Here is a 261,466-nt window from a genome sequence, read left to right on the forward strand (position 1 = left end):
TTTTGGGAGGACACAATTCAGTCTAAACACCCCCCAACATGGCTCCTCTTAAAGTGCTCTTTTGGTATCGAGTGGCAGAAATTCAACTCCAAGTAGCCTATGTTTTGCTTAAGCAAACAGAACTTGCTGCCTGGAACTACAGTCTGGAACTAAGGGCACAGCTGGACTTAGGGTTTCAGAGAGTCCGTCTGGATCTGCTTCTTAGCTCAGCTTCCTCTGGGTTGGTGCCACATTCAGGATCCACATGGTGGAAAGAGCAGCTTCAGGCTACATCAGCAGTGGTAGATAGATAGGTAAGATAGGTTAGATAGAGAGGTAACATAGGTAGGTAAGTAGGTAGATAGGTAGGTAGGTAGGGAGATAGATGATAGATAGCTAGATAGATAGATCCTGATTGATAGAGAGAGATAGGTTCTCAATAGCCAGAACAGACACCCCAGAATTGGGTCTTGTTAGCTCTGATTGGCCTGACTTGGTCACATGCTCTTTCCTGAACCAATCTCTGTCAACTGGTGGATGGAATGTGTGGACTGGCATCTTGACTGAGCTAGGAGGTGGCCATTTCCCTTAAGGAGAAATGAAGGTACGGTGCTATTGGTTGCTGGGCTACAGATGTTGTTGAAGATCACTATTGAATGAGCAAACGAGTGAAGGAGGCTCTTCCATCGTCTCTAAACTGATACAGAAGTTTGAGCTAGGTCCAGTCTGCAGACTGGATTTCCCACAGTCTGGTCAGGTCAGTGGGCTTTGCCCTGCGATGTGGTGCTTCTCCACGTTCATTATCCTTGTCAGTATCAGCTCCACTGCTAGAATATGACTTTATCTTGAACCAGTGGCTTGAGAATGTTGAGGGACTGAGCACGGATTATGTGTCCCTGTTTGGGGCTGGATTAAGACATTTAAAGACTCCAAGCACTAAAATGATTACGATGCCTTCTACTGACCCCTGCTTCTTGTCCCCATTAAAACAACAACAGCTGTAAGCCACAAAATAAATATAAGGAAGTCTAATGACTTGTTCCTTTTTCTCTTAAAGATAATTTCAATGACAAACACATGTTGATCAAATTATTTTAAGAAAAATGAAATTATTTTTGCTGGGCCTCTGCTATGCTGGCTCCAGTGTGTGCTTTGCCTGCTTATAGGAGTCTGGCCCTGCTGTCCTCACCTGACCCTGGAGGGTGGCCCTCTCACTTTCCCTCACTGCTGGCTTCTCCCTATTGTGTGACTGGGGTGACTGAACAGAGTTCCCCTTGGAGAACCAATGAGAGGCTGAGGCACCTGTGTCTAGGCCACCATGGGGTGGGTCTGAGGCCTGGAGATTCCAGGGCAAGGACTGACTCCATGGCACCCCGTGATAGGCACTGTTTGCTTGGGTCATTGGATGTGTTACTGATCTCCTTGGGTTGCTACAAGCTGCAGTCTCAGACCAGGGCACTTCCTAAGAGAAGTGGTGTGTTTGGCTGCCCCTGCTGGCTCTTGTGGCCTCTGGGCTCTATGGTATGCCAAGCATGGGCTCCAGGAAAGAGCCAGAAGCATCTCAAAATATGGGTTGTGGTCAGGGTCATATACACCCAAGTCTTTTTTTTTGTTTTGTTTTGAGGCAGAGTCTGCAACCTCTGCCTCCTGGGTTCAAGGAGAACCCTCAGACTTCCTGAGTAGCTGGGATTACAAGCACCACCACGCCTGGGTAACTTTTGTATTTTTAGTAGAGATGGGGTTTCACCTTGTTGGCCAGGCTGGTCTCAAACTCCCGGCCTCAGTGATCCACTCACCTCGGCCTCCCAAAGGGCTAGAATTACAGGTGTGAGCCACCGCGCCTGGCCCACCCAACACCTTTTTGATGGTGAACAGCAATTGCCATGGCGCGTTTAGGACAGCCTGGAGATGGGGAATCCGGCAGGCCTGGTGCCATGTGTCACGTGTCTTACAGAGAGACCCATCCAAGGGGCCATGGCAGGACAGCACTCCCACCTGCTCCCACTTGGTCAATTGATGTGTTGTTGGGAAACTCCCATTTGGGAACCATATTCTGTCTCTAGAAATGTCTGTACTCTGTTGGTGGTGAGACCCTGAGTACCCACTGGAGAAATCTGTTTTTCAGGGAGGATTTTGCTGATGTCTGCTGTCATCCATGCTGTTGGAGGGGCTTGGGGTCTGCACTATTCCTGTATCTTCACTTCATCGAAAGGCCAGGAGACTCAGGTCTTCCGGAGGCACCTTTGTATGGGCAAGTTTCAGTGTGGAGGCCTCAGGACCAGCCATCTCAGAATCATCTGAGTACTTGCTAAACTTGCTGGATTCTTGTGGTGATCTCCAAATCTGCCGAATCATTGCCACAGTGGTTAAAAAATAATTGAAAACAGGGCGGGTGGGGTGGCTTATGCCTGTAATCCCAGCACTTTGGGAGGCTGAGGCAGAAGGATCACTTGAGCTGAGGAGTTTGAGACCAGCCTGGGCAACATAGTGAGACCTTGTCTCAAATTAAAAATAAAAAAAGAGAGAAATAAGTAAAACAAACCAAAAGAAACAGGTGTTATAGTTAGACAACCCTGTGTTTGAAATCCAGTCCTGTAAGTTGCTATGCACCTGCAACATCTCTAAGCCCTATTTCCTTTATCTGTAATATTCACCCCACTGTAGAATTGTGAGGATGAAGGACGGCCAAGTGCTGAATGCAGTGCCTAGCACACAGGAGCTAAATACATTTTTGCCACTATTGTCCATCCAATAACTATTTACTGAGGAGTCTACAATGAGCCAGAAACTGCTCCAGGCACTAGGAATACAGCAGTCATCACAAATAAACTCCTTGTCCTTATTAGGTTTATGTGCTAATCAGGGGAGACAGACACTAAACAAATAGACATCTATGATGCAGGTGGGTGTAAGTGCCATGAAGAAAATCAGGATCAAGGGCATCTCCAGACTCCCCAGAGCTAACGCGATGATTTAATCTGATACCTATAGGCCTTGTGTATCAAGCGTTATGATGGGGACTTTGGGGGATACTTTGGGCTTGCCCTTAAGGAGCTTATTTATAGACTGGTTAGGAAACAAAAATTGTACACACACAGGAAACAACAGGAGGACAAGTAATCACCTTGCAAAACCGTGTGTCACACACACCTGAGAGCTGCTCAGAGGAGAGATTACTGGGGACTGACAGTGAGGTGTAAGTGAATCCCTCCAGGCTTCTAATCTGGGAACAAAGGAAGGAATTTCCTCAGGACCTAACACTCTTGTTATTTTATTATTATTTTTCTTTCTTTCTTTCTTTTTTTTTTCATATTTTGGCTGAGCCAAGACATCTTGTTATTTTAGAGACACTAGTTCGTACTCTGCATACAGAAAAAGCCTTGGATGCTTGTAAACCTCTGAAATCTTTGGAACATGAATCAGGGCTTCTGAGAGACGATGATGGCACAAGAGTCAGAGGCTGCTCACACTAGGTCATGGGAATGAGACTTGATGGGAAACTCCTTATCTCTGTCTACCTCTCTGCCGAATCCCAACTCTGTAATGCCCGAGATATCTAAAGATAATTATCTACCGGATATAATTTTATTAAAAATAAATAACTCACTGGTTGGAAAACATTGACTACATGCACCAAAGGGACTGCCCAGATCCCAGTGAACAAATGTCAAATGCCCATGACCAGTGGGCTACATAGTAGAGGGTAGTTGGAAAGAATGCTTTTGTTAAAATCCCTTTCTGAAAAGGCATACTGACTTAGGAGTATGGAGGCAGATAGAAACGTGGAGCAGAGTATGGTATAGGATGGGAGAGACACGGCTATTGGTGTGTCAATCCTTTGGATCAAACGATACCAGAAAATGAAGAGGCCAGAAACCAGGTGAATGGAAAGATGAAGTAGGAACATAAATGTAAAAATGGCTTTTAATGTTGGACAAGGCACTTCAGGTCTGCATGTTCTCATCTGCATGAGGGGTTAGGCCACATGATTCTTTTTTTTTTTTTTTGAGAGGGAGTCTTGCTCTGTCCTCCAGGTTGGTACAGTGGCACCATCCTGGCTCACTGCAACCTCCACCTCCTGGGTTCAAGCTATTCTCCTGCCTCAGGCTCCTGAGTAGCTGGGATTACAGGCATGTGCCACCACTCCTGGCTGATTTTGAATTTTTAATAAGAGACAGGGTTTTTCCATTTTGGTCAGGCTGGTCTTGAACTCCCGACCTCAGGAGATCCGCCCACCTCGGCCTCCCAAATTGCTAGGATTACAGGCGTAAGCAGGTTCAAGCAATTCTCCTGCTTCAGCCTCCTAGCTGGGACTACAGGTATGCCACACGCCTGGCTAATTTTTGTGTTTTTGGTAGAGACGGGGTTTCACCATGTTGGCCAGGCTGGTCTTGAACTCCTGACCTCAGGTGATCCGCCTGCCTTGGCCTCCCAAAGTGTTGGGATTATATGCATGAGCCACTGAGCCTCGCCGGTCACATCATTCTGATTCAGCTAAAATTTAGTGAATGCTTACCTGAGTGCATGTTTCTTAACACAGATTTTCTCTACATAATAGTATCTACCTCTTCAGGTGGCTGTGAGGAATGAGGAACAATGCATGTGATTCTCATCAGCAGCACATAGCCAGCGTGTAATAATCGGCCATTCTTTAATTCCTACAACAACCTTGAGGTGAACAGGACTTTCTCTGTGCAAATGAGGGACCCACAAAGGGATTCTCAGATGAGGATCTGAACTTGAATCTGAGGCCAAAGTCTATCATCTTCCCATTTATTGGTTTCACTCGGAAGGGCCCCTACAGCTTTAACTGTAAAGGTGAGAGGGTAGAACAGAAACTTGAACCCTAGAAATAGCAAAATGCATTTGCTAAGGAAGTGGAAGTGTTGTTTCATTTATAATAGATACAAGAAGGTTGGGTGTCGTCTGGGACAAAGCCACAAAATCTTTGCTAAAGCTCATGTCTTCTCATCATCTCATGCCTGCTGGAGAGATTCCAGACACTGTCTTGCCTGTGCACATAAAGAAAAACAAGGGTTTTCAAGAGCAAAACTAATTGAAAAAGTCCTTAGTGGGAGCATTCAGTCACTGGAGGAAGAGTGAGAAGAGACATTTAGGTACTTGGGGAAGGCAGCTCTGAGACTAATGAATCATCACCTTCAGTGCTCATGGACTCTGTCCCAGACTGCTCAGCTGTGGCCCCCACAAACCATTTTTGAGAACACAGTTAGCAAACAAATATGTGACCATCAATTATATGCTAGAGTTTATGATGATGAGCAAATGTGGGACAAGTTAGGCAAATAACCTAGGCAATGAATGATAATAGGGTGGGACAGTAATGGGCAATATTGGGTACTGGGGAAACAGAGAACCTAGGTCAGCCTTGGTGGGAGAAATCAGGGATGGCTTCTTGAAGGAGGTCTTTAAAAACCTCCTAAATAACTAGTAGATCTACCAGATCTAGGCAGAAAAATGGTGGGTGTCAAGAGGTGGGCATTTCAGGCAGAGGGAAAGGTATGTGCAAAGGCCAGGTGACAGAAAGCCTGGGTCTTTGGAGGAAGTGAAAAGCAGTCCTGAGTGTGAGGTGGGAGAAGAATGAATAGACAGGAGGCTGGAGAGGCAAGCAGCAGTTAAAGCCCTGGGCAGCCATGTGCACATATTAAAGAATTTGGGCTTTATTCGGTAACATGAAAACACAGAAGGCTTTTAAGACTAACATGCTTTTTTTTTTGGTGGAGACAGGGTCTTGCTCTGTCATCCAAACTGGAGTGCAGTGATGTGATCGTGGCTTACCGCAGCCTTGAATTCCTGGGCTCAAGTGATACTCCCATCTTAGCCTCTCGAGTAGTTTGGACTACAAGCATGCATCACCACACCCAGCTTGTCTGTGTGTGTGTGTGTGTCTGTGTAGACAGTGTTGCTTTGTTGCCTAAGCTGGTCTCGAATTCCTGAGCTTGTGTGTGTGTGTGTAGACAGTCTCGCTTTGTTGCCCAGGTTGGTCTCCTGGTCTCAAATTCCTGAGCTCGTGTGTGTGTGTGTGTATGCGTGTGTGTGTGTGTGACAGTCTTGCTTTGTTGCCCAGGCTGGTCTTGAATTCCTGAGTTCAAGTGATTCCTGCCGTGTGTGTGTGTGTGTGTGTGTGTGTGTGTGTGTGTGTGTATTACACGTGTGAGCCATCATACCTGGTCTAATTTGTATTTTAGAGAGATCAATTTGGAGAATGGATTTGAATGGGTCAGCTCTGGAAGTACAGACCAGTTAAATGCTTCAGCTGAGGGTACTAAGCAGTGGGGAAGGTAAGTCTATGAACTGGAGAGATAATTGAGATGCCAATGCATTGAGTCAAGGTAAAGCCTGGGTTTCCTGTGTGGGCAACCAGATGGAGGGCTTGGCATTAGCCCAAAGTAGAGCAGGATGGATGCGGAGTGTGCTTGGACATAATGTTTGAAGTACCTGTGTGGCAGCCCAGAGAGGAACACGTGAGTTGTTGAATGTGCATGTCGGGCCGGGCATGGTGGCTCACGCCTGTAATCCAAGCACTTTGGAGGCCAAGGCGGGCGGATCACCTGAGGTTGGGAATTCAAGACTAGCCTGACCAACATGGTGAAACCCCGTCTTAAAAAAAAAAAAAAGGAATGTGCATGTCAGCAGCTCAGAGGAGGCCGGGCACAGTGGCTCACGCCTGTAATCCCAACACTTTGGGAAGCTGAGGTGGGTGGATCACTTGAGCTCAGAAGTTGGAGACCATCCTGGCCAACCCCATCTCTACTAAAAATACAAAGAACTAGCCGGGTGTGGAGACATGTGCCTGTAGTCCCAGCTACTTGGGAGGTTGAGGTGAGAGGACTGCTTGAGCCCGGAAGGCAGAGATTGTGGTGAGACAAGATTGCGCCACTGCACTCCCACGCCTGGGTGACAGATGGGATGGATGAGGTTGCTTGGAGAAAGTATATTGAGAAAAGGATCAAAGACCAAATTCTGAAGAAGGTTAGCAGTTAAAGTGCAGTCAGAGGGAGTGGGACTTGCTAAAGAACCAAAGAATCTCTGCACAAACAGATGCTCAAATAAAGATAAATACCAACAATCTGTTAAATGAAGAGGAGGTCAAAGACAGGAGGAAAATTACAGCAAGGAAGCCAAGAAGGGTATTTTTAAAAGGCATGAGTCATTTACCTGCAGACGAGTAGGAAAAGACTGGATTATAGGATGACGTTCCATTTAAGAACTCAAACCATTGATCACTTTCACCTGGTTTCAATGTTGTGTATCCCACTTACCTTCAGCCCTGACAGTGTGCCACAATGACATCATCTGGGAGTAATTGCGGCCATTCTCCCTTCTGTTTCTTCTATTGGTTGTGTCAACTCTAGCTCCTAGCCTGTTTTCATATGACTTTCACTCTATTTCACTGTAGACTTCCTTGCTCCTTGGTTAGCTCTCAGTCCTATGCATTTTCCAGGACATCTAGAAAAAAAAATCCATCAGGAAAGCAGATACTGACTGTCTCATCATAATTTGTTCCATGTAGCCATTTTACTTTATAGCTTACACTTTTTAATGCTATAACCTTTCCAAGATTTAAATTCTAAATTGCACTGCCTAATAGAAACTAGTGCTAATTGCTACCTGAAGTTCAGTCTGTTATTTTGGAAGGAATATAATAATGTTGGCAGGAGGCCATCGAAGGTACCACCCCTCTCAGACTACCCAATTTTGCATAGTGACATCCACAGACTTCTGTTTTTTAAACATTTCATGTACTAAGGGAAATGTAAGCGATAACTGTCTGAAATTCGAGCAATGTTAAAAGCTTGAACAGGAAGGACATAGCTAATGAGAGGCTAGGAAATGAGATAATCTCTTTTATAGAATCATCTGATATTGAGGAAACAAGGAATTTACAAAGGAGGGGATACAATGAAATTAACCAATGAGTGGTTGATACTTTGGGATCAGCAACCCTTAGACCTGGACCTAAGAAAAAGCCTGTGGTAGATGAATGTACTAGGGCTGATCTATTTGAGTTTGTTTCTTTTAAGAATAGTTCCAAAGAAATAGAAGAAAAAGAAAAAGAAAAAAAAAAAAAAAAAAGAATAGTTCCCTCCCACCCTCCAAGACTCAGAAAACTATATCCTAGGTTAAGAAGTGAAAGAATCAAGGTAGGGGCAAAATGCCATTCCTGTATTTTCTAAGCGACCTACTCATAAAACAACACTAAACCCCTAAAACCCCTCAAACCCAGCTCTTATTTGTTCCATGTCCCAGTAAATCAGAAACATCCATTTCATATGCCAGAATATGAAGAGATGGTGTAGTCGTCAGAGGATCAACCCTGACTGCTTATTCTAAAAGCCTAGTGTCCAAGAAAGGCTTGATAATCTAGAAATCAAAATTGTACTTGCCAAAATTCATTATCCTGTAGGTATGTCAAATGTCTGCATTTTATTGCTTTTAAATTATACTTTAATTTTTAAAAACATAAAAAAAGATTGGAAAAGGAGAAATAAAAGGTACATTATCAGATCCTGTGGCTAAATTAAACTAAATAATTTTTATCTACTGTCTTTAACAGTCTCAAAAGCAGGAAACAATAAGCAAAGGTTTAACAAAAAAGCTTCTGAGCTGCCTAAACACACAATTCCCTTAGATTATTAAAGGGACTTCGGTAAGTGATGACACCCCACTTTTTCGATTAAAAAACTGTAGTTCAGGTGGCTAAAGTGGGAGGACTGCTTGAGCCCAGGAGTTTGAAACCAGCCTGGGTGACAGAGTGAGACTCTTGGTTTTTTTTTCCCTTTTATTGGTCTGGCCCTGTTGCCCAGGCTGGTGTGCAGTGGTGCAAACACAGCTCACTGCAGTCTCAATCTCCTGGGCTCGATTGATCTTCTCACCTCAGCCTCCTGAATAGCTGCGACTAGTGCACATCACCATGCCCTGCTAATTTTTTTTTTTTTTCAGACAGTGTCTAACGCCGTCACCCAGGCTGGAGTGTGCTGGCACTATCAACCCTCACTGCAGCCTCAACCTCCAAGCTCAGGTGATCCTCCTACCTCCGATTCCTGAGTAGCTGGGACTACAGGCACATGCCACTATGTGCGTCTAATTTTTTTTTTTTTTTTTTTTTTTGTAGAGGTGAGTTTTTGCCATGTTGCCCAGGCTGGTATCAAACTACTTGGCTCAAGCAATCTGCCCACCTTGGCCTTCCAAAGTGCTGGGATTACAGGCATGAGCCACTGTGCCTGGCCCACCCAGCTTTTAAAATTTTTTTTGTAGAGATGGGGGTCTCACCATGTTGCCCAGGCTGATGAGATCCCATATTAAACAACAACCAGAACCACAACAAAACTGTAGAGAATTCTTAGGGGTGATGAGCAAGGTTTGAGTTTTTTCCCTTCCATTATTTTCTATGGTCTATAATTTAAGAATAGCTTAACTCTTTCATCAATATGAAAGTCATACATATTCATCCTAGCAAATCAAGACTCTGGCTCTTGGGATTTAGGCATTTCATGGTGTGGGGAGGATTCAATACATTTATTAAAAACCCAGGCTGAAAAACAAAGGTTTTGTCCATCTGGAGATCTTATATTTATTTGAAAACCAAGTTCTGTGAAAGAGCACACTAAATAGTCATATATCTTCTCTTCAACCAAAGACTTGGAGACAAGGTTCTTCAGGTCAGCGCAGAGGCAACAATACATGCATTGAATAGCAGTTCTCAGCACGAATTTCCTCATAAGCATTTCCAATATGAGCCTGAACAATCTTCTTCAGATAAGCAAATGAGATCCTGGGAAAAGGAAGAGAGAACAGTAGTAGCTAGGGTCATTCTTAATTTCAAGACATTCTTTTTTTCCTCTTTTACTACTAACTGTTGAAATCTAAAACTAGGCCCCAACCTTGCCTCTGCAGTCCTACTATACCAGTTTGTGCCAAGACAGACTATAGTTTCCAAACTCCTAACGGACTGAATATTTTACCCTTTTGAAAACTAACAAGATTCCACTTTCCAGCTATAAACCTCTAAGCCATTCTGTGGTTAACTGCCTTGAAAGCTGTAATCAAGCGTTTTCCATAAGGTACTGCCAAAGGCTTGAAGGGAGCTAATGTGAGTCACCTCAATTCTCCTACAGACTGAGTGATTGTGATAGCCTATACTGTCTTGTGCTGGCTGGGTAAAGCCAAGGAAACCACCAAGGCTGAAAGATAATTTTCAAAAGTAAGTTTAGAAAACAGGAAGGTTAGTATAAATCTCCCTTTATCTCAGGTCCAAATTAATAGTCTTCCTGAGGTATAAATATATTTTCCTACTGATGGCAGGTTTTGCCTTAATATTTATCTGAGATTTCTGCAAAGCTTTCCTTAATTGCTAGTCAGTATCTAACACACAGCATGCTAATTTGCAACCAGACCTTTAAATATAACAAATGACACTATCCTAATTTTCTTTAACAAGTAAAATGAATTGGCTGTGCATGGTGGCTCACACCTGTAATCCCAGCACTTTGGAAGGCTGAGGCGGGTGGATCACCTGAGGTCAGGAGTTCAAGACCAGCCTGACCAACATGGAGAAACCCAGTCTCTACTAAAAATGCAAAATTAGCTGGGCATGGTGGCACATGCTTGTAATCCCAGAGAATCACTTGAACCTGGAAGGCAGAGGTTGCAATGAGGACAGATTGCACCACTGCACTCCAGGCTGGGCAACAAGAGTGAAATTCTGTCTTGGGGGAAAAAAAAAAAGTAGAATGAATTAATAGTTGTCTGAAAAAGTGTTTGTGCTTGGATGGAATTAAGACACATTGATTATGTCTCACAATGTCTTCAAATATGTGATGAACACTCAAAAGAAAATGGGGAAACGAAGAATGCCAATTTCATGAAATTAGATTACTCCAATCTTTCCCATCTAAAGACTCCCTTTCAACACTGTTAAGACACTGATACAGTAAATAATCTTTTTCAAATGGACACAGGCTTGTGGTTAGTCTGACTTCAAAGTCCCTATAAACACCATGTCTTATACACAGTAGAGATTCAATAGGACCATAGAATAAATTAATGTTAAAGCTTCTAGTGCCAAAAATATTGCCAAAGGAGATGGGGAGAGAGAAAGATCAGTGAGAAGCCTATATTTGTGCTACTCAAAAGTGTGACCTATGGGCCAGTGCTGGTCCACAGCTATAACTGATCCACAAGGAGCTTACATCAGAATGTAAAGCAACTCTATCACTAAGCAAACTGCAGTTCAGCTGACATTTTGGGGAAGACTTTCTTGATGAAAGAAGCATTGAGCAGACTGACATTCTGAAGTAAGCTTCCTATCTCCTTATGGACCTATAAAAACAGTCTACAGACCAGCCACTTTGAATAACATTAGTAGAGTCCTAGAGTATAAAGTCAAAGAGGAAAGAAAAAGGAATTTGTGGTTATATATGTGGAAAAAGGTTGAAAGAGGAGGAAGTTTTAATACTGTTTAGGTAAATAAGGATTAAACACAAAAGGAAAGAAAAAGGTGAGATGATGTCCTTGCAAAAAACATTTGTGAAGTATTGACAAAGAAGTTTCCCTTCATAATTTTGTTGCACACACACCTCTGGTCCTTAATCATCAATATACTCAAATGGTTCTGGGGGTTCTGGCTCTTGTTCCTCCTCCTCGATTTTTGGGCCATGTGCTGCCACAGGTTCCACCAGCTCCTCAATGTCTTCACTGGTATCCTTCAGAATGATGATGCCTCCAATAGAGAGCTAAAAACACACAGAGAGACGTGCAGAAGCATAAGCTCCACTCAAATTTCAAGCGTGCTCCACAATCTAGAGTACATACTTGTTAAACGGTACTTTAAAACTACTTAAATGATTTGGAAGTGGAAAACTGGAGGAGAACTCTACTGGGATAAAGACAACTGATCTATAAGAAGTATTTGCCAACTGAACCCAGCGGCTCTAGATGGTCTAACATGTGATGCTGTTCTACTTAGATGATGCATCCCAATTTAAGAATAGTTATTTCCCAGCCATGGCCTTGACTACTAGCCTCAGTTTCACTGCAGGCAGAATGTTTACTGTCCAATTACAGTATCCTAATTCCTTCCTACTCAAGATGTGGTCCTGGACCCAAGATGTGGTCCTGGACCAGTAGCATCGTTATCACCTGGAGCTTGTTAAAAATGCAGAAAAGCGGGCCGGGCGCGATGGCTCACGCCTATAATCCCAGCACTTTGGGAGGCCGAGGCGGGTGGATCACGAGGGCAAGAGATCGAGACCATCCTGGTCAACATGGTGAAACCCTGTCTCTACTAAAAATACAAAAAATTAGCTGGGCATGGTGGCGCGTGCCTGTAATCCCAGCTACTCAGGAGGCTGAGGCAGGAAAATTGCCTGAACCCAGGAGGTGGAGGTTGCGGTGAGCCGAGATCGTGCCATTGCACTCCAGCCTGGGTAACAAGAGCGAAACTCCGTCTCAAAAAAAAAAAAAAAAAATGCAGAAAAGCTGGCCCCACCCTAGATCTGCAGAATCTGCATTCTAACAAGATCCTAGTCAATCTGGATGCAAACTAAAGTTTGAGAAGCGCTCCAGTCTGATGTTTACTGTATTATTTGCGAGATAATAATCACTTTGAACACAAGAAAGTGTATAAATTAAAAGCCAATTATTCTCCAGCAATTTCAGAATGGAGAGAATAACACAAATATCCCAGATACCTGAGGGGTTTTCACTTTAATCTATAAATCCACGTGATACAAGCCAATGAAAAAATATACGGGAAACAAAAGGGAAGTAGACTGTTGTGGCAATTCTATTAAGCCCTCTCCCAAACATATTACAGAAGGTAAATTCAAACACTAAACTATTCACCCCTCTCTGGTGTGCTAATCTTATTCTATTTGCTTGCCTGTGTCAAAGGAAATGGAAAGCTGCTCTATGTAATTGAATCAGTCAACAGTGGCAGGGCACATCTGGAAAAAGCATATTTCTACCAAAGCACATTACTGGGAAGGAAAAGAAGCACAAGTACATCAGTCAAATTATTCACATATGTATAAGCATCCCTGCAGTTCAACCTAATCCGATTTTTACTCATCAGAATTCTGCCCTGCCATGCTGTAAAACTGGTGTGCCTTCATGAACTCCAAACTATTTCCCTTCTGCCAACACACATATATCTATAAGTTTTTCTACAACCCTTTCCCTTAAAAAGTTTGCTTTCCTTGAAGAGGATACATTTTATAAATGGACCCTGCCTTTACTGCCAATACTCCAAGAATGGAGTATAGGGCCACTGTCCTAATCCTCCATAGCCTAAAAGTTTCCTTGAACCTAACGGACCAAATGGAGATGAATCTCCTACCAAACAGAAGAAAATACCCATGTTCACAAGAGGACTTTCTATGTTTTGGAAACATGTGGCTCCAGGTTATGCTATTTCATGCTTAACTGGAATGAAATAATCCAACTTAATCAAAGGAGGGCCTCACTGTACAAAAACAACAAAAAACCCCAAAACTAATAATCCAACTCAAATCCTGCAATATAATCAACACATGGAAAGGGATGTTTATAGCTATACATGATCTAGGTTTGTTAATGCTTTATATGTTGGTGAGAAAGTTCATACCCTCTATGCATAAGATACATGATTTTCTGTTCTCTGGGGAGGCTAATTACAACTGTAGATATAGGCAATAAAACACTTCCTCCTGCCAAGTGCTCTACCCTTGCTTCACCGTGGACAGGAAGCAGGGTAGGAATGTTGTTTCCAAAACTACAGCTGTCTCTTTCAAACGCAGTGTCTGAGGAAGGGTCCTATGACCTTGCCACTGAGGGTAGGGGACTGAGTCACTGGGCACCCCTTTCTTCACTGCACATACACAGAGGCAGTGTTTCTTTTCTTAAAATGAGATATATTAACATCAAATTCACTCTTAAAGTATACAATTTATATAAGACTACATTCACAAACTTTTGCAGCTATTAATACTTCTGCTATCTATTTCAAAAATGTCTGTATCAACCTAAAGAAACTGTGCACCCATTAGCAGCCACTCTCCATTCTCCCCTTCCCCTGTTCTTGGTAACCACCAAACTAACTTTCGTCTCTATAGAGTTGCCTTTTCTGAATGTTTCACATAAAGGGACCATATGCAGTCTTTTATGTCTGGCTTCTTTTACTTAAAATAATGTTTTCAAGGTTCACATACACTGTAGCATATATCAGTAAGTCTTTCCTTTTTATGATTAAATAATATTCCATTATTATTTCACATTATTCATTCATCAGTTGGTAAGACATTTAAGTTGTTTCTGTTTTATGGCTATTATACGAATCGTGCCAATATGAGCGTTAGTGTGTAAAATTTTGTGTAAAGTTTTCATTTCTCTTAGGTATGGAATAGAATTGCTGGGTCATATAAGACTACATTTAACTTTTTGAGCAACTACCAAACTCTTTTTTTCTACTGTGGCTGTAAGTTTACTTTCCCACTAGTACTCTATGAGGGTTCCAATTTCTGCATATTCTTGTCAATGATTATTATTGTGTGTCTTTTTGATTACAGCCATCCTGGTGGGTAGATGTGTTATCTTCTTATGGTTTTGTGTTTCTTCTTAAGTTAAGAGATTGGGTCTTGCTACGATGCCCAGGCTGGTGTCGGGTGGCTGCTCACAGGCACAATCCTATTGCATTATAGCCTCTAGCTACTGGGCTCAAGCAATCCTCCTGCCTCGGTCTCCTGTGTAGCTGGGACAATAAGTGGGCACCACTGCACCTGTTATGGTTTTGATTTGCATTTTCCTAACGAGTAATGATGTTGAGCATCTTTTCATGTACTTATTTTGTCCATTTGTACATCTTTTTTTCTTTTTTGAGAAATGTCTATTTATTCAAATCATTTGCCTGTTTTAAAATCAGGTTGTCTTTTTATTGTTGAGTTGGAGGAGCTCTTTATATGTTCTAGATATAACTGTCTTATCAGATAAATGATTTAAAAATATTTTCTGCTATTCTGTGGGTTGTCTTTCTACCTTCTTGATAGTGTACTTACAACACAGAATCTTTTCTTTGTTGCTTTTGCCTTAGGTATCATGTATTAGAAAACACTGCTTAGTCCAAGGTTATGAAAATTTACACATATGCTTTCTTCTATGAGTAATAGTTTTTGCTCTTATATTTAAGCCTTTGATTAATTTTCAGTTAATTTTTGCATATGACATGAGGTAGGGGTCCACGTTCATTCTTTTGCAGGTGGAGATCCAATAGTCCCAGCACTATTCCTTGAAAAGGCTACTCTTCATTCAATGGTCTTAGTGACACTGTAAAAAATAAATTGATCATAGGTGTATGGGCTTATTTCTGGACTTTCAATATAATTCCACTGATCTATATATTTATCCTTATGTCAATATTACACAGTCTTAATTACTGTACCTTTGTATTAACTTTTAAGTGTGATTCTTCCAATTATTATTATTTTTTTTGAGACGGAGTTTCGCTCTTGTTACCCAGGCTGGAGTGCAATGGCGCGATCTCGGCTCACCGCAACCTCCGCCTCCTGGGTTCAGGCAATTCTCCTGCCTCAGCCTCCTGAGTAGCTGGGATTACAGGCACGCGCCACCATGCCCAGCTAATTTTTTGTATTTTTAGTAAAGATGGGGTTTCACCATGTTGACCAGGATGGTCCAGATCTCTTGACCTCGTGATCCACCCACCTCGGCCTCCCAGAGTGCTGGGATTACAGGCGTGAGTCACAGCGCCCGGCCCTGATTTATTGCTTGTTTAGAAGTACATTGTTTGATTTACACGTATCTATGATTTTCTCAAATATCCTTTTGTTATTGATTTCTATTTTCATTCAACTGTGGGCAGAGAACATACTTTGTATTATTTCAACCCTTTTAAATTTTTGACACTTGATTAATGGCCTAAGATGTGGTCTATCCTGGAGAATGTTCTATATGTACTTGAGAAGAATGTGTACTCGGCTGTTGTTGGTTAGACTGCTCTAGAGATGTATTAGGTCTACTGGCTTATAATGTTATTTAAATCTTCTGCCTAGTTGTTCCACCTGTTATTGAAAGTGGGGGGCTGGACATGGTGGCTCATGCCTGTAATCCCAGCACTTTGGGAAGCTGAGTAGATCACCTGAGGTCAGGAGTTCAAGACCAGCCTGGCCAACATGGTGGGACCCCGTCTCTACTAAAAATACAAAAATTCGCTGAGCGTGGTGGTGCACACTTGTAATCCTAGTTACTCAGGAGACTGAGGCAGAAGGATTGCTTGAACCCAGGAGGCAGAGGGTGCAGTGAGCCAAGATCATGCCACTGCACTCTAGCCTAGGCAACAGAGTGAGACTCTTTACTGCTGACATGTCTATTCCTCATTTCAGTTCTATCAGGTTTTTTTTTTTTTTTGAGACAGAGTCTCACTTTGTCGCCCAGGCTGGAGTGCAATGACACAATCTTGGCTCACTGCAACCTATGCCTCCTGGATTCAAGTGATTCTCCTGTCTCAGCCTCTCGAGTAGGTGGGACTACAGGCACATGCCACCACGCCTGGCTAATTTTTGTATTTTTAGTAGAGATGTAGTTTCACCATGTTGCCCAGGCTGGTCTCAAACTCCTGACCTCAGGTGATCCACCTGCCTCGGCCTGCCAAAGTGCTGGGATTACAGGTGTGAGCCACTGGGCCCAGAAAATTCTATCAACTTTTGCTTTATGTATTTTGGGACTCTGCTATTAAGTATATAAGTTTATAATAGTTATATTTTCCTGATTGATCAACCCTTATGTTTTTCTCCTCTTTGTATCTAGCAACATTTCTGTCTAAAGTCTATTTTGTCTAATATTTTGTCTAGAGCTAACAGTTCTAGCTCTCTTTTGGTTACTTTTCCCATCCTTTGCTTTCTATTTGTGTTTTTGAATCTAAACCATGTCTAATCTAGAGAGCACAAAGTTTGATCATTTAAAAAAAAATTTGGTTTCAGATGCATATGCTAAAAAAAAAAATCAATTTGGCTAATCTTTGTCTTTTAAGTGGAGTGTTTAACCCATTTACATTTTATGTAATTACTGATGAGGTATGATCTATGCCTGCCATTTTGCTATTTATTTTCTGTTTTACATCTCCCTGCCATCCACTCCTTTTTCAGAGATGGGGTTTAGCTATGTTGACCAGGATGGCTTCAAGCAATTCTCCTGCCTCAACCTTCTGAGTAGTCTATGTCTCACATCTTTTTGTTCTGCTATTATTTCATTGCTGGCTTCCTTGGTATTAAATAGATATTTTCTGGTGTATTACTTTAATTCCCTTGTTTCTTTTATTTGTTTTTTATTATTTTGAGTTACTTTCTTAGCATTTGCCTTCAGATTACAATTAACATTTTAAGAATTTACTTTGACTAATACCAATTTAATTTCAATCATATAAAAGAACTATGCTCCTAGATAGCTGTGTTCCCCTACTCTTTTGTGCTGTTGTGATAATACTAATTATATCCTTATACATTATGTGCACATCATTATCAATTTGTAATTATTATTTTATGTAGATGTCTTTTAAATAAGATACAAAAAAAGGTACATCCATCATGTAATGGTGAGCACTCTGGACTCTGACAAAAAGTTACAAAATCTTTTTGTATAAAAAACACATGTATACTATCTTTTATATTTACTTACATAGCTGCACTCATCAGTACTCTATTTTTTTCATGCAAATTCAAATTGTTGTCTAGCGTTCTTTCATTTCAGCCTGAAGAGTATCCTTTAGGGAAAGTCTGCTAACAACGAACTGTTGTTTTTATCTAGGAATACCTTAATTTCTTCTTTATTTTTGAAGGATAGTTTTACTAGATATAGAATTCGTGGTTGAGATTCTTTTACTTTCAGCACTTTAAACATGTCATAAAACTGCCTTCTGGCCTCCATGGTTCCTGATAAAAAAAAATCACCAGTTGATCTTACCGAGGATATTTTGTACTTGATGAGTTGCTTCTCTCTTGCTACTTTCAAGATTTCTTCTTTATTTTCAACAGATTGATTGTAATACGTCTAGGTGTAGATCTCTTGAGTTTATCCTTTGTGAAATTCATTGAGCTTCCTGAATGTGCAGATTAATGTTTTTCATCAAAATTGGGAAGTTTGGCTATTAGTTCTTCAAATAATCTTCTGTCCTTTTTGGACTCCCAATTATGCATATGTTAGTATGCTTTATAATGCTCCACAGGTCTCTGAGGCTCTCTGTTCATTCCACTTCATTGTTTTTGGTCATTTTTCAGGTGAATAATCTAAATTAATTTATCTTCAAGTTTGCTCATTCTTTCTTCTGCCTTATCAAACATGCTGTAGAGCCTCTAGTGAATTTTTTATTTTAGTTATAATACTTTTCAACTACAGAATTTCTATTTATTTCTCATGATTTATATCTCTTTATGGATATTCATTATTTAATGAATCACCATTCTTATGCTCTCTTTTAGTCTTTGAACATATTTAAAATAGTTGATTTATTCTGCCTATTAACTCCAGTATTTAGGCTTCCTGAAGGACAGTTTCTACTCATTGCCATTACTGGATCATACGTTGTTTCTTTACATGTCTCATAAATTTTTGTTAAAAACTAGACATTTAAACTAGGTTGGGCGTGGTGGCTCTTGCCTGTAATCCCAACACATTGGGAGGCCCAGGCAGCTGTATCACTTGAAAACAGCATCTGAGACCAGCCTGGCTAACATGGTGAAACCCCATCTTTACTAAAAATACAAAAATTAGCCAGGTATGGTGGCACACGCCTATAATCCCAGCTACTCGGGAGGCTGAGGCATGAGAATCTTTTGAACCTGGGAGGTGGAAGTTGCAGTGAGCTGAGATTGTGCAACATAGTGTGACCCTGTCTGAAAACAAAAAACAAAAGCCATAATGTGCCAGGTGCTGAGACTCACGCCTGTAGTCTCAGTACTTTAGGACGCTGATAAGGGCAGATCACCTGAAGTCAAGAGTTTGAGACCGGCCTGGCCAACATGGTGAAACCCTGTCTCTACTAAAAATACAAAAAGCTGAGGCACGAGAATTGCTTGAACCCAGGAGGCAGAGGTTGCAGTGAGCTGAGATCGTGTCAATGCACTCTAGCCTGGGTGACAAAGTCAGACTTTCTTAAAAATAAAAAATAAAATAAAATAAAATAAATGAACTATTTCTATAAAGTTATATATTTCCCTGATTTGCGTGGCCCTAAAGTCAATGCTCAATTAACTTAGTAGTCAGCTAACAACTGGATAGGAATTTCCTTAAATACCTTGGAATACAAAGTCTCCCACTCTTTGAAGGAGTGTGTATGTGTGTGTGTAGAGCTATACCTGTTTGTGTGTGTGTGTGTGTGTGTGTAGAGCTATACCTGTTTGTGTGTGTGTGTGTGTATGTGTATGTGTGTGTAGGGCTATACCTTCAACAGCCAGCCAAGCAGTTTAAAATTCTTCTGGATTCCTCATTTCTTCCTTGCACAGATATAGGTAGTCTTAATTCATAGATGGATCAACTATATAGCTATTTCTGACTTAATCTGAGCAAAGGCTTAGCAATCATTCAATTTCCTACTGTGGTGTACCAGTGTGCTCACATGGCCTTATGGCATTGAGCATATGCCCCATTGTCTTAGGTCATAATTGTCAAAAACACTAGGTATTTCATGTGCTAGAGTATGCACTAGTTGTGTCCTAATACATCTGTTTTGGATTCCCATGCTACTGGCAAGAGAAGTTTATAGCCATAGTGAGAATACGTCCTCTGTAAAACTGCCACTGAGTTGAACCAGATTGCAGATCAGACAGTGACTGCATTAAATGGACTAATGATTCTGTCCATTCATTTAACACTACAGAGCAACTACTAGAGATCAGGCAATGCTACAGATTAGCATTTACCATTGTTTTAGGTGCTTTACATGTAACAACCTATTTAATCTTCACAACATCAATAGGAGGTAGGTACCATTAGCATATCAATTTTATAGATGAGGAAACTGAAATACAAAGGTTAAATGACCTGTCTTAGTCACACAGCTAACGGAGAAATAAAAACCCAGTTATGCCAAATTCCAGCTCTAAACCACTACATTCACTATCTTACATCCCTTGCCTTTGTCTCCTCTAGCTGATAATTTAGTCAGGTAAAACCTTGGCTCACAATTATGGGTAGAAATTGCCTTTGATCCACCATCAGGTTGATAAGAATAAGTTTACTTTTGTATAAGGTTAAGGATCTAGAAATCTAATCTCTAATATTTTAGACAGATCTAGCATCCAAATGTCTTGGATGGGTCTACTGATGGCTCCCTTGTTTTCTAGATATAAGAACCTGGAAGATAAAGGCAGTATCATGCTCATATTTCTGATAAACATTTGTTTGTAACAGGAAACACTGTCTTGGAATAAGTTAAATTAAGATACTTTTCTAACTAAAATGCAATGCATTTATGACAACAGTGTAATTACTGTAATAAACAACATTTATAGAGCAGGCCCAAGTCTTGTTCTCAGTGATTGTGTATTAACTTGTTCAATCTGTGCCACATTTCTGAGTTAGGGATGGTAATCTCTATTTTATACTAACGAAAATTGAGGCAGAGAGAGATTTAGTACCTGACCCAAGGCCACTTAGCCTAAGCGGTAGACTCAAGATTCAAATCCTGTATGCTTGGCTGTAGAGTACTACGTTCCTAATCACAATGCTGTCTTAGGAACTCTTATGTCATATGTCTGTGGTAGAGGAGGGGAGTTTGTAGGGTTACACAGAGAAAGAAAAAATTCTCCCAAATCTATATGAAATGGAAAAGAACACTCTCTCTTTTGTTTAATAATTTCTTAGAACTAGTGAGCTTGCTCCAATGCTTTGGAGATTTACCATTTTCTATCAATATTCTATTGTCATTTGGATTAATATTCCACTGGTACATACACCTAAGAGTCACTGGTAACTTACTGGTTTGAAAGGCTGGTATCTACAGGTCTCTGGCATGGTTAGGACCTTAAGCTGGGCAGGCATAACTCGGGCTGGGTTATCCAATAACTGGAAGTTTGGCTCAGGTTCTTTTTTCTTCTCTTTTTCTTCCTTTTTCTCTGCCTCATCCTACAAAATAAAATTTTAAAAAAGCTCAATAGTTCATTTTTGTACCACAGAACTGAGTAATATCTGAAAAATTTACTGAGCAGCTATAAGGTACAAAAGGTAGTGGTAGGTAGTAATGGAAGTACAACTAAAGTGCTATCAGACTCGAGGAGGGAAAAATAACTCTGCTTAGGAATGGGAATGATAACTGACTCAGTTTTAAAGGTTAAGAAGGTTTTTCTACAGCAGAGATCAGAAAAAGAAGGTCTACCTAAAGAACATGATAATCCCTTTGATTGAAAGGGCCTTTCTTTCTTTTACCCTCATGATCTCATCTGCGAAAATCCTACTTTGCCCTTCAAAACCTATTTTAGTTGTCATTTCCTCCAGGAACTTTTTCCTAATTTGTATCCTTCTATTCTTCCCATGAATGGATATAATTTCTAGAGTCTCTTCCAAGTACAATTTTATGATTCTAAATGCTGAGAACAGGATAATTATTTGAGGGAAGCCAAGAGCAAGGTAGAATAATATTCAACTAAGGAATAATCTCAACCATGACAACAGAGATACTTCATATGACTACCAAGTTATACCTACCACTTCCATTTTCTCTTCCTCCTTTTTTTCCTTTTCTTTTTCCTTCTTTTTAGCCTTGGCTGTTATAGATAACACAGCAGTAGAAACCTGGGGAAAATGAACAGGATAAATTGTTATAATCCCTTACTGACATACAAACATGCAAGCCCTAGAGAACTCAGTCCTATAACACTATTCCATTTCCTAGCAGTAAGTATTATAAAGAAAAAATAATCAGAGAATAAATGGGAAAACTAAGCAGGACATTTATTAAAATAATTTACTACTCTTGTCATCAGGTGAATCTTTAGTTTTTGGAGGCTTGTGTCCAATATAACTCTTTTCTTTTTTCGATCTGTAGCCTACCCTGAATATGAATTTGCTATCATGTACTTCTAAGATTGAGATTTGGGTGCTAGAGCCTTTTCTGCTTTACTGGGAAAGCAATGGAAAACAGAACAATTTCCTTTAGTGCTGGTTGTAGAGATATTCTCACTGGACTACATTCTTAAAATGCTAATATACAGTGGGTGAGTGGTTAGCCTATAATTATCCTCCTTCATGGGTCTCACTGAAAACAAAGGTGAAAAGCTGGGCAATACTGGTGTAAAAGCTGACTTTGTATCAGACCCAAAGGAGGGTCTGAAACACAGTTGATGAAACAAGATGCTGTCAAGGATATTCCTTAGCTGCCACCTTCAAATTTGGTTAATTATCCTTACTTATACATAAAATTTACAGCAAATAATCAACAACTGGTCAATATGAAAATTATGCAAGAAAGAACCATTTTCCTATATATAAGGTATCAAAAAAGTAGAATTTTGCTGAGTAAAACTTTAAAGGCAAGTACAACTCTTTAATGTATTATTCTTTGATTTAATACTTGAGTGTCCTCACACACAGTTGGTAGGAGTATAAAGTGATTATATCCATTTTGAAAGGCAAATTAGTTGATAAATAGGAACATAATGTGCATTACTTTTGATCAAGTAACCTCACATCTAGGATTCTAACCTACAGATATACTTACACAGCGCATAAATACATGTGTATAAAGACTTTCAATTCCAAGCTCACTTGTGTAGGGGTGACAAATGAGAAATAACCTTAAATGAGTATCAAAGAAAAAACTGGTAAAACAAACAGTACTACACACAGTAAAGGCACTGTTTTGCAGCTCTGGGAAAAAATGAGATCTGTATACACTGAGATTTTAAAAATAAAAAAAATATATATATATAGTTAAAGTGAAAACGACAAGATGCAGAAAAGTATGTAGAGAATAATTCTATTTGTGGTACAAAAAATATTGACATGTGCAGAGAAAATCGTCAGAGAGATTCAGAAGTTTTAACTCCTGTGACATGAGACTTGGATGACCAAGAGACAAAAAGGACTTTTACTTCATATTCTAGTGTAATGAACACTTCTTATGCTAACATTTGACACTTTTAAAACATAAAACGTATTTAAAGACAAAGTAAAATACTCAGTGGCTCCTACATATAAGTACAAATGCAGCTAAAAGGAACAAAGAACCTACCTTTTCCTTTTCTTTTTCTTTTGGTACTTCCAGAGGGGCAGGATATGCAAATGTGGATGGTTTACAGTTTGATTTATACTGAACTTTCGGCATCTGAAGAAATTCCATTAAAATAACATTGGCTTTAAGTACTCTGTGCTCTCCACAAGCATACAGATACAAAAGGAGACCAACCGTTTTAATGCAGGCTATATGTTCAACTATGTTATGATTCTTTTCTGAAAGGCATGTCTTCTTTTACTGATTTAGTTTTTATATTCTACAGAATTGTCTGCAGTTCTCTATACTTTTCTTAACCTCTGTGCCGCTGAATGGGCATCCTTTTATCTTATCTTTATAAACAAACCAACCTGCTTCAATGGGTAATGGTGTGAGCATAAGATCAACTGTTCACTCCTTTGTAAAGTATTCAATGGTCTATCCTGCATACAAACTGCCATGTCCCTTCTTTGTACCATACTAGTAACTTACACTAGCCTGTATACAGTTTCCACACCATATATAATCATGCCTTTTAAGAGTCTAACATGAGCCTAAGAGAAAGTCAGTTTTATATTACCTAGTGACCAGTTTTAAAGTTCTCTGGTCTGAATTTTTCTGTCTTTCCTTTTTTTTTTTCTTTTGAGACAGATTGTCACTCTGTTGTCAGATTGGAGAGCAGTGGTGCAATCTCGGCTCCCTGCAACCTCTGCCTCTTGGGTTCAAGTGATTCTCCTGCCTCAGTATCTCAAGTAGCTGGGACTACAAGTGTGCATAAACTGCACGCAGCCTGAATTTTTATCTATTTAGCCAATCTGCATTGATGGAGAATGATAATAAACACCATAAGGACAAGGAAACTTATCTTCTCCATCTCATTTTCATTACAAAGTGTAAAAACAGCAATCATAAAATTGTTTGGCAGAGAATAAAATAGGTTATACAGGATGTTTAATTACAATGTTAAAAGTTAGGGATTAGGAAACCAAATCTTGTTCTGACAATAAAGCTGCTCAATATTTACAAATTTGAGCAGTTTTAATACCGAAACACTTAACAAAGGATAACTGGCTATACAGCTATACTGAAAAATCAATAAAAAGAAATATTCTATTTTTACCAGTCAGTATTAAGCCTAAAAATTTTCCACTCTGAAAATTTAGTGGAACATTTAAACAGTGATGACCAGATGTAAGAGTTATTTAAAGGTCAAAAAGCCTTTTGACTTTTAAAAAAGAAGAAGAAGAAGAAGATGAATCATCAAGTCACAGGACTAAGACCTAAGCACAAACCCCATTAAAAAAATATGACTACAAATGTGATGATAGGGCATGCAGTGCCTTAAACTTTTGACTTAAGTGAGCAATTTCATTTCATCAGATTCCCTAGCTCCTCCCTGTTGGTCTTGATTTTCTGCTTCTACCAAAGAGTCATCTTCCTATTTTGCTTTTTCCCTTTAGTAATAATTCTTTATTCCATCAACCACTCTAAAAACAAAGAACTCTGAAAAACTAAATCAGAAAGATTTACTTTAGGTTTGCATTCTTCCTTGCTGAAATTATTGCAATAGCATTGTAATGACTTTCCATTGATACCAGAAAGATTTTTCTAAATGGAAATCTCATGTTCATTTACCATTTGAAATCTTTCAACAGCTCCCAGCCTTGAGTATTAAATAAAATTAATCAGAGTGGTATATAAAGCCTCTTCATATCTTTATATTTAGCCCCCTCTCTCACCATTCCTTCTCAACTAATTTACTTGAGGTTACACAGCTAGTAAGGAAATATGATTTTCAAAACTTTTAATGACACACTCCACTCAAAAAAGTGATGATTCAATTTAAAGGAAAAATGTTATTGATGAGATATTAACTCATCTTTAAAATTTCACAGAAATCCTTGCAAGTGAATGGTAAATATGAATTAAGATATGGTGAACAGGAAATACTAAAAAGTTGAGGTCTCACAGACATACCTTTAAGTCCTTGTTAAGGCCAATGACACAGGTAGGGGTATAAGCCAATGACAGGAAGTGTGAAAGAGGAAACCAGAACCAGAACTGGGTAAATACAAGGACGCCAACCACAGAAGGCATATGAGTGTGCCCAGTCCTGGACTGTAAGGAGATTGTGACATTATGACCACCTGTAGAAAAAGAGAGAAACCATGAACAATAATAGTATTGTCCAATTATTACAGTAGGACAATAATAAAGATATCTTTTTTTTTTTTTTTTTTGAGATGAAGTTTTGCTCTTGTTGCCCATGCTCGAGTGCAAGGGTGCCATCTTGGCTCATTGCAACCTCCCCTTATTGGGTTCAAGCAATTCTCCTGTCTCAACCTCCCGAGTAGCTGGGATTACAGGCACCCGTCACCATGCCCAGCTAATTTTTGTATTTTTAGTAGAGATGGGGGTTTCACCATGTTGGCCAGGCTGGTCTTAAACTCCTGACCTTCAGGTGATCCACCCACCTTGGCCTCCCAAAGTGCTAGGATTATAGGCGTGAGCCACTGCACCTGGCCACCCTTTCTTTTTTTTTTTTTTTTTAAAGGTGACAGAGTAAAACACTACACTCAAGTGCAGCAGCATGATCATGACTCACTGCAGCCTCAACTTCCTGACCTCATGGGATCTTCCTGCTTTAGCCTCCTGAGTAGCTGGGACTACAAGTGTGTGCCACCACACCTGGCTAACTTTTAAATTTTTTGTAGAGATGGGGGCCTCATTATGTCGCCCAGGCTAGTCTCATATTCCTAGCCTCACGCAATCCTCTTGCCTCAGCCTCCCAAAATGTTGGGATTACAGGTGTGTGAGCCACCACGCTCAGCCAATAGTAAAAATTTGTAAGTGCTGCAGTAGGGAAGCATCTGGTGATGATTTTAAAAGTACAGTTCATATGTGCAGTCTAATATGCAGTCTTTGGAATTAGTGACTTATCCAGGCTTTCCAAATTTGTAAGTGTTGTAATTTTAACTGGATTCAGCACACATCTAGACTTACTTTCTCTATAGGAAGACTTACTTTCTCTACAGTTTTTTAAAAACTGTACCTGAAGGGTATCAAAACTATGATGCTAAATTAAATATTAATCTGTATTATATATTGGGTTTTCATGTGCTAATAAAAAACAAAGTTTTAGAATATAGTTTTTGCAAACAATAGCAGAGGTAAGCATAGATACTGTTTGCTTAGTTTTACTCTTTCTGCTTTAATCATATATCTGAATGTAGACAAATACATATTTATAATATACTCACACATTTATAAAAATTTATATAAAGCTGGCTGGGTGTAGTGGCTCACGCCCGTAATCCAAGCACTTTTGAGGCCAAGGCGGGCAGATCACCTGAGGTCGGGAGTTCAAGAACAGCCTGACCAACATGGTGAAACCCCGTCTTAAAAAAAAAAAAAAATATATATATATATAAAAATTAAAAAAAAATTATATAAAACAGTAAATATGTTCTGACTCTTGGTCTTTTAGGTGCTAAGCAGCATAAAAATTGTTAGACTTTTGAGAAATATCCTTTACAAATTATGAAGATTTATATGCAGCTATATAAAAATCTAAGAAAGCACTGAGCATTACCCTGTGAATTATTAAACCACTTAAATTGGTTGGAGGAGCTCTGACATTAACTAGCCTTGTAACCACAGACAAAACACTTTATTTCTAAGAGTCTTTTTTTCCCATTGGCAAAACGAGGGGGTTGAATTTCAGCACTTGAACTAGCACTACCACTTACAAAAGAGCACTACCACTTACAAAAGAAAACTTTTAACCTCTAACCCTTGAGTCAATTGAAAGTTTCCTAAGGAAACACAATATATAAAAGAATAAAATCAGAGCTGCTTCTGTTTAATCAGAAGTTTGGACTGCTGGGAGAATATATGGCCTGGAACCGGCGGTCCCCAAATCCCGGGGCTGCAGACTGGTACCTGTCCATGGCCTGTTAGGAATCAGGCCACTACACAGGAGGCGAGCAGCAGGCAAGTGAGCATTACCACCTGAGCTCCGCCTCCTGTCACATCAGCAGTGGCATTAGATTCTCATGGGAGTGTGAATCTTACTGTGAACTTTGCATGTCAGGAATCTATGTTGAACGTTCCTTATAAGAATCTAATGCCTGATGATCTGAGGTGGAAAAGTTTCATCCTTAAACCACCCCACCCCACTTGTGGAAAAAATTGTCTTCTACAAAAGCTGTCCCTGGTGTCAAAAAAGTTGAGGACTGCTGCCTTAGACTATTCCTCTACAGAGTGCAGAGAAAGTTTGAAAGCCAGTGAACTAGAGCTAAGATCTAAGCCATCAGTTGGAGAGCTGGATCTTTACTGAGCCCTTGTAAGGCTGAGATTCTAGGAGGCTATGAGGGATTACAAACTCAAATGCCTTTAGGAATGAGTCAAGTAAACAAATGAGGAATAAGCGGGCTGGGAGCAGTGGGGATTGAAGCAAACTGGAAAGTCCATGTCCTATTTAAAGGCAGCTTGTTACCAGGGGTGTAGGTCCAGGGTTACTAGGTCATTTTGTTTTTAAAATTGAAGCAAACTGGAAAGTACATGTCCCATTTAAAGGGAACATCTTACTAAACTGTAGGTCCAGGGTCACTAGGTCATTTTGTTTTTAAAAGACTCTAGATTTTGTCCAAAATCTTGCAAAATTGTTAGGCAGGCAAAACAAAATACACCATTGTCAGATTTGGCACACGCATTAGATGGTAACAATGTCAGTGCTGGATCACAGAACTCTGAAATGCAAATATCTTCATTTACATAATATATTCTATAAAAATGGGGCTTGTCTGTGCCTAATCAGGGTCTTAATTTGAATTCCAGTGCTGGATTCCTGTTTCTCACATTTCTTTTCTCTTGATCCACTATTTCACATTTTGCTTCACATTTTACTTGGAGTCAAGAATCAAACACTGACTTGACTTTACTAAACCAAACAGCATTTTAATTTTTATAAGAATGAGGGTTCTACTGTTAAACCAAATAATCTAGATTTTCTTAATACTTCACTATAGGTATTTAAAATTTTGATCTAAAAAAAGGCCAGGTATACTTTAATCTTGTTTTTCCAATACAAATGAATTATACACATTTATTGTCTACTTGTACTCTTCCCTATGCTAACCCCCATTCACTGCATGCTTACTATATACTGAGGATTGAAAACAACATACTAGAAAAGATCCTAAGGAGACTGCAGTCTCACAAAGAAGACAGATAATTAGATAATTAAAGTTAAGACATGAAAATATTATGGTAACTATAAACTGGGCGCTAGTGGAAACATTTCACTAAGACATGGTAACTAACCTGGGATGGGGGCTGGGGAGGGCAGAAGATAGGAAAAGGATGCCTAGCTAATGTGCTATTTGTCTAACTTGGAAGCTGAATTTCCTTTTAGTTCAATGAAATCTATCTTCTTCGGACTTAGAAACTAGCCTTTTGTTCTAACGTTCTGAGATTTAATAAACAAGGTAGAGTTTATCATATTGATAATTTACAGTTTAACAAACTTCAATCATCTTCTTTATCTTCAGCTTTTCTCCCCGAAGAGACTGAATTACTGAGTGAGTTCTCATAAACTTTATTCCTTCCCTTGAAGTTGCCCTCTCTAGATTTTTTTCTACTATCACTAATTTTCTTTTTTCTTTTTGAGACGGAGTCTCATTCTGTCACCCAGGATGCAGTGCAGTAGCACAATTTCGGCTCACTGCAACCTCCAACTCCCAGGTTCAAGCAATTCTTGTGCCTCAGCCTCCCGAGTAGCTGGGAATACAGGCATGTGCCACCATGCCTGGCTAATTTTTGTATTTTTAGTGGCGATGGGGTCTCACCATATTGGCCAGGCTGGTCTCAAACTCCTGACCTCAAATGATCCACCTGCCTCGGCCTCCCAAAGTGCTGGGATTACAGGTGTGAGCCACCAAGCCCGGCCTACTACTACTAATTTTACTGAGAGGAGATCAAGACTGCAAATTTTTTTAATGCAGCTGCAGCACAGAGTTGTATGAGGATAGGATATTAAAGAGTGAAAAAGGACATGAGATTAATTTTATGCTCACAATAGTGAATACTACAGTACAGAACTTTTATGCAATAAATGTCTAAAGCAAAAATTGTTATAAATAAAGAGAAATGGAAAGAAGCACCAAAACTTGATTGGTCCACAAGACAGAAAGTAAAAACAAACAAACAAAAACCCCAAACAAAAAAAGAAAAAAAGACAAACAGAGGCTAAAAGAGGAAGAAGGAGAATACAGTGAGATGACTTGTAGTAAACATGGCAGAGAAGAGGTGAAACACAGAATTATCCTCCCCTAATTCTTTTTTTCTTAATATATAATTTCGTTTCTATATTTTTGATTAAAATTTTTTTTTTCTCTTTTTTTGTATAGCTCCTTGCAGAGACGGCTACCCTTACAGGTAGTGTGCCCAGAGCAGTTTCCTCCATTCTTAACAAGTAACCCTAATGTAGTAAAAACCAGCAAAAAACTGTGGTAGTGCTGAACAAACGAGTGAAGAGGTGTAGTCTAAAATCATAAACTTTAAAGGAAGAAAAAAAAGATTACAGAGAAGTAAAATGTTATTTCTAAATCTTGTTTTAAATACCACCAAAGAAGTAATCTGAGCTGGGCGCGGTGGCTCACACCTGTAATCCCAGCACTTTGGGAGGCTGAGGTGGGTGGATCACGAGGTCAAGAGATCGAGACCATCCTGGTCAACATGGTGAAACCCTGTCTCTACTAAAAATACAAAAAATTAGCTGGGCACGGTGGTGGGTGCCTGTAATCCCAGCTACTCAGGAGGCTGAGGCAGGAGAATTGCCTGAACCCAGGAGGTGGAGGTTGTGGTGAGCCGAGATCGCGCCATTGCACTCCAGCTTGGGCAACAAGAGCGAAAATCCGTCTCAAAAAAAAAAAAGAAAAAAAAAAGTAATCTGAAAAGGATATATACTGTATGATTCCAACTATATGAAAATCTGGAAAAGGCAAAACTAAATCTGTGGAGACAGTTTAATTAGGATGAGTAGTAAGTTCAGGAGATCTATAGTACAGCATGACTACAGCTAATAATAATGTACTGTATATTTGAAAAATGCTTAAAGAGATCTTAAATTTTCTCACAACAAAAAAATGGTAAGTATGTAAGGTGATGGATATGTTAATTAGCTTGCTTTAACCATTTTACTATATATATCAAAGCATCATGTACACTGTATATACAATTTCTATTTGTCAACCCTACCTTAATAAAATAAATCAAAACACATTTTTTAAAAAGAAAAAGAATGAACAAGGGGACATCACTACAGATTCCACAGACATTGGAAAAATAAGAAGATATTATGAAAAACTTTCAATACATTTGAAACTTTATTAAAACAAAATAAAACTACGGTTATAGTAAAATGGTCAGGGGCTTGTAAAAAGGAGGGATGAACAGGTTAAGCACAGAGAATTTTTAGGGTAGCAAAACTATTTTGTATGATACTGTTATGGTATATACCTGGCATTAAACATTTGTCAAAGCTCATAAAATGTACAGCACACAGAGTGAACTCTAATGTAAACTAAGGACTTTAGTTAGTAATAATGTGTCAATATTGGCTCATCAATTGTAAGCAAATATACCACACTAACACAAGATGCCAATAACAGGAGAAATGGGAGGGGCAAAGGGGACATATGGAAACTCTGCATATCTTGTTTATTTTTTTCTGTAAATCTAAAACCTTTTAAAAGTCCAGTTAAAAAAACTTAATTACTGATAAAAATCCAGCCAATTAAGTGTCTAGACTTAGTAGAGATAACCTAAGAATTAAAAAGCTGCAATAAAAGAAATGGTGGTGAGCAGTGAATCCATATAAAGATGAAACTAAGACCATACAGTTGTGAGAATTATGATTTCTGAAGACGATGTAAACATCACAAACCATTGACAACATAAACATAATACTAAAATATTGGAAGGTAGTGAAGAATGAGAAGGGAGAAACTATGGATGTCCACATGTGCAGCTTGTAAATGGGAGGGAATCAATGCCATCTAGAATTGAAATGGTTTATTTTATCTAAAATATTTATAGAATATTTTCCTTATCTATAAATAGCTACAAGGAAACACTTTTTAAATTAAAAAGAAAGAGAAAAGTAAACTATGCCTCAACATTAAAACTTTAAGCAGAAAAATCTCAACTTCTTAGAAAATGAAAACCAACCAAACAAAAAACCCCATTAGACAAATAGGTTAAAAGAGAGGAACTTTACCTCAAAATTTAGAAAAGTATACCAAAGTTATAAAACAGCAAATAATAAAGATAAGATCCAAAATAATTTACAAAAAAAGAACAGAATAAGTACATAAATAGAGAAATTACTGGCAAACCCAATAAAGAAAAAAAGATTAATCAAATTAAGAAGGAAATGTGGATTATTTTTTTAAAAAGAAAGAGGCCATATGAGGGAGAGTATCTAAAATTATAAAAGACTCTGAAAACTTTGGTATGATTAAAACACTCATAGCAAGTAGAAAACTCAAAAAGATGAACAAAAATTTATGACAGTTATAAAAAATGGCAGCTTCTTTTCCTGATATCCTTCACTACAAATATACACACATTCCTAGTTGACTGAGGAAAGAATGACTGCAACAAATAAGGCAGTGTTTTTCTTAGAATACAAATGGCTAATAAATTTTAAAAAAATTCTCCCTTATTAATAGGACTGCTATAAAAATCCTGAGATGTTATTCCTCACCTTTCAAATTAGCAAAAATAAAAAGGATTATATTCCACCTGAATAGGGCACGTTAAGAAAAAGAATCACATAGTTGAACAATGAAGCATGTATATGTTCTTCTCCTCTTATCCTATTGGGAGGATAATGTTAAGGAATACACCAAATGAACTCCAAGTCTAAGGAACTAAAGCATACCACTCTATTTTTTGAAACAGACCATGGTGTTATGGTGAAGACTGATAATTCTGGAGCCAGATGGCACAGTGTGCTATGTATGCATTTTTTAGGTAAATATGCAATTTATCTTATTTCATAAGTGATTTGGCTCCCAGAATTTGTTTAAAATATGTTTTCCTCAAAAATGTTTCTATGTCAACTTGTTCAAAATGCATGTAATACTAAGAAAATTAAAGGAAAAATAAATTGGCCAGGCACAGTGGTTCACATCTATAATCCCAGTACTTTGGAAGGTCGAGGTGGGAAGACTGCTCCAGTCCAGGAGTTCAAGACAAGCCTGGGCAACATAGTGAGATGCTTAGTGAGATCCTATCTCTACAAAAATTTATACAATTAGGTGGGTGTGGTGACATATGCTTGTAATCTCAGCTACTTGGGAGGCTGAGGCAAGAGGATTGTTTGAGCCTGGGAGGTTAAAGTAAACTACCCTTCACCATGTCTGTGCCACTGCACTCTGGCCAGGGTGACAGAGTGAGGTACTGTCTTAAATTAAAAAGCAAAACAAAACATTAACAAAAAACCAACCAACAGTAACTTTACTTAGTGATAGGCACTGTTCTAATTGCTTTGCATGTATTTTAATTTTTTTTTGTTTTTGAGAGAGTCTCACTCCATTACCCAGGTTTCTCAGTTCACTGCAACCTTGCCTCCTGGATTCACATGATTCTCCTGCCTCAGCCTCCTGAGTAGCTGGGATTAGAGGCACATACCACCATGCCTGGCTAACTTTTTTGGATTTTTAGTAGAGATGGGGTTTCACCATGTTGGCCAGGCTGGTCCTGAACTCAGGAGTTCCTGGTCCTCACCTGATCCTCAGGTGATCCACCTGCCTTGGCCTCCCAAGTACTGGGATTACAGGGGTGAGTCACTGCGCCGGGTGGCTTTGCATGTATTTTAAATTTTCCCAACACTATGAGGTAGACTTACTAGAGTGCAAAATAACTTCTCAAGGTTATATAGCTTACACTGCAAAGGGACTAGAATTCAAACTGTAACAGTCTGTACTCTTTCTTTTTTTGAGAAGGAGTTTCACTCTTGTCCCCCAGGCTGTAGTGCAGTGGGTGTGATCTTAGTTCACTGCAACTTCCATCTCCCGGGTTCAGGCAATTCTCCTGCCTCAGCCTCCTGAGTAGCTGGAATCACAGGCATCGGTCACCATGCCCAGCTAATTTGGGTATGTGTAGTAGAGAAGGGTGTTTCACCATGTTGGCCAGGCTGGTCTCAAACTCCTGACCTCAAGTGATCCACCTGGCTAGGCCTTCCAAAGTGCTGGAATTATGGGCATGAGCCACTGCACCTGGCCAACAGCCTGTATTCTTAAATGTACATGATCTCTATGAACTGCAGGCTCCAAATTTTCTCCAGGAATAATTTGCCTCAGACTCAATTTCCATTATGTCATATAGTTAGAGGAGATAGTTACTTTGTTAGATTTAGTTTAAATAAATATATCTTGAAGACTTAAAACATTTACCTGCATCTAGTATGCCCTGGGCCAGAATAGCGCCAAACTTGGCCATGACATCATCGTGCTTATCATTGATGACTTTGGAATACAGCTGTCTGAACTGATTCACCTGAAAAAGCAAGAGAAAGACTTTTCATTTGTGGTACCATTTTAGAACAGGGAATATATTGTTCCAATGATAATGAGACTTAGTTCTGAGTTTCATAAAGCTCAAGAGAGAGATAAGGACCAGACTTGAAGGCAGAGCAGTTCCGCAGTTGAAATCACGGTGTTACGTTTTTTTAGTGTGGGAGCGCCGCTCTGTCTTCAATCCTCATTCCACAGTGGATGTTTTAAGGTCAAAGGAATGTTGAATGTGATTTCATACATGACCACTGTTAGTCAGCAGGCCTAAACAGTCCAAGCAAACACTAAGGCTTTCATTGCATTTTGAATGATAGCTATTCTGTTTACCACTAACCTTGCAGGTTTCCTAAAAAGCACAGTACATCAGTTCCACCTAAAGTAAACTACCCTTCACCAAAGCTGTGTGAGGTATATTTTGGATTAAGCATATTCACATAAAGATTTTCATTATCTACTCACATTAATTTTCTGAGGACTTATCAGAATCTATACTCTTACCAAAAGGAGCATATCAAAATGGAAAATGTGCTGACTCACTTAGGGTGGGATTACTGATAATTCTTTTTTTTTTTTTTTAATTGACACGGAGTTTCGCTTTGCTGCACTGGCTGGAGTGCAGTGCCTCGATCTTGGCTCACTGCAACCTGTGCAGCCTGGGTTCAAGCAATTCTCTTGCCTCAGCCTCCTGAGAAGCTGGGACTACAGGCATCCGCCACCATATCTGGCTAATTTTTGTATTTTTAGTAGAGATGGAATTTCACCATGTTGGCCAGGCTGGTCTCAAATTCCTGACCTCAAGTGATCTGCCCACCTCTGCCTCCCAAAGTGCTGGGATTACAGGCATGAGCCACCACACCTGGCCACTGGTAATTCTTTAACCTTTCTGCATTTTCTAAAATTAGTATGCATTACTTTTATGATTAGAAAATATATTTATAAAATATATTCTGTATGAATAAAGAGAGTGATTCCTTTAAATCTGTTTGGGTGACAATAAGTAAACTACTTTATGCTTCTTCTATGTCTTACACTTCTCTGTTTTCCCAACAGTGCTTTTCAAATGGTAGGCACCCAGGAAGAAGTCGGCTTGTTCAAGAAGCACATAATCATGGAGCTCCCCAAATCTGCCAAAAGCAGAAAATATCAAATTTGAGTTTCCTAATATAATGACTTTATCTGCATTACATATTCTTTCAGAATCTTTTCCCCCTTTTCATTTGTATTGGTCTGGGAGGCCACAATGTGATATAGTGGCAGAATAATAGAATTATACAACCCTGGCTTATCAGCTGTTTGGGTAAGTTACTACCTTTTGCGAACCTCAGTATCTTCATCTCTACAGAGATGTTAGCACCTACCTTACATGGCTATTATAGGATTATATGAGGTAACATATATGTAGTGTAATGTATAAGGGTCATCTTGTAGTTCAAAAAGCATGACTGTCTCACCATGTGGGGGAAGAATCCTACCAATCCCTCCTATTATCTCTGCACTTTAAATGCTACTAACAAAATAATATTCCTTGAACATGGTTCTCATTTTTTATTCACAGGCAGCAATAGAATATAGTGGGGAAACAAGGAACAAACTCTGCCACTACCTAGCACACAACCACTTAAGTCACTTACTTCTCATTTATCTCTTTAACTGTAAAACCTATCATAATTAAATCATCACTAAATCCCCTCTACTTTAAAAAATTCTCAAGTGGCCGGGTGTGGAGGTCGAGGTGGGCAGATCACCCGAGGTCAGGAGTTCAGGAGTTCGAGACCAGCCTGCTCAACATGGTGAAACCCTGTCCCTACTAAAAATCCAAAAAATTAGCTGTCATGGTGGCAGGCACCTGTTATCCCAGCTACTCGGGAGGCTGAGGCAGGAGAATCACTTGAGCCCAGCAGGTGGAGGTTGCAGTGAGCCGAGATGGCGCCACTGCACTCCTGCCTGGGCAACAAGAGTGAAACTCCGTCTCAAAAAAGAAAAAATAATCTCATGTTTGATACTTTTATTCTGGTTCGACAGGTCAAGTTTCTTTGAATCTGAACTTGTTTTAGATGAACACTTACCTTACCTTATATAGGATGGAAATTTTACATGGTAAAGGTTCAATTTTATCAGCATTAATTTGCTTATGGTAGTTTTTGTGGCCTTTTTTTTTTTCATTACCACTGACACTGTAAGACTCCAAGTCCCTATCTTAAGACAACAGTATGATAACAGAGATAGACTACTACTCACAAATATGTTATGCTATAAGATATATATACTGTGATTTATTTTAGAACTGTAGGAGCTTAATTCTATTTCCAAAGAGGGTACTTTTCAATGATGGGAGAAGCTTTCCTGTACCAGGCCACAGACCAAATAATATTGGTAATAGGAGCACCAGATTCTATACTTACAATGTAATATTTTGATGTGGTTTTATGTATGATACCTAATATTTACATGTTCAAATAACTGTTAATGGTGAATTTTTATTTTTTTGGTTTATTTGTTTTTTAGAGACAGGGTCTTTCGATATTGTTCAGTCTGGCCCCCTAGACTCAAGTGATCTTCCTGCCTCAGCCACTGTGCCTATCTTAACGGTGGATTTCATTTAACAAGAAAAACAAAAGATAAATTAATAAAGAGCAGAGTTGGGTTCTTAGAGCAAAATAGCTCCAAGGACCTAGAAAAGAACATTACCCTTGTTAAATGTGAACCTTTGATCCAGGGATATGTACATGTTCCTGGGTTTATGTTTGTGAGCATGAGCTAGCGAGAGCTAGCTACTGAGAGAAGCAAAGCAAAGATGTACTGGAGATACTTCAACTAAGAGGGCAATGTGTTGAGCTAAGTGTTAGGGATGTGACATATATTAATGGTTACATAAAACATTTCCTTTGGAAATTTCCATTGTGAATTTCACAAAATATCTGAGAAATTTCTCTTTTGAATTCCTTTGAAAGGGGTTTATAATTCTTGATGAAATTCACATTTGATCTTTGTTTTTGAGCCATTCCCACTTTATTTCATGGACTGGTTTTACAACCTTGCAACTAAGACTCTGTAGCCTTGAGAAGCTATTCCTCTTCAGAGTTTCTCAACAAATTTTTCTTTTTGACAACATGCTGTATACCATCCCCAAAATGTCAATTTTGTCTTGTTGGCAATTATCAGATAAAGGAAAGATGATACAAACTGTAGTCTATGAAATTCTTTACCACTTGCTTAATAACAGAAAACAATGAAATTATGAATTTTTATGCTGAGTAACAACTTTGCTATAAAGAGTAGTGTTTCCTGAAATAATTGTTGAGCTTCATACTGTCAATTTTGCTTTTTTAGTTAGTGGTATATACGTTTACATTTATCTACCCAGTTTATATTAATGGCAAAGGCTACTAGCTGTGACTTCATTTTGACATTTTAATCAGTGTCTAAGATTCTGATACAACCTGAAGATGGGAGTGTGCCCCATGTATTTGTACCAGCTAAGACTTGGTTCAACAACAGTTCCTGCAATGATTATCCAACTCCTGAAGGACTCTGCCGTTTTTGGAACAGAGATTATAATTGTAAAATCAATGAAATCATACAGGAGAGGATGAGAAGACAGAACATTTGTCTTGCTGATAATACAAGTAACATGAAAGGAATATATGGGATCAAAGTGAATAAATATCTATGTATTACTGTTAGAGGAGGTGCATTCCATGCCTTAAATTTGTTTCTTTAATGACACTACTCAGTTGGATAACCTCTAAATATTCAGTTGAAGATCAAAAGCAGAAATAAGAGATATAAAAATGATAGCTGCTGTATTTAAAAACAAAAAGAAATGTGGTATGTTTGGAAAGATGTTTTCTTCTAGAAGATGTAGTATATTAAGTAACATGTTATAAAAACAGGATGAGAGGTCAGATTCTATCTTTGTAATAATATAGTTTTTGAAAGTCCTGAAAACAATTTTGAGACAGAAAGAGAAGCACTAAAAAAATGAAGCAAAAATGATAGCAAATGTTTAGAACTTGAAATTTATTAAACAAAGCTCCATAAAATTAGAATGAATAATCAATGAGTTCTGGAAATGTTTCTTTTCTCTACCACAAGTCTACTTTGTTGAAAATAAGGGTGGTGTTCTATATTTGCTCGATGAGGCAGAAGACAGAATGCCAAGTTTTCTCTGCTGTCAATTTTTTGACTACTTCCCATATGTGAGAATTAATTAATACATGGATACTGAAGTCCCTAGCTTTAAGAATTATAAGATCTGAAATTGTTGTGTAATCTATACCTGTCTATTTAGTATATCAAGTGTGCTAATTTTGGTACATTGTATTAAAAGTAAGATACATGCATTTTCTTAGTAGAATAAGAAGTTTTGGATGAAGTGACAAGACACATTAGATATCAAACACTAACAACCTGAGGACTGAGAGATTATCATGAGAGAATTTTATTTTATTTTTTGAGACAGGGTCTTGCTCTGTCACCCCATGGCTCACTGCAACCTCGGCCTCCTGGGCTTAAGTGATCCTCCCACCTCAGTCTCCCAAATAGTTGGGACCACAGGTGCATGTCACCATGCCTAGCTAATTCCTTTTTAATTCTTTGTAGCGATGGGGCCTCTCTATGTTGCCCAGGCTAGTCTTGAACTCCTGGCTCAAGTGATCTGCCCACCTCAGCCTCCCAAAGTACTGGGATTACAGGAATGAACCACGGTGCTTGGCTCATGAGGGAATTTTAAAACAGGTGTCTCAAATCTATTACGGAGTCACCCACAGGGTGGGTATGGATTGTGGAGGATATGTGAAGAGGATCTCTGGGGCAAGCTGGGTTGTGAGTCTTTCCCCCTCACTCCAAGTTTACAGAAAGGGGCTTCAGAGGGTCCACTTGGAGTGCACAATATGATCAGGAGCTGCTGTGTACTGAGGCATTAGCTATCAGCTGAGGTATTAGAACTGACAGCCTATTATATTTCTATTCAGAAGGGCAAAATGTGCCAAGAGTGTTTCTGAGGGGCAGATGTGGGTCAAGTAGAAAAAAAAGCTGCCTTGGAGCCATTTGAAACTCCACCCAAAAAGACTGCCCAGGAGGGCAATGACATTCCAAAAGAGAAGGTGGATGTACTCATTTCTAAATTAAGATTGTATGTACTATACAAAGTGACTGCAGACTTCTTTTTATTACCTTAAAAAGATAGATCAAAAAAGTCACTGACTGCCTAAGTTTGCATCCTGTATTATCAGAGGAAAAAGTTATCCCACTGAATACATTTTAAAAGGACAGTGAAAGGCCAAAAAAGTTGATTTTAACAACCCAAGAGTTCTAATTTTTCAAGCACAGTTATATACTTAAATTAACAAAGGGACCATTAGGTCTGTAAAAAATACATTTAAAGAGCATTACATATTTAAAGTTTCCTCATTCTCTTATACTCCAAATGCTCTTTACTTTTACTTTCTGTGACTTCAGTGTTCACTATATGTGAAGTAAAAAAATGTCCTGAAAAGAAGATAAGTTACTTAAGAAAGGGCCAAACCATCTCTCTTCCAGGGAATTCCTTTGTTTGCTCACCTTTGGACAAGTGATTTCAGTCTGCTGGATCATGATGAGAGCTGAAGCTATGAGTGCCCCTTGCCTCACGTAGTTCACAGGGTCATTTGTCATTGGTTCTAGCAAATTAATGGCTTCCTGAAAGAATTAAAAAAAACACAACTTTTAAATAAAGTTGATATGGCTGAATTTTCATTTTATAGTCATATGCCACATAACAACATTCTGGGCAATGACAGACTGCATATATAATGGTAGTCCCATAAGATTATAAGGGAGTTGAAAAATTCCTATTGCCTAAGTGACTTCTTGATGATGCCGGCCCTGTGCAGGCCTAGTCTAAGTGCGTGTCTTAGTTTTTAACAAAAAAGTTTTAAAAGTAAAAACAAATCATTTTGAAAACAGAAAAAACTTACCAAATATAAAGAAAAAATATTTTTGTACAGCTGTACAATGGGTTTGTGTTTTAAACTAAGTGTTATTACAAGAGTCAAGAAATTAAAAATAATTAAAAACTTCTAAAAAAGGTAAGCTAAGATCAATTATTGAAGAAAAATTTATACATTTAGTAGCTGAAGCGTACAGTGTTTACAAGAGTGACAACAGTGTCCTTGGCCCTCACATTCACTCAACACTCACTCACTGACTCACCCGAGCAAGTTCCAGTCCTGTAAGTTCCATTCACAGTTAAGTGCCCTATATAGTTGTATGATTTTTATCTTTTATACTGCATTTTTACTGCATTTATACTGCATTTTACTTTTCTATGTTTAGATATACCAATAGCACTGTGTTATAACTGCCTGGTATTCAGTATAGTAACTTGATGTACAGTTTTGTATTCTGGAAGCAACAGACCATCACCATCTATGTTTGTCTAAGTATACCCTGTGATGTTTGTACAATCACGAAATTGCCTAATGAAGCATTTCTCAGAACATATCTCTGTTCTTAAACGATGCACGACTACAGCTACTGTCACTCTAAGTCAGTATTTTCCTCCAACAGCATAGTAAGAAATTAATTAACAACTACGTGAATGCAATAGTTTAGAACTGGTTATGCTTTACGTAAATTTCAATATAACTGAGGGTAAGTGAAAAGGAAGCTTTAGAACCTGAGTGCTCTTGTCTTGAGGTAAGAGGTCATAAAAAATTAAGAGAAAATGAGGATTAACATTTGATAAGCACCTATTACTTTTCAGACATAGTACTAGGTATTTTACATATTATTCGATATAACCCTCTTACTCCTAAAATGAAAAACCAGCACAAAACAATCTTTATAAACAAAGAAACTGAGAGTTACAAAGGTTAAACAACCTGTTCAAAGTCAAGTAATAATGACAGCACACCCAGGCCAGTCTGAATCCAAAATTTGTATTATAATTCAACCTCCATCAGGCCGGGCATCGTGGCTCATGCCTGTGATCCCAGCACTTTGGGAGGCCAAGCTGGGCAGATTAATTGAGGCCAGGAGTTTGAGAACAGCCTGGCCAACATGGTAAAACCCCATCTCTACTAAAAATACAAAAATCAGCTGGGTGTGGTGGTGCACGCCTGTAATCCCTGCACTTTGGGAGGCGGGCAGATTATCTGAGGTCAGGAGTTCATGACCAGCCTGGCCAACATGGTGAAATCTTATTTGTACTAAAAATACTATAAAAATTAGCCAGGCTTGGTGGCGAGTGCCTGTAGTCCCGGCTACTTGGGAGGCAGAGGCAGGAGAATTGTTTGAACCCAGGAGGTGAAGGTTGCAGTGAGCTGGGATTGTGCCATTATACTCCAGCCTTGGCAATAAGAGCAAAACTCCATCTCAAAAAAAAAAAAAAAAAAAAAAAAAAAGAAAATAAACCTATTACAAATGTTAGGGTAAGATTGGGTGCAATGGCTCACGCCTGTAATCCCAACACTGAGAGGCAAGGTGGGAGGATCGCTCAATTGCTTCATCCCAAGAGTTCAAGATCAGCCTGGGCAACATAGTTGACCCTGTCTCTAACATAAGAAAGAAAAATAGTAATAAACAAATATTAGAGTAAGGTAATACCTCAGATGATTTTATAAGACCTAATTAAAAAAATTAAATTAAGACAAAAAACCCCAAAACTTTCTAAACAAAAGATTTTACTAGCAAGCCAGGCGCAGTGGCTCACGCCTATAATCCCAGCACTTTGGGAGGCCAAGGTGGGTGGATCACCTGACATTGGGAGTTCGAGACCAGCCTGACCAACATGGAGAAACCCTGTCTCTACTAAAAATACAAAATTAGCCAGGTGTAGTGACACATGCCTGTAATGCCAGCTACTCAAGAGGCTGAGGCAGGAGGATTGCTTGAACCCAGGAGGCAGAGGTTGCAGTGAGCCGAGATTGTGCCATCGCACTCCAGCCTGGGCAACAAGAGCAAAACTCCAACTCAAAAAAAAAAAAAGATTTTACTAGCATCTAGCTAGTAGAATAGCAAAACAAATGAAATCATAGACTAGAATTGATTTCATGGTTGCACTTCCTAAGACCACAAGCAATGAGATTTTCCAAAATATTTATCAAGCGTAAGCCACCGCACCCGGCCTTTTTATTTTTTTGAGATGGAGTTTTACTCTTGTCCCCAAGGCTGAAGTGCAAGGGCATGATCTTGGCTCACTGTAACCTCCACCTCCTGGGTTCAGGCAATTCTCCTGCCTCAATCTCCTAAGTAGCTGGGATTATAGGCACGTGCCACCATGCCCAGCTAATTTTTGTATTTTTAGTAGAGATGGAGTTTCGCCATGTTGCCTAGGCTGGTCTCAACTGAGCCACTGTGCCTGGCCAAAAATAGCTATTTTTATTCCCAGCCTCAATAATATTTTATGTGATTAGAAAAACTTACACAATACCAATACTCTTTATTGGAAAAAAAGTCAAGTAAATTAAAATTTTTTAGATTCCTGGAATCGATCCATAAACTTACAACTGTGTTTTGTTTTGAGTTTGAACAGATGATAAAAAGTGACTCCCTTCTCTGATGAAAAGGCACTGGGAATATAGTTGTGCTCTCGGTTTTTTTTTTTTTTTTTGATGGAGTTTCGCTCTTGTTGCCCAGTCTGGAGTGCAGTGGTGTGATAAGTGCTAGAATTACAGCTGTGAGCCGCCTTACCCGGCCATGGCACTGGGAGCATAGCTATGCTCTCAGTCTTATGCACACACACTGTTAAAAGGTTCACTTCTGGGATGTGGCCAAGATTTGTGCATATGTGCTATGAGAGGCAAAGTGTCATGATTATGTTATTGCTGTGAATTATGAATACTTGTTATTTAAACAATAGCACATTCCTTTATGAATCTCATGATGAATTATGTTTTCTAATCATCATCTTGCCTTATTCAGCTCTTTTTTTGTAACATTTGAAGGCTTAACAAATACCAGGTTACCTATTAAGGTTAGATATGAGAAAATAGGTAAAAAGCACATCAGAGATTTGCTTAAAACAGAAATGTTATCAAATCAGCTGATTTTCAGGGATTTAGAAGAGAAACTTGTTTTTCAGAATACTAATTATACAAATTAAACATGTAAAATAATGATATAAAATAACCTAAATAGTTCTTTAACAACAACAATAACAAAAACTACTTTATTTTCTTTATGTTTTGTTTTTCTTTTTATTCTTTTAAAGAAATCAATGGGCCAGGTGCAGTGGCTCATGCCTGTAATCTCAGCACTTTGGGAGGCTGAGGCAGGAGGATTGCTTGATCCCAAGAGTTTGAGACCAGCCTGGGCAACATAGTGAAACCCCTTCCCTTCTCTATGAAAAATAAAAATTAGCCGAGTGTGTTGGCATGTGATTGTAGTCCCAGCTACTCAGCGGGCTGAGGTCAGAGCATCACTTGAGCCCAGGAGTTTGAGGCTGCAGTGGGCAGTGTTCCTGCCACTGCACTTTGGCCCAAGCAACAGAGCAAGACTCAAACAAACAAAAAAATGAAAAAAAAAAAAAAAAAAAAAAAAAAAAAGGCCAGGAGCAGTGGCTCATGCCTGTAATCCCAATGCTTTGGGAGGCTGAGGCAAGTGGATCACCTGAGGTCAGGGGTTCAAGACCAGCCTGGCCAACATGGTGAGACTGCACCACTGCACTCCAGCCTGGATGACAAGTGCGAAACTCTACCTCAAAAACAACAACAAAAACCCCCCCAGAAATCAATGATTTAAAAAAAAAATTCAAAAGCACTTGTTCAGCTACAGCTATCCACGTAATGTGATGATTTATTCTTAAGCAGCTTTGGGCAATCCAGCATCGCAGAATGAGGGAGTACTGGGAAGCTTTGTATGGCAAATTCAGTCTTACAGATCATACTGCACTTGTATTTTTATAGTTGTTACATAAACTCTTTGGCGAGGAAAAACAGTCTGGCGCCAAGAAAGAACTGACCCCATTGGCTCTGGGCTTTACCTTGTTTCCTGTACCAGCACAGCAGATCCCCAAGGCCATTGCAGCTCCATAGCGCACATGAGGGTTGTAACTCTCTGACAACAAAGAGACAACACTTGGGCACTGTTCAGGGGTCCTGATAAAAAACAGAAAGTGAAGCCAGTGTTATAGGTAACATATTTTAAGTTAAGACAGAAGAGTTTTAACCAAGTTATAGTTTTTGAAAAAGTTATAGGAAACAATGAGCATTTAAAATATAAATTGCAGAATTAAAAATCTTTCACAGAGTTCTAATTATTGACAGAAGAAATCTGATCTTCAATATTCAGAGAATGCATGTACAGAAAAAGAACTCCTTTCTGAGTATAAGTGAGTCCTCAACCACAGGTCTGGATTCCAGTTATTCTCTGGTGCTCCTCCATAGCAGGGGTCAGCTATGTGGAGGGCAGCACACTGCTCTACATCTCTTTTTCTATTTCTTGGTCACTTTGCATTTTGTTCCAGAAGACAAAAGTCATTTATAGAGACTCCTGGATATTTCCTAAGTTACATGAAAGATTTAAATCCCCCAGTATTATTTTAAAAAGATTTTTTTTTTTTGCAGCCATAAAGAATGAAATCATGTTTTTTTGCAGCAACATGGATGCAGCTGGAGGCCATTATCCTAAGTGAATTAAGGCAGGAACAGAAAACCAAATACTGCATGTTCTCACTTGTGAGAGCTAAACGCTAGGTATTGATGGATATAAAGAAGGCAACAAAAAACACTGGGAAATGGAGGGAGGAGGGAAGGGTGCCTGGGTTGAAAAACTATTGGGTACTATGTTTAATACTTGGGTGACGGTATCAATTGTCCCACAAACTCGAACATTACACCATATACCCATGTAACAAACCTGTACATGTATCCCCTGAATCTAAGATAAAAGTTGAAATTAAAAAAGGAAGAAAAAAAGAAACTAAGCTCTTTCGAAGCAGCATATACAGTTCTAGATTTTTCACTGTCATCAAGCATTTACTGAGACAAAATCAACACACATAGAATGTGTATTAAAGGTGGGCGTGGTGGCTCACGTCTGTAATCCTAGCACTTTGGGAGGCCGAGGTGGGGCAGATCACTTGAGGTCAGGAGTCTAAGACCAGCGGGCCAACATGGTGAAACCCCCTCTCTACTAAAAATACAAAAATTAGCTGGGCGTGGTGGTGCATGCCTGTAATCTCAGCTACTCAGGAGGCTGAGGCAGGAGAATCACTTGAACCCAGGAGGCAGAGGTTGCAGTGAGCCAACATCGCACCGCTGCACTCTAGTCTAAGTGACAGAGCAAAACTCCATCTCAAAAAAAAAAAAAAAAAGGAAAGAAAAAAAGAAATATGTATTAAAATGGCAAAGTGGCATAAACTACCTATCAAATACCAAATAAATGCTAAGGACAAAAATTACCACAGAAAGAGGTAACAGTGGTCAGAAGACGAATTCATAGAGAATGCAGACATCCAGTAAGTTTGAATATATTGGAAGAACTGGACAAATGATGAAGAAGAATATAGGCATTAGGGTATAGAAAGCAAGTCCACAAAGGCCTAGAGATTGGAATTCACCTGGCTTGTCTAATTTGAATACAGTCAGTGTCTGTGTAGCACATGTAATAGAAAATAAAAGTGGAAAGGCAATTAGGAGCAAAATGATAGTGTCTTGACTGTCAGGTTTAGCAATTTACATTTTATTCTGCAGATAAATGGAATGATGATTTAGAAAGATTAAGGAGATACCTGCCAACAAGACAGGTTAAAAGCATGAAGGTGGAAAAACCAGCAAAAAGCGATTTCAGTAATTCAAACCAATAAAATAAAATTCATACTCTACTGGCTCAAGGACAATCTGGCCTGTAGTAGAATTTATTTGGCCTACATATTTTTTTAAAAAATTCAAAATAAATTGTCAACATTTAAGATGGGAATATTTCACATTAAAACCCAAATTTCCAACTTCTCCAGAAAGGCTGTTTCAAGACCTTCATAGTCCCTAGGGCCTAGGCACTGAGTTCAGAGGTCCTATCCTACCGTCTTTTAAAAATATTAAAAGTGAACTGAAATCTCACACTAAATATGACTTATATATAACTGTATAGAAGTTGATTTGCATTTAATTAGTTGACATTTTAGGTTTTTCAGACATTTAATTAAAACATTTATTTATTAAAAAGGCATTTAAAAAAAGACTATCCTGTTATAAATGAAAGCAGTTATTACCACACCACAAACCAGCTCAAATCTATAATTCTATGTTGGAAGTGTCCTTTAGTCTCAAACTCCAGAAAGTGGTAAATTCAAATTTCAAATGGAACAGAACGAAGTTTATGAAAACTGTATCTGTTAAAGTGAAATTTTGCAGAAGGGAAGGTTAAATTATTTTTCCCTACAATACAGTCCATCACTCTTTCTTGAAAATGTTCTTAGTTTGCCTAACTACCTTGTATGAATAATTTGGAAAAAATACTAATTGTCACTAGTATTATTAGAAACAATATGGGGCCGGGCGCGGTGGCTCAAGCCTGTAATCCCAGCACTTTGGGAGGCCGAGGCGGGTGGAACACGAGGTCAAGAGATGGAGACCATCCTGGTCAACATGGTGAAACCCCGTCTCTACTAATACAAAAAATTAGCTGGGCATGGTGGTGCGTGCCTATAATCCCAGCTACTCAGGAGGCTGAGGCAGGAGAATTGGCTGAACCCAGGAGGCGGAGGTTGCGGTGAGCTGAGATTGCGCCATTGCACTCCAGCCTGGGTAACGAGCGAAACTCCGTCTCAAAAAAAAAAAAAAAAAAAAAAAGAAACAATATGGAAAAAACAGTATAGTGTTGTTAAAAAAAGCAATGTACTAGAAAATGGAAGATCTGCGTTCTAGTTCTGCTAATTTGTTAGTTATGTGACATTAGGCAAATCACTTAGGTTTTTTCCTTTATAATTAGAGATAGATTTTTCTTTTTTTTTTAATTGCATTTTAGGTTTTGGGGTACATGTGAATAACATGCAAGGTTGTTGCACAGGTGCACACGTGGCAGTATGATTTGCTGCCTCCCTCCCCTTCACCTATATCTGGCATTTCTCCCCATGCTATCCCTCCCCAACTCCCCACCCGATAGATTTTTCTTGACTATTTTTCAGGAATAACAAAAACCAGATGAGCAAATAACTGAAAATACAGTAATAACATATATGCTATCAGTTAATATATACTGAGAAAAATAACATTAAGTTATATAAGAGGAAACTATGAAGTCTAAAACTCATGTTCTAGTTCCTGTTCTGCCTCTAAATAGTTGGGCCAATTTATACAATGTTCAATTAACCAAACATTCCAGGATCCTTTCCTCATCTGAAAAGAGGAAGAATGGGACTAGAAGTTCTGTAAGTCTGTTCCAACTTTACAATTAGACAGCATTTAAAAATGAACCAATTATTATAGGTCTAAATCAATGCCTATTATTATAGGACAACTTTTTTTCAATGAGTAACATTCCAATGAAATAAAAATAAAATTTATAGTGATATTAAATATGGTGATAAAGAGGTTTTTGAAGTTATTCTACAATTTGTAGTTGAAACTACCAACATTTAACTTTTACTTTCACTCCTATAAGGCTAAGAACTTGAAGCTCTTTCCATAATCTGACACCCAAATTGTCTAACAAACTCACTGAAATGTTTTGCCACCTAATTACCAATAAAACCACTCTAGACTGCACAAAGACTGAGACTATATTTTTCTATCTCCCATGACTTATTAGCACAGTGCCAAGTACTATAGGTAAAATAATTTTTATTACTTAATAAGAGACAAAGAGAGTTAAACTAAATTTATATTTAGAGACTTAGACAACAAGTATATTCTACTAAATTGAAGGCCTAATGGTTAAGCACTAGAAAATACACCAAGCCCTTTTCTGTTCTACTTTTTCTTTCTCCCTTAAATTTAAAATTCAGCAAGATAATCAAAACCAGGGAAAACTGACATACCTGTGAGTATTACTTTCCGAAGCTAATTGAGTCTTGAATGGGCACGATTCTGAGAGCAAAGGGATAAATGTTGTGGGCAAAGGAATGAATACTGGAATGTTAGAAACAAGCTTGAGGAAAACTAGGTAGAAGAGCCATACTGATTTTGTGTAGAGGAATAACAAAGATAATACTAGAAATAAAAAATCAGGACTACTAGCATAATAACCACTTAGGCGCATGGCAGGAATCAGAGCTTTCTGAAGAACCTGCTCTATCTTTCTTAAGATCTGGTGGCTGGGTCTAGTCAGTCATATTTATTGAGTGCTTACTATACATGACATAGTGGGTTTAGACAATAACAAACATTTAGAAAAACTGGGTCTTGGTTTAGGTTCCCTCAAGACTTAGTTATGTGACTATCTGCCAATTGTCTGATACAGTGGTTCTAAATCTTTTTTGGATCAGAGTCTCCTTCCTCTTGCCCTCTGAACACACAGATAACACATAATTTTGGGAGTCAAACCTTTAAATGTAATATGAGGGAATACATCACAAGGCTTTAAAATCTAGTTTATATAATTATCATGTAAAGAAAATGAAAAAACAACTTTGTTGCTCTTTAGTATTACTACACTTGTGGTTCATCATAAGGTATATGATAATAGGCAGCAGTAAGTAAAAACACTGCTTTAATCCTAAGTATGTAATTCAGTTTTTAATGAAAAACAAAAAAAGAGTTGTAATTTTCTGCTTTAAAAAGTGAAACACACACCAATTAAGGTAACTACATTATAATTTGTTGTTTCAATAAAATTTCTTGGCTTGTAGCTAACAGTCATCTTGCCAATGTTACTATTTGTTCAAACCTTTCACATAGCAGAAACTGAGCAAGGGCATATGTGTAAGTCACTGCCATATCACTGGACCATAAACTGCATATATGAATTCCTTTCTTTCAACACACTGGCTTTTAAATACCGTTTCTTTATTGAATATTTTGTGCAACCTCAACATTAAATCATTAATAAATCAAAATGCTTTCAAGAATGTGGTGTCTTTCTTTCCCCCCTCTAATCCATCTTTACTAAAGGAGGAAAAACACAGCAATATACATAGATAGGCAAAAAAAACTATTCTAAACGGGGCTATCATAGATGGAACTCCCCTCCCCTCCCAGGGAACTACCTGAAAGTAGTCCCCCAATACCATAAATTATGCAATCAAATTTTCCACATTTAGACACATCAAGGAGGTCAGTATATTCAATGCAATGGACAAACTGTGCCCTGCGAAAACTACCTTTTTGACTATGTGCCCATAATGCTAGGTAAGTATTCAGAAGGAATTTTTGAGGCTATAAGCCTCAGGATAGTCCCTTAGTAGAACTATAAATTTATAATTTTCATTAGGTAAGTGCCACGGTGTTAGAGGATTAACTCAATACACATGAATTAAGAATTTATCTGTCCCTGTTGCTTCAGTCCAGGAGTTAGAAACCAGCCTGGCTAACATAGTGAAACCCTGTCTCGACAAAAACTAGCCAAGTGTGGTTGCACGCATCTGTGGTCTCAGCAGCTGAGCCGGCTGAGGTGGGCTTGAGTCCAGAAGGCAGAGATTGCAGTGAGCTATGATCACCCCACTGCATTCCAGCCTGGGCGACAGAGTGAGACACTGTCTCAAAAAAAGAATGTATCTGTCCCTATTTAACTCCCTTGTACTCTCTAACAACAGATTTCAAATAATCTGAGTAGTAACCTGAAATTCTAAGTGCCTACTGGATATCTTTTCCAAATATTCCACAAACACCTCAATGAACATTTAAAAACAGAGGTGCAGTGGTCACGCCTGTAATCCCAACACTTTGGGAGGCCGAGGTGGGTGGATCATGAGGTCAAGAGATCAAGATCATCCTGGCCAACATGGTGAAACCCTGTCTCTATTAAAAATAAAAAAACAGCTGAGTGTGATGGTACATGCCTGCAGTCCCAGCTACTCGGGAGGCTGAGGCAGGAGAATCAGTTGAACCTGGGAGGCAGAGGTTGCAGTGAGCTGAGATTGTGCCACTGGACTCCAGCCTGGTGACAAAGCGAGACTCCGTCTCAGAAACAAACAAACAAACCCCACAAAGAAAGGAATAAAAAAGGGTATCCCTCTTCAAGTTGCTTCTTTTTCCACCATGACCATTCATTGACATACCTAGGAAACTCATACCTTTAATAATTCTATTCCCCCACTCTCCACATAGAATCTGCCATCAAGTCAACAGAAACCCTTAAATCTTATTTCTGTTTCCAATTGCCCTTGTTTCAGTCCCTGATCATCTCTCATTGGAAAAATACAATGATTCCTTACGTGACCTCTTTTCTTGTCCTCTCTTCAATTTGTTGTGGTAGAGAGAACAAAGGCTTAGAATCAGAAAGACCTGGATTCCAATTCTAGTGCTGCAATTTATTAGCAGGGTGACAATCACTAAATTTCTCTGAGCCTTAATTACCTGTTCCTCCTTCTGTATGTTGGGGAGAGTTGGTAGAGTCATAGAGTAAAATACTAAACTAACATCACTGAAATCTAGATGCATAACCAGAAATCGGCTTTGGATCAGAACCAGAAATCTGGATACTAATATTTGATGTCAAGGGTTTATCATACAAAACAAGCTGAATATTAAACCTAGAAAGCCATTTATATTTAGGGTTCAGACCTCCAGAATTTCCTCATCAACTTGTTAGGGAACTAAAGGCATGCAGAATACTTATCAACTTGCCCCGTGGCTGCAAGGGCAGGATATTCCAGGGAAAACTGACTCACAGGAAAGAGCTTATCTTAAAATCTGCCTTAACATTTCATTTATTTTGTGATATTTTACTTGTTATAAAAAATATTATACTTAAGAGTAAATAAAAGATATCATATATACTATTCTTAAACCAACCACAAAACTCAAGTTCTTTTCTTAAGTAGAAAAGTCTTCTGAAAGGGGATAGAAGTTAGACTTAAGTTTTGTTTCCTAAAAGGCATTAACAACTTCATGAGGTTTAGAAAAAATTTGCCTGAGAACATAAATACCAGGAGCCTAATGCAGAACTTTACCTAGTTGATTGCAATAAAGACTGAAATAGACTGTGAAGGCTATAAACTCAAAAGCATATTAAAAAACCTGACAGTGTTTCAATCCAACAACAGTTCCAACTCTGACACATTCTTTAGAAAAAACAAGTGTTAAGACAAGGAATGATTCTTTATTAAATTAGTTTAGACATTCAATCTTTTCAAGAGTACAGTAAAACCATAATATTCTTATATGTTTACTTTAATGTTTCAGCAGGCAACTCTAAAAGGACAAAAAAACTTTCTAAGTAATGATTGGAATGCAAACATTCACTGAAAGCAAAACTCCTGCACATTAATCTTTATATAACACAGAGATATATGATATAAACTTTTAAAGGAACAGTTAATAAATAAATAATACAATTCTATCACCATTTTGCAACATATAATGAACAGACTGCAGCATGATTATCAACGACCGGTAACATCATGAAAATGGAAATAATTGTGTGTACTGCCAGCCCCCCTCTAAAAAAAATATCTGAATGTGATCAAGCTTCTAGATTCAATTATCAATTTACAGGAAATATGAAAGACCAAACAACACATTAAACTACACATAAAGATGCAATCAGCAAAATTCATGCCATGGGAAACAAAACAGAAATAACAACCTGTTTCTTCAACAAATAAACTGTAAGGAGGAAGAAAAGAAAGAAAAAGAGGGCAAGGCAAGAGATGGACAGAGAACCTACAGGTTAAAAGAAAATATATTAAGTCTTTAATAACAGTCCATTAGTCTTTCTTTCAGTTATTTTCAATAATTCTGACACTTCCTAAATCTTTCTTCGGTATAAACATTTACCTCCTAGATAACATGAAATAATCCCTCCAGTTTGTTATAACACCTTGAATCAGCATTTATAATAAAGTATTTAAATGACTAATCTTTGATCAGCAATAAAGCTTATTTCTATGTCTCCATAAACATATATAGAAAAATTGGCCAAGCGAGGTGGCTCACACCTATAATCCCAGTACTTTGGGAGGTTGAGGCAGGAGGACTGCTTGAGCCCTGGAGTTCAAGACCAGCCTGGGCACCACTGCGAAACCCCGTCTCTATAAAAAATAAAAAAAATCAGCCGGGGAGGGAGGTGCATGCCTGTAGTCCCAGCTACTCAGGAGGATCACTTGAGCCCAGGAGGTTGAGGCTGCAGTGAGCCGAGATCATACCACTGTACTACAGCCTGGGCAACAGAGTGATACCCTGGCTCAAAAAACAAAATAAAACAAAACAAAATATTTAGAAAAATAAATGTCGAGAAATGGTCAAGTCAGGAAAAACAGTGGATTTTATTTTAGTAAAGGGCAGTGGAGAGGAAATAAATCAATACCTGGTAAACCACTTTATTAGCATAGAATGTGTTACCTATAACTTACTTACCTCTTCCACATGTTTTGATATGTTATTTAAAAGTATATCTCCTCAGACAATTATAAATTTGCCAGCTGCAAGGGTACTCAACAACAGAGCTACACGTTGTGGAAATTTGAGCAACTTTTCTTGTTCTCCTTTATTTTATCCTTTGGCTAGTTTATAAAACTTATAATAATAATTTTAAAAAGTGCTATTACAGGTAAAAAACAAAAAGGTGGGAAGAAGATATTATGCTTTGTTGAATTTTGTGGCACAAAACATTTTCAGGGAAAGAACTGTGAAAGAAAAGAATTTTCTTTCCCAAACATACTTTTGCTCCACATAACTCCATATTCTAAGCTACTGCTATCTGTAGCTTTTAACTGTATCAGTTTAGTATACACTGAACATTTACTACATACAAAGTACCATAAGGAAAAGCAAAAAAAACCACAAAGACAGTGCCAAAAACATTACAAATTTAGTGAAAGAAAATTCATTTTTTATCATCTTCCTAGACTTCAAAAAACTAAAAATTAGTATAGTTTTAGGCAAGCTTTTGGTACATTTCCAAAAAGATTAATTATTTTCAGGTGCTGCTAAAATGAGAGGGGGAGGGAATTTCAAAGATGTAAGAAGAAAAGTAGATTCACAAATTTTATACAAAGAAATTGCTGTGTCACCATAATAAATAGAGCTCTTAAAAATCTCAGATTGCAACAAAATTAAAAAAAAAAAGGAAAGAAAAAAAAATCTCAGATTGCATTCCTGGACCTAGAGAAATCTGTAATATTCAAAATTACAGCATTATTAGCACACTTGTTTCCATTTCTAATCAGCATACCAAGAAAAGTCTTGCAGTATGAGTGAGCTGCCATCAACTTATTGCTGTTTATTGAGAACTTTATTGGCATTTCTTTGATTTTATAATAGTGAACATAAATGTACTTTGATTCTCAGAAAGTTTAATTCACTTCTGATATTTAAACAAGTATTCTAATGACAAAAGTCTATTCCTAATAGCTGATTATTGTGATTACTGAGGACATGCAGGGTTGTGCAAATCTACTCCAAAAGATATTTGAGTTCTTTATCATCATCAACTGTAATTCCAGGTATAGCAGTCTTTTGCTTAAAGGACATTACCACTTCACGACATCAGGTTGTACTCCAGAGTTTCAATGACAAAAAAGTCTTATTCTTTTGTTCTGGACAAAAGCAGATATGGTATGAGCAGCTCTCTGGCAATAATAACCTGGCAAAACTAGCCTAGATCAACTTTTCACAGGTGTTAGTAAAAAACTTAAGCAGGGGAGGGCTTAAAGAAGCTGCTGCATTGTGCTAAGAGAGCACTGTGGCATTTTAAACTGTCTGCCTATCACCCCCGCACTCCTAGACTAGCAGTGATAGTAGAGATGGCAGCCTATCACACTCTTGATATAGGCTGCTAATAATGCAGAGAAAGCAACATAGACTTTGGATTCCTGCAGAATTGCAGTTGTTTTGACCTCCTGTCCTTTGTTCCAAGGACAGGAGCAGATTCTCAGAAGGCATTTGCTGAAAACATTTTAAGGTAAAAGTACTGGCCACAGCAGCTTGAGGCAAGAAATAATAGGACAAAGACTGAAAAGCCTGAGAAGGAAGAGGGTGAGAAATGAGTTATGCAGAATAGTAAGGGCTTTAAAAAGCTCTTGAATATTCCAGCAAAATTAAGAAGACCACACATGTGGCCAGGGTTGGAGGCATTATCAGGGAAGGTCTGAGAAACGCTAAACTTTTACCTTGGACTTTGTACAACCCGGAGGTGAAGGCTAAGGCAGAGTGGTAAATGACCTGGCACGACTTGAAGGAATACTCCAACACAGAGCCAATCTGCAAAAACTGGGAGACTATTTTTTTCTTTTCTTCCTTTTTTTTTTTTTTCTTGGTCCCCGATATTTAAGGAAATGCTGTCAAAATATCAGCTGACCACTAAGTTAATAGAACACAGACTTCAGTGGCCACACACAAAAAAATACAGACACTAGTCAAGCAACAATCACTAATTAAACAACAATCTACAACAAACAGCAATAACAAATTCCTAGAAATAGGGAAAATCTGATTTCCTGAATTGCTACATTATAATAATAAAAAAGTCCAGTTTTTGACAAAAAATTACGAGGCCTGCAAAGAAATAAGAAAGTGTAGCCCATTACAGGAAAAAAGGAAATTAACAGAAACTGTTCCTGAGGAAGGCTAGGCACTGGATTTAAATAAACTCTTAAATATACACAAAGAGCTAAAGGAAACTGTAAGGCAAATAACTAAAGGAAATGGGAGAACAATGTCTTACCAAATAAAGAATCATCAATAAAAAGAAACTGAATAGAAATTCTGGAACTTAAAAGTAAAATTGAAATGAACAATTCACTAGAGGGGGGGGTTCAACAGAGAGAGCAGGCAGAAGAAACAAGCAGTGAACCTGAAGATAGGTCAACTGAGATAATTCAGTCTGAGGAACAAAAAAAGAAAAGGAAGAAAAATGAATAGAGTCTAAGAGACCTGCGGGACACTATTAAGCAGACCAATATGCAAAATGACTGGCTCAGAGGGAGAAGAAAGAGGGGGACAGAAAGACCATCTGAAAAAACAATGGCCAAAGACTTCCCAAATGTTGATGAAAGACAAGATGATCAACACATTCTAAGCAGGATAAACTCAAAAAGATCAGTGATTAAAAACAAAGGCAAAGGCTACATCCTAGCAGCAAACAGATAATAATAAATATGATAAATGTATAAATGATCAATTAAATAAAGAAGTGAAGTACTAAGAAGAAAAAAAAATAGGAGATCAGAGTAAGGGGTACTCAAAGAGCCAGGAGAGGAGGGCATATTGCAGTTTTAATTATGGTGGTCAGGATATGCTTCAATGAGAAGCTGATATTTACAGAAAGACAAGGAAGGCTGTGAGGAAGCAAGCCAAGTGGCTATCCAGAGGAGTGTGCTAGGTACATAAAACAACTCATGAAAAGGCCCTGCAGTGGAACAATGTTTGGCATGTTTGAGAATTAGCAAGGAGGCCAATGGTTTGAGTGTAGTGAAGAAGGTGGAGAAAGGTAATGGCGGGTCAGATCGGGTAGGGCTTTATAGGTCATTATAGGAACTTTGATTTTCACCATGAGTGAAATGAAAAGATATCACAGGATTCAGAGCAAAGTAATGATATGATCAGACCTGGGTCATTGTGGTTGTTATCAGTTTTGCAAATTTTGAGTTTGAGATGTTTTACAGACAATGGAAATTAATAATTAGGTAACTGAACATAAGAAACTGGAGTTTGAAGGAAAAGCTAGCATTAGAAGTTTATGTAAAGAGATAGTATTTAAAGCCATAAAAGTGAATGAAATCACCAACTGCAGATAGAGGAGAAAAGAGATCCAAAAATGAGTTAAAATGGTGTCTCAAGATTAAGACATTGGAGAGATGAAGCACAACAAGCAAAGGCGACTAAAAAGGAACAGCCAGAGAAGAGAAAGAAGAAATGATCTACTGGGTCAAATACTGCTGTAAAACAGGCAGAGCAGGCTACATCATCTTCTTTTCACAGAAACAGAAATTAAAGCTCAGATAAATCCATGAAGTTTGTCTTAGGTACGAAGCTTGTCCCATTTCATGACCACAGACTCACAGCCATTTGGCTGGAAACAGAGTTTTAGGAGATTCTTTTTTTTCAACAAGCCAGTGAAAACTAAGAGTAAATGGAGAGAAAAAATGAAGAGGAAGATTAAGTCAACAGAGGAGAACTGGGGAGAATATGCATATTAAGGGAGAGTAATGAGAGTCTGAAGAGATTCTATAGCAAAGATAATCCGGATGGGGTGTCTTTAAAGACAACAGAAGACTGGTTTAAGAAGATTGTACTTAGTCAACAGTGCTAAATACTGCACAAAATTGACAATTTTCCAGAGGACTTTTCAAGAGTTGTTTTAGTAGAATATTGGATATAAAAATCTGATTATAAGGATTACAGACTGGGGGTGGTAAGGAGAGAAAAAGACAGGCAATCCTTTAAAGAAGTTTGGTGAAGAAAGAAGACTTACAGAGAAAAGGTTTTTCTTTTTCATTATCTGGAAACCTGAGCATGTCTGCCAGAAAGACATTAGAGTTGAGAGACCAAATATTCAAGGCACAGATTCTATGTGTGAAAAAGGAAAAACTTTATTCAGCAAGACTGTAATATATATATATATCTATATGATATCATCTATATGATATATATATATATAAAAGAGCTGGGATCAAGAACATAAGTGGAATTCAATTGTGAAAAAGAATGATAACATGATCCCAAAGGAGGATAGGATGGATGAAAAGAAAGACATTTTGAGATGACAGTGAAAGGTGATGGAGCTTGCTTCTGATTTGTCTAAGTCTTTCATTAAAACAACAGGCAGTCAGGAGAGAATGAAGAGTCTAACGAGGACAGATAAAGTTTGAAATAGCTATTACAGTTTCAGCTCTTCACTGATCTTGCCAAAAAGAATGAACATGACAGGAATGAATAAACAGAAAGCTGAGAAATATTTGAGCTTAATTAATTGTAGGTCCTGCTGAAGTGAGCTAGTCTTAGCTCTACCATGTCTGTACTATAGTTACCAATATACTTGTTTGTATCCTCCATAAAATTATAAATTACATGAGGACAGAAAATGTTTACCTTATTCATTAATGTATCTCCATGAGTATATAAATACTTCACAAATGAATATGTAACGTATACAATCCCTATCATGTTAAACATTCATTAATGTTTACAGTTTAATAGGTATTATGACTGAGAGGTAAAAAAATTTTCTTGGCTGATATTTAAGCTGTTTTCCTAGACCTGTAAAAGATAGTAGACTGCGCTTTTTGGTCAAAGATAGAATCTGTTCAATAATTTAAAAGACATCAAGGAGAAAATTCAATTATCTTAGAAAAAATGTGCCAATTAGGTTTTTTTTTGGTTATTTCTGGATTAAAGGCTGAGTTTGACCTTGAAGTTACTTTAGTAAGAGTTACTTTATCTGAAGTTTTTGGGAAAGGAAATATCTGAAGTTTCCAGATATTAGAAACCTCACTCTACCATAAAGAATCATACTTGTATATTATTTGCATAGAAATCTTTAAAAAATTCATGTCACATTTATTGGCATCTAAAACATAGCTGAATGAACATGATCTAGTCTTTTCTTAAGTACACAGAAATCACCACTATGCTATCCAACATTATGCCACATAAAAAGTTGTGGAAGGAGGTTGGGTGCAGTGGCTTACACCTATAATCCCAGCACTTTGGGAGGCCAAGGCAGGCGATCACTTGAGGTCAGGAGTTCGAGACCAGCCGGGCCAACATGGCGAAACCCTGTCTCTACTGAAAATATAAAAATTAGCTAGGCATGGTGGCAGGTGCCTGTAATCCCAACTACTGGAGAGGCTGAGGCAGGAGAAATGCTTGAATCTGGGAGGCAGAGGTTGCAGTAAGCTGAAATTGTGCCAACGTGTTCCAGCCTGGGCAAGAGAGCGAGATAGTCTTTAAAAAAAAAAAAAAGAAAAAAAAAGAGCTACAAGTCTCTACTTTGAGTAGACCTACATGTTTATACATTTAAATTATTGTTTTTTGTTTGTTTCAGTTGACCCTATTTGCTATTACCAAAGTGCTTGTCTACCTTTTAACTTGTTACTCAAATCTGGAGTAGGCAGGAAAACATGTTTATTAAAATTATCTCAAGCGAATTTATCATTCAACATTCTTTTGTATTATCTACATTTATCACCATAGGTTATTTTCATTAAAGAAGGGAGAGTCAAAGTTTTGTGTGTGTTTAAACATCTGTGTGAGTGTGTGTGTGTGTGTGTGGGCGCGCGCATGCGTGTATGTATGTGGAAAGCAAAAATATATGAAGTGGGGACTTAGAGGCTACTTTCTACTTAAAGTGTTTAGGGTTTTAGAGTACTGGTTTAGTTATTTGCTGAGACTCAATTATCCTTCTATATAATTATTTATTATTATTATTATTATTATTAGATCGAGTTTCACTCTTCTTGCCCAGGTTGGAATCCAACGGTGTCTACTTGGCTCACCGCAACCTCTGCCTCCCAGGTTCAAGCGATTATCCTGCCTCAGCCTCCTGAGTAGCTGGGATTACAGGCATGAGAAACCATGCCCGGCTCATTTTGTATTTTCAGTAGAGACGGCATTTCTCCATGTTCATCAGGCTGGTCTGGAACTCCCGACTTCAGGTGATCTGTCTGCCTTGGCCTCCCAAAGTGCTGGGATTACAGGTGTAAGCCACGGCGCCTGGCCTATTTATTATTATCTTGCTTTCTTCTTGATTCTCACCTAGCTTCACATAACTTGAGATTGTCAAACAAGTAGCTGTTCTAACTAGTTACGTTCCTTAGTCATTAAAACAATTTAGCCATTAAACCAATTTAAAAATGCAAAAAAAAAAAAAAAAATCCAAGTACCAATCTTACTTTTATAAGTTGAGGGAAAAAAATGAGTGAATGTGAAAGGATTGGCAAATTACAATAGTGACTGCATTTTTATAATATACTTAATATTTAAAAAATTTTATCTACAAACAAATAAATAAAGGCTTATTTTATACAAGTCTTTTCACTGGATATAATGGTGCTGCTATTTTCAATCTGACATTACTTGTTTTGCAGACCCCTACCTCCTTTCATAAGCACAGATGTCAAAGTGTAACTCAGAACTAAGCAGTATTTTTAAATACTTTCTTTTTTTTTTTTTTTTTGGAGACAGGGTTTTATTCTTTCAGCCCAAGCTGGAGCACAGTGGTGCGATCTTGGCTCACTGTAGCCTTGACCTCCCCCAGGTTCAAGCAATCCTCCCACCTCAGGTCTCCCCCTACCCCGGACCCCTCTGCTGCTGCCCAGTAGCTAGGACTACAGGCGTGCACCACCACGCCCCCAACTAATTTTTGTGTTTTTTGTAGAGACAGGGTTTTGCCATGTTGCCCAAGCTGGTTTCTAACTCCTAGACTCAAGGAATCCATCTGTCTTGGTCTCCCAAAGTGCTGGGATTACAAGCATGAGCCACTGAACCTTGCCTTAAAAGATTTTCGTATTCCTGACTAGAAATTCTGGTACATTAGAAAACATCTGATTTCTCTTGAATATAATTTCATTTCTTTTCATCTAGAATTCTTCACAAGTATTTTTTCTAATATAGTAAATTTTGAGTTTCAAAAAAAGCAGCAAATACTGAATAAAATCTGAAGTGCTCAGTAGAGTTAAAATGAACTAAGTATTTTCCAATAACATTTAACAAGAGCAAAGTAATACAAATTTGAGACAAGGGCACAAATGCCATCACTGATTTATAAGTAATTAATTTAAAAATAGTCATCTATAATGATTTTTTAAAATATTTAATACAGGTTTTTTTTTTTTTTTTGGGACAGAGTCTTGCTTTGTCACCAGGATGGAGTGCAGTGGCACGATCTCGGCTCACTGCAACCTCCATCTCCCGGGCTCAAGTGATTCCCCTACCTCAGCCTCCTAAGTAGCTGAGACTAAAGGCACGTGTCTCAGCTAATCTTTAGTAGAGATGGGGTTTCACCATGTGGTCTCGATCTCCTGACCTCGTGATTCACCTGCCCTGGCCTCCCAAAGTGCTGGGATTACAGGCCGTGAGCCACTGAGCCTGGCCATTTAATCCAGATTTTAAATTGTTTGAAAGAAGTGACTTCTGTCTTTATTAAAAGGATAGGTTATTATTATTTTAAAAATAATTAAGCACTGTGGAAAGAAAATATATCTCATACCTAGAAACTAGTGTTGGGGCTGGGCTGTTAAATAATGATCTTTTAAAAGGAAACCTTGAGAATGCTGAAGTTCTAATACTAAGCTACTCTTACTGTTTAGAGAAAACTTAAATAGTGTAACAGTTTTTTTTTTTTTAAAAGATGGGGTTTCACCTTGATGGCCAGGCTGGTCTTGAACTCCTGACCTCAGGTGATCCACCTACCTCGGCCTCCCAAAGTGCTAGGATTACAGGCATGAGCCACCGTGCCTGGCTAAATAGTGTAACTGTTAAGATCTAAACACCAATTTTCTGAAATAAGGCAAAACTGTATTTTCATTACTTATATTTTCTTCAATGTAAAATCTGCGGGGAAAAAAAGCCGTGAACCACTCCTAAATCCAGAGATCTTCTGTTTAAAAATAAGTAGTAAAAAAGTTTCTGCTAAAACCTATGTATACACATAGAATTCAGGCCTTTCTGTGCTCTTCTATATAAGGTTGCAACCAGAGCAAATTAATGGTGTTCCACAGCAAAGGCAGAAAAGCTAGATAAGAACCTTGTTTCACTGCTACAAATTAGAACTATAGAAATCACTATAGGCTAAAAGAGCAGAATCTTCATAGAATGAAACATCTAGAATAGATAGATTATATCTTATTTTTTCTTAAATGGGAAAAACAGCTGAGGCGCAATCCCAAACAAAACTATCTTAAGCTAAAATGACTGAGTTTATTACAGTCCCTCTAAATATTAAAGAGAGCTCTTAAAAATATAACTTGAATAAGTGCCATGAACTGGTTTAACACACTTAACAGTGGTTTTATGAATCACAATGAATGCTGCTACTCTCTAAAAATGAATGTATCAAGGAGGAAATAACTTCCTTGGCATGCTCGCAGCTATACAACGTATTTGTTTCACTGCTTTCAACCGCCTGTGCTGGAGGCTCAGAATAAGTCAATGGGAGGAGGACTTCAGGCACAGCAGCAAGCAAGTCTACTGAACGGATAAGATGACATGCTCGGGAAGGTAACAACAAAACCAGAGGTAAGTATTTAACAAATACATATGGAATTAATCTAAAGGTTTTTTAGTTTCCTTTTGCTTAAGTTTCAAGAACTCTGGTATCATAATCTTTCATTTCTATTCAGTGGTTTAAAAATCAAAATGAAAAATTTACTAATGCTAAGGGGGAGTTTTTAAAAATGTGATTTGTACATTTGATGAATAAATAAATGGTTTAATCTTCCTTTTGGTTTCTCTTTCTTCTCAAGGCAAATGGGAAGGTTAAAGAAAAAAAAACACTACTTAAAAGAAAAAAAGAATTTGTTTGAATTTGGCAAATTTAGTGATTAAATTTAGAACACATTTGTTGCAAAAACATACCATGAGAGATGAAATTACTAAAAACAATTATTTGGATCCCAGTAATATCTGTCTTTTTCCTTCTCTCAAACTAAAGGAAATCTAAAATGGCATTTATATTAGTACTCACAAACCTGATCAGACAAAACCAATTACATATAAGGATTCCTAGCTGGCAAATCATTTATTTAGACCCTTGTTGGGCTTGGAGTGTTTCTAGGTGGGTGGCCAGTACATACAGAAAGTTCTATTCTGAACTATTATGTTTCGACTTTTCTATTCTGTAAATAAAGGTAAAAAGACATTCAAGGGTAAGAAAACACCTTTTTATTATAATCATTGAAAAATTTAATGTGTCTTCTGTTTTATTAACTGGGGAACATCAGAAATACAGTATTTTTGGAGAATTGGCTGCACTGACACAAATGTACAACAGACTTACTAAGAAGGGAAGGGCTATCAAGTGTTTTTACCACCTTCAGAAATGAATAAAATAATGCAATCTGTGTATTTTGTATCTAGGGGAAACTCTCTGGCATGCAAGTTCAAACACGTCTCTACAACTACGGCAGAAAAAGAGAGAAACTTAAAAAAAAAACTCCTATTTTTTTCATAGCTATCAGTTTCTTTCAGAGCCTTCCTAAATTGAAGCCTCTAGAAAATATTAAATACTTGGAGATCTTACCTATACACATGGACAGATGTGTTCATGTGCTCATTTTTGAGAACTTGAATTTTTTTTTTAAAGGAAGGTGTCATCTTTGGTTTTGAGTGTTTGGCTGGGTACAACGCTTTAAAAAAAAACAGATGACCAGCTTAGCTACTGACCATGCTGACCACTGTTCGGAACAACACTGAATCACAGAAAAACAGCAAATGGCTCTCTCTTATATAGTGTCTGAACTTCAAAGCACAATTCCTGAGCACATTTTGCAGAGCACCTTTGTTCACTTTATCTCTTCTAACTGGTCTGGATTACAGACAGAATCGATACCGGAAGAAATGAAACAGATTGTTGAGGAACAGGGAAATAAACTGCACTGGGCAGCTCTTCTGATACTCATGGTGATAATACCCACAATTGGTGGAAATACCCTTGTTATTCTGGCTGTTTCACTGGAGAAAAAGCTGCAGTATGCTACTAATTACTTTCTAATGTCCTTGGCGGTGGCTGATTTGCTGGTTGGATTGTTTGTGATGCCAATTGCCCTCTTGACAATAATGTTTGGTAAGTATTTCACTTGTTTGTGCCATCAAACCACAGAACTATGATATGCTATTAGAGAACTGGACACTCATTGAATCTTTATGTTTCTTGAAATAAAAGATGAACTTGGACTATTTAAAGATACGGCAAGTAAACAGTCACTTGTTTTACATCATTTTCTATGGTTGATCATCAGTTTTAAAGAATAAAAAATATTTTTTTACAAACAATTTTACTCCCTCCTAAGCCATCTAATAAAATCATTTAAAAAGTCATTCAAGTTAGTAATATTTATGGATTCTGAATGTATTATCTACAAATTATAGTGAATAGGCCTATACTTTAACTTTCTACATTGATAACTTTTCCTTAAAGCAATAACTAGGACACTTCTGGGACAGATATGTGCTAGGTTAATGATAAAGTCTTTGAATCACTAAATAAAACACTTAAACTCAATTTAAATCGCTAAGCCCCAGTTTAAAATTGGAATTGTTAAAAAACTCTTGTTATATCTCTTAATGTTTGTATATTATAAACTTGAACACAATTCCTACTTATGTGTCATGTTAAGAAAAATTATGTTTAGTTGCTAAAGAAAATGGTTTGGCTCAGAGTGTCCAAAGAGATGACTCATCTATTTAACTTTTTAAATTATATATGGCCATCTGTGTTCATGATAGACCTCTAAGTAAGTGGATTAAAACCTAGTTATTGCGATAATAAAAAGTATAGTTTGACACTGAAATCCTAGTTTGTTATAATAAAAAAGAATAATAAAATAAATATAAGTAGTTTCAGATTTATGCATATCATCTCTAGTTATAAAATTTGGATAAACACAAATAATTCTGCTGATGAATTATGAGGGCTCCTAGACCCTTGGAATCAGCATTAAGAGGATATTTAACTTATTCAATGCTTGATGTAAACTGATATTCCATTCATAAACTGCCTAAAAAAATGATTATTTGTGGTAGATATGGTTTCTTAGATTTACTTATATGAAGATAAAAATATTTAAATTATAGAAATAAAATATATTAAACTAGAATCCATATTAGAAGATAGAAAAATCCCTGCTATTCCAACGATTATACCCAGGTCTCATATGTTACAATTTTATAAGTAATAACAGAAAGAGCTCTAAAATTATTATCAGATGGTAACAGGTTTAAATCTTCCATTTTAAATCAACATTTACCTGGGCTTTAAAATAAATCAAGAAAAATATGTGGCAGGACAAGCAGTAATGAGTAAGGTTCTGCTGCTTTAATTAGACTTTCTAATCATTAACAGTTTTTCTATATCCCTCTCTTTTATAAATTTGTAATCTCTTGAGTAATCTAGTGCTACATGAAACCATGGAGAATAACTAAGAAATCTTACTATATATAACTCTATCAAGACAGATGCAGTTGGGCAAAATTAAAAAAAAAAGAAATCTTGCTATAATAGAGAACATAAAGAACCTTAATTCTGAATAAAGCTTAAAAGAAAGTATTATGTAGAAATACATGTGCATATTTGATAGATTGTACATGCATATGATTCTAGCCCTCCTCTCTACATACATAATAGTAGCTTAAGATGTAAAATCATACTCTTCAAATTGTGCTTTGCTTGTCATACAGAAAATGTCAAAATGCTTATTTCAGACTACCATAAAATTTAATGTTGTTGAATACATGAAACTGAAAGAATTATGAAGAAGTGAATTTTAGCTTTAAAATCTTTGAGCCCATAAATATCAAACATCTATTATAGGCAAAGTACTATTGTAAGTACTTAAATTATCAGAAAAATAGTTAAGGAATCTTAAAAGGCAGAGTTCCATAGTATTAAAGTGAGTTAATAAAATACCAAAACAGATAACAAAGATAATTTTATGTATTCTATAGAAAAATGGGTATCCAGCAGCTGAAAATTTTAAATGTATATTTAAAATGTTGGTACCCCAAGATATTCTTAGCAATACGATTAGCAGAAAACCCAACATATGTTAACATAAAATATGTAAAATGTCTTCATATTTATGTCTTAATTGATACATACTTTAATAATATTTCACTCTTCCAAATGTTTGTTAATTTTTAAATTTATTTTTATTTATTTATTTTAATAGAGATGGGGTCTCGCTATGTTGCCTGGGCTGGCCTCAAACTCCTGGGTTCAAGCAATCATCTGGCCTCAGCCTCTCAAGTAGCTAGGATTATAGGCACATGCCACCATGCCTGGCTCATGTTCATTAATTTCTAATTACAAAATAAAATCTTTTATATCCCCAAACATTTTTACTATCAGAATTAAGTTGTATAGTAGGGTTTGTAGATTTGTTAAAAATGAACAAATCTGGGAAGCACTATCTAATACATTATTGCATTATTTATCTAAAGCATAATTCAATTTCCACGGAAAAAAAAGTAGGAAAAAAACACATGTGGCTCTCTAACAAGCTTCAAAGGATGAATTCATAAATTGGGAACTGCATGTATTACAAATGGAAACCTGACTTCAAATACTAAGATATTTTTTATAACCTTAAACCTTTTGCAAATCAATGAACACTAAGATTTTTCTAAACTAATGCATTTATAAGAACATCTGGGCCGGGCGCGGTGGCTCAAGCCTGTAATCCCAGCACTTTGGGAGGCCGAGGCGGGTGGATCACGAGGTCGAGATATCGAGACCATCCTGGTCAACATTGTGAAACCCCGTCTCTATTAATACAAAAAAATTAGCTGGGCATGGTGGCGCGTGCCTGTAATCCCAGCTACTCAGGAGGCTGAGGCAGGAGAATTGCCTGAACCCAGGAGGCGGAGGTTGCGGTGAGCCGAGATCGCGCCATTGCACTCCAGCCTGGGTAACAAGAGCGAGACTCCGTCTCAAAAAAAAAAAAAAAAAAAGAACATCTGATAACTTTAAAAGGCAGAATTAGACTTGATTTCACTCTTATTGCAGTGGTAGTCTTCAGGACTTCTAAAGTTTATACAAACAAGTGTTCTGGGTTTTATGATAAAAGATTATCACTATGAGAAATAATTTTAGCTATCTCAGGGAAATTCAATGAAAGTAACACAAAAACTTTATATTAGCTAGTATTCTAAGAAAACAAAATTTTAAAAACAAGAGCAGTAAAATGTAAAAGTGGCTCCTGTGCCCTTATACTGAGAGATATTTTATTCAACCACTGATCTGTATAATATTTAATAATACACTGTTTGAATTCCTATTTTGCCAAGATTATGACAACTCAGGCACAACACTGTCTTTCAAATGAGTTGTGCTAGGTCAATTTTTTCTGCCATTTCTTCCTATCTGGGAGCACTGGCCTTGATGATCTTTACAGTTCTAGTTTTTTATTGTCATGTCCATAATTCAAAAATCCATGATCATAAATCAACAGATTATAATATAAGGATTAAAGATACCTGTTAGAAATACTTGAGCAAGAAAACAACATCTTAATGCTGATATAAAAAAGACAGGATGTTCACCATTTAAGAGCTTCTCTGAACCTTTCTTTCTTTCATTTTATAAGTAATTTAAAAAGTAACAAGGGAGGCCAGGCTGGGCACAGTGGCTCACCTGAGGTCAGGAGTCAAGACCAGCCTGGCCAACATGGCAAAACCCTGTCTTTACTAAAAATACAAAAATTAGCCAGGCTTGGTGGCACACACCTGTAGCCCCAGGTACTTGGGAGGCTGAGGCAGGAGAATCACTTGAACTGGGAGGCAGAGGCTGCAGTGAGCTGAGATCGTGCCACTGCACTCCAGCCTGGTTAACAGAACAAGACTCCATCTCAAAAAAAAAAAAGAAAAAGTAACAGAAAGTAACAGGGGAAAATAATATGGCATCTGGTCATCCATTGGGCATTACTGGTTTATTTATAATTTTTTTTTTTTTTAAATGGAGTCTTGTTCTGTTGCCCAGACTGCAGGGCAGTGGCATGATCTTGGCTAACTGCAACCTCTGCCTTCCAAGTTCAAGCGATTCTCCTGCCTTAGCCTCCTGAATAGCTTGAACTACAGGCATACGCAACCACGCCCGGCTAAGTTCTGTATTTTTAGTAGAGACAGGGTTTTGCTACGTTGGCCAGGCTTATCTCAAACTCCTGACCTCAGGTGATCTACATGCCTTGGCTTCCCAAAGTGTTAAGACTACAGGTGTGAGCCACCGTACTGGGCTAGAACTTATGTTTTAATTGAAGCCTCATGATATAAGTTGAAACAGTATCTGTGGTATAAGTGATAGAGAGTATATACAATGACTGAAAGACTGCTGTTTGGGGCAAGACATCCCAGGGTTTGAATCTTGGTTCTCCTGTATTTTATCAAGCAAGTCACTTACTATCTTAGAGTTCAATTACCTTGCCAAGCAGGGCCTAGCATTTTATAAACACCAATAGTAATTGGTAGAGTGCTGCATGCAAATTAAATGTGATTTAGTTGAGATGTAAGTCTAATCAGAGATGAAACAAATGTATAGCAGTAAGAGAAAAAAGGCAGTTATTCATATATGCAGTAAAATGTTAGTCTACCCAATTCTGAAATGGGGGGAAAAAAGCAATTAATTAAAGGCGCTTCTTTTTGTAAAGAGGAAATTTTAAAAACCAGGAAAAAGCTGTGTAAGTATTAAGTTGCTTAAAACATTTAAAACACTATCATATTAGACATAGAACCCTCAGATAACTCATATGCTCAATTGTAGTAAAAAAGTAAAAAACGAAACAAACTTTTAAACAATAATTTGAACTGAACTATGTCTTTCTTTTCTGGAAGATAAAGACAGAAGCATTAGAATTTCTGAGATAAATGTATATTTGAAAATTATGGTTTTTTTGGACATAAGAACTATTTATGATTTGTCCTGCTGCATTAAGTTCATGAACTGAGTACCTCTGTAAACTCTACAGGCACAGCCCTCTTGGAATGCCTTTAAAAACAGTCTTTTTCCATACTCCAAAGGGAATTATTTTATGTCCTAGATTTATGGATTGATGCTAATTATTTTCTGGACAAATGGTATAACTTCACTTTCCAAACTAAAAAGTTGCCCGAAGGCAACTTTAAGCAGGTTTCAGATAAAATAAGTCTACCTATCAAGACATGGAGTTTCTAGTAAAAATCCTCAGGTTTTTTTTACTAATTTAAAAGAAAGCAAAAACCACCAAGAAAATACCAAAACCAAACAAAAAATCCAGGCATGGCACAACTGCAACACATACAGGTTATTTTCCTGTGCCATATATAAAACAAACAGCAGTTAAAATTCAATGTTAGTAAAAAACATACTTTTATGACAAATTTAATCCAAAGATAAATAGAGTTAAACATGTTCTCAGCCCATACATCTTCCTTCACCCCTTGAAAGTACAGCCTGAAGTTTTAAGCTGAATCAGATGCATGCACTTTTGCTATAGCAGGCAGAAAGACAAACACAATTATTTTATACTGATGATTTGGCTTATTGTTTCTATGCAGGAGTGTTTTCATGGTTGTTAGTTGGCTAGTTTCTGTTAAACAATAGTAATAAGCATTAACATTTGAGTGTTTTCTTTTTGCCAGGAACTGTTCTAAACACTTCACATGTATTTAATTGTCATCCATAAAAACCCTAATAAAGCAATCCTATAAAACAGGTACTATTATCCGCATTTTACAGAGAACAGAGAAACAAAGTGATAAATAATCTGTTCAAGATTACAAAGTAATTGGCAGAGACATGATTTAAACCCAGGAGGATAGATTCTAGAATTCACACTCTTAACCTCTATTACTCTGCTTTCTCAAATGTCAATGAGGAAGTCGATCAGCCAAAACTGTCCTATTTGGCATACTGAACTAACATTATATCTTAAATAACCCCATGTAACTGTTAAGAGGACACAGAATATTTTTTTCTCCCAAGGACATGGCAGAACTCAGTATTCTTTTCAGTTAAACTTATATTTCATATTAAGTGGAAAAGAATACTTGAGTGTCAACCTATTCTTGTACAAATCCTTCAGATGACCGCAAGATCTCTTTTCTGTGGAAGGTATTAGACCTAGGCTCACACTTATGAAGTTGTTGAACCTTGTCTGGGAGACAAATAAAAATTTATATAACTGGATGACAATTCCCACCATCACTTATGTATGGCAATATTTAAAGTGTAGTCTTCATTTTAAACAATAAAATATTGTGGATAATATGGATATTTAGATAATTAAACAATTGTCTATAAGCCAAGATCCACCTAGGACTTGTTTTGTTGCCTTAATATTCAGTCTGTAATTATTTCAGGTATTCACAGAAATGCCATTATTCTTCCTTAATTTTAATGAGTCTAATTTAGAGCCCCAGAAGAACAGTAATTAATTTAGTGCAAGAACTTGGTAACTTATTTCCCTCAGACTGACTCTTAAATACATTTTTCTTTCTTTCTTCTTTCTATTTAAATATGTAACTGTTTCACTTGGTTATTTCAAACTTTAAATGTCTTAAGTCCTTGTGAAAATACATTAGACAGAATACACTATAACAAATAAATGTGATTATAAATTCTTAAAACCAAAATTCCTAATAAAAACATAAAAGTTTTGAAATAAAGTATTTCACCATACCAACTTAACTTTTAATTATGTTAGTCTAAATAGAAAGAAACTTTTCTGATTTTGAGCTAACCAAACTAATACTAACTAAAACAGTTTTAGAATGAAAGTCTCTACATTAGGAAAAGTACCTTTATAAAACAAGCGTGTCTAGAACTGTTTTTAATGTCTATAAATTCTTAGATTACCCAAATCTATTAGGCATTTACAAAAGCCTCTTTTTCTTTTTTGCATTGTATACAGTGTTTCTATTAATTTAATGAAGTTTTTTTCTTTTATGATAGTTTCATAAAAACTATCCACCAGTGGTTCATGAAACTTGAAATCAGAAAGGCTTGGAATTGTAAAGATTCATCTCTCTTAATCTTTAATTTCAGTCTCATTCTTTCTTAAAGAAAATTCTCTATCACATCTCAATATTTCTGTTAACAATAAAGCACTGACTGTAATAAGAAAATTCTAGTGAATTTTAAGTGGGAATGAGTTTATAAATTCTTTCTGTTTAAAGTGAGGCTAACAGGGCTTGATAGGTTTACTTAAATCGGCAGCAAAAAAGCTTTCCTTCTTAGCCCACAATTGGAGTATGTGGATCAGATGATCAAATTCCAAAGACAGGTACTTTCTATATAAGAGTTTTCTTATGACTTACTGCTTATAGCTACTAGATTTATGACAAGAATTTTCCAAACCTTAATCTTCAGAAGTACAATCCATAATTAGAATAGCTAAATAGACAGGTTTAAATAGTTGGCAAACCATTTTAAGATGTTACAGAGAGAGCATGGACTTAAAGGAAGGAAACCTAAGATACAACACAATAATTACCTGCCTTTTAAACCTAAGATACAACAAAATAATCATCTGCCTTTTAAATCTTTAATCCTTAAGATACAACACAAGAATTACCCACCTTTTAAATCCTCAGTATCTCTGATTATAGCTCTAGATGAGTATTTTTCTACCACCCTATTTACAGACCTAAATCTAGAACTTTAGGTTAGTTTAGAATGTACCCTCACTTTAAGTAGTTTCCACTGCAAACTCTATGATGATTCTTTTCACTCTGTTAGTTTGCTTTAAAGTTGCCTGTGTCCAAGGTCCTTTTCCACTAAATGACAGAAAATCTGAATGCTACAGCTAAGAGTGAGAAAATCCAATTGATCAGATTTTCTCCAAACACCAGTTTCTCTGCCTTCGTTTATTCTGAGAGGCCTCCCATTAGTCTCTTTCTGTGAGACATTCCGAGTGCCCATAACACTACAAAAGCAAACGTAAGGTGCATCTTTTAAGACTCAGACACAACCCTTCCTAGAAAGTCTTCCAAAGCACTGCTTCTCAAAGGTTAATTTGCATACAAATCACCTGAAAACCTTGTTTAACTGCAGAGTCTGATACAGTAGGTCTGAGATGAGACCCAAGAGCCTGCATATCTTAGAAGTACCCAGGTAATGCCAATCCTCATTCTCAATCTTAAGAGCAAACTCTGAGTGGCAGTTCTAAAGAACACTTTAAAATAATATTAAAATTTCGATTAATAAATGCCTCCCCTCCTTACCCTTATATTGACTTAATTATACCCGAGTTTACTCATCTGCAAGATCAACAATACTCTCTAATGTTCCTTCCAGTTCAATAAATCTATAATTTACCACCTCTATCCCTTTTACTCCCAATTCAACAAGCAGGTGAAGTTTCTTCACAGCAATTTACTGAAGAGTATGAATGACCCCTTCCACCTGATGCTTTAATCCCTTTTTAAGAAGCTGCTGAACATGGAACTAAGCCCCAATCATTTATTCTTTTTGAGTAAAAGTTTGTGCTGATTTTGTTAGTTTGTTCCTAGGCAGAAATATTTTAATATTCCTATTCAGAATGCCACCTACCAACTATGGAAACAAAACACCAAAAAGTGGATGTATCAGCCTTGATACCTTTTGGACACTTTGTGAAGTGCCCAAATATTTTTCACTGAAATTCTGACTTTAAAAAAATCTCCTACTTGACGCTTGAAAATAACATAGCCAAGTCTATCTAAAAACTCTGCCCTTAAATTATGGTACTTTTTTGCTCTGAGATTTTAATCTCTCTCCACCCCCAGGCTCCTTAAATTTAAACAGTTCATAATATAAGGGTCTCTTGATGTTCTGCAATCCTGGGATGATTATCCTGGTTTTCCTTCAGTTATGACAATCACTTTATACTGCCAAAGTCAGATATACTTACAATAGCCAGAAGAAAAGTAGATTATATTTTATCAGTGGACATATAACAATCTAATCCTAAAAGAGACTTAGATAATCTCACATGCATGACATTTGTTCTCTACAGGAGTTAAATTTGATTCTAATGGAAATATTCTCAGGAGAATTATAAAATTTTAGTTGTTTTGAAACTGTAAACATGTAAGTGGTGGGTGTATGTATAATGTATAACATATTAAATTCACATATGTATGAACATCTGTGTAAGCAAATTTATTAGAAAACTATGAAGAACATTCAATATCACAACCAAACCTGAGAATTTTTTAAGGTTAATATTTCTAAAGTGCTTAAGACTATATGAGGTACACAGGGTTTTGTAAGAGTTTGTTAAATAAATTAAGTACTATGTCTAACCCTGAGATTTTCTTTTTAAACAAAAAGTCTGTACTAATTATTACATCTCCAGTTTTTGGAGTGAATGACAGAGTATGAAAGGGGAAACAATCTACTTTCCTTCAGGATAATCTGACGCCATTCCTTTTGCAATCTTTATTCGAAAACTATTTCTGCCAAAAAATCATTCCACATTTCACCAAACTAGAGTATGCTATAAACAAGGATCTTGCTGCTAGTTATTGCTAGAAGCGAGCCTAAAACCCAGGCGCCACAGAGACTCTCATTCTAATATGCTTTTTGTCATACTACTTCCTCTATATGGTAAAATGTTTTCTTTTTATACAACAGCAACTTAATAAATTTTATTTAAATGCCAAAGTTAAGTTCTAGCCACAATACTACATAAATTTCAAAAAGATCACAAATGGAATGGACAAAAGAGCAAAAGGTCAAAAAAAATGCTAAAAATGTTAAACTGCTGCTGACTTAGAAAAAGGGTGTAATTATACAAAATAGAAAATGTATTTAAGAGTTACCATCCACAGAAATATTGTATTTAATGTTGTCTCCATTATCTGAAGTTAAGCATCATCTTATGGAGGTTAAGTTATAAAATTTCAGATGAGTAACAAAAAAGACAAAAGATACATCACCTGAAAAACTGTAGACTGAAGGTTGCCATTTTATAGGAGAAAATGCTTGTCTTGTTTTTGTTTCTTTCAGAGGCTATGTGGCCCCTCCCACTTGTTCTATGTCCTGCCTGGTTATTTCTTGATGTTCTCTTTTCAACTGCATCCATCATGCATCTCTGTGCCATTTCAGTGGATCGTTATATAGCCATCAAAAAGCCAATCCAGGCCAATCAATGTAACTCACGGGCTACTGCATTCATCAAGATTACAGTGGTGTGGTTAATTTCAATAGGTATGTAGAGAATGCTAGAATGTGGGTGGCATACATAGTCTTTGGTTCCACTTGGCTTGAATACCAGGTCTTGTAGGCAACAAAACTCAGAATGAGAGGTCAAAGCAGCCTACTGATGTATTAACATAAGCTCCTTATGTCACTGCATTTATCATATGGCTTCCAAACCATACTACTGGTAAAAAGTGTGAAGAGTTACAAAACTCATGTCCTCAGAAAGAACCATCGGCACAGTGTTTATTGAGATTTCTTTCTGCTTGGATTTCTGTATGCAGAAAGATTAAGTTTGAGAACAGTTTTCATACTTGCCAACAGATAATTATGGTCTAGCTAGTATTTGGAATCCTATAATTACATTAAAATAACAAGAAATGGGCAGGGCGCGGTGGCTCACGCCTGTAATCCCAGCACTTTGGGAGGCCGAGGTAGGCGGATCACGAGGTCAAGAGATCAAGACCATCCTGGTCAACATGGTGAAACCCTGTCTCTACTAAAAATACAAAAAATTAGCTGGGCATGGTGGCGCGTGCCTGTAATCCCAGCTACTCAAGAGGCTGAGGCAGGAGAATTGCCTGAACCCAGGAGGTGGAGGTTGCGGTGAGCCGAGATTGTGCCATTGCACTCCAGCCTGGGTAACAAGAGCGAAACTCCGTCTCAAAAAAAAAAAAAAAACAAGAAATGAAATGTACCTTAAATCACATTTTAAAAGATTAACAAAAAAACCCAAAACAAAACAAAACAAAAATAACAACTCAAACATTTTGTAGGCAGCTATCAAAGAACACAAATTCATCTTGGAAGCCAACATTTCAGTACATATGTGTACGGATTAAAGGCAGTTAAATATCTGCTTAAGTGGTTTTTTTTTTCCTTTTTTGGAGACAGGGTCTCACTTTGTCACATAGGCTAGAGTGCAGTGGCATAATCATGGTTCACTGCAGCCTTGACTTCCTGGGCTCAAGTGATCGTCCCTCCTCAGCCTCCCAAGTAGCTGGGACTACAGGCGCATACCACTATACCTGGCTAATTTTTGTATTTTTGGTAGAGATGGAGTTTTGCCATGTTGCCCAGACTGGTCTCAAACTCCTGAGCTCTGGTGATCTGCCGCCCCAGCCTCCCAAAGTGCTGGCATTATAGGCGTGAGCCACGGTGTGTGTTTTGAATATGTTTAATTGGAAGTTTTAAGAGAGATGCAAAACATGGTATACTGTTGTTCAGAAATGATTTATAAAAAGAAATCCTTTTTCTTCTAAATAGTCTTATAGCCCTGTACTCATCTATAATACTCAAAGCTGTACTTACCATGTAGTATGCATAAATCATTCAAAGCTCTTACACGTTAGTATCAGAAAAACAAACAGATTTGCAAAAATTACAATAATCTGACCACCAGATTCACTTCTTCCTTCTAAAAATATTTCAAAGAGGCAAAAAGTTAAGAGACCTGGAATACTTAAATTACTTCTCCCTAATCTGAGTAGGAGCACTGGGGCAAAAACAGCAAGAAAGCAAAACGATGAAATTGACCTTCATATTCCTGAAATGATGACATAAAGGCTGAACCTCTGAAAAAGTCTGGAGGTAAAAGCAAGCTGTGTTACTCCTCTGGTGTGGGAAGAAAGCAGGGTCAATAAAAAGTCTATTCAGAATGAAGAGATATGAAAACAGTAGAAACGGATAGTTTAGTGGGCAGAGGCCAACAGAGTAGAACCAGTCCTCCAAAAGCAGCTCCAGAAAGGGAACATTTAATTGTCACAATGGGTGACAATTAAAATTTGAAGTGGAGAGGAGGAAAACTATAATAAAGTCATTTATGCCAAATGACTCACATTTGGTAAGCTCACTGCAATGAGGGAGAAGGAAAGGGAGAGTGTGAGGTATGTGTATATTGGGGTGGGGTGGGAGAGTAGGACAGAGAAAGGGAAAAAAAAAATCAAAGACAAGGATCCTTAAGAATTAAAATATTTCAAACTGTGAAATATGATCAAGTTAATGAGGTAAGCAGCCTGCTGGTATAAATGGTATCTAAATTAAGGCTGGATACCATCAATTTATAAATTGACCAAATTTTTACTGAGTGTTTGTAATGTCCTAGGCACCAAGAATACACAGATGATCAAGAAAAAGAATCTTTGCACTCAAGAAAGGCAGACATATAAACAAATTACACTAATACAAAGTGATGAGTGGTGCAAGAGAAAAAAGGAATCAAAGGAAGACTCATAATATATAGATTTAGAAATCCACTTCTTCCTTTTATAGGTAAGAAAAAAGAAACCTAGAGGTTTTAATCGGTTGGCTTAAGAACTTACAGCTTTTCAGCACCAAGGCCAAGATCAATGCTCCTTCACTTCATTGCACTTTGTCTTGTAGAACCAATCACAAATTAGTGACTTTGAAAAAATGAAAATGCAGATGACAATAAGTTCAGTTTTGAAATTCTACACAGTGCTGAAGAGAGCTCACTCTCTTCTTTTGGATTTACAGTTACCCTAGGTAATACTGGGCAACAGAAAGTATAATAACAGGGTAAGGGCATAAAAAGTACCAGTGAAAACTTCTACGGTTATTGACCAGCAAGCTGGATAGGAAGGTAATGAGAGCCCTGATGGGGAGAAATTAATAGAATGTGAAAATTGAGATGAATGAATGAATTAGAGGTAAAAATAACAGCAAACAGAAGTTCTCTAGGAGTGAAGGGTAGCAGGACAAGGAAGAGAAGTATTAGAGTTCATAATCTTAGATATGGGATTGTTTTAAGTAGACCTGTGGATGGCTTTAGTGCAAATAATAGTAATAATTAAGAGTCAAAGAGTTCAAGAAATATAAAATTAAGGTCTTAGTCATCAATGGGATGAAGTTGTGGAAGATGCTGGCACTGGAGCAGTAGAGAGAAGACTATAGCAGGTACTGAAGCCACTAATAAAGATGAGCAAATGTGTGGAGGTTAACAGAAGAGCAGGATGGAGAAGAGAGTATAAGTAGATAAAATGAACTTCAAAACCAAGTGTTTTTGGGGAGAAACAAACAGTGGGATGATGATCTGAAAGTAACAGGGTAAAGCAGGGGTCAGCAAACTTTTTCTGTGAAGTGTAAGACAGGAAATATTTTGGGCTTGCAGGGCATACATGGTTTCTGTCACAGCTTCTCCAGTCTGCTGCAGTAGAACAAAAGAAGCCACAGACAATACGTTATTAACAAATGGGAGCGGCAGTGTGCCAATAAAACTTTTACAAAAATAGAATGTGGGCCAATGACCGTCAAACTGTAGTATAATGACCCCTGGTGTAGAACAAGTATACAGAATCCTCTTTCTGGTGGTGTACATGAGGAAAAGTAGAGAAAGTAATGACATCTGTTAGGAAGGGTTTGAGGAACATATTCTTGTCAATGGCTCTTTAGCTACCATAAAAAGAGTGTGTAGATGAGGGGTGCTCTTTGATTCATAAAACAACACAAGGATTCCAGAGGTTTCTAAAGATCAATTAATTCAGACATTTAAAAATTATCTGCTGTTTCAAAGGAAAAAGATTCAAGTTAACCCTTGTATTATTTGTCTTTCTAATAAACTACTTCACTAAGCAACATTATATTTAGATACTTCACGCTATTTAAAGATCAGAAAATTAACATGACGTATATTTCTTTCCTATGTCTCCAGAAGAATTCTTTTTTTTTTTTTTTGGAGACAGTCTGACGCTGTTGCTAAGCGTGGAGAACAGTGGTGTGATCTCAGCTCACTGCAACCTTGGCCTCCCGGGTTCCAGTGATTTTCACCTTAGCTTCCCAAGGAGCTGGTACTACAGGCATAGGCCACCATGCCTGGCTAATTTTCGTTGTATTTTTAGTAGAGATGGGGTTTTGCCATGTTGGCCAGGCTAGTCTCAAACTCCTGACCTTAAGGGATCCACCCTCCTTGGCCTCCCAAAGTGCTGGGATTACAGGCGTGAGCCACTGTGCCCAGGCTTCTACATCACGATTCACACACACTCAAATTTTTAATTAGTACTTTAAATAAACTTTAGTTTTCCTTAAGTTAGATGAAAGGATTAAAAGACATTCAGACATATCAAAAGGTAAAACTGTTAAATGAAACTGTAACCTCAAAGATAAAATAAAGATACTGAATAAATGTACTCTGAAGTCCCTCTAGATCAACTACACTGGATATTAAGAAAAAAGCAGTTTCTCTTCTGAATTTCTCTTTCTTAATCTGAGATAGCTTAAAAAACAAAAATAGATTATGAGACATGTAGAATAAATGAAGACTTTCTCCACTATATCATGGATATACTACAGCTTTTGGGGGCTTAGGTTCTGTTTGTGAAATCTTCACTGATGAATGCTTTGACAAATCCCACATTGTGGGTCCCAGGTATTACAATGCACTAACAAGTATAAAGTTATAAGGATATGAATCTAAATGGACCTAATCTAAGAGTTACATACAGGTCATAAAAATGACTCAGTTTATCCTGTTTTCCTCTTCCTTAGGCATTGCCATTCCTGTCCCTATTAAAGGGATAGAGACTGATGTGGATAACCCAAACAATATCACTTGTGTGCTGACAAAGGAACGTTTTGGCAATTTCATGCTCTTTGGCTCACTGGCTGCCTTCTTTACACCTCTTGCAATTATGATTGTCACCTACTTTCTCACTATCCATGCTTTACAGAAGAAGGCTTACTTAGTCAAAAACAAGCCACCTCAACGCCTAACATGGTTGACTGTGTCTACAGTTTTCCAAAGGGATGAAACACCTTGCTCATCACCTGAAAAGGTGGCAATGCTGGATGGTTCTCGGAAGGACAAGGCTCTGCCCAACTCAAGTGATGAAACACTTATGCGAAGAACGTCTACAATTGGAAAAAAGTCAGTGCAGACCATTTCCAATGAACAGAGAGCCTCAAAAGTCCTAGGGATTGTGTTTTTCCTCTTTTTGCTTATGTGGTGTCCCTTCTTTATTACAAATATAACTTTAGTTTTATGTGATTCCTGTAACCAAACTACTCTCCAAATGCTCCTGGAGATATTTGTGTGGATAGGCTATGTTTCCTCAGGAGTGAATCCTTTGGTCTACACCCTCTTCAACAAGACATTTCGGGATGCGTTTGGCCGATATATCACCTGCAATTATCGGGCCACAAAATCAGTAAAAACTCTTAGAAAACACTCTGGTAAAATCTACTTCCGGAATCCAATGGCAGAGAACTCTAAGTTTTTTAAGAAACATGGAATTCGAAATGGGATTAATCCTGCCATGTACCAGAGTCCAATGAGGCTCCGAAGTTCAACCATTCAGTCTTCATCAATCATACTATTAGATACACTTCTCCTCACTGAAAATGAAGGTGACAAAACTGAAGAGCAAGTTAGTTATGTATAGCAGAACTGGCACAGTTGTCATCAAACACGATGAGTAAGATGATGAATGAGATGTAAATGCACCAAGAATATGAATATATTATATAAAGAATTTTATGTCATATATCAAAATCATCTCTTTAACCTAAGAGTTAAGTATTAAGAATATCCAGTTTTCCTCATTTGGACAAGATTATTCCAGGAGGAAAAAAATTTTGTATAGCTACAAATGAAAACAATCCAGCACTCTGGTTAAATGTTAAGGTATTCAAATGAAATAAAATCAAATCAATAAATTACAGGCTTTAAAAAAAACACTGTCATTCTAAAATTTATTCAGTTCCTAATTATATGCAAAGTTGTGCTAAGAATGAAATAAAACAAAACATTAGCCTTGCCTTCCAGGCCTTAAAAGCATAAAGCATGATACAGAACAAAAGGAACACAGAGCTAAAAATAAGTGCACAAAACAGTGATCACATCAGGAGGTGAGTTAAGATTGCCATTTATAGTCTGATTTAGTTGAATGTAGTCATAATTTTCCTTTGATCAGGAAACTGTCATGATGGAAGGGATAGAGAGGACAGTAGCTGGATATCACACAAAATAAAAGGAACTTGGAACTGTTAAATGGCTGATATCGGGCATCTACTCAACACAGGTAGATCTACTGGAGAAGGAGGAAAAAGCAAATAAAATAGCTCTTGGGTACCTGAATCATATTAGCTTCCTTAAAGATATTAATTAACACGCACAAGCATGGGACCTTAATCAGGGATACAAACTGTAAGTAAGATCATGCCTGCCCATCTATGCTTGTTCAGTGACTCAAGTGAACTTCCAGCACAAAATTTTTTATTCACCCTTTCAGTATTTTATTTTGCATAGTTAGATCTGAGAATGAGTTCAACCTGTGCCACTTACCAGACAGCTGATTACATTTAGGAAAAATACTTAATTTCTTCAAGCCCCAGTATTCTTATCTACATTTTATACAATTCTTATGAGGATGAGTACATAGTAGGCACTAAGTAAATGGTAAGAAATTCAATCTACTTTTGATATATATTTTAATGCTCCCGCTGTAAGTGCAAATTTAGGCTACGGGGTCTGCAGTGAAGATAGTTCATACCTTAGCTATTCCTTTTCAGGTTCACCCATACTTGTGCCTCAACCTGTGACTCTGTTGCTGTCTTTCTGCAGGCAACTCATTTTAGGATAATTACCTCAATAAATGTCTTGGCTACGAAGAATCTCAGAGTAAGTGAATGAGGCATATATTCTCACAGTGGCAGAATCCTTAGCTAGAATATAGCTCTAATACGTAAGTCCTGATCTGTTATGATTCCTTACTGGCTATATATAATCTGCTAGGAAGAGTACATCACACAAATTTAATTCCTAAACCATCAAAGGTTTAGGTACATTTCATTATTAATGTAAGATTTTTCAGCAGTATAGGGGTGGTTATCTCACATAAGAGGCAAAATAATTTACATTCCTTAAAAAAATCATTTTCTATTTTGGTTTGTGGTTCTGATCTCTAATATGACGGAATTGGCATATGTTAAGATTTATAGTCTTCCCAAGGTATATGAGATTAAGTTTTCAGTTATCACTATGATGGTATTCCAAATTCTGTATTTTATGCATCTGAAGGCATACATAATTGTTTCAGGAAATCTGTATACCAGAGTTGGCAGGCAATCACATTGCCAAAGCTCTACCTATAGACAACCATCTAGATCAAAAGAACTAACTTCCCACATGCTTTGTACTGCCTCCAAATTTGTGTGCCTAAACATATGCACACCTACAGAATTAGCCACAATACCTATAAACTATTTAGTGTCAAATCCTTAAGAAAAATTTCCTTGCTTACAATTTTTTTTTTTTTTGAGATGGGAGTCTCACTCTGTTACCCAGGCTGGAGTGCAGTGGCATGATCTTGTCTTACTGCAACTTCTGCCTCCTGGGTTCAAGCTATTCTCATGCCTCAGCCTCCCAAGTAGCTACGATTACAGGCACCTGTCACCACACCTGGATAATTTTTGTATTTTTAGTAGAGACGGGGTTCGCCATGTTGGTCAGCCTGGTCTCCAACTCTTGGCCTCAAGCTAACTGCCTGTCTTGGCCTCCCAAAGTGCTGGGATTACAGGTGTGAGTCACCACACCTAGCTCTTGCTTACAATTAACTCAGAGATCTTTCTATAGTTAATAAGACCACACTACTATTTCCAGAATATTCTAGAAAGTGAAACACAACTCCACTATCGACTATTTTTGAAAAGTACAACAAAGCCACAAAGATACAGAACTGGTATTTTCATTTTGTGAATAAAGAGACGTATCATTTGAAAGCAAATCTCAGCAGTTAAATACACTTATGCAACAAAAGAACTCTAGTTAATATTATTACTTCAGAAGAAAAGAAACAGATTATAGCTATTTAGAATAATTTTGGAAAAAAAAACCTTTCATTCGATTCCATGTTACTGCCAATTAATGGAAAGAAGAAAACAAACATGTAGAAAATAATGAAAATACAAAAATAAAGTGAAGAAAAGTCACAGCAACCAGAGAAAAACACAAAGATACTGGGGCAAAAACAGAGAATACCATACAGAAAATATGTATCAAATTGATATAGAATTGTGAATGGAGATGTTGTAAAGATGACCATGCATTTAGTGGTAATTGGCTGACTACGGGGGTTTCTTCAAATTATAAGGATCAATGATGATGTAACATTTTTATATTCAAGGTATCACTTGGTGTGATCTAAAGAATAGCTGCACCAGCCAGGTGTGGTGGCTCACGCCTATAATCCCAGCACTTTGGGAGGCTGAGGCGGGTGGATCACGAGGTCAAGAGATCGAGACCATCCTGGTCAACATGGTGAAACCTCGTCTCTACTAAAAATACAAAAATTAGCTGGGCATGTGGTGCGCCTCTGTAGTCCCAGGTATTCAGGAGGCTGAGGCAGGAGAATTGCTTGAACCCAGGAGGCGGAGGTTGCGGTGAGCCGAGATCACGCCATTGCACTCCAGCCTGGGCAACAAGAGCAAAACTCTGTCTCAAAAAAAAAAAAAAAAAAAAAATAGCTGTACCAAGAATCTGTTGTTCATCTTGCAAGATCCCTATCTAAAATCATATGAATATATACACTGTGAAACATTTAATTTCATATTATAACAGCCTAACTCATAGCAACTTCTAAGGGACCACTAAGACTAATTTTAAGAAATGTCCATTATCAGATTATCAATTTGTTCATTACAGCAACTTAATTTCAAGGTATATAAAGACCAATTCTTTTGACTTTCTTCATTCTCCTTTCCAGTGTCGAGTTAAAATAATTCGGATTCTACTCACTTCCAAATGAGTTTTCAGAAGTCAATACCATGAACAGCACTGTATAGAGTTATAATAATAAAATCTGCCAACGAAAGTACTAACAATGGGCCCGACAATCACTTATTAGATGTTCCACTAGAGAACACTTATTTAGATAAAAAATTAATGTACTATGTTCATTTCAATTAAGCAAGAATAGTTATCAAATTATTTTTACTATAAGCATTATGAACAAATGACAATCTACAAATATCAGAAGGAAGAAGTAAAATACTGTAACACCCTGGACTATCCTACGAATAAAGGAGATTATATACATAATAATTTTACACAAAGACAATTTTATCTTAGTTGCTGAAGTACAAATATGTGTTTAATAACATCTTTTTAGTATTCATATCTAATAAGTATACCTAAAAAGAAGTTTCTAAAAATTATGAAGAAATAAACCCTTAAAACACGGTACAAGACCAAATGTCCACAAATTCATTTTAAAAGAGAAATCAAAGTGGGGAAAAAAGATGGACAGCATGCTAAGACAGTAAATGATATCACTTCAGAAAACATGTACTAGTCTTAGGAGATAGTACAGACACTTTTCAAATATTAAAGTTAATGAGGAAATTTGAGAATAAAGCTGTTCTATCAGAGCCACTCAGAAAGACGGTGCTCTGACTGAAGGCATAGTGGAGAAAGCACTGGTCTATCATGAGACCTGTTTAGAATCTCAGTTCTATCATTTAGCTTTATGACAGTGGGAAATTTTGTTAAAAATTTTGGAATTCAATTTCCTTATCTTAAAAAAAATGAGAACATTTGTTTCTTCTACTTTAAAAAATTCTCACTTTAGGGAAATGGCAGTAAACTAAGACTTAGAGAACTTACAGAGGATTTTAACTCCGGCTCCTTAAACAAGTCAACTAATTTTCACTTATAAAATAAATTTTAGACAAAATGTAGACAATTTTTTTCCAGTTCCTACTTCTTAAAGATTCATTTTATGAAAAGAGAACTAAGAATGGTCACAAGTAGCAAACACATAAATAACTCACTAGTTGGATCTGACTATCCTATGTAGTAAAGAGCTCAGCAAAACCTAAACAGCTCATGGGAGACATCTGCTGCTGAAACTGGGAACTTAATGTGTGTGAGCTACAGGAAATAAAACGGCAGATGTGAATTTTGTTAGAGAACAACGCATGGTCAGGTTAAAAATGGAAGAAAATCAGTTTTATATGCCCATCAATTTCCTATGTGGCAGAATATAAACACTAAGCCACTGATTTATATTGTTATAAAATATAAAGTCACTGACAATAAGAAAAATTAACAACTGACAATTAAGAAACAAAACAATGGGCCGGGCGCGGTGGCTCAAGCCTGTAATCCCAGCACTTTGGGAGGCCGAGGCGGGTGGATCACGAGGTCAAGAGATCGAGACCATCCTGGTCAACATGGTGAAACCCCGTCTCTACTAATACAAAAAATTAGCTGGGCACGGTGGCGCGTGCCTGTAATCCCAGCTACTCAGGAGGCTGAGGCAGGAGAATTGCCTGAACCCAGGAGGCGGAGGTTGCAGTGAGCCGAGATCGCGCCATTGCACTCCAGCCTGGGTATCAAGAGCGAAACTCCGTCTCAAAAAAAAAAAAAAAAAAAAAAAAGAAACAAAACAATGTAAGTCAAACGTGAGTAGGATGCTTTATATAACCCAAGAGATACTAAGGGTATACCTTTCCATACTAAAATTATCTAGCTCTCTAATAAGAATTCACAAAAAGAACCCACTCTGGATGGCCATGACAAACCATTTGTTCATTTTTCAATCGTGTCTAAACTCTAGAGCTTAGAATAGGGAAAGGTTAGGGTCACAGCTTGGCTACATGATATGCCAAAGATAACAGGAAGGAAATAGAACAAACCAAATTTTATTTTGCTTCCATCTTTTCTCTCAGGGAGAATAATTTTTAGAAAGAAAGACAGAAAGACTGATCAAAATGCAAAACAGATAAAGAGTCTAGTTGCCTTAGATGAGTTCCAATCTCAAAGCAAAAGAATCACCTCCTAGAAATAGAACAAATTTGTGTATGTAATTACAGACCAAATTTTTGAAGAAAAACAGAAAACGGCAAAGTACAAAAAGAATGATAAAGTATTCCAATATTTAAAATTTAATATTGGAATTTAATTAAATTTAATTTTCATTTATAAAAGACATTAATAAAATAAATGAAAATTAAATATTAAAATATTAAATTCCCATATTTTAAAAGAGAAGAGAGAGAGTTCAAGAAGTTAAAAATGTGGAGTCTGTGGCAGATCTTTTGAAAAAATGCAGAATAGCTTAATACACACAGGTTTTGTCAGATCTCAGAAGAGGCCTCAAAGAACACCTGACACTTCTATGAAAAGCGTAACATAAGAAACAATCACACCCAATAAGTCATATAACCTGTTTAGAGGTGCCAGACTCAATGTGGGTAAATATTATGTCATTAGGATTTAGTGAAAATCGTCTAGTGTCTTTACGAAAAAGTTAGTGAAATGAGAGGATAACACAGTGAAGACCAGTATTTGATTAACAGTTGTATTCAAGAAAACTGGTGTTAAGAACAAATACCATGCTATATGGGTCTGTGTTTTGTTCTGTTTTATTCAACATTTCCATCCACAATAGGAAAAAAATATTTTACAGTTTGTAGTAAATGGATGACTTCCTATCTGGTATATTATGGAGAAGACCCTGTATCTAGTTCATAATGGATGTTCAAGAAATTATCTGTTGGATTTCCATACAATTTTTATAACAAAGCTTCACTCCCAGGGAACCAGTGGTAGAAAATCTCTTCTAAAGATTAGAAGGACATGAGGTATGACTCATCTAACATGCACTTTAGGAATTTAGCGTGTAATTTCTTATTTTTTTTGGATTTTTTTGTTTTTTTTGAGGTGGAGTTTCACTCTGGTTGCCGAAGCTGGAGTGCAATGGTGCGATCCGGGCTTACCGCAACCTCCGCCTCCTGGGTTCAAGCAATTCTCCTGCCTCAGCCTCCCGAGTTGCTGGGATTACAGGCGCACTCCACCACACCTGGCTAATTTTTTTGTATTTTTAGTAGAAACAGGGCTTCACCATGTTAGCCAGGCTGGTCTTGAACTTCTGACGTCAGGTGATCCACATGCCTCAGCCTCCCAAAGTGCTGGGATTACAGGCGTGAGCCACTGCGCCCAGCCTTTCTTTACTGTGTAATTTCATGACAAATAAGCTTTAACAGGCAATATCTGTATTGTAGTGAGCCTTGAACAACATGGGCTTGAACTGTGTGGGCCCACTAATATGCAAATTTTTTTTCACGAAAAAATTACACTGAGTGTATCTACCTCTCCTGTCTCCCCTTCTACCTCCTCTACCTCTGCCACCATGGAGACAGCAAGACCAACCTCTCCTCTTCCGCCAACCCAATGTGAAGACAATGGGGTAAAGACCTTCTGATGATCCACTTGCACTTAATAGTAAAGACAGGTGTTTTCTCTTCCTTATCATTTGTGTGTCCACTGGAGTAGCACTGTTAATTTTCTCCAAGAACTTTTTCTTTGCATTCACAATTTGGCCATCTGTGTCATGCAAGAGACCTTTGGCCTATCTCGGCTTTTGACATATCTTCTTCACTAAGCTTTATTATTTTTAGTTTTTGATTTAAAGTGAGACATGTAGGACTCTTTCTTTCACTTAAGCACTCAGAGGCCACTGGGGTTATTAATTGGCCTAATTTCAAAATTGCTGTGTCTTAGGGAATAGGGAGTCCCAAGGAGAGGGAGAGAGATGGGGGAATGGCAGGTGTGTGGAGCAGTCAGAACACATACATTTAACAATTGAGTTCGCTGTTTTATATGGTGTGATTTGTGGTGTCCCAAAACAACTACAATGATAACATCAAAGATCACTGATGACAGATTACCATAACAGATATAATGAAAAAGTCTAGAATATTGTGAGGATTACCAATATGTGACACAGAGAAATGAAGTGAGCACACACTGTTAGAAAAATGATTTTGAGAGACTTGCTTGGTGCAAGATTGTCACAAACCTTCGATTTTTAAACAAATGCAGTATCTGCAAAGCTTAATAAAGCAAAGTGTAGTAAAACAAGGTATGCTTGTATCTTAGCTAAGAGAAACACCGATAACTGAGATTGAATCTAAGTAGACAGTAATGAACTACTGGAAGAACTACTACTACATCTATTAATACTACCACCAACTCCACAACTACAACTACTACGATTACCATATTAATACACATTTAGTGCTTACTAGTGCCAGACATTGCTCTAAGGGCATCAGATATATTAATTCACTTGTCAAAAACATCTTCTCAGATGGGTATTATGATTATACTCGTTTTAAAGATGAAGAAACTGAGGTTGAGTAATTTGCCGAAAGTCATTCAGCTAGTAAGAAGCTGAGTCAGGAGTCAACTCAAGCAGATGAGTTTAGAGTGTGACTTCTTAAATACAAGTATACCATACTGCCAAGGACATCTCCATGACTACAAGTAAAAAATAATGTTTAAAAATTTCACTCTGGCATTTAAATAAAACCTATTACCTTTTACTTTCATTAAAGATCTTCAAAAACTTTACAAATCTGAGATAATGTCCATTTGAACTACCAATATACATGAAGAGGAGTACTGGATGTATTATTTGAATTTAAAAAGTTAAATGAATAAACAGAATGCTACCAAAAAATGAACAAAAATAATTAAATCATTTTACTACTTCTCAAAGAGGTTCTCAGAATCCCATGATATATTTTGTTCTTTTTCAGACGAACAGTACTAATCTTACTTACTATTAAATGGTCCTCACTCTGAACCCAGATATATTCCTCAGGTATTTAGTTTTTCTTTAGTTAATGACTAATGTTTGGTAGTTTCAGTAGTGACAACTACATTTCCAAAAATTGGAATATAAATAGAATAAGAAGTTAGAAGTTATTACCTGAATAGAATGAACCCAAGTGATTCTACTGCTGCCCTCCTGACATCATCATTAACATCACTTACCTAGGGGAAAAAGTTTAAGATTATATTATACCATGCAGTCTATCACTAGACCAAACTGATATGAGAGGCCAGCATCATTCAAATCTATATTAGACTTCAGTAATATATTATTATTTTATCAGTGTCCTTCTCCTCACTATTGATAGGTATATCAAAACATTATGTTGCACACCTTTAAACACATACAATAAATGAACGCATTCAAAAAATAAATACATGTATATTTTTATTTTTATAGACAGGGTCTCCTTATGTTGCCCCAGTCTGGTATCAAACTTCTGAGGCTCAAGAGATCCTCCCACCTTGGCTTCACAAAGTGCTGGGAATATAGGCATAAGCCACTGTACCTAGCCACATATATTTTTGAAGCATAAACTTCTGTCCCCACTTTAGAAAAAGTTACGGAAAATTCAATTCAGGGGCTTAGAAGTCTTCAGAGCTTGGTAAAATTTAAGATGCAGGGTTACTTCTCTCTCTCTCTTTTTTTTTTTTTTGAGACAGGGTCTCACTCTGTCAGCTAGGCTGGAGTTCAGTGGCACAATCCCGGCTCGCTACAACCTCTGCCTCCTGGGTTCAAGCGATTCTCCTGCCTCAGCCTCCCAAGTAGCTGGCACTACTGGTGTGTGCCACCATGCCTGGCTAATTTTTGTATTTTTAGTAGAGATAGGGTTTCACTATGTTGGCCAGGCTGGTCTTGAACTCCTAACCTCAGGTGATCTGCCTGCCTCCACCTCCCAAAGTGTTGGGATTACAGGCATAAGCCACCACACCTGGCCCCAGGGCTACTTCTTAAGAGTATTTCAACTGGCCAGACACAGTGGCTCACACCTGTAATCCCAGCACTTTGAGAGGCCAAAACAGGAGGATTGCTTGAGCCCAGGAGTTCAAGATCCACACAGGCAACATAGTGAGACCCTGTTTCCACAAAAAGCTAAAAAATTAAGCAGGCATGGTGGTGTGTGCCTGTAGTTCTAGCTATTTGGGAAGCTGAGGTAGGAAGAGGATCACTTGAGTCCAGTAGGTTGTGGCCGCAATGAGCTGTGATTGTGCCACTGCACTCCAGGCTGGGTGACAGAGTGAAACCTGTCTCTATGTCTCTAAAAAGAAAAAAGACTATTTCAGCTGCATTATAGCTTTTGCAAAATACAGAACATACTACATACTGCACTGCTAAAAAAAATTTATTAATTACTAATAAATATTGTGGAAAATATTATCTCTGGGAAAAAGGAGTTAATAATAGTTCTAAGTCTTTCTGCATAGAGAGGTGCCGTTGACATTTTTCCAGCACCAAGATGATAAAAACCTATTGAGTGGAATGTCCACTGTGTGACCAGGCAATATTACTTACTGTTGATAACTACATTTGGATTAGGAGAACTAAGAGTGGAGAAAGCCAGTTGGAAAGGCCAATACCCATACAGGGTATTGGCTTGCCTGTACGGCACATCTCTTGTAATAGATCATGTTCCTTAGGTGTCCCAGGGTGTGGGGGTGGTGGGCTGTTTGTTTTTTAGAGATGGGGTCTTGCCCTGTTGCCCAGACTAGAGTTGGTGGCATAATTATAGCTCACTGACCACTTCACTTTCCAGAGTAGCTGGGATTACAGGAATGAGCCATTGCACCCATTAGGGGTATGCGGAAGCTAACTTCACTAAAAAGAAATAAATATTTCCTGTTCTTCACCGGATTTCTCTATCCTAGGGTGGCCACACATACTCACAAGGTCTCATCCCTTACAAATAAGGGTGCCCCTTGCAGTAGGGTTTTAGAAGTTGCACCTCAATGGCTTTAAGGACTTCCTTTTAAACTGTTATCCTGTCCCATATCCTTCTGAAAAGCTAAGTGAATCTAGTGCTAGGTTATGGCCTGTTGTGTCCAGTGAATGAGAATCTCAACCTAAGGCACTGGTTGTGGTCATATGCTATGGATGCTGGAGTCACTTAGACACTCACTGTCCATCTGCAAGCTTTTCCGTCCACCCCATTCCCAAGAAAGGTCAGAGTACTTACAGCAACATGCAGCAGGCGTCGAATTGCTTTGTTGTTACCAGAGCCACAATAAGCCATGGCTACAGTATACATTCCAGACCTTCGAAGAATTGGGTCCTAAGAAAAATAAATTTAACATTAATTATCAACTAATCATTTCAAACAGTAATTTCCACAGTCTACCTAACAGGCATAGTGGCATCCACCAAGTAAGCTGGTCTTAGGTGGGAAATGATGAGCTCAAGAACTCTTTTGTGGTTGGTACTTTTTGAAATAAATGGGAAAATAAAAGACATGAATACAGAAGGAGGTAGCTGCTCTTAATTCCCAATATTCTATGCAATATGCCTGCCCTGCTTCTTATTTTCTAGGAAGAATAAACTCAAGTCAATAACAACAGTCACTGCCCTATGGCAGTCAACTTCCTTTTATCAAATAAGCAAGGAAGTTGGCTTCTAATTCTATATTTTTACCTTATTTAAAGTCCCCAGTACTGAGTGGAAGAAAGATGGAGCCTGACAACTGAATAAATTAATTAATAATATCAATAAGCTATAGAAGTGGTTCTTTCTATCAAATTATAGAGGACAGTATTACCTGCCACTAACTATCCACCATATACAACACAATTATAAAAACAAAACAGAAGGCAATGGAAAAAACCACACCCAAATAAGTATAGAGATTGGTACTGTTTTTTGATAAAAGAATAATGAAGTAAACTTTGTATCTTATTAAATGACTATCAAATCATTCCCAAAATATTATTTCTTTTTTTTTTTTTTGAGATGGAGTCTTGCTCTGTCACCCAGGCAGATCCCAGCTGTGATCCCGGCTCGATGCAATCTCTCTCTCCCGGGCTCAAGTGATTCTCGTGCCTCAGCCTCCCAAGTAGGTGGGATTACAAGTGCTAGCCACCATGCCTGGCTAATTTTTTTTTGTATGTTTAGTAGAGACAAGGTTTCACCATGTTGGCTGGGCTGCTTTTGAACTCCTGACCAAGTGATCCACCTGCCTCAGCCTCCCAAAATGCTAGGATTACAGGTGTGAGCCACCACACCTGGCCCAAAAGTATAATTTCTAAAAGACATCAACTTGTGAATTCCTAAAGAACTATGCTGAATCTGCTTATGAGTTTCACTGATCTGAAGCTATGGCAAAATTTAAAATCCTCAAATTACTCCCACGTACCTCTTCTAATCAGTGTTTTTATTTCTTAAATTCTATTAAGCTTTATGTACGTTGCAAGAAGTTTTATGAACAAATGTACCTACATGTTCTGATGGGAAAAGAGTTAATTTCCAGTAAAGAGAAGTGTTTTTCTTATCTTGCTGGAGATAAATGGACAGAGAGGGACGTATGTGATCTCACCTTATCACGACAGAGAGACTCAATGAGAGCATCAGCCTCTTCCATCCTCCCATACATTACTAATGCAATGCCAACTGCAAGACCACGCAGAATTTTTTCATGTTGAGTTTCTTGCGCATAACCAACCATGTCCTCAATAGCCTGGGCATTTTTAGAGCCCAACATAACCAAACCTAGGGCCAGGCCAGCTGCTTCCCCTACCAAGTAAAGAGTAAAATGTTAAGAAATGAAGAGTTATGTTTCTAAAGTCAATAAAACATCCAACTGAAAATAGCACTTTTTTATATAAACTATCAAAAAAACTATTAGCTTCTGATAGTATTTTTTTTTTTTATGAGAGAAAGAAAGAAAGAGAAAGAAAAAGGGGGAGAGAGAACAGGATTCTCGCTCTATTGCCCGGGCTGGAATGCAATCTAAAGATAGGTATTAAAAACCTCTTTTATGCCGGTAACTGTGCTTAACAGCGGAGACAGGAAGGAATAAGGGAAGAAAATAACAAACAGCCAACCAATATTTCATTTAAGTCTGTGAAATGCTATGCAAATGCTGAAGAGTGATTTACTTCCAATTATGTAGTAACTTTCAAAATAGGTGTAATGTGATACTGGGAAAAATATGTTCTGTGTGGTGAGCTGAGATCGCGCCATTGCACTCCAGCCTGGGTAACAAGAGGGAAACTCCATCTCAAAAAAAAAAAAAAAAAAAAAATATGTTCTGTGGACCTGGGGTGAAAAATTCTAAAAATACTCACTAAGTTTACTTATTCCAGGTCTAAGTTCAAATCATAGATGTCCCTATTAATTTTCTATGTCGTTGATCCGTCGAATATTAACAATGTGGTGTCAAAATCTCCCGCTATTATTGGGCAGGAGTCCAGGTCTCTTTATAAGTCATTAAGAACTTGTCTTACGTATCTGGGTGCCCCTGTATTGGGTGCATATATATTTATAATGATTAACTCCTGTTGTTGCATTGATCCTTTTACCATTGTGTAATGTCCTTCTTTGTTTCTTTTAGTCTTTGTTACTATTAAAGTCTATTTTGTGAGAGACGAAAGTTACAACTCCTGTTGTTTTTTTTTTCTTTTTTTTGCTCTCCATTTAATTGGTGAATCTTCCTCCATCCATTTGTTTTGAGTCTTTGTATGTCGTTGTTTGTGAAATAGATCTGGATACAGAGTACCGATGGGTTTTGACTTTTTATTCAATTTACCTGTCTGTGTCTTTGATTGGGGCATCTAATCCATTTAAATTTAGAATTAATATTAATATTTGTGAGTTCAATATTGTCATTTAATGCTAGCTGGCTATTTTGCCCATTAGTTGATGTAGATTCTTCATTATAGAGATACTCTTTACGTTTTGGTAAGTTTTTGGGATGACTGATACTGGCTATTCCTTTCAGTTTGTAGTGCTTCTTTCAGAAACTCTTGTAAAGCAGGCCTGGTGGTGATGAAATCTGTGAGTGCTTGCTTGTTCGTGAAAAATTTTCTTTTTCCTTCGCTTATAAAGCTTAGTTTGGCGGGATATGAGATTCTGTGTTGAAAATTCTTTTCTTTGAGGATATTGAATATTGACCCCCACTCTCTCTGATAGCATTTTTAAAAACCATCTGACAAAAAGGATACTTTATATGGAAGCACATTCACACATTTAGGGTTGTTTTTCTTTTAAACCTTGACAGAATGTACGATCAAATTCTACTGTGATTTCAAAGGAGATATTTAGATAATTTTTTTTGACATTACCACCAAGCAGTATTGGAGCAAATAGATCACTCTAATAAATTCCTATTTGTAAAAGTCAGTTATGCAAGTGGACACACAGGATATGCCATATTAGAAAGTCTATGTATCATAAAGCTTGTTTTTAAAAGATAACTTTGACAAATGGAGCAAAATTCACTTTCTCTTCAAGTAGAGAAATCCATCAGAATTTTAAGAGGCCACAAATTATAGGTAGAAACTAACGTAATTACAGGAACATTAACTAATACTTAAGTTTATTAGCATTAGAAAGAAATGCTTACCTGTCACAGCATCATCCTGATAAAGGTTTGTTTTTAGCAAATCATAAACATCTTGACGTGCAGTTCCCATGGCTGCCAAACCAAGGCCCAGACTGCCACCATGTCTAACGATCTAGGGAAGAAACAGACTCCACTGATTTGGTACACCGTACTTAACATCCAAGAGTTTATCCTAATTTCAAAATATAGTTTCACATTAAATATGCAGAGATTGGCTCAGTAAGAATGATCAAAGGATTTGGTAATCAAAAGGTCAGCGGTAGCCTCAGTAATTTCAGTTTTTGAGATCGAGTTTTGCTCCTGTCGCCCGGGTTGGAGTGCAATAGCGTGATCTTGGCTCACTGCAACCTCTACCTCCCGGGTTCAAGCGTTTCTCCTGCCTCAGCCTCCTGAGTAGCTGAGATTACAGATGGCCACCACCAGGCCCGGCTAAATTTTGTTTTTTTAGTAGAGATGGGGTTTCACCATGTTGGCCAGGCTGGTCTGCAACTCCTGACCTCAGGTGATCTGCCTGCCTTGGCCTCCAAAAGTTCTGAGATTACAGGTGTGAGCCACCGTGTCCAGCCCAGCAATTTCAGTTTTAATAGAATTATATTTGCTGATATAAAAAAATAGTGAGCTGAGGCTGGGATTCGTGGCTCATGCTTGTAATCCCAGCACTTTAGAAAGCTGAAGTGGGAAGATTACTTGAGCCCAGAAATTCAAGAGCAGCCTGGGCAACACAGGGAGACTTGGTCTGTACAAAAAAATAAAAATAAATTAGCTGAGCATGGTGGTGCACACCTGTGATCCCAGCTACTCAGGAGGCTGAGGTGGGAGAATTGCTTGAGCCCAGGAAGTTGAGGCTGCAGTGAGCCATGATTGTGCCACTGCACTCCAGCCTGGGCAACAGAGCAAGAAACTGTCTCAAAAAATAATGATAATAAATTAAAAATAGTGAGTTGTAAAATGAACTTGAGAAAACAAAGTGGACAGAGAGGACAACTCTCTTTAAGTTTACATGAGAAAGGGAGGAAAAAGACTTGACAACAACTAAGAGGGAAATGTAAATGTCAAGAAAAGAATCTTTTTTTAGGATAGATGAGACCTGAGTATGCTCATGGATTGAGGGAAAGGAGGCAGTACAGAGTGAGAAGCTAAAGACAGAGGAGAAAAAGGTATCTAATGGAACTTGGTTGTTAAGAAAGTGACTGAAAATGGGGTCAGAGTACATCTGAAATATATACATTTGAAAAAGGAAACTTTAGTGGTCATCTGTCATTTCTGAATACACAGCATCCTTCTACTGGTGACAGCATTCCAACATTCCTTTGGTAATACTCCTCCCCTACTGGTTAGAGTCTTGGTGGGACTGTCATTTAAGAAGCTCCCACCTTCCCCTAGCCAAAGTGTGACCCAAGCCAGAGCAATACAAAGCTCCTTCTCTGGAATTTTCATCTTTCTTAAGTGGAATAACCCAATGACCAAAAATGTTTCAAGTTCCTTCATCCTGACAGTAGGGTCCTGAAAAGACTATTTCATTAGTTCCTGTTACCTAGCATCTGTGGTGCTGCTCTGGCTCTTTAACCTTTGTGAGAACTGATTCATCAGTCTTTCTATTAATTATATAAGCTACTTCCAATAAACCTCTTGTTCAAGTTAGTTAGAAATGGTTTCTAATGGCTATCTACTGCTGTTTTTTTTTGTAACCATAAACCCTATCTCATAAGAAAGTTTTTACCTGAGACCAGAGGTAAAGATGTGTGTACTTGCACACACGATTTGTGGCTAAGGGGCTTATTAATTGAGACAGATCATCCTATTGGCTTCAATGTTTTCACTTATGCATGAGGACAAGGTTTTATGGCTTACTTAACTACTCTTTTGATGGCCCTCACTCCAATATAGAAGTTAGTCTAAAATTGTATTTTAAGATTCCTTAAAAGAACAGGGCTACTTAGTAAGCTTTTCCAAAAGATTTACATTTTAAATTATCAAAGATCAAAACAAGTAAGCATTCTAACTTTTGAGAGACTGCAATTTCTTGAGGTCTTAATTTCTGGTACAATGTTAGGGCCTAGATTAGATGATAACTAAGGTAACTTGTAGCGGTAACATTTCAAGACGAAGGTGTGGGAATACAACATGTTTTACAAATACACACAGGTTTAAAGGAATGAGAAACACAATTTTAGCTCATCAAGAAGGAAATGAAATTACCTTAAAGAAAATCCAAGATAATAGTTGTTTTGGGTATTCCCAAATCCTACAAAAATCTCCAGTCACTAAAATGATTTGGCAAATATGTTATCCTAGATTCTTGAGTTTTGGAAATTTAGTTTTCCATTTTAATACTTACATCATTGCTGGCGTTCTTAAGCTGATTAAGCAGATAGTCAATTATATCACCACCATGATTGGCATGAATAAGACCCAATGCATAAAGACCTCCACCTTCCTGATAGGCTGATCCTGGAGAAGTGTCCTTGGGAAGGTATGTTGCCATTAACTGTAATGCTTCTTTCTCATGACCCTGTAAAGGTAAGCCATGACAAAGATGTGAAAAAGAAAAAAGAGAAAGTGAGAAGAAAAAAGACAAAATGTTTTCTAGGATTACTGCCTTTCCCCCAAAATGTTCACTTGCTAAAAGAGAAGGAGGTACTGGGGCTCTCTCCCATATAACTGTATCACTCAAACAAGAGGATAAGCCTTTAAGAGACTCAGTTACACTCTGGTTAGAAAAAAAAATATCACAAATGCTTCAATTTTTTCCCTTTGTTTTATAACATTTGCCCAAATCCATCTCAGACTGCAAACAACATTTCAATTCATCCTTTCAATAATTTATACAGTTTTTATAGGAAACAAATTTCCCCTTTTTATTAAAAACAAACACACATATACATATTTTAGTATCTTATTTACTTTTAGCCTTCCCTGCTAGATGACGTATCTGACTTAACAAAGTGTACTTGTTAATGAATTATAATAAACTTTTATTTTTTCTTAATGCCAGAAAAATTACTTCTTTTCTGATGCCTGTTTACACTGACCAATATATGTTACCTTATGAATTACACCCAAACTGGCTGTAGCAGTAAATTTTGCCCAGTTAGTGGCTCTGGCCAACCATTCCAAGTTATCTCTGTAAGAATAGAAGATGTAGTCATTTTAGGTAGTATTCAAACAAATGAATTCCTTAAAGTTTTTTAACACTAAAGCCAAAAGCATTAAAATTTTACCTTGAACCCTTTAAAAATCACTTTGTGGATCTTATGTTACTACTGATTATATTTTACCTCTTAAGTTGTTCTTAGTATTTTAAGGATTTTTAAAATGTGTGACATGTAATTCCTCTATAAATAAAAGCAAAATTATATTAAATTTTTAGAGCTTAATATATTTCCTTCAAGAGACTATAATCAAGCCAAGTAATAAAAGGAATTAATTTTACCTTAACACTAGTAAGAATAGGCAATAAAAAATACATAAAATAGCAAAAATATAATTTAGAATTAAGGACTGGTTAACAAGGAAAATTCTCAACATCTATATAACAATGTTAACACAATGTCTGTTAAAAAGGATTTTAGGTGGGCACGGTGGCTCACGCCTGTGATCCTAGCACTTTGGAAGGCCGAGGTAGGTGGATCACCTGAGGTCAGGAGTTCGAGACCAGCCTGGCCAACATGGCAAAACCATGACTCTACTAAAAATACAAAAATTAGCCAGGCATGGTGGCATGCGCCTGCAATCCCACCTACTCAAGAGGCTGAGGCAGGAGAACCACTTGAACCTGGGAGATGGAGGTTGCAGTGAGCTGAGATCACATCACTGCCCTCCAGCTGGCACACAGAGTAAGACTCTGTCTCAAAAACAAAAAAAAAGATTTTAAACAAAGTAGAAATCACCAAGCATATTTACCTAAGAAACTGGTCACTGGTTGTCCCACAGTGCATAAAAGAGTTTGCTATAACGGTTGCTGTATGACATACAGAATTCCGTACTGCATCCTACAACAACAAATACAAATTGTTTCATCATTGACAAAGTATTCCTATATGTACACCCTTACACACACAGAGGTCCTATTTTATGGTAAAAGTATCAACAAACTGAACTGAGATTTAAAATATGGACCTTGAGTATTTCTTTTATAAAGACTAAATAACTAGTTTATAAAAGCAAGCAAGTCAAAGTTTTTTTGCAGTTTTAACAGAGCTCAATGGCAGATTTTAGGTAGGAATTTAGACAGCAGATTTTCTATTATTTGGTTTGAGTAATTAAACTTGCTATTTCTCTTCTGCATCTTGCCCAAGATCTCCAAGGTATTGGGATAACCTGAGGAGCACTGCTGTACCTCTGAAAGTTACCAAATTATTTTGTCTATTTTTTATTTTTTGAGACAGTGTTGCTCAGTTGCCCAGGCTGGAGTGCAGTGGCGCAATCTCAGCTCACTGCAGCCTCTACCTCCCGGGTTCAAGTGATTCTCCTGCCTCAGTCTCCCAGTAGCTGGGACTACAAGCATGACCACTACCCCCGGCTAATTTTTGTATTTTTTTTTTTTTTTGCAACTCTTTCAAGGAAGGTAATATTTGTATTTTAAGTAGAGATAGGGTTTCACTATGTTGGCCGAGCTGGTCTTGAACTCCTGACCTCAGTTGATCCACCTGCCTTGGTCTCCCAGAGTGCTGGGATTACAGGCGTAAGCCATTGTGCCCAGCCAAATTTTGTTTGTTTTTAATGAGACTATGTTATAAAGACTAGCTTCAAATTGCCATGAATAGAGACTATGTGATTCTGTATCTTTTTTGCCATTTGCAAAAACTGTATTAAAAGTTTCAAAAAAGCATTATTACACAGGTTTCAATCAAATAACTGTTTAATCATTCAATAATATATGGCTATAAAAAATGACTTTGAAAAGGGATATTGGGTAAATAAGAGGGAAAGATTTTTCATGTTATACATCTTTTTATATTAAAATATTTTTGAATCAAATATATTACTTGCTAAAAAATTAAAATTAGTATTAATAATTGTTAAGATCAGTATCTCAATGAAGGTTCCAACAAGGTAAGAATCGCTGCTCTCAAGGAGATTACAGTTCAGTGGGAAATAAGGACACATAAACAAACTATATTAATTTTTTTTTGTAACAAAAGACAAGCACAGGTTTATTGAAATGAAAGTACACTCCACAGAGTTGAAGTAGGCTGAAGCAAGTGGCTCAAGAGCCTGTATTAATATTCTGATTGTGTTATTTGTCTAACTGCTCCACGTATACATTAAAAATGAAAAAAGAGTTAACTAAGCTTCCCAATAAGAGACAAGCATAAAAACAGGAGCTCAATCATTGCTAATTTTTCTCCTTTCCAACAACTCCAAGAGGATCAGATTGTCGTTTTTTCAAAACTTAAATACTTTTTCCTTAATTGGAAATAAAATACAAAAAAGTATTCAACAAGAAATAATTACTTATATTCAACAAAGAAATATTTAAAAATTCTCTATTAGAGATGATTTCTTACCTTTGTGTTTTTTAAAATCATGAGGTCTGTATTATTGTTTCGTATTAAGAACTGCAGATGTAACTCAATAGCCATTTCACCACTTAAAATTTTAATCATTTTCAAAGTCTGGTCCTTGGGCTCTGGACTCTGCCAAAACAAACAAACAAAAAAATGAAAACTCATAAACAATATTACTGTAATCCACTAACCCAATTTTATTTCATCAGCCCTAAACCAATGAAATTCAAGCAGTCCATTTTAAGGGGAAGAATAATTTCTTTCTTTCTTTATTAAATACTACTGAGATATGATACTAGCTTGATGGAAGAATACAATTCATCCCCAGCTAGCTTTCAATATAAAATATTTTAATATTTAAAAAAAAAACTGGGAAAGAATAATTACTGATGACATGCAGAAAAATCACTAAATGAGTCAATTATATTTTAATTGAGGAATCTCCTACTTGAAACTGAGAAAACTGAAAATATCTTTAATCAACATATATATGATCTTTTTCTTTTTTTTGAGGCAGTTTCTCTCTGTTGCCCCAGCTGGAGTGCGGTGGCATGATCTTAGCTCACTGCAACCTCCACCTCCCAAGCTCAAGTGATTCTCCTGAGTAGCCAGGATTACAGGTGCACGCCACTATGCTCAGCTAATTTTTGTATTCTTAAGAGATGGGGTTTTGCCATGTTGGCCAAGCTAGTTTTGAACTCCTAACCGCAGATGATCCACCCACCTCAGCCTTTCAAAGTGCTGGGATTACATGTGCAAGCCACCATGCCCAACCTTGATCTTATGAACTACCAGGCTACCAACACAACTTTCCATCCAGGTGAAGAAAGCTGAACTTTACACACCTGAGCATCAGAAACCAAAAGTCCTAATGCAGGACGCATTTACATCCAACAGACCACTGCTTCCCTTCCAATACACCACAAACATTAAAAACAACAAAAACAACTAACCTACCCCCTATATATGTTGCTATTTGCTAGAGACCATACCTTTTTCTCATCCTGTGATAAGTAATTTGAAATTATTTCAGACAGAAATAACTTCTGCCTGAAGCAAGGATCTAAGGATTTGATTTCTTCTAAATGTTTGTTTCGGACCAATTTTTAAAACTTTAATCTTTACAGGAAATTCATTTTTATAAAATGACTTTGGTATCAAACTTAACAGTAAACTTTCATAAAAGCAGGTATTTAACATGTACTTGGAAGAATTTACAATATACTGTGGAAATACATATTAAGTAACAATCTCAACTTCAAAAAGCACACTCTCTGGGCACAGTGGCTCACACCTGTAATACCAACACTCTGGGAGGCCAAGGCAAATGGACTGCTTGATTTCAGGAGTTTTTGACCAGCCTGGGCAACACAGCAAGCCCCATCTCTACAAAAAACACAAAAATTAGCTAGGCGTGGTGGTACACACCTGCAGTCCCAGCTACTTACTTGGGAGGCTAAGGTAGGAGGATAGCTTGAGCCTGGGAGGCAGAGGTTGTAATGAGCCGAGACCGCGCCACTGCACTATAACCTGGGTGACAGATCAAGACCCTGTCTCGAAAGAAAAAAAATAAAAGCACACTCACTGCTTCTGGTGTCTTTCCTACAAGTGCACTGCCTGTCTTTTCTTCTGTTTCCATTGAGTCACTGAAATGAAAAGAACAATCAATAATCTTGTCTTACTAGAAGTACAATTTGTTTATACCACAGATCTGAACCATATCCAAATAGAATATTTTGCAAGAAAACAATGTTTATTTAAGTATTATCACTAAGGAATTAGAAAAAAATTCTACATATCTCTAAGGTGGAGGCAATCTAGTTATTATATTTCCTCCAAATAATAAAAACATACAAAGCAACTAGGTTAGCAAAACCATGGAAAACAAATACAACAAGAATAGGTGGCAAAATATCTCCTTCATTCACAAAACACAGTCAGGTGGAGCAAAACCACCACCAGCTAAAAAATGGGCTTGAAAAGGAGTTGGGACCCCAACTACTCAGCCAAAACTCCCTTGTAGCCATATTGAATAAAAAATGCTGGGCAGAGAATCCAAATTAAAAAGGCAGCAACAACAACCTGTCTCCACAAAAAAATTAAAATAATGAACCAGGTATAGTGGTGTGTGCCTGCATTCGCAGCTACACTGGAGGCTGAAGTGAGAGGACTGCTTGAGCCTAGGAGTTCAAGGTTGCAGTGAGCTATGATCACAACACTGCACTCTAGCCTGGGCACAATAGTGGCTATTTTGTATAACACTCCACAAATGCACCAGAAGAGGAAGTTCTAGAGGACAGTAAAATTGGAAAACCTACCCTAAACAAGCCTCCCTTTGGAAAAGCCTGCAAAAAATAGTTTCAGTAAAATTAAGCTACAGAAAAGGATCAAAGTAAAACTCATAAAAGAAAAAAGTTATTTCAAAACAGTTAAGAGAAATTAGGAAAATTATCTAAAATATACAAGAATATTACATATAAGAATTACAAAAACTCAGAAATTAACATGATAGAACTAGGGAAAATCAGAAATAAAAGAGAAAAAAATCATTTCAGAAATGAAGATTACCTCACAACAAACTTGTGAGCAAATAAACACAACATATAAGCCTTAAGAAAAGGAGAAGGCAAGAAGAAAGAAAACTTGTTAAATCAAAAATAAATAAATAGGCCAGGTGGTAGCTCACACCTATAATCCCAGGGCTTTGGGAGGCTGAGGCAAGAGGATCACCTGAGGTCAGGAGTTCAAGACCAGCCTGGCCAACATGGTAAAACTCTGTCTCTACTAAAAATACAAAAATTAGCTGGGTGTGGTGGCTTGCGCCTGTAGTCCCAGCTACTCAGGAGGCTGAGGCAGGAGAACTACTTGAACCCAGGAGGTAGAGGATGAAGTGAGCTGAGATCGTACCACTGGACTCCAGCCTGGGTAACACACTGAGACTTTGTCTCAAAAATAAACAAACAAACAAATAAATGCTACTCCCCTAAGATTGAGAAAAAAATAACGATGCCACCTCTTATCACTTCTATAATATATTGGGAATCCTAGCCGATATAGAAAAAAAGAGAGAGAAAAGGTATAAAGATTAGAAAGGAAGGAGTAAAATGGTCTCTAATTGCAGTTGACAAAGATGCCAATGAAGAAAATTCTACAAAAGGATCTACTTTAAAAAATTTACTAAAGCTACAAATGATTTTATCAAGGTTATAGGATTCAATGTTAGTATATAAAAATCAATTACATTTCAATATACTACCAACAAAAAAAATAGAAATTTAAAAACACTATCACTTCACAACAGCAACAAAAAACAAATTATGCTTAGGAATTTAAGAAAATTAAGAAAAGATGTGTAAAACCCCTGCACTGAAATCTACGAAACACTACTGAGAAAAATAAAAATAAAAATCCTAAGTAAATGAAGAATATCACCATATTCCTAGATTGTAAGATTCAATATTCAGGATTTCAATGTGCCCCAAATTGAAGATATTCCAGACAATCCCAATCAGAACACTCACAAACTTATAAAATGAATAAAACTACAATAGCCCAAAGAATCTTGAAAAAGAAAAAAGAATCAAAGTTGTAGGTCTTATAATCTCTGATTGCAAGACTTGTCACAATTTTAGTAATAAGGAAAGAGGTAGTGATGTAAAGGGAAACAAATACAGGCACATCTTGTTTTACTGCCCTTCAAGCAAGCCTATTGGAGCCACTTTTCTAACAGTATGTGATCACTTTGTCCCTGTGTTACATTTTAGTTATCTTTGCAATATTTAAAACATTTGAATATTTTTTTAACTAATTTTTAAATTTTACTTTGGGTTCTGGGGTACATGTGTAGATCATGCAGGACTGTTGCATAGGTACACACATGGCAATGTGGTTTGCTGCCTCCATCGCCCCATCACCTACATCTGTCATTTCTCCCCATGCTGTCCCTCCTCGACCTCCCCACCCCCTCGTTGTCCCTTCCTTGGCCCTCCTACAACAGATCCCAGTGTGTGATGCTCTCCTCCCTGTGTCCCCGTGTTCTCATTGTTCAACACCCACCTATGAGTGAGAACATAAGGTGTCTGATTTTCTGTTCTTGTGTCAGTTTGCTGAGAATGATGGTTTCTAGATTCATCCATGTCCCTACAAAGGACACGAACTCATCATTTTTTATGGCTGCATAGTATTCTATGGTGTATATGGGCCACATTTTCCTTGTCCAGTCTATCATCGATGGGCATTTGGGTTGGTTCCAGGTCTTTGCTATTGTAAATAGTGCCGCTATGAACATATGTGTGCATGTGTCTTTATAATAGAACGATTTATAATCCTTTGGGTATATACCCAATAAGGAGATTGCTGGATCAAATGGAATTTCTATTTCTAGGTCCTTGAGGAAAACTTTTAAATTATCACATTTTGGTAATCCTCACAATATTCCAGACTTTTTCATTATCATTATACCTGTTATGGTATTCTGTCATCAGTGATTGTAGTTGTTTTGGGACACCATGAATCACACACGTATCAAACAGCAAACTCCATAAATGTGTGTGTTCTGACTGCTCCACACACCGGCCATTCTCCCATCTCTCTCCCTCTCCTTCTCTCCCTCTCCTTGGGACTCCCTATTCCCTAAGACACAATAGTATTCAAATTAGGCCAATTAATAACCCTCCAATGGCCTCTGAGTGCCTAAGTGTAAGAAAGAGTCCCACGTTTCTCACTTTAAATAAAAAACTAAAAATAATAAAGCTTAATGAATAAGACACATTAAAAGCTGAGATAGGCCAAAGGTAGGCTTCTTGCATCACACAGATAGCCAAGTTGTAAATGCAAAGAAAAAGTTTTTGGAGAAAATTAACAGTGCTACTCCAGTGCATACACAAATGATAAGAAAGTGAAACAGCCTTATTACTGATACGGAAAAAATTTTAGTGCTCTGGAGAGATCAAAGCAGCCACAACCTTCCGTTAAGCCAAAGCTTAACCCAGAGCAATGCCTTAACTCTTCAGTTCTGCAAAGGCTGAGAGGTGAGGAAGCTGCAGAAGAAAAGTTTGAAGCTAGCAGAGAAATGGGTTCATGAAGTTTGAGGAAAGAAGCCATCTCTGTAACATGGAGGTGCAAGGACAGGCAGCAAGTGCTGATGTAGAAGCTGCAGCAAACTACCCAGAAGATCTAGTTAAGACCATTGATGAAGGTGGCTACACTAAACAACAGATTTTCCATGTAGACAAAATAGCCTTCTATTTGAAGAAGATGCCATCTAGAACTTTCATAGATAGAGAGGAGAAGTTGATGCCTGGTTTCACAGCTTCAGAGGACAGGCTATTCTTGTCAGAAGCTAATGCAGCGGGTGACTTTAAGTTGAAGCCAATGTTCATGTATCATTCTGAAAATCCTAGGGCCCATATTTCAGAATTATACTAAAGCTATTCTATGTGCTCTATAAATAAAACGACAAAGCCTGGATGACAGCATGTCTGTTTACAATGTGGCATACTAATTATTTGAAGCCCACTCTTGAGAAAAAAATATTCCTTTCAAAATATTACTGCTCACAGACAATGACCTGGTCCTCCATGGGTTCTGATAGAGTTCTACAAGGAGATTAATGTTATTTTTCTGCCTGCTAACACAACATCCATCCTGCAGCCTATGGATCGAGGAGTAATTTTTACTTTCAAGTCATATTATAAGTCATTTCTTAAGACTATAGCTGCCATAGAAAGTGATTCCTCTGATGGATCCAGGCAAAGCAAATTGAAAACCTTCTGGGAAGGATTCACCATTCCAGATGCCATTAAGAACATTCATGGCTCACAGGCAGGGCGCAGTGGCTTATACCTGTGGAAGGCTGAGGTGGGTGATTACCTAAGGTCAGGAGTTCGAGACCAGCCTGGTCTCGAAACTCTGTCTCTACTAAAAGTACAAAAATTAGCCAGGTGTGGTGGCGCACGCCTGTAATCCCAGCTCGGTAGGCTAAGGCACAAGAATCCCTTGAAACTGGGAGGCAGACGTTGCAGTAAGCCAGGAGCTGAGATCACACCACTGCACTCTAGCCTGGGTGACAAAGTGAGACTGCCTCAAAAAAAAAAGAAACATTCACAGTTCACAGAGGAGGTAAAAATATCAACATTAATAGGAATCTAGAAGAAGTTGATTCCATCCCTTATGGATGACTTTGAGGGGTTCAAGACTTTAGTGGAGGAAGGAATTGCAAATGTGGTGAAAATAGCAAGAGAACTAGAATTAGAAGTGAAGTCTGAAGATGTGATTGAACTGCTGCAATCTCATGATAAAACATCAATGAGGAGTTGTTTCTTAGGGATGAGCAAAGAAAGTGGTTTCTTGAGATGGAATCTATTCCTAAAGATGCTGTCAACACTGTTGAAATGACATTTGGATTTGGAATAGTCTGTGTGTAGCAGCAAAGTTAGAGGGAATTGACTCTACTTTTGAAAGAAGTTCTACTGTGGGTTGAATGCCATCAAACAGCATTTCATGCTACCGAGGAATCTCTTGTCACAGGAAGAGTTAATCAATGTAACAAACTTTATTGTCTTAAGATATTATCTGCAGTGAGCTATGATCTCACCACTGCACTCTAGCCTGGGAAAAAGAGAGAGATCTTGTCTTTCAAAAATAAAAAAGAATAAATTAAGTAATTAAATGATAATTAAAAAAAAAGAAATCGTCACAGCCTCTCCAGTTTTCAGCAACCACCATCCTGATCAGTCAGCAGCCATCAGCATCATCACCAGCAAAAAGATTAAGGCATACCCAAGGTTCAGATGATCATTAGTGTTTTTTAGCAATGAAGTATTTTAAAATTAAGATATATACATTTTTTTTTATACATAATGCTTACGTACACTTAACAGACCACCACAAAGTGTAAATGTAACTTTTATATGCACTGGGAAGCCAAAAAATTTGCATGACTTGCTTTATTGTGTTATTTGCTTTATTGTGGTGGTCTGGAATCTATAATATCTCCATGGTATGTATGTAGATCAATGGAAAAGAATACAAAAAAATCTATGAACGCTGATTTTTGTCAGTAAAGACTGTCTTTTAAAGAAAAGGTGATGAAACAACCAGATATCCATATGGGGCAAAAAAAACCCCTGTATTCCTGTCTCTTAACATACACAAGTTAAACTGAAATGTCCCATAGAACTAAATATAACACCTAACACCATATAGTTTTTAGAAGAAAGCATAGAATATTTTTGCAACCCTGAGGATGGCAAAGAATTTCTTAGCGGAATTCCTCATTAATTGGATTAATCAAAAATAAAAGCCTATGTTCATAAAAAGACGCCACTAAGAAAACAAAAAGACGGCTGGGCATGGTGGCTCATGCTGTAATCCCAGCACTTTGGGAGGCCGAGGCAGGTGGATCACCTGAGGTCAGGAGTTCGAGACCAGCCTGACAAACACGGAGAAACTCTGTCTCTACTAAAAATACAAAAAATTAGCTGTGTGTGGTGGCACAGGCCTGTAATCCCAGCTACTAGGGAGGCTGAGGCAGGAGAATTGCTTGAACCTGAGAGGCGGAGGTTGCGGTGAGCCGAGATCGCCCCATTGTACTCCAGCCTGGGTAACGAGAGCAAGATTCTGTCTCCAAAAAAAAGAAAAGAAAATGAAAAGACAAGCCAAAGACTAGGAAAAAAATTCATTACACACATATCTGACAAATGACTTCTATTAAAATCATAATGAAAGCTGGCTGTAGTGGCATGCACCCCTAGTCCCTGCTACTTGGGAGGCTGAGGCAGGATAATCACTTGAGTTCAGGGGTTCAAAGGCTACAGTGCATTATGACAGAACCTGTGAATAGTCTCTGCACTCCAGCCTGGGCAACAAAGCAAGATCCTCATCTCTAAAACACAAAAGAAAAAAAAGAAAAAATCACTACAGAAGAAGTGTCACTAAAAACACGGATAACATCAGAGACCACTACTGGAAGGAGTAAACTAAAAATACGGATACTATCAAATGTTGGGAAAGATGCAGAACGACTGGAATGATCAGACTCGTTGGTGAGAGAGTGAAATGGTATCATAATAATGAAAAAGTCTGGTATTTCTTACCAAGTTAAACATACCCTTTAACTTCTCCTAGGTTTTTACCCAGAGAAATAAAACATCTGTCTACAAAAAGCCTTGTACAAGAGTTCATAGCAGCCTTGTTCTCCAAAGCCAATAAGCAGATTCAATCCAAATATCCATCAGAATAGATACATAAACGGAGACACATTCATACAATAAAATGCTACTCAGCAACAGAAAGGAATCAGTTATTGATTCACCCAGAATCACTGATTTTTTTTTTTAACCATGGATTTTTTTTTTTTTCCTGAGACAGGGTTTCATTCTGTTACCTAGGCTGGAATGCAGTGGTAAAATCATAATTCATTATGGTTCTAACTTCCTGGGCTCTAGTGACCCTCCCATGTCAGCCTCCCAAGTAGCTGGGACCACAGGTGTGCACAACCATGCCCAGCTAGTTTTTGTATTTTTGGCAGAGATGGGGTTTCACCATGTTGCCCAGGCTGGTCTCGAACTCTTAGGCCTCCTGAAAGTGCTAAGATTACAAGTGTGAACCATCACACCCAGTCACAAATCTTGTTCTGAGTGAGAAATACCAAAAACAAAAGAATATATGCTCTATAATCACATTTTTATGAAGTTCAAGAATTGGCAAAACTAATCTATGGTGATAGTAATCAAAATAGTGGTAGCCTTGGGGGCAAAAGGCTGCCTACAAAGGGCACAAAGGAAGTTTATGGAATGATAACAGAGGTGTTGTTTACATGAATGTTTATATTATCAAAACTCATTTAACTGTATACTTAGGATATGTATATTTTAATTATTGCTCAATTAAAAGAAAAAATGTTGAAGTAGGAAAAGATTCAGAAAAAGGTGACAAATACAGAAGATGGGTAAAGAATATCTTACATCCCTGTAACAGGAAGTTCTCAAAGAAGAAAAATATTTAAGGGAACAAAATAAACAATAAAAACTAAAATTCAAGAAATCTTACTAAGACAGGAATATTTTCAGTGGGCAACAAGAGCGAGATTCTTGAGGATGAGCAAGAAGACCAGTGAATTTGAAGGCAGCAAGTAAGGAAGAAAGAGATGAAGTAAGAGGAATGGAGAGACCAGATCATGTATAGCTTCCTGGGCTACTTTGAGGACTTAAATACATTTTATGTGAAATGTATTATATTTGGAAGGTACTGGAGGTTGAGAGGGAAGTGATATCTCATTTAGGTTTCAGAAGAGTGACTCTTACTGCTGTGTAGACAACTTAAGAAGGAAAATAAACAGGCATAATTAAGATACACAAATGTTTTTAGTAAATGATCTAAATGTGCAAAATACAGAAAATAAAATTTTAATACTGTATCAATTTGTACAGATGCAAATTTCTAATACTATAGAAATTTGTGTATTTAGTTCTAATAAAAGCACAAAAAGCTGAGAATGTTCTTTACTTTCCAAATATCTAATCAGATACATCTAACCCAAATATCTAAAAGGTAGCCCCCACCTTTAAATTTACTTGATTACATAGTACACATGTTGTCTGGTAGGCCTTCCCTAACAGATAATCACTTTTATTTCTTTCCAGAAGGGTCAATTTTTTCCGTTTTCCTTACTACATCCAGCACAGTACAAAACAGAGCAATAGCCTAATAAGACTTCACAATCTATGAAAGTTAGTGGTAAAATTTATTTATTCTTAGAATATGCTCCCTATAAATATTCTACCTGTCACCAAAATGAAATGAAGATTATTCAATTCATTTTCATGCAGAAAAAGATACCCATACCTGTCTTTCTCTGATCCTGGAACAGTACCGGTATTGGTGGATCCAGGCACAGAAGCAATAGGAGTGCCAACAGTTCGAAGATTCTGGATTACAGATGACAAAAACTGCTGGCTAGCACTTTCATACAAATCAAAACAAATCTGATATGCCATCAGGAGGTTGTCTTCCTTTACCAGTTTCTCTAAGATATCACTCACAGCCTGAGGATCATCTAAGAAAATTAAGCACTGAAATGGAGATAAAGAACAATTATATCATAATTAAAAACTTTATCTACAAGGTACTTAAGAAGACAAAGTCAACATTATAGAAAACCTTACAATATAAGCACAGGCAATCTAGCACTCTATTTCTAAACTCAGCACTAGATGAAATTTTTCTGAACATGGCATCTGTCTTCCACAAAAAAATTCATATGAATTATATTTATAGCTCTTAATGTTGTACTTGGTAATCAGCAGTGTTCAACATCAGTTGCTGAATGAATCTTGATTTCTTTAAATCTTATCCATAACATATACCTAAGTGTTCCTTAATTTGTATTTTCTGCCTTATCATATGTTATGGAAGTTACTCATTCATTTAACAATATTGTGGTGTGTTGGGCCAGGACAAGATATTAAAATTACCATTTTGAAGCATTTCTCTTACTACTCTTATGACTTTTATCTAATAAAGTTAGAATTTTTCTTTTAAAAACTCAATTTAAATTTTCTTGTTCCCTTAGGCAGCAAGTAACTCGATGTCAAAATAAACACATTAATCAAAGTTATTACAAATTAAGAACAGGAGGCTGGGCGGAGTGGCTCACGCCTGTAATCCCAGCACTTTAGGAGGCTGAGGTGGTGGATCATGAGGTCAAGAGATCGAAACCATCCTGGCCAACATGGTGAAACCCTGTCTCTACTAAAAATACAAAAATTAGCTGGGTATGGTGGCGCACACTTGTAGTCCTAGTTACTTGGGAGGCTGAGGCAGGAGAATCTCTTGAACCTGGGAGGTGGAGGTTGCAGTGAGCTGAGATTGCACCACTTCTCTCCAGCCTGAGTGAAAGACAGACTCCATCTCAAAAAAAAAAATTAAGAACAGGAAATAATAGAAACAAAATAAGTGGTCAACAATAGGAGAATGATTAAGTAAGGCAAAGTACATGCATTGAATGACTATTACAATCAAGAAAGAGAAGAAGAGTCTATGAAGAGTCAGAACATGGAAAAATGTTAAAGGGTATATATAATTGATATTGTTTATCTGCAGAGAAGGGAACTTGGTAGCTGGAGCAAAATAATAGGAAGGCTTCATTGTATACCCCATAATTCTTTTTAAATTTTAAATCACATGAATATATGATCTGCTCAAAAAGACAGTCTTTTAAAAATGAATAATAAAGTTTTAAAAAATAATTAAAAAGGAATAAAACAGCTGAAAGAAATAAAATTGCCTCTAAGGAATAAAATTAAAATATAGACAGGAAGAGGGTAGGGAACTACTATTTTTCATTTGAGTTTTTAAAAAAACTATAAAAAATATTTAGAAACAACAAAACTCCAAAAACCTATGTAGAGAAAACTGTAAGGAAATACACCATTAAATACTAAATTGACTTTGGGTGATGCAAAAAATCAAGTTAAAATAGTAAGTTGACTTTGGGTGATTTAAACACGGATATTTTTTCTTCTAATATTTTCTGTTTCAAACTTGCTTTAGAAGGCATTGTAAAAAACTGTTTTCATCTAAATTTTTAAAGTCTCAAGGATGAAAATACACAGAGGAGCACATTATAGTGAGGAAACAACAAAATGTGCAATAAAATGTTACGCCATAAGCAGAATACAAAAATGTATATAGTATAGCAATAGTTAAAAAGTAAACTCATGCATACCTCCAGTGAATAAAATACAACATAATCATTAAAGAATGAAATATATCTGTATGTGTGAATAAGTAGGGACAAACACCTATGCCTTACCTTTGGGAAAAAGCTCAAGCGATGGGAAAGGGAAGACTAACTTTTCATTTTATATATTTTCTGTACCATCTGAATTTTTTTTTAACGGGCAGGCAAATTCATATATAGAGATAAAGAAAAGATACCCAAACATTTTGGTGTGTATGGGTAATAAAACCATATATAATTTATACACTTTAAATTCTCTTTAGAATGACATAGTATAGCATAGGTACTGTTTTAATCTTTTCTTCTAGCTTTTTAAAAAATGTTATTTCAAAAAATTTCCTTAAATGATTGATTTTCAAAATGAAAAAAAGAATACATAGAAAGAAGGTGTTACAACAAAATAGCTTTTTAGTGTTGTAAGATTTAGATTCTTATTAATGAAAAGGAATATAAAGCACGTACCTTATCTTCACGGGGCTGTTGTGAAGATCAATTGAGATACATGTATAAAGCTGTTATAGTAATATAAACTAATAGAACAGTAAGTGGCATAACATAGCACAGCACAGAACAGGGTGCAGCAGTGTAATGAAACATAATGTAATGTCATTACCTGACAAACATTGATGAAATCAGGTTTCTCCAAGTTCATGTAGATTTTAACTAGAACTCTTAGTACTTTATTACGAAACTGTTTATTCTGCATTAAAGACATACAGAGCTTAAGGCTATAAGCTAACATTCCTGGGACATCATTCTGAAAGAGATAATTTAAAGATATAATGTTATCTGGTTGTTGGAACATTATGTTTATTTAGAAATTGAATTATTTTAATCTAGCTTCTTTAGTCAATCTAGGAAGCCAATTATTTAAACCTCTTAAACAATTAAAAACTTAAGAATTTTAAACGATTTTAGATGAAACTCTTAAGAATTACATATTTCCACATCATCATAAAAAATAGATTAAAAATATTATTTAGTGATACTTAGACTCACCATCATATGAACATAGTATACTATAATAAAGTGATGCTGCTAATTATTATAAAAAGATACACAACTGTCCATAAACTGAGTAGCTATGTTTTCAAATTGTGTCTGCTGAAGTCTTTCTGCCTCTTACCTTGCTACTAGACTCCCTCATGACTTACTGCCGACACTCACTTGCTGGACAGGAAACACAACACCGCTCTGAATGACTCAAGCGTTCAGTGCTGTTACATCTGTCTGGTGCTCTCCCTATGAGAAAACTTTGATCCAGGCTATATGTGTTTACTTGTTGATTCTTAAAAGTACCCTGATATTTGAGACTTCACCCTGTAAAAGCCCTTCAACATAAATTAGCACACTGAAAGCTACAGGAGTATTTCCCTAACAGTGAGTTGTGACTTCCAACTGTGTAATAAAATCAATTTAATAAAATGTGATTAGCAAATTTAAAAAAGTAAAAATACAATTTAAAAATATCAGAGTTATATCACAAGTAGTAAGGGTAGGTATTGGTTTCATAAAGCTTAAATTACATCTATAGATGTGCAGTGGGATGCAAAGTAAGATGCATTTCTTACTCTGCTTTATTTTTTAAAAAACATTTGTCATTCTTTTATTTTACATATTTATTTGTTTGACTGCTTGTTTCCTTCTAGATTTGCCAATGAACTGTTTGCTTTGGGCAGGAACTTTCTTGGTCTTGTTTGCTACTACAGTAGTGCTCCTTTATCTGAGGGGAGTATGTTTCACCCCCCCAGTGGATGCCTGAAACCACAAATAGTACCAAACCCTATATAAATTATACACTAATTTCTGTTTTCTTCTTCACAAGTTTATGGATGGAAGACTCATTCTTACATATATCTTAGCAGGCTAAGCATATGATTTTTTTTTCTTTCCTTACTAAGTTGGGAACTTGCACTTTTTCAATTAAAGGAAGCAGTTTAAGGCTTCTCTTTAGCATATCTGAATTGCCAAAATCACTATTATTGTGCTTTGAGGCCATTCTGAGTAGAATAAGGATTATCTGAACACAAGGACTGTGATACTGTGATAGTCAATCTGATAAACAAGGTGGCTGCTAAAGTGACTAATAGGCAGGCAGTGTATACAGCATGGATCTGCTGGGATGATTCACATCCCATTCGGGATAGGAGATGGTGAGAGATTTCATTGTGCTATCCAGAATGATGCACAGTTTAAGACTTAAGAATTGTTTATTTCTGGATTTTTCTATTTAATATTTTCAGTCTGTAGTTGACTGCAGGTAACTGAAACCACAGAGAGCAAAACTGTGGATGAGCAAGGATACTGCACATCTTTAATGCCTAGAAGAATATCTGGCAAACAGTGAGCATTCAAAAAATATTTGTTGAATAAATGAAAGCAAGAATTTTAATCTTATACACATGAAGACAGGGATGGGCTACAACTGCACAAAAATGAAATTGAGAGGGAAATAAGGGTCATTGTATCACTTAAGGTCATTCATTTATTCACTCATTTAAACCAATCATGTAATTGATGCTAAACACTGACTTAGGTTTTGGGGATACAGTGGTAAAAAAGGCACAAATACTTTTTCTGATATAGTTTATGATCTGGTGGGAAAGACAGCTATTAACTATCTAATAATACAATTATCAAGGGATAAACACCATGAAAAAGTATATAGAGCTCCATAAGATTAACAACAGAACTGGACCTAGTCTTTGCTGTAGGGGTTGAAGACAACATTGGTATTAAAATCATAGTTCTGCAAACAAGTGATAGTTGGGCTAAGATCTGAATTGTGAGCAGAAATAAAGCAGGCAAAGAAAGGAATGGAAGCCGGGTGCAGTGGCTCATGCCTGTAATCCCAGCACTTTGGGAGGCTGAGGCGGCTGGATCACTTGAGGTTAGGAGTTCGAGACCAGCCTGGTCAACATGGTGAAGCCCCACCCCTACTAAAAATACAAAAATGAGCTGGGCGTGGTGGCACATGCCAGTAATTTCAGCTATTGAGAGGCTGAGATGGGAGGACTGCTTGAACCCCAAAGGCAGAAGTCTCAGTGACCTAAGATTGCACCACTTAACTCCAGTCTGGGTGACAGAGCAAGATTCCATCTCAAAAAAGAAAAAAGGAATGTTAAAAATATTTTTAGAAGGGGGAATGAAGCAGGGTTCATCTAGATAAGACACCAAAATGGCTAGAATACAGAGAGCTAGCTCATGGAGAGAAATAGTTGGTGAGGCAAAGTGCACCTACAGATCAGTGTCACTTAACTCAGCTTTGTACCTTTCTAACCACTTCGGTTGGTGACTTAAATTGTCTTCATTATTGCGTACACCACAAACCAGGAATCTACCTGGTAGTTTTAACCCTGATAAATGCATTAAAATAGTAGTTTATTGTCTTCTAAAAAGGGCAGAATAGTTAATACAACTTCCCATGCAAGACTTCAAAGGATTATGTGGTAAGATAAAAGCAGACATTCCATGGACAGAAAACACAACTAAGATTCATACAGAAATAAGAAAATAAAATATTTGGCAAAAGAGCACCTTATTTCTAAACTAGATTTTCTTTTCACTGCCTATGAGAGTTCTGGTTTGAACACCTTGCTTTGCTGATTCCCTATGAACAATAATCTCTAAAATGACATCATCTACCTACCGACTCCAGTATGGTCTTCTCAAAGACATCTAGTCTTCGTGTCTCCAGAGCGATGCCAATAGCCTGTTTATACTTGTGATCATCTAGACATCGCTGAAACATTTTATTCACAATGCCTTCCAATCTCTGGTCAATTGGTTTTTTTTCTCCTTCAGGCAAATCTGCATTTTCCACACATTGTTTGGTGTAGTGATCAATGCATTTTGCTGTTGAAGAAATCAAACAACTGATTATCTTGTAAGTTGGGCTAAACTATTAGAAAGGGCAAGGCCTACATTCATAATCATATATACTTAATGGGATGACGATAAAGCAACAAGCAAATTTTGAAATGCTAGAACTTATACATTTGAATCAATACTGTACTCCTCATAATATTTACACTGGAGAACTATACACTAATTCCAATCCAGCTGACATTGGTCAAAACATTTCTATCTGCCAGGTATGGTGGTGCTCACCCACAGTCCCAGCTACCTGGGAGGCTGAGGCAGGAGGATCACATGAGCCCAGGAGTTCGAGGCCAGCCTAAGAAACACAATGGGACCTTGTTTCTTATTTATTTATTTATTTTTAAAATTTCTACTTGTTACTTCATTTTGATCAAAATTGTTACTCTACCTGATTAAACTGCTTATTCAAAACAGTTGGCTACAAATAGCTGCTGTTTCACTTTCAAAAAACAAACATTTGCCATTGCTAAAGATATTTTAAAAGGCCTATTATAGTAATTATCATATAGTAGTATATCAGACTTCTTCCCATGAATGAAACTATTAGCAACCTGAGAGTAAGAACTATGTCTGAATTGTCTCTGTAGAGTAATAGTGAAATGACCTGAAATGTACCATAGGTTTAAAAGGTAATTCCAAAGATTTCCAAAAACTTTTCCAGCAATTGTAGCAGATCCTTTGAAAAACAGTCCTGGGTCACTTAATGACAATAATCCATTCTGGAAAATACATCTTTAGGTGATTTCATCATTGCGCAAACATCATGGAGTGAACTTAACACAAACCTAGATAGTATATAACCTACTACATGCCTAGGCTATATGGTATGGCCTACTGCTTCTAGGCCGCAAACCTGTATAGCATTTTGCTGTACTGAATACTACAGGCAATAGTATTTGTGTCTAAACACAGAAAAGGTACAGTGAAAATATGGTATTGTACTCTTACGGGATATCTGTTGTCCATGTAGTCTGTCATTATGCGGTTCCTGACTCTATTTATTGTCTCAATATGAGGTAAGTGGAACCTATTTCTCCTAAGGAGGTGTCTGAAAATTCATGTAAAAGTGTGCACAATTTAGCTTCTGTATTTCATAATGATTTGGGTGCATGGAGGGGAGGGTGTGACCTACTGAAGGATATCAATAGCATACCTCATGAGAAACATTTGTTTGCAGTTTAGTTATATTTCTTCGTAATCACACCTTAAACTTTCTAGGTATAACCAAAAGAAGGACATTTCCCTGTCTTTCACCTTCATAAGGAAGACAAAATAGTCATCCAAGAGGAATGACATATACATTAGTTATCCTCTCCATAATTCATCGGCTTGTCTCTTTCAAAGAGAAGTAAGGGAAAGAGGGCAAGATTTATTAGTTACAAACTATAACCCCAAGAAATAAAAATAATTTGAACTAGCATAAATGATTGTTGGCTTACTAGATGACCCAGGTTAAATAGGTCTATATTTTGAAGGAAGCAGAGGACTTTCATAAATTGCAATATACTACATTCAAGATTCAGGTAGAACTATGAAGGTTTAGTACAGTTAACAAGAACACAGTGGGCTGGGTTGGTGGCTCACCCCTGTAATCCCAGCACCTTGGGAAGCCGAGGCAGTTGGATCACTTGAGGCCAGGAGTTCAAGACCAGCCTGGCCAACACGGCAAAACTCCATCTCTACTAAAAATACAAAAATTAGCTGGCTGTGGTGGAGTGCACCTGTCATCCCAGTTACTTGGGAAGCTGAGGCACGAGAATCGCTTGAACCAGGGAGGTGGAGGTTGCAGCGAGCCGAGATCACGCCACTGTACTCCAGCCTGGGAAACAGAGAAAAATTCTACCAGAAACAAAAAAAAACAAAAACCCACAGTGGAAGTTATAATACAAAACAGACCTTAAACAATTTCAGTTGTACAAAATGTCTATCAGGCCCTAATGTGAGCTTTTTGAACCAATTGTAGTTAAGAGAGGAAATATTAACCCTAATTTGGAGAGGAACCTCAAAATTAGAGCATTTGGAGAATTTTCCTTAGATTATATAACTGAGGGGAAAAAAATGTACGTCCCAGGTTTCAAATGCGATTCATGTTCTCATACACCAGGTTTGCATTTATGTCACAAACATATCCCAGGTTTATGTTATAACTAAAACTCAGCCTCATTTCCTGCTAAAGTCTTGTCATAACCTGGAGATTTACAGGTCCTGGATTTTCTGGAGGTACTGTTTATGATATTCATTAAGATCCTAGGAAGCTTTTTTCAAATTATGTTTTGTATACCCCCTCACAAATCTCACTGACATCTTAAAAAATGTGCCCTACAAAACTAGGGGAAGGATGAACCTCATTTTAAATAAATAAATGCAGACAAAACTGGTCTACTGATCAAAACACCTTCCAAAGGTAAAACGATACAGTGTTTAGAGACAGGGAAGGCATTTACCATGCCATAGCACTTCACACCAACAGTCCAGTTTAAAATCATGATTTGTACAACAGTGGCACTGGAAGCATTTGTAGAGCACTGTTGTAAAAAATATAAACTTTCATTAACAAAAATGAAAAAAAAAAGACTGGACATGGTGGCTTACACCTGCAATTCCAACACTTTGGGAGGCTATGGCAGGACGACTGCTTGAGGCCAGGAGTTTGAGACCATCCTGGTTAACACAGTGAGATCCTGCCTCTATTTAAAAAAAAAAAATCCATCAAATAAAAATGATGTGTATTATATCCCCCACTTCCAGCTTAAAGTGAAGAAAGTACTCTAGTTTCAAACAATACGGTCTATCCTTTTAAGCCATCAGTTCTTCCCACTGGATTCACAGGTAACGACGGCCCAGTTCAATGAGCCTCCAACAATACAGTAACTTGCAAAATGTTCATATCATCATAGCAAAAACTTTAAAAACTTGAACACAGAATCCCAGGGACAGTTGAAGGTACTTCTATTAATTCCCTTGTACATCATTTCCCAATTTCTGAAAGAGAATACCAACTTCCTCCTTGTAAGTGTTAAAGTGAATAATACAGATCTTCTATTAATCAGCTATGTGAATATCTACACTGTACATTCCTGACAGAACATGCCCTTCAGCTCTCTGTACTATGAATCCGAAGTTTGATAAAGACAGTCTGAGGGTATGCAGTCCCTTCTTTCATTTACTATATCAGGAGTTTTCAAGCATTTTTTTTTACGCTACAAAATCTTTGTATAAAATCCTACATAATTGCTTAAATTTAAAACTCTGGCTGAAATATGTGTCAGAGAATTCAGAGCCTTGCCTGTGTTATCCTCTCCCTTCAAAAATAAGAAAACAAAGGTTACAAGTAGACAGTATGGGTTTTGGAGTGAGTAAACCCAGGTTTTCAATTTTATCCTCCTATTTAATAACCATGTCTTTGTCATCTCAAAACCCAAGTTGTCTCATTTGTGAAACGGCTAGCACCTTCCTTATGGGGTAGCTGGGGAATAAACCATGGTATGCAGAGTGACTAGCATGGTGCCTAGCACAATGCAGATACTCAATAATGGTTTTCTGTATTCGAAAAAATTACATAAACTGGTACCATTTATTACTCATAATAATCTGATTTAATCTCTTCATCTAACAGTCTGTTCATTGGACTGGTGATAATCATAACCGCTGAGAACCAGCACTCAGTTGGAGGGCAGATCTAAAAATTCAGCCTGCATAAAATTATTATAGAAAGATTATGAATTTTAAATTAAAATGAAATTTGGCAACATCGAATTCAGGAAAAAAACTGCTGTGTGCACTACAGCGAGAAAGAAGCTGACAAGATAAAGCCTTACCAGACAGCTGATAATTACCTATAATAGTCTCCACATATTCAGAGTTATCATTGACATTGAAGAGGTCCCCTGCTCCAAGAGCATAATTCAGAGACTCCTCAAAAGCCCCCAGGTGATAAAATACTTTAGATGCCACTAAGGCTGCAAACTGTCGACTCCGGAAACCTTCATCTTCGTATAAAACCTCTCTGAAAGAAATTAGGAGGTACAGGTCTAGTTCAAACTGTGGTTTTCCCTAAAAATCCCAACTCTAAATATTTAAGCCACAATTCAGTTAACAGCAAATTTCTAAACGAATCAATAAGCCACAAGACCCACATTCACAATTAAATTTGATTCACTTTATTCTGATTTATAAAAATAATTTCTTACATTTTGTCTACAGACTCAGAAATTTCTGCCCAGAAGTCATTAACAACTGCATTCAATTTGTGTAGTGCAAATTCCTGTAAAAGATAAAACCAAAATCCCATTTTAAGATAGACTTATTACACTTCCTTAAAAAATGTTTTTCAACAAATCAATGGTCAAATCCTCAGTAATATTTACTCAAACTTTTACTCTATAACAAATATAAAAATTTACCAACTTATACTTTTTCTTGAGTTTACACATTTTCTTTCTGTTTTAAATCATCAAACATTTTTCTTTAAACATAAAAATTAACTCCCAGTTGCTGGTTTAGATGTAAAGGAATCAAGTATCTAGAGCCACTACAAGTACATTCCAAATAAAAAAACTTTAAATATGTGAAACAGAAGAAACAACTTTTTGTGCTTTCTGTTGATAAAGAAACTGGAGCAGAGGGAGGGGCAGGTGTGGTGGCTCAAACCCATAATCCCAGTACTTTGGGAGGTCAAGGCGATGGGATTGCTTGAACCCAGGAGCAGCAGTTTGAGATCAGCCTGGACAACATAGTGAGACGTCACCACAACAAAAATTGAAAAGTTAGCTCAGTGTGGTGGTGCATGCCTATGGTCCTAGCTACTTGGGAGGCTAAGGTGGGAGGATTGTCCAGGAGGTTAAGGCTGCAATGAACTGTGATCGTACCACTGCACTCCAGCCTGGGTGACCAAGTGAGACTCTGTCTCAAAAAAAGAAAAAAGAGCCTGGTGTGTTGGCTCATGCCTGTAATCCCAGCACTTTGAGAGGTATAGGTGAGCTGATTACCTGAGGTTAGGAGCTTGAGACTAGCCTGGCCAACATGGAAAAACCCTCTCTCTACTAAAAAAACACAAAAATTAGCCAGGTGTGTTGGTGTGCGCCTGGAGTCCCAGATACTTGTGAGGCTGAGGCAGGAGAATTGCTTGAACCCGGAAGGTGGAGCCTGCAGTGAGTCGAGATCACGTCACTGCACTCCAGCCCGGGTGACAGAGCAAGACTCTGTCTTAAATAAATAAATAAGGAAATAAATAAAGGAAAGAAATTAGGGGATTATTCAAGTGCTGTAATGAGGTTTATTTGTCTTAGTTTTGTTAAACTCAAGGAAAAGCAACTGCTATTGCCAAAATACCGTCCTCTGTGGCTAGGTCACAATAACTGGGTACAAGCAAGGTAGGATAGTGACTTTAAATGATGGAAGATTTACAGATACCACTAAATTCAAAAGGCTTCACAGTATTCACACTAAGCCTAGTTACTTTTTCTTTAATTCATACCTTAAGCTGTGGTTCATCTTCATCCAAAAGAGAAATAATTCCAGCTATGAGAGAAGAGATGTAACATGATTACAAAACATTCTCACTAAGGTAGAAATTTTAACACTTGGTCGAAAATATATGATAGTTGAAAAAAAAAGTTTTTGAGGGGTAACTTCTCTAGGAGAATAATTATTTTTCTTTGAAAGTGTAAAGGTTTATATTTCAAGTTTAAGACTTAATTATATTATCAAACCCTCATGGCACCACATATATCACATCATTTGCATAATTCAATGGTTTTCAAAGTGTGGTCCCTGTGCTAATAGCATTAGCATTGCCTGGGGACCTGTAAGAAATACAATTTCTTGGCCCCACTCCAGATCTACTGAATCAGAAATTAAGGGGATGGGGCCCAGTACTGTGATTCTTTTGCTCAATATAGATTGAGAACCACTGGCCTAATTTACTGATTAAAATGGGAAACCTTTTTGTACAATTTTAGAATAAAATTATTCATACAAAATACATCAATAGTTATAAGATTAATTTACAAAAATGGGAGCATTTAGTCATCAACAGGGTAAAATACTTCAATTATTTCAAGGTGTGTATATTATGGCACCTCTTTCCTATCACAAGTAACCTGGGTTTTATTAAATGATGAATAAGTATACTCACACTGAATTCAATTACCCAAGCACAGCATTCCCCATATGCCTTCTCTTAGCCTCAAGGTATTACTACTAACATAGGAGAGTAAAAGAAATAATTGTCCTCTCCAAAAGAACACACCTTCAAATATAGTCAAAGGTCAAAGGGATTACTGGAAAAATGATATGGGAAATTATTGTATTTAGACCACCAAGGAAACCACACTATCTCTCAAATGTGTTCCATGTGGGTTTTAAAATCACTCTGGAACACTGAGTTGAAACTGTGATTTGATTAAAAAGTGTCAAGGCAACTTAGTCAAATGTAGCCATTTCTAACTGACAAAGTATAGGTTTGCCAAATAGCTTAAGCAGTCTTTAGGGAGCCATACAGGAAAAGATAGAAAATTTACCAAGCAAAACTAAAGTATACTCCTATTCCAAAAGCATAAAAGCAAATACAAAGAACCTCTTGGTACTTTAGGTTGGTAAGACAAGTCCAGAACTGAGATTCTGAATTGACAGCATAGAGAACAGATAAATTTCAAAATTCATTCAGTGAAAAAGAAAAAATTGCAAACTAGTGATATGGATTAAGATGACAGGTCAGAATGCTTTAAATGTAGAACAGATCTTAAATAACAGAACACTTAATACTAAAACTGCTACCTATCGTCAATCAATGTTGGATTTGAATGGCTTTTACCAAAAAAGAAGATGGCTTTTTATATTCTCTGGTTTGGTTTCACTTGTAACTAACTAGTTACATGGTTGTCCTGGCTTAGAAACTCAGCCTCTGGCCAAGGACCAGAACTAAATAAAATAATCTGTACTCCATACATTAATATTTCCCATCTTAAAGACAAAACAGAACTCTCTTCTGGAGAGGGGAGAGGATGGGAAAGGCCTAGGGAAGCTAAAAGCCATTATAGGAACTGAACAGCTACTCATCTAAAATTGTTGAATCAATTGACAGAAATATTTGGATGTTATTTATAAATATGGAGGTATGTTCCAGAAGACATAGCTTAAAAGTTGGGAACAGTTATCTCTGGGGATCAGGATAGGGAACATGAGGTGGGGGACTATTGTTTTAAAGCTTTTTAGCACAACTTTCCTTTATGTGTCTGTATTTTGTTTAAAAAAAAAAAACCTCACTCAATTTCACATCGCCCGCCAGTAAGCACCAATCTCTTATCTCTCCACTCCCTTGCATAGTCAAACCTCTTGAATAGAACATGTTGACCTCTTATTCACCACTGTATGCTAGTGTCTAGTAAGTGCCTGGTCAATAAATGAATGAACAAACTGCCTAATCCACACCAGAATCAAGACACTGGCCTGTTTAGCATCTGGGACAAATTCTAAATCAACATGAGCCATAGAACAGAAAACAAAGTGACAAAAGACTTGGAGCAGAAGTTGACAAGTAATCCAATAAACCTAAATCACAGTCATAAATATATACTATACGATCATCACAGAATCTCAGGATACCACCTCAAAAATTATTAGTTTTGCCATCCTAAAGAGGCTTAGTCTATTGTATTGTTACCAAGTGCTTTTTCAACCTCTACATTAAAAACTCAAGGGACTGATTAACCGCTATGATTGGCTGACTGAGCTCTTCAGTCAAGACATACTTTTGAATTTCTGCCATGTTCTCAGCAATGTTCTAACAATTGTGAAAACAAACTTGCTGTTCAAAATTCTACCAGGGAGGGAAAGAGAATAATCAGGCAAGGAAACAAACACGGCAATTACAGAGCTGTGATGGAGAGAGAGCCAGAGTATTTTAATAGAGTGATCAGGGAAGAATAACATTTGAGTTGAGACTAAAGATTGAGAAGCTAAGGAAAAACCTGAGGAAGAGAAGACTAGAAAGGAACAGAATGTGCCAGGGCCCCCAGATAGGACAGAAACTGACATAATGAAGGAACAAAAAGGCCAGTGTGATTAGGACGTATTGAGGGAGGACGACAGCACTACAAGACAAGGCAGGAATCAGATCATGGGGGTCCTTGGTTAAGAGTATGGATTTTACTCTATGCCAGGGGTGTCCAACCTTTTGGCTTCCCTGGGCCACAACGGAAGAATTGTCTTGGGCTACACATAAAATATACTAACACTAATGATAGCTAATGAGCTAAGAAAAAAGAAAAAGGTTTATGTATAATTTTCATATACGCCACCACTGATAAGAAGAAAAGTCCTCGAACTCAAAGGGCTGGGCACGGCTGCTCTAAACACAATGGAAGCACTAGTGGATTTTAAGCAAAGAAGTATTATGTGATTAAAGTTTTTCAAAGCACATTCCACAAGCAAAACGGACTGTATGGAGGTAATTGTCGAAAAACAAAGCCTTAAGGCTGATACAGTAACCCAGACAAGAGATGAATGAAGGTGGTTTGGGCCAAGTTAGAAGAAACAGTGGTAACAGATGGATGTGAAATAGAATGAGGCCTAGAGGTGGCAAGAAATTGAGAGTTTATTTGATCTTTACAAAGCCCTGACTGGAAAAACTTCCCAATACTGAACGAAAATTCATCTCGCGATCACTTGTATCCCTTGGGGACAAAAAGTCTTACTCCAGGTACAAACCACAGCTCTTCAAATGTTTGAAAATAACTATGTCTCCCAGTATCACCACTAATTTCCTTAACCAATCCCCATAAAAACAAAGTTTTGATCACCTTATCACACAGATACTGTCTTCTGCTCACCAGTTTGTTTACAACAAAAAGCTTTTTTGTGGGTTAAGCAGAGTAAGAAAATAAGAAAAGGGTATGTAAACAGGCAAGGGAAAAAAGCTCTGGACAGCTACATGCAAGTCAACCTGTAAGAGAGAGCTTACATCTCCAATCGAAACTTGATCTCTGTAACTGACTCCATTGCAAATGTCACCATGAGAATCTACCTATGCAATGGTTTGCGTGTATGAAACCTGCTCCGCAGACCCATCCGTTCTTTCTTGAATGCAAAATCAATAAACTGAGCACATAACCTAGAAAGGGTAAGGAGACTCGCAGTATAAAGGTATCTCCAAGGCATCTTCAGGGTCTTCATCAAACACAGAAGTTCTCTGGGTGCTTTGAATGAATACCCTTGGATCAGACCCAGAAATGACCCACCTCAAACCTAATTTCAGGTTTCATTCTAAGGAGAAGGGAGCTTGGCCACGTCCAGAAGCACTTATGTAGCAGTTAGGCTGCCTAGCCCGGGGGTTGTCTTGCTGTTCAATGGCACAGGGGCCCATCCCATCTAATCCCCTACGGGGAAGGGCTAGGGCTGGACAACCTCACATAGCCCAGAATGGGAGGCAGAGAAAAAAAGGAAACCCTTTTGGGGTCAGGGGAAGGCCCAGGAACCCCTCGGGTCCTGGCACGGGGGTGTGGTTGGGGAGGGATGCCGAGGCGGTCGACCCGGCTCATTCCCTCAAGCCAGAGGAGCACGCAATGGCCTGACCAGACTCCCAGCCCCTGGCCCGGGGATGGGCCTTGGCCAGTGAGGAGCTGCACAGGCCGGCGCTCCGCCGGGAGGCGCCCAGTCACCGGCCCTGACTCAGCTAAAAGCCGGCGCGGCGGCGGCTCCTCCCTCCCGGCGCTTGCTCGGGGCCGCACTCACCGGCTGAGGTGATCATGGCTGCGCACCTCACTCGTCGGTCGGCTCGCTTGCAGTTCCAGCCGCGCCGTGGATCTGTCAGCTCAGGGCCCACTTACTCTGCCGCGCCTCCTCGCTCCCCGGGTGCGCTGCTCAGTCAGTCACCTCCTCAGGCCGCCGGCTCTCTTCTCGCCAGGACCCCGCCCGCCTCGGGGCTGCCCGCCGCCCCGCCTACCGCCTGGCGCGAATTCTCCCCTGGCTTGCGTCTTCGGCACCGCGGTCTCCTCCCGAGTCCTCGCGGAAGGGTACACGGAGAACATCATTGTTTTCTTTAACCCTCCCAGGGGTCAGGGCTCTCGCGCGGTGGGAACACTGGTCTGCACCTGAGGTCAGGCATTAGAATGGCCACCCCTATAAAGAGAGGGCCCCACCATCACCCGCCATTGCTGAGAGAAAGGGTGTTGAGGGGAGGTGCGAGCAGTGCGCGCAGTGCCACCTGCTGGTGGGAGGTCTCGCTGCAGCACATCTCTCACCAGCTAATACCTGCCGAATTGGGGCTGCCACAAACTGCGTCTTCTTAGAAAAGTGGTTTTCAATTGTTTTCTAAAGCAATGCCTAACTTCAAAACTTTTTTAAAAACCTCGTAGAAGTGCTTTATTATCATAATAAGTTCACAAGTTATCATTGGTTTATTATAAAACTGAACAATGAAAGTTTTTACTTACTTTGGAATAATGTCCGGTGTTATCAGGGTACTAAAACGTGCAGTAGTTACATGATGAAATCCTTTCCAAGGGAGAAAAAATGTCTTCCATTCTCATTTTTTCCTTCCATCTTCCTAGGTCCTCTTTCCCCTGATGGCAGTGGGTTCTTCCTTTCTAATACATCTTCAGAAATTTGAAATGGCAGTTGCAATGGCCAATTTATTTCAAGAGTCAGTACTGACAAAGTCTTGACAAAGAACAGTGGCAAACGGTAGCATTTGTTAAAGCCACTGGCCTTGCACTATCAAGCTAAACTCTTCAACTGGACAGCGATGGCAAGTTCATTTCTATGGCCTTATACCTAACCTAGGGGCACAATTAATGTCTTGTGGTTGCCAGTGAATTAAATGTGCTTGATAACACATTTTGTTTTATGTGTGAATTTTTTTAAAAATTAGAATTATTGGTCGGGTGTGGGGAGGCCGAGGCAGGCGGATCACAGGGTCAGGAGTTTGAGACTAGTCTGGCCAACATAGTGAAACCCCATCTCTACTAAAAATACAAAAAATTAGCCAGGTGTGGTGGCGGGCGCCTGTAATCCCAGCTACTCAGGAGGGTGAGGTAGGAGAATTGTGTGAACTTGGGAGGGGGGAGGTTGCAGTGAGCTGAGATTGCACCATTGCACTCCAGCCTGGGTGACATTGTGAGACTCCAACTCAAAAAAAAAAAAAAAAATAGAATTCTTGAACTGTGGTTGTTTAAAATATACGAAATATAATGATTGAACACTTCTGAAGAGCCCGTGGCTCAGATTGAAGGGCAAGACTCGAGAAGATGTGCATGCAAAATAGGCAGATGATTTTGGGGTATCATTCTCCAGGGGCACTTCCATCAAGCCCTCACGTGAAGACACTTGTGTGCCCGCACCCTAGAGGAGTCACAAACAAGTGCCAGCAGGTAATGAAAATGAGTAAAGCAGGCCCAGCGAAAGAAAATACAAGCTCCATGGGATGGTGAATGGCAACTAATAGTGTCAAGGAGGCACTGGGGGTGGTGGGGACTGTGATAAAGAGGGAGCGCCCCATCTAAAGACAGCAATGCTACTCAGCTCCTGCCAAGAATGCAGGGTGACTGTTGGAAGACTTGGGCTTTTTCTAAGAGAAGCCAGGAATCAGAATTCCATGCACTATCTCCAGAATTTTAAATGTTGGCTACTAATTCGACATGTTTTAAAACAGAGGTGGACAGTGTGCCACCTCTGCTCTTCAAGGAGAAGGCGTTCTGTAAAGAGAGGAAAGTCCTGTCTTCCACTTGGATGTGTATGTCATTGCCACAGCCCCGTGTGAGCCTCGTGTGAACCTGTGAGATGGGCAAAAGGTAAGTAGCTTGGACACAGACACCAGGCTCCTCCCCCTGGGGGGACTCTGTTCTCCCTCCTGGGTGACTGTCCCATGCCTGTGACTTCTCCCTCTCCAGTCCATTCTGCATTCTTTCGCCAGAGCAATCTTTTCGAAACTCAACTCTGATCACTTCTGCTCCTTAAAACCTTCAATCCCCGTCTTGGAGTCTATTTTTATGCTTCTTTCTTCTGTGTTTCTGTCCATAGCCTTCTTCTCACTCCCTGGGCTCCCTGTAAGAGTGAAATGCCATTGGCTGCTATGCACAAGGTGGGGGCTGAGAAAACGTGTCTCCACCACCTGCCCTCTCTCCTGAGCACAGACTCACACACCTCCCGGGCATCTTTGCTTGGCGGATCCACAGACTTCTTCAACTCAGTGACCTCCACGTTGCGCACACCGTTGTTGTCCCACGGTTGTGTGTTTCCTTCCTTGACCTCAGTGTGGGCGAAGGGCATCCATCAGCCACTGCAGCAGAAACCTGAGTCTTCTCTTCCCCAGCAATAGTCAGCACCAGATCTCTCTTTCATCTCTCACACTGACCATCTCTCATCCTCACTCCATTACACAACAGTTGTATCCCCTCTTCTTTCCAGGCTACAACGGCCTCCCACAGCCTTGGCTTCCTGCTTACGGTCCCAGAAGCCTCTGGTCCACTCTTCACAGCCAGCCAGAAGCATGATCAGAACCAACAGGAGCACGGCTTTCTCCTCCAGGATGGTGGGACCGTCTTTGTGTGGCTCGCATGTGGCTCTGGTATGCCACACTCCTGCCATCCTGAACCCCTGAAGGTCCCAGAGTGGCCACGTGGTCATGTACCTTGTGGCTGACCTTTGTACCTGCTCATGCCTCTGCTGTCAAGGCCCTCTCCACCACACTCCAGGCTGACATCACTTGTTTTGAGTCTCAGTCAAGTGGCACCTCCTCCAGGAAGCCTTTCTTGGCCCAGCCCACCAGGTGCTCCCTTAAAGCCTTTACCCCACACACTGGCATCACATCTCCTTGCCCGAGTCCTAACTGGACAAGGAACTACTCAAGAGCAAGACCATATCTTGAGTAGTTCACCTCACTGTCCCCTCGAGTAATTAGCACAGTATTGGACACATAATAGGTGCTCAATAAATGTTTCTTGGATGATCAGTTGAACTGATCAGTTAGTTATTGGCACAGGGCTAGAACTCCGACCTATGGTTCTGAAACCCCTGGCCTGTCCAAGACTCTAAAATGAGCTCTAGTTTTTAGGACATAGTGAAATCACAGAGCGAATTCTCAGGATGTGCTCGGTTTAGAAACAACCTCCCTCCAAAGTTGAGTGATGCAAAACTCGAAGCCCAGTTGAGGTCAGCTGGGGTCTCACCCAGGTATCGGCTGGGCTGGGGGCCTTGTCAGGGTGAAGGAAGGAAACCGTGGCGGTGCCTGGCCCTGGGTTAGGCGCTCTCTTTCCCGGCGAGGCCACCTTGGTTTCCCAGCTGCCCAGTGCGTGTCTCCGCGGCGCCCGCTAGGGGGCGCAATGCCTCCTGGGAGGCGGGCGCTCGGGAGGAAGCCGTGACAGCCCCTGGCCGCCCCGCGCAGCCTGCGGACATTCAAATCCCAGGGTTTTAGACTGGCTGGGTTCTCCCCTCCAGAATCGAGCTCGACTGCCTCTTGAGCTGCACGGAGATAAGGTGGAAAGGGCCGGCCCGTGAAGCCCGGGACGCCGGGAATCAAATCCCTGCTCTGCCCCTTCGCAGCGCAGCGCTGTGGCCGCGGGCGTCCCCGGAGCCCGGCCTCTCCCGCAGAAGGAAAAGGGCTGCTGGGTCCACCTGCCTGGCAGGGCCGCCGGGACGCGCCGCGCCGCGCTCAATACCCACAGATCTTACCGCTACTCAGCACGAGGCTGGCGGCTGTTTCACGTACGACACGCCCGCCACATGTTTTTAGAGTAAAAGCATTTATTCATGGGAGCAGAGATGCGAAACGCAGCCGGGTGACACTGGCCTCCCATGGGTGGGTGCTTGGTCAGAGGGAAACGCCTCACCAAGCCTGGCATTGGTCTGGGTGGACTGAGGCACGAGAGGATTGGTGAAGCTATCAGAGGAACTGGGTTCTCTTCCAAGGATGGTGTCCAGGAAGGCGCATATTTTGGGCAATTGGAAGGCTGCCTGCCCTGCACAAGCCGACTGCTGGAAGCTGCTGTCCTGCCTTGCCCATGGGTCAGGATGACCAGCCAGCTCTGGGTGACAGGGGAGGCAACTGCCGCAGAAATCACAATGAACCCCCAAGACAGGCCTCTCGCCTGTTTCCCGTTTTTTTTTTTTTCTTCTTTTTTTCAGCTGGAGTCTCTCTCTGTTGCCCAGGCTGGAGTGCAGTGGCGTTACCCTGGTTCACTGCAACCTCTGCCTCCCAGGTTCAAGCGATTCTCCTGCCTCAGCCTCCTGAGTAGCTGGGGCTACAGGTGCGCGCCACCAGGCCCCACTAATTTTTGTATTTTCAGTAGGGATGGGGTTGCACCATGTTGGCCAGGATGGTCTCCATCTCCTGACCTCGTGATCTGCCCGCCTCGGCCTCCCAAAGTGCTGGGATTACAGGCTGAGCCACTGCGCCCCGCCTGTTTCCCCTGTTCTTGAGGGGTGCTGTCCAATACAGTAGCCACCAGCCATATGTGCTATTGAGCAGCTGAAATGTGGCTACTGCAACTTTTCAGGAAATGCATTCTTAATTAATGAAAGAGGAAATGCATTCTTAATTAATGAAAATTTAAAAATAGATACTAATTCCGTAACTGTAAAACCTTTGAGTATATCTGAAACAATTTGAGGATGTGAATGTTTACGACTGTACATATAATGAAATCTAAATACAGGTCAAGTTTTTCTGATGAAAATGTAGTATCTGAATTGGGCTGTAAGTGTAAACTTCTCATAGGATTCAAAGACAATTTGCAAAACAGAGTGCAAAATATCTCGATGTGCCGGGCGTGGTGGCTCATACCTGTAATCCTAGCACTTTGGGAGGCTGAGGCGGGCGGATCATGAGGCCAGGAGATCGAGACCAGCTTGGCCAACACGGTGAAACCCCGTCTCTACTAAAAATACAAAAAAATAGCCCGGCATGGTGGTACATGTCTATAGTCCCAGCTACTCAGGAGGCTGAGGCAAGAGAATCACTTGAACCCAGGAGACAGGGGTTGCAGTGAGCTGAGATCGTGCCACTGCACTCCAGCCTGGGCGACAGGAGCGGGACGCCATCTCAAAAAAAAAAAGTCTTGGTAATTTACAGTTGAAATAATATTTTAGATATATTGAGCTAAATGAAATGTATTATTAAAATTAATTTTATCTGCCTATGTGCTTGTGTTAGATTCCTCTTAGACAGGGCTGGCTTAGACCCTCTCCTGGGCCTTCATCCCTCTAACCTCCCATTCTGGCCTGGCCCTTTGGCCTCGCTTCAAGGTCTTGTCTGCTCTTTGGAGCTGCCTGCCATGTGCTGGGTCAGACCAGAGCCGGGGGCAGAGGCTAAAGGTGAGACCCACTCCTGTCCAGGAGCAAGGGGCTGGGGGCGGGGGCTCCCCTGGCAGCAGAGTTCTGGAACCAGTGATATACCTGGCACAGTGGTGGTTAGGATGAGCTTAGGCTGGGCTTGGAGCAATTATTCAAGATAACACCCTGCTGTGAGATATTGTTAACTGGTGAGGAAGAGGAGGAACTCAGGGCTACAAGACAGAGACTAAGTTTCTGCAACCGGGACTTCAAAGTAGGCATGGTCACGGGACTTAACGAGGCACTTAATTACTCTAAGTGCATACTAGGACAGCAACAAGCTTTTCTTGATGGTGTGTGAATTTCACTGGTCAAGGAGCAGGCAGTCTTCGGCCTGCATTTGTGGCAGGAGCCCCAGCTGGGGCTGGGGAGCCCAGGGAGGACACCAGAGAGGTTTCTCACCCTTGCCAAAGCCACCAGCCCCACAGTGGCCTCAGCGCCCAGCCCTGCTTTGGATCTGAGCTACCCCACATCCCCTACTACGGTGCAAACCATGGCATGGCCCAGTAGGGCCGTCTCTGCCTCCAGTCCCAATCAGGCTGCCCCAAATATAAGGGACCCAGAGGGCTCTGGCTCAGGCCAAAGGCGTCTGAAGGGTCCATGAGGGATCCTGGCTCTCTACCCTGCCCTGTACCCCATTTCTGCCTGAGCTCCAGGATTACACAGTGGCAGGCTGCCCAGGCCAAGTTCCACGTCTGTCCCAATCCTTGATCCACTAACACACGAAACTAGCTCAGAAGCGGTTATGCAGCCCTTGGATAGAAACAGTCAGCTTCCTCCACTCACCCACTGGGCTGGCTGTGTTTGCCATACAAACAGGACAAAGTCCAGGCCTCCTGATCCCAGGGAGTAAAGCCTGCAGCTTCACTCTGCTACACTTTAAAGTACAGGCTGCTTTCAAGTTAACTCGGCAGTCGTTCGTCTTCTCCAGCAAGGCCGAATCCACGGTTCTCTGCCAGGGTGAGGGGCGCTCATTCAGATCAAAGGTTTGGGGCCTCAGCTCCTGGCCCCTTTGCAGACTTGTCTTAAGTTTTTGATTTGACAACCAAGGGACTCTTGTGCACTAAGTTTTGGAGACAAACACTTTGAGAGGAGAAAAAATGTGACCTAAATAGTACAAAGCATTCTCTGAGACTCAGTTGAGGTTGTTCTAGCTCTGGTTAAACATGCACGTGTGTGCTCACACGCTCACACACACACCATTGTATATTAAGCTGAATGCTATCTTTTTAAAAATCCAGCCAGGTACAGTGGCTCACGTCTGTCATCTCAGCGCTTTGGGAGGCTGAGGTGGGAGGATCACTTGAACCCAGGAGTTTGAAACCAGCCTGGGAAATGTACTGAGACCCTGTCTCTATAAAAATTTAAAAACCCTTTTTAAAATATATACTTAAGCTTTCCAGCTACATGTTTTCCAATCCCAGCTGGTAGGGCAGGGGAGATGTCACTCAGGGCAGAGGCTGGGAGACTTTCAGGCCACAGACTTCCATTTGCTAAGTGTCCCTACTCTCAAGGGCCCCGGCAAGGAGCCCTTTGCGAGAATAAAGAAGATCCATTCTGTTTGCAATAAGATATCAGTGAGGTACTTCTTGGTTTTATTAGACATGGGAATTACCAATTCAAGTCAGAAGCGGCACAACCACTGCCATATTAGAAAGATTGGTACCCGAGAGCCCAGACTGTCACCCGGCTGGAAGCCTCTCACCGATGGCTCCCAGGGCCCACTGACCTAATCCAGGGCCTCCTCCTTCACACACCACCCCCACCCCAACCTTTATACCTTCTTAAAGTCCCTCAAGGAAGGGACCCACCGTCAAGATCGTCCTTTCTGGCACCTAACTCTTCTGTCTGCTAGAAGACAGCAATGAGACTGTCCCTACAACGATGGTGCTTGTGGTGGCCACATCTCGCGGAAGCTGAGATGGATCTCAGCCCTGTATTGTCACTTGGGAGGCAGAACCCAAATCTTAGTAAACAAAGACTTTCTCTCTTGAACCATTCACAGGAATACTGAAGGTAATGAAAAAAATTATGTGTAAACCATCCTTTGGGGCAGAGGCTACAAACTCACATGCCCGCCTGGACCAGCACCGGGCAGGTGTCTTTCATGAGTGAAGGGCAGTGGGGGATGGGAAGGGCAGGGGAGGGGGTAAAGGTGTTGGGGTGAGCTGCAGCAGACTTGGGGGTATTTTTATATGCAATGTCCCAGGTTTTTTTTTTTTGAGACAGAACTTCGCTCTTTTGTTGCCCAGGCTGGAGTGCAATGGCACGATCTCAGCTCACTGCAACCTCTGCCTCCCAGGTTCAAGCAATTCTCCTCCTTCAGCCTCCCAAGTAGCTGGGATTACAGGTGTGTGCCACTGCACCCGGCTAATTTTTGTATTTTTTTTTTTTAATAGAGACGGAGTTTAGCCTTGTCAGCCAGGCTGGTCTTGAACTCCTGACCTCAGGTGATCCGCCTGCCTTGGCCTCCCAAAGTGCTGGGATTATAGGCATGAGCCACCTCGCCCTGCCTATGTCCCAAGTTTTAAATATTGGCAACAAATACGAAAAGTTTTGAAGTCTTATAACTTCTGCCCTAGACAAATTCCAAACTTTAAACAAGCTCCCTCTCCCACCAAATAAGAAAACTTTAACCGGAGGATTACAAAGAAATTAATAAAGAAATAGAAAATTATAGCAGCTTCAAAAATACCAATCTCCCTGTTTTAAAACAAAATCAATAAAATCAGTGAATCACAATTCATTGAGCTCATTCTTGACTCTAAGGAAGCAGCTGGGTGGGTCCGAGGGCAGGCAGCCCGCAGGACTAAAATGAGGCCTGCCGCCAAAAACCCCAAATAAGATGCTGTCCTGCTCATCCTCACACCATCCTCATCAGGCAGGGAAGGAATAGGGTTAAATTCCTTATTATGGAGAATCGATTGAGGCACAGAGCAGGGAGGGCCCCTCCTTAATATCATAGAGCCCCCAGTCAAAACAGGTTTCCCATTGCACCATTTGGCACCATTTTGGAGAGAGCTGAAATGACGCATCAAAGTTAGGCAGCACCTTTCAGGGCACTGAGCAAATGGTAGGCACAGCTGTGTGTCCGCTAAGTAAACTGTGCAGCATGAGTGAAGGGAGCTGTTCCCTCAGCTAGCGCCTCCCCTCCAGGGAAATCCAGGAGCCGCCTTTGCCAGTTCGAAGACTCTGGAATTCTCCAAGGGCAGGCAAAAAAGACGAGGGAGGTGATGGTGAGTTCCCTCTGTGAGTAAACACACGGCTTCCCAGGCTCTAAGGGAACATCATGGATTGCGTCAGACTCACAGACACAGAGGAAGGGATTCTAGAACCTCTGGGCCGTGTTTGCATTGAACTTGGGCTAGGACCTGAGAGCTAGAGCGAGTCCTATACCCAAGAGTCCGAGCCCCTAGCTTTCCTTCTGTTCGGTACCTGTAGGAATTCCCTAAGCATCCTTATGCCCAAAGGACTTGGCACAGAGAGTCAATGTCAACATGGGAAGAAACAGGCTCTTTCTTCTCACAGGCATGCGTAGCTATTTCTGTCCTGGGCCTGCAGCACGCAGACTGCCTTGGCCTCGGCCGGACAAGCCCCCAAAACAACAGTGTAGTCTTCATTCTGGCTTGCTCTGGGAGCCAAGGTCCGGGGAAGCCTGACCCTCTCTGCTCTGGGGAGCTCTGACAGAGAGAAGGGATTGGCTCAGCCAGAATATCTCAAAGGTTCTACGATTGGCATTGAATGGACCAATTAATTCTTTGCTATTGGAGACTGTTCTGCACATTATGAGATGCCCACTAGATGCCAGGGGTGCCCCCACAGTCATTGTGACCCCCTCAACACTTACACATTTCCAATGCTGCCTGGAGGGACAACCTGTCCCTGGTTGAAAGCCACTGGGCTGGTGGCCCCCTCATGCATTGTGAAACAGAAGCCCCTGAGATTGAGTGACACGTGCAAGGTCACACCTCAGCTCTGATGACTTCTGCTCCAAAGTTCTTCCCAGCTGCACTCTCAATGATGGGTGCCCATGCATGTGCCCGGAACACTGCGAACGCCCCGTGGGATGCCACAGCACTGCAGAGCCTCAAAGCAGAGAGCCATCTGTCCCAGTGGCTCAGAAAAACTGAGCCAGAGAGACAAAATCACCTCCCTGTGATCAGACTCAGCAAATGCTAGGTAGGAAGTAGGTTTCCAGGGAGACACTGTTTTAGGTCCTGCTTGTCTTAGTGAGCCCCACTGTCTAGCTGGTAACTGTAAGTGTGGCTGGCAGGCCTCCAGCAGGCGGGGGCTTCTGAGTCCCCATGGAGACCTGGGGGCCAGTGAGAAGGAGCCAGGCCCCAGTCTGTACGTTAGAGCCAGGGACAGCGCAAGGGGCCGGCCTTCATCTCAAGTCTCCGCTGGGCTCAGCAGGAGTGTGGACGATTCCATCACAGGCTTTTGACCCCCTTCCGAGGTCCTCACAGTCTCCATTGGGAAATATGGCTGTTAGTGCCAGCTGCTCCTCAGATTCCTGGACGTTATCTGGAATAAGAGGAGAAGAAATCACTGAATCAGAAGAGAAAGGTTATGAGTGAGTTTTCTAGGAAGGAAAAAGAGAAAGTTGGCCCCAGTAAATATCGACTTGAAAAAAAAACCAAAAACAAAATACACATCAAAAACCTTACCAATGTACATATCCTTTGACCCACAGATTTCACTTCTAGGATTTTATCCGAAGAAAATAATTAGGAATAATTAGCGGAACTGCTGGAGCTATCTTGCTAGCAGCCTAGGGATGAAACTAACACTGAAGAAGGCCCAACAGAGGGAGCAAGCCTGAGTGCTTGGTGGAGTCCCTGAGCCCCTGAATCAACCAACTCTGAAGCCGACTCCACCTCTGGACTGTCTTTTCGGTGAGATAACAATTTCTCTTACTGCTTGTGCTGGTGTGAGTCATGGTATCTTTACTTGCAGTTGAAAGTGTCCTGATTCAATGTCCAACAGTGGGACTGGCTGAGTAAACTATGGGTCACACATGTAATGAAATTCAGGCATTAAAGATGATATATAAAAATTACATACACACACGCACGCACACACATACACAGAGTAGAAGTAAAATTGGGGAAATTTGAATTAAGATCTGTGGGTTGCATCAATGTCAATATCCTGTTTGTGTTTTACAAAATGTTACCATTGGGGAAAACTGCGCAAAGCGTACACAGGAGCTCTCTGTATGATCTCCTTTTTTGTGTTTTGAGACAGGGTCTCACTATGTCACTCAGGCTGGTCTCGAACTCCTGAGCTCAAGCTATCCTCCTGCCTCGGCCTCCCAAAGTGCTGGGATTTCTGTATGATTTCTTACCACTGCATGTTACTCTAGAATTATCTCAAAAAAGAAAAAATGTTGTTAACATATAATTATTGCTGTGGAAGGCAGTCAGAGTATGTTATTGATGAAGAGAGCGGATTCCAGAACAGTAAGTAGAGTCATGTGCAACATAACAACATTTCGGTCATTTAGAAACCTTAATAAGAGAGTGGTTCCATAAGATTGAGACACAGCTAAAAAATTCCTATTACCTAGTAACTCTGTCCGGATGTTGCAGTGCAATGCATGACTCGCATGTTTGTGGCAATGCTGGTGGAAACAAACCTGCCCGCTGCCAGTCGTACGAAAGTCTGGTACACATAATTATATACAGCAGACGATATTTGATACTAATAAGAATGACTGTGTTATATTTTTATGAGATGGAGTCTCGCTGTGTTGCCCAGGCTAGAGTACCTCGGCACAATCTTGGCTCACTGCAACCTCTGCCTCCCAAGTTCAAGCGATTCTCCTGCCTCAGCCTCCAGAGTAGCTGAGATTACAGGCGTGTCCACCACGCCTGGCTCATTTTTGTATTTTTAGTAGAGATGGGTTTTCACCATGTTCACCAGGCTGGTCTCGAAGTCCTGACTTGAGGTGATCCGCCAGCCTCGGCCTACTATATGTTTTAACATTTTTTAGAGTGTACTCCCTCTACTTACATATGTATACACACATATATGCATCTACACACACACACACACACACAAACACACATATATAAAGTGTGTGTGTGTGTGTGTGTATATATATATATAAAGTTAATATAAAACAGCCACAGGCAGGTCCTTAAAGAGGTGTCCAGAAGAAGGCATTGTTTATCATAGGAGGTGACAACTCCATGTGTGTTATCGTCCCTGAAGACCTTCCAGTGGGACGAGAGGTGGAGGCAGAAGACAGTGATATTGATGACTTTGGGTAGCTGTAGGTTAAGGTGAATGCTTATATCTTAGTTTTTAGCGAAAAATTAAAAAAAAAGATTATAGAATAAGGATATAAAGAAAGAAAATATTTTTGTACATCTCTACAATGTTTTGTGTTTTAAGCCAAGTGTCATTCCAAAAGAGTTAAAAAGTTTTTAAAAATTTTAAAAGCTTATTTTTTTTTTTTGAGACAGAGTCTCACTATGTTGTGCCGGCTGCAGTGCAATGGCAGGATTGCAGATCACTGCAGCCTTGAACTCTCGGGCCCAAGCGATCCTCCTGCCTCGGCCTCCGGAGTAGCTTGGACTACAGGCATGCACCATCACGCCCGTCTAAAAAATCAAAAGGTTCATAAAGTAAAAAAATTACAGTAAGCAAAGGCTGATTTATTAATGAAGAAAGAAATATTTGAAATAAAGGTAGTGTAGCCTAAGCGCACTGTGTTTATGAAGTCTAGAGTAGTGAGTACTCACTCACTGTCTCAGCCAGAGCCCCTTCCAGCCTTGCAAGCTTCGTTCATGGTAAGTGCCCTATGCAGATGTACCATTTTTAACCATTTATAACGTATATTTTACTGCACCTCTACTATGTTTAGATATATTGAGACAGTCAGCTACTTACCATTGTGTTACAGTTGCCCATAATATTCAGTACAGTAACCTGCTGTACAGGTTTGTAAGCCTAGGAGCAACAGGCTAAGCCATATCGCCTGGGGTGTAGTAGGTTATACCATCCAGGTCTGTGTAAGTGCACCCTATCACGTTCACACAACAAAATCACCTACAGATGTCTTTTTCAGACTGCGTCCCTGTCATTAAGCAACTCATGATTATATAAATGCATGTAATTATGATATCCTGTATTTATTACTTATGCTATCAATGTGCGTATTTTGCATTTTAATACATTCACTTCTACATGAGATTTGTATGTACCATAGAGAGAGAAATTATCCAAGATTTATGTAAAATGGTTAATGATTCTGTTGCTTTATTTTTATCCTTTAGTTTTCAAGTATATCCAAACTAATGGCAGAGAGGTTGAAGTTAGCATTTTTGCAATTAAACATTTTAAATATCTGCTGCATTTTGAAGATGATATAGAAGTGAGTTTATTAAATTTTAAATAGCACAAGGAGAGATGGGTACACAGAACGGTGCACCCCAAAATATGACCGTACTTATCTCTGAATGATGCAATTAACTGAATGATGTTTCACATTTGTTTTCCTTTTTTTTTTTTTTGTATTTTTTTGAGCTTTCAAACATGAAAGGCAGAATTCTAAGGTAGCCCCCAAGATTCTGGCCCCTTATAAAGCCCTTCCTTGAGTCTGGATGGGCTCTGTGACTGTGACAGCTTAGTCACCTGGGGAGTAGGGTGCCTCTCTGACAAAGGCAATGGCTAGTGACTCCCTCGATCTCCTTAGGTTATGTGGACTCTCTCCTAGCAGACTGGAGCGGGGCTCTCCTGCTGGTTGAAGGAGGATCTCTTGTGAGAGGGCTGTGAGAGCAACAGACAGTGGGAGCCTCTTGAACCTGAGAACAGCCCCAGCCGACAGTCAGCAAGAAGTCAGGGACCTAATCAATGCCTTCGAAGCTGCTAAGCTTCCGATCATTTCTTTCTTTTTTTTTTTTTTTGAGAGAGTCTTGCTCTGTCTCCCAGGCTGCAGTGCAATGGTGCAATCTTAGCTCACTGCAACCTTTTCCCCAGTTCAAGTGATTCTCCTGCCTCAGCCTCCCAAGCAGATGGAATTACAGGTGCCTGCCCCTGCGCCCAGCTAATTTTTGTATTTTTTAGTAGAGCTGGATTTTTGCCATATTGGCCAGGCTGGTCTTGAATTCCTGACCTCAGGTGATCCACCTGCCTCAGCCTCCCAAAGTGCTGGGATTACAGACGTGAGCCACCACACCTGGGCACTTGCAATCATGTCTTATGCAGCAATGAAGACTGATACATCAACTAATGGTTTTCTTTCTTAACTAGAAGACACGATTCAAGTTTATTTTGAACCACCGTCCACTGTTTCTGTAACAAGGCTATAATTCTCAGTGCGCTTTGGGATGGGGACATGTCCATTCGGCAGCTACACCCTGCTCCTGAGTACCGTAGCCACCCCCATCCATGGGGTCACTAACTACAGTTTCAGTTACCTGCGGTACAGTAAAATAAGATATTTTCAGAGAGAGAGCGAGAGAGAGAGAGAGAGACCGCATTCACCTGACTTTTATTATATATTATTAAATGTCTTAACTGTGCCTAGTTTAGAAATTAAACTTTATCATAGGTATGTATGTAGAGGAAAAAACACAGTGTATACACAGGGCTTGGTGCTACCCATGGTTTTGGGGATCCATGCGTGTCTTAAAGCATCTCATGTGGATAAGGGGGGATCAGTGCGCTTCCTATCACCCTGAGGGTGTCTTCCCCTTCTCCCTAGCTTCCATTTAGCGGCCTGATGATTCCACCTAGAAGTGGCTCCCAGGTGAGTTCTCCCAGGTGAGTTCTCCCAGGTGGCCTGTTATCCCTCCTGGGACAATGCAGCCTCCCCTAGCTGGGCTCTGCCGAAGGTGTCTCCCTCTCCTAGGGTCCACTCTCTACACACACCCCAGTCTCTCTGCTCAAAAATTGCTCGTGGCACACTACTCCTGAAGGGTGCACATCTGGGACCCTGATTTGGTCCAAACACTTCCCTTCAGCCTTGGCCCTCACTGGTTTCCTTCTGCACCTCACTCCCGGGCCTCTCGATGGTGGTCCCTTTTCTGAGCATGACATCATCCTGTCACTCCTTAGCTCAATGCTCCTTTTCCAAACCTTCCATTTCTGTCTATGAAAATCCCTCCATCCCCAGCTCAAATGTCACTTGCTCCAGGATATTCCCTGGATCCTCAGGGAAGACTCACCGTGTTTGGTCCCATGCACCCCACCATGCACCTGGCGAAACCTTTGTTACAGCCCTCCCCATGACCCCTTCATTAGGTGGAACCTCCTGGGGAAAGAGCCCAGCCTGACTGAGCCCATGTGCCCACTGCCTGGCATATGGGCACCTCACATTGCTCACCCCCACAACTGGCACATGGCAAGCGCTCCATAGACATTGGTCCACTCTGTCCATAAGGTCCCAAGTTCTTGTGACCACTCCCATAATTCCACGCACCTGGTCCTCAGGGTGCAGGAGGTCGGGGAGCACTCACCCTGAGCTGGGCTTCTGCAGGCAGTGGCACCCTGGTCCTTCCTCCGGCTCCAGGGACCCCAGGAAAAGCAGGCCAGCAGTCCTGGGAGGCCTGGCCTCTCCCAGGCTCCTTCTACTAGAAAGAACACAAAACCCGAGTCAGAGGGTCACATGGTTCCCACTTCACGAGACTGAGAGATTTTGTTTAGCAAACTGAGAGCCTCAACTGTCAACTGCCCTGTTTCAACTGTCTGATTAAAAACACAAAGATTCTGATTTGCAAAAGTGGGTGAGTTTTTGTACTTTAAAAAAGAACTGAAAAAATGATTGCTTTACTTTATCTCTGTTATCTCATTTAATTCTCACAAAAACCCTGTGATGTAGGTACCAGGTTGGGGAAACTAAAGCAATGAAAATGACATGAAATTAATTAAGATTACATAGCACCAAAGAAAATACTCAAAGAGCTGCAAATTCCCTCTGATTTTAGTTCAAACTATTTCTTGGCAGGAATAGATACATTTTTCACAATCCATAAAGTCAACAGGAACTAGATTATTTATTTTATTTTTTAATTTTTTAAAAAGACTTCAGACAGCCAAAACAAGGAAAATCCTTGTTCATAATCTTTATTCAGGACCTATTTACTCTTAACTTGTACCCAAATGTAAAGAGACTGTATCCTTAGTTTTTCAACCCAAAGGCAGCCGGATTAGGTACCACAAACTGGATAAAAGGGCACTGCCAAAAGGCAAGCAACCTAGAATAAGAATTATCATCAGACAGTGAGGAAAGGCATTGGAAAACTTAAAAAGCAAAACAACAAAAACAACAAAACAAATGCCACCACTAGTGGTGACATGAATCCATTTGGTGTGAGGATAATAGTGCTGCCTACTGCAAAAAAATCAGTGGGCTGTAAGTTATAATTATACTCATGACCTTTAGTCGTTTGTGAGCAGTTTAATTTTGTGCAGTCTGTTTTTTGTAAAAGTAGGAAAGAGCTTAACATTGTAGAGAATAATTCCCTTGCAAAGTGTTAAAATCGCAAAAGTGTTAGTGTTTGTTTAAAAAGAAGCAAGGAATCATTCACTCTTTCTGTATGCCAGTCAGGGTATCAGGAAATAGGACTGCCATGGTGTTTAAACCCACAAAGGAACAAAATCATGTTCACAAGGGAACCAAATCATGTGGTAAGAGCTCAGAAAGCAAAGGGATAAAGGGTTCTGGAATTTCGCCAGTGAACTTGCAAATGGGAGCAGGGAAGGTCAAGGAAGTCTTCCTGGAGGAGGAAGTCCAGTTCTGAATGGACAAATGGGGTTGGCCAGGTGAGAAGAAGGGAGGAGAAAGGCTCTTTAGGCTAAGGCAACAGCAAGGTGTCTACAAAAAGCTTAGGAGGGACCAGGTGTAAGTAGTTCACGCCTGTAATCCCAGTACTTTGGGAGTCAAAGTGGGTGGATCACTTGAGGTCAGGAGTTCGAGACTGGCCTGGTCAACATGGCGAAACCTCATCTCTACTGAAAACACAAAAATTGACCAGGCATGGTGGCAGGCGCCTGTAGTCCCAGCTACTTGGAAGGCTGAGATGGGATAATCGCTTAAACTCAGGAGGTGGAGGTTGCAGTGAGCCGAGATGAAGCTACTGCCACTTACAGGAGACAAAGCCAGACTCTGTCTCAAAAAAAAAAAAAAAAGACTCACTAGGGTATAGAAAATGTATGTGAATTCCCTTCTTTTCCCTAGGAGGCCAGGTCAGCAAAGGGGTTGAAATAACAATCACAACAATCAGAACAATCCCTAAATAAAGGGATTTCGCCCTGAGGGAGAAGGGTTAGGGCAGGCACACTCCCCCAGGCAGGCCGGGGTGGCAGGTGAATGTGACATTGGTAGCTTCACAGGTACCAGGTCTCCTTGCTGGGACCCCCCCCCCGCGGGCGCCCCACCAACGCCAATACCCCAGGAGACACAACACAGCCACTCTCTTCATTATCTACTTAAGAGGAAGGGGCTGGAGGGCTTGAAGAGCTGCCGAGCTGGGCAGGGAGAGGGCAGAGAGAAAGCTGGGAGCTGGAGAGTGCCAATATCTCCCGGGTTTGCCAGAAGCAGCTACTCTTAATGTGCCTATTTTCATCCTCGAACACTGGAGAGTTCCCGTAAAGCCTTGCGTTCCAGGAGGAAGGAGATCCTGACCCTTTTGCTGAGAGCAGCAGTCACGGGGGCTGGGAAAAGACCCTTAAACCCCGTCCACATTTTAGGAGAATGTGGAGGGCAAAGGTGGCCTCAGCAGATCTGGGCGAGGCAGAAAGACACAGCAGTTGGGTGCACAGCCTTGGTGGGTGGCCAGGAATCACTGGAAAATACTGTGCTCTCAGTCCCTGTCACCTCCCCCACACTCCAAGTCCTGAGCACCCATTCCTTGCCTTCTTCCTATAACCAGGCAGGGCTCCCAGGGCGAGTCTCCACCGCGCTGGAGATGCCCCTCCGCCCCTCCGAAAGCTCCCGACGCATCTCTTACTGCGCAGCGCCCTAGAATTTAGCTCCTGGCACCGCCAATAATCTCCTTAGTCCCCATCCACCCCCTTGAAACTTTCTCATCCCAACGCTTTCCTATTTCCTTCCCCACCCCTCTCATCTCTCCCCACCACCCGCCCCCCAACTCGTAGATCTCTGTCCTGTCCGATTCATCCCTTCGTTCTACCCGCTCCCGCTGCCTCCTGCTCGGCCCCTCAACTTTCCCAAGCCCCATAGGCATCTCCCGTGCACTCTGGACCCTCCCAGGACAGACTCGACCTCCTGCCCAGGGCCCGCTCTCCGCTAGCTGGGAGGCCTGGCTCTAGGAACCTCCCTGCTCTGAGCCTCAGTTTACCTCTGTGCTCAATGAGGAGGGCCGCCCTAAAGGGGTCCAAATTGGGGGACGTGCCCAAGCCACCGCCCGCCCGCGCCCTGCCGAGCCCCGCACAGCCTCACCTGGTCGCCCGGCTCCAGCGGCTTGCAGGGCCCGGCAGGCGGCCGCCTGGACGGCCAGACAGGAGGCCGGGCGTCCGGGGCAGTAGGCGGCCGCCTGCACCGGGCCCCCCGCCTGGCGGCCGAACACTGCGCGCAGCAGCGCCTCCAGCAGTCGCAGCCCCAGCGCCACCGCGTCCTCGGGCCCGGCCTCGGCCACCAGCACCCCCACCAGCGCCGCCCCGGCCCGCCTCCGGCCGCGCACGTCCCGCAGCATCTCCCGCAGGCGGCGCCGCGGCTCCCGGGCGGCCAGCGACGATGCGCGGCAAAGCACGAAGACCAGCGGCGAGCGGATGGCGCGCGCCCCCGCCGCCCTCTGCGCCCCGCGCGCCCCCACTGGTCCCGCGCCCTCCGCCGCGGCGCCGCTCGGCTTGCCCGCGCCTGGCTCGGGTGGGAACACGGCCCGGGCGAAGTCCAGCAGCAGAGCACGGCTCTGCTCGCGCTCCCACAGCTCGCCCACCAGCAGCACCTGCCCGCGGCCCCCAGCCGCCTCCACCAGCGCCTGGAAGGGAGGCTCCGCCGGGCGCGTGGGCCGGGCCGCCAGCGCTTCCAGCTCGCGCTCCATGCTGGCAGCCACCCGCCCTCTGCGGCCGCTTCCGCGGCCCGGACGCACCCGCTTCCCTCCTCTCCGGGCGGCGGCGGCCCGGCCCGCAGGACACGCCTCCGAGGGCCGAGTCCGGCCAGACCCCCGGGCGGGGGCTTTGTGTGCACGCTCCCCTGGGCGAACCCCGTACCTCGGGCTCGGGTGGGAGAAGGGGGCTTTCTCCCCAGCCCTCCAAGGGTGGCTCCTCCCGAAGTCCCTGTGCAGACGTGGGGAAATGGAGAGTCATTCCTTCCTTCATTCATTCATCCATCCCACACATACTTACTGAGCACTATTAGGTGTAGGCGCTGGGCAGCCGAGGGTGGGAAGACAGAAAATTATCACCTCACTAGATAAGATTGTTTGGAGACTTGGAGCAGAGTCCGCATGAGATAAAAGAGAACTCGCGGCCGGGCGCGGTGGCTCACGCCTGTAATCCCAGCACTCTGGGAGGCAGAGGCGGGCGGATCACGAAGTCACGAGATCGAGACCACCCTGGCCAACATGGTGAAAACCCGTCTCTACTAAGAATACAAAAATTAGCTGGGCGTGGTGGCGTGTGCAGGAGACTGAGGCAGGAGAATCACTTGAGCCCCAGAGGCGGCGGCGCAGGGGTTACTTCTGCCACGCAACTTTCCTTTTGGGCTTCAACATTTAGCAAAAACGGACTGAGGAACCATTATTTCCACAAATACTTATTGTACTGCCGTAGGCGCTGTGGGTGAAACCCAGACTGTTCCCGTAAAGCAGAAAGTCTAGGGGGCCAGATGCAGGACACGGATGGTGCTCTGATCTGCGTGGGGTGGGGGGCGGGGAAGGGGCCAGGTCAGAAGCAGGAATGCGTTTCCCTTCCTTCCAAGGGTCTAGGTCAGCCTTGTCCAATAGAACATCCTGTGATGATGGAAATGTTTTCTTTTTTTTTCCCCTGATGATGCAGTAGAAGAAATGTTTTCTATGATTTGCACAATATATCACTATTATTGAGTACTTGAAATCTGGCGAGTGCAACCGAAGAACTGAGTTTTATATCACACGTAATTTTTAATGAAAAGTAAAATTAAAGCAGAAAGTGACAAGATGATAATGTACTTAAAGGGCTGACCTCTTCCTCTGAATAGTACCGTAAAGATGCCGCAGAAGTAAGGGGGGAGTTGGTAAGGACTCTGAGAAACCAATGTAAACCCCGGGGAGGCAGGCCCCTTCCCTCCGCCCCCAGTGCCATGGGAGGGGGATATGCTGAGTGAACTCCATACACTTGTGCTTGTTTCTTTGCCCGCATTGGCCTCGGAACACTATTTCTCAACCCCATCTCCACGCCCCCACCACTGCCATGGCGCTGGACGGCAGAAAACAGCTCTGCTAGACAGGGATGGCGATATCAGGCTGGGGCTGGCAGCATAGAACAAGCAGACCTAGCAGCCTCTTCTTCCCACTTCATGGGTCTGGAATTCCAACCACAAGACCCAGCTTATGAAAAGGGCATTGGCCAGGGGAGAGTGTCCAGAAGTTCCCTGAGCGGGGTGTCTGCTGTGTGTGAGGGTGGCACATGGGGAGTGGCCGCATTCATATTTGATGCCAGAGGCAAGTCCTCTCACACCCCCATTCCTTAAGCTCCCAGGTGGGATATAGGGAGAGTTTAGGTTTTAGTCTCTTCCAGGTGTACCCATTGCCAGCCAAGGAAGCTGACATCTAGGGAAACATGAATTCACTGGGAAAAAAATAATTAGACTTCTGGGACTGGGCACGATGGCTCACCCCTGTAATCCCAGCACGTTGGGAGGCTAAGGCAGATGGATCACCTGAGGTTGGGAGTTCAAGACCAGCCTGATCAATATGGAGAAACCCCGTCTCTACTAAAAATACAAAATTAGTCGGGCATGGTGGCACATGCCTGTAGTCCTAGCTACTTGGGAGGCTGAGGCTGGAGAATCGCTTGAACCCGGGAGGCAGAGGTTGTGGTGAGCCGAGATCATGCCATTGCACTCCAGCCTGGGCAATAAGGGCGAAACTCCGTCTCTGGAAATATATATACTTCTGGAAAGTATAAAACAAAGCAGATTTAATGGCTATATGAATTAAGATTTGTTTCTTAATAACACAGACTCCACTAATAACAACAAAAATTTCTTTTTCTCTCTTGTAGAAGTTTGGAGATGTACAGCTTATGACTGAAATAGTATAATAGTTCTGCTTTACTAGGTCTTTGAGGACTCAGATTTCATACCAGGTCACTATTGCCCTCTGACATCTTCATAATCCAAGTTGGCAGCTAAAGCTCCAGCCATCACATCTGTATTCCCAGCAGCTGGATAGTAGAAGGATGGAGGAAGGAAGAACAATCAGGTTGACTTCAGATTTCTTCCCAGCAACACTGGGTTTAAGAAAAAATGGAAAAATTGGTTTAAAGTATCAAAGAAAATTAACTTTGACCCTAGATTTCGATTTCTAGCTAAATTATCAGGTATATAAAGAATCAGAAGGTATATCACATATAGCCCCTATATGTGAAAACACTATAGAGGAAGAAGTGCCTAATATTAGAGGAAGCCCCTAATAGTGAAAACACTATTAGAGGAAGAAGTGCCCCATCAAAAAGGAAACTAAATCTGGCTGGGTGCAGTGGTTCATGCCTGTAATCCCAGCATTTTGGGAGGCCGAGGCGGGCAGATTACCTGAAGTCAGGAGTTCGAGACCAGCCTGGACAAAATAGCAAAACCCCGTCTCTACTAAAAATACAAAAATTAGCCTGGCGTGGTGGTGCATGCCTGTAATCCCAGCTACTTGGGAGGCTGAGGCAGGAGAATTGCTTGAACCTGGGAGGCAGAGATTGCAGTGAGCTGAGATTGCACCACTGCACTCCAGCCTGGGCAAGAGAGTGAGACTGTCTCAAAAAAAAAAAAAAAAAAAAGAGGGAACTAGAGTGCTCAATAATAGCAAGTAAGACGGATTAAATTACTTGTCTAAATAACAGTGAAGGATCAGGCCAGAAAAGTGCAGCCTAAGTGGGTATAATGAACGGGGAGGGTGGGTGTCAGAGCCCGGGCGAGACCTACAAGATGACTAGAAAGGGAATTGACCCCATCTAGATCATCTCTGAGGAGGAGAGAAAGACGAGTTCTAGAGAAGAACTATCAGATGTACTGGGATTTTTAGCACATTCTTACAAGGCTTGTCTAAAACCAACATGCTCTGCCTCCTGAGCTATTTTTTCTCAGCCTCTAAATCTCCACAACAAATTACAAATTTCTATGGGTGGGGTGGGGGATGGATCAGAGTGGGGTGGAATGTTAAACAAAGGTTGGAGTCCAGGGCCAGTAAAGTTTATCTTTATCTGTGTTATTTACACAGCAAAGGTTCTGGTATTAAATTAACAGGAAACTGCAAAGACCTTTAAAAAAAAAAAAAGGCAAGATACCAAGAATATTTCTTCTTCTTCTCCGCCTACACCCTAGAAAACATCATAAAATTAATGGGCTTCTTTTTCTTTCTCTGGTGTTCAATGAAGACATACAGTAAACCTGGATTTCTGAAATACTTTACCCGCTTCGTGTTCACTCAAACAGAATTTGGTGGGAATCAAGTGATGATAGGCTGGTGTGGTGGCTCATACCTGTAATCCCGGTACTTTGGAAAACTGAGGTGGGAGGATTGCTTGAGCCCAGGAGTTTCAGACCAGCCTGGACTTCATAACGAGACCCCATCCCTAAACAAACAAACAAACAAAAATAAAAAAATTAGCTAGGTGTGGTGGTGTGTACCTAGTCCCAGCTATTCCTTGGGAGGTTGGGGTGGGTGGATGGCTTGAGCCTGGGAGGTCGAGGCTGCAGTGAGCCGAGATTGCGCCACTGCACTCCAGCCTAGGGGAGAGATCAAGAACTTGTCTCTAAATAAATAAATAAATAAATAAAGGGACCAGAAAGTGCTGGTTTGGAAAACAAGGCGCAATCTCCCTCTAGTTGCTTAGCAGCTCCTTTCTCCTCTTTACTCCAGCTCTGTCACCCTATTCTCCTCTCCTTTCTTCCTTTCCTCCCTTCCCCTCTCCTCACCTCCCCCTTTCTCTCTTCCTTTCTTTCCTTCTTCTCTTCTCTTCTTTTTCCCTAAGAGCTTTGTGGGCTCCCTAAGCTTTGTGGGCTACGAGGAAGGCCGGACCTGGGGAGACTTTCTGGGCTTCCTGGGGAGCCAGGTAGAGGGAAGATGATCTTTAATATGAGGAAGACCTCAGAGGGAAAGGAAATTGCAGGAGCCCCTACGACCCACGGAGGGACGAAGCTGGGTGGGAAGAGGGGCTGGAAACTTGAAACTGGGTCTGACAAGATGCTGGAGGCCCCTGGGGTGGAGCAGGCTTGCTGGCTGATGTGCTGGGACCTCGTTTTCTTTGCTGCCAGGGACAGGCTGGTTCCCATCAGGGCACCAGGAGTGCAGATCTCTGTGCCAGCCGGTGTTCTTATGGGGCTCAAATATCTCAGTTTCACTTAAACTTTAGGGGTCTGGTGAAGATCTGTTAACCCACTTATGCAGGAGACTGCAATTTTTTGAATTGCAGACGTGTGAAAAATCAGACCTTGGTGATAACCTTGAGCAGTAGGATATAAATAACTTCTACATGCTTAGCGTTCCAATAATGAAACACTAGACTTAAATGGGATTTAAGAAGCCTGCAGGAAATGCTGTGAGGCAGAGGCCAGGCTTCAGCCCTATCATGCCCCTGCTGAGCCCTGGACTAGTCAGTGATGCCAGGAGGAGGGGCAGACAGGCTCCCGGGACACACCTGCACCGGCTGAGGGCTTTGCAGCGGGGGCAGTCCTCCGTCAGCAGACACCCAGCACACAACGGGCGGGGGAGAGAGTGTCTGCACCTGTCGCCCTGGTGGCCACAGCTGCAAGGTGACTTCGTGGGGATCTGTCAGCATCTGAGGCCCCAGTAGGGGCGAGGAGTCCTGGGCAGCAAGGACATATGGTGACTTTGAAGCCACTCAGTTTGGGCCTCCTTTCAAATCTACCTGGCCAGACCAATTTAGAGCTTAAGTGTAAGTCTCTCAAGGTCCCCTCCCGGGAAGAAGCCATGGTCTCTAAGAGCTGAATGGGGACTTGGTTGGCCTTTCCCTCCCCCAGGACAGGGCTGCGCCAACCGCACCCACCCAAGCTGGCACCTCCACTGTCAGGCCCCTTAAAGTTAAAGTGGAGCAAAGGGGAATTATCACTGGAGGGAAACTTATTCCTGCCCCAAGTCTCAGAGCAGGTACCCTTTTATAGACTATCAGATACAATGTGAGCTGTATCTGTGGGGTGGGCATGAGGGCTGGTGCCCGTCACAGACGCCCTGCCCCTGTACCTATATGTCTCGTTCTCTTCACTCTCTGCAGCCCCTCGGTCCCTGGCTCATGAAACAACAGGAAGTATGCCAGTGTTGGGGCAATGGGCAGTGGGTGACTTCATGATCATTAATCACGAGGTGCCTGATATAGAGCAAGGTGACCATTAAAACAATCTTAGGATAACTTTAGTTGCCCAAGCCAGCTCCTAGCCGGCACCTCTCTTTCCCAGAGGGCTGCATCAAGGACCCAGTCAGGAAGACGGGCTCAGCGAGTGCATGGAAACATGACGTGCCTCTGCACCAGATCTCGTCGGATCTCTGACTGACCCTGACTGTGCGGGACAGAAAGCTTCTGTGATCACTGGCTTAGAGGCTGTTCAGCTTCCCAATTTCAGGTTGCACTGGACAAAGATGGTGGCGGTGTTGCTAATGACATTATGGTGGCATGGCATTGAGGGGACAGTGGAACTCTCACCTCACCACTTTAAAGAAGCCTCTTAGTGGTAGTGGCAGATGGATAGGCAGTGGTTGCCAACAGAGCTTTCCTCAGTGAAAAAAAGTTCTGAATCTGTGCTATCCAGTACAGTAGCCATTAGGCACATGAGGCTATTGAACGCTTGAGATGTGGCTTGTGTGACTGAGGAACTGTATTTAAAGTTTTATTTAATTTTAAATAATAAGTTTAAATGGCATGTGTGGCTAGTGGCTACCATACTGCCCAGCAGAGGTCTAGAAGGTGTGCTACCATCGTTCTCTTCCAAGGATGATTTATTTCCATGGCCTGATTAACAATTTTGTTTAGATTGGTTTTCAGCTTTAGATAGTGATAGGCCAAGGGTATTGGCTGTGTCAGACCCTGTCGGTTTTCTGCTCATTGGCCGCTCTTGCTTACTGAACCACGATTTTGGTATAAAAGCAACGGACCCAGCCTCAGGGGTTGAAGCATGAGCGGGTGAAGCTAACTGTTTTTCTTTGCCAGGATTGGTCTTGAAGTGGGCTTGCTGCTCAATTCTAGCCAGTCCAAGACAAGGAGAGATTTCCAGGAAAGATTTCCTTCCCTGACTAGGGAAGTTGACAGGCCCTTTTGGGGCCATCATCTTCTTTGCTTCACAGAATGTTGTGTGAAGACTTGATATTTGGAGCTACAGCAGCCATCTTGCTACCATGAGGGAAAGGCTGAAAGAATCAGTATCTTTCTATGAATTGTTAATGATATTTGGAAAAGCTCCGTAAACACCTTACTTCTTTGGTGTTGTCGGTTTTCACTGCTTTGAGATTAATTCTGCCCTTCAAATTGTATATCCCAACATCTTCCTTAAATTGTTTTATATTGAGATAGAACATACATTATTAAATAAAATATTTAAAATAGCTCAAATAATAGATTGCCTTTAGAAGGAAATCCAAGATACCAGTAACATGACGGCTTCTGACGAAGGGAACTGACAGGTTAAGATTTATGGGTGGGAGGAACATTTAACACTGCACACCCATTTGTTTCCTTTGGATTTTGTTGCACAGAAATGAACTGCCTACTCTGAAATAGGTTTATTAAAGTTAAGTCCAGGCACAGTGGCTCACGCCTATAATCACAGCACTTCGGGAGGCTGAGGCAGGCACATCACTTGAGGTCAGAAATTTGAGATCAGCCTGGCCAACATGGTGAAACCCCATCTTAGCCTGTAATCCCAGCTACTTGGGAGGCTGAGGCAGGAGGATCACTTGAACCCAGGAGGCAGAGGTTGCAGTGAGCTGAGATTGTGCCACTGCACTCCAGCCTGGGTGACAGAGCAAGAACCTGTCTCAAAAATAAAAAAAATAATAAAATAAATAAAGTTAAAGTAGTACATGAGGATCTCTTTTGCTACAGGGAAGTAACCACCCAAAACTCAAACATGAATTGTTCAAAGTATGTGCTGTTTACATTGGTGTGTTTATTTAGTAAAAATGTATTGAGCTGGTCACTTGTGATTACGTCCTTCTCAATATAATAACAAGTTTACATTAGAAAAGTGGTTGCTTTTTTGGAGTGGAGCTCAGAGTTGGAAGGAAAAACAGGAGGCGGGTTTGTTTCCATTTTAAAAGCTATTCTACTTGCCCTAAAAAAAAAAACCTAGGTATATTATTACATACTTTGATTAGAAAATATATTAAGGAAAGTAGAAAAGAAAAAAGCTAAACATCTTGCAGCTATTTGGGATTGCTATCTTTAAGAGCCCAGCCTTGTCCAATCTATTTGCATAAAACACTGAGTAATTAATCTACCCATTCACTTCCTTCCTATTGGAAGCCGTAAGGAGGCTATTGGTGAATGTAAATAACTTCTGGAGCATCTAAGGCACCTCACCAAGTCCTAGGCCTGATAGTGTCAGTGCAGTGAACCAGCACGATGTCCTGCAGGACGGTGAGGTGGCCAAGGTCCACCCAGCACAGAGCCCATGAGCAAGATGCAGACAGGGGGCTGCTGTCCACTCCCTCCAGGATCCACCGTTCTGCACTGGACAGAAGACCGGAGAGTTATGTAGGGCTGAGAGGGGACCCACCCACTGCCTCCACATGTGCACACACACACACACACGCGCACACACACACATGCACATGCACACATGCACATGCACACATGCACACACACGTGCACACACTCACACGCACACTCACATGCACATGCACACATGCATATGCATACATGCACACACACGTGCGCACACACATACGCACACACACACATGCGCATGCATACATGCACACACACGCGCACACACACACTCACACGCACACCTTTTGACTCATTCATAGTAACACCGACATGATTTCGGCTCACTGCAACCTCCACCCCATGAGTTCAAATGATTCTCATGCCTCAATCTCCCAAGTAGGTGGGATTACAGTTGCACTCTACCACGCCCAGCTAATTTTTGTATTTTTAGTAGAGACGAGGTTTTGCCACATTGGGTAGGCTGGTCTTGAACTCCTGACCTCAAGTGATCCACCTGCCTTGGCCTCCCAAAGTGCTGGGATTACAGGCATGAGGCACTGCACCTGGCCTGTTTGGGGTTTTTATGGAGGCTCTGGTTATGTAGACATGATTGATTAAATCCTTGGTCATCAGTGATTACCTCAATCTGTAGCCCCTCTCCACTCTCTGGAGGTGGGGGTGAATAGCGAAGTAGCCGGTAGGGAGTGGGGGTCACAGGAATAGGGGAATGAGGGAATGGAGAAGCTGAAAGTGTCAGCCCTTTCAACACACGGTTATTTCCTCTGGCCATCAGCCCCAACCTCCAAGAGTCGTTTTTTTTAGCATAAACTCAGGTTTGGTTGAAGATGGCTTATGATGAGTAACAGAAAATGCTCCTCTCACTCCTATCACTCAGAAATCCCAAGGGTTTTAGGAACTGTGTGCCGGGAACCTGGGATGAAGACTAAATACATATTTCTTGAACTCCCAACCTCAGGTGATCCACCTGCCTTGGCCTCCAAAGTGCTTGGATTACAGGCGTGAGCCACCACACCCGGCCTGACTAAATACATATTTCTTATTGTATCATAATATCATGGGCAGTCACACATTCATTCATACACGAGAGTGCTCCATTCCTTGTTAGCATTTATTTTTGGATTGAATATGGTGGTTTGGACCACCCCATGCTTTCCACCCTGGTAGATTGCTTTATTTACACTCACATGGGGTCATGTGTTGAATTAAATAAGGGAGTTTATCAGTCCTCTTACTCATTGTTTTGTTTACTGGAAAGATGGTTTTAGGGCCTTGTTTACTATGTGACACAGGTCCTTCGGATAGAAACACCTGGAAGAAATTCTTTTCTGGTCTTGGAATTTGTCTTCTTTGGAGCACTGGATTTGTTTTTATCTAAGGGACATACAGCTGGTCTTGTTTTTTCTTTGCATGGGCTTCAGGGAAGCTGAGTCACATTTCGGTCCATATCTAGCAAGTGTAAGGACTTTCAAGGAAATCATTTTGTGTATTAATCTTATCCCTGGATTCACTTTCTTTCTTTGGACCTAATTTTCTTTCCCTTCTTCCTAATGTCCTCTATGTCTTTTTTTTTTAAGTGTTTTGTGAGTTAACTTATTTTTCCTTTATTTTTTAGTCAGTGCAAAATAAAAAGAAAGGTACACATAATTATTTAAAATCTTATATTTTCTCCTGGACTTTTATACTGCCCTCTGTGCCATTCTCTGATCTGGGAAGCTCAGGGATTGTATTGGATTTAAAATTTTCATTTTAGATTGGGTAGAAAGAATTGTCATTGGCCAAGCTCAGTGGCTCACTCCTATAAGCCCAGCACTTTGGGAGGCTGAGAGGGGTGGATCACCTGAGGTCAAGAGTTCAAGACCAGCCTGGCCAACATGGCGAAACCCTGCGTCTACTAAAAATACAAAAAATTAGCCGGATGTGGTGGTGTGCCCGTAATCCCAGCTACTTGGGAGGCTGAGGCAGGAGAATCACTCGAACCCCAAAAGTAGAGGTTGCAGTGAGCCAAGATCAAGCCATTGCACTCCAGCCTGGGTGACAGAGCAAGACTCCATCTCAAAAAAAAAAAAAAAGGAAAGAAAGAAAGAAAAAGAAAAACCAAGACTAAAAAGGGACATGTGTTGATGAGCTTCTCAGCATTCCATGATTCTGGGGTGCAGAAAATCTCTCCCTCCCCTGCTGAAGGTTTGAGTCTTTAAGTCTGCTAAGATAAATGGGCAATAGATAAATAGGAGAAAAGGCACACAAATATATTAACATGAACATATGCATAGGGGCCACACAAAACATGAGATTAAAAGAAGTCCAGATGGCTGAAGTTTCTATACCATATGGAAAGGAAGAGGGGCTTGGCACATCTCGGGAGCGTGGTGATAGGTTATGGGAAGGAGAGGGGAAGAGATGCATGGTGAGCTAAGCCTGTCTTATTATGCAGTTGAAGGCTCACAAGCAACAGCCTGCAGAAAGAGTAGATGTCTGGTGTGTTGACAACCTTCAGTCTTTCTCCCTGCAATATGAGTTCAGAAGGCAGCTTGTGGTCAAATTTCTCTGTCATGCCAGGTGTGGTGGCTCATGCCTGTAGTCCTAGCACTTTGGGAAGCTGAGGCAGGTAGATCACATGAGGTCAGGAGTTTGAGACCAGCCTAACCAACATGTTGAAATTCTACTAAAAATACAAAAATCAGCTGGATGTGGTGTTACACTCCTGTAATCCCAGCTACTTGGGAGGCTGAAGCAGGAGAATGGCTTGAACCTGGAAGGTGGAGGTTGCATTGAGCTGAGATCGCACCACTGCACTCCAGCCTCGGTGACAGAGTGAGACTCTGTCTCAAAAAACAAAAAGTTTATCTGTCAAACCTTTAAAAGTGTCAAGCTTTTTAGTTTCCTTCTCCTGAGAGATCTGGATAAGGCAGATAAAGGGGTCTCAGAGGAAGCCTCTTTGTATCCACAATTTACTTCACTAATGTAGATTTCTACTACAGATGCAAATCTCCCCACAAAAACACAGCTTTCCAGAGCTATTTCTGTGTCTGTAGCCCCTCTGAATAGCCATCTGAAAATATACCGAAGAATATTTTTGGGTGGCATATTTTGGTTTCCCACACTTCTTTACTAAAATAACATACTTTTCATTCGGATATTCTGCCTTCTCTCACACAGCCTACTCACTTCAAGGGAAGCTAATCCCAACCCAATTCACAGGTGGCCCCTAGATGGCCCCCAGATGGTCTCAGCCAGTCAACACATTCCAGTTCCCCGAGGCCCAGTCACTGGGGGCATGTGGCCTGAGGTTGATCTGATCAGAGTGAATTGTAGGACTCTCGCTTGGAATGCTGGGAAATTCGTAGGCTTGTGGGCACTCTCTCTGGATGTGGACAAAGTCCCATTGTACCTGTGGGTGCTTTTGGCTCTGTTCCAGGCTCTGCCATCTTATAACCAGAGGGGAGAGAAGCTGATACCATAGAAGGCAGATGAGGGCAGTGGGAAAGAAAAGAGAATGTCAGATTAAGCTCTCCCCAAAGCCTGTACTGCCTTTAGACTTTACAGTTACATAAACCATTGAGTTCCCCTATTGTCTAAGCTAGATGGAGCTAGCTCACCTATTGTCTAAACTGGATCCCCGCTCCCTGTAAATGGGTCTAACTAATATCGAGGCCAGGATTCTTTGAGCAGCCATAGATACTATGGTAAGCTCTGTGGAATCTCATTTGATCAATTATGAAAAACGGTCGTGATGAAATGCCACGCATCTGTTTAAAAATGGGATGTTACATGGAAAGCTTCCTTGAGAAGTGGAAAAAAAAGCAGATAACAAATATGTGGTATACAATCCTGTATAATCAGGGTGGGGAAATGGACATTTTAACTGAGTGATGTCTTGGTGGTGAATGGGGAAGGTATTGAGAGGAGAGGAGTCTGCTGTTTTCCTCAGTTATCTCAGCTTGAATCCTGTCTGATGGCTGAGAGGAGAGAGGAGAGGGTGCCCGTGCTTTTCACCGCAGTGAGCATCTGCTCCTCTGGGGAGAGCTGAAGCCAGAACCTCCTGGTTCTATGGGGTGAAGGGAACAGGCAGGCCCAGTGTCCCTGGAATGGGGGAGGAGTTAACTCATTTAGAGGCTTGTCCAGCTCACTAGATTTGAGTTTCTCGGGGGAACAGCTATGTCTTGTGAGTCCCCAGTCATCCAGGGATTCTGTCACTCCTAAGCTAGCGCTGAACGAAGGAGTGGGGGAGGCAGGGCCAAGGTGGGGGTGGGGCACAGACAGGGAGAGTGGGTGCTTCACACCTGAACAGCCCCAAGAGGTGAGGCTCCTACCTTCTACTTTCAAGCCGGACTTCACAGCTGGAAATTCTGCTTCTTTGAAATGCAAATGTTATTTTTAAAGAGACTCCTGCCCAGGGAACTATTGGTCTGCTTCACAGCTCCATGGGAACATGCCACTACAAGTGTTTGAAAAGAAGAATCCACTTCTGGAGACATTTGCATTTTCAGAAAGCTTTCGGTAGAGGGCCGGTAGAGGGCCAAGCCTTGGAGCTTGTGAATGAGGCCTTTCTGTGTGTGTGGCTCCTTGATAATAGTACAGGGGAAAGGAGAGAAAGGAGGCACTTTTCATTCCCCCAGCAGCTGCAGGCCGAGGGGGCCTAGAGCCCGGAGGGTTCGGTTTGTGTGTGTTGAGTCTCTTCTCCCCTGGAGGTTTCCAGGGAGCTGCTTTGCATGAGATAAACACTCGGCCTGATTCCCAATTCCACAGGCCTCTCTTCCAGACTTTGCCGCCTCCTCTCGCCTCTAGGATACGGCCTTGTGGGTCTATCCTGCAAGGGAGGACACTGGCCAGGGCAGAAGGATGGAGCCCGGCTGTTTGGTGTTCATATGGGGCTAAGCCCCACACTCAGGTGGGCTCCCTTTCTTTCCATCCTTCACACTTCACTTGGGAATCCCTGTAGGGTTTGCTGGTGCTCCCTCTCTCCTCACTTGGGAATCCCTGTAGGGTTTGCTGGTGCTCCCTCTCTCCTCAGTTGGGGCTCCCTGTAGGGTTTGCTGGTGCTCCCTCTCTCCTCAGTTGGGGCTCCCTGTAGGGTTTGCTGGTGCTCCCTCTCTCCTCAGTTGGGACTCCCTGTAGGATTTGCTGGTGCTCTCTGTCTCCTCAGTTGGGAATCCCTGTAGGGTTTGCTGGTGCTCCCTCTCTCCTCACTTGGGAATCCCTGTAGGGTTTGCTGGTGCTCCCTCTCTCCTCAGTTGGGGCTCCCTGTAGGATTTGCTGGTGCTCTCTGTCTCCTCAGTTGGGAATCCCTGTAGGGTTTGCTGGTGCTCCCTCTCTCCTCAGTTGGGGCTCCCTGTAGGATTTGCTGGTGCTCTCTGTCTCCTCAGTTGGGAATCCCTGTAGGGTTTGCTGGTGCTCCCTCTCTCCTCAGTTGGGGCTCCCTGTAGGGTTTGCTGGTGCTCCCTCTCTCCTCAGTTGGGAATCCCTGTAGGATTTGCTGGTGCTCCCTCTCTCCTCAGTTGGGAATCCCTGTAGGGTTTGCTGGTGCTCCCTCTCTCCTCAGTTGGGAATCCCTGTAGGATTTGCTGGTGCTCTCTGTCTCCTCAGTTGGGAATCCCTGTAGGGTTTGCTGGTGCTCCCTCTCTCCTCAGTTGGGGCTCCCTGTAGGGTTTGCTTGTCCTCCCTCTCTCCTCTGTTGGGGCTCCCTGTAGGATTTGCTGGTGCTCCCTCTCTCCTCAGTTGGGGCTCCCTGTAGGATTCGCTCGTGCTCCCTCTCTCCTCAGTTGGGAATCACTGTAGGGTTGCTGGTCCTCCTTTTGGCCTATCCCTAGATCATCTTTGCTCTGAAGAGGCCGAGACAGCCTTGAGAAGGAAGGGCACTTTAACATCTGACCCATAAAAGGCTTTGACCCCATTATAGGAGCCCACTGAAGGTCCTTGGCTCACCCAGGTCACTGAGAGATCACTTTGAGAAAGACAGAAGTGTTTGTCTAACATCTCTCCCCTATTCTCACCCCCTGCAACACACAGTCTTCCTAGTCCTCCCCCTGTGGCTTGTGGTCAGCCTTTTGGGGGTGTCCTCTTGGAAGGATGGAGACTAGCAGAGTATCAGAGGAGCCCCGGCACGCTACCGGGTCACTGTCCCAATCTTGCACCTGGGATCACAGAGCTGAGGGGTCCAGATGTGCAGCTTCTATCCCCCAGGATGCCCCTCAAAGCCAGGAACACACATAGTGTTACTGGAAAAAGGAGTCTTATTCCAGATCCCAAGAGCGAGTTATTGGATCTCATGTGGGAAAGAGAGCGAGTTGCAATGCAAAGCAAAGTTAAAATCAGAAACTGCTCTATTACAGGGCATCCTCATAAAGCAGTTTATTAGAAACTACTCTATTAAAATAAAACAATTTATTAGAAACTACTCTATTACAGGGCATCCTCAGAAAGCAGCAGGAATTCCCCCAACTTAAACATAACACTTGCTTACATGAGATATTAAGGCTAAGAATAGTAGACTGTATTAACAAAAGCTTGTGATCGGCTTGTGACAGGCTGTTAGCATTGTTATTTTCCTATGTAACTATTGATTTCAGCAAGAATTTATGAAGGCATTATTACCTTTAAAGTGAAACTTATTCGCAAACAAAGGACTCTTTGTTTTTTAACTATCGGGACATTTTCAGAAGTTCTGGGTCTCTATTTAATTGGCATCATTAACTCCTTCTTCGAACCATAAACATTTTGTGATGAAGAGTACCTAGCCCCCTGGGAATGGAACCCAGCCAGTTTGGCTTTATCTGGCCTTTATTCAAGGTGGAGTCACCCTGGTTAGGATGTCCCTGACAATAGGATGGACACGATTGCAGGTGAGTTGATTCTAAGACCAGCCGATAGCCTAGACCAAGAAATGATCCTTCAGTGAGCTGTCATGTCCCTGCACTGCAACCTGGGTGACAGAGCGAGACATACAAAGAAATTACCCTTGATTTTATTTCTGATATTAACTAACCAAACAAGTTAATAAAATGAACAGCAAATTAGCCAAAATAAAATGCCAGTAGAATTAAAAACATGCCTTCATATGCGGTCTCTTTCCCCTAGGAAAGGGTTACACAATACCCCACTCTTCCTCTCTCTTCCTCTCCCTACTTCCTTCCTCCTTCCTTTCTTTCAATCCAAACAAATAATTATTGATCACTTTCTATAGCCAGGCACTTGTTGTGGGAGCTGGTGAAATATTAATGAGGAACAAAATAAAGAGCTTTCCGTCCCATAGAGCTTCCAAGTATGCAGAGGGAGACAGGCAACGACCACCCTAAGTAACAAACCCATTTTATAATATATTAGAAGGTACTTGATGCTATGGAGGGTCAAAATGAGTGAGGGTTTGCAGTTTTAAGCATAGTGCTCAAAGTGGGCCTCATTGCTAAAATGACCCTTGAGCAGAGTTGAAGGCAAGGGAGCCATGGGCTGTTGGGGGAAGAGTGTGCCAGGCACAGGGAACAGCCGGTGCAGAGGCCTCGTGCAGGATGGTGCTTGGCATGGCCAAGAAACAGCGAGGGGAGATCAACTCATGGCCCATTTGTCTCATCTGCATTTCCATTTCCCACTTCCTGACGTCTGATTATTTTACTTATAAGTATCTCCATATGTATCTCTAAATGGTATGATAGATTTCCCTTAAGCTTCACCATAAAATCATTGTTCACAGCTAGAAATTATTAACAATAATTCCTTAATATAATTCCTGGTATGTGCTCCGTAGCTGGAGCACCGTCGGTGGGGGAGTAACCGGAGGTGCTGTCAGAGAAAAGGGGCCTTCCAAGGATTGTGGCTTTCGCTGAGTGAGATGGAGGACCAATGGGGGATTTCACCAACCCTTTATTTCCTTTTACTCTTCTCACTGTTTTTTATTTAAAATTTTTTTTAACTTCCATAGGTTATTGGGGGAACAGGTGGTGTTTAGTTACATGAGTAAGCTCTTTAGTAATTTGTGTGATTTTGGTATACCTATCACCTGAGTTGTATACACCACATCCAATTTGTAGTCTTTCATCCCTCGCCCCCTTCCCACCCTTTCTACCTGAGTCCCTGTCCATCATGCCATTCTTGTGCCTTTGCGCCCTAGAGACAGGGTCTCTCTCTGTTGCCTAGGATGGAGTGCAGTGGTGCAATCGTAGCTCACTGCAGCCTTGACCTCCTGGGCTCAAGCGATCCTCCTGTCTCAACCTCCCTAGTTGCTGGGACCACGGGCATGTGCAACCGTGCCTGGCTAAACATTAATATTTTTTTGCAGATGGGTCTCACTATGTTGCTCAGGCAGGTCCCGAACAACTCTTTCTTACTCACAATTTCAAGAATCCACAAAAGTAGTGTAGGGGAGTGTCTTCGGCTGTTTGGGCTGCTATAATAATAATACCATCAAAGTGGGTAGGTTCTAAACAACATAAATTTATGGCTCATAGTTCTGGAAGCTGGGAAGTTTGAGATCAAGGTGTCAGCAGGTTTGGTGTCTGATGAGGGCCTGCTCCCCAATTCACAGATGGTGCCTTCTCACAGAGTCCTCGTGTGGTGGAAGGGGCAAAAACACTCTCTGGGGCCCCTTTTAGAAGGGCACTCATCCCATTCATGAGGGCACCACTCTCATGTGACCTAATCACCTCCCAAGGGCCCAACCTTCTCATGCTGTCACACCGAGGATTACGTTTCAACGTATGGGGACACAAACATTCAGAGGATAACAGGGAGGAAAAAACATCTTTTTCCTTTATCCCCCTTTGGTTCATCAGCCATTCCCTGTAGATTAGACTGACAAAAGACAGATTATCAAGAGAAAAACAGAAGTTTATTAACACGGGCATACAGGTGGGAGCACTTAGTGATGAGTAACTCAAAGTGGGGGTTAGAACTTGGGCTTATTTTTAGCAAAGAACAAAAACTTTGAAGTGGCAAGATGGAAGCAAAGGACCGAGCTCCTAGGGGTGGCCAACTGTGGGAAGGGGAATATGCAGGGGCGCCAGCGATAGATGACTGGTTAGTAAGGTTTGTTGGTGTAGACTCTGGGTGCCATCTTGTCTCCAGACCGAAGGCTGTTCTCCCCTTCCTAGTACGGAAAAAGGGGGTTGGGGAGGGGATGGGGACACTTTCGCAAAAGGAATTTATGTTCTATTTTCACATAGATGGGGGAAAGAAGAGAGCTTGTCCCGTCTCTGCTTTTTCTCAATTGCCCTCAGCTTAAAATAATCCTTATCCTAGAGAGGCATATTTTGGGGTGGCACACACCAAACCCCTTCAGTATAGACAAGAAGATGATGAGCTCAGCATGTATCAGTCACTCAGCTTCAGCAGAGATCAACTCATGGTCAATCGGTCTCATCTGCATTTCCGTTTCCTACTTCCTGGCATCCTATCATTTTACTTATAAGTATCTCCCTATGTATCTCTAAATGATATGATGGACTTCTCTTAAGCATAACCATAAAGTCATTGCTCACACCTAGAAATTAACAATAATTCCTTAATATAATCGAATATCCCATCATTAGATTACTAGAGGGTTGTTTGTTGCAGATAAGTAACGTGCCTGATTTACTTTTTAAAATGGTCAGACCGTGTGGAGCACACAACACTCTCATGCTCTGATGTGGGAGGGTTAGATGGTGGAACCACTTTGGAAAATTAGCATGGCACTTTCTTAGTAAGTTAAACAAGGTAATCATATGCCTACCTGATGACCCAGCAATTCCATTCCTGGGTATTCACCCTAAAGAAATTAAAACTGCTTTCTTTCCATGCCGATAGCGCTCACACAAACATGGTGAACATTCCCAAAACCTGTTGGGCTTTCTAAAGAAGAGTGGCAAGCACCAACCCCACACAGCGACACAGTACAAAAAGGGCAAGGATTCTCTGTGTGCCCAGGGAGAGCGGCGTTATGACAGGAAGCAGAGTGGCCACGGTGGGTACACTAAGCCGATTTTCCAGAAAAAGGTTAGAACTACAAAGATTTGCTAATGCTTAAGTGCGTGGAGCCCAACTGCAGATCTAAGAGAATGCTGGCTATTATTTCTTTTCTTCTTTCATGAAGACAGTAAAATCTTGAGTTTATGTTCAAAAAAAAAAAAAGAAATTAAAACTTTATTCGACAAGAAGAAAAATATAAACATATTTATAGCAGCTTTATTTAAAAATCCAAAAACTGGAACCAATCTGAATGTCCATTAACAAGTGAGTAGATAAACACGCTACAGCATATTCACACGATGAAATACTTCTCAGAAATAAAAAGAAATAAACTATTGACATATATAGGACTATGATTTAGGTTTAAAATATTATGATGAGTAAAAGAAGCCATGTAAAAAAGTCCAAACTGATTGAGTCCATTTATGTTAGTTTCTACAACAGGCAAAAATATGTGTCTCTACATCTCTCGTGACAGAAATCAAGTCAGTCATCGCCTCAGGTGAAGGGGGATGGCTGCTGAAGAGGGGCGCTGGGAGATGGGGAGACTCGGTGGTGAGTCTTGGCGGTCTGGTGAAACAGGGAGGAGAAGGGGTAGATGTGAGGACAGAAGAGAACCGTCTCGGGGAATAAAAGGTGATTCGATCCCTCACAGCATCAGGGCCCACTTGGAGCCCATGGTCATGAATTTCAAGTGAGTCTGGCCTGCACGGCTGAGCTTCCCAAAGTTTACCCACGCAAGTCCAAGGGCGAGGAGGCAGAGAACTGGATTTGCCCCAGGGTTGTGGTTTTGCCAAATGAGTGGGATGAAGGGAGATAGGCAAGGGAGTTGGAAGTTTCTTTCACCAAATCAATTCCTAATTTCATCAGAACAAAACGATCCTTTTGCTTGTTCCCATAGAGCAATGTCCCCAAATACATACGAAAGCCCGATCGGTAAAGGCACAAAACAGGCACCACATGGTCTTAGGCAGCTTCTCTTCCACTTCTCTTAAGCAACTTGGTTCAGCTCCGGGGGCTCACCCAGTTCCCCACCAGTAGCCTAAGTCTCTTTTAGCAACTGCAGCCTTGGGAATTTTCTGTACATAATACTTCCCTGAGGTTGATTTATCAGTGCATTAAAAGCACTTCCTACCATACTCACAGAATGGAGACCCATTAGAAGAAAAACAGCTAAACTCTAACGTCATCCTGCACAGACTGCAATCCACATACCAGTGTCCAGGGTGTAATCAGATTCCCCAGAACATGGAATATGTGGTCCATGCTTGACCGCTGGCAGTGGCAGGCAACAGAAGGGCAGAACAGAGGAGGAGAAAGGTTTAAAGGAGAACGCAGTCCGGAGGGGTCAGCTTCTTCCTGGAGCTGGTCAGCCCAGACCCTTCATCCTGACCCCAGTGGGAAACAAGTGGGCTTGTCCACTCATCTCTTTGATGTACTCCTTAAGTGAGATCAGTCGCCCCCAAGACCTAAACAGAACTCTTCTTTTGTAACTCTCAACCCCAGGCCCCTCCTGGACGAGTCTGAGCCCAGATCTCTCGCTCAGCCCTGCCGCTGGGACCAACATGGCTCTCTGCCTTGGACACTTTTCTCCTTGCAACTGGGGTTGGCACTTCCTTTCCTCCACACTCCCAACAAGGAGGCGCCTCCAGCTCCTCTGTCCTCCTCATTGGCTAGCTCACAGCTCAGCTCCTCCTGGCTTGGGTCAGGAATGCATCTTGGGACATTGGGAAGGGCACTTTTCCAATTCAAATCCCTGCTCCAAATCCCTGTGACTGACTGAGGTGTGATAAGTACATGCGGTGCCTGCACCTGCAGAGGAGGTGTTGCCTGGGGACAGAGGGGCTTCCTGAGTCTCCCAGCGAAGCCAGAGCCTGTACCAGCAGCCTGAAGAGCTGTCCTCCCTCTGTTGCATCACTGGTGGCTGGTTGACTCCAACACGGCCCTGAGCCTGAGGCCTTGGCAGGACAGGCTGTACGGCAGGTGTCCCCTGAGTCTCATGGCTGCCTTTATCTGGCAGTTTGGTTCCCTGGATCCTGGTTATTTATTTACTCTGTGACTGAGCAATAGCCTGGGTACCCGGCTTCATGGCCAGTGGGAGGGTGGCTGTCCTCCAAGGGTGGGGTGGGGAGGATGGAGAACAGGTTGTATCTGAAAAGCCAAGGATCTCTCACCTGGTCCTGTGTCCCTGGCACAGTGGGCTGGAGGGACCAGATAGGCAGCTGCAGGAGGATGGGGCTTCCTGGACTTGCTTCTGCCCTTGGATGGATCGCTGTACTGAAACCAACCTGACTGTCTCAAGAATAACCAATTGGGTTGAGCACAGTAGCTCATGCCTGTAATCCCAGAACTTTGGGAGGCTGAGGTGGGTGGATCACCTGAAGTCAGGAGTTTGAGACCAGCCTGGCCAACATGGCCAGAAACCCTGTCTCTACTAAAAATACAAAAATTAGCCAAGTGTGGTGGCTAATCCCAAGTAGCTGTAGTAATCCCAGCTACTTGGGAGGCTAAGGCAGGAGAACTGCTTGAACTCGGGAGGTGGAGATTGCAGTGAGCCAATAGTGAGCCTGGACAACACAGCAAGACTCTATCTCAGAAAATAAATAAATAAGTAGATAAAAAATAACTAATTCATTGATGGATTTTTTTTTTTTTTGAGACAGGGTCTCCTTTTGTCTCCCAGGCTGGATTGCAGTGGCACGATCTCAGCTTACTGAAGCCTTGACCTCCCAGGCTCAAGTGATCCTCCTACCTCAGACAGGCGCACGCCACTATGCCTGGCTAATTTTTGTATTTTTTTTTGTAGAAAAACACACAAAATACAGGTTTTTGCCATGCCACCCAGGCTGATCTCCAATTCCTGGGCTCAAGTCATCTGCCCACCTTGGCCTCCCAAAATGCTGGGATTCAGGTGAGCCACTGCACCCGGCCAATTGATGGTCTCTAGACGACGTTCAGAGCCAGGGTCTGAGCATAGCCTGGTGAAGACGCTAGACTCTGCTGGAGCTTAGACAATGAAATCCCAAAATGAAGGCCTCAGAAGGGGAAGTCTTCCTCTGTCTTCTCCCACCCTCCTATCTCTCAGTCCCATCTCCCTCAAGGCTAGCCATACAAATGCAATTCTTTCCCAAGGTGGGACATAGAATCCAGAACCCTTTCTCCCCAAAGCTAGTTCGAAAATCTAAAAGTATTACTTGAATTTTTCCCCAGCCTTGTGTAAGAACTGGCCATAACAGAATGATCTGACCTACCTTGTTTGTGGTAGGTCTAAGACCCACATTCCAGAGAATGTCTTGCCCCATACCCCAGAGGAAGGAATGCTGCTCAGACCGGCCTTGCTGGGTCCCCACACAGTCAATCAGCATTAGATCCGACCCTTTTGTCCAGACCTATTGTCCTTTTGTCCAGCCTAAAGGCTGTCCATCTTTGTTGAAACTAAGCATGAAGACGATTTCCTCTGTACCTCTGGGTCTTCATTCTGAAGGCTCCCATGTATGCACGTTCATGTGTATGCTTTTTCTCCTATTACTCAATCTGCCTCATGTGAATTTTCAGCAAACCTTTACGGGACCAAGGACCTTGGCCCCTACAACTTGCAGGCCTGGCCTTAGCCAGACTGTCCCCAAACTCAAAGCCACAGCAGCCTTGGTTACTGCACAGTGATAGGAAATAAACCTGGTCACTCTTCCTTCTAGCTCTAAACTTCCCTCTCAAAAGCACTGGCTGGGAGTGGTGGTTCATTCCTGTAATCCCAGCACTTTGGGAAGCTGAGGTGGGTGGATCATGAGGTCAAAAGACCGAGACCACCCTGACCATCATGATGAAACCCTGTCTCTACTAAAAAAAATACAAAAATTAGCTAGGCATGGTGACACACACTTGTAGTCACAGCTACTCGGGATGCTGAGGCAGGAGAATCACTTGAACCCGAGAGGCGGAGGTTGCAGTAAGCTGAGATCGTGCCACTGCACTCCCTGGTGATAAAGCGAGATTCCATCTCAAAACAAAAAACAAAAACAAACAAACAAACAAAAAACAAAAAAACCCCACCTATCAGGGGCTGTTGCTTAAAATTGGCTGCACTTAAAATAGTCCTATCCAGTGATCACATTTATAAACCACTCTGAGTACAGTGGCCTAAGCCAAATCTTTCTGTATCCCAAAATGCTCCCGATGGCAACTGGTCTACTCATTCATGAGAGTCTGGAACATGCTGCGAAGGATTTGAGAGAAAAACCTGGTCCCTGCCTCCACGACCTAACCGCAGAGACGTGGATGTGTCAACAGAACTGCCCCTGGCAGTATGAAAATGGGGACTCCAGTATGTGGTCATTTAGCACGTGCGATTTCCACTCTTCAAGAGGGATCCCTATGGCCCATGATGGGCAATGTGAGCCCCAGTGCAAGGCCAGTGCGGCCGAGCATCCATAGACCCACAGATGAGCCCAGATGACAGTGACTGTCCGTGAGGATGTTCTTGGCATTTTGGGTGGGATGGTTCTTTATTGTGTGGTCTGTCTTGTGCATTGCCTTCTTGGCTTTCACTATTAACAGACCACAGCATCCCCAGTCACTGTGACAACGAGCAGTGCCCCATGCATTTCCCTGGGGGCAGGAGGCTAGTTTGACCCCTGGTCACCACTGCCCCGGGGATCCAAGTGCTAAGATCTGCCGGAAGTCTGCAGCTTGAGGCAGCTGAGAGTTCTCTCTGCTGGTCACTCGAACATTTATTCTTGTGTGGAGGTGGTGGTGGAGGGGAAAGGAGAGAAGCAGAGGGTGAGCACGGTCCTGATTGCAGACCCACAGCCAACCGGAGTGGGTGTGTGCTGTTTTTAGCTGCCTGGTGTCCATTCCCATTTCTTTTGTTTTTTTGAGATAGAGTCTCGCTCTGTCGCCAGACTGGAGTGCAGTGGTGCAATCTCAACTCACTGCAATCTCCGCCTCCTGGGTTCAAGCAATTCTCCTGCCTCAGCCTCCCGAGTAGCTGGGACTACAGGCATGTGCCACCATATCTGGTTAATTTTTATAGTTTTAGTAGAGATGGGGTTTTGCTATGTTGGCTAGGCTGGTCTCGAACTCCTGACCTCAAGTGATCTGCCTGCCTTGGCCTCCCTAAGTGCTGGAATTACAGGCGTGAGCCACTGTGCCTGGCTCCACTGCCTTCTGCTTGAGCACATGTTCCTAGTCCAGAAACCTGGTCAAGATGGCCAAGCCCCATCTCAAGTGGATCCATCTCTTCATAAAGCCTTTCTTAGCTGGGTGCGGTGGCTCACGCCTGTAATCCCAGCACTTTGAGAGGTGGAGGTGGGTGGATCACCTGAGGTCAGGAGTTTGAGACCAGCCTGGCCAACATGGTGAAACCCTGTCTCTACTAAAAATGCAAAAAAATTAGCCAGACGTGGTGGCACATGCCTGTAGTCCCAGCTACTCAGGAGGCTGAGGCTGGAGAATCGCTTGAACCAGGGAGGCAGAGGTTGCAGTGAGCTGAAATCGCACTACTGCACTCCAGCTTGGGCAGAAGAGTGAGATTCCATCTCAGAAAAAAAAAAAAAAAGGCTTTCCCCAACTGGAATCTATCCTTCCCTCGCTGAGCTCCAGGGCACCTGTTTGTATGAGACTGGTCATATTCTGAAGGACATTAGAATTATTTCTGTCTTTGTCTTCTCCCCAGATGGTGGAAACCACAGAAGACCACAGTCCAGAGTAGGGACTCAATGCAAGCTGCTCCAACTGATGAAGTTAAAGAGGGGAGGACGGAGACAGCAGGACGCTGTGAGAGCCGCAGGTGGGTGTGTGGTGGGGGATCAGGCCCCTTCAAGGCTTCATCACCAAGGGGTTGCTTTCAAAACTGGACTGGGACTTCTTTGGCCCTGGCTGAGGATCACAGTTGAGCTAGTCCACGGGCAAGGGGGTTTCCTAATCAGGCGGGCCGGTCATGCGAAAATGCAGTTGACTAGGTAGGGAAGGGAATTTGAAATCACACAGTCAGGATAAGGTCTTGAGTCTGTGAACATTTCCTCCCAGAAGGTCTCTGATGGTTCTGGTGTCCTGGACACCCAGAATAAGTGTGTCACCATTTGTCCTGAAGCTGATATCTCTGAGCTGGATGGCACCCTGGACATCAACCGGCCCTTCCCCTTCACATGCCACACAGGAGGGACACTGGTCCACAGAGAGGACGCCTGCTTTGGTCACCAGTTGGAGGGTGGCAGACCCTGGGTACCTGAGCTTTGAATTTTGCCACACAGAGCACTTCCTCGGTCCCTCCTGCTGCCCCTGGCAGGTGGAGCTGGCAGGTAGGTACAGGACTGCCCAGGGACCTGAGACTCACAAATTCACCCCGTGGGCCACAGGTCTGGATTTGGTAACAGGAAGGGTCTCAAAGGCTGGGAAGAAGAGTCCTGCAGTCGGCCAGCTAGTCTAGTCAAGTTCCACCTGAGAGGGTTGCTAGGGGATCCAGGTGAAAAGCCCTTAGAACAGTGCCTGGCTCACAGGAGGCTGCTTTTAATGTTATTATCCCTTCCTGGAGGAGAAGATTAAAGGAGCGAGCAAGGGAGAGGGGAATGTGGAGAGGAGGGAGTGGGGCCCCGTTCCTACAAAATCCCAGATACCTTACAAAAGCGAGATCCCAAGTCCTGAGAACCGGTGCCCCAAGTAGTGGGTGGGACGAGTGAGTGGGGGTCGTAGCCCTACGAATTAATTCGAACACTTCTGAGGCTGAGATTGCCCCAGTGAGCACAGCGGGAGGAACTCTAGTTCCTCTCCATCCCAACAGTACCCAAAAGGCACCAGGAGAGCTGCTGTGACTCAGGGGCTTTGTCCTCTACCCCGCGGGGCGGCAGAGTCGGGGTCCAGGGCTGCATGTTTGAGCTTTCTCCGCCCCGGGGCGCCCTCCTCCCTGCGCCGACCCCTCACCATCCGTCTGCGTCTCCCGATCCACCAGGGAGACCCTGTGCGCTTGGCTGGTGGCGCGCTGGACGTCCAGGGTGCCCTCGGGGCGGTCGGGGCAGAACACGGCCGTGTGCACCTCGACGGCGGGGCTGTGCGGCGCGAGGACGCGGCTGAGCAGGAACTCCATGCAGCGGCGCGCCTCGGCCTCCTCGTCCCGCCGTGGCTGCACCACGATCCCCACGAGCGCGGCGGGCGGGCGGCGGTCGCTGGAGCGCAGGTGTTGCAGGAGCAGCTGCAGCCGCTGCAGCTGCGTGAGGAGCGCGGCCGCGCGGCACAGGACCAGGAGCAGCTGCGCGCCCCGCTCGGGTGGTTGCTGCGGGGCCCCGCGTCCAGACGCCGTGTCCTCCGCTGCGGAGTCGGGGGTCCCAGGCGGAGCCCCAGGCGCCTCGCGCGGGTCCTCGGCCTTGGGCCCGGAGCGCCGCGGCTTCTCGGTGAGGCGCTTGGACTTCGTGGCCGGGCCGTCGTCGCGGTTCATGGAGCTGTCGCCCGAGAGCTTGGGCCACCGTGCGGTGCAGTTGTCGGCGCTGATGTGGCCGCTCATGACTCGGGCGGACGAGGGCCCGGGGAGCTGGTCGGCCGCGGCGTCCCCGGGACAGCTCTGCAGGCTCAGGCCGTCCTCATCCTCCTTCCAGAGCTCGCTGCTCAGCAGCACCCGGCCGTGGCCCTCGACAGACTGGGCCGGAGCCGGTGGCTGCGCCTCGGCCTTCCTCTCCTCGGGGGCCCTGCAGGGCTGGGCGCCCGGCCGCGGCTCCATGTCCAGTCCGGCTCCCTCGCCCCTCTGGGCCCGGGCCTCCACTGGGAGGGAAAAGCTGCCCTTACCCAGAGCATGTCACAATGCCCCGGCGCCCTACCTTTTCCCGTCGTGGCCAAGCGCCTCCGCCCTACTATTCCTCGGAAATCTACTATATAGGAAGTTGCTGTTGGACGCTGTGTTCAGTTTCTCCATGTTCTTATGTGGTTTCAAAAAGTGCATCCTTTTATACCATGGATGAATCTTCGTGCCCAAGGCTTTAAGTAAGACAAATTTTTATGCACCCAGGACATTTAAAAAGCAGTGGACCAAGCCGGGCGCGGTGGCTCACGCCTGTAATCCCAGCACTTTGGGATGCTGAAGTGGGCGGATCACGAGGTCGCAAGTTCAACACCAGCCTGACCAACATGGCGAAACACTGTCTCTACTAAAAATGCAAAAATTAGCCAGGTGTGGTGGCGCATGCCTGTAATCCCAGCTACTCAGGAGGCTGAGACAGAATTGCTTGAACCCGATAGGCAGAGGTTGCAGTGAGCTGAGATCATGCCACTGCATGCCAGCCTGGGCAACAGAATGAGACTCTATCAAAAAAAAAAAAAAAAAAAAAAAGCTGTGGACCAGATCTCACTGCACCCAGAACTCTTGAGAATCAGCAAAGAGGAGTGGCGGCCTGGGTGACCACGGCCCCAGCTCAGCCAGTCTGCTGTCTGGGTAATTCGAGTGGTGTTGCAGGAGATGAATTTGGGTCCTCTGAGTTCCAGGCTTCTGTGGATGCCAGCGGCCTGTCAAAATTCCAGGAAAAGTCCTCAGGAAAACAAGACAAAAAGCATAAAACTCCTTTGGTGACCAGCACACGGGGTGAGTGGAGTGGTATGGGGAGGCGGCACAGACACACCCCGGACAATCACAGAGACTGTAAACTCAATGACGGTGAAAGTTGTTCCCTTTGTTATTTTTCTTAAAATGAGCTTTACCAAGTTATTACTAATTATTTTTTTAAGATATAAACATAAAAGGCTCTGAAAAGCAGGGTGTCAAACAGAAAACTCTGAGCTAGAATCCCGCTAAAAACTCCAGAATCTTCGGGCACGGTGGCTCACACCTATAGTCCCAGCACTTTGGGAGGCGGAGGTGGGAGGATCGCTTGAGGCCAGGAGTTCAAGACCAGCCTAAGCAACATAGTGAGACCACCCCGTCTTTACTAAAAATACAAAAATTAATCCGGCGTCGTGGTGTTCGCCTGTAGTCCTAGCTATTCTGGAGGCTGAGGCAGGCGAAACGCTTGAACTGGGAGGCAGAGGTTTCAGTGAGACGAGATCACGCCATTGCACTCCAGCCTGGGCAACAGAATGAGACTCTATATAAAAAATAAAACAAAACCCCCCAAATTAGCGAGGCCTGGTGGGACGTCCCTGTAGCCCCAGCTCTTCAGGTGTCTGAGGCAGGAGAATTGCTTTAGCCTGGGAGGTTGAGGCTGCAGTGAGCTATGACAGTGCCACTGTATTCCAGCCTATCTCAAGAAACAAAAACAAAACAGGAAACAAGCAAACAAAAGTCTCCAGGAGTCCCAGGCCGTGGAGGCTCAGGATGACCAGGTACAGGCAGAATGCCCAGCAGCAGAATGGGCAGTGGTAGGGCTGCTTTCTTCCCCCTCCTGGTTTCTCAGCCTTGGCCCTCAATACTCAACTCACCCTTCAACTGGACAGTGTTGGTGAGAACACTTCCAGCCCCTTCCCCTTTACTCAGCCACAAGAATTCACTGGGTGGCCTTTCTCTAGGGCCACTGTATTGAAAAATGGATGCTAGGCCAGGGACAGTGGCTCACACCTATAATCCCAGCACTTTGGGAGGCCGAAATGGGTGGATTGCTTGAGGTCGGGAGTTCGAGACCATCCTGGCCAACATGGCGAAACCCCGTCTTTACTAAAAATACAAAAATTAGCTGGGCTAGTGGCAGTCATCTGCAGTCCTAGCTACTTGGGAGGCTGAGGCAGGAGGATCACTTGAACCTGGCAGGTGGAGCTTACAGTGGGCTGAGATTGTGCCACTGCACTCCAGCCTGGGCAGACTTGGTCCAAAAAAAAAGAAAAAAGAAAAGAGAAAAGGAAAAATGGATGCTAGACTTTCATCCAAGATAACTCAGACCTGCCAACTTCACCATACAGGAATTGGCCTTTCCACAGATATACCTGAGTGTGGGAGTCTCAAGATTGAGATCACTGGGGGTGGTAGGAGGCCACACCTGGGCCTGGGGCTTGCACTTTGCCTTCTATAAACCAATTTTTATCAAAATGTTCTAAACTGGGGCATACCAGGAAGGAACAGAGGTTCCAGACTCCCAAAACATAGATTTGAGCTACTCTGTCCCTCCTGACTGGGGTAAACAAGCAGTCCCAAAGTGCTATCTTGTTAATTGTCAGTTCAACCTGCAGTTGGACAGAGTCATTGGAGAACCCTTGTACTAACTGTTCGACACGCTGGACCACCCTTCATCAGCCCCTGGCACACTGAAGCCTCAGAATAAGAGAGAAGCAGAGAGAGGTGGCGGGGCTACCAGCCTCAGTGGGACCTCAGGGAGGGGATGATCAGGCTGGAGTTAAGCCATCCCTGGGATTCCTTGGGTCCAGCTTTTGTAGCGGCTTTTTTTGTGTGTGATGGGGTGGGGTGGAGGGAGACACTAAAGGTAAGAAGTGGCACTAAAGGTAGAAACTCTGTCAGCTGATGTTCAGAATGAATGCCAAGACTCCTGGGTGGACACTTGAAATGCCATGGTTATACCTAAGATGATGTAACAAAGAGATCCAGTGATACGTTGGCTTAGGAATATATTTATTTCTTCAGATGTCATGGTCCTGGGGTGTCAGGGAGGCTCTGCCATCCTCAATATGTGGCTTCCTTTCCTTTCTCCAGGGCAGCTGATCCAGGATCCACTTCCCAGTCAGCAGGAGGATGGAGAAGCAGAAGGGATGGGAGACAACCTCATTGCAGGGCGTGACTTGGAAGTTGGAGACATCATTTCAATCTACATTCCATGGACCAGAACTAGCTCCGTGACCAACTCTGGCTGCCAGAGAGTCTGAGAAACCCAGCCTCTCCTCAGGTGATCAGGCAGGCAGTTAATTTTGGGGAACACCTCTCACTCCCTGGGAACACCTGGGCAGAAACTGAGGACATTTAACTGATTCTCTTTTGTGTCTACTGCCCTCATCAGCGGGGGCTCTCCTACGTGCTGGGTACATACGTCATCTTCACACAACCCCACGATGGAGCACGCGATTCCCAGGCTGCAGATGCAGGAACTGAGAGTTGAGTGACGGGTCTGGATTCAGTCAGTTAGTAAATGGCAGGGCTGGGATTGAGACCCAGGCCTGGCTGGTCCTGCCAGTCACAGTATTACAGCTTTGATTGGGGGCTTCTTTTTGTTTACATGGATTTTTTTTATGGTCAATGTACATTCTTTTGAAATACACAGAAAAGGGAAAGAAGCTGGAGTCCTGCCTTGCTTAGGAGGGATAAGTTAGAGGTGTGCACGGGGATAAATCTCCCTCCCACCCTGGCCCTGGGGTTCTGGTCCTTGCCTTGGGCGGCGATTCCCGGCACTGGCTGAGCGTCGCCGGCCACCAGGGGGCGCTGCCGGGCTACCGGTCCGGTCGGCCCGGGATCGCAGCCTCAGGGGGCAGGAAATGAACAACAGCGTCTCCTCTCGGATCCAAGTGGCATTGAGGAATCTCCGGGCGGCAGGACGGGTACTGAGCCTGGTGCAAAGGTGGAATTCTATTCCCAAAGCACATCCCGGGCCCCTTTCCTCTGCAAAGTCCCGGAACTGCGTGACTCCGGATGAGTCCGAGGGGCTGGAACTGAGGGTTCAGTCCCCTGCGCCTCCGTGTGTCCTGGTCCCTTTCCTCCAAGTAGACAGGAGGCAACTCCTCCTCGGCTGAGTTCACATTCCTCCGGGGGCTCACAGGGACCCCTGTCCTGGGACACCAAATCAGGGCCGACTCCAGGAGAGAAGAGGGAGATGATTCCTGCACTCGGGTAGGGAGGGGCTCGCCTCCAGGAAGAGGGGAATGAGGGGTGTACAACAGGAGAGTGAAAACTCTCAGAAATAGTCAACGGCCTGGGCAACTGAGCTTCGTCCACGCCCTGGCACAGTGTGTACTGCACAACAGAGGTGTTCAGTGAGTGTTTTTCATTCAATCCACAAACACCCCGAGCGCCTCCGTGTGCAGGTTCTGGTCTAGGAGCTTGCGTTCTGGTAGGATAGAAGGAGTAAAGAAGGCAAGTCACTACTATAACCTCACATGGTGCTGAGCTCTAGAGGAAATTAAAGCAAGATAAGGGCTCCCAATCCAGGGTTTACATTCCCCCCTACCCTCACCCCCGGTCCAGCCCAGCAGTGATGCAGTGGGAAGGGGCAGGGGTGTGGGAGGTGGAGAGGGCGGGGAAGCCACCCCCATCCTCTGCACACAACCAACAATCCTCAGTTTTATACAGGAGAGGCTTCTTGGCGAAAATGTCATTCCAGGAGCTCTCAAAGTGATGGGATCCACTGACTGAAAAAAAAAAAAAGGTCCGGGAAGGAGGAATTCAAGTCCCCAAGGGCTCCTTGGGTAGCACAGGGGAGGGAAGAGCCTCAGGATCCCGCAGCCTGGAAGGGGGAGGCTGAAGAGGAGGAGATGGAGAGCCAGACTCAGAGAACCCAGAGGGCCCTGGAGGGGGCAGGGGTGGGGAAGCGGGGGGATAATTTTATGCATCAATTTGGCTGGGCCGTGGTACCCAGATACTTGATCAGCCATTATTTTAGATGTTTCTGTGAAAGTAGTTTTTGATAAAAGTAACATCTAAATCAGTGGATGATTGCTGAGTAAAGCAGATTGCCTCACCAGGCAGGTGGGCCTCACTCACTCTGTTGAAGACTTGAAGACAAAGACTGATCCCCTCACCCTTCACCTCCCTGCCTCTCCCCCACGCTGGAAAAGAAAAACATCCTGAGAGGGGAGATTTGTCAGCAGATGGCTTTGGGACGGGACTGCAGCATCAGCTCTTCCTGGGTCCCCAGCTCCCTGGCCCACCCTGCAGATGTGGGCTTGCTGACCTCCACAGTCAGTGAGCTGGTTCCTTAAAATCAACCTCTATCACAGGGCAGGGTGACTCAGGCCTATAATCCCGGCATTTTGGGAGGCTGAGGTGGGTGGATAATCTGAGGTCAGGAGTTCGACACCAGCCTGACCAACATGCAGAAACCCTGTCTCTACTAAAAATACAAAAATCAACCAGGCATGGTAGTGCATGCCTGTAATCCCAGCTACTCGGGAGGCTGAGGAAAGAGAATTGCTTGAACCTGGGAGGTGGAGGTTGCAGTGGGCCGAGATAACACCATTGCACTCCAGCCTGGGCGACAAGAACAAAAGTCTGTCTAAAAAAAAAAAAAAAGAAAGAAAGTCAACCTCTCTCTCTCTCTCTCTCTCCCCCCCTCTCCACAACCTGAGAAACCTGACTAATATGGGGACCCTCAGGGCCCTGGCTGAGATTGGCAGGCCTGAGGATGCCCTGAGACATTCAGCACTGAAGGAGCACCTGCTGGGTGTGGAGCTGTGTCTGGTACCTGGCACAGGACTCATCCCCAGAACCCAGTGGGGGCCCACGCGGTGTGGGCCTTTGTCTCTCCCTGTCATGGCTTTGGACAGACGTGTGGCCCAGAGGGGACAACGGACCTGGGCAGCGGGGTGGGAAAGCTCACCCCAGAATTGTCTTGGTGAGAGCAGTCTCTTAAGGGGTCGCCTGAGTCGTGTGACCCACAGGTGCGGACATCCCCCGCTTTCCCCAGTGACTTTATCCAGCACCTGCCCTCCCCTGCCTTGCACAGGCTACCCTGTGCCCCACTCATGGGGAGATGGGGGCTTCTTTCTGTCCCCAGGGGCCTTGTTCTCAGGCAGCTCATCCAAGAGAATAACATCCAGTAGATTGCCACACACATGCCTGGGGCTTAGGAAAGCCACTTATAAAATCCAGAGGTGAAGAAAGAAAAGATCGAAATCTCTTTAACGAATCAATTTCCCTCCTCTCTCCCGTCATCTCCAAACTAAACCTGCCCCAGGACCACGGAGCCTCTACCTGCAAGGCTGGGTAACAAGTGGATTTTTGCTTTTGAGCTTCAAGGTCCTGGTTTCTGGGGGTTTATAGGCGATCTTTGAGGGTGATTTTGACTAGAGCGTGTTAGCTTCTTGTACTCTTGAAACGCCTACCCTCCCTGTAAGAATCTGGGACTTTGCAGAACCGGTCCAAGGTGAGTGCAGGATTAATTAGCCTGGGGTCCGAAGTACAATGGACAGCCAGCAAAAGCATATGAGGGCTTGAACAAGCAAAATCAAGGCCCAAGCTCATAGGACCCAAAGGAGAGTGAGGCAGCTGGAGCCTGGGATGACCAGCAGGGTCCTCAAAGCAGGGAGCTTGGAAATAGGCCCTGAAGCGGGGTCGCTTGCGTGGCTAGGAAGGGGTTGGGGCCCGCTAGCATTTCCCAGAATGCCTTCTATTTTCTTCAGCAGTGAGAGCCCAAGGGAGGGATGGGTTTCTCAGCGCGGTTCCAGTATGAGTGGCCTCACCACAGGTCGCCATTGCCAAGTCAGAAAGAAACCAAGCTTAACCGCTGCCTCCTGTCCTCCATGGTCTGTGAAAGTCTCATACTGTAGCGCGTTGAATGGTGGCCCCCCAAAAGATACGTCCACGTTATAATTCCTGGGACCCAGAAGTGTGACATTATTTGGGAAAAAGGTCTTTGTAAATATGATTTACATCATTGGATGAACACCAGCTGCATGTGGAGCTCCCTATGTTGTCCAGGGTGGTCTTAAGGATCGTGTGTGTGTGTGTGTGTGTGTGTGTGTGTGTGTGTGAGAGAGAGAGAGATAGAGAGAGATAGGGTCTCACAGTGTCATCTAGGCTGGAGGGCAGTGGCACAATCATAGCTCACTGCAGCCTCAACGTCCCAGACTCAGGCGATCCTCTGGCCTCAGCCTCCTGAGTAGCTGGGACTAGGGTCACACACCACCACTCCTGGTTAATTTTTTTTGTGTGTTTTTTTGTAGAGATGAGGTCTCCCTATGTTGCCCAGGCTGGTGTTGAACTCCTGAGCTCAAGTGATCCGCCTGCCTCGGCCTCTCGAAATGCTGGGATTACAGGCATGAGCCACTGTGCCTGGCTCAAGTTAAAGATGTTGAGATGAAATGATTCGTGGGATCATTATTTGACTGGGTTATAAATCCCAGGATGAATGCGCTTGTATGAGATTTGCAGAGGAGAGACACAGAGACAGAAGGGGAGAAGGCCACGCGAGGGCAGAGGTAGTGACTGGAAAGTGGCAGCCACAATCCAGGTTGGCCTGGAAGAGGCAGGAGCAGACTCTTGGCAGAGCCTCCAGAGGAGGGTGGCCCTGCTGACACCTTGCCCTTGGACGTCTGGCCCATCAGTGCTGTGAGAGAATAAGTTTCCAGTGTTTGAGATAATCTGCTGCAGGAACCCCAGGAACAAAGACGCCTCCCAACCCCATTTTCAGTTCCCGAGGGTTTGCACCTCTGGGACACTTCTTCCACACATGCCCTGCTGTGCCCCATTTTGCCCTGTCTCCATCTGGAAGTGGGAATCCCTCCCGTTGATGCATTCAACATAAAATATACTCGTACTCAAAATTCCTTGTTTTCAGGAGACTGTGGTTGATGGGAGTTGGGGGAAGGGTTCCATTTCCCGGTGCAAATACAGCCATCCCTCAGCATCCTAAAGGGATTGGGTCCAGCACCCTTGCAGATGACCAAATTCGAGGATGCCCAAGTCTCTGATATAAAATGGTGTAGTATTTGTAAATAACCTATGCACACCCTCCTGTATTCTTTACATCATCTCTAGATTATTTATAATACCTAATACAATGTAAGTGCTGTGGAAATAGTTATTGTGGTGTATCAGTTTTAAAATTTATGTTATTTTTTATTGCTGTTATTACTCTTTAAAAAAATTTAGAGACAAGGTCTCGGTCTGTTGCCTGGGTTGGAGTGCGGTGGCGTGATTATGGCTCACTGCAGCCTCGAACTCCTGGATTCAAGCTATCCTGCCACCTTAGCCTCCCGAGTAGCTGGGACGGCAGGTTCTTGCCACCACACCTCGCTAATGTTTTGTTTTTTGTTTTTTTGTGGAGAAGTGGACTCATTACATGTTGCCCACGCTGGTCTCCAACTTCTGGCGTCAAGTGATCCTTCCAGCAAAGTGCTGAGAATGTGAGTGTGAGCCACTGTGTCTGGCCTGCTGTTACTTTTTCATTGATTTTCTTTTCTCAAATATGTTTGATCCATGGTTGATTGGAAATTTACAGGCCCCTGCTACATATAACTTCCGTGACCAGCAATCCCCCTCTTGGAGGTGGAACCAGGGGGTAACTAAGGACCAGTAGCACGGGCTTTCCCTTCACTAAATGGGGGCAAACAAAATCATCTCTAACCTTTACAAGCTAATCAGACACCTCTAAGGCAGCAAATCCTAAAAGAAAAAAACCATGCATGTGAGTGCGTGTGTGTGCATGCGTGCACCTGTGTCACCAAGCTGTTCCTTCCCCCACCCCCAGCACTTTGCTTTTGGAGGCAAAGGAGAGGCACCCTCCCAGCTAGCAGGCCAGAGGGGAGCCTTGTCACCTGGGGATAGGATGTGGCCCAGATCTGCTCCTGAGCAGAGATGAGCAAAATCGAAGGAAACTGCACAGGACTGAAGACCTTCTGCGTGGTCTTCCTGGGAGTGGCAGAAGTTACTGGTGGAGCAGCAAAACAAGCCCCTGCTACACATAACTTCCGTGACCAGCAATCCACAGACGATTCGCCCACCCACAGCACATCCCAGGCCTCTCCTGTGCGTGCCTGACCTGCGGTCCCGGGGCCTGCATGGGTGTGGGTCACTGCTTTTTCCACTGCAGGCCTCTTCCAGGATGTCCTGGTGAAGGCCACCGCTGTCTATTCAGTTATACTGGGACTGTCCCTTGACACTCCTCATCATCCCCCAAACCCAGCCCGTCCCCAAAGCCTGCTGATTGTATTTCCTGCTTGTCACACAAATGTCACCAGCTTCGATGGGCACCTTGTTCCTCCCCTTTGTGGTACTTGTCACGGTTGCAATTTGCCCGTGAGCTCCGTGAAAGATAGACGCCACGGCTGCTTGTTCCCTGTAGAGTCCCTGGAGCCCAAAACAGCCACTCGGTGCATCACCGGTGCTCAAGGAATACTTGCCAAATCCTTGAATAAATAAGCAAATGAATGAAGGAATGCGGTTTTGAGTGAGGACGGTGTCGAAAAGGCATAAAGGCTTCCCCAGCAGTGCCTGAGGTCCATGTAAGAATGTCCTAGATGATAAGACAGGAGATGTACTGGCATGGGAGGTGGGCTGTCCCCACCCCTCCCGTAAGAGTGCAAAGCTGCGACAACCCAGAGGCTTCACAGGCCTGGTAACTGGGGGGTAGGGTTTGGGGACAGCCCTACCCATGGCTGGGGGCCTTTTTCTTTCTTTCTTTCTTTCTTTTTCTTTCTTTCTTTCTTTCTTTCTTTCTTTCTTTCTCTTTCTTTCTTTCTTTCTTTCTTTCTTTCTTTCTTTCTTTCTTTCTTTCTTTCTTCTTTCTTTTTCTTTCTCTCTTTCTTTCTTTCGTTCCTTCCTTCTTTCTTTCTCTCTCCTTCCTTCCTTCCTTTTATCTTTCTTTCTTTTTTTTCTCTCTCTCTCTTTTCTTTTTTTTTTGGAGACAGAGTCTTGCTGTGTCACCCAGGCTGGAGTGCAGTGGCACGATCGAGGCTCACTGCAATCTCTACCTCCCAGGTTCAACTGATTCTTGTGCCTCAGCCTCCTGAGGAGCTGGGATTACAGGCATGAGGCATTGCACCTGGCCTAGGAAGATTTCAAAAGGGAGATGAGTCTATTGTAATTTAGAGAGCCATTTAAAACTCCCTGTGTCAGTGGCAGATGCCTCGGGTCTGGCAGCTAGCTCTATCCCAACCTTCTCTATCCACTCTGCGATTCCCTCCCCTCCCCCCGACATTTTATTTTGAAATTTCCAAACATTCTGAAAGTTCAAAGAAGAGTACAATGAACTTACCCTAGATTCTCCAACTGTTAACATTTTGCTGCAATTGCTTTGTCTCTCTTGGTCTCTCTCTCTCTGTGTATTTCCACATACTTTTATTTTGCTGAGCAATTTGAAAGCAAGTTGCTGACATCTTGACACTTCACTTCTAGATATCTCAGCATCTCCTAATAAGGATATTCTCCCACAAAACCACAACACCGTGATCACAACCGTAACAGCACCCAGTGTACTAGCTGTATTCAAATCTCTACAGTTGTCCCTGAAAGAGCTTTCAGAGCTGGATTTTTTTTTTCCAGGATCCAATTAAGATCATGTATGATATTTTGTCTCCTCAGTCTCTTTTCATCTAAAACAGTCTTTCACCTTTTTATTGTTGTTATCATTCTTTGTTTATGTGAAATTAGCTTTTTATAAAGTCCAGGCCAATTGTCTTGTAGAGTGTCCCATACGTGGGTTAATCTGGTTACTTACCCAAGATTAGATGCAGGTTGAATATTTTTGGCCAGAGTTCTGTACTGCATAGGTGCCATTGTAGACTTCTCTGTCAGCTATGGCATCTGGAGTAAATATTGTCAGCTATCACATCTGGATTAAATGATGCCAGCTATCACATCTGGAGTAAATGATGTCAGCTATCACATCTGGAATAAATATTGTCAGCTATCACATCTGGAGTAAATATTGTCAGCTATCACATCTAGAACAAATATTGTCAGCTGTCACACCTGGAGTAAACAATGTCAGCTCTCACATCTGCAGCAAACAATGCCAGCTATCACATCTGGAGTAAATGATGTCAGGTATCACATCTGGAGTAAATGATGTCAGGTATCACATCTGGAGTAAATAATATCGGTATCACACCTGGAATAAGTCATGTCAGCTATCACATCTGGAGTAAATAATGTCAGCTACTCTTGGTGATGCTGAGTTTGCTCACTAATCCTCACTCTGCTTCCCCTTTTGTAAGTAATTTGTAGAATCGTCACATGGTCACAGGATTAACTGAATATCCAAGTCACCAGATAGTTTTGGCAACCATTGGTGATGCTTACCCAAAGGAAGTATTACACTGGAGGCTGCAAAATGGTAGTTTTTCATTCTTTCATTCCTGCTACATTTACTAGCTGTCCTTTTTTTCTGTAAGAATTTCCAAATCCCACTATGTTAAAAACAAGAGTCACCGTGGGTTCATGGAGTTTTAAAAATGTTATAATTGAAGCTATAGTTATTCATTTTGAAGTTCAAATCGTCCCACATTTGAGCAGTAGGAGCCCTCAGGTCAGCTCCTGAATCCTTTCCCATGATCCCATTTATCTTCCAAAACTTTTTTGCTTTCTGGTGATTCCATGCTCACATTGCACATTTTCAACCCCAGACTAGAATCAACCATTTCTCCAATGAGCTCTGGTGCCTTTAGTGGTGAATGGTGTAGAGAAAACAAGAACCTAGTGTTTTATGTGCTCATTGCGACTGAGCTGCCATTCAGCTGACAGGATTAGAAAACTCATTTTTTTTTAAAAAATATGAGTTCAAACTGATATTTCCAACTCAAATTGAACATTACAGAGTTTTTCTTTCACTTCTTTACTTATTACTAGTATCTTTTTTCCCATTCAGTAAAATATATATTTGCTTTCCTCTGTACATGCATAAAAGGGTTTCAGAATTACGAGATCAATATTACTACTAACAGTAAACGTACTAAATATAAGTTTTTCTGTTCTTGGAACAGAGCCTTCTCTACAATCAGAGTGCTTGCTCTGTGTGGTTGTGGTATCAGTTCGAGGCGTTTTCAGTTTGATTTGCTTATTTTGCATTCTATTGTAGGGTTTTCTTTGTTTCATTCTTTTAACATTTAGTTTTATTTTTTAAACACATAAAACATTTACATGGTTAGTCAAAATGGGTCAAGAATAGTGGCTCACACCTAAATTGCAGAACTTTGGGAGGCCAAGGTGGGAGGATTGCTTGAGCCCAGGAGTTTGAGAGCAGCCTGGGCAACATAGGGAGACCTCATCTCTACAAAAATAAAAATAAAAAATTAGATGGGTGCGGTAGCATGTGCCACTGGGAGGTTGAAGCAGGAGGACTGCTTGAACCCAGGCAGTTGAGGCTGCAGTGAGCCACTGCACTCCAATCTGCATCAGAGTGAGACCCTGTCTCTGAAAAAAATAAATAAATAAAAAGTGACAATGATATGAGATATACAAGAGAAGTCTCACTTTCATTCCGCTCCCTTCTTCTCTGTTCCTTCCCACCTCCATGGTTAATGCCTTCCATTAGTTTCTACTTAATACTGTGTTTCTTTCCACAAAAATAATGCATACACATACTCATTTTCTCTTCCTTCCATATGAAAGACAGTATAATATACATCCTCCTTTGCATCTTACCCCCAACCTCATTATTTGTTCACACAGATCCCTCGTGCTCACATTCATTCCTTCCCATTTCAAAACATTCTGCTCTCACCTAGAACCCATTCAGAGTTGTTTTTGTCTAATCTATATTAATGATAGTTATTTCAGAAGACCATGTGATACCCATGAAAACTTCCCCTGGGCTCTCAGAAAGTTTGCATAAAAAGGCGGGATAGTTGGAGAAAAGGCGTATGAATTTATTTTAACATGTCAAGCATGGGGTAATTGGAGAGTGATTACCCAATGCCCAACGGGGCACATAAGCTTACACACCCTTCTTAGGGGAAAGGGAGATGGGGAAGTGTGGATGATTTTAGTGTGATTTTTAGGGAAATTCAATGAGCTTGAAGAACATGCAATGGCCTGGGACAAAGTCTATTGTGCCCGCAGAGTATGTAATGGTTTGTGACAAAAGTCTGCTTGGCTGTGTTGACAGATTTCAGCCTTTCTCCCTGGATATGAGTTCAGTTAATGAAAATTTAGGAAGAGACCAGGAGTAATTGTTTTCTTCTTTGGTGGATCTGGGCTTCAGGCAGACAAGGGAACTTCAGAGAACAACCTCTTTCTGTGCTTAGGAAGAGACAAAAGGCTGAGACAGAGGCGGGGGTGGGGTGTGGGGGAGGTCAGAGAAATCTTGTGGCTTCTTCTTCAGTTCAGCATGTCACAGAGCTATATTTGGGGGTATTGGTTTCTGAGCCCCAATATCCATAATATCAGCTCTTTTTGGACTGGCATGACCTCTGGATTCTGAAAGTGTGAGAAGGCAATAGGTCGAAGGTCCAAATGAGGGTGAAGGTCATAATGCAGGCTGACCCCTGCTGTCTGGCCTCTAGTGTTCTTGTGTCTCTTGGGACGTGGGTGACTTGGGAGATGGGTTTGGGGGGAGGGGCTTTGACACTGGAGGATTACGGAATGTTGCCAGGACAGAAGTGGTTTCTGTGCCAATCAAAGGGTATACTTTTTAAAAATTGAGACAAATTTTGCATAGCATGAAATCGACCACTTTAACCATTTTAAAGTGTACATCTAGGGGCTTTGTACATTCACTGTCTTGTTCAACCATAACATTTTTATCACCCCCAAAGGAAACCTCATACATGTGAAAGAGCCATGTCCCTTTCCCCCCTCCCCCCGGCCTTGGCAACCACCAATCTACTTTCCATCTCGAGTGGATTTGCTCTTCCGGATATTTCGTGCATATGGAATCATACAATACGTGTCCTTTTGTGTCTGGCGTCTTTCACGCAGGTTCGTCCAAGCTGCAGCATGTATTGGCAGTGCCTTCTTTTTGTGATGAAACATTCCATTTTATGAGTGTGCTACAGTCCAGTTTATCCATCTACAGTCGATGGACAGCTGAGCTGCTTTTACATTTTGGTCACTGTTTTAACCTCTGTTTCAATTCTTCTGGGTACATACTAGAAATGGGGCTTTGGAGTCTTACGGCAACCCTATGTTTAAATTTTTTTTTTTTTTTGATACAGAGTTTCGCTCTTGTTGCCCAGGCTGGAGTGCAATGGGGCGATCTCGGCTTACTGCAACCTCTGCCTCTGGGGTTCAAGTGATTCTCTTGCCGTAGCCTCCTGAGTAGCTGGGATTACAGGGGCCCGCCACCACATCCAGCTAATTTTTTGTATTTTTAGTAGAGACAGGGTTTCATCATGTTGGCCAGGCTGGTCTTGAACTCCTGACTTTAGGTGATCCACCCACCTTGTCCTCCCAAAGTGCTGGGATTACAGGCATGAGCCACTGCGCCCAGCCCCATGTTTAAATTTTTGATGAACAGCAAAACTGTTTTCCACATCCGCTGCACCATTTTGCAGTTCCACCAGCAAAGTAGGAGGGTTCCAGTTTTTCCACATCCTTGCTAATGGTTATTTTCAATTTAAAAAATTACAGCCATCCTGGTGAGTGCGAAGTGGTCAACTGCTAATACCTTTTTGACGCAAGCTTCAGGTGTAAAAGGATATGCTCTAATGTTGCCCTTTGGTTTCATGAGGCTACTTAAAGCTTCCAATTTCTTGTAAATAAGATTAGACTTTGTTATTGTCACATTAACTTGGTGACCCAAGGGATTCATGGCTGTAGCAGGGGAATCCTGTTGTATTCTAAGTGGTGTGATTTGAATGTGTCCCCCAAAGTTCATGTGTTGGAAACGTAATCACCAATGCAACAATGTTGAGAAGTGGTGCCTTTAAGTGGTGATTAGGTCATGGGAACACAGCTCTCATGAGTGGATTCAGGCCATTATTGGGGGACTGGGTTAGGTATCAGAGCAATGACTTAGATATACAATCAGGGAATTCTGCCCCCTTTTCTTTCTCCCACATGTGTTCTCTCTCACCATATGATGCCTTCTGCCCTGGGATGACCCTCACTAGACGCCAGCACGATGTTCTTGGAATTCCCAGCTCCAGAACCATGAGCCAAATAAACTTCTGTGCTTTGTAAATTACACCATCTGTGGTACTTTGATACAGCAGCACAAAATGAACTAAGACACTAAGCACGATGTTACCCTGAACATTTGCAAAAAAACCCAGCTTTTTACATCACATAGCCACACTCAAAATGCGTTATGGGAATACAGAAAAACAGAGGTTGGGGAGGTGACATTAATTGAGGTCAGGGGTGTGAAATAATCATTGGGACCAGTGACCTTTAGGGCTCTTTTTAAGTGATTTGTGTGATCAAAATAACTGGCCCAGGCCTGAGGAATCCAGGCATCCTGACAAAACCACATGATGAGGAGAATAGCACTTTTCACGACCAGCGCCCCAGGGGAATTTTCCAGGCAGGCATCTCACTGTGTTGCTCAGGTCGGTGGGCTAACACTAGTGAGCCCAGACCCAGAGGCTGGGACACCTCAGTGAGTCAGAGCCCAGATCAGGGTGGGTGAGAATTACCACTTCCTGTCTATGAAAAACACTTAGATGAATGTTTGTTCCCACCACGGCTAAGAATCAAATCTTATTCTTTCTCCGTGCCTCAGCCTCGAGTCCCTGATAAACTCTTGAAAAACCCAAGACACTACCCAAAGTAGTTTACATGGGGAGGTCCGAGGTGGTTTCCCTATGGCTGGTTGATGATTTTAATTACAGCATTTTTCAGGACTGGCAACCAAGCAGATGTTATTAACATTAACCAATTAATCCAGGTCTTATCTCACGTCATCCTCATGGAGAGTAAAGCACCAGAGCAGTTTGGAAGTGGGGAAATGCCACAGGGTGGATCAGGAAAGACTGGATGGAGGAGGGGCCGTTTGTGTAGGACCTACCTGAAAGGATGGATAGAAGGAGACAGTGGGAGGGAAGGGGAGGATGGAGGCAGGGAGGTAAAGGTGCCACCTCTACACAAGCATCGAGCAATGCCAAGCGTCCCAGCATAGAATGGACTTCTGGATACACCCATGAATCCAAAATTTATCCCAAAATTATTGTGACAATGTGATTAAAAGAAAATTTTGTGGCCAAAATGTTAAAGTTTGACATTACAGAACAGGAATGATTATATCTGTTCTTTTAAGTGTATACCCAGAAGTGGAATTCCTGGATCATATGGTAATTCTATTTTTAATTTTTAGAGAAAATGCCATTCTGTTTCCAACAGTGGTTGTACCACTTTACATTCCTATCAGTACAAGGATTCCAATTCTCCGACATCCTTTCTTTCTTATGGTAGTCATTCTAGTAGGTAAGAAGCGGCATCTCATTGTGGTTTTGATATGAATTTCTCTAATGATTAGTGATGTGCTGAAGTGCATGCTGCCATCATAGCTCACTGCAGCCTCAAACTGCCTAGTCTCCTGAGTAGCTGGACGTACAGGCATGTGCCACCACACCTGGCTATTTTTTTTTTATTTTTAAATTGTTTATAGAGATGGGGTTTCACCATGTTGTTCAGGCTGGTCTCGAACTCCTGGCTGCAAGTGATCCTCCCACCTTGGCCTCTCAAAGTGCTCAGATTAGGCTTACAGGCGTGAGCCACCATACCTGGCTAGCCATTCTTCTCTAGAGAAATGTCTATTCAAGTTTTTTGTTTACTTTTGTATTGTGTTGTTTGTTTTTGTTGTTGTTGTTGAGTTTTAGGAGTTCTCTATATATTCCGGATATTAATTCCTTATCAGATGTAATCATGGATTTTTTTTAACATGATTTTGAAACTTTTCTTCCTCGTAAAATTTTGAGATATAAAGGATTCCCAGGCTGGGCATGGTGGCTCATGCCTGTAATCCCAACATTTTGGGAGGCCAAGATGGGAAGATCTCTTGAGCCCAGGGGTTCACAACCAGCCTGGGCAGCTTTGTGAGATCTCAGCTCTACAGAAAATTTTAAAATTAGCCAGGCATGGTTGTATGTGCCTGTAGTCCCAGCTACTCAGGAGGCTGAGGCAGGAGGATTGCTTGAGCCCAGGAAGTCAAGGCTGCAGTAAGCCGTGATCACGCCATTGCACTCAGCCTGGGTGACAGAGCAAGACCCTGTCTCAAACAACAACAACAACAACAAAAGAATTCCCAAATTGGGCTCTTCCTGGAAGGACTTATGGACCAAATGTATAACTAGATTGTATAAATAAGAATTAAATAGCCAGCCTAAAGTTTATTTAGCTTAATGTTACAAGTGCAAGTACACCAAATAATTTTAATGAGGATTAGATGTCATAAAGTCTAATGTCTATCATTCTACTTAACAGTCTCATTTAAATTTTCATATTGTGTTGCATCGTAGAAGATACATACATTGTTCTTCTTCTTATTATTTTTTTTGAGACAGGGTCTTGCTCTGCCACTCAGGACGGAGTGCAGTGGCACTATCTTGGCTCACTGCACCCTCGACTTCCTGGGCTCAAGCAATCCTCCCACCTCAGCCTCCTGAGTAGCTAGGACTAGAGGTGTTATTGTTTTTAAAGTTATCTAGTTAACGCATTATCTTGACCATCAGTCTACTTCCTTATTTATCTGTTGAGACACTCTTAATAACTGTTTTGGTACATAAAATAAATACCTTTCCCAATCATCACTAATTATTGCCGCATTTTGCTCCAGCAATAGTAATGGTGAATTTATACTTCAATGGACTGATAGAACTTCAAAACCTAAAGCATATAGTATCTTCTCACTCCTTGTTACATCTCGCATGCTCAACTATAATTGAAAGTGAAATGCAGCCTTATCACTCACTCAGAACAGCCTGCCTTGCTGGGGTAACTCCTGATGACCTGCAGGCTCCATATCATGATCATTTATGTGGCCACCTGGTCCCTGATGGTCTTCAAGGCACTGAAGCTGCTACCAGTGGAGGGTGTCCAGGTTCTTGGCATTTTGAACAAAGAATCTGGCAAAACACACAAACAAAGCAAGGAAAGAATGAAGCAACAAAAGCAGAGATTTATTGAAAACTGAAGTATACTCCACAGGGTGGGAGTGGCCCGAGCATAGGGTCTTAAGGGCCCAGTTGCAGAATCTTTTGGGATCCAAATATCCCCTAGAGGTTTCCCATTGGCCACATGGTGTTCACCCCATGCAAATGAACTAGTAGCTGGAAATCAGTCTGATTGGTTGTGGAAAGCAACTAATCGGAGGCTAAAGTGAATTACGAAGTTACACTCTTATGCAAACATCTGATTGGTTGCAGAAACTAACCAATCAGAGGTACTTTCCATTTTCCAGCAGAAAAGCGGGGTGGTTTGCAAAGGAAATAGCCTCTGGTCCTTTTGTTACTTAGGTATGAAAGTTGGGGTTTTCCTTTCTATTTAGTTCTAGGAAATCAGCGTTACTGTTACTCTGGCACAAGGATTATTTTGCGCTAAGCACTTAAATATCAGGTGCAAGAAGGTTACTCTGGCCCTCCCCCTGACTTTTTTTTTTCCCCCTAAAAGCAGGAGATAAAACCCTTTTGGAAGGCAAAACCCTCCTGGAAGGTAAAATCCTCCTGGAAGGAAGGTAAAACCTTCATATGGAAGATGGAAGATGTCTTCCCTATACCAGGTGGAAAGTCGCATACTTATCATCAAGGACAAAAAGCTGAAGCTGAGAGAAATCTGCACAAACACACTTCGTTAGCCTGACCCTTGTCTTCCTTGTCACTTTTCCACCCAATCAGCCACCCTGGCACAAGCCCCTTTGCCTTATCACATTTTCACAGTTTTACTATTCTTTGCCAAACTCAGTATATAAATGTTTATTACATTTTTTTGGGTCTTCATGTCTACTGCCCCCCAAACCTCATATATTGGAAATGTAATTCCCAGTGCAACAGCGTTGGGAGGTGTTTAGGTCATGAGAACACCACTCTCACGAATGAATTAGTGATGCTATAGAAAGGATTCACCCACTCTGCTTTTCTACCATGAGGACACAGCGTTTAGCCGCTCGGGAGGACTCACCATTCAAAGCGCCATCTTGAAATCAGAGTCTGGACTCTTACCATTCAATGAACCTGCTGGTACCTTGATCTTGAACTTCTCAGGCTCCAGAACGGTGAGAAATAAATTTCTGTTCTTTATAAATTACCTAGTCTGTGGTAATCTGTTATAACAGCATATTCTGGACTAACAATTTTCTTCTGAAGGCTCCCATGTCACATAAAGCTTGTATTAAATACATTTGTACACTTCAAAGTCCCGTTCATCTGTCTATGTCTGTTTAATTCTCAGGCCCCATTGAAAACCCTAATAAGGTAGAGATCAAATTTTGGCTCCCCTCTAGAGAGAAGGCCATGTGATGGTAGAGGCAGAGGTTGGAGTGAGGCAGCTCCAAGCCAAAGAATGCTGAGAATTGCTAGCAACCACCAGAAACTAGAAGGAGGCAAGGAAGGCTCCTTCCCAGCACCTTCAGAGAGGGCGTAGCCTGGACAGCACCTGGCTTGAAATTCCAGGCTCCAGAACTGTGAGATAATACATCTCTGTTGGTTCAGCCACCCAGTGTGTGGTATTTTATGGCAGCTCTAGAAAACTAATACCAGAAGGTACTGGGGAGGAGAGGCATTGTGTAAATCTTACAGTTAAATCCCTGAGCTGTGGCCTTTCTCTTTTTCTCCCCCGATGGAGACTAAAAGGCTCATTGCCCTTCCCCTCGGGCTGATAAGGCAGTATCCTTTGATGGGAACACTTAAGGAGAACAGAATGCTCCAGGCTTTCAAAATGGTTACTTTTCCTACTTTCCACTGGGCATGGTTTTAAATGGTTACTTTTCCTCTCCTTTAGCAGAAGCCTGGGGATTTTTCTCCTGTCTTCACAGTGAGAAACTGGTGCCCTTCCTGGAGATAACCCCAGGAAAACATGGGGCTTCTCTACCACAGGGACCCCAGGAGTCTGTAACACTTAATCTCCTCCAAACACTCAGCCTCCAGCAACTCATCAACTGCCATGTAAGGGCCCCTGGAAGTTGCTGGCTCCAGCGTGGCTTCCATGTCTGGAACGTAAGTTGTGGTTCTCTATATTCCTCTGTCCCTTCTGTTTTCAGGGTGGGCACTTTGCCTTGTGATTGCCATTTTCTGCAGGATCTAAGAAAAGTTGTTGCTTTTCAGTTTTTTCAACTGTTTTGTTTGTAAAGATGGAAGTAATGACTTCCAGGATCTTTACTGTCGGATCTGTCTTATGGTGATTTTTTTTGTGTGTGTCATTCAGAAGTATTTGTGGTTTTATACTGGGATTCTATCTCCCTACTAATTCTTTTTTTTTTCTCAAAGCATTTTCTTTGCTAAAGACTATGGGGAAACACTTGAGTAACAAAAGTAAGACACAGCAAAATTACAGAGGCCCAGCATCATAAAAACTCAAAGTAATGGCTTTCTGGTCTGTGATTCTGACTTCCCTTTTAGAAATTTCTGGAAGCCCCAGTAACTTCGGTATCTTACCTTCCTGGCTGATGGTCAATCCTCTTATACTGGCACTGCACATTTCTCATCTTGTCAGTCTCAAAAGTTGTTTCCTGTATGTTTCCTTGTCTTGAGCTTACTTTGCATGCAATTTGAGGTCCAAGGCTCAGGCTTCTCTGACTTTGGCAGCTGCCTGGAGTCTTGTATAAAGCCAGTTTGTGACTAAGACACTGGGACAATGTGCCATCAGTTGAATTATATTATTTCCTCCAGTGGTTTGGTGTAGAATAAGTCATATATATTGCTAGATTTCCTCTTGCCAGCACCTAAGCACAGCCATGTACTGGTGGGTCTACCCTGTGATCCAGGCTTTGACAGGGACAGGCAACCCCTAGGGAGGCTTTTCTGAGTCTGACATTTATGTCAGATATATGCCCAAACCCCAATTTCTCTTTAAAAACACTTTATATTTCTGTCTCACACAACCAATGCATGTGCATTGTAGGTAAGTTGGGAAATACAGGGAAGTGTATAAAGACAAAAATGAAAATTATCCATAAAACCATAGTCACTATTTTGATGCAATTCTTCTGGCCTTTTCACTATGCATTGCTAATACTCAGAGAGAAGGATGAAGGGTTGTTTAGCAATCAACAAAAATCAAGGATTACTATTGCTGTGATTGTTATCTGCACACACACACACATACACACACACAAATACAATGCTTTAGGAATGTTCCTGGGCGGGAACATGACTTTCAAAGTCAAATGCCATCTGAGTTCAAATCCCAGGTCGTCACTCACTGGATGAACTTGGGCAAGCTGCTTCTCTGTGCTGCAATTTCCTCATCTGAAAAATGGGCCTGCTATCTCCTACCTCAGGATTGTTGGGAATAACTAAATGATTTTATGTATAAAAAGCAACTTTGGTTTTCTTTTTTTTGAGATAGGGTTTCACTCTGTTGTCCAGGCTGGAGTGCAGTGGCACAATCACAGCTCACTGCAGCCTTGACTCCCCTGGGCTCGGGTCTCAGCTTCCTGAGTAGCTGGGACTACAGGCGTGCACCACCATGCCTAGCTAATTTTTTAAATTTTTTTCTAGTGACAGGGTTTCACCATGTTGCCCAGGCTGGTCTCCAAGTGATCCACCCACCTTGGCCTCCCAAAGTGCTGGGATTACAGGCATGAGCCAGGTGCCTGGCCTGCTGAAAGCCATTAAACTACAACACTGGTAGCAAAGTATTCGATAAATGGAGCAGTTGGAGGAGAAAAAGCATGAGGAGGAGGAAGAAAAGTGGGAACCAAAACTATGTCGATTTCCATCTTTGGAATTGCAGTGACCTTGCCCTGCACATTGTGCTTCCTATTGTATTTCCAGTTGGAGCGTTCCTGCTGCTTGAAATGCAATTTATCGCAGTTATAAACCAAGATTTCAGCTTGCCTTCCTGGAAGAAAGCCAGCTAATAAAGATAGAACTAATGATAGGATTAGAGCATCACTATTTTGTAAAGACCTTCATTATAACTAATTCAGTCAGCATCATCAATGGATGCTAAGACCATAGGGTGAGAGGTCCTTGGGTATGTGGTATTTACACAGCACCAAACTATCATTTTGCAGATTATGTATCAATTACAGTGGAGAGATCTTTTGGACATCACCTGAACTAAATGATCAAAATTATTTACATTAAGTGAAATAAAATACAAACATCTCATGTTATCAATTATTTGTAGGATCTAAAAATCAAAACAATTGAACTCATGGAGATACACAATAGGATGGTTATGAGAGTTTGGGAAGGGTAGCGGCGGTGGTTGCAAGGGGTGGGGGGGCTGTCAGAGGGAGGTAGGGATGGTTAATGGGTACAAAAAAAAGAAAGAATGAATAAGACCTACTATTTGATGGCACAACAGGTTGACTATAGTCAATAATAACTTCATTGAACATTTTAAATTAACTAAAAGAGTATAAATGTTTGTAACACAAAGGGTAATGCTTGAGGGGATGGATACCCCATTCTCCACGATGTTATGATTGCATGTCTGTATCAAAACATCTCATATATCCTGTAAATACGCCTACTTTGTACCCACAACATTTTTAAACATATTTTAAAAATTAGGTTTACAAATAATGAGACTAACGTTATGTGCCTCTGAAGTGATAACAGTGGTATCCTCTTATATGTGGTTCCACTGTCCTCAGTTTTAATTACTGCCATCAGCCATAGCCTGAAAATGCTAAATTTAAAATTCCACAAGTAAACAATTCATGTTTTATTTATTTATTTATTTATTTTACAACTTAAACTTTATTTAATTGATTGAGAGCTTATTGTACATAAAATTTTATGTGGTTGATCTTAGCTTTGTTCGCACTGACTTCAGGGAGTCTGGTTTTCTATGTATGCCCAAGATTGTTCAATTTCTTTCAGGTCAAGGTGGGAACTTTCATATAATATTTTTCACTCCTTCTCTGGCAATTCTTTGCTTTGCATTAATTATACCTACAATGAAACCAGCATCCCAACATCACCAAGATAAATCCTCCTCCTCCAACATCACATGATCTTCTACTAGTTAGCAACAACAACAAAAATGTCCATAGCCAGCCACAGCAGATCCTAATGAACCATACAATATTGAATCCCGGCCACAGGGAATATATTCAACACCTAAAATTCCTAAGAACTTAAAGAGCTTCCCCTTCAGCGGCCATGGGGAGACTCCGCGCCTCCACATGCCCTGCACCACCCGGGCCATGGGAGCGGAAACCCAGCCAGCGCGCCCCTCCCCATCCCGCAACAATTCACAAATTTTAAATCACTCGCTGTTCTGATCAGCGCAATGACATCTCTCGCTGTCCCACGCCATCCTGCTCAGGATGTGAATCATCCCTTTGTCCGGCGTATCCATGCTGGAGCCACCACCGGGTTAGTCACTAACCCGCTAGCCGTCTAGCTTATCAGCTCGGCTGTCCTGGTATCGCAGTGCCAGTGTTCAAGGAACCCTTATTTTACTAAATAATGGCCCCAAAGCACAAGTGTAGTGATGCTGGCAATTCGGATATGCCAAAGAGAGCCCTAAAGTGCCTCCTTTAAGAGAAAAGGCAAAAGTTCGAACTTAAGAAACAAAATCATTTGCTGAGATTGCCAAAATCTACAGTAAGAATAAAATTTCTTATTTGTTAAATTGTGAAGAAAGAAAAAGAATTTGTGCTGGTTTTGCTGTTGTACTTCAAACTGCAAAAGTTATGACCACAGTGCGTGATAAGGGCTTAGTTAAGATGAAAAAGGCATTACATTCGTGGGTGGAAGACCTGAACAGAAACTTGTTCTGATTGGCAGCAGTCAGGCTTGTGCTCTCTGCAGTTTCAGGCATCCACAGGGGGATCTTAGAACTGAAAAAAAAAAAAAAAAAAAAAAAAAAAAAGGTTAATCTGAATGACGTCATGAGGCAGCAATTAGGCAAATAGAGATTGCAGAAAAGTCCATCAGGTTCTCTAAAAATGTCAATGTTGTGGAAGATGAAAAAAGGTGTGGAGACAGCTCTAGATGAAAATGTGTTCAACAGTCAAATACAAATACAACACACAAATAAACATTATCATTAATTTAGCGGTCTCATTGTGGGAGGCAACATAAACACCCAGAAATTTGGAGCAATTAAGTCATTGCGACCTTAGTGTTTTTAAATGGATGAACAAATTTAAATAAAAATTTGATTTTTATTTAAAAAAATCAAGATAAAGATTTTTTTTTAAATAGAGATTATTAGATAATATTATTGTGTCCATATTAAATGCTAAATTTCTTCATTGTGATGATGGTATTGGGTTATGTAAGAGAATGTTCTTCTTTTAGGAGACGCAGGTGAAGTATTTAGGGGTGATGTGACCCTATGTCTGCAACTTACTCCAAATGCTTCAGCAAAAATGTATCTACATATAATTGGTGAAGGGTAAATGGGTGTTTAAACTGCTTTTCAACTTTTCTGCAAGTTTGATATTTAAAAAAATTAAAAGTTGGCTAGGAGTGGTGGCTCACACCTATAATCTCAACACTTTGGGAGGCTGAGGTGTGCTGATCACTTGAGGTCAGGAGTTCGAGACCAGCCTGGCCAAATGGTGAAACTTCCGTCTCTACTAAAAATACAAAAATTTAGCTGTGTGTGGTGATGCACGTCTGTATTCCCAGCTATAAGGGAGGCTGAGCAGGAAAATCACTTGAACCCAGGAGGCGGAGGTCGAAGTGAGCTGAGATTGCACCACTGCACTCCAGCCTCGGCAACAGAGTGAGACTCCATCTCAAAGTAATAATAATAAAGTAAATAAAATAAATTTGGGAATAAAATCCTGCTTTCAGGTAAATGTTAGAACAAGACCTCCCACTGTCCTAGCTATCGGGATTCCCTCCTGAGGAGAATTAGGAATCCTCTAGTTTGAAGTCACTGGTGTAGTTGGGCATGGTGGCTCATGCCTATAATATAATCCCAGCACTTTGGGAGGCTGAGGAGGAAGGATCACTTGAGCCCAGGAGCTTGAAACCAACCTGGGCAACATAGTGAGACCCTGACTCTATAAAAAAAATTTTTAAATTAGCCAGATGTGGTGGCACATGCCTGTAGTCCCAGCTACTCAGGGGGCTGAGGTGGGAGGATTGCTTGAGCCCAAAAGGTCAAGGCTGTAGTGAGCTGTGATTGCACCATTGCAGGCACACTCCAGCCTGGGTGATGGAACAAGACCCGGTCTAAAAACAAAACAAAACAAACAAACAGACACTGGCGTCATCTTTTCTGGCTGCGTTTTCCCGTATGAGTCTCCTTTACGGTCTGCCATGGTTAAGTGTAATTATTCTCTACACTTGAATTGTATTTGGTTTTGCTTTACAATTCTAAGAAGATTCCACTGAACCGATGTTTAATAGGCCCTTGAGTAGTGATACTGCTAATGTGCTACTAAATTCAGTCACTGGAACTGTCTTAACAGGCTGAAGAGAATGTGCAGTGAGAAAAGCCTGTGTTTGGGTTGTGAGAATTATGCACAGTTGTGTAAGGTGAGAAGGAATCTGTGCGAAAGCCACTTTCTTTCCTAAGAACATCTGATCCCCTGTCACATGTGGCCATGACAAGGACTCAGATATGCTGTCACATCAAGGAGACGTGGCAAATAAGAAGTCAAGACCTTTCTACTGGGTAAAAATAAGGAGAAATTTCCTTAAGGAAATAACACAAAAAAATGTTAACAACATTTGTTGTTTGTATTATCTGACAAAATTTCAACAGTTGATTGTGAATTATTCTTTTCTTTGCCACTCAAAGCAGATGGAGATTATAATTTCACAAATGGTGTATGAGTTGGGATGAGTTGGTGACAGAGATTACTGTCACATAGTAAAGGGATAAAAATAGTGGGAGGAATTCAAAAGATGAATTTGTTTCTAACTGTAATTGCATCAAGGGATGACACGTTAGTTTCTTTTCACTTGCCAATTCCGACTGTTGGATGAGGGCTGCTTAGAAGTCTATATAAAGGATTCCTGGGGCACTTCAGCTCAGGGAGAAAGAGTACAGTAAATGATTAGTGATGTCTGTTGTGATTTTTTTTGAAAGAGTGCAAATGGCATGGAAGCCATATTTGCTAACATTAAATTCTAAACACAAACTAAATTGAATGCTTAAAAAACACTAACACCTTCAAGAAGGCATTTATTAAAGTAATGATCACTGGGCATGGCTAGTGGGTACAAAAAAAATAGAAAGAATGAATAAAACCTAGTATTTGATAGCACAGCAGGGTAACTATAGTCAATAATAATTTACTTGTACATTCAAAAATAACTAAAAGAGTATAATTGGATTTTCTGGAACACAAAGGATGAATGCTTTAGTTGATGGATACCACATTTACCCTGATGTGATTATTCCACATCATATGCCTATATCAAAATCTCATGTACCCCACAAATATATACATCTACTATTACCTACAAAAATTAAAAATAAAAAGTTTAAGGCCAGTGGCATGGAAAGGAGGGAACGAAGACTGAGATCTGAAAGCCAAGCTTTAAATCCAACAGGAAATGGACTAGAAGAGAGTTAAGTCAAGTCCCCTTCAGGACACAGATTGACTGCTGGGCCAGAGAAGGGGCTTGGCTCTGCCATTGTGGAAACAGAGAAAGTTCTGGCATGGACGGGTATTGGCAGTGCCATCTACACTGTGTCAGGGGAGGGGGCAAGGAGACCAGGTGCAAGGATGAATGCGGCCCACCTGATGCCAGGGGCAGCTGTTGGGGGGAAGATTACCGGGCTGTGTAGCCTGGGCTGTGAAACCTTTGCGTCTCGGAACTTGCTCAGAAGCCCTCTGTTATGATTTGGCTTCCTGGGTCTCTTGGCTTGAGCAAGACAAGCGGGAAGCCAGTGATCAGAAGCCAGTGAGAAGCTATGGTTTCCAGAATGAGCTCAGCTAACATGGGCTGGCTCCACAGGCCTGCTCATCAGACCTTGGAGCTTCTCTGAATGAAGACCTGCCTTGGGAATCCCCCTTCCAGGAGACCAGGGTGGTGTGGGGGACTGCCAGCCTTCTCCTGGCTGCGTGCAGACTCACACCTACTCCTGCTCCTGGTTTTTAAGAAGATCCACGCTGGACAGATGTGTATCCTGGATGCGTCCAGCCTCTCCAGCTTCCTAGGAGATCCTGCTGTTTAGTGCCCTCGTTATAGTCAGCTGAGGGGCACAGGATGTGCAGGTTTTTACCAGGTTCTTGTCCCCTGATAGTGTGTGGGAAGCTGTGTTTGTTTCTCCTTCCTGCTGTAACACATTGCCATATATTAAGTGTCTTGAAATAACACAAATTTATTACCTTAGAGTTCTCTAGGTTAGAAGTCCAACACAAGTCTCACTGGGCTAAAATCAGGGTGCTGGCAGGACTGTGCTCCTGCTGGAGGCTCTAGGGGAGAACCTGTTTCTCTGCCTTTCCAGCTTCCAGAGACGGTTCTGCCTGCAGCCCTTGGCTCGTGGCCCCTTCTTCCGTCTTCAAACCCAGTAACAGTGGATTGAGTCCTTCTTACATCCTATCCCGCTGTCTCTTCTGCCCTACTCTCTACCTTCAAGAACTCTTGTGATTACATTGGGTCTACCAGGATAATCCAGGATAATTGGCAGCCTTAATTCCATTGCCAACCTTAATTTGCCATGTAACTTAACATACTCACTGGTTCTTGGGATTTGCACCTGGACATATTGAGATGGGGGAGATTATTCTGCCTACCTCAGAAGTCCTGAACGATGCTCCAGGCTCCATACAACCCCCACCCCTGGTTGCTCCTGGTCACTTTAGCCAGCCGCTTCTCTTTCCTCCCTCCTGGCTCCCTGGGAACTGGCTTTTCTGGGGTGCACATTCTTCCTGAGCCACTGCACCCGAGGGTGGACCCACGGCATCACTCTAACTCCCCAAGGCCCAGCGGAAACAGGGGAAAACATTATCATTGTGACAACTGGCAGCAGAGGTCCTCATAGCTGGGGAAACACCTCGGCAACTGTTAGGGCAGATGGCGGAGCAGAGGACGTGGACATCAGCAGGCACCTGGGCCACCACGCAGAGGCTTCAGCTGCTGTGAGGAAGGAAAGAGGAAGGGGAGAGAGAAGGGCCAGGAAGGCAGGGACTGAGAGGAGCCTGCCTGCAAGAGGCTGGTTCCCGTGGGGGCAGGCCTGAGTATGTTCCCCGTGGGGACAGGGCAGCCGTGGACCATTTCAGCTGTGCAGATGCCCGATGGAAGCCTGGGTTTCTGTGATGTGAAATCTCCCCGTCTCTCTGCAGTCCCCAAGCTTCAGAAATGCCCTTGACACCTTGTGGGCAAGGGGTCTCCATAGGACTCTGGGAAGAGGAGACAAGTAATTGACAAGTGGCATCATGGGAAAAGCAGAGGCCGGGGAGGTGTCAGCAGCCCTGCCCTGGGAATGTGCAGAAAACTTGGGAGGGCATTGGCCATCCCCAGACCACACAATAGGATGCCCCACAGAGGGCTGTGGGCTTCCTTAGACCTCCATGCTCATGATGAGCCAACATCATGTAGAGTTCGAGGCACACCCAGGCTCCAGCTGACTTCTGGAGCACACCTGCTAAGACCAGGCAGTACCTTTTAATCCAATATTATAACTAAAGGCTTGGGCATGAGAAGGGAGCACTTTAGTACAGAGGGAGCATTCCAAAGAGCTCACCAGGATGACGGCTCCCGGCACACAGGCTGCCCCGCCTCAGGCTTTCCCTCTCCCTGTTTGCCTTTGCCGGCTTCCTGCGGGAGGGTTTGCCCACAGGTCCTGAGGAGAGTTCAGGTGACCATATCCTCTCTGTCTCTAAAATCCAGTAACCCCCTCCCTCTCCAAATGGACCTTCCCTTCCTGGGTGGGGTACCTCACACCTGTAATCACAGCACTTGGGAGGTCGAGACAGGAGGATAGTTTGAACTCAGGAGTTTGAGACCAGCCCTGGCAACATAGCAAGACCCCCACCTCTACAAAAAATAAAAAACACTGGCCGGGCGCGGTGGCTCAGGCCTGTAATCCCAGCTCTTTGGGAAGCTGAGGCGGGAGGATCACAAGGTCAGAAGATCAAGACCATTCTGGCCAACATGGTGAAACCCTGTCTCTACTAAAAATACACAAAATTAGCCTGGCATCGTGGCACGCACCTGGGTCCCAGCTACTCAGGAGGCTGAGGCAGGAGAATCGCTTGAACTTGGGAGGCAGAGGTTGCAATGAGCTGAGATCACATCACTGCACTCCAGCCTGGGCAACAGAGTGAGACTTCATCTCAAAAAAAAAAAAAAAAAATTAGCTGGGCATGGCGGTGTGTACCTGTAGTCCCAGCTGCTAGGGAGGCTGAGGTAAGAGGATTGCTTGAGCCCAGGAGGTCAAGGTTGCAGTGAGCCATGATTGTGCCATTGCCCTCCAGCTTGGGAAACAGAGCAAGATTGTGTCTCACACACACAAAAAACCAAACAACAGAAACAACAATAAATCCACAAATGTACCTTCTGTGGGCCTATTGAAAGGGGGAAAAAATCCCTGCTTACTCTCAGTTCTCAAGATCCCAGGCAACTTCAAGTTGTGAATTGTACGAAGTGGAGCTGTCAGCCTTCTGTGCACCTCTGGGCCAAAAGGTAGGCTATTTTTAATGTATCTGGTACGTGTTGCCAAGTTGCCTTCTAGAAACCACGAGGCTGTCCTTCTCCCTAGACATCTGCCAGCACTAAGCATTGCCATCTAATAAGTCTCTGCCAAGTTGGTATGAAAAAAATCTCATTTTCATTTTTAGTTCTTTTGATTACATGTGTAGTTGTATTTTTAAAATACGCATATTGGGTCGGGTGCGGTGGCTCACTCCTGTAATCCCAGCACTTTGGGAGGCAAAGGTGGGTGGATCATGAGGCCAAGAGATCGAGACCATCCTGGCCAACATGGTGAAACCCTGTCTCTACTAAAAATACAAAAATTAGCTGGGTGTGGTGGCGGGCACCTGCAATCCCAGCTACTAGGGAGGCTGAGGCAGGAGAATCGCTTGAACCCAGGAGGCAGAGGTTGCAGTGAGCTGAGATCGTGCCACTGCACTCCAGCCTGGCGACAGAGCGAGACTCCGTCTCAAAAAAAAAATGCATATTGTTTCAGGTAAAAACTCTCAAACCATGTTTTTCTCAGCTCTCACATCACAACAATCATCCACACAGAAGGAGGCTTCTGGGACCAGATGTGTGGGGTGTTGTCCCTCCAAGCAGCAGACAGCAGTGGGGTGGCCTTCAGTCCAATTCCAACACTATCTCCTGGAGATAGTCTTACAGCCCACAGGTTGAGGGCTCAGTCCCAAGACTATCCCTGAACCAACAAGTCTGGCCCTTCAGAACTTCTGACCGACCAGCTTCAAGTTGGGGTTCCCACGACCCCCTCTTTGGGTTTGATCAATTTGCTGGAGCGGCTCACAGAACTCTGGGAAACACTTTCTTACATTCACCAGTTGATTCTACAGGGTATTACAAAGGATACAGATGAAGCGATGTGCAGGGCAAGGTGTAGGGGAAGGGGCATGGAGCTTCCACACCCTCCCTGGGTGCACACCCTCCAGGAACCTCCGTGTGCTCAGAAGCTCTCTGACCCCTGTCCTCTTGGGGTTTTTATGGAAGCTTCATGATGTCAGCATTCCTTCTCCCAGGGCATAGGACGGAACTGTCTCTGCAGAGAGTCTTAAGACCCACAATCAGAAAGGCAGAGGAAGATTCGAGCCCTGCCTTGTGGCAGGTGAAAGGCGGGTAGGAGAAGGCCAGAAAGATTGTTTCCTGAGGGCTACCACAGGCACCGTCATCACACGAGACTGTAACAAGTGGGATGGGAGTTCTGAGCTAGGAACTGTGGCCAAAAACCATCACGTGTGTACTTATCACAACACCACACGTCACTTCTTGTGAATGATGTTAGTAATAATGAAAAACCTATTTCAAATGTCACGAGTCTCTTTAGACGTGAGAAAAAATTTTTGATTTATGTGAAGCAGAGAAGTTTTCCTTATCTGTGCAGCTCTTGTTATGAGGGCTGAGGCCAGAGCAGGGGCTAGAAGAGCAAAACAAGAGACAAACAGAAAAGAGGGGAAAGAGAAGATGAGAAGAAAATAAAAGTCGGAAGAAGAGATAAAAAGACAAAAAAGTCAATTGCTCTGCGTCTTGTCCTGGGTGCCGTGCCTGGGAGACAGGCAGGTGGGCGATGGGCTGCACACGGCCCACTGAGCCCACCCTGAATTCTACCACATCACGTGCAGGCCAGTGGTTCCCAAACCATGTGACTTCAGGACCCCTTTGCAGCCTTAAAAATTGCTAAGGATCTCAAAAAGCTCTTATCTATGTAGATGTCTATCAGTGCTTCCTATGTTAGAAATTAAAAGAAAGAAACTCTATTATTTACATAAATAACATTTTAATGAAAGGTGATATTTTTCAAAGCAAAATAAATTTAGTGAGAAGAGAGGCATTATTTTTACATTTCACAAATCGCTGAGATGCCGAGCTTCATGAAAGCTGGTTGGCCTCTCCTGTCTCTACTCAATCTGTCGTGGTATCACACAGCGTGCAGCCTCGGGAAAACTCCACTGTCCACTCATGAAAGGAAGAGAGTGGAAAAGAAAACACTAGCAATATTTTAGTATTACGATGAAACGGTTTAACCTTGTGGATCTCCAGAAAGTGTCCCAAGACCACCCTTCGCCTCAGAGTGCCTGAGCCACACTTTGAGAACCAGTGATCTAGGCTGAGGAATTGATGGAATCCACCTCGTTCTTCCCAGGAAGGCAATCTTACAATAGCTATCAAGGCCATAAAGCATTAGGGCCTGTTGACGTAGCGATTCCCCTTCAGGGACGATATTTTATATTTATCTGTTTTCTTTTTTGAGACAGGGTCTCAGTCTGTCACCCAGGCTGGAGTGCAGTGGCACCATCCCAGCTCACTGCAGCCTTGACCTCCCTGGATCAGATGATCCTCCCACCTCCTGGGTAGCTGGGACTACGGACACACACCACCAAACCGGGCTATTTTTTGTAAAGAACGGATTTCCTTATGTTGTCCAGGCTGGTCTGAAACTCCTGAACTCAGGCAATCCTCCTGCTACTGCCTCCCAAAGTGCTGGCTCCCAAAGCCACCTCACCCAACATTCAGGGAATATATTTTAAAACAATAATTCCCAAAGGAAGGACAAATGGCCTAACTCATCTATAATTGGGGAATGGTTAAATAAATGCCAGCATATACATTTAATAGAATATTATGTGGTTTAAAGGATAAATCCCTGCACTGGGATGGAAGGACTATCTACAACTCTAAGTAAAAAACTCTGAATTATGTAACTGACTCTTCACTACGCCTGCCAATTTCACGGTCGCTCTGCCTGGAGGCAAAGCCTCAAAGGCAACGCGGGAAAGTAGATTCTATTCCATATATAGGGTAGGGACTATGGGAGAATTTTCCCTTCTGTTTTTGGTTTATTTTCATTTATTTATTTTTATTATTATTATTTCGCAATTATGAAAACAAAAATCAGGACTCAGAGGTTGGGAGAGGGGAGGGAAGAAGGAGTGGGGGAGGCTCTGAGTGGGGAAGTCAGGCTTGGAGGGGCTGATAGTTCAGCTGGTTCTAAGTTCCCTTTCAGTGCTGACTGAGAAAGCTCTGCTAAGCAGCCGTTGTCAGAGGCCTGCGGGAGACACAGAAGACTAAGTGTAGGGGCTGTGCTTTGCCTCACCAAGGGAGGAAGCTGGGGGGGCGGTGGGGGCGGGGGGAGGCACCGGGAGTGGGGAGAGTGTGGGGGGGACAGGCGGCGGTCACAACTGCAGCACTCAAGACCTCTTGGAGAGAACTGAAGTCAGGGGCCACACCCATGTCACAAAGGAGCTGGGCTGGCACTGCAGGCTTCATCCACTGATGGGAGCTTGACAGACACTAAAGCCACCGGGGCCTGGTGAGGCGGGATGCAGAATTTCTGCTTAGGTGGGACCAGGCCAGAGTTGTGTTTTAGGAAGCCTTGCTGTAGCTGGGTGCAGGCTGTTAGGAGTTGGAGGTGGGGAACCAGTTGAAGTTGAGCACAATGGTCCTTAAAAAAATAGCACTGAAAGGTTGAGTGTGGTGGCTGATACCTGTAATCCCAGCACTTTGGGAGGCCGAGGTGGGAGGATTGCTTGAGCCTAGGAGTTCAAGACCAGCCTGGGCAACATAGTAAGACCTAATCTCTACAAAAGTTAAAGATTAACCTGGCATGGTGGTGTACCCCGGGTGGTCCCAGCTACTTGAGAGGCTGAGGCAGGAGGATTGCTTGAGCCTGGGAGGTCGAGGCTGCAGTAAGCTATGATTGGGCTACTTACTGCACTCTAGCCTGAGAAACAGAGTGAGATCCTGTCTCAATTAAAAAAAAAAGTTCATAAAGTTGACCAACAGATACAGTTATATTGGGAAAAGGATAGGGAGTATGGGAGGTTTATTCCCCTGAACTAAAAATGTAGCCAGGATCCCAACTACACCTTGCTACTTAGATGCAGTCTTCTAGGATTGCAAATGTGCCCTTTCATCGTGCTCTTGAGCTTTGCATTGGAGCTGAGCTGGCTGGTACAAGTCCAAGGTGCAGCTGGCAGGCTCTGGCTTTGCTGCTGCAGCACAGCTAACCAACCTCAGTAAAGTCGCCCATAACCAACAGAACTCCGGTGGTGCTGACCAAGCGGGGACTGATACGCAAGCTGGGTTGTTGGCAGCCAGGCAGGTTTCCCCACGCCATAGTGGAAAGGGGCGATTTGCCAGCTAATGGCTCTTTCCGGCTTGGGCATGAGGAAGGGATGAAGGGTGTGGGTCTGTTGGTGTGGCCAATGTGACAGGGCCATCAGAAAGTTGAATACACTCAAGTCAAGCACAGGAAATGGGCAATAGGGTTAGCTCAGCATGAACCTATCTCAATTCTTACTTACTTTTTGCGGTTCACTAAAGTATGATGTGATTAAGATGTTCTGCTCTCTGGTTTGGGGTGTGTCTCAAAGAACCCCAGTAGAGTCCTAAAGAGCCACACGAGCACCCCAGACACAGCTGCCTGGCTCTGGCCCCTGCTCCCAGTAAGCCCTGGAGGTCCCCGAAGGGTCTGATGGTCTAGGCCTGCTTCCTTGCAGCTCTGCCAGAGCAGAAACTAGGGCCCAGCTATGGCCTGGTCCAGGTGTGGACTGCAGTGAGAACTTGTCCCACGCTACTGGGACACCCAGCTCAGCATCCACAGTCATCAGCTTCAGCCAGTCTCATTTCATTGATCTCTACCCTGCACCCACTTACACAGACCTCACGGCATCTCGGCCTGATACTACAGGGTGCATCTCTTCTGATGAGGATGCTATTTTCCCCACACTCCCTTCCCCAGCTTTATTAAGGTACAGATGACAAAAATTGGATATGCTGATGTACAGTGTGACATTTTGATATAGATATACATTGGGAAATGATTAAATCAAGCTAACAAACGCATCCATCAACTGCATAGTTATCTCTTTGTGTGTGTGGTGAGAACTTTTCAAATCTACTCTTGTAGCAATTTCCAAGTTTACAATACAGAACTATTAACTACAGTCACCACGCTATTATATACAATAGATCTCAGAACATACTCCTCCTAACTGAAACACCTTTGACCAGCATCTCACCGTTCCACATCCTCCCCAGCCCTCCAGCCCCTGGTAACCCCCATCCTATTCCCTGTTTCTATGAGTTTGACTTTTTTTTTTTTTTTTTTGAGACAGAGTCTCGATCTGTTGCCAGGCTAGAGTGCAGTGGCTCAATCAGCTCACTGCAACCTCTGCCTCCCGGGTCAAGCAATTCCCCTGTCTCAGCCTCTCGAGTAGCTGGGATTACAGGCGCCCACCACCATGCCTGGCTAATTTTTGTATTTTTAGTAGAGACGGGGGTCTCACCATCTTGGCCAGGCTGGTCTTGAACTCCTGACCTCGTGATCCACCCGCCTTGGCCTCTCAAAGTGCTGGGATTTCAGGCATCAACCTGGCCTGATTTCCTTCTTTTTTAATGGCTAAATAATATTTTATTGTGTATATGTTTTAATCCATTCATCCACTGATGGACACTTAGGTTGATTCCATATCTTGGCTATTGTGAATAAAAAGGACACTTTTTAATGCAGCTACTATGCCTTCATCTTAGCTAACACAATTAAAAGTTAGTCTGAAATATCATCTACCATGAAATCCATATTCAGATTCCCCCATTGTGTCAAAACTCTCATTTTATGGCAGGTTTGTTCAAATCAGGGCTCAAATGAGGGTGAGGGTTGCATTCTTTCAGAGTCACCCCCTTTTTTCTCCTTTCCTTTTCATGTCATTGATTTGTGGGAGAAACTGGGTCATTGTCTGGGAGCAAATTCTCAATGCACAGCAAATAGTTGAAATCCTCTGCTCAGCACTTGCCCTTGGAAAGTCCTCCACGCAGGAGGCAGCTGCCTCCCGGAACTCCATCCTCTCTCAGTCTCTTTCCATCTCAAATCCCAACCACACACTTGCCACCCATGTCCCCACTTCACTCTGTGAATTTGCCTTTCCTCTCTCCCACCACCATCTTTTTGCGCAGATCACCTTTGCCTGTCTGTCTACTGTAGTCTTCTATCTGCTTGGTCCATGACCAGGATTTGTTACTACCAAGGAGGGCCAGCAGGCACACTTCCTTCCCCTAGAGGCTGGTGGGAGGAAGGCAGGCAACTCCCAGCCCCGTGATGAGACGTCTCCTCTGCTTCATGTAGCGTGGTGTGCAGGAACCTCACCTGATTCTTTCCTGGGCAGTGAGGGCCTCCTCATCGCATCTGCAGGGCCTAGCGCGGTGCCTGGCACTTGCAGGGCATCAGGAATGATTCTTGGATGGCTGAACAGCTAGCATGAGGGCAGGCAATGGGCCTTCCTTGTTGTCTATGGTACAGTGGCCAGGCCTGAAGAATCAGGACGAACAAGCAGAATGTAAATTTGTTACTTTCATTTTTAATTTTTCTGGTACATAGTACGTGTCTGTATTCATGGGGCACATGAGATCAAGGTAAATTTGTGATGAAGCATTCAGCTATGTTCTTTCCACTCCTGAAAGATTGTCTTCATTTGCAGTCAAAGCAAAGCATGCTGTAGGATGTCACTGTTGAGTCATTCCCTGCGGGGGGCGGCGGGGGGCTCCCACAGACACGCCATTCTCGTTTTCACTCTGAGAATTAAATCTCGTGCTGGGCATCGTCATCTCTGCTGTGGACATTTCCCTCTGAACTAATGCGAGGTGGTTACCGGAATCCAGGGCTCCTCCAGCTCCCCTCCACAGGCTTTCTCCCCTTCCCTTCCACACTTCTGGGGGTTTTCCGGGGGATCTGAGTCTCTACACTGGTGAAGCCGGCACAGTGGTTGGGTCACAGACTCACGTGTGCAGGATAATAGCGCATGGAAGCCCAGAGGACAATCATGTGGGCACCCGTGTGAGGGATGTGGATTTGGCCTTTTCCACACCACAGCTTTGCCCCGTCCGATGTCCAGTGGCGGGGAGTTTCCATCGCTGACCTAGGAATTCTCCTTGAGGTCCTCTCTGGGACCCAGCATTCTGGGACCAGGATGCTGCTGTGTGCCTAATGAAGGGCAGACGGCATCTTCATGGACAGGCTCCTCACCTGACTCCTCTTGCTGGTCCTCCTCCTGGGCTAGGGCCAGGGAGAAGAGGGACAGCCCGAGGGCCCTTCCTAAAACAGACCCAATGTTAGGCCATTCTTTTTTTTTTTTGAGACAGAGTTTTGCTATTGTTGCTCAGGCTGGAGTGCAATAGCACAATCTCAGCTCACTGCAACCTCCGCTTCCCGGGTTCAAGTGATTCTCCTGCCTCAGCCTCCCGAGTAGCTGGGATTACAGGCATCCACCACCATACCCAGCTAATTTTTGTATTTTTAGTAGAGATGGGGTTTCATCATATTGGTCAGGCTGATCTTGAACTCCTGACCTCAAGTGATCCACCTGCCTCAGCCTCCCAAAGTGCTGGGATTACAGGTGTGAGCCACCGCATAGGCCATTCTTATGTTGCTATAAAGAAATACCTGAGGCTGGATAATTGATAAAGAAAAGAGGTTTAATTGGCTCGCAGTTCTGTAGACTTTACATGAAGCGTGGTGCTGGCATCCGCCATGCTTCCGATGAGACCTTGCTTGCAATTTTGTCAGAAGGCAAAGAGGGAACCGGTATCTCATGTGGCCAGAGTGGGAGCAGGGGTGGAGGTGCAGGGAGGTGCCACACACTTTGAAACAGCCAGATCTCGCGAGAAGGAACTCGCTACTGTGAGGACAGCACCAAGGGGAAAGCCCAAGACCATTCATGAGAAATCCACCCGCATGATCCAAGCCCCTCCACCAGGCGCCACCTCCAGCACTGGGATGAGATTAAGCGGGGACGACACCCAAACTCTGGCAGACCCTGCCAGGGGCTGGCTCTTGGCTCTCCAGGCTCTTGCTCTGTGACCAGCTCTGCCACTGTTGCCTCTCTTGCTTGGCCCACTGGCTGGGGATGCCCGGAGACAAACATGGGCACCGCTGCTCCTGCCAGGAAGTTCCTGAGCCCAGACATCTCTTAGCACCCATGCCCAGGGCTGGCTGGGCTTCTTGGCCCTCCACGGAGGGGCTAGTGGGATTGGGGAGGAGGGGCACAGGAAGGAGGGGCTGCTCTGGGAGGCAACAGCCAGCTAAGCTTTGGGTTGGTCGGGCAGTCTCTGGGCAGGGAGCCAGGCAGGATGCTGTCCCGATAACACGGGCTGGCTCCGGGAGTAGATAGGCCTTGCCCTGGGCTCTAGCCCAAGCAGTGCCTGCCTGGGACGGCCTCTGCTGGGGCTTGTTTCGCATCACTGCAATGGGCACGGCTGTGTGCAGATAGCGCGCTCTCTCTCTCCTCTCTCTCTTTCTCTAATCCTCTACATGTGTGAGGTCACGAGGAGAAATCCTAAGGGAACAGAAGCAGGACAGAACTCTGACTTCAGAGCCCCAGGGGTGTGCGCTCACTCTGTTCGTTGGCAACGATGAAGGAAAAACGGGTTTGCTTTCACCCGGCTGCCCCCAGCCTGCCCCTTCTCCTGCCCCTTCCGTGCCTCTTCCCGCTTTCCTGCTACCCTCCACCCCTGCCTTCTTGTGGATAGGGTTGGGGGGGTGAGAAGTGGGGGGTTCCTCCCTCTGAGTCTGGTGCCCCCCCCACAGGCCCTTCTCCCCCAGCCAAGCTCCCATCTCTTACTGGCTGCCCCGGCCTTTGGAGGCTGCCACCCTGCAGCCCCCGACGTCCCTGCCCCCATCCTCCGTCTGCCCTCTCTGCTCTTCACTCTGCCTCTGCCCTTGATCTTCCTTCTGGCCTTTCTCCGGCCTCCAGCCACCAGGGCGGACACTCTACTGCCCCCTCTGACTCCCCCGCATCTGCCTCCTCCACCTGCCCTCCCTCGGCCCTTCCTGCAAACCGTCCTGGGGGCCTGAGTGGGGAGTACAGGCCGGAGGGCAGTGGCTGGGTCCCTTGTGGGGTTGGTCTGGGTCTCCTGTCCCTGAGGTCTAAGGAATTCTCTCTCTCAGCTGCTGTGCTGGGGGCACTCCCTGAGGGAGGCAGGGCTAGGAGGCCACGCTAAGGCAGGAGAAGGAGGCAGGAGAAGGAGGGAGACCCTCGCCTCTGTCTTGGGCCCCCTTTCTGTGATCTTCTGGCATCCTCAGGGGTCTGCCCAGCCCTGGAGTGTGAGTGTAGGGGGAGAGGGTGGCCCCTCTGAACGGAGTCCTCCTGTTCTGTTGGTTCTGACAGTGTCCTTCCTGCCTCTTTTGGTCTGTGTCATGTCGCATTCACTTGAATCTCAAAGTGTTTTCTGAAATTGCTCAGAAAAGAAAAGGCCCAGCGTTGCCCCCATCACAGGGAGGGTAGCTCAGAGGGGGCCACTCCCCCGGGCCTCAGGCTCCCCTCTGCTCTGGATCCCAGAATGTCCAGGACCCCTGGGCTGGGGAACAAAGGGCCATCTCTCAATGGTCAGTCAATGACTCATCAAATATTTATTAAACAGAGCAGACAGGATCCCTTAGAGCTTTCAATGTAAGGTGCAAATAGGTATCAAGCAAATACTCAAAATGTTTAAATGTTTAAGATATTTAAAAAGCGCAACTTTTGGAGGAAAATGAAGGCATGACATGAGCTGATAAAGGAAGGCCAGGGAAGGCCTTCCCGGGGGAGTGACATTCAACCTGAGACCTGAAGGACACGGAGGAACCAGGCATGTGACCCGGAGCCGGAGATGAGACGGGACCTCATTCGTCCCTGAGCTTCCTGCAGCCACAGTCCAGCTCTGCTTGGTGAGAGCATCACAAATAGGAAACTCACGAGGGGTTAGGTGCTGGTCACAGGGAGGTAAGACCAGGAGGCCGAGTGTGGGAAGGGGTGGGTACACAGCTCGCCCTGGCAGAGAGGCAGAAACACATGTGGCTGTGGGAGAGCCCAGGTGGAGCGTCCTGGGTCTGGGAGAGGGGGCAGGCCCCTGGAATACCACCTGGCATTCAGATTCAAATGCTATGCTCAGTCTGGGGCACTCTTGGCACTTGTCCTTCTTCCTGCAAAGGGCTCCGCTCACTGTGGACTCTGGACACTCAGAGGGCAGCTGAAATATTTAAGATATTTAAAAGGCACAAGTTTCGGAGTAAGATGAAGGCATGACATGAGCTGATAAGGGGACCCTGAGATGTTCTGGGAATCTGCATCTCATCTGTATGTGTAACAGCAGTGTACCCCAAAGCATTGCCACTCTGTGTCACCAACCAGCCAATCAGCAACCAGTCCCAGGCTGGTGCCAATCAGTCCTTTGTGAAATAATAGATGGTGTGGTTGAATTCAGACAGTTAATAGATACTTACAACTGGCGTATGCGTGTGTGGTTAGGATCAACGTTTTGCCATTTATTGTGCCTAAAACCATAACCGTCACCATGAACGACTGCGCAGCTTGGTACTTATTTTGCAGGTGGTAAATAATTGTGGGTACTACTCAGATTGTCCATTCTTCACTTTAGAGGTGAGGTGGTTCCACTGAAATAGAACCTGGTATCCGTGCTTAGTTCTTCTAAAATGGGACCCTCACATAGCAAAGATTATTGAATGGGGACCCTGCCCGCAGCAGCCAGCCAGGTCAGGCCCACACTCCTCCAGCCTCCCTAGGTGCGGCTGTGGGCGCCTGTGGGGTGCGGGACAGAGTCTCTGGAGGGGCCTTTCTGAGCCTGGAGGCACCCAGGCCTCAGGCCCTCCTACCCCTTCTTCATTCCCTTCCCCGAAGGCTCCAGCGCAGCCAGGCATACTCCAGTTTCCCACCCAGGGCAGGCAAGGAGAGGCTGGACTGGCCAGAAACACAGGCAGCCACGTTCATACTCTTTGATCTGCCCAGCTGGGGCAAGGCAGCCACCTAGCAGCGGCGTGGGCCCCCAGGGAGGCAGGTGCTGCGAGTCCTGGCCCAGTGACCCTTGAGAGCTCACAAACAGGCACAGGGCGCTGCCCCCTCCAAGGGGGCACAGCGTGGACTGGCTCCTCCCTGAGCACAGCCTGGTGTGTGTCAGGGTCCAGAATGATGCTGACTTTGGCCCCTGCAGACTTCTCAGTCTTGATAGGCGCCTTCTGGCAGGACGAGCTTATGCTCTGGAGACACCCGTCACTGTCTTCAGGGGCTGCTTCAGAATTCCCAGCAGTTTTGGGCCTGGGGAGCCTGGACCCCTCCCACTGACGGCCTGGAGTCTGCAGATGATTATGAAGAGAATGCAGCCCATCAGGAAACCCCAACCTTCAGCTCTAAATTTTAATGGCAAGGGTGGGTGCCAGCAGGGAGGTGGCAGTGTAAGCATTGTCCCGCACTGAGACCCAACAAGCGGTTAGCCCCTTCCTTGCTTCCCCCATCTGGCTGCTGGGCCCTGGGCTGGGCACCAGCTGAAGGGCCTCCCACCTGCTCCTGGGAGGCTGCAGCTGCCCCAGGCCATGTGCATCCACCCCTCAGGTCCCAGCATCGCGGGATTCCAGGGGGCCACGCAGCTCAGGGGTAGGAGGACTGGCTCTTTCTGTTGCCTGGCAGGACACTTTGGGCCTACTGGGGGTGGGAGTGGCAGGCCAGGGAGTTGCCTGGGGTGGGGTGAGTAGCTTTCCCCCAGGGTGTGATGTCTCTTCAGCCTGTGGCTGCCTCTCCCTGCCACAGCCTGCTTGCCCCTGGGTGGGGAGGGATGGTGGCACTGGCCCTCCTCCCGAAACAAGGGCTTTCTCTGCCCATCGTGCCCAGGGATGCCGGCTGGCCGTTCAGCTTCTGCACTGTCTCTTCACGCGACTGTACCCGGGCTCCTTGTTCCCAGTGAGCCACTGTGCTTGGCCTAGAATATACTACAATTTCCAGTCCTACAACCCAACTGAAAACCAGAATCATTTTATTCAAGGAAACCTATTGTGTTTTAAAGTTTATTAACAAACTTAGGAGACTAGGGAGGTAAGAGGAAGTCTAGGAAAACAGTATTTGGCACAGGAAATCTGGCCCAGGTTCGATCAAGAGTCCTAACTTCTATTCCTTTGTATACAAGCATAAGAAGAAGAATCATAAACATAAATTACTTTCCCCTTAGCCTCCAAGCAAACAACTTAGTCAGCTTTTGATAACTTGAGTAATCACTCAAGCAGGATTCTAGTAATTCATTTTTGTGTTATGACAACTGTCACCAGACTTCTCTCTGGGAATCATCCTGGCCTCAAGGGTTTTTATGGACAACTACTTTTCATGAGCTGAAATCCACATATTGGATGCTCTCCTTGGCCCGCTTTGAGCCACTCCTGCAGGCAGAGCCTCCATGGGCATTGCCGCTATTCAACCAGGATGTTTCTATTAGTCCATTCTCAGCTGCCAACAAGCGCATACCCAAGACTGGTAATTTACAAAGAAAAGAGGTTTAATTGACTCACAGTTCAGCATGGCTGGAGAGGCCTCAGGAAACTTATAATCAGGTGGAAGGGGAAGCAAACACGTCCTTCTTCACATAGTGTCAGAGGAGTAGTGCTGAGCAACGTGGGAAAAGCCCCTTATAAAACCATCAGATCTTGTGAGAACTCACTCACTATCACGAGAACAGCATGAGGGTAACAGCCCCCATGATTCAATTACCTCCCACTGGGTCCCTCCCATGACATGTGGGGATTATGGGAACTACAATTCCAGATGAGATTTGGGTGCGGACACAGCCAAACCATATCAACATTCTTGGTTTCCTCTGCCAAGATTCAGTACTGGCCACTGGCTTACCTTCAAGGCTCCTTCACATACTGGCCAGCGTTTGTCTGGAATCTTCCTTTGGCTTTTGCAATTCTCCTACCTCTGACCAACTCCTTTCCACCTTCATGCGTTCCAGACTCTCTGCCAACCTCTTTAATATTATCTTTCCCAGAGTTCACTCTTTATTTTCTCACACTGCATGTTCTTTCCTAAAAACTCACAAGCTTCCGCCATCATCCTGATACTGATGACTCCCCAGTCTATGCAAGTTGGGCATCCCAAATTTAAAATCCAAAATTCAAAATGCTCCAAATCTAAAACTTTTTGTGCACCAATGTAACACTCGAGGAAAATGCTCATAGGAGCACTTAAGATTTTGGCTTTAGGATGCTCAGCCAGTAGGTCTAATGCAAATATTCCAAATTCTCAAAAAATCCAAAATCTAAAACACTTCTGGTTCCGAGCATTTCTGTTAAGGGCTGCTCCTCAGGGGAGGCGGTCCAGTCTGCTAGCACTGGAAAGGGGAGTTTAAAAGGTGGACAAAGAAAGCAGGTGACAATAGAGTCAAGGAGAGGGAGACAGGAAGTGACCACAGCCTGACCCAGCACTTCTGGGCTGGGGTCGCCACCGGAAGCTTTGGGGTGACTGCAGATGTGACCTCAGAAACTGAAGTCTTTTTCTTTTCTTTTTGAGATGGAGTTTCCCAGGCTGGAGTGCAGTGGTGCAATCTCAGCTTGCTGCCACCGCCGCCTCCTGGGTTCAAGCGATTCTCCTGCCTCAGCCTCCCGGGTAGCTGGGAATACAGGTGTGCACCACCTCGTCCTGCTAATTTTTGTATTTTTTTCAGTAGAGATGGGGTTTCACCATGTTGGCCAGGATGATCTCGATCTCCTGATCTCGTGATCCGCCTGCCTCGGACTCCCAAAGTGCTGGGATTACAAGTCAAGGACTTCTGAGGCTGAGCACTGGGGAAAGACCTGGTAATGCTTCTCCTGGTGGACGCAGCCCCCACAGCAGGGCTTCATCCCCTGCTACTGACATGGCCCCCACTTAGGCAGCCTTTGCCCTGCCAAGGGAGCCCCAGCCCTGCCTCCTGGAGGCGCTGGCTTTCTGGAGTGGGGAATGCTGCCCTCGTGAGAGCCACTGCTCCTGGATGAGGGGCAAGCCCTGCCAGGAGAGAGGCTCTGAGTGTCCTGAGTCCAGCAGCCACCTCCATGCCGCTCTGAAAGCCTGAGGGGCCTAAGGATGGACACAAAAGGAGGTTGCTCTAATTTCTTTGGCCTCTGGACCAACCTGAAGAGGGACAGACACTCACTGCCACAGGCCAGTCCCGGGTGGCTGAGAGCTGGAAGGCCTGACAGCTGCACGCCATGGGCCATCCCCTGTGTTCATCGGGTTCCTGACTTCCCCTGGCCCCGGGGGACAGTTCGCAGGAAGGGCCAAGGGAGGGCAGGTGGAAGAGGCAGTGAAGGGATGGGAGGGAGGGGGCAGTGGAGCGGTCTGCCCTGGTGGCTGGAGGCCAGAGAAAGGCCAGAAGGGAGGTCAAGAGCACAGGAATAGTGAAGAACAGAGAGAGAGGCTAGGCGGAAAGGTGGAGGGGTGGACTGGGTGGGGGAGGGGAGGTTCCAAAAGCCAGCAGTCAGCCAGTGAGAGATGGGAGCTTGGCTGGGCCTGCAGGAGGGGACTGGGCACAGGACCAGAAGGTGGGGGAAGAGGCAGGGAAGGGGCAGGGAAAGGAGTGGGCTGGGGGCATCTGGGTGAAAGCAGACCTGTTTTTCCTTCATTGTTGCCAATGATCAGAGGAGAACACGACCCTGGGGCTCCGAAGTCAGAGCTCTGTCCTGCTTCTGTTCCATTACGACTTGTCCTTGTGAACTCACATGTAGAGAATTAGAGAGAGCGAGAGCGAGAGCAAGAGCAGTGAGAGAGAAAGCGCGCACGCAGAAGTCCTGCCTATAGCATAACTGTGCCCATTGTAGAGATGTGGAAACTGAGGCCCTGAGAGAGACAGATCCAGGCAGAGCTTGGGCTAGAACAGAGTGTGCTTTGTCATAGGGGGCCAGGAGGTGGTTCAAGAGTTGGGGAGAGGCCTGGTTTAGGATGATGGCTAGACACGAAGCAAGAGACTGGGCCTCATGCAGACGCAGCTGGGCAGCTGGAAGAGGCAGGACTTGCCAGTTTCAAGCCCCACGTGGAGACTGTCCTTGTAATGAACATGTCCTTCTGTCCAGAGCTTTAATCAAGCAGCTCTGTACCTTTATCATGTAAACATTCACACCCATGCTGTCTTCATTTAGAAGTGTAGACGCAACTGTTTTAATGGACACTGAAGACTTTCCTTCCGCAGTAGGGACATGTTGCGTTATGTGTGTTATGTAGCAGAACGTAATAAACCTTTACAGAAATCTCCGTAATTTTTTTTTTTTTGAGATCGAGTTTTGCTGTTGTCGCCCAGGCTGGAGTGCAATGGTGCGATCTCGGCTCACCGCAACCTCTACCCCGCCGGGTTCAAGTGATTCTCCTGCCTCAGCCTCTCGAGTAGCTGGGATTACAGGCATGCGCCACCATGCCCAGCTAATTTGTATTTTTAGTAGAGATGGGGTTTCTCCATGTTGGTCAGGCTGGTCTTGAACTCCCAACCTCAGGTAATCTGCCCGCCTTGGCACCCCACAGTGCTGGGATTACAGGCATGAGCCACCGCACCTGGCGAAATCGTTGTAATTTAAAAATGATGTAATACATAAATTAAGACTTCTGGTCACCTTAGATGATAGAAACAGTATGCATCCAGCTGGTGGTAATTTTCTACCTTCAGGATCAATTATGCAGTGAATGAGTTTTTCATCTTGTGATGCCTCTAACATGTTCACTGCCCCGACAAACAGCAAAGACCACCTGATGTGGCAGATGCCCAGAGGAGGCTGGTGGGCTGGTGGTGGGGAGGTAAGTTTCTTTGAGCAGTGGAGATAGCTTTGCAGTTGATTGGGTGCAGACCGAGGCTGGTTTATAGGACAAGGGGCCAGAGCTTCATGCCTCAGAATGCAGATTTTTTTCTGTGAGGTTGGAGGCCAGGCTGTCTGTGGATGGTGAGGACTGGAGGAGGGGCCTTGAGGTGTGGAGTGGCCTTGATGGGACCGGGGCTGGGATGGGTCTGCCCTAGCACCAGGGAAGGGGTGAGGGGTGCTGGTGCCCTGAGACCGCTGTTTGGATGGTTCCCTTTGGCTTCTGGAGCATCGTCCGTGGGCTCAGGAGCCTGGGGTGGAGTGGGGAAGCAGGTGAATGGAGTGAGGCACTACCCAGGGTGTGGAAGGAAGGAGAGCAGAGGGACCCCGCCATGTGCTCGTGGGGGTGGGGCTAATGGGCAGGGCCGTGAGGCCGGACTGTGAGATGCGGCCCTCGTGGGCGCAGTGGTTGGGGCCTGTGGCTGCAGCAGGTGCACTGTGTTCCTGCTCAGCTTCTTTCTTTTCTTTTTCTTTCTTTCTTTCTTTTTTTTTTTTTAGACATAGCTTCGCTCTTGTTGCCCAGGCTAGAGTGCAGTGGCACAATCTTGGCTCACTGCAACGTCTGCCTCTCAGGCTCAAGTGATTCTCCTGCCTCAGCCTCCCAAGTAGCTGGGATCACAGGTGTCTGCCACCACACCTGGCTAAATTTTTTTGTTTTTGTATTTTTAGTAGAGATGGGGTTTCACCATGTTGGTCAGGCTGGTCTCAAACTCCCAACCTTAGGTGATCTGCCCACCTTGGCCTCCCAAAGTGCTGGGATTACAGGCATGAGCCACCATGCCCAGCCTCCCTGCTCAGCTTCCTAGCAAGAAGGCTTCTTGGGCAAGCTGCTGAACCTCTCAGCGCCTCCATTTCTACCCTGTAAAGTGGGGGTGCCCACGCGTCCTGCCTCACGGGGTTGGTGAGGGTGCAGCAAGGTGGGGCGGGTAGAAATCGGCCTCTCTGGACACCATCTCCCAGGCCCAGCCCCAGCTCTGCATCCAGCTTGTGGTGCACATTTGGGCACAGGGCTCCAGCCCTCTGTGCCTAAGTTTCTTCCTCTGTCAACAAGGCTGTTGATCGTTTGCACCTCCCAGGGTGTTTGGAGAATGAATGGACTTTATTTGTGAAATGTACTGCCCTCTGTGTGGTCCTCAGGACAGGTAGGGTCAGTGGTGGAGGGAGCTGTCACCATCGGTAATGACGTCTCCTTGAAGGGTCGGGGTGACTTGGGGTGGAGATGAAGACTGAGCCAGGTGCTGGAGCGTGGTGTGCCCGGGAAGATATTTGATGGCATTAAAGAGCAGAGGTGGGGCCGAGCGAGGTGGCTCACGCCTGTAATCCCAGCATTCTGGGAGGCCGAGGCGGGAGGATCATCTGAGGTCAGGAGTTCGAGACCAGCCTGGGCAACATGGCAAAACCCCGTCTCTACTACAGATACAAAATTAGCTGGGTGTGGTGGCGGGCACCTGTAATCCCAGCTACTTAGGAGTCTGAGACAGGAGAATCGCTTGAACTCGGGAGGTAGAGGTTTCAGTGAGCCGAGATCACACCATTGCACTCCAGCCTGGGCAAAAAGAGTGAAACTCCATCTCAAAACAAACAAACAAACAAACAAACAAAAAACAAAAAAGCAGAGGTGGTGGCTCTACATGTGAGATAAGGCTCTCGGGACAAATGGTTTTGCCGGAGAATACGGTGTGAGTGCTGGCACACTTCCTGGGGGAGTGGCAGGATAAGTAGGGCAGGTGGGGATCTCCCCGTAGCCCTCACCTGTCAGCCCCTCAGTATTGGAGAAGAATTTGTACCGTCCACCCAATCAGAATTAAATAAAAGACTTTCAGGAAGGAAATGAATGTCCTAGTTACTCAAACTACGGAAGGGCGAAGATAGGTTCATTATTAAAACGCTGCAAGACAATTCATGGAGACAAAGGACACAATGAACAATTTCCACGCAGCAAAACGAAGATAGAGGTGGGCCAGGCGTGGTGGCTCTCGCCTGTAATACCAGCGCTTTGGGAGGCTGAGGCAGGTGGATTGCTGGAGCTCTGGACTTGGATGCCAGCCTGGGCAACATGGCAAAATCTCTCAACGCCTTTGTATTTTGTACCAAAACTACAAAAATTAGCCGGTAGTGGTGGGGGGTGCCTGTAATCCCAGCTACTTGGGAGGCTGAAGCGGGAGAATCACTTTAGCCTGGGAAATGAAGGTTGCCGTGAGCTGAGATCGTGCCACTGCGCCCCAGCCTGAGTGAGACTCTGTCTCAAAAGAAGAAAGAAAAGAAAAGAAAAACAAAACCAAGAACCCAAAGATAAAAATGCCTATGTGTAGGGGAGGGGCGGGAAGGCATGAAGGAAGGAGAAACGACTCCACAAGTAAGAAGGATCAGAATTCAACAGCTAAAGTGTAAACAGAGTATTAGGCCCCTGACGGGCATGTGGGCAAAGGAAATAGCACACTTTATGCAACAGGAAACATAAGAGAAAATAAATATTTCAAAAGTGTCCACCATCTGCTCACACACCCATCCCTGCATCCCTGGGAAATAAACAAGTGTAGCTCAGTAGCTGTGACCCGGTGGCCTCAACGGGGAGCGGCTGGGAGGCCAGAGGGGCTGCTCAGAGAGGAGAAGAAACCCCCCCATTCCTTGACTCCTGGCCTTATCACCCAAGAGGGAGGAGAGCTGCGGGCCTTGGATGCCCGGCGGTAGTGGAGGAAATGCTGGGAAGCTGCCACCAGGGTTCAGCCCGGGACTCTGCTCCTGTGAGCGCCAAACCTCAGGAGGGCCTCGGGAGGACACAGATGAGACGGAGCCAGAGGTGTCCACTTGGAAGGATTTGTTTAACGTTCACAAGACAGTCAGTGGCTCCACGTGTGTGGGGAGCCGTGGAACAGGATGGGGTTCCAGAATTCTCTCCTCCCCTGCATTTGGCAGCAGGGGAAACTTGAGACTAGCTGTTCCAGAACCTGTGATCTTTGTAACCTTCGTAATAAAGTGCCTCCTTTGGATGCTGTGGGCTTTTTTTTCTTCTTTTGAGATTGAGTTTCACTCTTGTTGCCCAAGCTGGAGTACAATGGCGCAATCTTGGCTCACTGTAGCCTCTGCCTCCTGGGTTCAAGCAATTCTCCTGCCTCAGCCTCCTGAGTAGCTGGGATTACAGGCATGTGCCACCGTACCCAGCTAATTTTTTGTATTTTTAGTAGAGACGGGGTTTCACCATGTTGGCCAGGCTGGTCTGGAACTCCTGACCTCAGGTGATCCACCCACCTTGGCCTCCCAAAGTGCTGGGATTACAGGTATGAGCCACCGCACCTGGCCAGCTGTAGGCTTTTGGTGCTAAGATAATCATTGCATTTGAAGACCACCTTTGTCCAACTTCTGTACCTTCTGGGGGCTCCAAGCCCCATCAGGGCCATCAGCAACCATGGGCAGGATGACTGCAGGGAGAAGCTTGGAGGCTCCAAAAGAATTGGCTGGATCACAACAAGGACAGAATGCAAGCCCACACGCAGATATCTGAGCATCGGCAACCTTCTCCCATAACATTGCTGTTACATTTCCAGCGAGGGACAGAGGCACGTGTGGGGGCATGGGAGGGGAAGGCTGCCTTCTAGACAGTTGCTACCCTCTTGCGTGTTTTACTCCCTCCTGCCTTGACATCAAGCGTCACTGACCTCTGCTGCCATGGGCCCATTTTCAAGGAGGCCAGACATCTTCAATTGCTACGGGTGATTATTAGAGCCCAGCTGTCTTTGTGGGCACCTAGGGGGCAGGGTGTCAGTCCTCAGCGAAGGCTCCAGGAACCGGCTTCATGTGGTGTGTACACCCAGCTGATGGTGCAGCGGAGTCATCCAGGCTTAATGTATAAGTGGGGCTTGATGGCTGGACGTGGTGTCTCACACCTGTAATCCTAGCACTTTGGGAGGCTGGGCGTGGGGCATCACTTGAGTCCAGGAGTTCGATACCAGCCTGGGCAACATGGTGAAACCCCATCTCTATTTTTTTTTTTGTTTTTGAGATGGAGTTTCACTCTTGTTGCCCAGACTGGAGTGCAACGGTGTGGTCTCAGCTCACTGCAACCTCCGCCTTCCGGGTTCAAGCGATTCTCCTGCCTCGGCCTCCCGAGTAGGTGGGATTACAGGCATGCGCCACCACACCCGGCTAATTTTGTATATTTAGTAGAGACAGGGTTTCTCCATGTTGGTCAGGCTGGTCACAAACTCCCAACCTCAGGTGCTCTACCCACCTCGGCCTCCCAAGGTGCTGGGATTATAGGCATGAACCACCGCACCTGGCCTCCCATCTCTATTTTTACAAAAATTAAAATAAATAAGTGGGACTTGGGAACAGAAGTGTTCCTGAGAGAACAGGAGGGGAGAAGCCAGATGGGGAGCCGCAGGGTGGGGCCTGGGGCAAGTCCCTGCCTCACCCAGCTCTTGGAGTTCAACCCTTTGAGTCTGTCTCCAGGCCGCACCTGGAGGATTGGAGCAGAGAGTGGGGGCAGCGGCTGCACGGAGGGTGCTCAACTCGTCTTCCTGTCTTTGCCTCTCCTTCCTTCTTTTCGCTGCTGGGGCTTCCTCTGAGGGTCCCATTATCAATGTTACTCCTTTTCCTTTTTCTTCAAATAGACCCAGTAGAGGAGACAAAGGCAGGCATGAATCAACGAGGACTGGGGGCCTCAGTCACTGCTTGAGTACCAGGCACTTCCTGGGTGCGCTTAGCCCTGTTACCATGCCAACACCTAAAACACCGTTTTCTGAGACAGGCACTGTCGTCTGTCTTCGCCACCACTGCCTGGTCCCTAGGAGATTATCCGCAGACATTTTTTGATTGAATGGATGCGTAACTCCAATTTGTGGCTGGGGAAATGGGCTCAGAGAGGTTAGGCAAGCAGCCCAAGATGACAGAGCTGCTTTGCGGGGGAGTGGCGGGCGGAGACCCGCTGAGGGTATCTTCAGAGTCCGGCTGCCTCGGATGCCCTGGACCCTTCTTTCAGACACCCTGACGCCCTCCTCCTGCCCTCATTCCTTTTGCTGCTGCTGGTGCCCTCATCCCAACCCAACCGCTTCCGCCCCAGTGGGTCTGTCGCATGCTGCTCCTGTGCCAAGCCTGTGCTCCCTGGGACCCCAGGGCAGCCCCTGCCCCTGGTTCCTGCCTGGCCAGCTTCCAGCCTCGGCTCCTGCCATTCCCCTCTTACCCTGGTGCAGAGGGTGCCTGGGCTGTCGCCAACACCATGCCCCTCCTGCCAGCCTTACCTGGGGTGCCCTCCTCGAGCCTCCTCCTCCCTCCCCGTGTCCCTTGGGGCTCAGCTCCTGTCCCTGATCCTGTTCTCTGACCAGCCCTCCAAGGCAGTCTCGGGGACAGTTTCTGCACAGTCCTGGCCCGGCTGGTCACCCTGCAAAGCCCCTAGTGGGTGGGGTTCCCCTCTGGAAGGAAGGAATGCCCCACGAGGTCAGGGCCGGGGTCTGGTTGCTGAAGGGGCGAATTTCAGCAGCATCAGGGGAGGATGTGGTGAGTGCCCAGCTATCCTGGACACACACGCTTTGGTAAACATAGATTCACTTGTTCTTTGCCCTAGAAGAAGCTCCAAAGAAGCTCCGGAGGAAGCTCCTGGAAGAAGCTTTCTGAAGGAGCTCCTGAAGCTCCGAAGCTGCCCCACTGGCGAAGTCGAAGGTGTGTGCCCCCAACCCCCGCCCGACTCGGGGCTCCCAGTCTAGAAGGCAAGCAGGGACCCGCTCAGGCTCCCAGAGTCTCCAATTTATTCTGGAGGGCGAGACAGTGGGCAGGACTAGGGTGAGAGGTTTCAGGAGGCTTAAGGGAAATTATCTGAGAAAGTCCTTCCTATGTATGACTCCCCAGAGCTGTGGCAAGGGGAGGGGAAAGCCGGATAGACAGACCTGAGCCATAGGGTGGGGGCTGGGGGGAGTCCCTGCCTAGCCTCACTCTTAGGAGCTCAAACCTTTGAGTCTCTCTGGACATGTACCTTGGCAAGGGATCCCCCATCACGCCTTTGGCGGGGGTGGTTAGCAAAGCTCTTCAGGAGAGGGAGGTGGACGATGTCTTGTACTGCAGAGCAGCTCACGTAGTGCCCCAGCTTTTGTGTCAAAAGAGGGAGAAAATAAGAGCTCATAGGTGCACGGGCGGGCACAGAAACTCTGAAAGAAACTTAACAGCGGTGCCCCGAGGGGTAGGTGAGAGCTGGATTTAGGAGTGGGACAGATACGTTCCCATATGTTTTTACATATGTATTTGAATCAAGCGCGTGTTTTCAAGTTTAAACAATGAGCAACAGCAATAATGTAGAAATATTCATTTCTTAAAAGAAGGTAGCCAGGGCCGGGCGTGGTGGTTCACACCTGTAATGCCCTCACTTTGGGAGGCCAAGGCAGGTTTACGAGGTCAGGAGTTCAAGACCAGCCTGACCAACAGGTGAAACGGTTTTGTAGAAATGGTGAAACTCTGTCTCTACTAAAAATCCAAAAACAATTAGCTGGGCATGGTGGCTTGTGCCTGTAGTCCCAGCTACTCTGGAGGCTGAGGCAGGAGAATTACTTGAACCTGGGAGGCGGAGGTTGCAGTGAGCTGAGATCAATTGCACCACTGCACTCCAACCTGGGCAACAGGAGTGAAACTCTGTCTCCAAAAAAACCACACACACACACACACACACACACACACAAAGAAAAATTGATTGTGCTCTGGTCCTCCAACAGGGCCTCCCAGCAGCTCCAGGCACAGGAGCTGCCTCTGCCAGGGGAGGTTTCGGCCCAGACTTTCCTGATGGGCGGGAATCTATGAGGGCTCCCAGCTAAGAGCCACTCAGGCCCACGGTGAGTCTCAGCTCGCCCAGCCCTAACGGTGGGCGATGCCACGGAAATCTCTGCTTGCAGGACCCTTGGAGGCCACAGGCCTAAGGCTGCCCCAAGTCTCTGTGCAGGCCTGGGGCAGAGAAGCTGAGGCTGAAGGAGCTGCGGGGCCCCACTGACCATTCTTGCAGACACAGGTGCGGAGGCTGAGGTCTCCTCTGAGGCTGGGCACGCAAGTTCTAAACTGGAAGGCGTGCAGTACCACCCTCCTTTCCTTTCTGTGGGCAGCAGTTTCAGATCCTAAAACCCTGCAGTGCTGGAAGCCACCACGGTCTTTGTCGGGTGCTGAGAACTGCTGCTCCTGCGTGGTGCCCTTGTTAGAGCGTCTGGGGTGCAGGAGAGGCTGCCTTCTCTTCCAGAGGCTGCCCAGGCCTTGACGCATGCAGTGTGATTTTTGGCTTTTTGGTTTTTTGGTTTTTGGCAGCTGGGGGAGGGGGACGTGCAGATCTTCCAAGAGAGCACGAGAGTGTAGACCCCCCTCCTGGAAACTGCTCCCCATCTCCACACCCTAGTTCCACTCAGCACCCCTGTAGACCCCAGAGCCAGAGCCCCTGGGCCAGACAGGGTGACACTAAAGCTGCTCAAAGAGCATCTGGTCCCTCCCCTTCATTTCACTCACAAGGAAGTCGAGACCCAGAGAAGGGAAGTGACTCTCCCCAGAGCAGGCTGGCAGCCAGGCCTGGAGGAGAAATGACATCTCTCAGCCCTCTCAGCTGCACCGGACCACCTACAGGTAACAGCCTCTGGGCCATTTAGAGAAACTGAGGCACAGTGCCTCTAACCTGACCTTGCTTTTGTGGACTGCAGGTAACTCTCCTAAGATCAGCGGGGCTTGTGTGGGCCGGAGCTTTGTGCACACCTGCCCCGACTCAGGGAGCGGTCCCAGGTGGCAGGGCAGAGGCAGGCTCGGGGCAGCCTCCGTGACAGCAGCAGCGGCAGGCAGACCTGGTTTGTCCCCGATTATGAGTGACATTTTTCTACGAACCCTCAACTTCCTCCTGATCTGAGTCAGGGTTGCAGCATCACATCGGTGGGGAAACCTCCCCATAGGCAGCCTGGGAACCTTCCCCAGGGCTGGGAGCTCGCGTGCCACCGCCCTCCGCTGAGCTCGTCGCCCATTCTCTGAATCCTGTTGGGAAATCACCAGGTGCCCGAGATGACACACTCTCAGGGATCATCCTGCAGCTCTGAGCAAGTGCTTGTTGGTGACCAGAAGGACCTAGGAGCCCAGGCTCACCCACTCACCAGCCGCGTAATTTCTCTAGCCTCCGTTTACCTCTCTGGGAAATGAGGCAGTACACTGTTTCTTCCTCACGGGGCGCTCGAGGGCAGCGAATGAGGGGGAGCGCCCTTGTCACTATCATATATTATAGCTGCATTGTTCTCAAACCCCAGCCAAGTGTCCCTTGGAGAGGCCGGGAGGGAAGACACAGCAGCACTTCGAACCCTGAAAATTCTAGATTCTTCCTTGCAAGGGAGAACCCAAGGTCAGGACATGTCTGGCTGGCCTGGCCTCACCTGGGCTTTGTGCTACCCGAGGTGCTGGGGATGAGGGGACCGGGCTGGGCAAAGTGCCGCCCATAGCTCCCTGGAAGTCAGGGTTTGCCTTTGGTTCCGAGTGGCTGCCCAGTTCCAAAGGGAGCACCAGTCACTATGGAGCTGCAGCAGACCAGGCCATATGTTCAGCCATTTCTTCACTCCCTCTCTCATGCAATAACGTTCCCAAGGGCAAACTGTATGTGAGGCTCAGGGATGAAGGTGAAGGGGATGAGGTCCTGGTCCTGGGGCTGCTGCAGGACAGCAGGGACACACTCCCCCTGGGGGACACAGAGGACTCTTCATGACACCCACTTGGGACTGCACTGGGAAGACCACATCGGATGACGCGGGTGTAGCCGGGAAGTGGGAATTTGAAGGAAGGGGTGGGATTTTTAGCAGTGGAGGGGTGTGTCAAAGGGGACAGAGGAGCATTAAGTTGCAAAGAAGTCAGGAGGGGGCTTGGCAGCTGCTGGTGGGGGGCCAGTGTGAGGGAGGAGGAGAGACTGAGAACATGAGTTCCAGCTGGTCCCTCACGGCCTGTTCGAACTTGGGTAGAATCTTTAGAGTCTCTGAACCTCACCGTCCTTATCTGTGAAATGGGCATAATTAAGGCAACCTCCCAGAAGTGTCCTGAGTTCCTGCCACACAGCACTGAGCACATGGCTGGCCACCTCTCATATCCCCAAGCCAGCCCCTGCACTCTCCCAGCCCCACTCCAATCCCACATGAGCCCCAGCAACATGCAGGCATTGGGAGATCGTGGCCATGTCCCCTGTCCCCTCTGTGTCCTGTTCCTTCTTGCCTCGTGGTGCCCAGAAGCCCAGCTCAGGCACAGGTGGATGACTTTATTCACACTATATTGTTCGTGATGGACATGCTGTGTATTCTAACTGTGGAATTTTGGGGGAGCTCCAGGAATCCATCCCTGCGGCTGTGCCAATGCTGCTTTTGTAGGCTCTGGCCCTGCCATCTCTGAGGTGGGTTGCACTGCAATGCTCTGTGCAGATGACAGCCCCACAGCTGCAGGAAGGGCCACCTTCTCAGCCGCAAACCTCTGTTGGGTTGTGATCTTCCCGTTGTTTGTGTTCTCTGGAAAATCCAGGCTGCCGAGGGAAGGAAGGTAGGTCTGGTGTGGAGCTACATAGGTGGGTTTCGAGGTCTCAGCTGTGCAGGCATAACCTCAGGGCTGCCACAGGTGGGATGCTGGATCCTCAAAGGTGTGAGCAGATGAGGGTACCACGGGGCACTGGCAGCTGCGGGAATCCCAGCTGCAGAATGTGTTGAGTCAGCAGTTAAGAGCCAGCACAGGCTGGGCGCTCGGGCTAACTCCTGTAATCCCAGCAGTTTGGGAGGCAGAGGTGAGAGAATCGCTTGACCCCAGAAGTTTGAGACCAGCCTGGGTAACATAGTGAGACCTCGTCTCTATAAAACATAAAAAATTAGGTCAGGCATAGTGGCTCACACCTGTAATCCCAGCACTTTGGGAGGCCAAGGCGGGTGAATCACCTGAGGTAGGGAGTTCGAGACCAGCCTGACCAACATGGAGAAACTCTGTCTCTACTTAAAATACAAAATTAGCCAGACGTAGTGGCACATGCCTGTAATCCCAGCTACTCATGAGGCTGACGCAGGAGAATTGCTTCTTGAACCCGGGAGGCGGAGGTTGTGGTGAGCCGAGATCACACCATTGCCCTCCAGCCTGGGCAACAAGAGTGAAACTCCATTTGAAAATAAATAAATAAATAAAATTTTAAAATAAAAAATTAGTTGGGTGTGGTGGTGCATGCCTGTGGTCCCAGCTACTAGGAGGGCTGAGTGGGAGGATTGCTTGAGCCTGGGAAGTTGAGGCTACAGTGAGACTTGATTGTGCCACTGCACTCCAGCCTGGGTGACAAAGCAAGACCCTAGCTACAAAAAAAAAAAAAAAAAAATGAACCAGCACAGTGAGGCCTCCAGGCTCAGGGCTGAATAGGGCCTTAGGGATGGAAGAACTGAGATGGAGCCCCACAAGCAGAGGGAGCAGGCGGAGAAGCAAGGTCTCTGCGCTCCACCCAGTCCCTTCGCACGTGAGATGCTGTCTCTCCTTTCCACCAAAGCCTGGAAAACAGCATTATATTGAAGGAAGATTCTACTTCAGGGTTAAAAAACAAACAAAAACACCCAACAGTAAGACACAGCCGTGTATGAATTCCCTCTACAGCATTCTGGATAAGCACATCTCTTTGCCTTTGCTTGCATACCTTTGGTGACAGAGAGCTCACCACATGACGAGGCTGCTTTGCTTTGTCTGCTCTCAGACACTGGCTGCGAGATAGATCTGCTTTCTGCGGCACCTGGAACCCGTTCCTCTTCTGACCCCATGAAGTCGTACGGTGAAACATGTCACGAGCCCTAGGGGATGGAGGCCCTTGTGTCTTTCCTTCAAGGGCTTAGGAATATCTCTAGGCCTTTCTGCGTGCTCTCCCATGCTGTGGTTCCCTAGCCCCTCGGAGTTCAGCCCTGCAGACAGACAGCCTCGGGTACCAGAGCTGTGCACTGGCCACGGCCGTTCTCTCTCCACTTCCAGGATCACTGAGTGTAGCCTTGGTTCACCCCATTTCTCTCTTTCCTGTTTAAAAGAACACTTAGGAATTCCCACTTTCATTTAAGAGGTGACTGCGTTTGTGTTTTGTGTATAAATGTTGTTTCTTTCAGCAATATACATCTGATTTTGTCTCTTGACTCACACGTTAAGAGGCTACGTAAGAGAATGCATAGAAATGTCTATTAAGTATTATTAATATCATGGCGCTGCAGCTAAGAGGTCAGGACCAACAAACAGCTATTTTCTTTGCTGTCTGAGAATGAGGAGTGTAATATCGCCCTTGCTGTTGAGGACTTGCCTGGGCTCGGGAATGGGATCAATTTTGTAAAAGGCCTTCTGGTCTTCTAAAGAGAGCACAGTGCCTTGATTCACGACGTACTTCTTCCTGATCTGCTAGTCCACCTTACTGACTGGGTTGCTCAGAGCTCTAACTTCTCTATTTGGTCATGGATGTTCTATGAGAGGGGCACCGAAGCTCCAGCTGCATCATGTTTCTGTTTCTCCTTGTTTCTGTTGCATTTCTGACGTGGTCACATCATGTACCTGTTTGCTATGATAATTGGAACAGAAATGGAGTATTTTATGTTTTCATTATTTATTGTAACTTTCACTCTTGTGGCGTTCCCATGTTACTTTCTCAATGCTTTTTACTAAAAAAAAAAAATCACTTTGTTCTATTCCCTTCCTTTCTAGCACAGAACGTGCCCGATAACCCAAAGCTTATGCTGTCATTTAATCTGTGTCTTTTCATTTTCTTGGTGCTTTTCCTTGACAAAAGATGATCGAATTTTTTTAAATTGCAGGCTCGTTTTAATAGATTAACATAGGGAGTATTAACAATTGTTTATAATATTTGCGTAAACCTCTGTGGGGTCGCGCCTCTGCTTTCTGTGTTGAGATATTATGGTTTTTTGATTTTTGGTTTCTACTGTGAAGTTTCTCTTCCTTTTGTCCCGTTAAAATAGAGAAAGTAATTTAACCTAAATATTCAATTTGGAAAATATTTACATTTTAACTTCTTGTTTCTATTGATAGCTTGCCAAGCTTTGGGGGAATTATGTTTGAAATCTCTTTTCTCACCTTCACCCACTCTTCACTGTGAAGCTGGCATTTTGTGTCTTTTATGTTGTCCTTTACTCCTATGTAACGCATGTTTTTGTGATGTGATGGCTGACCTGTGAACAGAGGAAACTTGTTTATTTTTCAGTTTTTTTTTAAATCGCGAATCGGGTTCTTGTTGCTGTTCTCTCGTCATTTGGGTGGGACTTGCTGTCTCACTTGACATTTCCACATCTCCCTCTCATGCTTTGCTCCCAAGTCCCATCTTGAAATGCTCATCTCTGGCCCTGCAAGGTCATGCCTCATCAGCTGAGCTTCGGTGAATTCAATGCGTGTCTTTAAATTTTGTGTTAACCTTCTACCTGCCATGCCTCAAACACAAACCCGGACCACAAGCTGTTTCTTTGATGTAGAAGGAAAAAATTGAAAGATATCCTTACTGGTCTCCTTTCCCCCGCCAAGCATCTTATATATATATACATATACATACACATATATGTGTGTGTGTGTGTATATATATGTATGTATGTTTATATATATATAATCTCAAGTTTTCATATGATCATTAATTAATTAGAAAAACCCATCAAAAAAAGAAAGAGATATAAAGATAAAAGATTTTTAAATCACCCACCATCCAACTGCTAGAAAGCAACCACTGGTTGGCATGTAGAAATCTTTTCTTAGGGGTTTCTTTTCCCCCTCTATGCGTGGGCTTTTAAAATTTTAATCACAGTTGAAGTCATTCTGAATGTCTAATTCTGTAGTTTGTGGGTTTATTACTTAACATAGCATAAACATAACAGTGAGACAGAAAAATTTTCCATTGAGTAAGTTTACATAGTGAAATTAACCTCTTGTTGGCATTTAAATGTGTGTATGCATTTTTTACTATTAGAAAAAATGTGATGTGGTAATACATTGAGGCAAAAAAGAAGAAGAAAAAATGTCAAGGTGGACATATTCTTGTACACAACTTTTCTCCTTTCATATGATTTACTTAAGGCAAATTCTCAGAATCACTGGATGGAAGGCCTACGGTTTTCATGGCTTGTAATAGAAGTTATCAAACCCCAAAAGTTGTGTGCTAATTTGTACGCTTACCAGTATATTGGTGACTGGTTTCACAGAACCCTTGACAAATTCTTTGTTAAATTTGATAAGCAAAGATGTTATTTCTTTATAAATCCTCTTCCGGGAACTGCCGATGTCACTGCTCGTTGATCTGTTGTTGGTCTTGATATTATTCATTTTTATATACTCTTCATAGAGAAAGAACATCATTTGTCTAACATTGGTTGTGTTTTGTTTCTTTGAGTATATTATTTGATGTTAAGATTTTTTAGCAAAAAGAAATTTTTTTAAAAAAATTTCTGTGCCACCAGACCAGTCCTGTTTATTTTCTGTTTCTTTGCTTTTCGGTTTTGCTAAGTTGACAAAGAGTTTTTCCCTTTAGTGATTTTATAAGTTGTTAATTAAATTTTCATTGAGTTTTTCTATGGTTTGATTGTTTTGAAATTTAATTCCTTAATGAATTTGGAATTTATTTTGAGATGCTGTGTAGGATGAGATTCTAATTTGGTTTTTACTCCCGAATTGTTAACTGACGGTCTCAACATAGCTTCTTAACTAAGCTTTCCCTTTGTATTATTGATTTCTTGGAAGTGGCTCACTTATTCTTGTTCCTGTTAAATGTGTTAGGGCATTGTCTGAGATTTCTGGGTGTTAGTAAATGTCTGATTTCAACAAGAAAGTTCTTATTATTTTACCATTAAATACGAAGTGGCCATTGGTGTGAGTGAGCAATTTACTCTTTGTAAAAAGTACTTTAGTTAGATAACTCTGAAAAACTGTTGATGCAATTGGATGACTTTTTAGTTTTGCTTTAATGATGTGATACACAATATTAATTGATTTCCTAACACTGAAACTATCTTAAATTTCTGTAATAAATCTGATTTGTCATGATGATTTATAATTATAATGTACCGAATTCTACCTGGTAATATTTTAATTAAGATGTTTACATATGTATTCATGATTGTATTCGAGCAAGTTTGTCTCTTTTGTGCTGAGTTTTGATATTTGGATAAGTTAGTTTAATAGAAATTCATTAATATTATGTGCTGAAGTACTTTATAGGGCACGGGGATTATCTGTTGCTTGAAAATTTGCAATAAGCTAGAGCCTATTTTAAGAGTAATATTGGATAAAATTCTGAGTTTCTTTTATGGTTATTAGTCTAGTCAATACTTTTATTTCTTCTTGTGTCAAACGTTGTATAGATTGTGGCAAATTAGGTTTTTGCCCCCAAATCAACAACTACATTAAAGTTTTTAAACAGATCGACACACAAGTAATGCAGTTTCTTGCTATTTTTGCTGTCCTCTCTAAGCTGAATGTCTTCTTTCTTCTTTCTAGTTATGACTATCTGAGTCTTCTTGATGATCATAGTTGTTAGAAATATATGTATTGCTTTGTGCATTGCTTCTTCTCTGATTCTGATATTTTCTCTAATTCCTTCATTTCTGCTTTTATCTTTATACTTTTCCCCTCATTTTCCCTAAATGCTCAAGTTAAGTGCTTAATTCATTTATTTAGTTTCCTTAAAGAGAATTAAAGCAGTTAGGACTATGTATTTATCTCCCAGAATATATTTTGGATGTATCCTGTCAACTTATTATTTTTTTAAATAACCAATCCAAAAAGTTGTTGTTATTCTTGATTACATCTCATGTATTTGGTTTTGTAGTTCTCATTTTATTTTTAAATAGTCATTGTTATTATTATTATTTTGAGACAGGGTTTATATAAACAAGATGTCACTTTGTTGCCCAGGCTAGAGTGCAGTGGCATGATCACAGCCCACTTCCTGGGTTCAAGCCATCCTCCTGCCTTAATGACTGCCTCTGAGTAGCTGGGACTATAGGCACAAGCCACCACACCCAGCTAATTTAAAAAAGAATTTTTTTTTGTAGAGATGGAGGTTTCACTATGTTGTGAGGTTGATCTTGAACTCCTGGGCTCAAGCGATCCTACCTCCTTTGCCTCCCAAAGTGCTGGGATTATAGGCATGAGCCACTGCGCCTGGCCAGGCTGTATTTTTATTTTCTAGGTTTTTGTGTGTGTGGTCAGAGTACAGCCAACATAATTTCGGCATTGTTTTTAAGGGATGGTTTTGTTCTTGTAAGGTAGATAATTCCTTTTTGGCCAGGTATTTCTTGGCTGCTTGAGAAAAAAAAATGGATTACCTATTTGCTTAAAACCAAACCCAAGAGCCATTCATTAAACTATATTAATTGTATTATTTATATAATTCTGTGTCCTCATTTATATTTTGCCTATTTGTTTTGTTCTAATCTACAGTATATAAAAGTCTGAAACTGTAATTTGTTTTTGCCAATGGCTCCTTGAATTCTAAGATTTTTACCCGATGTAATCTTGTACAACACCGTTCGGTATATAAGGTTACTATATTTGCCCTCAGCATTGAGTTTTTATTTTAGTCTATAAAAATAAGCTTAATAATCCTGATGAGCAATTTTGTTCTGCAATTCTACAATGCTGGTTATAAATATTGCCTCTCTTTCTTTTGTTTATATTTTTCTGTTCTATCATCACAGGACTTTTTTTTTTTTTTTTGGGACAGTCTTTTGCTCTTGTTGCCCAGGCTGGAGTGCAATGGCGTGATCTCGGCTCACTGCAACCTCTGCATCCTGGATTCAAGCAATTCTCCTGCCTCAGCCTTGTGAGTAGCTGGGATTACAGGCATGCACCACCACACCATGGGGTTTCTCCATGTTGGCCAGGGTGGTCCTGAACTCTCAACCTCAGGTGATCTACCTGCCTTAGCCTCCCAAAGTGCTGGGATTACAAGCATGAGCTACTGCACCCAGACTGTCACAGGACTTTTATGTGGAACATTTCTGTGTCATTTAAGTGCACCTTTTATAAGAGCAAACACTTTTATTTTTTAATTGAACTGAGAATGTTAGTAAAATTTGAATTTTTCACACTTGTTGTAATTTCTATCCGGTTTCTTTTCCTATTATATTAACTCCTTTGCTATGTAGTTGGTTTCGTTTCTTTTCATCTTCTTTAGTAATTTTGAAGGTAGGCATCATATTTTTAATAGTGGTTACTTTAAGGTTTTCAAAAATCTGACACATATTTCTGTAATTATTGAAGTAAAAAAATAGAACAGAAATATTAGCAATAGAGCCATTTGCTTCACCCAGGCACTTACTATTACTCTCCATTTTCCCCACCCCCACAACACAAGAACGTTCTTCCTGCTTTGTTAATTTATCCACAGTATTACAACTTGTCTCTTTCTAGGGACTCAGATCATCCTTTTTTTTCTCCTAGAGAGAGGGTCTGACTCTGTCACCCAGGCTGGAGTGCAGTGGCACGATCATGGCTAACGCAGCCTCAAACTCCTGGGCTCCAGCGATCCTCCCACACAGCCACCTAAATAGTTGGGGACCACAGGCATGAGACACCACACCCTACTAATTAATTTTTTTTTTGCAGAGATGGAGTTTCACCATGTTACCCAGGCTGGTCTGAAACTCCTGGGCTCAAGTGATCCTCCCACACAAGCTTCCAAATAGCTGGGGACCACAGTCACGAGCCACCACACCCTACTAATTTTAAAAGTATCTATTTTTTTGTAGAGATGGGGTTTCACCGTGTTCCCCAGGCTGATCTCAAACTCTTGGGTTCAAGTGATCCTTCAACCTTGGCCTCCTAAAGTGCTGTGATAACAGGTGTGAGCCACTAGTCCAGCCAGATAATCTCTTCTGTTTTTTTCTTCTTTTAATTTTAAATCTGTAACTATGTTCATCATAACTTAGGTCTCTTTCCATCATTTCCTGCTTTCAATTCGATTCTCGGTCCCGAGCTTTCTACCTTGATGTTTTCATCCTTGCACTCTTCTTAGTCATTGTCTTGGAGGCCTGAAGTTTTGAGGCGACTATTCTTCTAGAGGCCCCATCCACCTGAGAGTTGCTTTCTGCACTCTCTACGCAGGAACACCTGGTTAGATACGAAATTCCTGCACCCAGATTTTCTCCCTCAAACCTCTTCTGGTGTAATTATTTTTTCAGAGGTTTCCAAGGAACTTGGTTTGTTTATTCATGGATGTTTGTGAGGCTCTATCTTAGTGACATTTAAACATGGCAGCGGGACATTCAGAGGTGTCAGCAGGGCATCTGGGAGTGGCCCTCTCCAAGCTTTTGCATGAAACATGGCACTTCACCTCCTGTATTGTTCTCATTTATTCCACAGTTCCATTTAGCCGCACCTCTCGGCCACCGTGCTGCTGCTGACTCACATGGTTTTGGGTCCTTTTGCTCTATTCACAGATGGTATTTGCTTGACCCATGACCTTTGCTTACTCAGTGCTATTTCCTACTGGAGAGGCTGGGATGAGGCCCCATTCAAGTCTTCTAGGAGGTGAAGGCGCACACCCATCCCTGCTGGGGATGAAAGTCAGCACTCCACAGGTGGCGCTGCTGGGATGGAGACTCGGAACATCCCCACTGCTGCCTGTGGCACCAACCAGATCCCGACATCAGTGGCAGCATTGGGATGGCCCCTTGGCAGCTCTGCAGGGGTGTTGCTGAGACCTCCCTGCAATTCCAGAGAACCACTGCCAGGAACTCCAACCACAGTCAGTGCAGCTCTGCTGCTTCAGGTCCATGGTGACGTTGATGCTGACGCCACTCTCCTTGGGCTGCTCCTAGCCAGTGCCTGAGCTGGGCAGAGACACTAGCCTGGGGTGATTTCTGATGATATGGATCTCCTCCAAAAGGCAGCTTTGCTCAGAAATGCCCCATGGCTTGGCCAAGACAAGCTGAGATCCGCACTGCTGTCTGAAGTCCTTCCCACCTTGGCCTTCTTTCCCCATCTCCTTCCGCAGCGTCAGACTTGCAGGTGTTCTGAAGGTTCACCCCACCTTCTCCTGCTCCCTCTCCCCGCTATCCTTCACAGGCACTTCCCCTGTTCAACTGTTGGATTGTCTAACACTGCCTTAGCATCTGCTTCTCAGGGGACCTGAAGGGACTCAGCCTCCCACCCAGCCAACTGCGGTACTGTTGAGTGACTGGGGTAGATCCCTGGGTTGGCCAGAACAGGAGCTGCCAATGGCATGGCCCCATGCCCCAGGTCAGTGGTGCTAGTTGCTGTCGTCACCCCCGTTCCCCTCCCTGCCCACGAGTAGACTGATTTTCATTAGCAAACTTCTTTGAGAAGGGTGACTACTATTTCATCTCTTGCTGCAGTTTGGAGTACATTGATGCCTTTTTATCTTATTACAGTGAAGCTCCTGATTTTTTTGAAAAAGACTCAAAAAGATGGTTTCCCTGGACTTCCAGAGGGAATTCAGATTAATTTTTCAGATTCTCTCCTCACTCTGTCATTAGCTGACAGTATTTTTTCAACCTAATTTCTTGCCAGACGATAGAGTGCCTTCTGTGGCTTCAAAGACTACCCTCCGAGAAGCTTCTGTTTGAACTCTGTCTGTAATTCAAATGTGACCTTAAGAATAATCCTACTGGGGAATACTGCTGGCCAAATTGTGTCTATTTTCCACGCATATACCTACCACCGTCAGAGTAGACTCATCCCAGCACCCTAGGTTGTGTGCTTTCTGCCAGACCATTTTTCTCCCGTTGTTATTCACTCATTCCCCCAATTCAGCCACACGTGGCATCTGGGTTTGGGTTGGACTTTGAGCCTCACTGATTTTTTTCTTGGCCACTCGGAACCACCAGCAATATGGTGGACTCATCCGTGGAGTTTGCCAGTAACAGTTGACAGGAAGGGCCTCTGAGTGTTGAACTTTCGTCATTGGTGGCTGCTTTTTCTTAATCGGCGAGTGTGACCCAGACAAAGAGAGATACCCTCAGTTCCTTTTTCAAAATGTTACTGGATCTCTTTAAACAGAAACTTGTATTTGCTCTTATCTTTGTGGTTTTTGGTTTTCTGCTGTTTCTAGTCTTAAAGGAAACTTCTCCAAGCCAGTTCCATCTTCCTCTTTGGTGTTGCAACATTTTACATTTAGACCTAAACTGGGCTTTGGCCTGCCTTCCTCATCATCTTGAAATTTACCTTGTGAATTCCAAGCTATTCTAGTAATTTTTTGAGCTAGGCCTGTGGCCATTTCAGCATGTTTGGTGAGGAGGCAGCCACCCCCAGCTTGCAGATCCTGAGTAGGAGCAGTTACTCCTACACAAACTGTCCCACAAACCACAGGACACCAAGGCTTTGAATATGAGGAAGTACATTTTCCTAGATCTCTCGTGACATCAATGTGTGAGAAAAGTTAATACCTTGGAAAACACAGACTGTTTGGAAAGCCACCAAATCAAGTAACGTACATTAAATGTTTAGTGCATAGTGCTCAATGGATGATATATCTATGCACCTATAAATGTCTATCTATAGGCGGGTGGATCACCTGAGGTCAGGAGTTCGAGACCAGCCTGACCAATATGGTGAAACCCCATCTCTACTAAAAATACAAAAATTAGCCAGGTGTGGTGGCGGACGCCTGTAGTTCCAGCTACTTGGGAGGTTGAGACAGGAGAATTGCTTGAACCCGGGAGGCAGAGGCTACAGTGAGCCAAAATCATACCACTGCACTCCAGCCTGGGTGACAGAGTGAGACTCCGTCTCAAAAATAAATAAATTATCTATCTATCTATCTGTCTGTTTTCTTTTTCATTAGGGATCAGAGAGGGCTTGGGAATGGTATTCCATGTAAGATCTTAAAAAATACCCCAATTTTTTCCTCTCACAGACTCCCAGTAGTGACGAGAAACAATAGCAGAATGAGAATTCTGTTAGCAATAGCTGCACAGCAAAAAAATAAGTCACGGGAATGCTTATTGTGGAATTCTTTGTTTCCTGGTAAAACGCTAGAAACCTAAATGTTTATCAATAGGCTGCTGGCTAAATGAGTTTTGGTATACCTACACCATGGGAGGCAAACAAGCCATTCACATATGCTGATATAGAGCAACGTCCAAGAAACATTGTTGAGTGAAAAAGTCAGAGACAGGAGCTGTGGGCATATTATTTCCAAATTTTAAAGAAGCCATACATGTATATGTATGCATGCATGTATTTGCATATTGGTGTATATTTAGAAAATGTCTGGGAGGATTATGCAAGAAGCTGTAAGCCATGGCTGCCTTTGGAAAGGACAGTTGAGGCCTTAGGGTACAATGGAGGCCGACTTCCCTACGTATGTTCTTTTGTTCTCTTTGGATATCTTATTGAGTGCATGGAATACTTTTAAAATTAATAACAGGAGCTGTGAAAAATAATGAATAATGGAAGCTTTTATTAATAACAAAAGTTGCAGGACCAGGTGCAGTAGCTCCTGCCTGTAATCCTAGCACTTTGGAAGACTGAGGTGGGCGGATTACCTGAGGTCAGGAGTTCGAGACCAGCTTGGCTAAATGGTGAAGGCTCATCTCTACTAAAAATACAAAAAATTAGCCAGATGTGGTGGCGCATGCCTGTAATCCCTGCTATGCAGGAGGCTGAGGCAGGAGAATCACTTGAACTCAGGAGGCAGAGGTTGCAGTGAGCTGAGATCGCCCCACTGCACTCCAGTCTGGGCAACAAAGGGAGACTCCATCTCAAAATAATAATAATAATAATAATAATAATAATAATAAATAATAGCTGCAGTGGTCACTAGTACAGGATCCTCTGGAGGGAGTCCATGCTGATGTCTCCTCCCTGCTGCATCGACATCTTGGGATCTCAGCCCCTGCTAGGCAAGAAGTCATGGAAGGTGAGAGCAGCACAGGAAGGCAGGTCTCACGGCAGGACCTGGCTGTATTTGCTCACCCAGCTGCTTGCTGCTGAAGCGGTTAAGGAAGACGCCAGGCCAATGCCGTGGTCCTGTGCACTAGTGAATGTGGCACGTTCCGTGTCTAAGACCAGTCGAAGTCGAGTACACCAGCAGCGTGGCCTCGCTTGTGGGGAGAGGGAAGAGTGGGTGAGAAAGGAGGGAGTGGGGAGGCGGGCAGAGGTGGGCGAGTGGGGAGAGGGTGGAAGCTGGGTCATACTTGAATCCTCTTTCTAGCAGCCTCTGTTCTGGACGCCTGGGTTGAACACTTGGTGCTGTCTTGCTCCAGAACTCCATACCTTGATACAGAACACTATAATGGCACTCACCCCCTCATTCCAAATTGCCCAGGCTCGGACCACACTCATGTGCAACCACACCTACAGCCTTGGTCCTTTTGTCTCTGAGGCCACTTCTAATTTTCTGCCTGACTAAAGGCCTTTCTTTGCCCTGTGGAGACCTCAGGCCCACGCTTCATTCCCTCTGGGAATCCCCTTTCTCCCACGTCTCCATTTTCTGTCTGGTTTTCTCTTTGGAGTACATGAGGCTGCAGCAGCTGTAGACCTCATATCCTGGCAACTATGAATCCCTAAGAAGACTCCAACCCTCTGCCTGCAAACCCAAGCAAAAGTTGTGTTGCTTATCATGGCCTCTTGGAGAGTCAAATGTCTGCCCCTGAACCAATGAACTAACCAACTACTGTGTCCAGGGGAATGTGATGCTCTGGTGTCAATCACCCCTCATTGCAGGTTGACTCTGTCCAACCATCAGGAAAGTGGGTGGGGGAAGACAGAGGGGACAAGAGGAGCTGAACCCTGGAAACAGCATTTGAATCCCTGATCCAGCTGCTCCTGAAGTCAGCCCTGCACTAGTATTCATGGTTTCCATTATGTGAAATTCTCTCTTTGCCAAAGCCTGTTGGATTGGGATATATGTTGTTACTTCTTTCAACAAAAGGAGTTCTGATTTAAAAGACAGCTGCCCATGCACAGCAGGGTTCCATATTTGTAAAAGAAAAGTGTGTGTATGGCAGAAAGAGAGTGAGAAAGGGAGTCTGGACTGATACACACAAAAAGTAACAGTGGTTGCGTCTGGCCAGCAGGATTCAAGGGCATTTTTCTTTTCTGTGTTCTAGTTGTGATTCAATGGGCATGAATTGCTGTGTGATGCTGGGAGGTGTTTGTTATTCTTGACAAAGTCATTTGAATCCATCACATCAAGAGAGTGAAAGGAGTCCCATCTGATCTGTTGTTGGCGTCGTAGGAAGAAACATGAGCCAGCCAAACACCAGCGGGAACTGCTCCTTCGAGGGCGTGAACGAGCTGATGAGAACCCTGCAGTTGACAGTCCACATCCCCACCTTCCTCCTGGGCCTGGTTCTCAACCTGCTGGCCATCTTCGGCTTCAGCTCCTTCCTGAAGAAGAGGTGGCCCGATTACGCTGCCACCTCCATCTACATGATCAACCTGGCGGTCTTTGACCTGCTGCTGGTGCTCTCCCTCCCATTCAAGATGGTCCTGTCCCATGTGCGGCCCCCCTTCCCGTCCCTGTGCACCCTGGTGGAGTGCCTCTATTTCATCAGCATGTACGGAAGCGTCTTCACCATCTGCTTCATCAGCATGGACCGGTTCTTGGCCATCCGGTACCCTCTCCTGGTCAACCACCTCCGGTCCCCCAGGAAGACCTTTGGGATCTGCTGCACCATCTGGGTCCTGGTGTGGACCGGGAGCATCCCTGTCTATAGTTTCCATGGGACAGTGGAGAATTACATGTGCTTCCACAACATGTCTGACGGTACCTGGAGTGCGAAGGTGGTCTTCCCGCTGGAGGTGTTTGGCTTCCTCCTCCCCATGGGCATCATGGGCTTCTGCTCCTCCAGGAGCATCCACATCCTGCTGGGCCGCCGCGACCACACCCAGGACTGGGTGCAGCAGAGAGCCTGCATCTACACCATTGCAGTCAGCCTGGCCGTCTTTGTGGTCTCCTTCCTCCCAGTCCACCTGGGGTTCTTCCTGCAGTTCCTGGTGAGGAACGGCTTTATCGTGGACTGCAGAGCCAAGCAGAGGATCAGCTTCTTCTTGCAACTCTCCATGTGTTTCTCCAACATCAACTGCTGCCTGGATGTTTTCTGCTACTACTTTGTCATTGAGGAATTCCGCATGAACATCAAAGCCCACCGGCCTTCCAGGGTCCAGCTGGTCCTGCAGGACACCACGATCTCCCGGGGCTAAGGGAAGGACACCCTGCTCAGGGAAGGGAGCCCTGACCCTGAATTCTGGAAATGGATGTCGTGTTCCAGGGTTTCGATGTGGCGGGATGATCCATGCCATCTTCACTGATATGCTTCTCTTTGATGCCCATTGAGTGCCAGCTTTGCTCATTATACCCCAAAGACCTTTTTCCATTGCCCAGACAGATCCACATGTACCACCCAGTGTTCAGGGATCCCTGAAGAACCCCCAAACCAGGTGAAGTATTGATTTCTAAGTCCAAAAACTACAGAGCAGAAGAATTAAGAGAGAGAATGGACCATGTGGACAAGGTCTTTCCAAATCTCCCCATTTTTCTGTTAGACTGGGAGGTTCTGGAAAGAAAGAGAAAGAGAGGAGGTAGAGGAGGGAACTAAGAGAGTCAGTTATGGGGGAGAGTGTCCTGGGCAAAGGTAGGGGGGTAGGGATGAATGAAGCCCCTTTTTAGTTTGGGTGTCCCAGGACGGAGCAGACTTGCGTTTTCCAGTGCCTTCTGGAGCTGTGTTGCCAAAAGCCTCGCTGAGATGACAGCGAGTGGGGGTGCTGTTTGGGGCTGGGCAAGCATGCGTGGATCACCCAGGTTTCCAGTGGGCCTCAGAAAGGTGAAGGAAGCCAGCCGGACCTTTCTGTGCCCATGAGAAGGCTGCAGAATGACTGAGTGTGGTGTTGATGACATCCAAGAGCCGTGATGGGACAGGACACTCCTGGGGAAGGAAGAAGACCGGCCCAGGGCTGCAAGCAGACAGCCCCTCCCCCATCACCATCAGGGTGACCACAGCATAGAGTGTTGGTGCTGGCCCAGGGCGAGGAGAGGCAGTGGGAGACGGCCCTGGGAGAGGGGAGACCCCTGACCCGCTTTCTATGTTGAACAGGCTGGGAAGTTGCTCATTACACGTTTCCTTGAAAACAATGGTAAAGAATCAGGCCTGCCTTGGTTCCGCCATATGAGGGTGGAGGAGGTCTTGCTCACCTGTATCCTGGCTGGGCAGCTGGCACCCGTGGCACTGCCTGTGGAGCCGTCCCTCCCCGGCAGCTGGGAGGGAGATGAGGCAGCTAAGCACAAGCGGTGGGTGGGAGGGAGGTTGGTGAGGCTTAAGAAAGAAGGCAGGGTGGGGAGTTCCCCCCAGGAAACTGTAAACAACTGAGTCAGGCCTGGATGGCTTCTCTAAGGACCTGGAGGAGGAGAGCACAGTGACAGCGGAAGACTTCTGATGACTCAGCTGCCCCAGAGAATGAAATGATGAGAAGGATCAGTTGCGGGGTGGTTTGCACGACGGAGTGAGTGGGATGACGAGTAACTGATGAGACTTCGCGTGAGCAAGGTCTTTAGGAGGAAAAGCAACTGCTGTCTACTGTAGGATCTGGACCCATGTGGGGAGGTGGGAAGGGCTCGGGAGGGGTGGCGGCAGGGTGGGGAGAAGAGAGGGATTTGGATAAACCTGGGCCAGCAGAGGAGGAGGAAAAGGAAGAGGAGGAGGAGGGAAGCTGAGCAATGGCCCTAGGCTTGAAGCCCGCAGGGAGTGCAGGACGAGTGGGGAACCTGGCTGAGCTGCTTCCCGCCTGAGAGCCTTTCCTGGCTGGCCTAGGAGCCATGGACCGGCAGGAGCCACCTTCTCAGGAGCAGCCCCCACCGCTGTGTGCTCAGGTGGCACTCTGTGCACCTCCTCCTAGGTGGATGGAGGGAAGGGTGAGGAGGAAAGCATCAATGAAGGGGTGGAAGTGGATGTGGAGGAGTGACCAGACTGACCATAGGGACCCGGATCAGAGGCTCAGGCTCCTGGGCTGGGCCTGTAGGAACTGCAGCCACAGAGTCAGGCTCTGCAGACCCAGAGGTAAGACTGCCTGGCTGCCCCAAGCCCCGGATACTCCTCTCCTTGCCTGCAGGCTGCCTTGTCCCTCGGCTACCCTAGACAGAGACACACCCATGATACCCTGAGGAATCCAGACTTTTGCATGCAGCAGGGCATTTGGCTGGTTTGGGTCAGAGTCCTTGGGGGACAGATTTAGGGACCACTCTCTTCCCACTTCTTTCTCTGCACGAGGAGCTGGGACCCTGCCTGTCGGAGTTGAGTGGTGCCCTTCATATGCACTTGGGTCTAGCCATGTGCTTAGGGCCAGACTGGCTTCCTAAGAGAGAGGGGTGGGTGGACCTGACCACCCCTTATCCCCAGAGATGTTCAAATATGAAATCTTATCTCTGTGCAGCATGACTCTGTCCAGGTGACAGGAAGGCTCTAGACCGCTGAGAGGAACTGATCATGTTGGGTGGGGGAGGGAGGGGAGCCAGGACCCATGAGCTGCATGACCGTAAGGGGTAGGTCCTTGGAGGGCATCAGCAGTCTCAGTGTGATGTGACAACTATGGACCTGTGGGTGGGCCCTGGGGACCCTGACCCATCCCGAAACACTGTGGGAAGAAGGGTCTCTTCTCCTTGGGGACCCAAACTGTCCTAAGTATCTGTGGGAGTGGGCGCAGATCCATGCTGCAGACCACTACGGCTGCTCGGCAGGAGGGCCGAGAGTCTGGACCCACGCAGCTGCAACCCAGTCCACCCCATGACTGGCAGCGGGGCCCAGCGTCACAGGAGCGGCAGAGGGTTAGCACTGGAAAAAAATGACTTGATTAACCTGATTCACCAAATAAATAGATTCATGTGATGCTGTGTGACCTTGTCTTGGACTAAGCTTACTGGCCTCAGAGAAGAGCAGGCCTCAGATGGCCCCTGCCAGGTCACCCAGCAATCTTGGTCTCCTCAGCAGCCACCTGGCCACCAAGTGTGGGGCTGCAGGGAGTGGCCCTCACTGCTCAGGAGCACAACTGGGCCTGTCCAGGTGACCAGGAGCCAGACCCTTCGGGGTCCAGTTCCCACTCCCCTGCATCCACGTGTGTCCTTGGTTCTCCGTGGCAGCAGCCAGGCTGCACAGACCCCACATACCCAGCTGCAGCCAATCCCACCCTCTCCCTGCTACCTTGTCCCACGGCCACCGTGACACCGCAGCAGCTTCCACAGGCCCTGGCTCCTGTGCATACATGTGGGTGGGGGGCCCAGAACAAGAGGTCTGCTGACCACTGAGGGGCTGAAGACACAGGGCCAGTCTCTAGAGGTCCTCCACGGGTGGCCCTTCCCTCCCTTCTCTGACCTCCGGTAGGGGGACTGTGACTCTCCCTGGGTGGATTCTCCTTGGTTCTTCTCAGCGCTTCACTGTGAAGTCTACTGACCTCCAGGGAGCTCCTGACAGCTGTGAACTACTAAGCTCTGGCCTGGGCCACTCTCTGTCCTGAGTTCCTCACAATCCTGAGTGCAGCTGCTCACGGCCTGGGGACTGAGGGCCAAGGGAGACATCTTTGCTCCATCGAACCATCTCCTGCTCACCTAGGAGCCACCCCCCATATAGGCCACATCCCCTCAGAGTAGTGACCACCTCCCCTCGGCCCCCAGGGAGGATTTGACTTGGAAAATGTCAGTCCACAAGATGCATTTGTCAACTGTATGTCCAACCCTGCTACTGAGGAGGACAGAGAAAGACAGAGTTACCTCTCTGGGGACCCTCAGAAGCTGAAAGTCATGATGCTAATACCATGTAACTGCCACGGTATACTGGAGACGTCTGGAAGAGTAAGATCACACGCTTGTAGCAAGTGACCACAAAGGAATGATGACTGCACAGGTGCTTGAAATGCCTCAGGCCTGGCAACAGTTGTAGAGATGCCTGGGTGTCAGAAAGGATTTGGTTAATGGGCCAGTGTGGAAAGAAATTGAGTGGAGCCACAGCCACTGTGTTGGTGTGAGAAGAGGCTGTCATGCAGAACATGAAGAGGTGGGGATGGGGACATCCCCATAGGATAAGGAGCTGTGTGGGGATGCCCACGCCAGGCCACCCTTTGTCTGTCCTCGAGGGTCAGTTGTATTGCAGACAGCGACTTTCCAGGGCCAAATAAAGGCTGACTGGGACCACTCGACGACCCTCCCAGGGCGGATTCTCCTAGGTTCTTCTCTGAGCTTCACAGTGAACTTTGCTTTGAGGCCCTTGACAGAAGACCTAAAGACACACAAAATAGCGCCTTTTCTGGGGTGGTCACTCTCCTGAAACTACCATCACAGGCCCCACTGGCTTTTTCCACCCAGAGCTGACTTTTCTGGTGAGCTTGGCCATCTCAGGGCACAGGCCATGGACGGCCATTTGAGGGAGTGCGGATAGCAGGTCAAGAGGGACTCCAGGAGTTGAAGTGGAAGGACAAAACAGATGTCCCTCTGCTCACACTTCAGCTCTGAGCACTCCCTCCTGGGCCAGGAGCCGGCGAGATGTGTCCTCCTTGCAAAGTTGTTGCAGAAAAGGCCACGTGGTGCCTCAATCATGAGTCACGACAGAAACGTGGCCCTTTGCACTTTGAAGTCTCGGGAGGTAGGATCAGAAGCACTGTCACTTCAAAGCCAGACGCGGCTCTGGCTCACCTTCAAGGCTTCAGATGGCAGCTTTACTCCGGAGGCCCACGCCGCAACAAGCGAGTGAGCGTAACCAAGACGCTGCTTGCAAGGGAGGCCTGCATCTCCACCAGGGGCAGTGCAGTCTCGCAAAGGCTGCTTAGCGTGCACTGACAGGCTGCCTCCGAAGCCTCTCTTCTGGGTAGTTGGCTTTGGGCTGTGTGTCATGCAGATGAGGTGGGTACAGACACGTGTGTGCTTCTCGTTCAAGCGGTGTCTCAGAGCAGCTTGCCAGTGGAGGCCACACAGAATTTAGGAAAGTTGTGCCAGAGCCCAGATTTTCCAAATAGCCGATTCCCTAGGTCCCAATCCTGTCCTGTGAACCATCAGCCTCTTTCTTCCACCCCTTCCTCAAATGACACACTCACCCTTTACATTAAGGATCTAAAATCAGCATAAATGGAGAGGTTTCCCTGAGGGCAGTGGAGAAGCCTTGAGGCCAGTGAGTCTGGAGTGGTTAAGGAGGGCTCTAGACCACTGGCTCAGGGTGGGACGTGTTTGTGGGGTGGGTCTCCAGGCAGGATTAGGTAGGTGGAGAGACCACTCCCTCCCCAAGATGGACCAGGCACCGCTGGGCATGGCCTCCTTTGGCAGCAGATGCCAGCCTCTTTGCTGTGGTTTTCCTTCAGTTTCTTAAATCTTCAGTACCGACTTCAAGTGGCAGCCGGGACACAGCGTTCACCGAGGGGAATCTGTGTGAGCTTTAGAGTGGAGCAAGAGACTCAGAGATGTCTGGGCGGGGGCACCCATGGCAAAAAGGACTTCCCACATTAGTGGAGGGTGGGGAGCAAAGTCATTATTCTCCGAGTATTAAAAAACATGTGACTCCAGAGGCAGGACTATTTCAATTATGTGAGTAAGGTGGGATGAAATTGAGGGTTAAGAGATCTGTGAGCTATTGATATTTCTTCCCTGGGACTTTACACTGCAAAAAACACCCATATATGGCAATTATGTTGTCAGTCTACTTGAGCTGCCATAATAGAACACTGCAGACTGGGTGCCTTGAACAACAGGAATTTATGTCTCACAGTGCTGGAGGCTGGAAGTCTCAGATCGAGGTCTGGCAGGGTCAGTTTCTGGTGAGGCCGCTCTTCCTGGCTTGCCGACGACCACCTTCTCACCGTGTCCTCAGAGGCAGAGAGAAAGGAAACAAACTCTCCGGCGTCTCTCCTTCTAAGGACACTAATCCTATGGGATCAGGCCCCACCCTTATTTCATGTTACCTTAGTTGCCTCCTAAAAGCTGTATCTCCAAATACAGTTACATTGGGGGTTAAGGCTCCAGCATGCGAATTTTAGGAGGGACACTTCAGTTCACTGGAATGGCTTCTACTCTGACCTGGAGTAGAAGTAGCACTTCTTTCATTTCTTCAAATTGAATGTAACTTGCCCTAATTCTCCAAGGTTTACTGGAGGATGCTCCAGCTCCATTGTCACTGGATCCCTTCTGATCCCAAGATCCTGCACAGGTCCTAGCCGGGGCCTCCCTCGATGGCTGCACTCTTTGCAGAGAACCCTGTGTTTCAGTCCACACTGGTCACAGCCACAGTGGCCATCGAGAACTGGGCCCTTCAATAAAGGCATGCGAATGACACTTGGGCACGCAGCTCCCTCCTGCAGGCCCCAAGCACTCTGTGTTAAGTGCTCTTCCACCTTCACGCCTGAGGCTCCTTCAGCAAGTGCTTGTCTGGGCTCTTCTTGGGAACCACAATAGCCCTGCCCCTTCCCAGGCTGACCTTTGGACTCACAAACCTAGCATCCTTTTCAGGTAAGGCTTTAGGCAGTGTTGGAAATAGATGCTCGGTTCCTCAAAGAAAAATTATCACTGAGACAAAGATCTTTCAGCAATGCAATTTTTACTTCCTGGACTGCAGGAAGGGTACCCTCCCTAGCCATCTTGCCACAAGAGTACAATGAACAAAGGAAAACCCACACATTTATCCCTTATACATTTGGGGTTGTCCTTACTGTTGTGTCTGATCTCTATTGGCTGGAGCCAAATCTCACAATTTAAACTAAAAGCTGATTGGCTAATAACTTAAAACTTTTCTAAACAGGTAAAAGCAGTGGAGAGCTGGGACATGCCTGTGAGCACGTCCAGCACAGATATCTTGGTTAAAGTACAAGGACATAGAATGTACTATGTGCCTGTAAGCATGGCGTGTCTAACAGCTACATAGCATAAGGCTTAACAAAGTTATTAACACACTTATTCTTTAACAAGAAAGGAAACTTTAAAAAGGAACTTTTCTATTCCCACAGGCAGCCTCCCTGAGAGCGGTGAAAGCTCTGGCACTAGGTCTTTTGTTTTGTTTTAATACAAGGTCTCACTCCTGTTCCCCAGGCTGGAGTGCAGTGGCTTGATCATAGCTCACTGCACATCCTCGACCTCCTGGGTTCAAGGGATCCTCCTGCTTCAACTCCCTGAGTAGCTGGGACTGCAGGTGCACGCCACCATGCCTGGCTAATTTTTGTATTTTTTTGTAAAGATGGGATCTTGCCATGTTGCGCAGGCTGGTCTTGAACTTCTGGGCTCAAGTAATCTGCCTGCTTTGGCCTCTGAAAGTGCTGGGATTACAGGCATGAGCCACCGCGCCCAGCAGGTCACGGGGTCTTAATTCATCTTGTGCCATGGATCCTCCTGCAGTTGGGAGGAAGCCTGAGGACCTTCCCCAGAAGGGCAGGTTCACATGCATCAGGTAAAATGCATGGAATTAGAGAGGAAAGCAGATAGATGGAAATGTAGTCATCGATGTAGCAATATATATGTTTCTTTAGGCACTGGGTAACAAGATCTAGTGACAGCTTTAATGATTATTATAATTTTGAATTCATGATGAGCTGAAAATTTATTTTGAATTATCTGCAGCAACTGTAGTGGGATATGAGAGCATCTGTGACATCTGTTGGTGACAAGTCCCGGGAACCAAACCATCTATCCTACCGTGGCGTGATGTCTACATGCATAACGGAATGAAATGCTACGTTCAGTTAGTGATTAGTGAAAATGGCATGTAATATTTCCCCCCAACAAGTTCATGACACCCCTGAATTCCACTCCTGATCCCCAGGTTGAGGACTTCTGGTTTAGGCAGAGACTTAAGGAACCTGGGCGCAGGTGTTCTTCCTCTGGTGAAGGATCATTCGCGTGCCCTCTTTGTTATGCAGATGTGGACCACCAGGGTCCTGTCCTTTTCCTCTTGGGGTTTGGGCTGACCCAGGATTTTTACTTGTGGGGCTTAGAGAAGCTGGCCGGCCCTCTTTGTGTGCTGCACTAGAGGAAACGGAGTCCCAGGGCTCTCTGAAAGCAAAGACACCCATATCCCAGTCCCCAGTCTCAGAGATGCAAAGTCGGGATGCCTGTCCAGAAGTTCTAGGGCAATCTAAGAAGCAGTGGCAGGGCAAGCAGTGAGGCCCGCAAAATAAATCACCTTGAATTAAGGGAGATTTCAGCTGATAACACTGTTCTGGCCAGCATGGACTGTGGCTGATGGTGGACACCCATTCAAACCGAGCCAATCTGCCCCATGAGCCATGCTTTGGGAAGGATGGCCGAGTGTGAAATGAGAACTAAAAGGAGCCGTAAGCCTGAACCTCGACCACCAGGGGCATCCCAGCCTCTGGGGCAGCAGCGTCCTTCCTTGAGACACCAAGCTGCAACAGTGACATCTTGTGACAGCTTGGAGAAACAGCAGCAGAGGCTCACGGAACCCTGGCTTTCCTCCCTCAGGTGTGAGGAAGCAAAGCGGACCTTCCCTTTAGACCAAGGAGGTCCCTGGAGTCTTTGAATAATTTGGGGGCAAGTCTTCTGCCTAAAAGACACAAAGGGCAAAATAAATGAGGCAATAAAAGAAATGTGATCGTTTTTGTAATCTAAATTGGTGAAGTAGGTCATACCAGTTTCTTCATCATCATCATCATGATTATCATCTTATAGGACATTTTATTGCTATTACTGTCTCCTAGCATGTGTCGAGGTAGTAAGTTCCACTATCAGAGGATGACCTTACCTACCTTTATGGGTTTTGTTTGTTTGTTTGAGAGAGAGTCTTGCTCTGTTGCCCAGGCTGGAGAGCAGTGGTGCGATCTCAGCTCACTGCAACCTCTGCCTCTCAGGTTCAAGTGATTTTCCTGCCTTTGCCTCCCGAGTAGCTGAGATTACAGACACCTGCCACCATGCCCAGCTAATTTTTTTGTATTTTTAGTAGAGACAGAGTTCCACTGTGTTGGCCAAGCTGGTCTCGAACTCCTGGGCTCAAGTGATATTTCAACCTCAGCCTTCCAAAGTGCTGGGATTACAGGTGTGAGCCACTGTGCCCAGCCCCCTAACCTTATGTCATAAAAGTTCTTATGAAAGTTCTTAGGGTCACCTAATTGTCACCTCATAAAGCATCTCCAAGTCCCAACCACTCCCAGCAGATTCTGCCCTGGACACAATTGAGAATTCCGTTTCCCAACTCCTAATCCCCTCCTGTGGCATCCCCTCTCCCCACCACTGCAAGCTACCACGCTTCCTCCAGCTCGCAGCCATCTGTCTCTTCCTGCTCTTCATTACCTGCTCTTAGGAGTCAGTTGCCTCTGGTATAACTTCTTGGCCAGGGCTGTTCTTCCAAGGACTATATAGATTGAAACTGGGAGCAAAGCTGTAGTTCAAACCAAGAGAGAAATGCTTCTATAAATACCATATCTCCGTTGACACTGAAATTGCAGAAACAGGCTGCACAGGTGAGGTGCATTCCAACTTCCCAAGGCTGCGCTGCATCTGAAACCAACCAAACCCCATGAGGGGGCGGCACAAGGGAAGGAGCACCCTTGGCAGGATGGGGCTGGGGGCATTTCCAGTTGCTGTGCATTACCATCCGTCTCCATTACCCTTGGCCTTCAGGAAAGTCTCCCACAAGTTCTACCCTGTGTCAGTTGTCCTTTATTGGAGAAAGGAAGGGGGGAGGTGCTCCCTTTGGGGTCAGATGCATACAGAGGGCAGATCCTGTAGGTCCCAGGCTCAGAGAATTTGGCAGCTTCCAGGAGTGTGATGGGGGATGTTAGAGTTCCCACTGAATGTGGGATAAAATCACAAGCCCTTCTGCTTGGGGATTTAAAAAGGGGCTTGGCCCCATAAAGCTGGAGGAATTGGGGCTAGGAACAGGTATGTAACAAGACCTTGGTGTGCAGGGGACTGTTGTATAGACGTGGAAGCTGAGGCCCGTGGGGGCGTGAGCAGCACCAGCTCTCTGATGCTCTTGTAAGTGATTTTTGCATGGCATCCCATGCTAACCCCTACTCTGGGTCTCTGTGACCTGGCCCACCATCCCCACTCCAAAATCCTCTCGGGGCTCTTCAAAAACTCTGAGCCATCAAGGGGTGACCCATCTGCTCCCCAGCAGAGGCTGGCACAAGCCCATTCACTGGCTTCCGCTATTCAATTGCACCTGGTCGAGAACAGGTTTCTTCTCGCCTCGTCTGTTACGCCTCATTTCCTCCTCCCTCGCACTGGTATCCTAAGTAGAAATGCTCCTTCTTAATCATCTCTCACAGCAAGAGTTCATGGCTCCCATCCACGCTGTGTGCCTGGCACAGGCTGGGTGCGGAGCAGAGCTGATAAATACCAGGTGATTGGCAGCTGCAGTCATCATCACTGCTCCAGCCCTCGCTTCAGACCAGGAGGCAACTGGAGGCTCAAAGACCCTGGGTCCTGGCCTCATAGGACCAGGTAATGAGAACAGAGAGCCAGAGGCTTGTTCCAAACCCCTTATACCTGGCTGTGTGCAGGAGCCCTCTGGTAGGACTGATGATAAGGCTGGAATGCCTGGTGTGCCCCAATCACCAGTTAATAAGATTCTCATATTTCTCTTAAGGTTCAAATGACAACTTTAAGCCCCCTAACAAACATTATGAGAAGGGGCATTTATGGCTTAGGATGAAATTTACAATGATGACATCATGCAGGGATTTAAAAAGTGCTGAATCTCTGTAACTGAGATGAGAGGGAGGCGATGTGCCCTGAAAGTCACTGGTGATTCACACTGTGGCTCAGGGGTGACAAGGAGACAGACACTCAAGATGCTGGCGACAGGTTGAGATAAAAAATGTTCCATGAAATGAGAAAGTGGAAAAGAGGAAAGGCAGCTTTTAGTTCCACACCTTCTGTGGAACTAAAAGATGCCTTTAAAACCAAATGCATTAACTCCTGCAGGAGACATTTAAGCAATTGCATGCACATCCCTAATAGTTTGTATTTTCAAGAGCTGGATCTTCTCATTTGGAAAAATGATCATCTTGTTAATGGCCCAGTGGGAGACGCTGCCATATACTCAGGGTTTCCCTGGGTTTGGGCATAGCTGACGTACACCCCTAGTTCCTGGGGAAATACAGGTCTGGGTGAATGGAGCAAATCCAGATCCTGCTAATGGGATAGGGAAGCAGATCGGCCCCTGTTACGTCACTGAGTGGTCTGAAGGCCCAGGGCCAGGGGGCCATGCACCAAACTGTGCCGTGGGGTTCTCTGTCCCAGGAGGGGAGCCCAGGGAAGCCCAGGGCCGCTGGAGTCACCTCCAGGCAGTGCATGTTGCTCAGCAACCTCTTTGCAACTGTGAGCTGCTCCACATCCCTGCAAAGAGCCTTCTATTTGCTGGAATTAGCTGGAGCTGGTTTCTCTTGCCAGCAACAAAGAAACTTCCTGTTAGCAAAATGAAGTTTCCTGCTTCAGCATGAGAAAGGCTCCTTATGGGGAGAAGGAAGAAGGAAGAACAGAGGGCCTGGGTGTGGGTGCTTGGAGATTCTCTTTCCTGGGGGTGGAGGGGGAAAGGGAGAGGGAGGTTGTATGGCCAGACCTCTCTGGCAGCCTTACAACAGGGCTGTAAGCCCTTTTGACAATCTCACCTGAATTCCTTGGGAAAGAACCAGGTTAGGGTCTTTTCTTGGATGAAAACTCGAGTGATACAGGCTGCAAAGCCCATCATCGACTGCCCCAGGGAGGCAGGCGCAGATTCTTCCCTTTCCTGCAGTGTGGCCTGGCCTCCAAGGCCTGTCTGCAGATACCAGGGTGAATTGAGGCTGCCACAGGAGGGCATGGAGGGGATGGAGGAAACAGGGAAGCTGCCGGATTCACTCACATCTGACACAGTGTTCTGTCTACACCATGCCTGCCGCAGGAGGCACCTGGTCAGATGTTGGTCCTTGCTGCCTGCTAAAGATCAAAGAGGTGATGGGACCCCCCGCTTCCCGACATCACCCCAGGAATTCTCACCTGTCCTGGGACTCTCTGGGAAGACTTCTCTGGCCCCCCAGCCCCAGTTAGGGGTCCCTCCTCTGTAATCCCATGGCACTCTGACTTTCCACAAGGGTCTGGGGCGATGAGGGTCTCTTGGGTGCAGGGAACTCATTCAGGTTTATTGTGAAGGCTGGGTGACAATGATGGCTGCACAACTTTATAAATTTACTAAAAATTGCTGAATTCTTAAGAAAGAAGGAAACAAACGCTGTTGTGTTGTAAGGATGTAGATAGAAATAAAGAAGACAGGACCCTCAGCTCTGTGCAAGGCTGCTGGGGTCCCCAGGACAGGCTCACAGCAAGACTTCCCTGGAGGGCCCCATGAGGCCGGGAACACGGCTCAGATTTGGAAGGGCTCGAGGGTCCCGGGAAGCCTACTGGCTCTGCTCCATCCTTCCCACCTTTCAGCCTCTGTCTCCTGCCACCATTGTCCCAGCTGGCGGCCACTATCTCTGCTGGCCTGTCCACCCGTGTCTATCACTGGCAGCCTGAGGATGGGCTACCTGTGGGTCACGTGCTCCTCCCTGATTCGATTAACCATGGCGGAGGAGATGGGGCCACGTGGGAGCTGCTACCTTCAGCAGGAGCCTGACAGGTGCTCTGAGGCTTTGCGTGTTTGTCTCCACCTCCGAGCCAAGGGCTACTGCCCTTCAAGTCTTGTGGGGGCACAGTCGTGTCTATTCACACTGTCTGCGGCTGCTTTGGAGCCACAGCAGACGAGGGTAGTTATGACAGAGACTGTATGGTTTGTAAAACTCAAACATTTGTGATCTAGCCCTTTGCAAAACAATTTCCCTAATCCCTGCTCTGAACTATAAGCTCCTTAGGGAAGGAACTAGGTCTTGTTTATTCCTGGATCTTCAAAACTTAGCAGAGCATCAGACACATAGTAGAAGCTCAACAAATTCTAGGAGCTCCATTAAATAGATAAATAGATGGAGTCTGGGATGAACCTGTGCAGTCTATGACTCTTACTTTGAAAGGAGGCTTCCTGGCCAGGTGCAGTGACTCACACCTGTAATCCTAGCACTTTGGGAGGCTAAGGTGTGTAGGATCGCGTGAACTCAGGAGTTTGCGACCAGCCTGGGCAACATAGTGAGGCCTTGTCTCTGTTAAACAAATAATAATAATAACTGGGTGTGGTGGCATGCTTGTCATCCCAGCTACTTGGGGGGCTGAGGTGGGAGGATTGCTTAAGCCCAGGAAGTTGAGGCTGCAATGAGCTGTGATCATGCCACTGAACCCCAACCTGGGTGACAGAGTGAGACCCTGTCTCAAGATAAATAAAAAGAGGCTGCTCTTAGACAGCACTCTCCTCCTGCTCCTGCCCAGGGAACTGGGTGACCAAATGTCCCAGTCTGTCTAGGACTGAGGGGGTCCAAGGCTATTTAGTGTTAAAGTTTGGAAAGCTCCAGGCAAACTGGGGCAATGTGGCTCCTTACATTGTATGATTTGCCTCTCTCTATGTAGCGGCACCTGCCTGCCTCATTGCGCAGTGAATCCACTGTGGCTTGTCAGGTAGAACCGTGTGTGCCTAGTAGAAATAGGCACACACATAACCGGCTGCATAACAGATTCAAACAACCTAACAACCGTGCAAAAGAGCAAGGCAGTACCTGGTGGAAGCAGTTGTGCTGAGGATTCTGGGTGTTACCAGTGAACGGCTAAGATCCTGGGGAGCTGGGATGATGGAGAAAGGCTTTCTGGGGAGCTAGAGTCCATTCAAGTCTTGATTGGATGAGACGGAATCATCTCTGGCAGAGAAGGAAGGCAGTGGCCTTCCTGGTGCATGAGGTCCCTGGTGTCCATGTATCAGCCCCCAGGGAAAACTCAGATTGGTCACATGTCAGTTCCTGAGCCAAGTTCTGTGGCCAGAGGAACTGGCCAGCCAGGATCACATGCACGGTTTGACCTTGGACCTCCACCCACATCCACACCCTCGGGACTGGCCAGCCCATCTCAGAGGCATATTGGGTGCTGACTGTGGTTCTAAGAGGACCCGTGGAGTGGAAGTGGAGCTCTGGACGGAACTCAGAGTGGCTTGGTTTGGGTTTCCTGGGAAGCAGAGTGGGAAGCAAAGGCTCCTGTGCCACTCCTTTGGTAGGGAGGTGGCCCCAGGGAGCAGGCATGAGAGAAAGGGGAATGTAGCTGGGAAGGAAGTGGAGCCAACTCCAGCGTGTGTTATGGGTTGGTAACAAACATAACTGGTGGCTCAATCCCAAGGACCATCCCCTGGGAAGCTGCACAAATGTTTCTCAGAGGAATCCTCTTGGGAGAAAGGGAGAAGAATTTGTGCACAGGCTCCCAGCTTGCGTTGGATCACCTGAAGGGTGTTGATTGCCCCTACTTGCTGGCCATGCGTGGGTGGGTTCAACGTCTTCCATCCTAATGTCTGAGCAAGCCTAAGGGGTGCACAGCTGGGACCTGAGGCAGGGGCTACTGGGTGTGCCTGGGTGAAGCCTGTCTGAGTCCATGGTGGTCTCAGCTGTGGCTGGGGCCAGTGGCCAATAGCCCACAGATAAGTGAGAGGGTCTAAAGTAGCACATTAGAGGTGTCTGACAGAAAGGGAACTTGAGAACATGGGGTCAGAAAACTGAGTCACCACTGCCCTCCTGGAGAACACCTGGTTTCCACGCCTCTAACTAAAGCTGAGACTAGGGCTTCCTGATGTTTGCACAAAGAGATTATCAGGCGGCCAGGCACCATCAGACTGGAGCCATCACTGGGTGGAGGGGAGGTCAGCTGTCTCTAGTGAGATCTGAGAGACAGTCCTTAGCCCCTGCTAAAAGGAAAAGGTGGAATTAGTCCCCTCTGTGGAATCTCAAAAGCTCCTCTAAAACTTGCTCAGCAAATATTTAATGAAACTTGACATAAGTCATAAGCTCCAGTTCCCTTGTCATCTTGCCTGTAGTGGAGAGTTTCTGACACAGCTGAGGGTGTGGATGTGGGTGGAGCTCCAAGGTTAAACAGCTTGGTTTGAAATTTTGCCAAAGGACCTGGAGAGAGTGGCAAACAGCTGGGTGGCAGAACATCACGGGAGAACCATGTCCACCCGGCCCCAGCCCACAGCCAGAGAGGAAGAACGTGGTCTCAAGCCTACACGGTACAGGCATCTGTCCAGCTCACTGTGTCCTGGTCAAGCCCCAACCTTCCTCTCTCTGCAGGAGCCAGAAGGCCACAAATCCAAGGAGCTTAGTCCCATTTCTTGGCCTCCAGGGCTGGGGAGGGAGAAGGTGACCCTCAGTGGCTGTGTATGGGGCCAGCCATCTTCTATCTGAACAGGAATAGTCAAGTCTTCTGAAGTCTGACGGGAACATTGCCAAGGTCAAAAAACCTGTGAAGACATTGGCCTTGATGACACAGCATACCATTTAATATGACTCAAACACATAGGCCCCCTGGTTTGCTTGGGTGGTCTGGGCATACCTGTCCTCACAGAGCCCTGGAATCTCCCCATCCCGACACTTAGCACACCATCCAACAATTTCCAGTTTCTTCTACCCCTCTAGACCACCCTCCTGGGGAGAGTAGGGTTCATTTCTTGTTCACCTTTCCATACTCAGCACACGGCCCAGGACCCACTGCCCCGCAGGCTCCTCAGTGATGCTCCAAAAGCCCAATTTATGTCTTGGTCTAGACAAGTCTACCCAGATAAGAGGCAGGAGAGTCTGGGCCGTCTTGGGGATACTAGGTCTGTGAGCTCCTAGAGGACAGGGCCAGCATGCTGCTCATCTCTGTCCCCAGTCCCCAACAGGGCCCAGCACATAACAAGGCTCACGAATACGTGTTGAATGCACGACTGACTCACTTCTTCTTCCTCACTTCTGTTTTGGTTCCATCCTAGTCTGCAGCCTGGGTGAGCTGAACAATGGCATGCACAAAGAAATTCTCATCACAATTTAAAACTGTGACAACACCTCTGTACAGAAATGGAAGTGGAAGTGGTGGGGGCATCCTCACAGCTCCCGGCCTCAGGGCACGTGGTGTTTGCGTCTGCCGTGCACCTGCCGTGCACCCGAGACCCCAAGGAGGGGCGACAATGTGTGAAGCTGGTGGAACGTTGCCCTCCTGAGCCAGGGCATCTAATTTCCCAGGCTCTCGGCTACTCAAGTGGGGCCACTAAAGCTCTGGGACTTGGCGCAAGTCACCGAAATGCTGTTCTTTCCACTCTGTTTGCCTCAATTCTGGTAAATGTGAGTTTTATTACCAGCAGCAAGAAGAAGAAGACAAAGTCGGAGGCAATCCAACTGGAAGCCTTCCTGGGTTTGGAGGCGCAGCCTCTGCTCAGCACAGCCTGGCCTGGGGATGCCTGGGGACAGTGGTCTCCTGGGTAACAGTGGACCAGAATCAGGAGTTCAGGGACAGTTCTGCTTGGGAGGGGTCACCTAAGGGAGAAACAACCTGGGTGGGCCTGGGTTTCAACCCGGGATTGCAGGCCTGGGAGGTGGCTGTCCCTTGGGTGGTCAGGGAGCCTGGATGCCCTCCATGAGGCCTGGAGAAAGGGGCACTCCTGAAACAGGATGCATGTTATCCCCTCCCGCCCTCCTGCTGTAAGGCCCCCCATCTCCACAGCTCTCTAGGCAGCCCAGGCCCCCATTAACCAGGCATTTCTGAACACGTAGAAAAATCAAGTTTTCTATTTTAAAATAGAAAGAACGGACTTTTGCTTTCCAGACCGGCTAGAGCCTCCCCATTTCCCGAATTACACACGGCTCCATCTGATTGCTGCGGCTACTGCTTCTAACTGCCTGAATCCAGAGAGGTCTGGGGACTCCCCTAGAATGGGTCAGCCCTGCCCCCTGACTTGCCACTGAAGCTGCATGGTCAGGGCCTGGGCTGGGAGCCTGCAGATGGACCCCAGGCTCGTGGTGGCTGCTGTACCGTGAAACCGCAGCGGAGGCGGCTGCTGCCCAGGCCGGGGCTGGGGCTGGGGCTGGGGCTGGGGCTGGGGCTGGGGCTGGGGCTGGGGCTGGGTTTGGGGCTGGGACTGGGGCTGGGACTGGGACTGGGACTGGGACTGGGACTGGGACTGGGGCCGGGGCCGGGGCCGGGGCGGGACTGGGGCTGGGGGTGGGACTGGGACTGGGACTGGGACTGGGACTGGGGCCGGGGCTGGGGCTGGGGCTGGCCTCCTCTTAGAAGCCTTCTCCTTTTCCCTACCTCTACAACAAAGGGGAGCCCTCCGGAGCATCCAAGAAAATGAAGCTAGGGCATTCACCTGCACTGAGGAGCGGCCAGCGGTGCAGCGAGCATCGCTCTGTAGGAGGGAGCAATGGGTCCCAACCCGGGAGACTCACCGCCCAAACACCCCACCCAGAGCCAAGACCAGATTCCTCTGCACTTGCTGCATCTCCAGGGTGACTCACAGGAAGAAGGGGAGAAAAGCCTGAGGGGATTTGGCGGGCGAGGATACTAGGGGCAGGGAGGGGGCAGAGACAGAGGAGGTGGCAGCAGCAGGTGCTGGAAGGACTTGTGAGAAGTTTTCCACCATCGTCTAGATGCCGTGTGTGCTCAGGATTGTCTAAGTGAGAGTGAATTCTTTTGAGTCGTGGGCTGTACAGACACATGCTTCTGACTGTTGTGGGCTCCACTGAGAACTTCTTTAATGCTATCAACAACCACGTGAGATAGATATTCTTATTTCCGGTTTATAGAGTGGGAAACTGAGACTTGGAGAGATTGAATAACTTGCTCATGCTTGCTATGGTAGCTAGTATCCAAAGATGGCCACAGACAATCTTGCCCTCCCTGTACACACACGCCTCTTCTCCCCTCAAGAGGTGGTGCTTATGTCCCCTCATCTTGAATCTAGGATGGGCCCACAACTTCTTTGCCCAACAGAATTCAGGGGAAATGATGTTCTGGGCCCTCAGAGCCCAGACATTAAGAAGGCTTGACAGCTTCCTCCTCCCTTTTGGGACCCAGCCTCCATGTTGTGGGGAAGCCCAAGCAGGCACAAGGAGGGGACTATTTAGAGGAAAGGACTATTCTGAGGAGAATTGAGGCTCTCTGCTGACAGTCCCAGCTGGGCTCTAAACTGATAGGAAGCTATCATTGAAGTAGATCTTCTTGCCTCCCTAAAGACAGCTCAGATAATGACACACAGGGCACAAACAAGTCATCCCTGCTCAGCCCTTCCAAATTGGAAAATCTTGAGTACATGATTACTCTTTTAAGCCAAGAGGTTTGGAGGTATTTGTTATGCAGAAATAGATAACCAAAACAACCAACCAACCAGTAAATGGCAGAAATGGGATTCAAACCCAGGTCTGGTAGTCCAGAGCCCACTGTCTTGCCACCAAGCCCCAGGGCTGCTCTGCCACCATTGACGCATAAGGTGTCATCCAAAGTTCTGAGCCTTCACCCCAAGTTGAGGCTGCTCAACTTCCTTTCATGTCCTGCTCCCTGAACTCCCAGCTTAGCTAAGGGTTAGGGGGGTGCAACTGGCCTCAGGGTCAGACTCCCCATGGCAGCCCCTCTTCCGCTTAGAACCAGCTGCCGCTGATGCCCACTGGGGGGCCTGCAAGGCCTAAACCATCTGTAGACCTAATGAGGTTTCCTATCCTTTTGCCTTTCCCCACTTCTCCTCCTCCGTGTTTGGATAAAGATTCCACAAGTCCGGGGAAAAAGAAATCAGACACTGATGAGGTTGCAGGAATGTGGGGATCCTAGGGGTTAGCTCCAAGGAGGAAACTTGTCAGCCCCTCAGGGATCTGAGAAAAGAGGGGGATTGTACCCATGAGTCAGGCATTCCAAAATGAAGGACGGGCAAAGGAGGTGACCTCAAACCAACTGTGCAACTCTTGCCCATCCTCCGCTCCTGGCTGTCTAACTAAGGGCCGATTAGAGAGAACATTTCTTTTTTCTTTTTTAGAGACAGAGTTTCACTCTGTCATCCAGGCTGGAGTGCAGTGGTGATCATGGCTCACTGCAGCCTTGACCTCCCAGGCTCAAGCAGTCCTCCCAAGTAGCTAGGATTACAAATACATTATCACCATGCCCAGCTGAATTTTAATTTTTTTGTAGAGACAAAAAATTTAAACAGCATGTGTTTCCCAGGCTGTTCTTGAACTCCTGGCCTCAAGTGGTCCTCCTGCCTTGGCTTCCCCAAGTGCTGGGATTACAGGGGTAAGCCACCGTGCTCAGCCAGAGAGCATATTTCTAAAGAGAGAAAGATCACAGCGTTCTGTGCACCACCCCTCTGCCTTATGCCCTAGTGAGAGGGGCTTCACTGGGACTGCTGGGAGACCTGGACATGGGGCCTGGGAATGATTTGGGAGGGGGGCCTGTGGACTGGGTGGGGACCAAGCCCCTGGGGAAGCAAGTAGTGAGAGGCTGTGGCTGGAGCTGCCTGCTTGTTGCTTGGAGCACAGGACAAGAGGAGGTGCATGCCAGCAAATGACTCGATCTGCTGGATTCTGTAGCATCAAAGAGTGTGTGAATGTTTCAGAAGCTTGTCTGAGTTATTTAGATCCAGTCCAAGGAAATGAAGCCGAGGGAGAGTTCGCCTGCATTGAGGTACAGCTAGCAGTGAGGACAGGACCAGAGACTCCCATGGAGCAGCCACCTGAGGGAGGGTGAACTGGTGCCACGTGATGCTAGTGGGACGGTTTGGATCTTTGTCCCCTCAAATCTCATGTTGACATTTACTCCTCAGTGTTGGCGGTGGGGCCTAATGGAAGGTGTTCTGGTCTTCGGTTGGATCCCTCATGGGTAGATGAATGCCTTCCTACAGAGGCGGTTTCACTCCATTAGTTCTCACGAGAGCTGGTTGTTAAAAAGAGCCTGTGCCTCCCCTGTCTCTCTTGCTTCCTCTCTCTCCACGTGATCTCTGCATGCGCTCTCGCGCCAGCTCTGTTGACCATCAGCCACGAGCGGAAGCAGCCCGAGGCTTTCACCAGATGCCCAATCTTCCAGCCAGCAGAATCGTGAGCCAAATTAGCCCCCTTTTTAAATACATTACCCAGTCTCAGGTGTTCCTTTACAGCAACACAAGCTGACTGAGACAACTAGTGTGACTTCTCCTGCTCGACGCCTGACGCCAAGCCCTCACCCTACTGTCCCAAACTTGGAAGTGCCTGAGGAGCCTAGAGAAGGGAGGAAGGGTAGAAGCAGGGCACAGGGGCAGGAGGAGAAGCTGGCCAAGCTCCCCGCACCCCCTGGAGGCTTCCCATGTGGGAAGGTCTGGGATGGGGCAAGGGAGCAGTTTTAACTTCAAATGCCATCTGGAGTCCCAACTGCTTTTATAGTTAGATGTTGTAATTACTGAAACTGGATTTGTGTGAGTAAAAGTTACCCAAGGGATTTTTATTATCTTGGATGGATGTTGGAAATAGATGCTTGGTGCCGCAAAGAAAAATCAGCACTGAGACAAAGGATCTTTCAGCAACACAATTTTTACTTTCTGGACTGCAGGAAGGGTACTCTCACTAGCTAGTTTGCCACCAGAGTATAATGAATAAAGGAAAACAGACAAATTTAGCCCTTACCCATTTGGGGTTGTCCTTACTGCTGTGTCTGATCTCCATTGGCTGGAGCCAGACCTCACAATCTAAACTAAAACCTGATAGGCTAACAACTTAAACCTTTTCTAAACAGGTAAAAGCAATGGAGAGCTGGGGCATGCCTGTGAGCACGTCCAGCACAGATATCTTGGTTAAAGTACAAGGACATAGAATGTACTACGTGCCTGTAAGCATGGCATGTCTAACAGCTACATAGGATAGGGCTTAACAAAGAGTTATTAGCACACTTATGATTTATTCTTTAACAAGAAAGGAAGCTTTAAAAAAGGAACTTTTCTACTTCCCACAATGGACCAGAAAAACCAAGAAATTTACCTTCAATGTCATCCAAGGTCAGAGGAGAACCCACACCACTGAACAGGTTTGAAAAGGTAGTGGGGAAGAAAGAATTCTTTTCTGATTATACCCTACAAGGCTCCCTTGTTCAATAAACATGTGACACAAACACTGGAAACAAATCTGGTGAATTTAGGAAGAAAGGAATTGATTGACAGGACACTGGGTGTCTCAGACTCACAGGGTGGGCTGGAAAAAACACATCAGCAATTGGGAGGCCACAAAGGGAACCACTGGCTCCAGGAGGTGGAGAGGATGCCACCACCTCCCTGATGCCCATAGAACTCTGTGTTGCTGTGTCACCTCTGCCAGGATGCATCCTTCACTGTTCCCCTTCCTGAGTCACTTGTCCCTATGGCATGGTCTAGGGTTCCTATGGCATGTCCTTGACCCTATGGTATGGTCCCTATGGCCAGATATCATCTGGCTCTTTGTCCCCACCCAAATCTCATCTCGAATTGTAATCCTCATGTTAAGGGAGGAAGCTGGTGGGAGGTGTTTGGATCAGGGGGCAGTTTCCCCCATGAGTTGTCGCTCATGAGTTCTCAGTTCTCACGAGATCTGGTTGTTTGATAAGTGTCTGGCACTTCCCGCTGTGCGCGCTCTCTCTCTCCTACCACCTTATAAGTCTAACACGTGCCTTGTTTCCCCTTTGCCTTAGGCCATAATGGTAAGTTTCCTGAGGCTTCTCCAGCCACGTGGAACCCTGAGTCAATTAAACCTCTTTCCTTTATAAATTGCCCAGTCTTGGGTAGAATCTTTATTGCAGTGTGAAAACAGACTCATACAGAGAGGAAACATCTGATTGGCTGAGCCTGGTCACATGCTTGACTCCAGCCACCAGGGGCACTGGGAAAGCCAGATGCAGCTTAACAGGGATATGTCCTGAGAAATGCATCGTCAGGCAGCTTCATTGTGTGAACCTCGTAGGGTGCACTTACACAAACCTACATGGCATAGCCAGTTGCACAGCTGGGCTGTACAGTTCAGCCTATTGCTCCTGGGCCACAAGCCTGTGCAGCAAGTATCTGTACTGAATACTATAGGCAATTACAACACAAGGGTAAGTATTTGTGTATCTAAACATAGAGAAGCACTGTTCAAAATATGATAGGAAAAATAAAAATATGGTCCACCTGAATAAGGCACTTACCATGAATGGAGCTTGCAGGACCGGAGGTTGCTGTGGGTGAATCAGCGAGGGGGTGGTGAGTGAATGGGAAGGCCTGGGACATTCTTCCTCAAGAATAACCTAACCTTAGCTTACTGTACTTTTTTTTACTTTATAAACTTTTCAATTTTTAAGAACTTTTGGACTTTTTGTGATAATACTTAGCATAAAAGACCAATACACAGAGCTGCACAAAGTATTTTCTTTCTACCCTTATTCTATTAGCTTTTTTCCTTTTCTTTTCTTTTCTTTTCTTCTTTAAGACAGAGTTTCCCTCCTGTCACCCAGGCTGGAGTGCAATGGTGTGTCTCAGCTCACTGCAACCTCTGCCTCTCGGGTTCAAGCGATTCTCCTGCCTCAGCCTCCTGAGTAGCTGGGATTACAGGTGCGTGACACCATGCCCGGCTAATTTTTGTATTTTTAGTAGAGACGGGATTTCATCATGGTGGCCAGGCTGGTCTCGAACTCCTGACCTCAGGTGATCTGCGTGCCTCGGCCTCCCAAAGTGCTGGGATTACAGGCATGAGCCACCACGCCCAGCCTCTTTTTTCCTATTTTTAAAATTTGTTATTTTTTTTTTTTTTACTTTTAAACCTTTTAGTTAAAAACCAGACACGCATGAGCCTAGGCCTACCCAGGGTCAGAGCCATCAGTATCACTGTCTTAACTGCCACATCCTGTCCCACTGGAAGGTCTTCAGAGGCAATGCACGCTCGGAGCTGTCACCTCCTATGATGACAGTGCCTTCTTCTGGAGTACCTCCTGAAGGACCTGCCGAGTCTGTTTACAGTTAACTTTTTTTCTAATAAGTAAAAAGAGTACATTCTTATTAACATTTAAAAACACAGTGTAATAAATATGTAAACCAGCAACATAGGTTTTTATTATTATTATCAAGTATTACGTCCTATACATTACTGTATGTGCTATACTTCTGTTTTGACGGAGGAGTTTCGCTCTTGTTGCCGAGGTTGGAGTGCAATGGTGAGATCTTGGCTCACCGCAACCTCCACCTCCTGGGTTCAAGCAATTTTCCTGCCTCAGCCTCCTGAGTATCTGGGATTACAGGCATGCGCCACCACGCCTGGCTGATTTTGAATTTTTAATAGAGACAGGGTTTTTCCATGTTGGTCAGGCTGGTTTTGAACTCCCGACCTCAGGAGATCCGCCCGCCTCAGCCTCCCAAATTGCTAGGATTACAGGCGTGAGCCACCGCGACCGGCTGTGCTATACTTTTATATGACTGGTAGCACAGCAGGTTTGTTTATACCGACCTTACAATGGCTATGACGTCACTAGGTAACAGGAATTTTTTAGCTCCATTATAATTTTATGGGACCACTGTGGCATATGCGGTCATTGTCATCTGAAACGCTGTTATGTGGCGCATGGCCACATAATAGTTGGGGTTGGTGTCTCCCATCAAAACTCTTTTGGAGGGGCAAATTCCAAATACAGGACCATCATTCAGATGATGGGCCCCGGAGGGGAGGGAGGCCCAAAATTATTATCTTGGAAAAGGGTAAGTTGAAGTAATGACTGAGTTTACCCAGAAATTATCAAGATTACACATTCTGCCACCAAACTAAAGGGAGATTTGAAAACTAGATGGTTACACAAAACACACTATTATAGAAAAATGAAGATACTTTGGACACCTGAGTTTGCAGCTGTGAAATTCATACTCACCCCAGAGATAATGCAAGAAATGAACACAATTAACCAATGAAAAGCTGCTGGCATACTGCTTGAACACTGTGGCACTTACTCCGTTAAGTGTGGGACAAGGGTGCTGGCTAAAGTCCCTCCAGTTCCCTCCCTCCCCTCCCTGTCCTCCCCACCTCCCCCTGCCTCCCATCCCCCACCCCAACCCCCTGGTCTCACTGCCGCCAGTCTTCCCCTTCCCATCAATCCTTGTTAGGCGCAGAGCCCTGGCTCCTGCAGGGCCAGGCCCGACGTGGCTTCCAGTGACAGGACCCTTTGTCTCACAGGTGGGAGGCTGGCAATCGACCTTCATCGGCTCCCACGTCTCTGCCTCCGCGCTCTGGCAGCTGGAGTGCGTGCAGCATGCAGCAAGGATACAGAGATGCCATGGTAGGCAGCTGTGAGTGCCGACCCTTCTAGGACTGCCCCCTACTCAATCCTTGCAACCCCAGGCCCTAGACTCAAAGTCTCCCTTCCAGTCCCCGCAGGGAACAGGGCCCCTGGAGGATCGTAGGCTGCCCTGCGCCCACTGGCCCTCAGAGGGTGAACTTCCCTTTTTCTGCTGTATTTTGCCCACTCCCTGACTTTCCTCCTCCCCACCTTCACAGCTCAAATGGTTCCCCAGGAAGCCCGCACTAGTCACTCTTGAATCTCTCTCTCCTCTGAACCCCGTCGGTGTTTTGCCAGGCCACATGCAAAACACGTGTCATTAGAGCTGGAAAAGACCTTCAGAATGACTTTGTCCAAACTTCCCATCTTACAGAAGGGCAAGTTGGAGCACAGAGATGGTGCCAGCCCCTCACAGCTGTGCGCTGCACCAGGGGACAATGGCAGAGTCCAGATCCCCCAGACCTCCGGACACAAGTCCCTCTTCTCACTCTGGGCATAGTGTATTATATTATTTGTTTTCTTCATTCAAATAATTAAAACTCTTATGTATTTTTCGTGTCCTATCTTACTGGGTAGGTGCTCTGGCACCGTGGTGATAACCACAAATCTTGTATTGTTCTTGATTTTAAAGGAAATTCACCTGTGACCACCGGACACAGGTCCCCTCCTCACTCTGAGCATAGTATACTATTTCCAGAACTAGTATATGCACATTCATAGCCCTGCACGTACTGCCTTGGGTGGTCTGCTGTGGTGCCTCCCCATGAGGGTACATCCCATACGAAGAGCCTCTTTCTTTCGCAGGGGTGGAGATGCCCAGAGCCCCACACCTGACATGGCCAGGGTGGGCAGGGGCCATTTTATAATCATTCCCCAAGCATTTATCGGAGCTCTGAGGTCCCTGGTAAGCAAGAGACTCCAGCACCAGTAGGTGGTAACTCCTTCAGGCAGAAGGCTGAGCACGGTTTCCATGGAGACCGCCCAGGCTCTGGTTTCCAAGACAACACTTGCACGAGGTTACAGAGCTTCCTATTTATGTCAATTTAACATTTCCAACTGCTCTATTCTTCTGGCCAAACCCAGGCCTAATGCAAGGCCTCCTTTCTAGGCTGGGTGACAGTCCTCAAGGGCCGGAGGGAAGTGGCTGAGACTCTGTGCAGTTAGGTGAAAGTGAGACGTCGCAGCCAGCAGGTCCTGCTACAGCTCAAGGGCAGGTGAACAGGGACCAAGACATGCACGTGCTTATGAATTATAAAAAGGTGTGAACAGAGACAGAGGCCTACAGCCCCCTGCCAGCCCTGCTCTCTAGAGGGAACTGGCATGACAAGGCTTTGAGTGCGCTTCCAGAGATAGTATATGCACATCCATAGTGCTATCACTTTAAAAATTCACAAATGGGATGGAGATAAATGTATACTCTTGCTCTCGCCACCTGCTTTACCCTAATTACAGATTTCGGAGAACTTTACACAACAGCATAAATAGATCCACCTCATTCTTTGTAATGGCAACAAAATTTTGTACTTTTTAAAAAAATCAAGTCTCCATCTAAAGGACATTTGTCTTCAGTTTCTTGCTACTGTAACAGTAAATATTTGTGTACAAATACTTTTGCATACTTGGTGGAATACATCCAGAGGACACATTCATAGCAGTGACATTTCTGGGTCAAAGACATTGTACTTTAAAATTTGATACTGTCAAACTAATTTACTCCCATTACAGGCCAGTGTTACAAAAAACATTTATCTAAAATTCCTAAACAAAATGTTAGCAAATGGAATCCAGTAGCATAGATATAAGGAAATGCATGGCTAAATCAGTTAGTAATATTTGCCACGTTAACAGATATGCAAACGTATGAATAGATGCAGAAAAAACATTTGATAAAATAACGTGACATCAATCCTTGATTAACAATAAAAACACTTTGAAAACTAAGAATAGAGAACTTAAATCTCAAAGAGTATTCTTCTAATATTTACAGCTAAACTATATTCAAAGCGAATTTCCTTTAAAATCAAGAACAAAACAAGATTTGTGGGTATCACCATGGTGCCAGAGCTCCCACCCAGTAAGATGGTACAAGAAAAATACATAAAAGTTTTAGTTACTTGAAGAAACAAAATGTACACATAATCAATCACCAGAATTGCTGATATAGAAAGCACAAGGCAGGGCATGGTGGCTCACGCCTGTAATCCCAGCACTTTGGGAGGCTAAGGTGGGTGGATCACGAGGTCAAGGAGAGCAAGACCATCCTGGCCAACATGATGAAACCCCGTCTCTACTAAAAATAGAAAAATTAGCCGGGCATGGTGGCGTGTGCCTGTAGTCCCAGCTACTCAGGGGGTCTGAGGCAGGAGAATTGCTTGAATCTGGGAGGCAGAGGTTGCAGTGAGCTGAGATCGCCCCACTGCACTCCAGCCTGGGTAGCAAGAGCAAGACTCCATCTCAAAAAACAAAAAACAAAAACCCCACGTCTCCCA

General features: G+C 43.6%; 4 protein-coding genes, 1 non-coding gene and 1 pseudogene across 7 annotated transcripts; 3 read left to right on the forward strand and 3 right to left on the reverse strand.

Moving 5' to 3' along the window:
• Positions 1 to 9,548: 9,548 nt before the first annotated feature.
• On the reverse strand, positions 9,549 to 122,890 carry PSMD1 (proteasome 26S subunit, non-ATPase 1). Its single transcript, XM_012434128.3, has 25 exons — positions 122,716 to 122,890; positions 118,460 to 118,503; positions 117,174 to 117,247; positions 116,820 to 116,989; positions 112,751 to 112,956; positions 109,715 to 109,858; positions 107,205 to 107,431; positions 98,944 to 99,004; positions 97,359 to 97,487; positions 95,752 to 95,840; positions 94,894 to 94,972; positions 94,187 to 94,360; positions 91,849 to 91,960; positions 89,821 to 90,017; positions 88,471 to 88,566; positions 86,394 to 86,458; positions 43,736 to 43,850; positions 39,334 to 39,450; positions 33,652 to 33,754; positions 25,166 to 25,335; positions 23,210 to 23,302; positions 21,685 to 21,771; positions 20,959 to 21,105; positions 11,577 to 11,732; positions 9,549 to 9,772 (listed from the first exon to the last, which is right to left on the reverse strand). The coding sequence occupies exons 1-24, from the start codon at positions 122,729 to 122,731 to the stop codon at positions 11,586 to 11,588; spliced, it is 2,862 nt and encodes a 953-aa protein (XP_012289551.1). The 5' UTR covers positions 122,732 to 122,890; the 3' UTR covers positions 9,549 to 9,772; positions 11,577 to 11,585.
• LOC135273777 (U1 spliceosomal RNA) lies at positions 48,888 to 49,048 on the reverse strand. Its single transcript, XR_010341583.1, has one exon. It is a non-coding gene; the product is annotated as a U1 spliceosomal RNA (small nuclear RNA).
• HTR2B (5-hydroxytryptamine receptor 2B) lies at positions 60,667 to 78,349 on the forward strand. 3 transcript variants are annotated; one of them, XM_064372896.1, is made up of 4 exons: positions 60,667 to 61,028; positions 61,869 to 62,574; positions 72,571 to 72,672; positions 77,167 to 78,343. In XM_064372896.1, the coding sequence occupies exons 2-4, from the start codon at positions 62,223 to 62,225 to the stop codon at positions 78,057 to 78,059; spliced, it is 1,347 nt and encodes a 448-aa protein (XP_064228966.1). In that variant the 5' UTR covers positions 60,667 to 61,028; positions 61,869 to 62,222; the 3' UTR covers positions 78,060 to 78,343. The 3 variants fall into 3 exon arrangements, with proteins under 3 accessions (XP_064228966.1, XP_064228965.1, XP_012289555.1); XM_064372895.1 differs by having other exon boundaries at positions 60,668 to 61,028; positions 72,472 to 72,672; positions 77,167 to 78,349; XM_012434132.2 differs by lacking the exon at positions 72,571 to 72,672 and having other exon boundaries at positions 60,668 to 61,028.
• Positions 122,891 to 129,884: 6,994 nt separating the features above from the next.
• CUNH2orf72 (chromosome unknown C2orf72 homolog) lies at positions 129,885 to 141,323 on the reverse strand. Its single transcript, XM_021676914.2, has 3 exons — positions 140,723 to 141,323; positions 137,778 to 137,891; positions 129,885 to 132,834 (listed from the first exon to the last, which is right to left on the reverse strand). Exons 1-3 carry the CDS (start codon positions 141,321 to 141,323, stop codon positions 132,695 to 132,697), a joined length of 855 nt encoding a protein of 284 aa, XP_021532589.2. The 3' UTR covers positions 129,885 to 132,694.
• Positions 141,324 to 165,121: 23,798 nt separating this feature from the next.
• LOC105704691 (uncharacterized) lies at positions 165,122 to 167,030 on the forward strand (annotated as a pseudogene).
• Positions 167,031 to 219,442: 52,412 nt separating this feature from the next.
• Positions 219,443 to 237,753, forward strand: GPR55 (G protein-coupled receptor 55). Its single transcript, XM_012434222.2, has 2 exons — positions 219,443 to 219,532; positions 233,983 to 237,753. The coding sequence occupies exon 2, from the start codon at positions 234,119 to 234,121 to the stop codon at positions 235,076 to 235,078; it is 960 nt and encodes a 319-aa protein (XP_012289645.1). The 5' UTR covers positions 219,443 to 219,532; positions 233,983 to 234,118; the 3' UTR covers positions 235,079 to 237,753.
• Positions 237,754 to 261,466: the final 23,713 nt, after the last annotated feature.

The sequence above is a fragment of the Aotus nancymaae genome, unplaced genomic scaffold (genome assembly GCF_030222135.1).
Source record: "Aotus nancymaae isolate 86718 unplaced genomic scaffold, 86718_ANA_hifiasm-v0.15.2.pri h1tg000008l, whole genome shotgun sequence".
Lineage (NCBI taxonomy): Eukaryota > Metazoa > Chordata > Mammalia > Primates > Aotidae > Aotus > Aotus nancymaae.

Coding starts and splice junctions, on each gene's coding strand:
- HTR2B (XM_064372895.1), top strand. CDS start 62,223: ATGGCTCTCTCTTATATAGTGTCTGAACTTCAAAGCACAATTCCTGAG. Junction 62,575..72,471: donor CCTCTTGACAATAATGTTTG/GTAAGTATTTCA, acceptor TGTTTCTTTCAG/AGGCTATGTGGCCCCTCCCA. Junction 72,673..77,166: donor GGTGTGGTTAATTTCAATAG/GTATGTAGAGAA, acceptor CCTCTTCCTTAG/GCATTGCCATTCCTGTCCCT.
- PSMD1 (XM_012434128.3), bottom strand. Junction 116,990..117,173: donor TCTGAGTCTGTAGACAAAAT/GTAAGAAATTAT, acceptor AATTTCTTTCAG/AGAGGTTTTATACGAAGATG. Junction 112,957..116,819: donor ATATGTGGAGACTATTATAG/GTAATTATCAGC, acceptor TTTCTTCAACAG/CAAAATGCATTGATCACTAC.
- CUNH2orf72 (XM_021676914.2), bottom strand. CDS start 141,323: ATGGAGCGCGAGCTGGAAGCGCTGGCGGCCCGGCCCACGCGCCCGGCG. Junction 137,892..140,722: donor CGCTGGAGCCGGGCGACCAG/GTGAGGCTGTGC, acceptor TGTTCTTTCTAG/TAGAAGGAGCCTGGGAGAGG. Junction 132,835..137,777: donor CTGCAGAAGCCCAGCTCAGG/GTGAGTGCTCCC, acceptor CTCTTATTCCAG/ATAACGTCCAGGAATCTGAG.
- GPR55 (XM_012434222.2), top strand. CDS start 234,119: ATGAGCCAGCCAAACACCAGCGGGAACTGCTCCTTCGAGGGCGTGAAC.